General features: G+C 45.2%; 3 protein-coding genes and 2 long non-coding RNA genes across 13 annotated transcripts; 4 read left to right on the top strand and 1 right to left on the bottom strand.

Annotated features, from left to right (window-relative positions):
• The first annotated feature begins 23,824 nt into the window (after positions 1–23,824).
• Positions 23,825–44,437, top strand: LOC112547372 (uncharacterized). Its single transcript, XR_003091112.2, has 3 exons — positions 23,825–24,012; positions 25,850–26,013; positions 43,851–44,437. It is a non-coding gene; the product is annotated as an uncharacterized LOC112547372 (long non-coding RNA).
• Positions 44,438–53,073: 8,636 nt separating this feature from the next.
• On the top strand, positions 53,074–146,944 carry CEP170B (centrosomal protein 170B). Of its 6 annotated transcripts, XM_075926449.1 has the most exons (19): positions 53,074–53,582; positions 57,109–57,244; positions 78,444–78,533; positions 82,475–82,553; positions 85,715–85,773; positions 88,462–88,591; positions 98,138–98,248; positions 99,950–100,426; positions 103,494–104,257; positions 108,649–108,837; positions 114,823–114,946; positions 116,522–118,318; positions 122,858–123,104; positions 128,806–128,965; positions 137,878–138,021; positions 139,807–139,895; positions 140,623–140,716; positions 141,739–141,790; positions 142,688–146,944. In XM_075926449.1, the coding sequence occupies exons 2-19, from the start codon at positions 57,140–57,142 to the stop codon at positions 142,918–142,920; spliced, it is 4,944 nt and encodes a 1,647-aa protein (XP_075782564.1). In that variant the 5' UTR covers positions 53,074–53,582; positions 57,109–57,139; the 3' UTR covers positions 142,921–146,944. The 6 variants fall into 6 exon arrangements, with proteins under 6 accessions (XP_075782564.1, XP_075782560.1, XP_075782562.1 ...); XM_075926445.1 differs by lacking the exons at positions 53,074–53,582; positions 57,109–57,244; positions 78,444–78,533; positions 82,475–82,553 and adding an exon at positions 137,209–137,247 and having other exon boundaries at positions 85,709–85,773; XM_075926447.1 differs by lacking the exons at positions 53,074–53,582; positions 57,109–57,244; positions 78,444–78,533; positions 82,475–82,553 and adding an exon at positions 137,209–137,247 and having other exon boundaries at positions 85,709–85,773; positions 98,117–98,248; positions 122,963–123,104.
• A 5,967-nt stretch (positions 146,945–152,911) lies between these two features.
• On the top strand, positions 152,912–182,884 carry PLD4 (phospholipase D family member 4). Of its 4 annotated transcripts, XM_025189335.2 has the most exons (12): positions 152,930–153,058; positions 157,716–158,045; positions 161,813–161,902; positions 164,286–164,494; positions 164,779–164,962; positions 170,436–170,556; positions 170,954–171,081; positions 171,324–171,524; positions 172,868–173,007; positions 176,903–177,068; positions 178,404–178,500; positions 182,435–182,884. In XM_025189335.2, exons 2-12 carry the CDS (start codon positions 157,971–157,973, stop codon positions 182,650–182,652), a joined length of 1,629 nt encoding a protein of 542 aa, XP_025045120.2. In that variant the 5' UTR covers positions 152,930–153,058; positions 157,716–157,970; the 3' UTR covers positions 182,653–182,884. The 4 variants fall into 4 exon arrangements, with proteins under 4 accessions (XP_006132489.2, XP_025045120.2, XP_075782556.1 ...); XM_006132427.4 differs by lacking the exon at positions 157,716–158,045 and having other exon boundaries at positions 152,912–153,058; XM_075926442.1 differs by lacking the exon at positions 157,716–158,045 and having other exon boundaries at positions 153,007–153,058; positions 164,356–164,494.
• A 6,452-nt stretch (positions 182,885–189,336) lies between these two features.
• On the top strand, positions 189,337–265,695 carry LOC142829068 (uncharacterized). Its single transcript, XR_012903280.1, has 3 exons — positions 189,337–189,457; positions 251,708–251,802; positions 265,557–265,695. It is a non-coding gene; the product is annotated as an uncharacterized LOC142829068 (long non-coding RNA).
• AHNAK2 (AHNAK nucleoprotein 2) lies at positions 194,778–277,961 on the bottom strand. Its single transcript, XM_006112752.4, has 7 exons — positions 277,723–277,961; positions 239,430–239,494; positions 237,254–237,349; positions 231,947–232,003; positions 228,891–229,032; positions 225,627–225,808; positions 194,778–223,360 (listed from the first exon to the last, which is right to left on the bottom strand). Exons 4-7 carry the CDS (start codon positions 231,959–231,961, stop codon positions 195,773–195,775), a joined length of 27,927 nt encoding a protein of 9,308 aa, XP_006112814.2. The 5' UTR covers positions 231,962–232,003; positions 237,254–237,349; positions 239,430–239,494; positions 277,723–277,961; the 3' UTR covers positions 194,778–195,772.
• Between the last annotated feature and the right edge of the window lie 10,397 nt (positions 277,962–288,358).

Raw genomic sequence — 288,358 nt, 5'->3', positions numbered from 1 at the left:
ACTGCATCCCTCTGTCGAGGGATGAGGTTTACAGATCCGCATCTAGACTGCCATTTTTTTCGAAAAAACGCCATTTCGAAAAAAGTGGCGGCCATGTTTATGCTAATGAGGCCTGGGATATTTAAATCACAGATTCATTAGCAATTTAGAGAGGTGCAGTCTAGACATACCCACACATCTTTATTGCATCTGGCATGTAAATATTTTGCAATGCTGGCTACAACGATGCCATACAAATACCTACTTTCACTTTCAGGTGACACTGTAAACAAGAGATTGGCAGCATTATTTCCTGGAAACGTAAACAAACTTTTTTGTCTGAGTAGAGAAGAAGTAGGACTGAGTGGATTTGTAGGCTATAAGTTTTACGTTGTTTTATTTTTGAATGCAGGTTTTTTCAACATAAAAGTGGACGTTTTAAATTGAACTTTCATGATAGAGATTGTACTTCAGTATTTTTCATGGGGTAATTGAAAAATGTTATTTCTTTTGTTTCTTACAGTGCAAATATTTGTAATAAAAATTAAGTGAGCACTGTACACTTCATATTCTGTGTTCTAACTGAAATAAAAGATAGAAAACTTTCAAAATACATTTAAATGTTGTTCTATTTTGTTTAACAAAGGAATTAATGGTGATTAATTTTGTAATTACTTGACAGCCCTACAAATTTCTCTCTTCTTTGCTCTGTCCCTTACAGTTGGCTCTTACATCACAGGATGATACTGGCATTAAATTAAGAGGGTGTGTTCTAGACTGTAAAATGATGCTAAAACAATACTACACCTGTCCTGGCTCTCTGTCATGTTCGTACTGCCCTCTGGCAGAGCAGGTGTGACATCTTACTGTTTGTTTCCGTAACATACAAATAAAACCACTCCCTTCCTTTTCTATTGCATTCCCACTGAGTTAAAAACTTTTTTCTCTGTGTGTGTGTGCATGCTCTCTCTCTCAGGCCAGGATGACAGTATTTAGGCCACTTCCTGTTAAGGGTTGGTCTTCAGTAGAAACATCAGGCTGTGGCAGAACATGTCCTTGGTTCATATTAACAAGCCCTACATTGAATTCAAATAGGCCCTGACTATGCTGCTAAAACACATCTTTGTTTAATCTCCTGTGTCCTCTAAAGCATGTTCTAATCTGACTTTATTTTTCTAGTGAAGACCAACCCTGAGGTGGATGGCCTGGGGAGTCGAGGTCAGGCCTACAGTCGCTAATGGTTGTGTCTTGAAGGATGGGAGAGGGGGCATTCTTCCGCCAGTGATGTTAACACCAACTTCACTGCACCTGAGGGGCCCAGTTTCTAGCGGGAGAAAGGTGCCATGTACCATTGAGCTCTTGTTTTAGACCAGTCATTCTCACACTTCCTCACAGAAACTGCTGAATACTATTACCTCCCTCCCCTATACATTAAAACCACATTTTTTACCAAATTCTTGGTTCAATTTGGTCAATTTTACAGTCACAAGATTAAAAAACTCACAAACTTTATTATTTCAGCTGTTTATAATTGTACTGGTGGGGGTGTGAATACGCATTGTGGGGGTGTGAAAACGCAAGAATGGGATGGGACATTGGAGAAAGAGGTGGAGTGGGGGCAGGGCCTAGGCAGAGTTGGAGGAGAGCACTCCTTCCCCCCCCTCCCCCCAGCGGATTAGAAACACAGGCTGATTTGTCCTAGACCGTGCATCCCCTCCCACCCCTCACGGACAGCCCTGACTGGCAAGACACTGCCTTCAGCTCTGGGCACCCAGTCAGCAGCCACCCAGTTCTAACGGCAACGAAGGAGTAAGGGTAGCAATACTGCAACCTGCCCCTAAAATAATCTTCCAACCTTCTTGCAACTCTTTTTGGGGTTAGGGGACCCCCCAATTTGAGAAACAGCGGTCTCCTCCCTGAAATCTGTAAAGTATATGGTAAAAGTTCAGAAAACACCAGATTTCAGTCTTAAATTTCAAATGACTTTTGGTAGGGCCCTAATTACAAAAGCTGGAGTGGAAGCAGGGTTTGGGGGTGGAGGCTGACAGCTCATGACCCCCACATAATGACCTCATGACCCCATGAGAGGTCATGACCCCCAGTTTGGGAACCCCTGCTTTAGAGCTTAGCGTTAGTGCTGTTTGACTGAAGAGAGAGACCAGCTGGGTCCCTCTAACTGGAAGAGAAAAGGTTGGGAAGTCAAGCTGGGCAAACCTACAACTTTCCCTCTCAACAGCTGCTGGAACATTGCTGCCCTAGCAGTTTCTTTGTAGTGTGTCCTCCAGAGCTGAATTCCACCCAGCCATTCCTAACAAACGAGACCACGTTGTCACTCAAGTATTCCCTCCGCGGTGTCTGCTTTCCCAACCAGCCAGAAAGTTACAATATGAAGAGATTGGTATTAAATATTCATCAGAGAACGTAACAGAGCACTGGATCGGCCTTACATCAGTTTAACAGAGAAACGTACATTATGCTTCTAACCAAATCTCCCAGAAGCAATTTGAAATACCTTGTTCCAAAGCATCCTGTTTTGAACAACACTTTCTATGTTGAGCATGTGCTTCCTTTCTCCATTGTTTGTAATGACTCGCTTCAAGAACTCTGTGGGTTGGAAGGAAGGAGCACACTGTGAACAATCTCGTATTCTGCCAATCCAAGCAGCAGTCAGCATTACCAACCTTATCTTTTTGTCACTTCTCTGTTGTAAAACCAAATACAAGTTGTGCCCAAGGCGCAGAAGTTAGCCATTTATTCAGATTCTCTGTCAAATATTACACGGGGATCACTTTCTCCTCCCTCCCCATGTCAGATGCTGCCTTTATTCTAAATGACATAAGAAAAGAATGAAGATTTAAACTCATTTAACCTTGAATGTAGTCATTAGTTAAGCAATTAAAATTAAAGGTTGAGTTAATGGGCAGTGTCAAACATTCAGAGAAACATCTGGTGTCATAAAAGTGTTCATTTTAACTTATGAATAATTGAGCTACCTTTTTGAAAAGCTTGGTTTTCTAACAAGTGGAGACTAGCTGGGTAATGCTGCAATCTCTGGTGTGTATGCGTCCCCTGCGAACACCCCACCAGCTGGCATTCACCCCACAACACGTTGCTAACACCAGGATAGTTTAAGTGTTGCGTGTCAGAACAAAGGTCCATTTCCAGAATGGCTTATGTATTGCCTGCACCATTGTTACCAGCTCTTGGCTTTAATGGCATCCGATTTATATGATTTTAAATCAAAAGGAATTGCTGACTTCAAAAAAAAAATCTGTATTAGCTCCTGAGTGTATTTGATGTTGGACATTAATGCCAAGGATTTTGATGACTCACAGTGCTTGAATTCTATCACCAAGCATAATTAACTCAGACATTTTGGCAGGCAATTGATGTGAATGAACAACATCACTAATGCATTGAAGGTAATACTGTAAATATTGAGTGGAGTTGAAAGAGGGATAATAGAAAGTATTTGTCTAACTACTGTAGAAGCAGCAACGGTGTCCTGCCGCTTCTCCCCCATACCTATCCAAATGTACAAACTTGTACCCAGACCCACCTGCTACCCCAGGAGGGAAAAGAGCAGAAGGCACCTGGGGTGAATTCATGGCCCCAGTTAAGTCAGTGGGGCTGTGTCTACACTGGCATGAATTTCCAGAAATGCTTAAAACAGAATAGATTTCATTATAAGTATTTCCGGAAAAAGAGCGTCTACATTGGCAGGCTGCTTTTCCGGAAAAGCCCTTTTTCCGGAAAAGCATCTGTGGCTAATGTAGACGCGCTTTTCCGGAAAAGAGCCCCGATCATCATTTTCGCGATCGGGGCTTTTTTCCGGAAAAGACTACTGGGCTGTCTACACTGGCCCTTTTTCGGAACAGTGTTCCGGAATAAGGACTTATGCCCGAGCGGGAGCAGAATAGTTTTTCCGGAATAGCGGCTGATTTTGTACAGTAGAGCATCGTTGCTTTTCTGGAAATTCAAGGGCCAGTGTAGACAGCTCGCAGCTTATTCCGGAAAAGCGGCTGATTTTCCGGAATAAGTGGCCCAGTGTAGACACAGCCTGGGAGATTTGCTATTGACTTAGTAAACAATGCACTGTAAAGCATCGCATTCTTGCCTGGGAAATGTGTAGGTTCTATGGTGATGTGGAAAACTCACACCTAGTTTGTTCCCATATTCTTAGCATAAATCTAGCGTATGCAATATGGCCCTGGTCCTTCAAGGATCTCCATGTGTTCAGACTCCTGTGCCCATGTAGATCCACAGAAGTCACTGTGGTTCCATGTTGGTACAGGAAATCCACCTACACCTTGTTGGAAAAGGGCCTTGTTATGAAGTTGTTAGTCAACAGAATTTCCGGCATGGGTTCCAAAGCCAGAAGGGACCATGGTGATCATTTAGTGGTCTGGCCTCCTGTATCTCTCAGACCACAGATTTCCCCCCAAATACTTTGTAGAGTAGATCTTTTAGAAAAAAAATCCAGTAGTCAGCAATGGAGAATCCATGACCCTTGGTAAATTGTTCCAATGGTTAATTACTCACTGTTTATGCATTTTTTCAAGTTTGATTTTGTCTAGCTTCAGCATCCAGCCACTGGTAAGGGACTGGGAGAAGTAGAACACAATCCATTTTGAATAATGATTTAAAAAGAGGTGGGAAGCTGATAGGGTGACTTGGAAATGTTTAGAGCTGGTTAAACTGAATAATCTTGGCTAGAGTTTTATGTCAAAGCAATTCAGCCCCAAAAATCCTTCTGTCAAGCAGATTTCAGGCTTCTTAGGCTTTGTCTACACTGCAGGGTTTTTGTGCAAGAAGCTTTTTGTGGAAGAGATCTTCCGCAAAAACTTCTTGCGCAAAAGCACGTCCACAGCTCAAAAGCGCATTGCAAAAGCGATGTGCTTTTGCGCAAGAGAGTGTCTACACTGCATGGATGCTCTTGCGCAAGAAAGCTCTGATTGCCATTAACAGAATGGCCATCAAAGCATCTGTGCTTTTTCTGATAGGCTCTTTTTGCGCAAGAAACCCCTGTAGAGTGTCCACAAATGCCTTTTTGCGCAAGAGCTGTAGCGCAAAAAGGAGTTATTTCTCATGTGGAGAGGAATAACTACCAGCGAATACCAGCCCCCCCCCCCCGTCCTGTCGATTTACTGTATTTTTTTTTTTTTTGCATAAAATCTCACTTGAGGTGTGGACGCTTCACCGGTTTTTGCGTAAAAACAGTTGTTTTTGCGCAAAAACTTTGTAGTGTTGACATAGCCTAAAAGGTTTTTTCCCTCTTAAAAACATATTGGGACTCTAATGCTCCTAGGATTTTTTTCTTTCATATGTGGAACTGTGTTTTGGGTGGAACTATGTCTGTCATAAACTGTGCTAGACAAAACCAAATCTTTCATCAAGTTTAAAAATACAATAGTATCATACTAATAGTATGGTCACTGAAATAATCAAAGTCTCTTAACACCCAAGCCGCCTAAAAAAAGGAAACTGATTCTAGCCAAGATTTTGACAACTGTAATATTAGACTGCAAAACAATTATAGCTATTCAAGAATTAGTAATAGATGAAAGTACCATTAACCCCCGAAGCAAGCCAAGTATATACAAACTTAATATTTGTTTGCTGTTTTTTTCATAGTATCTACAGGACATAGGTAGGTCCATAACATATTATACAAACACTATTATCACCATTAGCTTAGGGAAGGGGAAATACTCCATTAACTAAAAGGGTAAAGGCAAACTATGAACCAATTTATAGTTCAGTGTCCCAGTTCTTTGTGCTCCGGGATTGCCTCTGCCATTCTGCTAGATTTTTTGCTAGCACTTTCAGCTGCCTGACTGCCCCTTTTAAACTAAATCACTACTCTCATTGCTTTGAGCCCTGTATGATATAAAATTGACTCTTTAATATTTTCAGATGTTAGATGCAAAAGATTAACACTAATATAAAAGAAAAGTTGTGAAACAGAGTACATAGGAACCAGGAAATGAAAAGTTAAGTCTGAAAACTCAACATTTTCTTTGCCTTGTGCATTTGCAGCTCATAAATTTGTCAAAATTGCATTTGGTGTAATACAAATACAAAAATAATTTCTTATACAGTGTTACATATAGTACAATCTTCAGACTTGGCTTGTTTTGTTGCTCTCATTGAGATTTCAATCAAGTCAGGTGGGAACAAAATTTTAGCTGCTGAGCTGTGAATGTATAAAATTGCCTGTCTGAACACAGAAGGCAAGTGTATTTTTTGTACATATAGAATTCAAGAACAGCGGAAGAGAATTTTCTCAAACAAACATCAGCTCTGAGCAGAGACCAAATGTGGAACTTTTCTCAAACAAATTATTTTGAGGTGAAAATTATGAGCAAATGGAAAAAAGAGATTATACTCAAAACCACATTTTAGCCTTAAGCATAACTAAAAAATTCTTTTAAATCTTTATAGCAAAAAAGAGCATCTGGCAACTGCTATTGCTTATAAAATGCTTTAATTTGCATGTTCAGTTATATTTTAAAAGGTCATACAAATGTCTTTTTTCCTTTACCACCTCTCCCCCACAAAACTCCTTTGCATTAGAAGTGCTATCTCAACTGCAACTTGAGTATTGTTACTACAATGTTATAACAGAGCCACAAGTGACCGTTTCCACTGTAACCTATTTGATTTTACTTTTGCCTTAATCTTAAAAATATTGGACATTATTCTTTCAGACAAAGTGTTTAAATAATGGATTAGTGAAAAAAATTACTGTGATATAATTTAGCTGACGATATTTACTGATTTCATTGGTAGCAGATTTTTCTTACATATAGCACTCCTTTAGAAAAATCCCCAAATAAATGTGGACTAGCAATTAATCTATCATAAGAACATACTGCACCTTGTTCGGTATGTCTCTTAATTTTTCAATTATATTTTTATTAGGCTTATCAAATATTCCTTTCCTACTTCTCAGTAACAGTTCTCAAAGATGGAAGTAGAGTGGTGCAATTTTGTGTGTGTAAATGGCATCCACTATGAATTTTCTAAAGCAGAAATTATGGTTTTATTCTCTCTGCAATGCACCATGGACACCTATGGTGCTAATTATAAACATTAATATCATTGTTGACAATTTCTTGTAGCATTTTGATGATAACTCTTCTTTCTCCATCATTTATGCAGTCACACACTATAAAATGCTTCCAATGTATCCATTTCACTATAGGTTTTTAAATTTTAAAACATTGTTTGCTAATTAGTTGTATTATTTTCATACATCATGTGTCCTTTTTATGAATAGTTCTCTGCAACTCAAGAGTTCTGTTTGTGCATGACTTTTGACTGCTACAATACAAGAAACCTGGAAGGGAACTGGTTAGTTTGGGTACTCAGGTATGAAATGCAAAAGCTCTTGCTTTAAGGATGCTAGTTCATATATAGTCCCAGGTGGTGTAAGCCAAACCATTGTGTGAGAGAAGGGAAAAATAAGACAATGTATTTGTGCTTACCAGAAATTTTCCTTTCTTTGAGCAATAAGGTCACAGATCCATTATAATGGATACGTCGACCTGCTTGCAGCTTGGAGGCAGCATCAGACCAGTAAGTTTCCAGCAGCAGCAGAATGCTCTACCTGCAGCGTTCTGTCCAATCAAGAGAACTTCCAGAGCCAGGACACCTCAGTTTACTTCCCTAAATGAAATCCCTGCTGGAGGAATTCAGAGCTCTTTGCCTTGTTTAACATGGATGTTGAACTTTGTACCACCAAGCAGAATAGTTCTATTTATTGACTTTGGTTCTGTGATCAAAATTGTATCTAAGTATCCATTTTGAATTTGGTTGGTCCTAGCCAGAGGGAATGCTTTGGCAACAGCAGACCTCTGCTGTAAGATAGACATCAGAAGGTCCAAAGCTAGATGAATCAGGCCCCACAGTCATAGCTGCCTCCACAAGAAAGGCATAAACCGTATCACTGACACCTGCTCTTTCCTATGTTTGCATCGTACTGGGGAGAAGTAGAAGAGATGGGAAAACGTAGCAGTCACCTGGCCCAGCTTTGGGAGGAGTCATTCAGTACCTCACAAGAGGCGTATTACAATGAGGCCACAAGACTTTTTATTTGCTCTTCCTGAATGTGACGAGGTCGAGCACCAGACCATCAAACTGATTTACACTCTGTAAGTGTAAGCGGGGGAATGATCCCGCTATTGTGGGGAACTTTCCTGGCTTCTATACACCCCGGTGAAATGAACCAGTGAAAGGCTCTGAGTCCCCACTCCCACTTCCTTTACCCCACGGCTCCCTGATCCTGAGGGCTCCCCCTCCACTCTCCTGAGTAGCAGAGCCCTCGAAACCCCAACAAGGCTGGGCCCAGGTTTCCTGGGGCTTAATCCCTGACCTTGTAGTCACTAGGGGCAGGAGTTAGGGTGTCCCCACTCCGAGGTGCTCTTTTTACACTGCAGGCCTTCTTGGCCCAGTGATCACTTCATAAGGTTTAAAGCAAATACAATTTATTAAACAACAACTGATTAAAGAGAAAAGAATAAGAAATAAATGAGAATGGTTAAATGAGAAGACACAGCCCTGCTCTGTAGCACAGGGACATCAAAACAGCAGCCTGCAGAGTGTAAGGACAGTCCACAGTCTCTTCCTTAGAGGCCCCTTAGAGGCCTTGGATGTGCTGCAGGGGGGGCTGCAGGCTGGACACGCTTGCTCTGGCAGTGCCCACACAGCCTCAAGCTCTAAGTGGCCAGACCCCTCTCCCAGTCCAGAGCCTCTCCCCACACTTTGCAGTTCCCAGCTGCTCACCACATCCAGCTGCAGGCTGTGCTGTGTGGCCAGTCTCTAGCCTCTTGCGTTGCTTCTCTGTTCCTTTTGGCTCTCTTAGCACTGCCAGTCTGCTGCTCAACACAGGGTCTGCGCTCTTGAGCTGTGTGTGTCTGGCTCAGCTACTGCAAAAACTGCCCCTCAGCATACAGCTTGCTTTGCTTGGGCTGTCTCTCAGCTCCCTGTTTTTGCAGGACTTCTTCACACAGCTTGTACTCCTATTTCAGCTCTCTGTCTTTGCAGGACCTCTTCTGCACACAGCTCGCTCTGCTCTCCCAGCTCTCTCCTTGCTCAGAGAGACCCAGAACAATCCCTGCTCACAGGGAGGACGGGGCCTGGCCTCTCACTGTCCTCACTGGCCTGTCCAACCTGTCAATCAGGCTGAGCTGGAGTGTTGGCTGCTTTCCATTGTCTCTGGGGTCAGTCAGTCTCATGAACTCTTCCCCTTCAGATACTGCGAGCTGGCAAACCAAAAACTCCCACAGAGTTTTAGTAAGGGGTAACAGTCCCCTTACATAAGGATACATCTGGATGCAGATTCTAGTTGGGTAATTCAATGTCTGCAATGTAAATCTTGGCATTCATCTTCCCTAGCTTGGCAGTGCACAGAGGTAGGGAGCTTTGCTCCACCAAGGCCAAGAAAATTTATCTTTGCAGTAGGGTTGATCATATACTTCCTAGTTTATTTTTGAACCCCCCCTCAGACATGTTGACCAACTTGACCAGAACAAGTCTGTTTCTTAGGGAAGAAAGAGTGCTCCAACACCTCAATGAAACCAACTAAAGATATTCCAGCTGACTGATATTAGACACTCTCTCTTCTGGTATCCACTCCTTGAACTGAATTGGGGTGATTCTTAAAAAACAAAGAAAAACAAACTAATTCCCATTAATGAGCAAAGACTATACAATTGGAGCTAGAGCTCTGCCAATGGTGAAACAGGGTGAAGCGTGGAGGAAATAACACAAATTATTAAATGGGTCGCTGGTGAACTCTGAAGCACGCATTTCTGAGACCAGAATTCCCAAGAGGTTCCAGTAAGAACTGGATTTTTGTTTCTTTGACACCACTTGTTTTCCATTTGGACCATCTTCACCCTGTTAATGTTCTCAGAGGAGACCTTCTACCTAACCATACTCATACTCCACTCACAATGATGATGGGTCATTTGGTGCCAAGAGTGCAAAGTACTCTAGGAACGGTATTACCTGTGGGTGAGTTTCAGCTTTCTCTTAGTACAGAGCTCTGATCAATTAGTTAATATTTATTTTGTTTCAGTGGGATCTAATAATGTTCATGCCTAAAGAGACGGGCAGAAACAACACTTGTCTGGACACAGAAGAGTCTGCGTCATGAAGAGGCTGCTTGTTCATGTAAAGATCTCCCCCACTTAAAACTGGGGTGCCTCGACCATCAGGTGAAATACACACACACACACACACACACACACACACAGAGTGATACCAGGTTACATTTCAACTAGCGCATGCTAGGGAATCTGTTCGCTTTATAAAATGGAGGTCTGGAGGGGAATAGAGGGTGAGCCAAACAGTCCCTTACACTCTGCTATTGTTCCTGCTCTCACCACTCCAAGCCTAGCTGCTGGGGGCAGAGGTGGGGGTGGTGGAGAGGCACAGAAACCTGCAGCAGAAGCTGGGAACAATAATGCTAGAGTATGATGACCCTTAGAAATGACTGGGAATCATAGCCCAAGGTGAGCCACAGAGGCTGCTGGAGACTTCTAGTAGTGACAGGAAATCCCCATCTCTCTATTACTGTGGTGTCCAACATGCTAGCCACGAGCCACAATTGGCTATTTGGCCAGTTGAGTGTGGCTAGTTCACTATAGTAGTAGCCACTATAGTGGCTACTGCTTCAGAACTGGTTAGACATCAAGTGTATGTCTAGACTACATGCCTCTGGACAGAGGCATGTAAATTAGACTACCTGACATAGTCAATGAAGCGGGGATTTAACTATCCCCCACTTCATTAAAATAAAAATGGCTGCTGCATTGTGCCAGCTCAGCTGATCGTCGGCACAGCACAGCAGTCAAGACGCGGAACAGTCGACCATCCCTTATGCCTTTGTCGACCATCCCTTATGCCTCATGAAATGAGGTTTACAGGAGCGGTCAACAAAGGCTTCCCTTGCCGACCGAGCCGTGTCTTGACTGCCGCGTTGTGCCAATGATCAGCTGAGTTGGCACAACGCGGCTGCCATTTTTATTCTAATGAAGTGGGGGATATTTAAATCCCCGCTTCATTGACTATGTCGGGTAGTCTAATTTACATGCCTCTGTCGGCAGAGGCATGTAGCCTAGAGATACCCCAAGGGTCAGGGATTTATGGCTCTCAGGTTGGCTAGGGTAGCTGCAGATTTCTGAAATGTAGTGTCACAATATTCCTCCCTGCCTGAAAGAGTTTGTACTTTGGGTTGGTTGATTTCTGTGTTTTACTGTTTGACTCTCTGCCTCTCGTTCAGATTGCAGACCTTCCACCCTCCCGAAGAGGACGTTCTTGTGTGAGGAATCAGCATGTGTCTGAGGCCCAGTCTTCTTCTGCACTGATTTGCTCGGGTGCACTCTGTCAGGGTCCCCCAGAGAACCAGGTGTTGAGTTTTATCACAAACAGTTATTCCAGGAAGGTGAACAGTGGAAATGACACTGGTTTTATGTCTTCATTTGTTTCTCCTTTGGGAGTGTGTCCTTATTTATCCCTGCTACCAAGGGGGGAACAAAACTGTGCTTGGAGATAGCTGCAAAAACATTTCAAGGGGCTAATGAATTCCCTAGCCACAAAACAACTGGGCTTTTATGTGAGTCTTCCCTCACATCATCCCATTCAGGGTGTTGTAAGGGCAGGAGTACATCAGGGGCTCAAGGATGGGCTCCAAGAAGCTCTACCTCTCTCCACTCCAGGGGATACAAATTGGCCAGGTGGATCTGTTTCTTCTAGAGGTCTCAGCCTAAAGGGATCTACTTAGGGGCCTGTTATAGAGATGGTAGCAATGGAAAGGAGCTGGTCCTGATGGCAACTTATCTTGTTACCTTGTTCTTTGGCACTTGCAGTATCCATAGTGTGCCCACTGCCCTCCATCCATGATCTGTGGGGAAGGAGCTAGCCCAGTTCTGCAGGCATGGCTGCTGGTGTCAGCTCTAGGGAACTCAGGTATCATCGTCCATTCGTCTGCCTTCACTGCCTCATTGAGTGGGCAGGGGGCTATGCATCCCTGGGACTAATTCTTAATGATTCCTGTCAGGCCACCTTGCCTGGGCTGAGGGAGGGAAACTTCACCCTGCCCACAGAACTGGGTTCCCCAATGAGACACGCATGAGAAGGTGAAACAGAAGAGACGTACTTTTTCTTTTGCCTCCGGCTTCTTTTGGCTCACCATGTTTGCTGAAATCTGCCTGGTCACCATCAGCTACAAATTCCTGGTGCTGAAGGGACAATCTTCCCCGAAAGGTAAAGGCTGCCTTGAGAAAGCTGCTGGGAATCAGACTGATATACTGAGCCACGCTGTCAGAGAATTTGACATCAGGTTTGGAATTTCCCTCCGAAAAGCTATGCAGCTGAGAGGGCAAGCCGAGCTGTCTCACCAGGAGACAAAAAGACTGGATGTAACTTCAGGAAGCTGGGCTTCCCCTAAAGCCGGTGCCTGCCAGGTGTTGTTCTGTCCCCGAGCTACATGCAGGCTGACGCACCCATCTTGTGGATTTCAGGACTCTCACACAAATAACGTATCTTCTCAAGTGTTTCCCTGGACTGCTGCTGTTCTCCACTGCGCAGCTTCACAGTGAATACTTTTCGTGTGTGTGATAGGTGGTGGTGAGCAACAATCGTTATAACCTGTCAGCAGATCAGTGGGCTCTATGCAATGAATTGTTGGGTTTGGGTCAATTCCAGCTCCCTGCCTTAAAGATTATAATCATGTGCTGCAAGAAGGGGACATAATGGTATTAAAAGGCAGAAAAATTAAAATGGATGAAAGGAAAGACTTTTTTTACCCAATAACTTCATGGGACTTCATTGCCACATGGTATCCCTGAGGCCAGCAGAACAAGGACATGCAGAGTTACAAGAGGAAAATATATATGGTTTTGTAACAGCTATAAATTCACATGATTCAAACCAAATGCTATTTTAAGGCTTCTCGCACTTTATTCTGAAATACTGGTACTGGCTGCTGTTGGAGCCAAAATAATGGACGATACGGACCAGTGGTCCAATCTGTTATGAAGACTCCACTGTACTATCTCTTGGACCCTTGCTTTTGTCCGCATAACATTGCAACATGCAGATAACACCTCCCTTCAAAGTATTTTAAATAATTTAACTCCTGAGTGCACAATCTATGCTTCAGAACTAAATCACAAACTCCGTAGACAGATCATATTTACCTTTGACAGATATCTGAGGACTCTGCTTTTCTTTTCTCTCCCACCCCCACATTTTGGCTCCATCTGCAATGTGCCTGACCAAAACTAATTTATATTGGATTGTTCATTGATGCCACTGAAGTGATACTGGTTTGCTGCCTGTGTGAGAGAAGTTTTAGTAATATCTTAATTAACTGCTGCAAAACTGGATACCTTTCTTCATCCTGAATGCAGCAAAGCTCAAATTGCCTTGTTTTTATCCTCAGTAGCCTCACAGTCAGGCTGAAGAGAAAAGGTAACAGAGTGGAACCCAGGCCAAATATTTAGTTGCTCCATTTTAAATGATCAAGTATATTTATTCCTGCATGATGCTTTGGGTGTGTCTCAAAACCTACCTTTACTTTTAGATGGGTTTATAGGTACAGACAGAGAGCTATTAAAAGAAAGCCTCATGTATGGAACAAGATGTATTGTATAGGGATTTGCCAAAGTCAAAAATCGTACCGTCAGGAACATGTTCATGTGACTAGACCCATTAAAGATGACGTGTATGAGCAGGAGCTGTAGCATAGGGGCCAAGGGCCACAGTAATTACTCCTGGCACAAATTAAGTTCACCTGATTGAGTTTGGGGGGGGGGTCTCCCCAATACTGGATACTTTGGCTGTATTTTTAAATAGTTCCTTAGCAAGGCCATGTATAAATATTTAGTTGGAAGGATTTTGAATATATTCAACCTCCCCCTCCCCCAGGTTATAGCAAATTTATTTTTTGATCTTCTGATGTTTCCTGACTCTTACGATTCACTGAAATTCATTTTACTAGCTTGGTTACAATGTACTATAACAGCTTTCATAGAGCTATGAAACAGTGGCTTGCCGAAGAATGCATTTTCATTGAATGCACCTTTCAAACCAACCTCCAGAAATAATTCATATGGAAAGTGCTATATTAGTGCTAAGTATTATGGCTATTATGTATGTACAAATGTAGAGCTAAGAAACCACTTTATCTACCCAGAGATTCAGGTCAGATGTCTGCAAATTTAGGGAATCTGTACACTGCAACTGGAGACATATTTGCAGACACGCTCAAGCTGGCTTTGATATAGCTAGTACAAGTACCAATAGCAGTGAAGCCATGGCAGCACGGATAAATCTCCTGAATAGGTTCCCAGGTTCTCAGACAGGCTTGTACAGCCCACACTGTTATTGGTACCTGCACTATCAGTCTGGGTATGTCTATCCCTGCAGCCACAAGACCCCTGATTGCAGTGTAGACTGACATCTCCTCCCCAAAGGCATCAGTCCTGCAACACATATACTTAACTTTATGCACACGACATTTAATCAATGTGATTACTTGTATATTTAAAGTCCAACAAAGCACTTAAGGACATGCTTGACAGAGCCCCAGGTCCCCGATCCTGCAGCTATTTTATATGGGCACCGTGTGGAATCCCAGTGATTTCAACAAGTGGGTCCTTCCACGCAGAGCAAGTTGCAGGCTGAGACTTGGAAATTCCCACTGAATGAAATGTGGGTCTGTCGAAGAAACCTGAGAAGTAGGCACTTCACTCCCTTACATTGTGGTGAAACCCCAGGTGAAACACACTCAATTCACTGGGAATTTGGGGCATAAAAGGAATGCTGAAATGTGCCCCAAATCTCATTTCTGCAAGAGATGATGTGTTCTTGTAGTTGATTTAAACATTCATCAATATGTACCTCACGCTGGGCCCTGGGAATGTCCCTTACAAGCCTATACCAAACCTTTTCACCAAATGTATTTATCAGCATTGTGATTGTATTGAAATCTCTCTCTTTTTCCCTATTATGAATATTTTTTTAATGAAATTCTGGGAATTACCTAAGTCCTGAATCTTTATAAATAATCAACATATGTAATAGTATTACAGCTACAATACGAAAAAATGTGACTTATCAGTATCCTTCACTATTCTCATATATTTGTCCATTAAAAAGCTTATTCTACTCTCTCTTCTGTAAATCTCTGGCTTCCTGTTAAATAGCAGAAGTTTCAGAGTGGGTAGCTGTGTTAGTTTGTAACTGGAAAAACATAAAAAAACAACAAATAAGTCTTGCAGCACCTTAGAGACTAGCAAAGCATGTAGATGGTATCATGAGCTTTTGTGGGCACAACCCACTTCTTCAGATGAACGGAGTTTAAAGGATCAAGTTTTCAAATCAATAGCATAGAGAGGGGATGGGAGAGGGTAAGAGGAGGAAGAAGGGGGAAAAAAGGGAATGAAGTTGTCAATTAGCATGCCTATGCTAAATGAAGCTGAAAACCACTTATTTAAGAAGCAAGAGGAGGTAGTTTCTTTCTTCATGCTGACTCAAGAGCACCCCCTGGTGTGCATTTATGGAAACACGACAGTATTGTGCAAGTATTCATTGTGCAAGGATAACATTTCTAAAGTAAAGAACAAAAACCCATTCATGAAAATCAGCTCACTGGTAAGAAAACCTGAATTTAACAGGCGTGGCTGACACTGAACACCTTACAAAGCCAAGCCCTTAAGTGCTACATTTATGGATTGCTGAACTGGAATTCCCCAGGTTTAGTTGAAATCTAACACTTTTATAATTGAAACAATGGAGGGTTTTCAAACATAATTAAGTAGATATTTTAAATAGAAGATTAACCATACAGGAAACATAGAATTACAAGTTACAGGGCAATAACATACATAACATTAATGTTTAAAGAGCCTTTGTTTGGACTATTTATATATTCTAAATAGACTAATGATTCCATTTTACCTTCTCCAAATTTGCGGGAAAGTGTATTTTTTCTCTTGCAAAATTTCCTGTAGTTAATACTTTGTTTTGTTGTGGCATCTTGAGTTTCTTGTGAGTGCATATATCAGCTGAAGACATTATGGCTACGTCTACACTGTATCGCTATTTTGGGATACCGAAGGTATCCCAAAATAGCAGTTCTGCATCTTTTGAGCGTGCCCATTATTTCAAAATATTTTGCTGGCTATTCCAACGTCCATGTAAACCTCATTCCACCAGGAGTAAGGGATGCTTCAGAATCGCAATTTATTTCAAAATAAGTGCTGTGTAGACAATGCCAATTTTCAAAATAAGCTATTTCAAAATAAGATATGCAATTTGAGCTACGTAAATTGCATATCTTATTTCTACCTACGATGCAGTGTAGACGCACCCTATAACTGCCATGCCATGCCACCATATAATAGTTGAAATGGTCAATTCTTTTTATTTTATTTTTGCAATCAGTAAGAGCAGCTATTATTCGGTACTGATTAAAACTTTCTTTCTTGTAGACATACACACGCATACACACACACATACACACGCATACACACACACACACGGAGTTTTAACAAAACTGAATGATAAACAGTGTGGTAGAATTATCAATAATAGTGCAGAAAAGGCAGAAATGTTCAATAAATATTTCTGTGCTGTATTGGGAAGTGTCAGATGACATACAGGCAGTCCCCGGGTTACGTACAAGATAGGGACTGTAGGTTTGTTCTTAAGTTGAATCTGTATGTAAGTCGGAACTGGCGTCCAGATTCAGCCGCTGCTGAAACTGACCGCCAGTTCTGACTTACATACAGAATCAACTTAAGAACCCCAGGCGTCCCCAAGTCAGCCGCTGCTGAAACTGATCAGCAGCTGATTCCAGGAAGCCCGGGGCAGAGCAACTCTGCCTCGGGCTTCCTGTAGTCAGCGCTGGTCAGTTTCAGCAGCGGCTAAATCAGGACGCCTGAGGTAGAGCAGCTGGGGTGCTGCTGGGTTGCTCCAGTAGCGCCTGTGCTGCCCCGCTGCCCGAGCCCCTCCGCGGCTTTGCTCCGCGTCTTCCTGGTCTGCAGACCAGGGAGACGCGGAGAAAGCCCCAGAGTACACGGGTGGCAGGACCGCGAGGTCCCGCAGTCCGTGTACTCCGGGGCAGCCCCGTTCGTAACTGCGGATCCGACATAAGTCGGATCCGTGTAAGTCGGGGACTGCCTGTACTGAGTTCCTACTAATTTTGAATAATTATTCAAATCCTGTAGAGAGGCTTTGGATGACTCCCTCCCAATCCTACCCAAACAAATGCATTTCTAATTAAGAATATAAGAACAAGCCATACTGGGTCACACCAAAGGTCTATCTAACCCAGTGTCCTGTCTTCTGACAGTGGCCAATGCCAGGTGCCGTGCCCCAGAGGGAATGAACAGAACAGGTAACCCTGAGGTAGTCCTTCCTTGTCACCCATTCCCAGCCTCTGACAGAGTTAGGGACACCATTCCTACCCACCCTTCCTTAAACCTGTTTTGAGAGGAACTGAGGAAAAGGCAGCGGTAAGTGCTAGGTAATTACTACCTAGCAAGCAAACATCTGCACACATACAACTATTAAGGAAGCGTAGGGGCTCACGGTCAAACTTGCTCTCAATTGCGAGGATTCGTATCCAGGCACTGCTGCAGGACCAAGGACCTCTGCTCCTGGCATTATGCACAGGGGCAGGGAAATTCCCCAGTCAATGGTGCCGTGAGGAGAATGGACAGGGGCAAGGCAGACCTGTGCTGAAGGGTGGAGGGGGAGCGGGCAGACTCAGATGCAGTAAGCGCCGGCGAGAGCTGGAGACGCGGGCAGGGCGGAGAGACAGAGCTGGTGTCCCTGTGCTCAAAGCGCGGGGGAGGAAGCGGGGGGGGGGGTGTTAAAAACGCTTCTTCGCCAGCAGCAGCAGCTGGTCCCAGCAACCCGGCTCGCGGGGCAGGGGGCTGCTGCCCTTGTCCAGGCTGCCTCGCGCTCTCGGGGCGCTGGTCCCCGGGCCTTACACGTGGCAGACGCGCCCCTCGCTCCGGGCGGGACTCTGCGGGGAGCCGGCCGTGCTGTTGCTCCTGGCGCGCCTCGCACGAGAGGGAGCAGGCGGGCAACTGCTGCCGGCCGGTGGGCTGCCCGCGGCGCGGACCCAGGAGCGGAGGCGGCCGCGGCGGCTCCGCTTGTTGCAGTGCTCTGGGCAGGGCTGCCCCCGGGAAAAGGGCTGGAAGCCCGGCTCTGAGGTCGCTGCTTCAGCTCCCCCCCCACCCCCCCCCGGCAGAGGCGCCCCCACCTGGCGGAGCTGGGAGGAGCCCAGAGCCGGGCTGCTGGGTCCTGGTGACAGCCCCGCTGCTGCAGCTTTTTTTGTCGGGGAGTACACGGGCGGCGGGACCGCGTGGTCCCGCAGTCCGTGTTCGTAACTGCGGATCCGACATAAGTCGGATCCGCGTAAGTCGGGGACTGCCTGTATTTAGATAACATGATGATTAAATACTTTCCATTCCAAGAGTAACTAAGAAAGATGTTAAACAGCATCTACTCAAGACAGGCATTTTAAAATCACCAGGTTCAAATAACTTGTACCCAAAAGATGTAAAAGATCTAACCAAGGAACTCTCTTGACTAATATTGTTTTTCAGTGAGTCTTGGAACATTTCCAGTGGAGTGGAAGAAAGCTAATATTGTGGCAGTATTTAAAAAGTGTAAACAGAATGACCCAGTTAATTATAGGCTTATTGGCCTGACATAAATCCTGGGCAAAATATATCTAGGAATACAGGCATGGCTGTCCTTAGGCATTGTGGAGCCCTATCCAGCACTATTATACTGGTGTCCCTATGCCCAATGGCAGCTGTGTATGTGTGATTTTTTTGAGATGTGATTTTATAATCTTCAGCATAGGGATGTAAATGAGTAGTCGCGTATATGATTAACTGATAAGCCTGGGCTTTACAGTTAATCTTCTCGACTACTTGCATCCTCCCGCCCCCACCTTGCTGACTCTATATCAGTTGCAGCAAAGGTGGGGAATGCAGGAGCCGGTGCTAGGGGGAGCCGGCTTAAAAGCCAGTTCCCCCCAGCACCAGTTCTGTGGTGCTGTCTGCCCGCCCCTGCGTGGCGGATGGGGAGAGGAGGCTGCCACAAAGTAGCTTCTGCCCTCAGTGGGCCCAGAGAAGATTACTGGAGACCAGAGCACAGTTTTTGAGTACTGGATATACAGAACAGAAACTTGACAGTAGAAGGCTTTACAATCTGGCTGAGAAAGATATACCAAGAGCCAGCGGCTGGAAGTTGAAGCTAGACACAGTCAGATTAGAAATTAAATAATTTTTAGCCTTGAGGGCAAATAACCATTGGAACCACTTAGCAATGCTTGTGGTGGATTCTCCATCACTGGAAATTTTTAAATCAAGATTGGATTTTAAAAAAATGCTCTAGTTCAAAAAGAACTAACCCTCAGGGGAAGTCCTATGGCCTGCATTGTACAGGAGGCCAGACTAAGATGATTATAGTGGTCTGAGCCAGCTTTATAATCTATTAATTGTTTGTGAGGTGCTTAGTTACTGTGGCAATGAGGGCACTATAGGAAGCCAACAGTCAGGAGTGCCTTGGATTTTGAGCCAGTGAAGCTGCATGGGGTACCTGCTTGTGGGTCAAATCATTGCTCCTCTCTGAGTCTTCACTCTCCTGTGCAGAGTCGAAATGGAACTTGGCTCCATGATGCACAGAGGAGTGGGTCAAGACCCCCGGGTTCAGATGGTGTAGGGACAGTTTTGTTGTTGCCCTCAAACAGAACAGTATTTCTGTCCGGACACATCACATAAAATGTGTGGGGACAGCAGGGGGGCAGCAAAATACCCTGTAGGGGAACTCCAGATTCCCTCCCCCACCTTGCTTCCCAGTGAACCAAAGTCCTCTGCACTGGGAGAGGAACATGGACAAAAATGCTGTAGCAGTCACTCGGAGGCATTTTCAAGTGGACTTTTCCATGCCATGGTTAGGCCATAGCTGCTTTTGTTACATAAAAAGTGTTGCTCTATTTCCCAAACAGGGCTCAGCTTTGGACCCTTTCCAGTTCCACAAGGAGGGTTAGTCATCTTTCAGCTGGCAAAGCATGCAGAGAGGGCTGGAGCTTGCTAAGCTGAACACATGGCTCCTTGCGCCTTCCTCAAAGAAATGAGTGGGATTTTGAAAGACAGCCATTCATGTTAAAACTATCAAGACTTGGCTGTGAAACGCACCTGCTCCTATGGAGAAAATGGCAGAAAATCTTGTTTCTTCACAACACTCCATAATTCCTTTGGGATGTATGCAGTGGCCAAATATGAGCCTAATAGTGCACACGGCCCCATAACGTGTAGCACTTATATAGCATATCCCGTGTACAATCACTATCTAATGTATGTTCATAATACCTCTGTGAGGCAGATCAGTAGTGCTCTCCCCATTTCACATACAGCCAGGAAACTGGCAGGTAGAGAGAAAGCCAGTTCTCATGGCCAAGACTACACAGTGACTCTGGCTTGCCAAGAGAACAGGATTGGGAAGCATAGTTCCAGACTTCCACCTCCGGATCACACCGTCTCCCAGCAAGGGACGGGCAAACTGATTCAGATATAAAAGAACATTCACTTGACATGCAAATCAAACCTTAGGTTGTATAATGGAGAGAGCTTGTGTGGGCCTGGGGTAGGGGATGGTTCAGGGAGTCGAGACTGAAGCAGGAGTCAGGCAAGATGGGTTTCTTTCCTGGTTCTACCAGTGACCTGCCATGTGAGTTTACGTAAGTCATTTCAGCCCCTTGGGGTATGTCTACACTACCCTCCTAGTTCGAACTAGGAGGGTAATGTATGCATACCGCACTTGCTAATGAAGCCCGGGATTTGAATTTCCCGGGCTTCATTAGCATAAGCGGGGAGCCGCCATTTTTAAATCCCCGCTGCTTCGAACCCCGTGTAGCGCGGCTACACGGGGCTCGAACTAGGTAGTTCGGACTAGGGTGCCTATTCCGAACTACCGGTACACCTCGTTTCACGAGGAGTACCGGTAGTTCGGAATAGGACCCTAGTCCGAACTACCTAGTTCGAGCCCCGTGTAGCCGCGCTACACGGGGTTCGAAGCAGCGGGGATTTAAAAATGGCGGCTCCCCGCTTATGCTAATGAACCCCGGGAAATTCAAATCCCGGGCTTCATTAGCAAGTGCGGTATGCATACATTACCCCGCTAGTTCGAACTAGCGGGGTAGTGTAGACATACCCATGGTCTTCAACCTTTTTAAGCACAGTCCAGGATCTACCTTAAACCCAAATACTCCTGCTCTGCCCCTTTTCCAAGGCCCTGCCCCTACCCTACCCCTTTGCCGAGGCCCAGCCCTCCTTACTCTGTGAAGATGGAGTACAGGAGAGCGGGACAGATGTGACATCAGTGCCCCTGCCTCTGTCTCCCCGACCCTGCACAACAAGCAGGAGCTGCTCTGAGGCTCTGGGTAAGAGCAGCAGGGCAGTGTGGTGAGGGGCAGCTGAAGTGCAGACACTTGATAGCCTCCCTGCCAAACCAGTCAGGATCACCTGTCAGAGGCTCCAGGATCTGCTGGTAGATCCTGTTCTACTGGTTGGTGACCACTGTTTCAGCCTTCTGTGGTTGTGTATCCCCTCCTGCCCTGGTCTGTTTAGATTGAAGACACTAACTCTTGCACATGGGCATAAATATCTACTTTTTTGATAATCTGACCCTTATTATATATTACAGGTTGAACCTCCCTAGTCCAGCAGCCTTGGGACCTGACTGGTGCTGAACCAGAGAATTTGCCAAACCTCGGGAGGTCAATATTGTCCAGCACTATTACCAACACTTCCATTGTTCACTGGACTATTTGAAGACATTTAAGGGTAAATTAGAGCTAAATAACAGCATAAAACACTGAGGCTGCGTCTACACTGGCAAGTTTTTCCGCAAAAGCAGCTGCTTTTGTGGAAAAACTTGCCAGCTGTCTACACTGGCCGCTTGAATTTCCGCAAGAACACAGATGATCTCATGTAAGATTGTCAGTGTTCTTGCGGAAATACTATGCTGCTCCCATTCGGGCAAAAGCCCTCTTGCGCAAATGCTTTTGCGCATGAGGGCCAGTGAAGACAACGCGGTATTGTTTAGCGCAAAAAAGCCCCGATCGCGAAAATGACAATCGGGGCTTTCTTGCGCAAAACCGCATCTAGATTGGCACGGACGCTTTTCCGCAAAAAGTGCTTTTTTCCGTTAAAAGCATTTGCGAAAAATCATGCCAGTCTAGATGTAGCCTGAGAGTCAGGACTGGCAGCTGTAAACAAAGTTTATAGGATCATGGGAAACTTGGCCACATCCATTATAAGTGGACATCTGGCTCACTAAAATCATGCTGGATGTTGCTGGACCAGAGAGTACCAGGTTAAAGAGGTACAAATCTTATCAGTTAAGCCTAGTTTTCACTGATAAAACTAATTTTCACTAAAAATTCATATGTTTGATATGACTATCCATCATGATCCCATAGCTGAAGGGAAAATAGATGGTTTGGACCATATTGGGGTTCTCTGGAAGCTCAGTAAGATGTTGTAGAAAATGTTATCACAGGCTTGTCTTAAAGGCTGCCTTTTGGCGATCAACCGACATATATTATATTTACCTTGTATAAATACATTGGGATTTATCAGCATCAGGTTAGAATGGAAAGCAGTCATTATATAATGATGATGGAGGGAGGTGGCTATGGATGGATATACTAACTCACCACCTATAGGTAAGAACTGATCAGGACGTACAGAGGCCTGGACCAGGGTAGAATCACAGGCTGGTAAATATGACAAAATCTTATTAAATAAGATTTCCATGTGTTCTTGCCAGTCTGAAACTGTAGTTACAGTCTGGCCATCCCCCACTTCTCAGCAGCAGCGTCTGTGTGAAGCATTGCTGGGTGCTTCTTCCCCGCATGTACTCAGCTTAGATCCGTTTGCCCCCAAGCATGCAGCTCTTTGATGCAGCTCCACAGTTAGGAAAAGGGCAAAGTGAGCACCGACCCTCACCAAGTCAAAAGAAAAAGTACTGAGCCAAAGGGCAGCTGCCTTGTGCTGTCAGAATTTGTTCTGCACCACTTAAGTCAATGTGGCATGGGGGGAGGGGTCGTCACAGATGTTGGTGACAGTTGGGTCCGACCATTAATGAACTGTTGTATGATCTGATCAGGCTGCAGCCCGCCTGCTTAAGGCTACTGATCAAATACCATCCACCACATTGATTTCCCATTTAGTGTTTACAGTAGGCTTCCCAGAGGTCTTCGCCCCTTGAATTAGCTCATCCCCACACGGTTAATTCTCTCTGATGTGCTCTCTAGCTGATCTTCCCCTGTCTACTCCCATTGTTTTCTCTTATTTCTGTCTTCTCTAACCTGGTGCTTCTGACCCTAATCATGTTGTGCCTGATCCTGCCAGGTGCTGAGGCCCAGCTCCACAAAGGTGTTTAGGCCCTGACTCCCATTGATTTCATGGGGAGCCAGGCACCTTCCCGCCTCAGCTCTCACTGAGATCTCTGGGAGTTGAGGGCATTCAGCACCTTGCAGTGGTGACCTGAACCTTGCAGGATTGGACCCTTTTGTGGCAATCTCTGGAGGTTCTGCTTCCTTCCCTGAGCAGCCTCCTCTGTTTCCATCTGCTCTCAGCAACTGCATCCCAGGTTTCTGGCTGGGGCATTCGTCTGTCGGGCCTGAAGCTGCTCTGCCCCTGCCATTATGCAGGGCTCACGCTAAAGTCCGCAGACATGGCTGCTAAGCCTCTCCTCTTCCTGGGTAGGTTTAGCATTTACAGGTTCCTTTGTCTCTGTCTCCCAAGTGCAGCAATACTGAGGGGAAGCTTTCCAGGGCTACGTCACCACCTGGATGACACCTAACCCAGGTGAGTCACCAGCACCCCTGAATGCCAAGAAATCAAAGTAACCAACCAAAAGCTGTGAAGAAAGACAGCCAGGAACAAGTCGACCTGCATCGGGATCTTTTAACCAAGCAGGAAACTATAGGTAAATATTGCCCTCACTAATACCCAGGAAACACCAGGGAGTGCAGAGATTGCACATGGCTAACTGAAGGCACTTGTATGGCTTACTGGGATATTAGAAGACATTTAGGGGTAAATGAGTGCTGACCTCCTGCTGTCCAAGCGGAGAGCTGGAATGTGGAGGATCCCATACACAAAAGTACCAGCCTTCCACAACATAACTGCACTGGTGCATTTCCTGGTGAATAAAAGCACGCTGCTTTACCTGCTTCCCTGCTGTCATGAGGTATTCAGGAGTCTCTCTACCTGGCGCAGGAGAATCACAGTGAGAGCCATAAGCCTGAACACCAAACCACAGCTGGTAGATGTAATTGTAAGTCCCTCTGACCTATGTTTCCCTCTAAATCAGGGATGGGGAACCTTGTGTGGGTCAGAGGCCACTGACCCACAGAAAAATCAGGCAGAAAGGCACTCCCCACATTCCCCTTGCACCCCAGAGCCTAGGTGGGCCCAGGCTAGTAGATTTTGTGTGCTCCAGCCCTGCTGAGGGAGAGGGGGCTGGAGTGCCACCGTGGGCTTCCCAATGCTGGGGGGAGAGGGAGCCCTGAGCTTCAGAGGCCGGATGCAGGCATCTGGCCCCTGGGCTTTGGGTTACCTACCTAAGGTAGGTTCCCTACCCCTGCTCTAAATAGCTAAGGCTCTAGATAAAACCTCACTTAGGGTTGCCAGATGGTTTCAACAAAAATACTGGACACACTTGACATTACATCACAATCTACATTACATCTTATTTAGAAAATACTGGACATTTATATTTTCTCCTTTATATTTTCCCAATTTTTTTCCCAAACAAAAAGTTCAAATACTGGACTGTCCGGTTCAAAACCGGACACCTGGCAACCCTAACCCCACTTCAAACACAGTAGAGTATGTGTATTAACCAAGGACACTGATGGTAAAAACTTGGCCCAATTGAAGTGAATGGAAGTTTAGCTATTGACTTCAATGGAGGCAGGATTTCACTTCCCCACATTCATTCCTATTCTATTCCAAATAATAGAGAGAGAAAGTTTCTGTATTACAATCATAAACGTCAGTGGCTTCCTCAATTTAAAGCCCATAGAGGCTATATCTAAACTACATTCCTCTTTCAAAAGACGGATGTAAATTAGGCAGATCAAAAGTGCAAATTAAGCAGGGATTTAAATATCCTGTGATTCATTTGCATAATTGCCTCATAATGTTCTTTCGAAAAAGAGTATTTTGAAAGTGAAATCGCCATCTAGACGCGGTTCTTTAAAAAAAAAACCCTTTTTTGAAAGATCCGGTACTACTCATTTTTTGAGCAATACAGGATCTTTCAAAAAAGGAGGGTTTTTTTAATCGAAAGAACCATGTCTAGATGACGGTTTCACTTTCAAACTACTCTTTTTCGAAAGAACGCTGTGATGCAATTATGCAAATGAAGTGTGGGATATTTAAATCTCTACTTCATTTGCACTTTTGATCTGCCTAATTTACATCCCTCTTTCGAAAGAGGGATGTAGTTTAGACATGCCCAGAGATTTATAAACTTTTGACCAAATCCATTATTAGTAAAGAGATTGTATTTAGATCTGCATTCTTTTTACTACAGTAAAATATGAACATAGAAAGTATTTTAGTTTTTAATTTTGTGAATGAATTTGGTTTTCTTCATGTGACTTTGCTGTTCCTGTCCTCTCCTTCTCTTGTTCCTGGTTTAATTATTTCATGGCTTATTGGCCCCTAATAGTCTGTAGATCTTTCACAGATTGTAAAAGAACAATTACCAGACACTAGTGGTAACTGTATTGTAATTTGTTTTCTTCTTTTTGTAGGGAAATATATATTCAAATGGTCAACGCCTTTGCTGATGTAAATAACTTACATGGAATTACACCTATTGATGCCAGTATACAATTTGGCCCGAATGTACCAAAAAAGAAAAAAAAAAGAGAGAGCGAGAAAGGAGGGAAAACAAATCCTCTGAGAAATTCTGAGGGTGAGGTCTCAGGGTTGAGAATTCTCCTGTTTTGTGTGTGTGTGTCTGTTAATTTAACTCATAGAGAGAGTCAGTCTATATTAGTCTGTCCATTCCCAGTTTTGCTGGTTTTGATAGTCTAAAACCCCCAATCTTTTTTTTTTTTTTTTTTTGCATTCTGATGAGTGTTGATGGGAGATTTCAGATTGGAATGGCTTGATCCAAACCTTCCCAATGATTCTAGTTTGGATTGGAACCAAAAGTAGATGGGGTATATTTTCAGGTTTAGGTACCACCCTCTAAATGATACAGCAAAAGCCATTTTCACAACTTTTTGGGCTAGGATTGCTAAAATAGTACAATAACAGATGCTGTTGGGTGACTGCTTTCATTTTTTGGATTAAAATCTCACATAAACTGCTTTCCACAGAGTCCCCAGAAGGGATCCTTGCAACATCTAATCCAGGGGTGGGGAACCTCATGTGGCCCCTGGCTTGCCTGGATCCAGCCCTGAGGGCCCAGGGCCCACCCCAGCATTGGGGAGCCCGCACTGGCACTCTAGCCCTCCCTCCTCCCGCACACAAAATCTACCAGGCTGCCCCCTGCCCCCGAGGTTCCAGCGTGTGAGGGAATGTGAGGAGTGTCTTTTTCATTCTCAGTCGGGGGCCACATCAGCGGCCCTCGACCTAAAAAAGGTTCCCCTCCTCCCCCAATCTAATCCAACCTCCTGTCTCTGACAGGGCTTAGCACAAGGCCTGCAGGCTAGACACGGTTCACCAGGGTTAGCTGCATCATGCCTAAGGGCTGTTTCTTGCCTATCCTGCCTTAGCATCTCACCCCGTGATTCCCACACTGAGCCCAATAATTTGCGTTTGACTAAAGCATTTCATCCAGAAAGGCAGCCTGCCTTGACTGAGATTTCACAAGACGGAGACTCCACTACTGCCTTTGGTAACTTGTTCCAGTGATTAGTCACCCTCACTGTTAAAAATCAGTGTCTAATTTGAATTTGAATTTATCTGGTTTCCACTTCCAGCCATTGGTTCTTGTTCTTCCTTTCTCCTATAGACTGAAGAGCTCTTTGTATCCAGTATTTTCTCCCTGTGAGAAATTATAACTAAGTCACCTCTTCACTCTTTTTTTTTATGAATAGATTGAACTCTTTACTGTTCCACAATAAGGGACTTTCTCCACCCCAGGAATCATTTTTGCATTCTCTCCAATTTTAACATCCTTTTAAAAAATGTGACCACTCAAATTCCATGCAGTATTCTAGAATGGGTCCCATCAATGCCACGTAGAGAGGATACATTCACTTCCTTATTCCTCCAGCTATACATTCAACGATTCTGTTTGCCCTTTTGGTCACAGAATCACACTGGGTGCTCAAGTCCAATTGCTTATTCACTATCACCACAGAAGTGTCTGTTTCCACGATACATGCCTCTGTTCAGTTGATATGTGTTATCCTCACAAAATTCTCTGTTAACTCCCACACTCTAGGAGCACACGCCTTTACCCAGTTTCTAGGGCTCAAGGTGTAACCTGTTAATTTAAATCCCCACCCTTCCCCAATTTCTAGAGCTCAGGGCGTAACTTCCTGTAGGTTTGTAGGACTTTTTACCAGTGAAAGAGCCTTCCACAGTAATGTCCTTACACTCTATTTATTAACAATTACCAAGCAAGCAGAATATACATGCTCAGCCTACAATGCCATGTACACCATTCCTAATCAAGTAGATGAACTTCCCTTGTTGGACAGGCAAGGTCAGTCTCAACTGGATTCTGGTTGCTGCACATCATGGTCATGCAGAGGATTCTTAGCAGCTCTGATCTTAGGCTGTGTCATGGAGGTGAGTTCTTCTTCCAGGTCTTTCCTTCTTATTCCTCCGTTCCTTCCTTTCATCTCCCACTGGTCTCCTTCTTGGACCCCAGTGTATATAGAGAAACCTGAGTCCTGCTTAGCTATACCATAACCAATCATTTTACTAAAACGTTACTAACCAGTCCTAATATACTATAACAAAATTCCCTAATCAGTTATATTCCACCATCTTAACTCATTTACACCTAGCAAAATTAATTATAAAGCAGACAGAAACAATTAAAATCAGACTGAGATCATACAGACAGCAACAGGGAAGTGGGGACCAAAATTGGTCATCTGAAGAAATGGGCTGTGCCCACGAAAGCTCATGTTACCTGTTTTGTTAGTCTAGAAAGTGCTACCCAGAATATTTGTTGGTTTTTAAGTTTTTCCTATTAAGAAGTAGTGTCTTGCCGGACAAAATGCTATCAAACTAACTTTTCTTTAACCATCCTGAGATCGGTTTCTTTAGCTAGTGATAGTGGGTGCCATTAGGACAGGGTCTCCTTTTTAACAGCCTGATGTTACACTATTTTAATGTGATTTAGATGTAGGGTTGCTAGGTGTCCAGTATTGACCCAGATAGTCCGGTATTTTCGCCTCCTGTCCAGTAAAAAAAATCAGAAAATACCGGACACCTGAAATGTCCGGTATTTTCTGATTTTTTCCTTGCCAGGAGGTGAAAATACTGGACACCTGGCAACCCTACACACATTCAACAACTGAGCCCAGCCCCTGGGCCCCCCGGATCTCCCACCGGGCCCCCTCACCCCCCACTTACCTGGTTCCACAGGGGAGCAATCTTGTGACTGGAGCAGAAAAACAAGATGGCTGCCGGCAAAAACCTCTTCTTAAAGGGGCCATGCTGGGGTTTTTTATTTTTATTTTGCTTAATAACTGCTGTCAGCTAATGGCTGCTGCTCTTTCAGTCTGGCTGCAGATAAAGGCCTTAGGCTGTAGGCCTTTCAGTATGGCTATAGGCCTTCCAATATGGCTACAGAAAAAGGCATTACCCTTACATATGGTCATCAGTCTTTGTTCTTAGATGCCTTGCATTTGGGTGTATTCAAATGCATTTGGTTAGAACAGGCCCATTTTAACCAAACTCTGTCCTCAATATTACCTACCATTCTGTCATTTTTTGTATCATCTTCAAATTTTATCAGCAGGGATTTTATATTTACTTTCTGATCATTGAAAAAAGTAAATAGCATCAAGTCTGGAATGGATCCTTGTAGTACTCTACTAGCAACATCCCCCTTTGATGATGGTTCCCATTGACAACTACTTTTTGAAGTCTGTCAGTTAGCCAACTCCTTAATCCATTGAATGTGTGCTATATGTTGTATGATGCTAATTTTCATGAGAATGTCACATAGTAATAAGTCAAATGCCCACATCTACAAAGTTACATTTATAACCTCATAACAATTAAATCAGATTTGTTTGACAGTATCTACATTTTAATAAAACCATGTTCAATGGCATGAATTATAGTCCCATCCTTTTATATTTTATTAATGGAATCCTGTATCAACTTTACCATCGTTTTGCCTGCTATTGGTGTCAGACTAAGTGGCCAATAACTATCTATGTCAACGCACCAACTCTTTCTGAATATTGGCACAATACTTTTCCAGTCCTCTGGAATTTTTCTGGTATTCCTAGGTTTATTAAACATTAACATCTGTGAGCTACAGATCTCCTTAGCCAACTCTTTAAGGACTATTGGGCATAAATTATCCAGGCCCATGATTTAAATGTGCATTCCTAGTAGATGCTGTTTAACAGACTTCTTAGTTACTAATGGATTGGAAAGTACTTCCATCATTTGATACAAGTACAAATCTGCTTGTATCTTAGTCTGCTTCTTCCCTAACACAGAACAAAGACATTTATTGCATACTTTTATATTTTGTCCATCATTCACATTTTTACCATCTCCATCTAGTAATGCTTCTGTGATGCTAGTGTTCTTGAAACAAATCCCAGCTCAAGTGTAATCTTGTTCCCAATGCCAGCTTATTTTCCTCTCTCTGCATAAAATACTTGAGACCTAATTAGGGCCTGATCTTCCAAGACAGCAGCAATGTGAAATTCCCAGTGAAATCACAAAGGACATGCAGTATTGGACTCTGCTCCTAATGAGATTTTTGGCATCTTTGTTATTCAACATAAAAAATGACTTACATAATGAACTGGGCAAGTGGTTACTACCTCACATGATCCTCCTGAAATTGTTAAAAAGTAGCTTACAGAGGATGCATACCCTTTTTTTTTCTTAGAAAAAAAAAACAGCACTGAAAACTCCCAAAGGTTTTTATAAGGGAATGTCTTTATTTATATCTGTATAAATCCATGCATTCCAAGCACCCATGACATTAGACAGAAATTCAACCAAATTAATGCCTGATTGAATGCCTAAACTATGTGACTCCAAAGGGCACCATAATTTTAATGGAAAACTTTTATGGACATGATACAAGACCATAAAAGTGCACAAGTAGGTAATGGCTTGATAAACTTAAATCAGAGATAATCTAATCTAATGAGCAAATCACACAGCCCTGATGTTGCAAATGGACCCCTGAGGGTGCAAATTTCTACACCCAAGGATTGGACTGTTGTATCTGGACCTTCTTAAGCTCTTTTTTTTTTATCACTGTAAGCTCTCTGACTATCATTTAAGTGTATATTTGTTTACATCTATGGCAGATATTGCTGCTTGGTTATTGATAATGTCTCTTGAAAGTGAGAACAGGCGTTTGCCTGGCACTTTTGTTACTGGCATTGCAAGGTAACAGCCCTGATATGTTTGACCACCATTCCAGAGGACATGTTTCCAGGATGATGATGTTCATTAAAAATAATGTGTTAATTCAATTTGTGATCAGACTCCTTAGGGGAGAACTGTAGAGGGTTGCAACCCACAGAAATTTCATTTATGGACAAAATGGGAAAAATTTACGGACAGACAAATTTTTTTACGGACATAATTTTTATACTATATTAAGATGACATAAATGGCCAAAAGTGAAAACTAATCATTGGCATTCATACATCCCAAGAACAATCTGCTATTTAAATCACTTTCATTTAGTTAGTCATGGTCCTGGAAGTTTTCCATTGATCTAAATAAACAACTGAAATGTCAAATTTTCGCTGCTCCACAGTAAAATGGCTGAAGCAGCACAGAAGAAATTTAATTGCTATAGAATAATTGCTGTTTTTTGAAATTATATTGCACTTTTACGAAATTTACGGACACCTAAATTTTTTTACAGACTTTAGACATGTCCAATTTCGGCTAACTTTTTACGCGCTGTCCGTAAATTTACTGATGGTTGACAACCCTGGAACTGTATGTCTTTGGGGAGCAACATGATGTTTGATCTACTGTAAGAAGGAAATAGTGACTAGAATAGTAAAAGCAAGAGCGAGTTTGAAGGAAATGGATAAAATCTGGAAAAGTAAAGCAATTAGCTTAGGAATGAAGCTGAGTGTCTTGAAAACATGTGTATTTAGCAGCATGTTGTACTGATGTGAGACATGAGTGATAATGAAAGATTCGAAGAGAAGGATATTGGCGTTCGAGAGGAGTTGTTATAGAAAGATCCTGAGAATAGGAAGGATGCATAAGGTCACCGATGAGGAATTCTATAAGAAGATACAGCCAAAAAAAAACCTACTGCAGAAGGTAATACAACGGAAGTTACAGCTATTTGGGCATATCTGCAGAATGAACGACGAGCGAAAAGTTAAGACCTTGGTATTCGGCATAATGGATGGTCCGAATAGGAGAGGCAAACCCCACAGAGAATGGGTAGATGACATAGTAGATTGGTGGGGAGCTAGTCTACAGAAACTAAGCCACTCCGCACTGGACAGGGAAAGATGGAAGGAAATAGTGAGAGAGGCATCGAACACCAACAGGCATTGAGCCCATGGTTGTTGTTGATGATGATATGTCTTTGCTCTGTTTTACCTGCACTCTGCCGTATATTTCATGTTATAGCAGTGTTGGGTGATTATCCTGCTAGCACATAGTTTGTTTTAAGAACACTTTCACTGCAGCGCTGACAAAATGCAAAGTACCCATGTGAGATTTCTAAAGATAGCTATAGCACATGCCGCGAAGTTTAAGAATCTGAAGTGCCTTCCAAAATGTGAAGGACAAGACACGGGGCATGCTTTCAGAAGCCTTAAAAAAGCAACACTGATGCAGAAACTACAGAACCTGAACAACAAAAAAGGAAAATCAACCTGCTGACTCAGATGATGAAAATGAAAATGCATCAGTCCATGCTGCTTTGGACCATTATTGAGCAGAACCCATCATTAGCATCGATGCATAATGCCAAGAGGACTCAACTGAGATTGGAGCTAGAGCACCGTACACACACAGCCATAGGCACGAACACACTTCTAGCTAGGGGTTACTTGACCCCCCTTCTCCTGCTCCACCTCTGCCCACCCCTGCTCCACACCTGCCCTGCTGTCATTCTACCCTTTCTTCCAAGTCCCCTTCCCCACCTCCTCACCTGAGCATGCCTCATCCCTGCTCCTCTTCTTCCCTCCTGGGTCTTCCTGAATGTTCTGAATCAGCTGTTTGTGGCACTCCAGAAGATCTAGGAGGACAAGGGAGGAGTTGGCCAGAGAGGCCACCAGTGGATAGGAGGAGCTAGGGGAAAGGAAGACAAATGGGGGAGCTTGGTGTTGGGTGGGTGCTCAGCACGCACTAATTTTTCTCTATGGATGCTCCAGCCCAAGAGCACCCACAAAGTAGGCACCTATGCACAGAGCATGAGACAGTCCCTGCCTCCAAGCGCTTACTACCTAAACACCCAAAACAGACAAAGGATGGGGGAGGAAACAGAGATGAAGTGACATGCTCTGTCAGAGATAATAAATGCTTTCTCTTCTGAGTCCTAATCTAGTGACCTAACCACTAGACAATGTTGCTTCTCAGTCTTATGTGGTTATGTCTGTAGCGTTACAGTGAAAGGGATCTCTTCTTTCATTCTGCATTTTCTTTCATACTTATTTTCTCATCATTCCAGTTATTGAAATAACACCATTTTACAGAACTGTATTATATCAATGTCATGCTGTAAAGTACTTTCCTTTGGACTTCGTAATCATCTTCTACTGATAGTTTGTAAGCGCGGCTCCTGAGACTTTAATAACAGGAAAAAAGGGGGAAATGTAGATTACTGGGAACATGCCCTGAATGAGGAGACACTGAAAGGCAGAGACGAAAAGGCAGAATGCAATATGATTGAACACATCCGTACCTGCTGTTACCCCAAAAATATTCTCACTGGAGACCACCTAGGGTTACACTAGTATAGGCTTATTTCTACTAGATAAAACTACAGAGGAGAAAGCAGCCACCAAAGGTTTAAGCTAAAGAAGATAGAACTTTCTCTCTCTCTCTCTCTCTCTCTCACACACACAGACAATCAAGCAAGCACACACCCCTCCATTCATTCACTCATTCACACTCATTCATTCCTGCCCTCAGGCAAATCACACACTTACACAGACATGGGTTGCAGAAGGAACCAAGGCATGTGGATCCTGGAGGGTCTGTCTGCTCATCATGGCTGGGGAAGCTGGTCAGGAGGAAAGACATTGGAGAAGAGCTTCTCAGGATCAGTGGAAGGAAAAAAGAGAGAGTCTCACATGTGCTCCTTCTCTTTATAGGCTACGTCTAGACTGGCATGAATTTCCGAAAATGCTTTTAACGGAAAAGTTTTTCGTTAAAAGCATTTTCGGAAAAGCACGTCTAGATTGGCAGGATGCTTTTCCGCAAAAGCACTTTTTGCGGAAAAGCGTCTGTGGCCAATCTAGACGCGGTTTTCCGCAAAAAAGCCCCGATCGCCATTTTCGCGATCGGGACTTTTTTGTGGAAAACACTACTGTTCTGTTTACACTGGCCCTTTTGGGCAAAAGTCTTTCGGAAAAAGACTTTTGCCCAAACGGGAGCAGCATAGTATTTCTGGAAAAGCACTGGTGATCTTATATGAGATCTTCAGTGCTTTTCCGGAAATTCAAGCGGCCAGTGTAGACAGCTGGCAAGTTTTTCCGCAAAATCAGAAGATTTTGCGGGAAAACTTGCCAGTCTAGACACAGCCATATAGTGTCTGAATAGCCCCTGTGACTCATTCACCTCATCATCAGGGAGCATGCCCAGACTTCCCTTTATCCAGCAAGGAGCATGCCCAGACTGTGACGACTCATTGAAATGTGCTCCATTGTTCCAAGTCTTCTTCAAACACACTCACATTCTCTCTCCATTCACTCAGGGGAGAATGCAGCTTAGAGAAAGTTACAAGCAAGGTGGCTTCATGTTACAAAGATTACAAAGTTGCAGTTTACAGTAAGTTTGAGAGTTACACAGATTGCAAAGATTGACAAGGATCACAATAAGTTGCAGTTTAAAACCTTAGACCTTACAATTTGGTGTAGCTTTAGAAAATCCCTGTATATATATCTAGTGAGCTCAGGCGGAGGCTTTTTTTATGCAAAACCTGCCAGCTCATAGTGTCTGGGCCAAAAGAACTAAGGAAATCTCTGGACTGCCTGTATGAAAGGCAGGATCTAAAACAGCTAGAGCCCAATAAGCTTAATGGAACAGATAATGGGATGGCTCAAGTCACTGCATCCACATTTAGCCCATTCTCTGTCTCAGCATTTGCTCACTGGGTAGACACGCCCATCTCTAATCTGTTTAAGGGAAGCTCCTTTTCTTCCCTGCATACATTACTACTTTTCTCCCCTACTCCTACGTCTTCGAACACCTCGTCCGCCAGGGGTATTATCTGCCAGGGAATGTACATTAACAGGTATGTCAGTGAAACTCAAAGACTGTGGACACTGCTGGGAAATAAGAAGTTGTGATTAAAACCATCCAGCACTCCTCTGCCTATGGGTGAACAGGGATGGTTTCAAGCTGCCAGAGCAGACAGTGAAACCCCTGTGACTGGCTGGCTAATGCATTATGCCCTTTGGCAACTGTTAGATTCTCCAGGAGCCGAGCCAGACAGTGAACTTCTCACACACCCTCTGGCTAGTGGGATGTACCAGAGCGCTCCCTGCTAGAAGGCAGTTCAGATTTACATGGAGCCTGACATTAACCGCCACATCCTCCACCTTTCCTTCCACTCCCAATCAGCCACAGTGGAGTCTGAAAGAAGCCACAGTTTTATTTAGGGGGAAAAAACATTCAAAACGTAATGCATCTTAATGGAGCTTATCAAAGAGCTGAGAAACATCTTAGATTTTACTTGCTACACCCGATTCAATGAGGGATGTCTTTCTCTCATTTACTGCACCCTCTGCAAATCACATCCCAGCTACATGGAGTCACTTTGCCTCGTACAGTGAGGCTAGGAAAGATGCTAATGCAAGTGTCATCTTGATCTGCTGAGGGCTGAGCTAGGATGCCACTGAGATAAAAACCGCTACAGCTGCTCTACTCTAAGATTCTCACCCTTGGGACTCTTTCATTGACTTTGAAGGGAGTTGGATCAGGGAAATGTGCAGTGAAGTCTACAGCCTATGAGTATGCTATTCAGAGTGGTATTTTTACGGGTGCACATGATGAGGTGCACAAGGGCTCTGTGATGAGGCTGTGACAAGATGATCTAATGTAGCATGTAGGAACTCAACCACTGCTCATGAAACAAGATTAACTCAAACTATCCTGAGGCTTTCAAAATAATGCATGTAAACGAAATGCAGCTCCCGCACGCACTGTGCTCAGATCACTCTTCTATCAAACTCCTCCTGATGGCTGTCCTTTCCCTTTGATGCTTCTAACCCCTCCCGTCGCCCTCAAGGAACACAAACATTTCTCTAAGGGCTGGTTTTAAAATGTACGGCGAGTGCAATTATCCAGTATTCTCTTCACCCCGTATACGCTGGCTGGCTTGTCCTGACAATAATGACCTTTTCATGTATATTTATAGCTATCTTCCTTCCCTCTGGGTAATTATAACAGGACACCATCAAATCATTGTACAACAGAGGAAGAGCAGTACTAAAGGATGATGTAGTTCAGGGGTTCTCAAGCTTCATTGCACCGTGACCCCCTCTTCTGAGAACAAAGATTACTACAAGACCAAAACCAAAGTCTGACACCACCGTCCTCGGTGGGGAGCTCAAAGCTGAAGCTGCAGGCAGGGAGCCTGTAACCTTAGCCCCACCAGCCAGAGCTGAAGGAGCTTGGGCTTTGACCTCAGATCCCAGCAAATCTAAGCCAGCCCTGGAGAGCCCATTAAAATAGGCTCATAACCAATGTGTCCTCTAATCTTTTTCCATCCATGTGTGGAATAAATGTTATGTGCACCGAGGCATGTGCAAATGTGCATCATCAGTAAAAACAAAACCGATCTGTGGGCACTCTGCTAATCAGCTGGGAGGCATTTCAATCTCTCCTGAGTGGCTGCACAAGGGCCCAGCTTGCTGGGAACACTAGTTGCAACCCACTTCGGAGTCCTGACCCAAAGTTTGAAAACCACTAATGGAACTGATTTTAACTTCCACAGTGCAGAAAATGGGTGTCAGTGAACCTGAAAACTCAAATCACTCCCTGTAAACTGCCAAACAATATCTTAATCTTGCTGCCAGGTCTTAATTTCTATGGATACCATTGACAGATCCTTACATTTATATATGAACTATGATTCCTTTTATATAGATATTAAATATTTCATGGAAGTTTTTCCGTTTACAGGCATCATGATAGTGTAACAGGATGCAATAAACAAAAAAATCAAATACACAGTTCCAAGCAAGAGTGCTTAGACATGGAGATTTCCATTAATAGAAATATTACCATCTGGACCCAGTCAGACTGGCAACTTGTGACTACTGAGATCAGAGTTATGTAGCATTTATGGAAATACCTGTCTCTACTATAAACTTAACCCCACTTCACCTCCCCATCTGCCTGTTTATTGACAGGAACTGGACAGAAACATTCACAATTTCAACAAAACTTTTGAATTTGGATTAAAAAACCAAAATGAAATGTTGGTGAATGTTTTCATAAATATTACAGTCTTTCCCCCTTTTTTAACCCACTGTATTATTCACTTATCAGACATTGTCTAATTCTTGGGGTATCAGCTCTTAAAGGACAGGGACTCTTTGCATTAATAACAAGAGTAACGTGAATTTACCCTCATCTTAAACTGAGATTTATAACGGAATCATACTCTTTAGAAATTTTAGATAAGTTGATCTAATTTTTCCATCCATGTGTGGGATAAATTTTGTTATGTGCACTGAGGCATGTATGCATGTGCACCACCAATAGAAATGCATTCTGCTAGCTGTGGGCACTCTACTAATCAGCTGGGTGATATTGAATCTCTCCTGCATGGCCACCTAAACACTCAGGTTACAGAGGGCTTTTTATCGCAAAAACCTCTTCCACAAAAAGGATCGGAAGAGGATATGCAAATGAGAGTGTGAGATATGCAAATGCATGCTCCATTTGCATATCTTCTGCCAAAAAAAACCATGCAGTATAAATCTAGCCAAAGAAAGCTCATAAAGATGTTCACCTTCTTTATCAATGAAAAAGGGATGTGCACACTGTGGGTATGTCTACACTACATGGCTCCATCGACAGAGCCATGTAGATTTGTTTACTGGGCATAGGAAAATGAAGCGGTGATTTAAATAATTGCCGCTTCATTTAAATTTAAATGGCTACTGCACTGAGCTGAGCAGCTGTTTGTCAGCTCAGCGCGCTAATCTGGATGCTCCGTGGTTGACATCAAAGGCATTTGTCGACCTTCCCGGTAAACCTCATCCCACAAGGCATACCGTGAGTCATCCTGTGAGTGCATCTACACTGCAGCGTAGCTTGAAACAAGAATATGCAAATTGAGGTATGCAAATTGCATATTTTATTTTGATCTTATTTCGAAATAACTCGCTATTCCGAAATGTCCCTTATGTCTCATGGAATGAAGTTTACAGGGATGTCGGAATAGTGAGCCTGAAATAATGGGCTTGCTTTTAAGACACAGGATAGCTATTTTGGGATACTTGGTATCCCAAAATAGCGTTGCAGTGTAGACGTAGCCTGATTGTTCTCCCCCCGATAACAATTATTTACACTGGGGTTGATAGTAAACAAAAGTGTTTTTATTAAGCACAAACAGTAGAATTTGAAGCAAAATGCAGGACAATGTAGCACTTTAAAGACTAACAAGATGGTTTATTAGATGATGAGCTTTCGTGGGCCAGACCCACTTCCTCAGATCAAAAAGTGGGTCTGGCCCACGAAAGCTCATCATCTAATAAACCATCTTGTTAGTCTTTAAAGTGCTACATTGTCCTGCATTTTGCTTCAGCTACCCCAGACTAACACGGCTACATTTCTATCAGTAGAATTTGAGTGGTTGCAAATGAAAACCAATAGATCAAAGTTACTAAAAATGAAAAGAAAATGCATAGCTAGTTCTAATACACTAAAAAGCTTATTGCAAATGTACCGTAAAACCTGTTCTTATTTCAGGCAGGCCTTCAAATAAAAAATTATCTTTTTCTCTGACTTGTACCCCAGCTCTCTTCTTGGGTGTATCATGCCAGCCAAAGACAAAAGGACAGATAGCTTCCCATTGCTTAAATAGACTTTTTCCCCTAGGCGGGAATCTTTTGTTCTGCATCCTTCCTTTTTCCCCTCTCACTCCTTCCATGGAAAATTACCTGTTCAAACAGGTATCCCACAGGATAGCTATTTTGGGATACTTGGTATCCCAAAATAGCGTTGCAGTGTAGACGTAGCCTGATTGTTCTCCCCCAATAACAATTATTTACACTGGGGTTGATAGTAAACAAAAGTGTTTTTATTAAGCACAAACAGTAGAATTTTAGTGGTTGCAAATGAAAACCAATAGATCAAAGTTACTAAAAATGAAAAGAAAATGCATAGCTGGCATGGTCACATGTCTTCCCAGAACTAACCACTGCTTGGACTTCAAGGACAAACAAAGAAGTTCTCAAGTGGTTAAGTTGACTGCCCAATTGTTAAAGCTTCATAGCACCATTGATGGCTCTCATTTGCACTTTTAAAACCATAAACAGTCTCATACTTCATATTTCTAACTTTACATACAAGAATGACACATGCACCAAAACACAATATACGGAAGTAGCAGATTGTAACATTAACATTGATAGGTTACATGAGATATTTTGTCCAAAGCATCTTTGAGTTATGCATATTTATATTCATAAGCCAACTCCATAAACTTTAAAGAGTGGAGGAGGGGGGCACTTGGCAAGCACCAAGCATGAGAAACCTACAAACAAAACAGGGAACTCATCAGAAGAAAAAACAATAATTCAGGCTGCTGACTGCCTGTCTTTTCCATCATCCCATGCAGGAAACTGCAAAATCCTGCTGCTTGCCTTATGAAACCAATCAACTCTCCATGAAGAATTATTTCTTTAAACATAAAAATGAAATCAATCCGGGTTACAATAAATGGCTGCTATTTAAGAAACCACATAATATAACCAAATATCCTTGACCTAATCTCACCAGGCAGCATGGTATCTTCATTGCTGCACTTACTAATTACAGCTGCCCAACACCAATAATGAAAACACACCTTTCAAATTCTTTTCCGGCAAAGATTTATACTGCACAAACCCTGGGTGAAACAGGACCACCCCCACTCTCACATTGATATTTGTTGTTTTAATGAGGTTATAAATGGCTTAAATTAAAAACAGCCTTATGATTTAGACTACATCATAGAAAGAAAATGACTATGCTTACTCTTTCATGGCATATCTGGAAGAATGAATTCAGCAAAGAATGGCATGTGCTTCCTTACAAAACCTGCAAATGCAAATTAGATATTTTAGGGAATTTCATAGTACTGCCATTAAGTGCCAGGCTGGTATAATAGGAATATAAAGTCACTATAAAAATACACTATATTGTAAAGTAAAAAGAGATAGGTCCAGATCCTCAGGAGCTATACAATGATGCAGCTCCATAGGCCAATACAGACCTGCTGAAGATCTGCTCCTATCATGGAGTTTTAAAATGTTAACATTGCGGAAATCATCCATTAACTCCTCTCCCCCTCAAAGGGTGCGTCTACACAGTGCCCTTAACTTGAAATAAGCTATGTAATTTGAGCTATGCAAATTGTGAGGCTTATTTCAAGTTAATTTCGAAATAGCTTATTTTGAAATTTGGCGCTCTCTACACAGCACCAAATTTCTAAATAGAGAGCTATTCTGAAACATCCCTTAATCCTAGTGGAAGGGGTTTTACAGGGACATTGGAATAGCGTGTCTGTTCTTTCAAAAGCTATTTTGAAATAACGGGCGCACTGCCAAAACGCTATTTTGGGAGACTGCAAGTATCCCGAAATAGCACCGCTGTCTAGATGCACCCCCAAAAAATTATAGTCTGATAGACAGGATGGTATTCAATAGGGATTTAGGGGTTGCGATGCTAACATCACAACACCTATTTTTTATGTGCCGAGAAAAATCTCAGGAACAACAATGCAATCAACAAGGCTAAGGTAGGTGTTGCACAGGGTAGCTTGCCCCATGGATGGGAGAACACAGGATCAACCCTGATTACTGGATGATCCCCAACTAAGAATCAGGGGATTCTTGTACATAAGGAGCTAGGTTTGATGCTGGGGAGAGCTTTCCCACTGGGAAAGAGCTGGAAGAGAGAGAAAGAGCAAACATGTGCACGAGCTAGCTCACTCGCTCTTGCAGCAGTACAGAAAAGGTCAGAGCACTAAAAAAAAACAGCTTAGAAGAAAAAAGTAAGTAAGTACATTTCTTCAAGCAGGGAGGCCTGAGAGAGGCCCCAACAGGCATAGAGGCTGGAATTGGGGGTGTTTGCTGTATCCCAAGGCTTGAAGTGGTTTCCATCACATTCAGGGTTTACAGTTTGGCTCACTGGCTCTCAGTACTTCTCCCCTCTCCCCACCCCCCACACAAATTGTTCCATAACCCCTGGCTATGGGTTAAAAGAGCTGTCCTAGCTGGGCAATACAGGGTGCTGGGTCAGAACTCTGAGTAGAGGGTGGGACTTGGGTTCCCTTATCGACCACAAGGAGGCGATGCACACATCCTCTACAACAGTGTTGAGTCCCCCAAGGGGCAGCCGGCCGAACTGAGGAAAAGCCCCAGAAAGGGTGGAAGGACTTTTGTTTCCATTTAAAGGCAAGTTTTGACTCCTAGATTAGATGGAGAAGGTGGACTAAAAACCATGGCTCCAGTGGAAGGCTGAGTTATCAGGGAGAGAAACCACCAAAGCAATGGAGGGACTGTCAATGGGGGGCACTAGCTAGGTGCTGCTAGGCCACAAACACCCACAGCAGCTGCCTAGCTGTGTACCCATTCACAAGCACCCTTAGGTGAATAGGGAGCGAGAGGAGGTCCACACAAGCCAGCATGCTAGGTGGCTCCCTGCCTAAACTAGCTAATGGGAGATGCTGACTGTAGGAGCGTGAATGCCTCACTCTACATAGCCCAGGAGTAGGCCCATTGTCAGAGTGCCACCACCCACCTTAACTCTTAGCTCAGTGATTAGAGCAGTCAGGCTCCCTGAATCTCTCCTGTTGTCCTCTTGATACATGAGGGGTTGGAGCAGGTAAAACTGGAGCCACGGTCTCCCCCTCCCTGGTAGGTGATCCTAACTACTGGGCTACAGAGCCATTCCTCTTCCTTCCCTTGCCCACATTCACAGAACAGTCATTGAGCAGAGAGAAAGAGGGTGACCCACACCAGAATCTCCCACTGCTCTGGCAGAGTGGGGGAGGGGGGACGACTGACTCAAAGTCTCCTCCTCCCAGCTCTGGGCCAAATGCTGTAAGGTGGGCTCCTGTTCTGGAGGCTGGGCTCTGGGCATGCCTACCAGCTCAGGCAGTTGAATGTGTCTTCCCTCACGCTGTGGATTGCTCTGGGGCGTAGGCAGGAGACAGACCTCCAGAAACTTAGAGGGAGACAGCAATGGGGGTGGCCAGAGACAGAAATGCAAGTGCTCAGGGTGGTTTTACCCTGACAAGCTTAGGTGCTGAATGGGTTTAGGCACCTAGGGTATGTCTACACTAGCCCCCTAGCTCGAACTAGGGAGGCTAATGAGGGCGACTGAAATTGCAAATGCAGTGCGGGATTTAAATATCCTGCACTTCATTAGCATGTTCCCAGCTGGTCGCCATTTTGGAAATTGACTAGCCCAGAATAACTGCCCAAGTCTACACGCGGCAGTGAAACGGGAGTTTGAAGTAAAGCCCTGACTTGAATTAGCTGTTATTCCTCTTGGAATGAGGTTTACCAGCTAATTCGAATTAAGGGCTTTACTTCAAACTCCCATTTCACTGCCGCGTGTAGACGCGGGCAGTTATTCCGGGCTAGTCAATTTCCAAAATGGCGACTGCCCGGGAACATGCTAATGAAGCACGGGATATTTAAATCCCGTGCTTCATTTGCAATTTCAATCACCCTCATTAGCCTCCCTAGTTTGAACTAGGGGGATAGTGTAGATGTACCCCTACTGAGCTCAGTGGGGACCAAAACTGCGACTTAGGTGCCTAAATACCTTTGTGGATCCCACCTTTAGGTCTCAATGATGCAAATGCTTGTGCTAGTGAGTAACTCTATGGCCCTGAGTAGTCCTTTTTTTGTTCAATTGAATGACTAATGTGCTGTAAGTGTGTGCAGGACTGGAGCCTCTTGCTAGCTGTTAAACAGGCTGGGATATAACGTTGGCACACAACACAGTTGGAATATACTCTGGGGCTGGAAAGAATATTTAGAGTGAAGGGAGGACCTAATTCTCCCTGCCACTGCTGTAAATCAGGAGCCAGCAATGCCTTCACACCCCTGTAAAGCTGGAGTAAGTGAAAGAACCAGGCCCATAAACTGTAATTCAAATGCAAGCCAACTACCAATAAGCTGTATTAACCATTCAAAGGGGCAGAGGTCAGACTTTCAAAAGTGGCTAGTGCTTGGGGAGGGGAGAGAGAAACTGAGACTCCTCTAAAGGGCTCTGTTTTGCAGATGGCAGATGCTTGGCATTTTTTGAACTCCAGGTCCTTCTAAGGCATCTGAACTTGGACACCTCAAAAAACAAGCAACATCCCCAATTCTGTTTGGCAAAGCCGTTGATAGAAAATAACCCCCACGAAAAGAGGGGAGGGGGACATGGACAAAGAAATCAATCTAGAGGAAAGAGGACAGACATCTTCAATTTGAAGCTCACAAAGAAAGTTATAAAATACTGTGTTGATGGCATTTGATTCCAGTTAAGACATCAAGTTTTTGCTACTAGAGAGGCACTCTATTGATGGAGTTGTGGGGAACAAGTTGGATGTGGTGGTTGTGGCTGGGAATTAGACAATTTGGAGAGGAAATTAAATAGATTAATCTTATAACAAAATGCCTAGCTTCCCAGAGATTCCCTGTCCGGCTTACTTAATGCTCCAGTAAAGGGTCTAATTGTTAAACAGAACAAATTCACTTACTGTTAACAGTAAGACTTTATATTGCTTATTATTTGAAAAATGTAACTTCTGTCAAAATGGGGTATAGTATAATATGGACTGTTCGTATTATAATAGAAAAGCTTTACACCGCATACAGACACAAGAGAAGTGCCCCAAAGAGATAATTTGGTCATTCTTTTTACTGTACCCAGAGGAGGAGAGCTCTTCAACCAGCAAGCCAAAATCTTTAGCCAGGATCTTTGAGTATTAACTTGGTCCTAAATAAGTAAGGTGTGATGTGAGATTGTTAATGTTTTATTGTAACCTTGCCTTACTAAAAAGTTTAAAAAGCAATTGAGCTGTAATTTTGGCAGCGGCCTTATGAAAACCACGGTGTAGGGCTCAACTGTGCATTCCCTGCTAGAAGATAATGAGTGTTCTGAATATATGAAGAATGCCAGATCAGACTTCTTCTAATGTCATCTTCTAAATGTCCACAGATTCTTTCTTCTGCCTCTGGCAGGAAGTCTGGGAATCCTGGCCTGAAAAGTGAGAGAGCTCCCAGCAACACGTGATTCAGGACACTATGCAGAAGCAGCCAGTACCAGGACTCTGAAGAAGTGGCCCTCCTACAATTAAGAAAGCCTTGTTTTCTGAGATGGAATTGTCTGTGTCCACTGGGTAGCAGAATGCAATGGTGTGGAAATTCACTTTAGAACACTTGACCTGTTGGGAGCCTTTACTAATGCTTCTGAAAGTAAGTTACTTAAAAGTGAATGAAAGAATCTGGGGGATTGGTGAATGGCAAATATTTATATAGCACCTCTCTTGTAAAGGTCTCAGAGTGCTCAGCAAATTTACAAACTTCCTGGCTGTGTCTAGACTGGCAAGTTTTTCCACAAAATCACCTGATTTTGCGGAAAAACTTGCCAGCTGTCTACACTGGCCACTTGAATTTTCGGAAAAGCACTGACGAGCTCCTGTAAAATCATCAGTGCTTTTCCGGAAATACTATGCTGCTCCCGTTCGGGCAAAAGTCTTTTTCCGAAAGACTTTTGCGCAAAAGGGCCAGTGTAGACAGCATAGTACTGTTTTCCGCAAAAAAGCCCTGATCACGAAAATGGCGATCGGGGCTTTTTTGCGGAAAACCGCGTCTAGATTGGCCACAGACGCTTTTCCGCAAAAAGTGCTTTTGCAGAAAAGCATCCTGCCAATCTAGACGCGCTTTTCCGAAAATGCTTTTAACGGAAAACTTTTCCGTTAAAAACATTTTCGGAAAATCATGCCAGTGTAGACATAGCCCCTCTGTACACAAAGCTTGCTTCAGCCATCCTGTTATGGAGTAGATATGGCAGCCTTGAAACAGCGCACTGTAACATCTTTTACTTGTAACAACATGAAGAGTTTGTGGCTCCTTAAAGACTAAGGGTATGTCTACACTACAAAGTTAGTTCGAACTAACGGACGTTAGTTCGAACTAACTTTCATAGGCGCTACACTAGCGCTCCGTTAGTTCAAATTTAATTCGAACTAACGGAGCGCTTAGTTCAAACTAGGTAATCCTCATTCCACGAGGATTAAGCCTAGTTCGAACTTACTAGTTCGAATTAAGGGCTGTGTCGCCACTTAATTTGAACTAGCGGGAGGCTAGCCCGCCCCAGCTTTCCCTGGTGGCCACTCTGGCCAACACCAGGGAAACTCTACTGCCCCCCTCCCGGCCCCGGACCCCTTTAAGGGGCACGGGCTGGCTATGGTGCCCGTGCCAGGTGCAAGCCTGCCAGCACCCAGCCAGCAGACCCTGCACCTGGCACGGATTGAGCCAGCCACCCGATGCCCCCCAGCCCTCCCCCTCTTCCCAGGACCAGGCTGGCGGCTCCTGGGAGCTTGCCCGAGACAGCAAGAGGCGGGCACCTGCCTGGCCTAGTGCAGACATCGTGGACCTCGTCCACGACCTCCGCACTAGGCACAGGAAAGTGGCCGTCTAGGGCAGGAGAGCTGCTAGCCTGGCCACCCAGGAGCAGGTGTGCAAGAAAATCAAGGTGGTCCACTGAGACCCCCGACCCTGAGCCCTGAGCTTACAATGGCCGTACTGGGTCAGACCAAAGGTCCATCTAGCCCAGTAGCCTGTCTGCCGACAGCGGCCAACCCTAGGGACCCTGGAGGGGATGGACCGAAGACAGTGACCAAGCCATTTGTCTCGTGCTATCCCTCTCCAGCCTTCCACAAACCTTGGGCAGGGACACCACTCCTACCCCCTGGCTAATAGCACTCCATGGACCCAACCTCCATGACTAGATCTCACATCCCTTTAAACTCTGTTCTAGTTCTAGCCTTCACAGCCTCCTGCAGCAAGGAGTTCCACAGGTTGACTCTTTGCTTTGTGAAGAACAACTTTCTGTTACTAGTTTGAAGCCTGCTACCCATTCCTTTCCTTTGGTGTCCTCTAGTCCTTCTTTATGGGAACTAATGAAGAACTTTTCTGTATGCACCCTCTCCACCCAACTCCTGCTTTTAGAGACCTCTATCCTGTCCCCCCTCCATCTCCTCTTTTCTAAGCTGAAAAGTCCCAGTCTCTTTAGCCTCTCTTCATATGGGACCTGTTCCCAACCCCTCATGATTGTGGTTGCCCTCCCCTCTCCCAGCCTCTCTCTTCCCCTCTCCCACCTCCTTTTCCTAGTCTCCCCCAGTTTTGTTCAATAAAGACAGATTCCATTTTTTAACACAATTGTCCTTTATTTTGTACATCAAGAAGAGGGGCTAGGGAAGGGTAAGTGGAAGGAGGTGAGGGAGGAATGGGGTACGAGCCCCCGATGGGGAGGACTGGGCTGGCTCTGCGGTCTTCTGGGGGTGGAAGCTCTCCTGCAGCCCTCCAATTGCTCCCTCTCCCCAGATGGCAGCCTGCGGCAAGTGCAGCCGGTCTGATGGCCGAGTGCTGTGATGTGCCCAGTGTGGGTAGTCCGGGCAATGCAAGCGGGGCACCCCTGAGAACTGTCTGTCCGGGGTGGGGGTCGGGACCCTTTAAGCACAGCCCTCGGCTAGCCTGAGACAGCATCTCCACGCTCTAAGTCCTCCTCTGATGCCCTGCCGGCACTGCTTCCGGCCATCCTTAAGCCTGGTTCAGGGTCCACTTAATGTGGACATGCTAGTTCGAATTAGCAAAACGCTAATTCGAACTAGTTTTTTAGTCTGGATCCGTTAGTTTGAATTAGCTTAGTTCGAATTAACTAATTCGAACTAAGTTAGTTCGAATTAACGTTGTAGTGTAGACGTACCCTAACAGATTTATTTGGCCATACACTTTTGTGGGTAAAACCCACTTCATAAGATGCATTAATCAGAAGGGGGTTTTACTCATGAAAACTTATGCCCAAATAAATGTTAGGCTATGTCTAGACTGCAGGCTTCTTTAGAAAGAAGCTTTTCTGGAAGATCTTCCAAAAAAAACTTCTTCCGAAAGAGAGCATCCACACTGCCAAAGCACATCGAAAAAGCGGTTTGCTTTTTCGAAAGATAGCATCCATTCAGTGTGGACGCTATCTCACATTTCTGCTGTGAATACTATGGATGGATTGGCCACCAGGGCACCTGTGTTCTTTCCTCTTCTTTTGAAAGAACTCCTTCTTCCCTATCCACACACGCCTTTTTCCGAAAGAGCTCTTTCAGAAAAAGGTTTCTTCCTCACAGAAGGAGGTTTACCAAAATCAGAAAAACCTCTCTGTTCTTTCCATTTTTTTCGAAATAACACGATTACAGTGTGGATGAAAGTAACTTTTTTGGGAAAAACTCTGTAGTGTAGACATAGCCTTAGTCTTTAAGGTGCCACAGGACTCTGCGTTGTTTTTGCAGATACAGACTAACACAGCTACCCCTCTGAGATTTATTTGCTATCTACTTTATTGATGAGTTACCTAACAGATTGCCAACCCGGGGTTGCTGTGGCCTTATCATTGTCTCAGAGAACAATTTTTTGAAAGAGGGATCTGAGATAGCTATACTCAAACCCATTATGACGTTCTACATTGTATGCAGGACTTCAGCTAGATCAGTGTAAATTAGAGCAGCCTTTGGGAGATCTAACTTAAATGTGCCTGCCAGCAATAACACTGAGGAGCTGTTTGGTAGCCAAAAACAGCAGGACTACAGCAGTGCCAGAACTTTCAAACCAATATAAACATTTGCTAGAAGTATTCCTCAGGGGCTGTATCCACTAACATTTTGCTCCCACTCTATCACTGGAGCAGCATAAAGGGGCTATAATGCAATGTATAATTAGGCCCTGTATGTCTGTCTGAACTTTATTAAGATAGAAGCAAGGATCCAAGGAATAAGGACTTGGGTAACTTCTATATTTTGTACAATATTGACCACACTGATGGTACTCACTGGTGGATTGGTGTGCTCACACTCAAAATAATAACATCAATATAAAGGCACTAACCCTATAGAACAGTGGTGGGCAATCTGCAGCCCACATGCTGTATGCAGCCCTTCTGGGCTTTATGTATGGCCTGTGGGAGATTTTGTCGACTGTTGCCCATGTGCAGGGTTGCCAGATTCTGCTGGTATCCATCCACATAATTTTACTCCTACTGGTATTACTAAAATGACATGCACATAAAGCAAGGGCATGGGAAGTGAGGTACATGCTGATTCACACATTGATTGTGAGAGCTGTGTGTTCCCTCAGCACCGAATTAAAGTGCTGCTATATTTTAATTGGCACACCCTACACATTCTAGGAATGCTAGTACAGTTACTACACTACATTTTCTTGGTTACTACAATCTTGCAGCCCACTGAGATGAAGGAGACTAGCCCACTCACTAGCCTAGGTTGTCCATTGCTGCTATAGAGTGACAAAAACCTTTTTATAGATATAAACTAACAAAGATTTGCCTAGATGGCAGGTTCGTGTAGCTAAATAAATTGTACCACTGTGGTCCTATAGGGTGATTAGGCTAATACAGAAACTTTTCAAGTGTCATTCAACAAAAAGTGATAACACTTAAGAGTTAAACTCTGCAATACTGAAATCAACCATAATGCACAACAACCAAAGAGTAAACTAAATAATGTAGTAAAGTCTATTTTCATTTATAATGGCCTTGTAATAAATTATACCAACACTCCAAAAATGCATAAGCAGATATAAAGGGCCAAAGAAAATAGCCCTAAAAGTAGAGAGTTCTCTACCCTGTCCACCTACAAAGAATCTACTGCCAGCTAACCTGCTAGACTACATAGATGTATTTTGCACGAGGCCTGAAAGGTCACAAAAGGCAAGGGTTTGCCATTGAGAATTAGGGATGTGGCAGTGTAAACGGTACAAGCGGTTAACTGATGAGCCTGAGTAAACACTTTTAAACATCCCTGATGAGATGAGAATGTCCTGCTGCTTTTTTAAAAATGTACTTTGATCCCCATTAGCCACACACTGACCCCTGTTAACCACACCCCTGACTCCCATTGGCCACACCCCCTGACTCCCATTGGCCACATCTCTGGAGGTAACACTCTGGGGGCAAGATGAGCACATAACCAGAAGTAAAAGGTGTCATGTGACCCCCTTCTAAGGACTTTTCCCACCACCCTCCTATCAACAGGGATTAATTTGGCCCTCACCAAACCCCTCTCATGCAACTATCCTGCAGTTGCATTAACCCAATGTGTGTGACATTAACTTGGGGGCGGAGAGGCTGGGGGAAGTGTTCCCTCAGAGTTCCCTCCCATGAGCAGAATGAATTTTTTGTTGTACACCAGTACTGAGTTCATATGGCTTGTTTGGATGTGCCACTGTGGCACCCAAGTTATTCATAAATATCTCATCAACCTCTACCTTTTCCCTCTGCTGCCATGTCTCCTCCCCTTGCTCCATTAGCTCCCCTGGTGCCTGCTGCCCCCAACACCTCACCTGCCTCTGCTGTCCTGACTCCTGCCCTTCTCACTGCCCTCAGCCCTCCTGAAACCTGCCCCCCCTCCATCAGCCCTTCTCTGCCCCCTGTGCCAACTCTTCCAGTAGCCCCACTCTGATCATGTGAGATACCCCTCCTCATCCCCTCTCCTAACACCTCCCTCTACACACCTGCCCTGCCTCTCTCCTCTGGTGCTGGTCCCTCCCCTGCAGGTGTCTGCCCTTCTGCTTCATCCCCAGAATCCCCTGGCACCTGCACCTTCCCTTAGCCCTGCACCCTCCTGGTGCCTCCCCCTTCCCTCACTGCCCCTGCCCCCTTTTTCCCTGGTGCCCACCCCCTCACCACCCTCTGCTCTCATTTCCCTCATGCCCGTGCCCTCACACATGCCTTGCTCAATCCCTGCCTTCCTCATGCCTACCCCTTCTTTCAAGCCTTCTCCCAGAACCTCTCCCTTTGCTCCCTAGCCCCCGGTGCCCTTACCCTCTCCTCTCCCAGCATCACTCTGTCCCCACTCCCACTTACACCTCCCCTCCTGCCCTTTTCCTCATTGTCTCCACTTAGCCCCCTGGCATTTGTCTCTCCTCTTCTCTGTCCCTTGGTGCTTTCCCCTTTCTTCTCCTGACCTGCCCCCTCCCCTCAGCACAAACCCCTTCCTCTTATTTTTCGCCCTTCCCATCCCATCCCCTCTGTTACCTTACCTTCGGCTTCTGCTTTCCCATTTGCGGGGCTGGAGTCAGAGCCGGCCCAAGCTACAGGCCGGCCAGGCCTTAGCCCAGGATGCCTCAGGGGCACCGCACTGTGCAGCTGGGCTGGGTGGATGTGCCCCTGGGCGTCTCAGGGGCACCACACCGTGCTGCCGTGCTGGGCAGGGGTGCTCCCGGGCACCTCAGGGGTGCCGCACTGTGCTGCTGTGCTGGGTGGGGGTGTTCCCGGGTGCCTCAAGGGTGCTGCGCCATACTGCCGGGGGGTGCTCCCTGGCGCCTCAGGAGTGCCGTGAGGTGCTGCCATACTGGGCACTCCCAGGCGCCTCAAGGCCACCGTGCCGTGCTGCCATGCTGGGCAGGGGCGTTCCCGGGCACCGCGTCGTGCTGCTGGGCTGCGTGGTGCTGTCGGGCCGGGTGGGGCCCAGGGTGCAAAAATGGCTTGGGCTAGCCAGCCCAAGACATTAGAGTGTGCCTGGGCACACCCGGCACACCTTGTGCTCAGGCCTATGATTCTAACCAAGCATTGTTGCTGCAGGAGAGAAAGTCTCAGGTACAGCTGGATTTTAGATCGTGTAGGTTGTGGGCTATATCTACACTGCTGGGTTTTTTCCTGCAGAAGATATGCAAATTGCGCTCTCATTTGCATATCTTCTGCCGATCCTTGTTGCGGAAGAGGTTTTGCCACTAAAAAGCCCCGTGTAGACGGGGCCATTTGTCAGAAAAAAACCCTTTTTCACAAGATCCTGTAAACCTCATTTTTTGAGGAATAAGGGATCTTGCGAAAAAGGGTTTTTTTTTCCTGACAAATGGCCCCATGTACATGGGGCTTTTTAGCAGCAAAACCTCTTCCGCAAAAAGGATCAGCAGAAGATATGCAAATTAGAGCGTGATTTGCATATCTTCTGCCGGAAAAAAACAGCAGAGTAGACATAGCCTTGGAAGAGAATCAATACATTGAATTACAGTTAGTCACAAGGCATTTCCCAGAGAAGAACTCAAACATTGATTAAAAAGTGGGCAATCTTACTACAACTTATGAATAACTAAGTTCTATTACTCCTTTTAGAGTAGGGGAGGAAGAGGAGAAATGCAGTCTCCTCTCTCACTTGTGCTATAGCTTATTTCTTCCTCCTTAACTCTTGCAACTTACAAGGCCCTTGGGATTTACAATCAATGGCTTTTCCTGCTGGTAAGCATGATTATTTACTAATATTCACTGAGTGCTAATCACTGTATTAGCTAGACACGAGAAAGGATGCCAGGATTCAGTTGTGACCAGTGTAAATTGGGGTAGCTCCACTGAAGTCAATGAAGTTATTTATATTGGCTTTGGTAGAAGTCATATGTTATATGTAACACCAGTAACAGTTAATCTGGCTCATGGTGTCCTCGGTGGCCAGTCACTGCCATCCTGTGCCTAGGTGTCCGGTTTTGAACTGGACAGTCCAATATTTGAGCTTCTGTTTGGGAAACAAATTGAGAAAATATAAATGTCTGGTATTTTCTAAAGAATGTAATGTAGATTGCAATTTAATGTCAAGTGTGTCCAGTATTTTTGTTGAAACCATCTGGCAACCCTACCTGTGCCACCATTTGCTGCTATAAGTAGTTGGTTATGTCCCTAACATAACAGAGATGCTTATGTAGGCGCCTGGAAACTACATGGGGCCTGATTTTCTATGGTAGGTACTAAGCATCCACAGCTCTCATTGACTTCCTCTGGAGTTGTAGGCACCCAGCACGTCTAAAAATCTGGTCCTTCCTTCTACCAGCATCAGCACAGAGCTGGCCTTAATTGGTGCCAGGACTGAGCTGTGGCACCTCTACACTTAGCAGTTCAAGCCCTGGCACTTCTGGGCTTGCTATGTCAGTTACCGAAAAACAAAAAAACAAAAACCAACCCACAAAAAATTACTTGAGCCCCACCACATCTTTCATTGCAAATTAAGCACTGGCTGTATTATAATAATGGGTGGCTCCAGTTTTCCTTCAGTAAGAAATAGCTGGCTGATTGCTTTCCATAGTAGTGAGCATCAGTGATTTTCTAGTTACCTTCATAAATCACTACCAACAACATATGTTTTCCTGAACTTTTTCTTTAACAGCCTCTTATTCCATTCACAAACTCTCCAGATTACTCCAATCCCTTGTCGATCACGCTTGGATATGTTCCTTCCAAAAGTGCAGCTAAGTAGGATAAGCATGATTTTAAAATGTATGTTGAGAGGAATTTCAGCCTACTCCACTAAGCCAAAGGGAGGAAATTTATGCAGAACAACTAACCCCTTGCACCCACACACCAATTGTGTTAACATAGAGCTTGGAGCTATGGTCCCAGAACCCTGCAGGACTGAAGGTCTAAGAACCTGTTAAGTCTGAGCTCTATTGCTTTCCCATCTCCATGTGGCCCAGTTTGATTTGGGTTTCCAGAAGTTTTCTTGATGTATCCCAGAGCTCTTTGGGGGCAACCTGGAGGATCAGGAGCTGCTGTCTGTTGGTTTCTAGTAGGCCAGGAGGCATCATAACTCTATTCTTAATTCTGACACTGAATTTGCTCCATTTATTTTATAGCCTTGCAAACTGGTGATAATAGAGTCTACAATACAGAAGTGTTGCAAAGCTTAATTAATGTTTACAAAGCCCACTGGGAACCTTGAATAAAAGACACTATAAAAGAGAAGTACGTTACTATTATTAATATTCATTACGAATGTAAAAATCAAGTACCCAGCAACCAGATTAAGATCTGCCTACTGTGGCATTACATCTGGTGTGGAGATACCAGGGTAGAGGCGCCTTTGAAATACCAGTGAGAGCTAGACAGCTTTCTTCTGCCACATCAGCTAAATTTGGCACAGCAACCAGCTACTAGCCTGCCAACTGTTCAGGGCAAGGTCTTCTGCTGCCGACGTTTTCATTAGCAAATGGGTGAAAGTAGATGCGCACCCTTGCGTGCCCTGACTTGTGCATGTGCAAGGAATGGGTGTGCTCAAAGCAGCGGGGGTTGCACGCAGGAGCATGTGGCCAACTTCTTATGCACATTGGGCAATGTGCCTGCGAGCAAAACCGTCCACCCCTGGGTGCGCCCACGCTGTGGACAATGCAGGCAGATTGCAGTCCCAGGGAAGCCTCACGCACAACTCGCTGCATCAGGGTAGTTCCGAACTCCTAGGGAGGTGGGAGGGAAAAGCCCTGCCCCTCATCACGTCCTAACTCCGGGCTGCGCTTGGAACATGCCTGCTCCCTGCGCGCGGCTGCACCCAGCTCCGCCGCGCCAGGGGTCACCGCAGAGGGGAGGCGGCTGCGGGCACCTTTAATGTGTAAACCAGCTTGTCAGCTGACCTAACCTGGCTCCGCGCTCCGGAGCGGGCGGCGGCGGGCGAGCCGGGCTGGGGGGGGTGGCGGCCGGGGTAGGAGCCGCCTACTGACGTCTAGAACCTGCTGTGCAAGTGCAGGCGGCGCTGCCTTCCCTGGCAGGAGAGGGACGGAGCCCGGCGGCCGCTGACAATGTGCAACGCCGGAGGAGCGGCCCGGCGGGCAGGCGGCCGGGCTAGAGGCAGGCGCTGAGCCGGCACCTGGCGGAGGGGCTGGCAGGGGGAGCAGCCGGCCGGAGCAGGTACCGGGAGGCCGGGCCGGGGAGAGCCTGCGGGGATGGGAGGAGGCTGGCTCGGCCGCCGACAGGAAACAGCTGATCCTCAGTGGCTCTGGCCTGCGGCCTCCGCAGCACCTGGCTGGGTTGCAGCGCCCCAGCCGGGCAGGCCTGCGTGCGGGGAGCGCGGGGCAGTGAAATGCGGGGCAGCAGGCAGGGCAGGTCGAGGCGCTTGGGCAGAGCGATCCGCCCGGCGGGGAGCCCCGGGGGACGGCGGCGCCAGCCCCTTTCCACGTCCCGGTGGCGGCGATTGATCGCTGCGGGGGGAGCTGTCTGCCCGAGCTCCAGGGGAGGCGGAGAATCCGCGCCCCTTCCCCGGCTCGGCTCTGTTCCATTCCGCGCCCGCATCATGATTTGGGGCAGGGGGTAGTCGCTGTAGCCCCTTCCCCAGCGCGGCCCTCTCCAGACAAAGAGCCCCCGTCTCCCCTCCAGCCCCCCCGCCTCCCCATGACTAATGGGGGGGGGGCGTCCCTCCCCCGCTCCGCGAGCCCGCAGACTGGAGGGATTGTTGTCGCACCTTCTTTGGGTGGTGTTTTCCCTGGGTGTGGGTGGGTGGGTGGCTGGCAGCAGCTTTCTAATGGTGGCGGATGATGGAGGGAAATGCGAGCCAGCCCTTTTATTGGCATCCGTGGCCACCACACATGCAGTCACCTCCCCGAGCCGGTTGTGTTCTCAATCTCTGCCCCTCCATTGTGTGATGGATTTGATCACGTTAGCAGCCAGTGTGCGGCTTGTATCCCCCCACCTCGCTCCCTTGAAAAACACTTGCATGTTTCAGCAGGGTTAGGTGGCTTTGTGCTTTTTTTTTCTCTTCTTGTCTAAATAACCCTCCTCTCCCCCTAGAAATGTCCTTAACATAATAAGCATCAGTTTCACCAGTCTCTGCTGGTAGGGATGAGAGCTGATTAAAGATACAGCTTCTCTCCACTGAATCTAGCTAAGGGGAGGGGGCAACTTCAATTACTCCTCTGACTTTCTGCATTGTGGGCCAATCGCAGCTTGCATAGAGTGTTTGTGTCCATCCTCCTAGCAACATAGGCTCATTGCATGGCAATAGATGCAAAATCTAGTGTGGAGAGGTGGGCTGTGTTTCTTTATCCCTTAGCTTTCCTGCAGAAGAGCAGTGTAACAGCACAGTCTTTTCTGTCTGGGGTCCCTGGATATCCTGTTTGGTGTGAATGCAAGGCCTCCTGGCGTCTTGCACGTTCCGTGTGCATCTGTGTTTGAATGGCATTGTGCTTGCTCAGGTCACCGAGGCTATTTTGTCTAGGCTACAGGTGACAGGGAGTGGATTTTTAAGTGACATGCTTTCTGCAGGAAAAGTCCTTCCCGTAGGTCTGCTCTGCAGTGCTTGCAGGTGGCTTTCTCTGATCTTTCACACCTTGATGTTTTTATGTTGCCAACAAGGGATGGAAGGACCTAGTGTAACTCAAGGGCTCTCACAGGTGCTAAAAAAGGCAGTGAAAGAAGACACAGTAGTATATGCTGGGGGGAGGAGGGACATGTGTTGGTAGAGCTTTAAGCACCTACTGTGCTGTGAGGGATGCAGATGAAATCAGGATCCATGTCTCAAGGAGTTCATAATCCAAGACTGATCACAATCAGAGCCACTCTCTGAGCCTCTCAAGGCAAGCCCTAACCCTATCTTGGAACGCATTTTAATGTGCTGTGGGTGGATGATGGCATTTTTACTGATGCAGGGTAGTGTTTATAGTCTTATCACAACTATGGGTTCATGTTGCTCATGCTAGTAATTCCATATCAATCTCAAAGCCAAGTTAGGCAAAGAGGATGTGCAGCCCAAAGTGCATAGCCTAAATTGCTCAATAACAAGTTGTATCTTTTCATGCAAATTTAGTATCAGGTGACTTTGTTTACATACAGAAAAAAGGGAATAGTAATATTTGCCTCAGGGCTCATGAAGTAGTCTTTGAGATGCTCAGAAGGAAGATTCTGTAATGCAGAGATCATGGGGCATGTGTTATGTTAAATGGTCTCTTCCCTTTCTTGCCATTAGTGTTGTTGATACATCCTGCTTTGTTAGATGGACCTCACACAGGCTACCTTCCAACCCTGATTACATACAGGATTGTAGAACTGCAGCAGACAGTGGCATAACTGGCAGGAATATAAGGATTTAATACTCACCTGCAGCTAAAAAGAAAACAAAACTTTGAGAAGAGGAAGATGGGGAGAAATCATATGGGGAGGAAAAGGGAGTCTAATTAGTGATACATCCTTTTTCTTGAGGGAGGAAGAGAGAACAAGAAACCCTTCCCCTCCCTCTCCCTCCCAATGCCTTTCTTCCCTATCTACTCTTGTCCAGGGACATAAGGAATCTAGTGGGAGAGCCCAAGCAGCAGACGGGTTTGCTGGCACAGTTGCTTGTTAGAAGTCACGCTCCAAGCTCCTCTATGCGCCAGTGTTGCTGATGGCTGAGCATTCATACTTTAGAGCTAGACTGGGATCTAAGAGTGTGTTGGGGGTAATGGGAAGTATGTAGCTGCACCGTCCTGGAGGAGAGTGGAGAGCAAACTGTGAAAGTTACACACTGTTCGCTGGTTCCTCCCACTTGCTGCAGGGGTGGGGCAGGGATGCAGTGGGCTACTGATAGCTTACCAGTAGGTTGCATTCTCCATCATGTACCAGTGGAGCTCCTCTGGCTGCTTCACTGAAGTGGGGAATCCAAGATTCTGCCCATTCTCTGTTCGTATGTGGCCATTTCCCACCCACCTGCCGTTCTCCTCCCCAGCCTTGTGCTGTGCCTGTGATGCAGGTACCCCACAAAGCAGGGTAAGAGGGCACGCTATGTCTCCTTACTCCCTGAGTCGGTATGGCTGGTTGTTACGGACCAGCTCAGATGTTTGATTAGGGAGGTGGAAGAAGTATGCTCTGTGCTCCTTGTCAGTCTAGAGGATGCAGTGAGTTGCCAGTGCCCAGAGAATATTTGGGCCAGAGAGCCTTCCTCCTTAAGAATATAAGGACATAAAAATGGCCATACTGTAACAAACCAAAGGTCTGTCTAGCCCAGTATCCTGTCTGCTGTCCATGGCCAATGCCAGGTGCCTGAAGGAATAAATAGAACAGGCATCCATCAAGTGATCCATCCCCTGTCACCCATTCCCAGTTTCTGGCAAGCAGAGGCTTGGGACACTATTCTTGCCCATCATGGCTATAGCCATTGATGGACTCATCCTCCATTGAGGAACCTATCCTTTATCTAGTTCTTTTTTTAACCCTATTATAGTGTTGGCCTTCACAACATCCTCTGGCAAGGAGTTCCGCAGGTGGACTGTACATTGTGTGAAGAAATACATCTGCTACTGTACCACCTGTGAACTTTGTATCCCTTGAGTTCTGGTAGCCATATATTATTATTTGTTTATAACCCTCCACAAAACTTCCTTAATGCAGTCAGATTAATTTCAAGGCTGCTAATTAACTTGCTTCTGTTATTGTCCAATAACTTAACAACTGTGTTGTTTTATTTCAGGATGTTTAAAGGTTAAGTGCCAAACACCAAAATGAGTGTGACTTCGTGGTTCCTGGTGAGCAGCACTGGCATTCGCCACCGGCTCCCTCGGGAGATGATATTTGTTGGCAGAGATGAATGTGAACTAATGCTCCAGGTAAATATATTTTAATTCAGTTTCTTCTGATCTGGTAAATGTCTCCTGAAGATGCAGTAGATGCCTTGAATGTAAAATCAGGGCTCTAGAAGCTATTCCAAACCCAACAGTTACTTTTAAATAAATTCTCTATTTCATAAGAACTCGATATAAGCTAAATTTATGATACCCACCGAGGTTTGATGTACTTGTGAAAGCGCCAGTGAGCTTTTCTCCAAGGGCCCAGTGATTAGTCTGGGAGTCGGAGCTTTGTAGGCTGTAAGCTAAGTGACAGGAACAGATTAATAGTACGGCTCCCAAGGCAACGCGTCACCACAAAATTAAAAATTCTGTGCAAGGTATTTTAAAATGCGGCATATTTTATTTCTCAAAATAGCACAATTATTTTGATAATTTATTTTAAAATACCTGTCAGCAAGTATGTCTGGAACAACACAGCAAAAAGGGGTCAGGGAAGGTTTTTTGACCAGTAAGATTCCTTACTTGGCATATTGGCACATATTAATGGCTCCTCAGAGCATATGACAACACTGATGCTTCCATACATGCCAAACACAGACAGCTTTAAGGCTGTGTCCACACAGCCAAGAAAAACCCGTGGCTGGCCTGTGCCAGCTGACATGGGCTCGTAGGGCTCAGGCCATGGGGCCATTTCGCTGCTGTGCAGAATGATGGGCTCCGTCTAGAGCCAGAGCTCCAGGATCCTCCCATCTGCTGTGTCCTAGAGCCGAGGCTGTGCAGCAAGGAAGAGCCCTGCAGCCTGAGCCCTGTGATCCTGAGTGGCTTGGCACAGGCTAGCCAGAGGTTCTTCTTTGCTGCGTAGACATATCCCAAAGAACAGGATGTCCTTAGGAGTAAAGTTAGGCCGTGAACTGGCATAGCACTGAAACAGCTGCATGTAGTTCAGCACCGGATTAGGAATCAGGAGCCTGGCACATGGTAGGAGCTGTCTGCTGGGGCCTCTCCAGCCCTGTTCCTCTCCTGCTACACTGCAATAGCAAGAGAGAGGGACAGAGTCTTGCAAGCTTGCGCAGCCCTGCCACCCCAAGGCGGGGACTTAAGTCACTCCTGGCTGGTCTGAATCAGACATACTCACTTGAGAGCGCTGCCCAGGAGGGACATGTAAATCAGTTATCCTGTGGGGAGGGAGTAAAATCTGTACGGGCCATTAACTCTGGGCTTATGTAAAGATCCACAGTTTCCCCAGGAGTTAATACTGATGCTCATACTGGGATGTGAATGGTTAACCGGTAAGCCTCGCCCTTAACGTGTGAGGCTCACCGGTTCCGATTATCAGGTAGGGCTGGAACAGCTCCCTGCCCGCTGCCAACAGGGAGCTGCTCCAGTCCCGGCGGCGCCACCACAGCAGGGGCTGCTCTGACCATGCAGCCGGAGCAGTGCCTGTCTGTGTCATGCCCGGTGAAGTCCCCTCCTTTAATTGGTTAGCCAGTTAAACAGGATTTTACCTCCTAGCTCATACAGACACTATGCAAAAGAAACACAATTCCTTCCCTTGCTTCTGAATCTATTTTTTCTATAAATTTTACTGTATATACCATCTATGGATGCTTGTGATTTTTTTGTTTCTGTTCACATTTCATTAGTGCTTTTAGAGTAAAGATCCAAGACAGAGACTTAAAACAGACAATAATGTTGTTTCCTAAGTACAGAAACTTTAGATGATGTGGTGGCTAGGGATGTAAGCGGGTAGTCGACTACCTGGTAAGCCTAAGCTTATTGGGTAGTTGAGTCGACTACTTCCTCCACCTCCCCCCAGCTGCCTCTATATCAGAGGCAGCGAGGCAGGGAAAACCAGAACTGGTGCTTGGAGGGGCATTTTAAAGGGGGATGTTGCGCAGTTGGAAATTAGCAGAACCAAGTCAAGGATGCTTATTCCCCGGGTTCAGGCAGCGCGGCTGGGGTTGGGGGGAGGGAGTGGCAGTGAAATAAGCATACACTCAATATAAATCACACAGCGAGGGGACTTACAGGCCCTGTGCTACCCGCATGTGGCCACACATGAAGGGAGCCATGCAAGGCAGGTGTTGACCCTGCGCCCTAGCTAGGCGCTCTGGAGCACTCCACTCCAGGCATTCGCTTGCTTGTCATCTCCCCCTCTGCTTCCTTCCTTCCTTCCCCTTCTCTAGCGCCCAGGGAAGGGCTTTACAGTGACTCCTCAGTCTTTCCCTCACCTGAGCTCGCTTTCACCTTTGGGCTGGGAAGTCTTGGTCCTTATTTTGTGGCTCAGGCTGGAAATGCTGTTTAGCTCCTGACTGGAGCAGGGGAAAAGGTCCCTGGCTGCTCTTGGAGGACACTTTCCTCCTGCATCCACTGCCCCCATGCACCCGATGCGGATTTATTAATGGCTGCATTGAACAGGAGCAGTGATTGGCATTTCCTAATGGAAATGGTGTCCGAGTTTTCCGCCGGCCGCAACACTCCCGGCTCACCCTTGCCCCATCAGGGCCTGGAGGGGAGAGGCAGATTTTCCTCTGAAGTGGCCCCGACTTCAGTTTCCCAGACTCAATACATTTTAAACATGGGCACACCAACACAGGCTACAAATTAGAGCAAACTGAATTAGAAACCAGGCCTGGGAGTATCTCTGTATCCCCCATACCTCCAGTCTGAATGCCCCCATCTTGCCCCTTAGCCTGGCAAACAAAGAGTTTCCTTTGATTTCTCAGACTTGCTATCATTTTTAAATTAATGACTCCGCCCCTGGCTAATCAAATCCACAAGGGTTGGATGGTTTGCCTGCACTGGGGCATCGGGAATAAGCCCAACCCCCTGTTTGCTTCCTTCCTTTCTTCCCTCCCCGGCTGGGGCTTGCTCACAACAAAGTTTGCAACCAAAGTAGGTTGCGATTTGGAACTTACAGGAAGCGAGCCAGCTGGGAGTGGCAGATTTGCTTGTCCGGCAGGTCAGGATCACACCCCTCCCACACCTCACACCCTGATCGATTGGTGATGCTGGGCTTGCAACCGCAGGGAGGGGTGAAGGAAGGGGTGGGCGTGGGTGGCAAAGGAGGCGAAGAGAGGCAGGCGAGGGGCGCAAACCTTGCCCTAGCCCTGGGGAGCTTGAACCTTTCTACCTTACCCTAGTTCTCTTGACATTGATTTTTCCCAGTGTCTGTCTAGTTCCGCGGAGGTTGCAAATCAAAGGGGACATGGAAAAGGCTGGCAATTGAGGTCTGGGGAGCCAAGTCTGCACCATGCCCTCCCTGCTTTATCCAGCCACTCCTTTATTGTTTAGTCTCGTTTCTTTTTTCTTGGTTCCGCGGTCTGGGATCAAATGTAGCACGATTTAAAATGCAGAGCCGCAGCAGTTGCGGCTCTGTCCTGGCCCATGCCGGTCAGGAACCTACCTCTGCTGAGGCTCTGCAGCTTAAATGTAGTAGGAGGTCAGCTGTGGCTACTACTGCATTTAAACTGCGGAGCTGCAACAGGGGTAGCTCCTGGACTGGTGTGAGCTGTGACCGAGCACTTTCCCCTATTGACTAATCGTATCATCGATACAAATTGTATTTATACCACGATTCATCAGTTATCCGCCTCTTAACACCCTTAGTGGTGGCGTGAACTAGAAGGCATCCTTCTGCCCTAAAAAGCTATTGTGTTACTTGCACAGAAACATGATTTCCCTCCCATCCCCCGCAGTGGGATAATCCCGTTTGTTTGCAGTCTTGGCCTTGATGGTCAGATGTTTCAGCTTAAGAATGCTACATAGTGTTGAACACGCATATGTACAAACTGGAGAAAAATGTTAACCAGGAATCCTTCATCTGAGGACTTTGTGGAAATTCAGAACCTAAATTATTGGGCTTTGACCTGGTTGAAACATTAATATTTAGATGCAGAAAACTCTTTGTTGTGTTCTGTTGTTGTTGTAGTTGTGAATGAACTGGGCTACAAAGAAGGGAAGGAGGTTTGTCTTGGGCTGTTTCAATAGAGGTTCCTGGACGCTGGTCCCCAGAGCATGGGTCATAGCAGCCTACAGTGGGGATTGGCAGTAAGCTAACTGTTGCACATTGGAGCTGTCGTTCTGTTTCCACCAGCTAAATAGTGTGAAGAAATGTCCTAAATGCTTTTCTAATATTTTCCTGGGCAAACATTTTTTGTAGCGGGTTCAAGGAGTTTGTGTGTTTGGGGATGAAAAGAGAGCTAATGGGTTCGGTTTCCAATCAGAGGAGAGGTGTCTACAGGCAGTCTATTAAGATGTGGTCTGTCTTTAACAGTGTTTCTCAATCAGTGGTACAAGTACCCTTAGGGGTACTTGAGAAAAGTCTGGGAGGTACATCAACACAACTGAAATGTGGAGAAAACTGAATTTTTGTTTTAAGTTTTACAGCGCTTTATTATTTTTGTACTTTTTACACCCCAACATTTCATTGCCTGCCCAGCTACAATTAAGTTGTTTAAACAAATGTGTTGCAATGGTAGAAAAAAAAATGTGTGTGTCTGAAAACTAGGTACTGCGGGAACTTTTTTTTTTTTTTTTTTTGAAAAAGGGAAACTTTATAAAAAAAGGTTGAGAAACATTGGTCTGTAACAACACTGGAGAAACCTCCATTCAAACGGAAAACTAGCTGATGTGGGGACATTGATTTGCAGTTTATGAAATGGCTAGACTGGGTTTTCTAGAGTTTGGCACTCTGACATTTTTTTGTTTCATGGTGGGTCATTTGTGGGGGTTTCCCCATGACCATGCTTTTTTGTTTTTGTCTTATATTTCTGCATTTGAGAGCGGAAGGTGAAATCTACAGAGGTTAAAAAGGTCCTAATGTTTTCTGTAGAGCTGTTTTGGACAGTTCAAAAAACCTGATTGTTCAAAAGGGCTTGAGTTTTTAAGTGATTAACTTAAGACCCTTTAAAGGCACCTGATTTTCATGGGCTGGGTGCTATGCACTTTCTGAAAATCACGTGTCTCTAGTTGGGCGCTCAGAAATGGACACCCCAGATCAGTAGTTGCTCTTAAAAATCTTGGTCACTGTTTCTTCCAGTGTTAGCCTATGGCAGAACTGGCAGACTGAATGGTAACCTGTGCAGTATTTCATGCTGAGGTGCTGTTCTGTGAGACTCCGAGCTGATTCAGCACCCCGTGCTGCCCTTTCCTCTCCCCCACTAACAGACTTTTGCTATCAGCAGCAAAACCTAGTAGAGGGGCCCTTTTAACTTAAAATCTGGTTCTTTTCCGTGGGCCTTCACAGGTAGGGGGGAATGAAGTAAGTGCCAAAGGATGTTGTGAGGAGGATGTAATTGTGACTGGGAATCTGGCAGAGTGCGAAGAGAGGAAGGTTTAAGGCCCATTGGTCAATGTTCATGTGACACATCATGCATGATCCTGCCTGAGTGCATTTTTTCACTGTCCTCTATAGTAAAAACAAAAGACAGAACTATGTAGCACTTTAAAGACTAATAAGATGGTTTATTAGGTGATGAGCTTTCATGGGCCAGACCCACTTCCTCAAATCAATTTGTGGAAGAAAATTGACATGACCGTATATACCAAAATGATACAATCAAAAAAAGTGAACACATATAAAACTGACAAATCAAATTTTAGAACAGAGTGGGGCTGAGGGGGAAGTTTAGTGTCTGTGAGGTAATGACATTAGGGGTGATAACTGGGGAAGCTATTGTTGTAATGAAGACTTTGTAGTAAGTCTTTCTGTAGATCAGGTTACCCAATGAAACCCAATGCGGACTATACATGGCCCACCAGAGGATTTCATAGTGGTGGGCAATGTTCTCTGTAATCTTTTCCATCCATGTGCAGAATAATTTTTATGTACACTGAGGCATGTTCATGTGCACCACCATAAGGAACAAAAACCTGTCTGTGGGCACTCCACTAATCAGCTAGGTGGCCTTTGAATTTCTCCTGAGCATCCACACAAAAGCCCAGCTTACAGGGAACGCTGGTGGTGGGACTTGGGCTATCGGCCCCTGGTGGGTTGTTACCCTCCTGCATAATAAGGTTGGACACCACTGCTCTAGATAATATTTTCTCATTTTGGGCCGCACATAGTGGATTATTTTACTGGCTATTCACTTCTAGAGATATTCTTCGGAGCTGTTTTAGGTTCCAGACGAAAGGAGTTTACAGCACTCCTTGGCAGGTTAGAGAATTTTTGCGTTTCGCATGTGTGTTTGCAACGTTTCATGTGAACAAATGGAGGCTGGTGTTTAGACCTCTTGCTACAATGACTGTATCACAAAACCACTGTGTAGACTAGCACCAGTTTGTCTTAGGGGGGGGCATAAGAAATGGGGGCATTGCACAGTTGCATTAAGTTTTATTAAGCTCCTCTGTTGGGACTATCCTATTAGTTTACTGGAACTATTTGTTTTATAACTTCTGGGTCAGTGCTCTTACTGTAGAGTTATTTTATTTGTGTGTATTCTAGGCTTGCAGGGTGTCCGGTATTGGCCCGGACAATCAGGTATTTGTGACCTCTTTCTAGTTTAAAAAACAAACAAACAGAAAATACCAGACATGTAAAATGTGGGACATTCTTCCCCAGCCTTGTCTGACGGGGGGAGTGGGGAGCTTGGGGATTTAAAAGTGCAGTGACTCTTTTTTTTCCCCCCCAACAATGTTGGTCCTCCCTTTTTTTTGGTTGGTTTTTTTTTTTTTGCCCAACTAGTTTGGTCCCCCTTCTCCTCCCTCCCCCCCCCCGTCAACCAATTTTTCTCCCGCCATGTTCAGTAATTTTTGTGAAAGTATCTGGCAACCCTAGTGTTTTCACGGATGGAATTATTAGCGATAATTTTTTTCTAGCCCACATACAACAGACTACTATTGTCAGGGGAATTTAATATATTACCTAACAGGTCTCTTCTATCTGTAACATTATGATTATTTAGTAGTTGCATTGTGGTAATGATTAAAGGCCAGATCAGGTCCTCATGTGATGCAAAAGACAGTCACTGGCCCAAAAAGTGCACAATTTATCATCCATTATTCTACTGCTTTAGGAATTATTTTGTGAGGAGGGAAAGAGAGAGATTTTTTATTTTAAACTTTCCTTAGTTGAGTTGCCTCCAGGTAATAATAGATTCCTAAACAATTAAAATGCTTTATTATTTTGTTTAAGGATGTAAAATCTGGGGTAATCAGTTAACCAGTTAAATGTTAGGTTAACCTAGCATTTTACTGGTTAACCAACTAAATGGGATCTGGGCTGGCTTTGACAGGCTCCCAACCCCTATGTGGGGATTGGGGCTTTCACCATCTCTCAGCTCCTATCCCATTTAGGGTGATGCTTACTGGTTAACTAGTTAGCCTTTCACATCCCTAGTTTTGTTACAGAATTAAAAAGGGATGCTCTGTGCTTTATTTTGATCTGTGTTTGCTTGTTTCATGTACTGGACTGGATCCACTGTTAGCAGTCAACTGGTTGAAGATTATAGCTTTAAAGCTTGAAACTAAATTGGTTTGCTCGGTGGGAACTTAATCTTTCTAGAAATCTTCTACACCTACTTAAAGGATTAGAAATATTTAAAATACTTCTGCAGTGTTGTAAGATTTTTAGTGAAAATATCTGTCAGGCATATTTTGGTTCTGTGTATAAGTAAAAGGGAAAAACTGGGTTTAACTTGTATTTTAATTTCCAGCCTTGATTTTTATAAACAAGCAGAGGCCCAATTCTGCCATTCTCACATTGAGCTGTACAGGCAGTCCCCGAGTTACGCGGATCCGACTTACGTCAGATCCGCAGTTACGAACGGGGTTCCTCTCCCTGGTCTCCAGCAGACCAGGGAGAGGAAGCAAAGCGGCGGAACACGTGGGCAGTGGACAGGGCTGTCCGCTGCCCACACGCTCCGAGGCTTGGCTCTGCTTTGCCCCCCCCTCCTCCTGGTCTGCAGACCAGGGGGAAGGGGGGGGGGGGGGCAAAGCTGAGCCAAGCCGCGGAGCGCCCGGCCAGCTGACAGCCCAGAGCGTCTGGGCTGTCAGCTGATCGCGCGCTCCGCGGCTTGGCTCTGCTTGGCTCTGCTTTGCCCCCCCCCGTCCCCCTGGTCTGCAGACCAGGGGGACGGGGGGGGCAAAGCAGAGCCAAGCCGCGGAGCGCACGATCAGCTGACAGCCCAGACGCGTCTGGGCTGTCAGCTGGCCGGGCGCTCCGCGGCTTGGCTCTGCTTTGCCCCCGTCCCCCCGTCCCCCTGGTCTGCAGACCAGGAGGAGGGGGGGGCAAAGCCGCGGAGCACGCGGGCAGCGGACAGCCACGGCGCGTCTGGGCTGTCCCGCTGCCCCCGTGCTCCGTGGCTTTGCTCCAGACACCTGTGGTACAGCAGCTGGGGCGCTGCCAGTTGGTCCCGTAGCGCCGCTCTGGGCGCTACTGGACCAACCGGGCAGCACCCCAGCTGTTCTGCCCCAGGCGTCCTGATTCAGCCACTGCTGGTCAGATTCAGCAGCAGCTGAATCTGGACGCCTGGGGCAGAGCAGCTTGGGTGCTGCTGGGTTGGTCCAGTAGCGCCGAGGAGCGGCGGCGCTACTGGACCAACCCAGCAGCACCCCAGCTGCTCTGCCCCAGGCGTCCCCAAGTCAGCCGCTGCTGAAACTGACCAGTGGCTGACTACAGGAAGCCCCTGCCCCGGGCTTCCTGGAATCAGCCGCTGATCAGTTTCAGCAGCAGCTGACTTGGGGATGCCTGGGGTTCTTAAGTTGAATCTGTATGTAAGTCAGAACTGGCGTCCAGATTCAGCCGCTGTTGAAACTGATCAGTTTCAGCAGCGGCTGAATCTGGACGCCAGTTCCAACTTACATACAGATTCAACTTAAGAACAAACCTACAGTCCCTATCTTGTACGTAACCCAGGGACTGCCTGTATTTTGTTCTTCAAGTGGTCTTCTTGATTCCAATGAGATAGTTTATTCCTTGGGCAATTATTCAACATGAGTAAGAGTTTCAAGATCCACCTCTTAATAACATAATAAAAACGGAAATGCTACATGAAAAATCAATGTAAGCTAGCAATTGCAGTAAGAAGAGATTCTATAAATACATAAGGAGCAAGATAAAGGAAAGTTTAGGTTGTTTACTTAATGGAGAAGGACAGCTAATAACAGAAGACATCAAGAAGGCTGAAGTGTTTAATGCTGGGTTTGCTTCAGCCTTCCTTAACAAAAATTTTGATCAGAGGCTTACCACAATTAAATTAACAAGAGGGAAAGAACACAAGCCAGAATAGGGAAAAATGGGTTAAAGACAATTTAGATACGTTCAAAGTATTCAAGTTGGCAGGGCCTGATGAAAAGTATCCTAGAGCACTTAAGGATGGAGCCCTGCAAATCCATGGATATCAGCAAACAGTTTTTGTGTGCTGTGGATCAGGGATGTTTAAAATGGGAACTAGTTAGCTATATGTTTAGTTAACCAGCCCATCGCATGGCAGACAAGGGGGCGTGCAGAGCAGCCCACTGCACAGCTCACAGCCAGCTGGTTTTTAATCTCATGCAGTAGAGGCTCATGGTTTTAGCCCCTAGGTTTGCAGGTTCAATCCTATCTGCCGGTGACCCAGGTCTGTTGGCGTTCCAAGTGGATGTTCATCTGGGATTGCAGCTGGGAGGTTTTTGAAGCTTGGGAGATGCTTCTTCTACTGGGATAAGTGTTTGACCCAGAGGCACCAAGAGCACTGAGAGGAAGAGTGAAGTCTGCCCCACTGCTTAGCTAATAGCCAGCTGGCTTTTAGTTCATGCAGTAGAGCAGTGGTCTCTTAACCTTTAAATTTAAGGGTGACCCAGGATCTACCCTCCCCCTTCCATGATTCCCCTGCCCCTTCCACAAGCTCCATTCCCCCTCTCTCCATCACTTGCTCTCTCTCACCTTCACACAATGTCACTGGGCTCAGGGATGGGGCAGAGGGGGTTCAGGTGTAGGGGGGAGGAGTGTTGGGGTGCAGAAGGGGATGCTGGCTCTGGGAGGGGGGCAGGGCTGGGGTAGGGGATCAGGGTGTTGGATGCAGAAGGGGAAATAGGGTGCTGGCTCTGTGAGGGGAAATGGGGTGCTGGCTTGGGGGGGCTTAAGGCTGGAGCAGAGTGTTGGGGTGCAGGAGGGAGTTGTGGGGTGCTGGCTCTGGGAGCGGGGGCAGGGCTGGGACAGCGGAGCAGGAAGGTATGAGGTTCAGGCTGCAGCTAGGAGGTGCTTACCGCAGGCGGCTCCCAAGTGGCAGCACAGGAGGGCTCAGATAGCTGCCTGCATAGCATGGCCCCATGCCACTCCTAGAAGCAGCTGACTGCAGGCATGTCTCTGTGGCCCCTGACTGGAGGGGAAGGCAGCTGCATGATTCCATCCCTAGTACTGTCCTCCCAGCTGTGGGGTGGTGCTGCCTGGTGCGGGCAGCTTGTGGAGACACTGTCCACCTCCCCCAAGGGATGCACAGAAACGTGCTGCTGTGCTGCTGGACTTGTAGTGGCCCGGGGCAGCTCACAAGCAACTGGCTGAGGCTCCGTTATCAACCATTCGATTGCAGTCATTGGGTTGGTGACAGCTGCCGTAGTAGAAGCTCAGAGCTTTAGCCTCACAGGTCCCAGGTTCAATCCTGCCTGCTGACAAACTGGGTCCATCAGCACTGACCTTGTACGAACAACGAATGAACAGATTTCAGAGCATGAGGTTTTTAAATCAGTCCGGTGGCCCCTTTAAAAGGCTGGCAGCAGGAGGTTAAATTTCCTACTGGGACAGTCTCTGCTTTGCACTGTGGCTAGCTCTGAGCATTACCCAGAGCGCTAGGGATAACTGAGACTGACAGAGGTGTGACCTGCTCAGCATGGAAAGTATGCGACTTAGAGTGAATGCTCACTGCAGGTTGCCGCCAGAGCGCTGCAGTTATCTGAGTGCCAGTGACACACATCAGACTGTCACGAACAGGCCGGACGCAGCCACTGCCAGCCTGTATTTATTTTCTCTCTCAGACTGTTAGGAAGTTGCAGATCGCAATTTCGTTGTGGAAGCTGCAACTTTATGCATTCACAGCAGCTTTTTCACAATGCGCTCACAAATTTGGCCTGGCTGCTCTGAGTTGTGAGGGAGGGGCAGCTGGGCTGCATGCCAGTGGGTAACACAGGGGTATCATTTAGGTAGGGTGGGGCAAGGAACCAACCCTCCTGGGTTTAACCATCATACAACTCAAGCTAGGCCGTTCTCTTTGTCAGGGGGAGGCCGTTCATGGTCCCATCCTGAGGCAGGGCACTGAGGTGCATGGATCCAGGTGGAGTCTGGTCCCGCTGCTGGCAGCAGCGTCCAAGGGCTGGTGGGAGCCAGGCCTGGCAGGGATCTGCTACATGGAGGAAGGGATATGGGGAGGGGGAGCCTATGCTGCCACTGAGATTGAGCGGGGGGAGTCTGGTCCCTGCATTCCTGAGCACTCTGGGCAATGATGGCAGCTCACTTCTAGGAAGCTGAGGGCATAGGGGTGGGGGGACAAGGAGGGAAGACCCTAAATTCCTTTCCAGCAACACAAGGTGCCCACACTGGGGGGAGGTTCAGTCTCTGCAGTGGGCCTAAGTGGCTCCTGGACCGCCCCTTTCCCCAGTGAAACGCTTGAAATTTGAAACAGTGCTCCCGTCTCGGTACCACTTACATTTGGCCTTCCTGTGACAAAACCGTAGGTTTAATGCACGGAGGCTGCAGCTTTTGAGCCTAACAATCACGGCTTTCTTCCGGTCTTATCTCCGGGCCCATGATCCCTCCCAGCATTGGCAAGTTTGGATTCCAAATCTTGATCCTGTGCGTAATGAGCAGAAGGGTTTTGACAGTGGGTCCTGTGCTGAGCCTGGGGAGAAACGGAGTCAATATGGATCTGTACTTAGGGTACGTCTAGACTGTGGCACCATTTCAGGATACCGCAAGTATCCTGAAATAGCAATGCTGCATCTTTAAATGTTCTCGCTATTTCCCAAAATAGCAGGTGCGCTATTCTGGCATCCCAAGGGTTAAGGGATTTGTCGGAATAGTGCCTTATTTTGAAATTTGGCGCTGTCTACACAGCGCCAAATTTCAAAATAAGCTCTTTCGGTTTAGACTCGGAATAAGCTACGCAATTTGTGTAGCTTATTCCAACAGAAGGGTGCTACCTAGATGCATCCTTACAGAGCTGGGCTATGACTGTGACTAAAGCACATGGGGAAATGTAAGAGACAGCTTAATTTTCCCCTCTTGCCCTCCCTCCCCCCGGCCTGTGGATCTCACTTTGAATCTGTCCGCAGCCCACAGTTTTCTTTCCTCTTTGTTTCCTGCGTCATTCCTGAGGCACATGCAACCCTCTGAGCTGGTCCCCTGTCTCTATCCATAGAGCTATGGAAACCTGCCACACAGTAGCTGTTCTCTGCGGTCCCTGCATGGGGATGCTGCTGGTTTGGATTCTTGTACTACCGAACCATATTTTTAAGCTTCTTACGTTCTAACCCAGCATGCTCAGGATTTGAAGCTACGTGGCGAGAGAATTTCAAGGACCACCAACGTGCCGCTTGGCTGCATGAATAGTCGCAGTGAATGAAAGGGTTGGCGCAGGATGCTGGGTTAGGTTTTCAGACTGATATACAAGGATTTATGTGTGTAAGTCTGGAAATATGCCTCTGTCGATTAGGCCATGGGTGGGGAACGTAAGGCCCAGGGGCTGGATGCAGCGCTTGGCTTGCCTGGATGTGGCCCCTGAGATTTAGGGTTCCTCCCACCCAACATTGGGGAGCCCATGCTGATGATCCAGCCCCCCGCTGCTGCACCACAGGGATGGAGCGCACAAAATCTACTAGCCTGGACCCTTCTAGGTTCTGGTGTGCAAGGAGAATGTGGGGAGTGTCTTTCTCCTCCTCAGCCAGGGACCATGTCAGTGAGGTTTGTTTTTTGCTTCTCACTTGTGTGCAGCCCCTGACTGATTTTTCTGTGGGTCAGCAGTCCCCCACCCAGAAAAGGTCCCCCCCCAAGTATTAGGACTGGGGCCAGGGGGATTATCAAAGTGTACAGTACTTCTCCTTTTGGATAATTTTGTTTATTTGGGGCAAATGGTAAATTGTAGATATTTAAAACATGGTGGCTGTGTCTACATTGGCACCCCTTTCTGGAAAAGGGATGTTAATGTAGACTTTGGAATTGCAAATTCCGCGGGGGATTTAAATATCCCCCACGGCATTTGCATTTACATGGCTGCCGCTTTTTTCCGGCTTGGGGATAAGCTGGAGAAAAGCGCCAGTCTAGATGTGATTCCTACTTATTCCTTATTTCTTATTCCTGGTACGGACTTGAAAGTAGGAATAAGAAATCCTCCGGAAAAGGGCTTATTTTCCGGAGAATCACGTCTAGACTGGCGCTTTTCCGAAATCTACATTAACATCCCTTTTCTAGACTGTAATGGAGAAACAAAGCAATATAACATCAAGAAATGATTATATTTCCAGAAAAGAAATACTCTGTAAGTTAATATTATATTGATCCACGTTCCATATTACCTGTCAGAAAATCTGCTAAATACTGTTACCGAGTGTTTTTGAAAAGTGTGTTTTTTGTCTACAAGGTAAGTTATTTGAACTGATTGTAGGCTCTGTACTCAGGCCCGTACACAGGAATTTCTGTGTGGGGGGTGCTTTTTTCTGTAAATGTGAACAGCCAGGGTGTGAATGCACCCCCCTATCGTTCCCCAAGTAAGCAGGGAAATCAGCCCTAGCCTTCCCCTAGTTGGCCAGATGATGGGGGAGGGAGGCTTGGGCAGCGCACTGCTCCTGCTTTCCCCTGGCCGGCTGGAACATGCTTACTTAGGGGTCCATGGGGGAGGGCTTTCACACTCTTTGCACACTCCCGTGTACAGACCTGGTACTACAACTGCAGAAATTTAGAATTTTTCCTTCTGCTCCCACTTCCCTAGGGTCTCGCCTTCTGTTTGGCTCTTTCTAGCTGTAGGCTTCCAAATAAACAGTTGTTCTGTTTATGGTGTTTTTGGTGGTGTTTCTCAGCATAATAGAGGTGATACTTGTACTGGTATTGGAATGCTTAGCGCCCATCTCTGACTTTGCTCCTTCTAAGGAAATACATTAGCTTCTCTTGCTTGGTTTTTTTGCTTTATAATTCTTGTTTTAAACATCCTCTTGCAGATTTTTGTTTTTTAAAAACATCTTATTGTGGGAAATTTGGATAGCAGCTTTTTTTGTTTTAACCATGTCCAGCCACATTACATGGTGGTCTCCAGAAGCTGCTCTAACTTGCTATAAAAATTCCTTGGCTCGCCTGTGCCACAATTATTTTCCTGCAGATCCAGTAGCTTAAAAGCCAGGCCTGGCATTAGGGACTAGCAATCAGTGCAATTGCCCAGAGCCCCTCAAAGCTTTCTTGCTCAGGCTGTAGCTTTGGCCCCTCACGGCAGGGCTTGGGCTTTGGCCTTCTGCCCTGGTCCCCAGCAAGTCCAACACTGGTCCTGCACTCTAGTTTTTGGTGGACTCCTTACCCCGGATCCCTGGTTGAGAAGTACTGACCTAGAGTCCTTATATATTTTTGGGATGGAAGATGCAATTAAACACGTTTCCTCACTCTATCACCTTCATCCACCTCATTGGGGCAAAATGCTGAATAAACCGATGGTTCCTAAAATGCTGGTGTAAATGAGGCTGTTCCTACTTTGTGGGGCTCTATCCACTGGAGTTAGATCAGGCGGTAGACTAACCCCTGGAAGCTAATCAGTACCTCTTGTTCATGAGTGGGATATGAAGCATTCTGCTCAAAACCGGAAGAACAAAGGGTTGATCAGCCTCCAGCCCTCGAGGTTGCTGGTATACCGAAAGTAAGAGTTATTTCCGTTAATCGCAAGGGATGCCATAACTGGCTACTTCTGCTCTCAAACAGATATGGGCCTACCGACAGAACAGACCTGTAAGACTTAATGTAGGCAAACGCGATGGGTAGTGAGCACTCCGCTTCTGAAAGGGTAGGTTCCTTGCTTGCCTTCCATTACAATACAGACATATTCTGCAATCGCAGTTGGGTTGTCTTTTGGCGTTGTGAAATTACATCTGAGACTCGATTGTCCTGGAGGCAGAGTGACAGCCTGTAGAGGGAGATGTCTGTACCAAAGGCACCCATGGTCCTGAGACACATGCAACCCTCTCAGAGGGTCCCTTGTGTTAGGCCCAAAGTTGCCCACATTCCATACACATTTAGCATCCACTTTCTTCTTCTTTATTTACCTCAGAGGCAAAGAGTCATAACACCGAGGTTACAGAAAGAATTGCTTATGATAAGAGAAGGGAACCTGCAATTTCTTTGTGATAGGGACCTTTTTTTGTTCTGTTTGTGCAGCATCCAGCAAGATATAGTCCTGGTCCATGACTGGGGTGCCAAGGTGCTACTGCAATACAAATAAAACATAAAACTGAACTTATTTTACTTCCTGTGTAAGTAGGCCCCATGTATGTATCCTTCCATCCATCTCTTGTCCTGAGTTTCTATCATGCACTATGGGATCCAATGGCTAGGGCAAAAGCCTAGGACTTGAGAGTGAGGTTCAGTTTTCTTCCTTGCCACAGACTTGTATGACCCTGGCCAAGTCACTTAGCCTCTCTGCTCTTCATCTGTAGAATGGGAATAATAGCACTTCCCTCCCTCAGAGGATTAATACATTAATGACTGGGAAGTGCTCTGTGATGTAGTGATAGAATAGGCATTATATAAGAGCTAGAAGGTGTTGTTGTTATGTATTATTTGTTTGGGACTTGGTATAAATGTATTGGAGCTTGGGGGATGCTCTTTAATGTTACTTTTCTGTGTGCAATGTTAGTTGTCCAGAAGACATTTTCATGTACAGGCAGTGTCGCCCCCCCCCCCCCCCACCAGCAGACCAGGCTTTTCTCGCGGACGCCTGTGGTAGAGCAGCTTGGGCGCTGCCGGTTGGTCCCGCAGCGCACCGCTCCTCGGCGCTACTGGACCAACCTGGTAGCACCCCAGCTGCTCTGCCCCAGATGTCCTGATTCAGCTGCTGCTGGTCAGTTTCAACAGCAGCTGAATCTGGACGCCTGGGGCAGAGCAGCTGGGGTGCTGCTGGGTTGGTCCAGTAGCGCCTAGGAGCAGCGCTACTGGACCAACCCAGCAGCACCCCAGCTGCTCTGCCCCAGGCGTCCCCAAGTCAGCCGCTGCTGAAACTGACCAGCGGCTGACTTCAGGAAGCCCGAGGCAGAGTTGCTCTGCCCCGGGCTTCCTGGAATCAGCCGCTGATCAGTTTCAGCAGCAGCTGACTTGGGGACACCTGGGGTAGAGCAGCTGGGGTGATGCCGGGTTGGTCCAGTAGCGCCGAGGAGCGGCGCGCTGCGGGACCAACCGGCAGCGCCCCAGCTGCTCTGTCCCAGGCGTCCAGATTCAGCTGCTGTTGAAACTGATCAGCGGCTGATTCCAGGAAGCCCGGGGCAGAGAAACTCTGCCTCGGGCTTCCTGTAGTCAGCCGCTGGTCAGTTTCAGCAGCGGCTGAATCTGGACGCCAGTTCCGACTTAAGTACAAATTCAACTTAAGTACAAACCTACAGTCCCTATCTTGTACGTAACCCGGGGACTGCCTGTAATGGAAACTGTTGCACAGCTTTAACTACAGTAGTTAGTGATAACTTCCTGTCTCAACTACTAGAGTAATAACACCTATTGGATGGCATGGCAGTTTGAATTGCATGAGCAGTAAGGATCGTTTTTCATTTGGAACTGACTATATTTACATACACTGGTGACCCCTTTTACTTACAAATTGGGTTTTACTGAGATATCACAGTATTAGAAATGCAGCCCGAGACAAAGCTGTTTTAAAAACTATCTAAGCAATAACTTCTGCTGTCTGCAGCAGGTTGTAAATGATGCAGGATATCACGTGATATATAAACATATCCCCCAACTGGAATATATGTTTGTTTCCAGTCAACTCATTGGGGTCATTTGGGAGCCCACATTTCCTTAGTCTGGAAAAAGAAGAAAAAGCTGAGGATTTATCTGCTGCTAGGAACATTAGTGGCATGTTTGACATCAGCAAGGGAGAAAAATTCTGGCAAAGTATTACAATATTTGTCACCAAAAAAAGCCATCCTTTTGTTTTAATACTGGAATTCTCATGAAATAGTGCAGGCCTCTGTTTGCTTAAAAGCAACTTGGCAGAGCCATTTTGAGAATAGCATTATGGAAGCCAGTGTGTATGTACCTGGAGAAGAGGAGCAGCCCCTCTCTTCCAACAGTTTGTTCATTTTGTGGATACCAAGAGATACCACAGAGGTTTATATTGATGGGCTTTTCATTGACTGGTCTAGTTTTTCCATTTAGAATTCAGGTCATATTGGGAAATGGAAAATAATCCTAAATATAGAGCAGACAGTGTCAGTAACCTCATTAATTTTTTCAAAACTTTAAAGAAACAGTTTATTTTACCTGCAGCTAATTTGTGCATTTTGAAGATTAAATTTACTGAGTGCAGTTAACAACATAAAAAATCACTGGGGCTAAATATTTGAATAAAGTTATCTGTGTGTAGGTACAGGAAAAACTCTGTTATATGGCATGTTGGGGGAATGGAGGGAGGGGTACTAGTTAATTGAGTATTCTGGTTAACTGAGAGTTATACTTCACCAGTGGAATACACATTTTCAAAGAATTAGAATACAATAAAACAAATAGGGTGTAAAATAGTCCATCGGTACTCACCAATATAGTAGCAGTTCTGCACCACAGAGGAGTTGGTTTCTCAAAGCCCTTAGGTATATATAGGTAATGTTTTCTGTACAGTAGGTTATCTTTTGACACCACATATCACTATGGGCAGCTCATGGCGTACACCCAGATCACTAAAAATGCACTTAACGCTAAACTATACTGAACATAATTGAATCTTTCTGTGATGATTCAGAAGGCACGTCAGGGTCTTGCAGTGCCTCAGAGTCGTCATGATCAACATCAATTATCACTGTAGATGTGGAAGGTGAAGGAGATTGGGCTGAGTCTGTAATGACCCTACGACACATCCTGGAAGCTGCTTTTTTGACTAAATCCCTGATTTCAGCTTGCTTACTTGTCTTCTGCCTCTCTTGCATGAAAGTAGAGTGCAGAATATGCAATCGCATGGCATGCTGGGCAGTATACTGTCCCTGTTACTAGATGGAAGATTTGTATTGGGAGACAGGGAGGTTGACAGAATTGCTGGCCCCTGGGCAAGGTGGCGGAAGGGCCAGTCTCCATTTTCCTGGAAGAGGCAGGGCCTTGGACAGAAGGGGTGGGGCTGGAAGCTAGGCTTCCTCCACCAGCATTTCAGTGCCACCCAACACTCCAGTGGAGATTTAAAGGGCTCGGGCTCTGGCTGCTGCTGCAGTAACCCATCCCTGGGGACCACAAGGTGCTAGGTTCGAATCCCCCACCACACCCACCCTGGGAGCAGCTGTTCAGCCAACACAAGCTACCCCAGAGCAGGAGCTGGCTCTAGCACTTGGAAGGAAGCATAAGGGATGCCTGGAAGGTACAGAGGGCCTAGAAAATAGGGCATTCACTTGGGGAGGGCAATGTTGGGGGTTACAGCTCCCTGAAACTCCCCACATAGGGAGGTGGGCTGTGCTCTGGAGTGGCCCAGGGGATAGGGCACTTGCTTGGGGAGGGCAGAGCTGGGGGCCCAAGCTCCACTCCCCCCTCCACCCTGGGAGCAGCCAAAGAGCTAACACAGGCTGCCCCAGGGCTGGAGCTGGCAACTGCACTAGGAAGCAGGGTTCCTGCAACTTCCGCCTGCTGTCAACATGCCTGTTGGGAGATACCAGAAGTGCTGGTTAATTGATCTTTCTGGTTAATTGAGAGCCGGATAACAGAGTTTTTACTGTATTCCCAGAACAGAGATTTTAGACTATTAAGTTCCTTTTATTATTAAAAAGGAAGTGAACATCTTTCTCCTAATAAAGAAGAAACTTAGATGGAAATGTGTTACATGTCTTGAGTGAAAAATGTAAATATCCGCCACAAAAGCTGGTATCGTCTTTGCTGTGTTTGAACAAAACACAAGGAAGTAATGTGTGCAATCACCCATTATATTGAACATAACGACAATTTGTTTTAAAATTGGATTTTGCTTAGTGATATTTTAAAAAACTTATTTTTAAAAACCCAAACCCGAACATTCTCGCATTTAATTATGCAACTAATCTGCGAGATTGAACTTGTACACATGCACAAAGGAAAGCGATGCAAAGCCAAAGTATGGGGGGAAAATCATTTAAAGAAAATCTAGCTGCATTTGCATCTTGGAGAGTAACTAAATAAAATGAGATTAGAAATACAAAGACATGACTAAAAATAGGAAAGTTCCAAAAGATAAGGCAGCAGATTCTTGGCTGGTGTAAATATGGAGCAATGAGAATTGACAGAAGCTGGGAATCTGCCCCAGTTTTTAAGTGTGGTTAGTTTGGTTTGAGTGTGTGCTGCTGTCACACTTTTAAATCCTGCCTTAAAAACGGTGGCTTTAAATGAATTTTTCCTTTTAAAAATAATTTGGTAATAAATGTTAAAAAAAATTGCTAAGTAGGTTTGTCTGTTATCTGAGATGGACTGGTAGGCACCAGTCTTGCAAACTCTTATCCTTGTGCTAAACTTTCAGCACACGACTAATCATAATATAGTGCTCCTCTATAAAAAGGGAAATAAGAACAACCCAGGAAACTACAGACCTGTGAGCTTAACTTCTGTGCCAGGAAAGATAATGGAGCAAGTAATTAAGGAAATAATCTGCAAACACTTGGAAGATAATAAGGTGATAGGGAACAGCTAGCATGGACCTGTAAAGAACAAATCGTGTCAAACCAATCTGATAGCTGTCTTTGATAGGGTAACGAGACTTATGGATAGGGGAGAGGCGGTGGACGTGGTATACCTAGACTTTAGTAAGGCATTTGATACGGTCTCACATGATATTCTTATCAATAAACTAGGCAAATACAACTTAGATGGGGCTACTATAAGGTGGGTACATAACTGGTTGGATAACCATTTTCAGAGAGTAGTTATTAACGGTTCACAATCCTGCTGGAAAGGTAAAACAAGTGGGGTTCCACAGGGATCTGTTTTGGGACCGGTTCTGTTCAATATCTTCATCAACAATTTAGATGTCAGCATAGAGAGTATGCTTATTAAGTTTGCAGGTATACCAAGCTGGGAGGGGTTGCAACTGCTTTGGAGGACAGAGTTATAATTCAAAATGATCTGTACAAATTGGAAAAATGGTCTGAGGTAAACAGGATGAAGTTTAATAAGGACAAATGCAGGGTGCTCCATTTAGGAAGGAACAATCCGTTTCACACATACAGAATGGGAAGTGACTGTCTAGGAAGGAGTATGGCAGAAAGGGATCTAGGGGTTATAGTGGACTTCAGGCTAAATATGAGTCAACAGTGTGATGCTGTTGCAAAAAAAGCAAACATGATTCTAGGATGCATTAGCAGGTGTGTTGTGAGCAAGACATGAGAAGTCATTCTTCCGCTCTACTTTGCACTGATTAGGCCTCAGTTCGAGTATTGTGTCCAGTTCTGGGCACCACATTTCAAGAAAGATGTGGAGAAATTGGAGAAGATCCAGAGAAGAGCAACAAGAATGAGTAAAGATCTAGAGAACATGACCTATGAAAGAAGACTGAAAGAATTGGGCTTGTTTAGCTCGGAAAAGAGAAGATTGAGAGGGAACATGAGAGCAGTTTTCAGATATCTAAAAGGGTATCACAAGGAGGAGGGAGAAAACTTGTTCTTCCTGGCCTCTGAGGATAGAACAAGAAGCAATGGGCTTAAATTGCAGCAAGGGAGGTTTAGGTTGGACATTAGGAAAAAGTTCCTAACTGTCAGGGTGGTTAAACACTGGAATAAATTGCCCAGGGAGGTTGTGGAATCTCCACCTGTGGAGATATTTAAGAGTAGGTTAGATAAATGTCTAGCAGGGATGGTCTAGACAGCAGTGGGTCCTGCCATGAGGACAGGGGACTAGATGCGACCTCTAGAGGTCCCTTCCAGTCCTAGTATTCTAATATTCTATGATAATGAGTTCAATGGAATATTTAGAACAGTCATGTCAGCTTTTCCTGTTTATCCTCTGACTATTTATAGAATTAATAATGTGTAATCTTCCACCTATCCCCATACCAGGTAAGGGGAATATCTCCACTTTGTTTTGATTACCATAACCTCTGGTGTCTGGCCAGTCTCAAGTTCATTATGCTTTTGTTTCCAGTCCCGCAGTGTGGATAAGCAGCATGCTGTAATCAACTATGACAAGGACAAAGATGAGCACAGGGTGAAGGATCTGGGGAGCTTAAATGGGGTAAGTTGTAAACTCATCCGCTGGCTAAAACATATGCACTGTGCATGTCTAAATCCTAATCATACATTTATGAGCATGCTTAACTTTAACTTACAAAAGTAGATGCATTTTGAGTCTGTGGGATTCAGGTGAATGAAGCTGAAGACCTGCCTAAGTGTGTGCATGGCTGGTTTGGTTAATGACTTTGTTTAACTAGAAGATAAACACACATCCACTGAAGTGATTTTCCATTATTTTGGTGCTCCCTCTTTCTCTGCCCCACCTCCAGCCTTGCTGAACTCTCCAGTTACTAATTCAGTCATAGAGCCAATTAGAAAAGAGAGAATACAGTTCCTCTTCTTCCCTCCACACCTGGGCCAAAATGGGTTCTGCATTGACACTTTCTGACTGGCAGTATAAAACTGTAAAACTAGTAAAGCCTCTTCTGTCAGCTGTTCATGTGAAGCAGGGTGACCTTGGACAAGTCAACTGTCTTCCTAATTAACAATGTGGAATTCCTAATTAACGGTGTGGAATGCCATTTAATTTCTCTGTTGAGATAAAGCATTTAAAAATTACTTTTTAAATCATTGGAATAGATCCCCACCATTCCTCCCTCCCTGCCTACTTCTGTTGTGAAAACTGAGGGGCCTCTTGGCCTGATGAATTCAGCACAGAGCTGGGAGACAGGTACTCTTGAGTATCCTTTTCTGGCATCCACGCAGCATATGGTTTCAGGCAAGTCACTTAGGGAATGTCTACACAGCAGGGCTAAAGTTGAATTAATCTACGCAAGCCTTCAACTACATCAATTGTGTAGCTGAAGTCAAAATAGTTTAGTATGGCTTTTGGCGCTGTCTACACAGCAGGATTTGGAAGGAAGAGCAGTCTTCCTTTGACTTCCCTTACTCCTCATGAAATGAGGGTTATGATGAGTCAGAGTAAGAAGTCTTCCAGCTCGAAATTATTTCGAAATAAAAGGCTTTCTGTGTAGATGTGCGTGGTGTTATTTCGGAATAACGTCAGCTATTCTTAAATAACGCTGCTGTGTAAATGTACCCTTAGGGCTTGTTTACACACCCAAGTTGTACTGCGTTAGCTAAAGTGGTGGAATTAAGGCTGTTTGGCCCCCTACTGCTGATGCAGTTATATTGCTCTATTGACACTTGATACTGATACAGCCATTTCTGGTGGGAAAGAAGAGTGCATTGTATCTGCATAAGGCACCTTTGTACTGGTATAACTGTGTCCACCGTAGGGCTACATCCACACTGTTTGTTTTTTGCGGAAGAGAAAATGCAAATGAAGCGCTCATTTGCAAATCTCACACTCTCATTTGCATATTCTCTTCCGATCCTTTTTGCGAAAGAGGTTTTTGCGAAAAACCCCGCAGTGTAGACGGGGCCATTTTTGGAACGAAACCCTTTTGCTCAAGATCCCTTATTCCTTAAAAAATGAGGTTTACAGGATCTTGCGCAAAAGGGTTTTTTTCTGAAAAATGGCCTAGTCTACGCTGTGGGTTTTTTTTTTCTTCGCAAAAACCTCTTCCGCAAAAAGAATCAGAAGAGAATATGCAAATTTAAGCATGAGATTTGTAAATGAGCGCTTCATTTGCATGTCCTCTTCTGCTAAAAACCAACAGTGTGGACATAGCCTAGGGGATGTACTACTATAACTATCTTGGTTTAAAAAAAAATCACCTCCCCTTAATAGTACAGTGGTACAAAAACTGTATGTAGACCAGGCTTGGGACTCTCCATTATCCTCTATGCAATGTGCATTGTGTGTCTCTCTGATGCATTGTGTATAGGGAAGCTAAGAGTTAGTAAAGGGATTTGGAAATGGAAAGCTCTGCGGGAGTGCTCCGTGTTTGTTATTTTGTTTCATAAATACTGTCGCTGGCGCACGAGATAAGAACTTGTGAGGCAGGTAAGTCACCCTGGCAAAGAAGCAGCAGCTGCTGAAGGGGGCTGATAGGTGATGGCCGAGGTGATGCAAGCTGCTGTGCGCTTGCTTTAAATAAACATTAATATTTAGTAGTAAATATAACAAACCATCACTCAGTGGAGGAGGTAAGCTCTGCATAGGGACCTTTGTACTCTCAAAGGTGGGGATGGGCAGTAATTGTCACAGTGGGACACTGCAAGAATTTGTAAGTGGTCATGGGCTGCACTTTTCTGGTATATTAATGGAGAGGTGCAAGTCTGGGATGGAGTTTGGGTGCAGGACCTGGGGCAAAGGGTGGGAGTATAGGGTCAGGGAGGGAACTTGGTTTCAGAAGGGTGTTTCAGTGCAGGAGCGGGTATCAAGTTTAGGCTCTGGCTGGGAGGGTTTTCATAAATGGCTCCTGGCTCATTGACCAGTCAGGTGCTCGGGCAGCCCGGCCGCCTGCTGCAGCCCCACACACTGTTCAAAGCTGCTGGCTTTTGGGGCAAGTGTGTCGCTGCTTGCCCCTTGGAGGGAGGGGGCAATGCCCCTGCAGCTCCCATTGGCTGGAAACTGGCCAGTTGGTGCTGTGAGGAGGATGCTGGGCAAGGTGGCATGTGTCTATCCACTGCCCTTCTCTCCCCTCCTCCTAGAGGCAGGCAGGCACTCAGAGACATGTTTGGCTCAGCAGCTGGCTGCTTTGAATGGAGTGTGGGGAAGCCTGTCTGAGGGCCCTACTGGGCTGCGGGACATTACTAGCCTGGGGGGGGAGGGGTCATTGTGGGTCAGATTCAAATATCTGGTGGATCAGATCCAGCCCACAGGCCATATTTTATCCACTACTGTCCTAATGGGAGTCCACCCTGCCCTCACATCCCGGTACCTCTTTTCGTTCTGATGCTACAGACGAGGTCCTCAGCAGCTGTAAATCACTGCAGCTGTGAAGCACATGGAGTTTTGCTGATTTTGCTCCAGCTGTGGATCTTGCCCTATGTTCTAAACTCTATTTCTCTGGATTTAATTCTTGGGCTTGTCATGCGTGCTTAATCTGGACTATTGTGAGAGGATTAGGAGGGGAAAGTTATGCCCCAGCACGGCAAACATATTTGCTCATTTTCCTTTGTAAGCCCGTTTTTTCAAAGTCCCTTTCGAGAGAGTCAGGTTTTTGTTGTGTTTTGCAAGCAGTGACTCTGCTCTCACCAACCCAAGGAAGGAATTGCGTTGCTGTGCTGAAAACCCTGTATCAGGCAGCTTGATGCACATTTCCCATCTATGTAGAATTCCACCTTGGAGCATGTGATAATTCCCAGTGTTTGCCAGTGCCCGTCTTCTGATCTAAGTGCAGCTGTATGTCTAGCTCCCACCAGCATTTGTTTGCATAAATTTGTGAACTTTTTTTTATTTTCAAACCAGCTATACAAGACGCACTTGCACACAATTGCCTGATTTTCACATGTGGATTAATTTCTTTTCTATTGGGAGGCCGGGCATCAAATTTCCATCTCTGCCACACACTTCTTGTATGGCCTTGGGCAAATCACTTAACCTCTCTGGGCTTCAGTTCCCCATCTGTGAAATGGGAATAATTAGTTGTAAGCTCTTTTGGGTGGGGGTATTTTTTAGTTCCGTATTTTATATAGCACCAAGCATAATGTGGCCTTAGGTACCACTTCAATACAAATGATGAAGAAGCTTCCTTTCATGCATGCCCTGCCTCCACCCATCCCCGGTTTCTACAGTTTATTTAAGTGGTAAGCTTTTTGAGGCAGCGCCCTGCCTCAGAGCAAGTACATGTACAGATCCTAGCATGTTGTAGTACTGATCTCCATGGGGGCATGTGAGTGTTACTGTACTAGCTAAAGAAAATTAAACCCAGTACACAGAATATGAGTAGTTCTAATTGTCAAACTATATTTTGTTTTGAGGGTGAGCTAAGTGTTTCCAGAGCTGTATACATGTGTTCCATTGGGTTGCTTGATTAAATATATAAACATTATGCCTTTCCTCAAAACAAGGCCTGTGCTTCTGTCTTGCAGACTTTTGTGAACGATGTCCGGATTCCTGACCAGAAGTACATCACACTAAAGCTGAACGACGTGATTCGCTTTGGCTATGATATCCTTATTGCCTGAGCACAGCATGACACACTATTTTTGTTTGAAGTGCTCTGTTTGCTATGTTGAGGGTGACATATCCTTAATCACAGCTAATGACTAAGTGTGTGGATAGTGCCTTGTAGAGCCTCTGGATGGCTCATCAGCTTAGAAGTTCTGCACTGTGGGGTTGATCCAATGCATGCAAATGCCAACTCCCTTTGATTTTGTTGGATTTTGGATCACGCCTTCTGTTAGCAGGATCTCCATTCATCATAGGTGCCATGTCTAGCTCTCTCAGCTTTAAGAAAAAGACAAAAAATTATATGGGAAACTACAGGCCTGTAAGTTTGACCTTGATTGTATGCAAATTTTGAAAGAGAAGATAGTTAAGGATGGTAATTGGCATAAAATACAGCGTTGCTTTACAAAAGGTAAATGATGCCAGGACAACTGATCATCTTCTTCGAGAAGATAACTGATTTTTTAGACAAAAGAAATGCAGTAGAGCAAATCTTCCTGGATTTCTGGAAGGCATTTATTACAGTTCCACATGGAAAATTCTTAGTTAAATTGGAGAACATGGGAATTAATATGAGAATTGAAGGGTGGATAAGCAACTGGTAAAAGCGGAGGCTATCCTAGTCATATTTAACATTTTTATTATTGACTTTAGCACAGAAAGTGAGAGTGTGCTAATAACATTTGTAGATGACACAAAGTTGGGAGGTATTGCCAATACAGAGGAAGACCAGAATATACTTGAGGAAGATCTGCGTGAACTTGAAAACTTCAGTAATAGAAATGGGATGAAATTTCATAGTGGAAAGTGAAAGGTCTTGCACTACTTGTGTATTTTAAGTGAGGCACAGGTTCAAGTGCCTTGCTGAATTGTGACCTCCCTGGCTAAAATCTTGCTGTATTGTTGTTAATACTACAGAAGCCTGAAGGAGACTCTTGGAAACTTGAATGCATCCAAGGCATTAGGCCAATGGCTAGAGTGAAGGTAGATTTTAATGACTGTGATACAGATCTAAACTTTTCCATTGCACATCTTAGTCAAAGAGCCTACTGGGCAGCCGTTACTCCTGGATATTCCTGCTGAAATATGGCAAATGATGAGGCAACTTTATGTTGCCCCTCCGGAGAAGACTTACGAGAGTGAGGGCAGCAGGGTCAGTCGTCATCAAGCACAAACTCTACCAAGTCTGATTGCTGCCCATTCTTTGCCATGGCATTTTAGAGAGTGCATTCTGTGATTCTCTTGTTCAGCCCTGTACCGAAGGCTGCATCGTTCATGTGTTGTGAGCAGGGCCAACCAGAGAACTGGGGTCAGGAGGGCCATTTGGCCTGGGCCTCAACCTGAAAGGGGCCTCACATTTAGACACTTGTTGATTTTTTTTGCACAGAGAAAGGCTAGAAAAGCATTTGTTAAAAAATATTCATTCATTTTTTTTTTTTTGGTGGTGCCTTATTTTGTTTTCATGTGTCATCATTTAATTTTATTTGTACTCTGGCTAGGGGCCTCAAAAGCTGGAAGTGGCCCTGCCTCTCTGGGCCTCTGAGAGGGCCTGGCTGTGAGTCAGCTGAGCTCTGTTGCATAAGGGCATGCAGCTCTTTTTTCATTGAGAGAGGCCCTCACACACAAGTGATGTTTCCCTGCTATGCTCCTGTCACTGGTGTCTATTTGTAGTTTAACATTTCCCTCCCTGTCTCCCCCTCGGCTTTGTGTAATCTTTATAGGACTATTTCTGACTAGACTGCTGAATGCTTCCTTCATACATTCTCTGTGGGGAATCCACAGAGGTAATTGCCTGGGCCCAAAGACATGACTATTGTCCTTTTTGGAGAGGTTCTAGTAACTCACTCCGAGTGACTCGCTTAGGGTTGCCAGCTGTCGGTTTTGAACTAGACAGTTTGGTATTTGAGGGTTCTGTTTGGGAAACAAATTGAGAAAATACCGGACATATAAAATGTCCGGTATTTTCTAATTAGGTAAGTGAGTGTGTCTACCAGCCAGGCAGTACGCAACTGTGTGAGCGGGCGGGAGGGAATCGTTCACGCTCCGCCGGGACCGTACATGGGATGGGCAGCGCTCCGGGACTGCGTATGCCCGGGCCAGCCTCACTGTCCCTGACTCCCTCCCAGTAAGCCCTGCTTCCCACCAGCTGGTCCCCCCCCCCCACCTCTCCCGGCCAGCCCCACTGCCCCCAACCCCCTCCCAGCCAGTCCTACTTCCCGCCAGCTGGTCGTCCTCTCCCCCCCGCCGATCTCCCCCTGGCCAGCCCCGCTGCCCCCTCCCCCCCACCAACCCTGCTTCCCACTGGCCGTTCCCCCCCGCCCCTCACCTCCTTCTGGTCAGCCCTGCTCCCCTCCCGGCTGCTCCCCCCTCCATCTGAGATCAAGTGTGTCCAGTATTTTTTTTTTTTTAAGCCACTTGGTAACCCTGGACTTGCTACATAAGAAGCTACATTGCTAGTCTTGAGCAGGATTGTTCCCTGGTCCTATGTGGCTGTGCGAGGCACTAAAGCAGGGATGAGGAACGTTTTTTGGGCCGCTGACCCACAGGAAAATCATTCGGGGGCTGCTTGCAGGTGAGAAGCAAACCCCCCACCCCTCAGTGATGTGGTCCCTGAGATGGAGAAAGACACTCCTCACATTCCCCTGGTACACCAAAGCCTTGGGGGGCCCAGGCTGGTAGATTTTGTATACTCCAGCCCCATAGTGGGCTTGAGGGCTGGATCCAGGCAAGCTGAGGACCACATCTGGCCCCTGGGCCTTAAGTCCCCCACCCCTGAATTAAAGCCGTCCTTCCAGCCACTTTCATAACTACATGGGACTATTCCAGTTATGGCTTGGGTATGGAGGGGGAATGGCAGGAGTTATGGAGCTAACAGCTGGGTGAGAAGGAGCAGGGAGTGGACAGTTGTGTACCGCACCATGCTGTGCCTAAAGGCACAATAGAGCCTGTAGATATTGGTATATATGTTGCAGGGTATGCACAGTGTTGTTTTAAGGGAATAATTATATTGGATAGTTTAGTTCTGGTAGTGACACAACTGCTTTCAGGTTTTTCATTCAGTTTTTCCTTTGAGGCTTGTCCAGTTTTATAATCACATTTGCTTCAGTTATAGTATTACTGTGTATTTGACTCCTCCTTTGCTTCCTTAACGCACACTCTACATTCTAACATGTATGTCTTGGAACAAATTCAACACAAAGTACCAGAGGAAGCATTAAAGGTAAGTTATTTTTGTGTGAAGTCTCAGAAGGGTAGCCATGTTAGTGTGTAACTTTAAAAACAACGAGTAGTCCTGTGGCACCTTAGAGACTAACAAAAATGTATAGAATCATGAGCTTTCATGGGTAAAACCAACTTCATCAGAGTATTTTTGTATGGTACATGTGAAGCACTGACAGCATTAAATAGCAAAACCCTACAGCAGGTTCATAACAACATCCTAAATTTTTCAGCACACCAGTGGCAGGCGTATAGCTTGAAGTTCTTATACCCTTTGATAATGCAGCGTAGAAACAATCACAACTCAAGATTTCCCTTTAATGAGTGCTTCGCAGGACCTCACCTTGAGAATAGTTGCATCTCCCAGCTAGTCCAGATCTTCTCTTTCTATCCCAACAATAGCGTCTATCTGAAATTATTTATGATTTTATGACCGACAGTTAAATAATGGGCACTAAAGCTTTAGGCTACGTCTACACTGGCACGAATTTCCAGAAATGCTTAAAACAGAATAGTTTTCGTTATAAGTATTTCCAGAAAAAGAGTGTCTACATTGGCAGGCTGCTTTTCCGGAAAAGCCCTTTTTCCGGAAAAGCATCTGTGGCCAATGTAGACGTGCTTTTCTGGAAAAGAGCCCCGATCGTCATTTTCGCGATCGGGGCTTTTTTCCGGAAAAGACTACTGGGCTGTCTACACTGGCCCTTTTCCGGAACAGTGTTCCGGAATAAGGACTTATTCCCGAGCGGGAGTAGCGTAGCTTTTCCGGAATAGCGGTTGATTTTGTACAGTAGAGCATCGTTGCTTTTCCGGAAATTCAAGGGCCAGCTCGCAGCTTATTCCGGAAAAGCGGCTGATTTTCCGGAATAAGTGGCCCAGTGTAGACACAGCCTTAGTGTATAAAGATGAACTCTTTGTACTTTAAACTTTGCTTCTGCAGAAAATCAATGGCCTCCGAGAAATTAAGCAACAAAGGGTAAATTCCTTTGTTTGAGTTCTCTGGCTTATGTCAGCTACTTGATGCTTCCTCCAACAGGCCAACATTTGTTCAGTTTAATCTCAGTAACCATCTCCATTTTTCTCTCTAAAGATCCCAGTTGTTCCCTAGGACTTTCCTTACAGAGCAGTTTCTGTGAAATGGCTCCCCCAAGCATGAGCTTCAGGATCAGAGACCAAACAAACTCACCCATGAAAGAAAGGCAGTCCCCACTGGGATTGTCAAGGCTGTTCCCCACTCTGGCATTATGAATGCAGAAGTTGGGGGCCTGCAAGAATGCTCCAAAACCTTGCCTCTACAGGCACTGGTACAAAAACTTTCCCCCAAAATCCTAATACCCAGATTTTGGGGGACTCGCTGCCAGCATTAAGTGGCATCAAGCTTTTGAACCCCAAAATTAAAAAACCACAAACGGGATGGACACGTGAAACCAACCCCAGGGGTACCCCAAGCTTTTTTCCCCAAAAGAGCTTGAAAAAGAAAAGAGAAAAACAAGCTGCAGTGTCTTGTAGCTGACCCCTCAGTCAGAGGCATGCAGATACACACAGACAGACCTTCCAGGACACAAGAATCAGCTACTACCGGTTAATTAGAATAAAAAACACAGTCTTTTATTCTATCAAAACAAAACTGCAGTTGCAAGCATAGTATATTGGCTAGATGGAAAGAGCCACCATTTGATATAGATACTCAGGGAAAGCCCCTGGGCTGTAATCCTTAGTTACAAAAGAGAAAAACAATTAGCCAGCTCAGACATAATTTCCAAACCCCCAAACAGGGAAAACAATAATCCCTAGTAGACTATCTAAACTTTTGCTTACTTACACATTTTAAGAAGTCCGTTCTTGGAGAGAGAAGTGTCTCCCATCTCCCTTGATACCTGGGAGAAACTGCTCTGATCTCAAACAAAAAAGAGAAAGCCCCCTCTTTTCCAGTTTGAAATTCCTACCTGCATTATTATTAGCTGATTGCCCGAACCCCCCCATGCCGATCCTTTTGCTAGGTACCTGAGGTAACCCCTTAGTCACTGGGTGCTGGTCAGCGTTCCTCCTGATCATGACGGATGAAATGCATAGTTGTTTCACAGTTCCCAGCAATGCCAAAGCTGCACAGCATTTAGAACCAGAAATACCAATACCAACCATCAACCTTCAATTGACAGTTGTAGTCTCACATCCCAGGTTTCATAAGTCTACTTGTGTAGGAGGGTAGGACAGAGGTGACTCATTCATTGAACTTACTCAGACCTGATTTTTACGGAAACACCCTTTTCTGCATATTAGATTAGATCATTGAACACTGCCCAGCTTTAAAGGGAACCTGATTTCACGCAAAATACCTTTCTGACCCTTCTGTCCAGATATGAGACAACTAATGATAAAATGTGATGTGCTGGCACTGAAACCTTCAGAGAAGGTAGATAAAAGGATAGTTTGGGAAGAATTCATGATGCTGTTGTGAGAATAAAGAGCAGTGAGGGAATTTGGTACTTGAATCCTTAATGGAAGAGGTGATTGTTCTTAGTATAGTTTTTTTAAAGCTTTTTCAGACATATAGTTTATTCTTGGTCTAGAGCACAATCTCAATACTAGTTCTCACCTGGTCACATGGGGAGAAGATAGTGTGCTCTTTTTATTGCCTGTTGTGCATGTAGTACCCCATAGACTTGTACACATTTTTTGTTTGTATCTGCAGCATGAAAAGTACACTAGCCAACTTCAGATGAGTTTCAAGGGCGCTGTGATGAAAAGGGTGGAGCAGAATATGGAACATGGTGGTTATGCTGAATCCCCGCAAGCAAAACTGGACAGGAAGGCAATCTCAGGTACTTGCTTAGAAACCAGTTAGTCAAGGTTCAGAACAGTCACTTAACAATGCATCTTGATTTCGGTGCTGATTCTCAATAGAACTGCAGGCTGCTTTTTGAAGCAATTACAAATGTCCTCTTTCTGAACTTCTTTGTTAAGTAAACTGGTGTCAGATAATCAGCCTTGCTTTCTCTGATGCAGTCTTCAGAAGAAATGTGCCAGTCTGACATTACAAGAGAGGCGTGCTATTGCAATGGTGTTTTGGACTGGTTCATTTTGCAGTGAGATGTGGGCAGGGCAGGGCTGGTTAACTCTTGGCACCTGTCTGGTTTAATTTTAATTTCATATCTGTAAACCACCACATGAATATTGTCAGTGACGCAGCCCAGAAAAGGCAAAGGCTTCCATGGATGGGCGCCATTATGGAGTGGACGGTGGCAGCATTGAATTCACCACAAAAACCCTTTATGGTCTTAAATAACTGCACTTCCTCATGTGAAGTGTTATATTTCAGGATGGGTGGATTGCTGCATGCAACACAAAGACCATTGTGAACCTCTTCAGTTTGGCTGAGCCCGTCCCGTTACCTTCTCTCCCGCTCCCTTTGTCTGTCATTCCTGCCCACCCCAGCTCTGTGCTCTTCTTCCCCAGGGCTATGTCTAGACTGCAAGCCTCTTTCGAAAGAGGCTTTCGAAAAAGCCTCTTTTGAAAAAGAGCGTCTAGACTGCAAGCAGTACTTTCGAAAAAGCAAGCAGCTTTTTCGAAAGAAAGCACCCAGGCAGTCTGGATGCTCTCTTTCGAAAAAGCCCTGTTTGCATTCAAGAACGCCTTTTTTCGAAAGAGCACTTTCGAAAAAAGGCGTTCTTCCTCGTGAAATGAGGTTTTCCGCCATCGAAAGAAAAGCCGCGTTCTTTCAATTTAATTTCAAAAGAACACACAGCAGGAGTGACAAACAGGAATATAAACAGAAGAGAAATGCTATGCAGCTTTAATACTCGGCCTTTTGGCTAAGATCGTGGGTAAACATGCTCTCGGAGCACGACCTGCGGAAAGGTAGGGGTCGGGTCAGTAGGCTGTATTGGCGTCATAACGGTTCCCAAGTCAGTACCCTGACATACGCGGGGCGTTTCGCCTGACTGCCTAACGCTCGGCCCTTGCCTGGAAGCCTCGCATATGCTCCAGATCAATTAATACCCTCTCAGCTTATTGGGATTTAGACGCAGGTGAAGTTTTTTCGAAAAAAGGCTACTTTTTTCGAAAAAACCCTTGAGTCTGGACATAGCCTAGGTCTCATCCTGACCAAGATGCCTCCTGCTTCTTCCCTCTCCCACACATTAGAAGAACTGTGGAGTTAATTGACTGTTGCTTACCTTTGGGGCTGCAGAGGTTGCCTGCCCTGTGTTTTAGAAGCTCCAAAGTCCCAGGAAAGTTGAAGTAAGTCACTAACCTGGGGCCTAGCAGAGAGGTTGTCAGGCATATGGAATGGAGCCCCCAGACCAGAAAAGGAAGAAGAGGTACATGGCAATAGGGAAGGGTGTGGGGAGCATCACATGGTTAAGGGAGGGATGACAGAGCCTAAGTTGCAGGAAAGAGATGAGAGGGGTGTGTGAATTTGGGTACAGAATCTTTGCAGAAGTGTCTGTTTGTTTAGATACTTAGGTGCATCTGTCAGGTTTTCCCATCACTAGTCCTGGCCAGCTGGAATGTGGTGACCTTAATCTCCCACATTGTGTCTTGCCCTTGTGAAAATCCCAATAAGCTGAGAGGGTATATTAAAGCTGCATAGCATTTCTCTTCTGTTTATATTCCTGTTTGTCACTCCTGCTGTGTGTGAAATCACACATGCCTTCCTGCTCCTCATTCTGCTTCCCTGCCTGGCAGGAACCTTTTCCCTGGTGCTTTCCATGTGTCCCTCTTATTTGTGGTGAATACAGTAGATGTGGCACATTCCGCCTTGCCTCCTTGAGAGTTCGTTCACAAGCGCTTAGAGGGATAGGTTGGGTGGTGATTAGCCGTGACACAGAGGAGGGTGAAAGGAGGTGAACTGTCTCTTGTCCCTGAAGTAAACTGTCTAGCCCGAGTGTAACTTGAGCCGGATGCTTGAAATGAGTTGCAAATATCCAGTTTGTACTCTCCAAAGCTAATTAATTTACCTTTGTCACCTACTGGCTGACATTTTGGCAGCATGCAGAGATTATCTAGGCGCTTTCCTACTTGGTTCTTTTTATCACTTGTCACCTTGCTAAATATGCAGGGCTTTTGTTTGTTGTCAGACTGATTCCCTGTAACTGAGGCAGTTGGTATCTGAAATATCTGCAAACACAACATCTGATGTGATACCTCAAGCATAGTGACCTACTTTCCTGATGTGTAGCTCTTGCTAACCCTTGTTTAATTTTCACTTTGAGGTACAAAAACTAGTTTTGCAGATTGCCTAGGAGGGGTGAATTCTGAGGAGGGTGTTGCTGGCTCCTGCTAATGTAACTGGCTGCTCAGTGTCCGATCTGGAAAGTGATAGAGATGTAGCCGTGTTAGTCTGGGGTAGCTGAAGCAAAATGCAGGACAATGTAGCACTTTAAAGACTAACAAGATGGTTTATTAGATGATGAGCTTTCGTGGGCCAGACCCACTTCCTCAGATCAAAAACCGATCTGGAAAGAGGTTGAGAGTCATCTGCAAAATGCTGAGCTGTTGCTAATCCCATTCAAAGAAGTGGGTGTTGAAGATGCTGAGTATTTAGACGGAGGTACTTAACAGGATGGGACCCAATGAGCCACTCCCAAAGTCCACTGAAGTCAATAGAAAAAGCTGGATGAGTTTTGGAAGATGAGCTAGCAGAAATAGTTATTAGCCTGTAGTGGAGTTTTCACTCACTTGGTCTTCAGTTATACATGCAGCTTCACTCTGTGCGTTTGGAGGACTGGCCGTGGTTTAAAATCATCATGCTCTTCATTCCATTAATGTATTTTCAGCAAAGTGGGTTGACTTTCTGGCAGTGGGAAAGGCTTTGGAGGGAGAACTGTTGTGCTAACCCTGTAAGTATGTAGTAATTTGCTTCTAGCAAATGAAAGCACTTTGTGGTGACAATGGCATTTAAAAATCCACATTACAGTTCCAATGGGAGGAAAGAGAGCAAAGGGCAGGACTTTTTTTAGTAGGGGAGGTTTAAAAATAATACTAGGACTGGTTAGGAATGGGGGGGGGGGTGATATCGAAAACAATGAATCAGAAAGAGGGGTCTCAACTGTGCTTTCTATTAATTTTTTCCTATAATAACCAATTAATCTTTATACCACTAAAAAATTCTTGTAGGTTTTTTAAGTATTGCCTTAAAGTGCAAATATAATCAAACACTGGAGTTTGCTTCTACGGGATGTTACTGAGGCAAGTAGCCGAAACTCATTGAGGAATAGAAATTTTTATCAATAAGAAAAGCATCCGCAGTTTGATTAGCTAGTATTAAAAATTAGCAGTATTAGCTGTCCTGTTTTATGGGATAAGCTGATCCATGAGTGGACTAGGGACACCTCACTCCCCACGCATCGGTTGTTGCACAATTACTTTGTGTTAGGCAGTTTTGAAGACTGTCTCTGGAGCACTTACCATTGCCAATTTCTGGTGTGACATATTGATAGACTGGGGGGTTGGTTTTAATGTGACAGTTCCTGTGGTCTTTGTGCATACTAATAAATTGGTCATAACAGGGGTGGTGTGTGTGTGTGTATATAAGTACCCTGAAACACTTGTGCAGTCTAGAGTGTAGCTATTTGAACATACTGTTGTTGTAGCTTAAAAACAATATGGCACTTTAAAAAAAATCCTTTAATATCTCGAACTTCCCAGAGCTGGCAGATCTAAAGAAACACTAATGGCTTGAATTTCAGAAGGGTAACGTGCCCAGAGCTCCCATTTGAAATCGGCACCTTTGTCAACAACACCAGGATTTTTAATTTCCGTCAAATTCTGAATCTGCATACAAGTGGCCATTGGGTAACTGCTGTGTGCTGGAGAGGACACAGGGTCTTGTGCTTCAGGCACCAAATTGTCACTTCAGCAATGTGGTTTCATGTCTGCTTCTTCCGCAGAGTTCCCTGGAATGGTCATTTAGATTCCCTAGGCCTCCGTTTCTCATCTGTGTCTCTCTTCTCTGTCTAGAATGGAAGCTTTTCTGTGCTGGAGCTGTCTCTTACTCTGTGTTTGAATAGCACCTACAACAATGGGGTGCTGATCTCTACTGGTTCTCTAGGTGCTACCAAAATACAAATAACAATAGAAGGTGAAACCTGCTATCGAGGAAGGCGGAACTATAACATGTGTAACTGATTTGCTAGGGTGTTTGTTTCTTGGGGCCAAATCTGGCAATGGAGCAAGCTGGCGCCGCTTTCATGGACTCAGTGGGAGCCGTTGCTGCTTGTGTAGTGGGATTTAACTCTTGGAGTACTCTCCACCTGAGGTCATGGTAACAGCTGCATTAGAGATTAGGAGAAACAGCCATCTTAGATATGCAGCTATCTGTACCTCATCTGGTCCTGTTTGGAGAAGCCTACAGCACATCAAAGACTTATTGACTGGCTGAATAATTGATAAAAATAAGATCGGCCTGGCCATTCTAATGCAAGAACCTCCAATATTAATGTACATTGATTACAAGAGACCATGGTATAGACTTACCTTACTTTAAAAAAAACCCTTAACTGCCAATGATGTGCTTTAGTTTTCCCCCCTCCCCCGCTAAATTGTAATTTACTATTAGAAAAAAGTGATCGAGGTTGTAGGAATTATCTGACTTACAATGTTAACGCTAGATCATCTTCGGTTTTTTCCCCAAGGCCTGTTCCTTACTAAACCTGGTGCACCACATCTTCTGATGATGGAAGTTGTGCTATTAATAATGAATTTTAAAAAAAGCTTGATTGATGCTGTGTAGATTTCTGATGCTTTTTTTAGGAATAGCAAAAACTGCTAATGTTCTCATCAGCAAAGGAATTTGCCATTATTGTCTCTTTTCCTTTGTAATTTTATACATTATTCGGGCCACAGGGGGTATGTACCGGCCTTTGGCACTAAACCAGGAGGCTGCCAGCAACCCTATCAGTTCTATTATCAAAGAGATGGAACCCCGGCATGATCAAAGCTGCATGCGTGAAGTGAGACGCTGGTAGAGGGGCTGCATTACTGCATCGTTTCCTCTTTTCCTTGTTTAGTGTGACTGTGTTTTGGGTCCTGACCCATGTTGCCTTACTTGAAATCATGTTCTTAAAAAAAGTGAAACTGGACCAGCCCCCTTTTGCAGGCATAATTTGCTCAGTAGAACACAGTCTGTCAGTAGCCATCTCTGTATTACACTGTTCCCAGTAATTCAATAATTAGCTAGCTGAGTGCTCATGCTGACCTCAGTTTTGTCATCTACATGTATGGTTTCCAGGCTGCCTGCCTGAATTGATGAGCCAAAAAGTATATTTGAATGAATTGGCATAATCTGGACCAATTGGCATGATATTGAGAGAGGGGAGCAAGGAGCTGCTATCCAGCAGACTGGCTACAAAACGATTTAAATGACTGTGTCGTTATTTTTCATTTCTGCTCCTCATGGGACCAGTAGTTTGGACAGTTCCCATGTTTCTGTGCATTCCCAAAAGCAAAAGCTATGGATTTAAGGCACTTAGTATCTGAGATGCTTGGTGTATGTAACAGGGCGAGCAAAATCTTACCCATCATTCCTCAAAGAATGTAAGAATTTTTGCTTTTGGGGCCAGATCCTCTGTGGGTGTAAACCAATGTAGCTCTGCTGAAGTCAGTTGAACTTTGCAGATTTATATCAGTTGAGGATCTCGCCCTTTGGGTCATAGCTGAAATTTAGCATGCACCGCTTACTTGATAGAATTGAAACAATTTAATTGGGAAGCTAAAATGTGTATGAAAATTAATGGTTCCCTACAATATTTTAGCCACTTTAAAAGAGAGAAATACCCGACATTCTAGCTGTGCCTTTTGCATTCTTCTGGGATGTTGAGTTGAATGAAGTTGTAATTTATTCCCTTGTCCTGGGATGATCAGGGACAGCAGAATAACCCCAGAACAAACATTTTTCCCCCAAATACTTAATCTAAAAAACCTGGTGCTTTAAAACATCCCAGTTCAGATCCTTGAGGGACACAATTATTTACCGCTCTCCAATCTGAAAAGTGACTATTTGTTTCCTGTATTTTAACCAGTCATTGATTCTTGAGAGGACCTTCCCTCAAATCCCATGACCACTTACTTTGCATAAGAGTCTTTCTTGAGGGACTCTGTCAAAGGCTTTCTGAAACACTAGTTCCACTGGATCCCTCTTGTCCGTATGCTTGTTGATTCCCTCAAATAGATGGATGAAGCACGTTTTCCTTTACAAAAGCTATAGTGACTCTTCCCCAACAAATCATGTTCACATGTGCATCTGATAAGGGTTTGGAACAGCTTCAATATGAGGACAAATTAAAAAGACTTGTAAAAGGGATGGCGGGGGGTGGGGGTATGATAGAGGTCTATAAAATAATGACTGATGGTAAATAAGGAAGTGCTATTTACTCCTTATAACACAAGAATTGGGAGTCACTATGTGAAATAAATAGGCAGCAGGTTTAAAACAAACAAAGGAGAAGTATTTCTTTGCACAATGCATACTCAACCTTTGGAACTCTTTGCCAGAGGATGTTGGGAAGGCCAAGATTATAATAGGGTTCAAAAAAGAACTAGGTAAGTTCATGGAGGATAAATCGATCAATGTCTATCAGCCAGGATTGGCAGGGATTCAAAAGCATTCTCTGAAGTGTCCAGAGGCTGTTTGCAGAGGCTGGGAATGGATGATAGGGAATGGATTACTTGATGATTTCCTGTTCTGTTCATTTCCTCTAGTACATCTGGCACTGACCACTGTCAGACGACAGGATACTGAGCTAGATGGACCCGTGGTCTGACCCAGTGTAGCTTTTCCTGTATTATATTTTTTTGGTCATTTCTTACTCCTTTTTGAAGTGGTTTGTTATAAAAATTATTGCTTATTGTGTATTATTTAGTATTACTAAATAATAAGCAGCAAGCTTATTGCTTAGTATTATAGTTTCTTAATGGTGAGAAATCTTCCTCCTCTGAATTTTAAAAGGCTGCAGGAAGAGTGTGAATGTAGTTTTCTTTTTAATGCTGAAAGAGTACAGAAAATAGATCTTCAACCTCATTTGACCTGTAGTCCTATGAGAGACTATGTTTTTATAATTTCCAATTATGTAGACAAGTCCTTGGGAGGGCCTGTAGTCAGTAAATGCTGTATTTTTAGAACAAAATGACTGTATTTGGAGACTCTGAAAGCCAGTGTTCCGGATTTAAAAGTTTCTCACTCTGATTTCTTCTGAAATATTCCAAGTGATGGTTATTAGGTTTGTGGGTGGGAAAGGATTAACTCTTTCTTCAGATATACTTTTGAACTGCATATCCAATAGCCATCATAGCAATAAGAACTACTGTCCCTCCCCCCCATACACTACACTGGCAATGCAGTGGCAATCCGATGCAGAGGCAATCCGATGATTCCTTTGAAGCAGCTCAGTATGTGAGTTTAAAGCATGTCAGGTAGCTGCTGTCTAGGCAGCTGTAGCTTGAATATGGTGTCATAGAAGAAGGTGGCAAAATAGGTGCTCAGCCTGTGAGTCTGAGCTACTTTTGGCATGCAACGTGACGTTCTGTGGCTTGTCGGCTTAAATTAAGATAGTGTGGTGATTGTACAGAGGATCCACTGCCCCTCTCTAGTCTTGGGGAAGTAATGGAGGGAAAGGATTTCTCCCCACCCCTGCACTCTATGGGTACGTCTAGACTACAGGCTTTTGTCGACAGATACTGTCGACAAAGCTTCTGTTGACAAAGAGCGTCTAGACTACAACCAGTTCTGTCGACAAAGCACGCCGCTTTGTCGACATGACAGTATAGATGCAAAAGACAGTGTAGATGCAATAATGCCTTCTGTCGACAGAACTCTGTTGACAAAAGGAGATATTCCTTGTAGAATGAGGTTTACAGCCATCGACAAAACTGCTGAGTTCTGTCGACTTTATGCCAACAGAACTCAACAGCACTGTAGATGCAGGTATAGTTTTATTGACAAAAGTCCACTTTTGTCGACAAAACTCTGTAGTCTAGACACACCCTATCAGTCCTCGTTTTCCAATATGAAAGTTGTGTGGTTCGTATCAGTGTCAATATCTGGCAGAGATCCTTGCTCAGGATCTAGGCTTGCTTGGGGATTGGAATGAAGGACGACAACAGAAATCTGGAGCATGCCCAGGGGAAACTGGTTTAATATAAAGAGCTACAGAGCTAACACTATTTCCACCCATGTGCCTAGTGAGGAGTGGTCTCCCACTGAACACTGTAATGAGGCTCAGCTTATCTTACCACCAAGAACATGAGATGTGCCCTGGCAGCACCAGGGTAAATGCAGGATATACAATTAAAAATGCAGCAGCTTGAGTGTAATTTTACGGGGTGTGTCTACGCTGCACCCGCAGCTCTAAATAAGCTACGCAATTTGAGCTACACACATTGCATAGCTCATTTCGAGAGTATTTCAAAATTTGGCGCTGTCTACACAGTGTTAAATTTTGAAATGCACCGCTGTTGCGACAAGTCCCTTAGTCCTCATGGAATGAGGTTTCCTGGGACGTTGGAATAGCAAGCCCGTTATTTCGATTGCATTTTGAAATAACGGGCGAGCTGTTAAGATGCAGAAAACACTATTTTGGGATACCAGAGGTGTCTAGATGTATCCGCAGTGGGGCTGCTCTCATTCCTGCTGGGCTAATGCAAAAGAAGTAACTTGAAGGCAGCTCACTTAACTCTGCAGTGAAGAGCTGACCTAAGTGATTGCCACCCCAATCCTGTTATTCAGCATTGGGGCTGTGGGCAGGACTTGGTCTTTCCTGGAGACCTCCTCTTATGTATACCTACACCTTTGCTACTTTATATTTCCACATTGAACGCAGTACTGAATCTGTCAAAGACAAAGCTCCTGTGATTTCCACCTGGAGTTTTGCTTCCTTTTTAGACCTGCAGGATCTGTAAGTTTAAATGGAGGGTTTAGCAGTATCTGCTTTTAAAACACGGAATAATTTAAATTTCATCTTTCTCATTTGTAATTTGTTTTGCTTTTTTTTTCCCCTGCTTTTTTCTCAGCCGGGCCAGAGAATTGTGGTAGGTCACTCTTTGATTTTTAGGCAATAGTATAATGCTACCATTTGGGTTTGCAGCACAGCAGGGAATACTTAAGATACAAAAGAAAACAGCATTCATTACAGTTTCTCTCTTTTCCTCTCCCACCTGCCCTTTCTTTCTCCCTGCTTCCCCCAGCTTTGGAATTTGGGCTTGAACTAAAGTAGGCGGAGACACTGGCAGTTTTAGCACCAAAATATTTTGTAGTTACTAGAAAATTTCTTGAATATATGAAAGTCCATTGAGACTCCATCATTCTATTTTCACCTTCCTTTTAGCAGACTGTATATTTACTGTCATTGTAGCTTCTTGCTTTCCCTTCCCAGAGACAACTACTTATCGCACTCCTCTTTATGGTCAGCCTTCATGGTGGGGAGAAGATGATGCAAATAACAAACTAGAAAGGCAGGAGGACAGAAGGCAAGAAGATTATTCAGGTAATGGAGATGGTCTTTGAGAGAAAACTGAGGCATTTTTATTTCCCACCACACACAACATCCTTCTTCAGAATTCTAGTGACTAAAACTTCTTGTACTCTGTAAATTTTGCAATTTGAAGTCCTAATATTTTGTTTTTTAAAAAAAGAGGAATAAGGGGAAATTAAAAAAAAAATGAGTATTTCCTTGATTGGGTGTGAAATAAGTCATGACAATTGCCGTTGTATAGGAGTTTAATTCCAAATAAACAAATACCAAGAGCACCACCCTAAGGGTATGTCTACACTGCCACCCAAGTTCGAACTAGGGTGGCTAATGTAGGCATTCGAAGTTGCAAATGAAGCCCGGGATTTAAATATCCTGGGCTTCATTTGCATCTTGCTGGGCGCCGCCATTTTTAAATCCCTGTTAGTGCGGACTCGTGGAACGAGGTGTACCGGTAGTTCGAATTAGCCTAATTCGAACTACCTACTCCGTGCCGCGTGTAGCCACGGGCACGGAGTCCGCACTAACGGGGATTTTAAAATGGCGGCGCCTGGCAAGATGCAAATGAAGCCCGGGATATTTAAATCCCGGGCTTCATTTGCAACTTCGAATGCCTACATTAGCCACCCTCGTTCGAACTAGGGTGGCAGTGTAGACATACCCTAGCAGTGGTATTTGATTTCTGTTAACAGCAGGGAGGACACTAATATATTAGGAAATCAAGCTCCCATCTGAACTTCATATCCACTGTAGTCCTATGGAAATCACTCTTGTATATAAATTTAAGTAAAGGCTAAAGTGTTCATGCTGGACCAGGCCTAAGAAATCACATTGAAGGATAAACTTGGCTGTAGTTATTAACTCTGGGATGAAGTCCCACAGGAATCTCAGGACCATTCCAAACCTCATCACCTTCAGCTCCATGTTTAGGGTGTCCTCCTCTAACATAAAAACACAGGCATCTACAAATTCTGCAGCACACACAATTCTTCATCTGGGGGAGAGAGAACAAACCATACATAACAGTAGTTAGTCACATTGCTTAATGAGGTTCTCAGTGAGGCAGTTAGTATTAGGGATGTTAAATATTGGTTAATTGAATAGTCGATTAACCTCGTGAATTCTTATTGGTTACTCAACTATTCTATAGTCCCCAGAGGTGAGGCCAGCAGCCTCTCTGGCCCCACTTCCGAGGAGCCCTCTGCTCAGGGTGCCAGATGGGAGCTGGTCCGCAAGGGGAGCCAGTATAAAAACCAGCTTCCCTCACAGACTGGATGCCTGTCATCCTACGCTGCTGCCTCTGATACAGAGGCAGCAGCACAGGGTGGCAGTAACTCCTATCTGGGAGGGTGGGTCTGAGCTCCTGGACCGGGCATGACCTGGAACTGAGGTGGGCTGCTTGCCCACCTGGCTCCTAACACACTTTAAATGCAGAGCTGCAGTGGGAATAGGTCCTGGTTCTGGTGCGAGCCGGGACTGAGCCGGGCTGCTGGCCAGCCTGCTAAAAAAATTACTGGGCAGAGGGGTGGGAATGCATGTAGCCTATGGCATTAACCTATACGCTCTTGCTTATTGGTTAATCAACTACACTATTACATCCCTAGTTGGTATGTGAACAATAGAACTATATTATTACCAAGTATGGTCATATAGGCTTTTTAATCTAATATTGAGATGGTGCCTTTAAGGTGTTTGCTTCCATATGTTTGTCTGTAGAAAGAACGAAGGAGATATCACAGCATGAAGGAGAGATCAATGGCAACCTTCCTGCTTATAGAGATTCCCAGGAACAATCAGTGTATGCATTCAGAAGAGAACCCAGTTATTTTGAAATCCCAACTAAAGAATTCCAACAGCTAGCAAAATCACCTGAAACGCAGGTCCATGAAATCCCAACGAAGGACGTTGATGCGGTGGTACCCCCCGTTGTGCAAAGCCATGCCTCTTTTACCATTGAATTTGATGACTGTACCCCTGGTAAAATAAAGATAAAAGATCATGTAACTAAGTTCTCATTGAGACAGAGAAGACCCTTCGGTAAGGACGTGGGTCACACAGAGATGATGTCAGCAGAGAGCAAGGTGGCTGATTGGCTGGTTCAGAACGATCCAAGTTTGATGAGAAGGCAGTCTCCGGTAGACGATGTGTATAGTACAAAGAGCGATCTGCCAGTTCATGTGAGGACGCTGAAAGGTAAGCTGCTCTTTTTCATGCTGGCTAGTCCATGGGTTTGACTTCCAAATACAGCATAAGTAGGGGGAAAATGGCCTTTCAAAGGAAAAATGAACCCATTTTTCTTAGCTCAGAGTTTTCAGGGTGTAAGAACCACATCTCTGTGACAGGTATTTCTATAATCACTCTTGACGCTTCTAAGCCTTGTGTAGCAGGTGACAACGCACCTGCTGGGCATGGATGCCACTTGTCACCGGGCAGTGGAATGCTCTAATCCAGTTCCCACTCTGCTTTATTACTGCACGTTGTCAGAAATGCTCATCTCAAATAGAGAGCTTCAGTGTCAGAGACTCGAGTTTTTCTCTTCATGTGGTTAAGGCAGGTTGGAAGCACATTTAATTGTGAGCTAATCCCTTGGTCTCCTGTGCTGGGAGGAATGACACGTGCTTTTCTGGCGGTAGGCTCACAATGGCCAAATATAGCTAATTGCCCGGGGCCGTGGTATACCATGGTTAGTCACTGTTCCATGACAGTTGACGTGCATGGGATGGAGGCTAGCTCTGGGGCAGAGTCTGATAGGTTGGGTCAAAGGTTGGGTGGCATAGCTGTGAGAGAGGTTTCTCTTCCTTCACCAAAATGTATCAGAAACACCCTTCAGTGTTCAACTGTTCCAGACATGGGGCCCCACAAAACTGCCAAGCCCCTAGGCAAGGTGGGAGGAGGGTGGCGATGCCATGCTCCCAGAAGAGGTAGGCCTCGGGCAGAAGGGGTGGACATGGGGGCTAGCCCCGTCTGCCCCTCCCCTACTAACCCTTCAGTGTTGCTGGGGCTCCGGTGGCAATTCAAAAGGGCCTGGGGCGCCAGCCACTGCTATAGTGGTGGTGGCAGCCTGGAGTCCTGGGCCCTTTTGAATCACCCTGGACCCCAGGGCAGTTGCCCCTTTTGCCCCACCCTGCTGACAGGCCTGGTTCCAGATGAATCTAAATTGCTGGCCTTAGGAAGAGTCTGTCATCATGAGGTGTTTCCTGTTATCTCTTGCAGATAAGGAGGGGGAGATGTCAAAGCCCATAATAATTCAGTGTCCCACTGCTAATGGCAGCGTCTGGCAGATGAGCGTCTAGCGTTCATCAGTGCCTTTGAAAATTCTCCCCAGGATCTGTTTGACCGGAGCTAGTTTGGCTGCCTCTGTCAGGCCAGCTCTCTGTCAAATGGGGGAAAGGTAACATCTTATGCATTTCCACCGGTCGGCTCAGAGAGGTTGTGCAGGTGCTGCAGCAGCTGCAGTTTGTAATCCTCCTACCTGCTAAAATTGAGGAGGAGGGCTGCCAGGCCCACCAGTGGCTGAGGTTAATGGCCCTTTACCAGAGGGCAAGACACCAGCTTCCTCAAAGGAGAAGTTGTTAGGCCCTTGTCCAAGAAACTCTCTCCTGATGCAGACAGTCTTGCCTTACCTTAGACATAATCCGACATGTCGTGCAGTGTTTGAGAAGCTTGTGTAGGAAGGAGCTCGTTTCAAGATGTGGATGATGCATGTATTTGTCTCCTTTTCATCAAATACCTTGTGAATATCTTTGTCCATCTGTGTGTAGGCAGAGATGAGAACTTTGCAACATTTATCGGTGCCTTTTTGACCTCTAGATTGGTTTATTGTGTGACATGTTCCTATGTGGGGCATTCTTCGAAGAACACTTGGAAGCTATTGTTGGCCTCCTCCTTAATTAGCATGTTTGGCCCCAAGGAATATTTTGCACCAGTTTTCTGAAGACTTCACTGCCTGCTTCTTTGCTTTTGAGAAGAATTCAGGTGACTTGACAACCAGATTTAAATACTCTGTGATTTGGGTCCAGAGGAGAGATGTAGTCTCTTATTGTTCTGTCATAACATCTGAAATCAGCCAGAGAGCTTTTTCCCTCAGCCCCAAGATTTTAACATGTAGAGCAAGGTTTGCAGCCCTTAGATTGAGCACAATAGCAAGTTCTCAATTTAACAGAGTCCAAGTTTGCTCACCTTCAGGGCACAATACCATTTACTTGCTGAGCCTTTTTCTTGAAAAAGGAGCTGGTGAGATCTTTGAAGGGCTTCAACAGAGACTGAGGATTAAATTGTGATGCTCCATACTTGTGTGCTTGGGCCATTTGTATTTGCAAAACAAGTGCAGTTTTCCTGTCAGCTGCATGATGTTAAACCTCTATCACTCCTTGCCACACATGTTTAAGGTCTAGAGCATAGAGGTCTTTTCTCAGTTCTCCTGATGACTTGTAAGTCCTAGGGCAAATCACCCATAGCCCGGATGCCTCTGATTCCTTGTTGGTAAAATGGGGTGGGGAATATTAAACATTACAGAGATCCTGTACTAAAAATATTACTACTGTTGATGCAAAACAGAGCTTAATAAGCAAGAACCTTCCATAAAATAACCTTTGCCAGGAGGGTGAAAAAATGATGTGGAAGCCATATATATAACTTAAAGGAATTTTATTGCCTCAGTCATTCAAATAAAACTGAAAGTCCCACAAGTCCAGTTTGCTGTTAACTGTCAGTTTACTTGCCCTTCTAAGGGGGAGAGAAAATAGAAGTTCAGTTCCATTCTATCAGCTTGCTACTCTTTGATCATCTTGATTTGAGTCCATGGAATGCAATCTAGAGGGTTTTCTTGTTTTGTTTTGTCTTGGTTTGTTTCTCTTGCTCTGCAGGGTAACAACAAATGATGCATAACAAGATAATCTTTGAGACAGTGAAATTGCATAGAATAGTAAAATAATTACATGTATTTATTTTGATTTAGGAAAAAAAAAGACGCACATGAAAAGCTTTAGATGGCCTGACATAATTAATTTTACAACAACAAAAAAACCAAAACCCCAGCTCCCTTCAGTCTCTCCCCCTCCTTCCCGCCCTTTCATCATGCTGGGATGCAAACCCTCAGCTCTCTCTAATCACCATCTCAAACAGGTGTCTTTTGCAGTGTGCCCAGTATGAACTATTCCTTTACAGAGAGAAAAATCCAGGATTGATCATGCTGGGAAGGGGTGACGAGGGTTACAACGGAATGGTAGTGGAGGAATCACTTACATGTGGTCGTTTTCAGGTCACAGACATGAAGATGGGACGCAGAGCGACTCTGAAGACCCTGTTGCACCCAAAGCAGAAAAGGAGACCCCTGCCAGCGACCATGCCTCTGAGCAAGCCAAGCTTCAGCGCCAGATCAGGAGGGACCCTCATGAAATGCTGCATAACCAGCAGGCCTTTGTCATTGAGTTCTTTGACGATGACACGCCTCGTAAAAAGCGGTCGCAGTCTTTCACACACAGCGCGCACTCCTCCCAGAGCGACACAGATCCCGTCCCAAAAGCCAAGGTGGAAAAGCGCAAAGCCACCATGCCCGCTGAGAAGCTCGGTAGCCCAGTGCCACCTGCTCATCCACCTGCCCCGGCTGGCAAGTCAGCCAGCTCCTCATCAGGGACACAGAGAGCTGGATCCTTTAAGAGAGAGAAGACAGAGGATCGGATCAACGCTTCATCCTCCTCTGCTTCTAGGGCCTCTGCGAAGAACTACGGCAGCGTGGGGAGGAAATCTAAAATTGCTCAGGATTTTGCTGCTGAGTATCTAAGGGAAACCTCTCCAGCAGGCAAGCCAAGCACTGAGAAGCCAGCACCTATGCAGATGCCAGTGGCTCCCCGGGTAGTCATATCGTCTGCCCCAGACTCTGCTGCCACCCCACCTACCAACCCAAAATTGGCCAAAGCTCGGAAGCACGACGAGGAGGACAGCTTAAGTGAAACGGGAACTTACACCATTGAGACCGAGTCACAAGATAAAGAAGTAGAAGAAGCTCGGAAAATGATAGATCAGGTAAAATCACCCTAGAAAAAGTCTCTTATAAATGTGATCACTGTCGGCCAACGAACCGGGAATTGACTCGAGGCTACGTCTACACTGCAAAGTGGAAGCCAGTCTGAGAGCTTGTATCTACAGACACTGGCTCGTGGGGCTTGTGCTAGAACACTAAAACTGCCTAAACCCCATCCTTAGGCTTCAGTCTCCGAGCCTGAATGCCCATTTTAGTGCGGCACGAAAACCCTTTCCTGGAGACCCGGGCTCTGACACTCTCCACTGCTTGCAGTGTAGACATAGCCTTGAGCCAGAAATATGAGCTGCAATGGCTTCCATGGAAGGGCATGAGCTGTGGGGGAACTTCAAGGGATTCCTTTCCTCTGGATCTGGCTCAGAAGGGACACTATCACATACTCTCCAGTGTGTTACACAGGCACCATCAGTGGGGGGTAAATATCAGTTAAAAAACCCATCTGGAAAGAGGCAGGGGGACCTGATAGCAGCTCATTTCTTTGTGTCCAAATAGGATTTACATGCAAAAATTCAAGAGTGTAGATGTAAATGTACCAATAAAGAGCAACATGATGCTCAAAGCAATGAAGGGGTTGACTCTGCAAAGATTAGTGCGCGTGGGTTACGTTATGCAGTGGGACTGCTCGAATGCACAAGTAGGGTTGCCAGATGGTTTAACCAAAAATACCGAACTATCCCCCCACCCACCGCCAAAGAAAAAAAAAACCAACCCACCGGGGAAAAAATTCTGTTGAGGGAAAAAGAAGGAGACCAAAGTTGTTGAGCAAAAAAAAAAAAAGGACCCCGAGAGTTGTTAAAAAAAAAAAATTAAAAAACAAACAGCATGTCTCCTTTAAGAAATGCTTTTGAGGCTTTTTGGTCCTAACTGGCTGTCTGCCATCTTGTCTCCCTGCTCTGGGCCGGACAGCTCCCCTGTGGAACCTGGTAAGCCCCTGGAATTTTCGCCTCCTGGAAAAAAATCAGAAAATACCAGACATTTTAGGTGTCTGGTATTTTCTGAATTTTTTTACCAGACGGGAGGCGAAAATACCTGGTAGTCCGGGTCAATACCAGATAGGGTTGCTAGGTATCTGGTATTCAACCGGACAGTCCATTTTTTGGGCCCTCTGGTAAAAAAATTCAGAAAATACTGGACATGTGCAATGTCCGGTATTTTCTGGTTTTCCGGCTGGGTGCCCAACGGAATCCTCGTGGAGGCAGGAGGAATGGCTGGGAAGTGGGGCGTGATCGGCGCTGGGAGCCTCTGGTTGCATCTGACGTAGGGGTGACACCTTGGGGAGGAGGAGAAGCCCTGTCCGTGCACCCGAGCGCTGTTCAAGTGCATGGTGGAGCCGTAGCCGGACTCACTCATTCTTTGCCGGAACCGTGTGTGGGACAGGCAGCGACTTGGGATCTGCATGTGCCTGGGTCAGTCCGCTCCCTGTTGGCCAATTCTCTCCCCCCCCAGCCAGCCCCGCTCCCCCCTCCCGACCAGCCCCACTCCCCCTGACACCCTCCTGGCAAGCCCTGCTTCCTGCCGGCTGGTTCTCCTCCTCCCGATCTCCCCCAGCCAGCCCTGCTCCTCCCAACCCCCCTGAACTCCCCCGGCCAGCCCCACTGCCCCTGTCCCCCCCCTCCCAGTCCTGCTTCCCACCCACTCCCCTCCTCCCGGCCAGTCCCTTCCCCACTCCCTCCCCTCATCAAGTGTGTCTGGTATTTTTTCTGCAGCTACCTGATAACCCTAATACCGGACACCTGGCAACTCTATGCACAAGTCTTTACAAGCTTAGGATCTAACTATGCATTGTGCTCTTTACAGCCCCATCTCCAGCCCTGCTGTTACTAGTGCATGGGACACGTATATCCTCCCTGGCAGGCCAGTGGAAGCTGAAACGGAGGACTGATTTTCTGTGTGTTAGGAGTTGAGGATGTCAGTGGGGCTCCCAGCCGAGGGTAGTTTTATTTTGTTAAAGGGGACTTGTCCAGGCAGACAACTAATTGCTGTAGGCAAGGAAGTGTCTGGGTTGGGTTGGTCGTGGAAATGGATGTATCTGTTTTAATTTAAAAAAAATGTAAAATGAATGATAACTTAAAACAACCCAGCCACCAAAAATGCAAACAATTATTTTGTAAAGGTTGGCCTTTTTCCAGGTTTAGCGACAGAGAAAGCAGGCAGAGGTACAAGTAAAACAGACAAGTGAAAAATAGCAGAAATGTAGGCGAAGGGTAAATAACTAGTTATTTCAAAGAGTAATTGAATCAGGCTGCGAATCTCTGCACTAATTGGCCTATGTACCCATATGATCTTATCCTTGCTACATTCCCCCTCTCTGCATCTCCTTCTGATAGTTTGGTACACCCACTCCTGACAAGTAGTTTTAGGGCTTGTCTACATGGGGAAGTTGGTGTGAAATAAATTAGGATGTGCATACAAAGCCCAACTATACGTACAAAATAATGGGGACTAATTAAGCTATAATCACTCAAGAGAGAGATCTTGGAGTCGTGGATAATTTTCTGAAAACATCCAATCAGTGTGCAGTGGCAGTCAAAAAAGCAAACAGAATGTTAGGAATCATTAAAAAAGGGATAGAGAATAAGACAGAGAATATCTTATTGCCTCTATATAAATCCATGTTACATCCACATCTTGAATACTGTGTACAGATGTGGTCGCCTCATTTCAAAAAAGATATCTTGGCATTGGAAAATGTTCAGAAAAGGGCAACAAAAACGATTAGGGGTTTGGAACGGATCCAATATGAAGAGAAATTAAAAAGACTGGGATATTTTGTCTTAGAAAAGAGAAGATCAAGGGGGGATATGATAGAGGTCTCTAAATCATGACAGGTATGGCGAAAGTGAATAAGGAAATTTTATGTACTTGTTCCCATAATATAAGAACTAGCAGGGCACCAAACGAAATTAATAGATAGCAGGTTTAAAGCAAACAAAAGGAAGTTTTTTTTCATGCAGGGTACAGTCAACCTGTGGAACTCCTTGCCAGAGGATGTTGTGAAAACCAGGACTTTAATAGGGTTCAAAAAAGAACTAGATAAATTCATGGAGATTAGGACCATCAATAGCCAGAATGGGTAGGAATGGTGTCCCTCGCCTCTGTTTGGCCCCTGTTGGAAGACAGGATACTAGGCTAGATGGACCTTTGGTCTTGACCCAGTATGGCCATTCTTATGTTTTACATTCACAATAGCTATTCTGCTCTAGCACCCCACATATGCTTTTACTCCGCACCGAGTGCCTTTTTGGGGGTTAGCTTAATCTGTTTCCAAAGAGTAAAGTGTGTCCACATGAAATGCTAGTACTTCTGGGCTATTTCTCTGAATAAACATGCCCTTAAACTAGATTGCAGGCTCTAAGGGGAAAGGACTCGGTCAATGTTTCAACAGCATGCACAGCAGCAAGGTCTTGACCCTGATATGTAAACAATCATAATGCAAAAGTATAAAAGATATGCAAATTAATGTATCCTTGCACGAAGGAGAAGGATGCTCTCATGGTTACTGCACTGGAGTTTGGAAGTCAGGTGACTTGATTCCTATCCTGACTCTGCCACAGACTTCCAAAGACCTTGGTCACATCACTAAACTGCTCTATGCTGCAGGTTTCCCCCTTTGTAAAACAGAGAAAATGATAATTTCATCCTCATGGAGGTGTTCTATGGCTTAAGTATAAAGTATTTTGAGATAAATTATGGCAGTGAGTGACGGAGAAGGCTTGTTGGGTCATTGGGTCCATCTCCCTGGTGATGCAGGGCTGGGCTCACCAGTGTATCATCTAGTGTTCTGTCCAGTCTGTCTTTAACAGTCCCCAGGGCAGGATCTTCTATGGCTTCCCTTGAGAGACTCTTCCACAGTTTAATGCACCATATCATCCCAATTTTTCCTGATAGTCTTACTAAATTTCATGTGGATGAAAGAGGATTTATCCGTGCAAATTATTAACTTTATATGGAATGTACCAGAGCGGTGTACAGATCTGGAAATGTAAATGTATAAAGTGTGTTAGGCTATGTCTACAGTAGGGACCTCACAGTGGCGTAATAAACGGCTCCCAATGAGTTTGTCAGTGAGAGTGTCTCCTGCCGATGTAGCACTATCCATGCTGGCACATTGGTTTGTGAAACTTTTGTCAGTCGGGAGGGGTTTTTTTCCCCACCTCTGACTAATAAAAGTTTTACTGGCAAAAAGGTACAGGTGTGGTCGTAGCCTTAGAAAAAGTTTCTGAAGAGTTGTGAGTTGAATCTCTTACATGGTCTATCAGGATTGGTTTGTATCTGATCATCTTGGACCCTGGTTTCAGTGTGATTATAAGCCTTTGGATTTGATTTTCATGGTTACATTGTTTTAATCTCTCCCCCCGCCCCCATATGTTTTTAGGTTTTCGGAGTTTTTGAATCTCCAGAGTTTTCCAGAATATCTTCTGCCTTCAGGCCTATTATAAAAGGAGAAAAAGAAGAATCAAGCTCTCCCCAGCATCTAATCAGTGAAAATGGCACCAGTCAGAAGACACTTCTGCTCCAGGCATTCCCTTCCAAACCCACTGGTGGGAGCCAGGCAGAGATGCAGGTACAGGGGATGCAAGTACAGGAAAGGGAAGGGGAGGAGTAGGTAAGTTCAGGGCACCTAGTGTACAAGAGAAACCATCCCTATTCCCTATTAAGGGGACAGATGGTCTGTGTGTGTGCTTTTCCCTCTAGATGGGAATGAAGTGATTTGATTTCACCTCTGAGAGACCAGTCTGTGTGTGCAGCAGGCTCTCAAGAGCATGTGGCATTCCTCAAGGTGCAATCTGAAGTGCTGCATCCCCTAAGCTCAGTAGTAGGCAGCTTGTGACCCATGTGTAGCCCATTGGGGTTCCATGTGCGGCCCATACACCCTGTCTCTGCCCCCTTCTCCCACGTCTCTTGTGCACTGAGTGCCCCGAACTTACCTACTTCTCCCTCTCCCTCCCAGCACTTCTGGAGCATCACAAATCAGCTGATTTGCAGCATTCAGGCTCTGAGACGGGGAGGAGTGGGGACTGGGCGTGATTCAGCCAATTCATGGTGCTTCGGAAGTGCTGGGAAGTAAGGGGAGAAGCAGGAAGGGGACGGGCTTGGGTGTGGAGGCAGGGAAGAGGCTGGGCAGGGATTTGATGTTGTAAAGTAAGTGTAAATGTTTCTTTTTTATTATTTGAAGTTCTGTGACTATATGAATGATTGAAGCATTTCTATCTGTTTTGAAATATTCAGCATGCTGTGTATTAATGTATTTAATCTTTTTCTTGGGGCCCTGGTTAGTGCACATGTCTGATTTCAATCTTTTAACCCACTGAGATGGAGGAGGGCCGCTCACTAACCTGGGTTGCCCATCACTGCCTTAGCTCTTTGGCCTGCTTTTAACACTGCTTTGCTGGTGAATAGCAAGCCTCTTTGGGCTCTGCTTGCACCCAGCCCCTAGCAAGTAAAGTCACTCCCTGCTAAGTACATCAGTGCTATGCCCAGACATCCAGGAATTACAAACAGGACGACACACGCATGTTTGTGAATCCCAGCCTTATCTCTTAGAAATATGTGTCTTGTATTGCTCACTGGACTACATGCTCCTAAATAATCCATCATTCCAACAATGGGGATTGAATATGTACCAGCCTTTTAGACTCAGTAGAGATTTCTCAAATACTTCAACCAAACACACTGGTTTACATAAAACAAGTATATTAACTAAGGCAGAACAGTCAGCATTGGTTACCAAAGAAATAAAAGGTTAAACTAACTTTATCAGACTAACAGGCTTAAATACAAAAGGTTTGTCTCATCATGCCCTGCCATAACTTTCATAGGCTGCATCCCTTTCTAGCCTGGGATTAGTCCCTTCCTTGTAAAGTCCTTTGAGAGTTGTTGCTGCCATAAGCAGAGAAGTAAAAGGGGAGAGGTGTTCTGTGGAGGTCACTGTCCTTTGTTATTGTACCCTCCTCCTCTCTTTGGATATGTCTACACTGCATTCCTCTTTCAGGAGAGGAATGCAAATGCAGCCGAGTGAAATTGCAAATGAAGCGCGGATTTGAATTTCCTGTGCTTCATTTCATAGAATCATGGAATAATAGGACTGGAAGCGACCTCAAGAGGTCATCGAGTCCAGCCCCCCGCCCTCAAGGCAGGACCAAGCTCCATCTACACCAGGGGTGTCCAAACTTTTTTCAAAGAGGGCCAGATTTGATGAAGTAAACATGCGTGAGGGCCGACCATTTTGCCTGACATTCTTTGAACCATTAAAATTAAATGCAAATTAACTATTTTATGCAAAGTTTATTGCAAACGGCAAACGACATAACACCAACTATACATGTTGTGTCCAAATATATTTATAACTGATTTAGACCAACTGACATTAACTGAGATTTTACAATGTATTCATCTCAATTGAAAAAAAAACTTGCCTACACTAATGTGAAGGGTGAAACTGAGATCTGGACTGCAGTACATAGGCTAGGTCTGGTTCAAAGGCAGTGGTTTTGATGCGCAAAATGTCACGCAGGTGAGAGTCACTTAGTCTTGTCCTCACGCGGTTCTTGTTACAGTTCATAGCAGAGAATGTCTTCTCACACATATATGTTGAGCCAAACAAGCTCAGCATTTTCTTAGCCAATGTTCGAATCTCTTGAAACCGGCTCTTATCCAGTTGGCGGTAAAAGTTCACAAGAGAGAGCTGTTGGTGACGACTGCGTAACTCGCTGTCACAATGCAGCTCAATGAGCTCGAGCTGCAGCTGATCTGGAGCATCATCGGGGTCAACAGAGAACGGAGAGGAGAAAAGGCTGATCTCCTTTTCAATAGCTGCAAAGTCCTGAAAGCGCCGTTTAAACTCCCCAGCCAGAGATGCAATGTCTGCTGCATACCTGCTCGTTTGCGCACTGATATTGTCCTGTGGAAAACTGTTCATTATTTCCTGCAACGCTGAAAAATGTATGGTATTGGGCTGTGTTTGTGACAACTGCCTTATGAAAAGTTGCAGCTTTGTCCCAAAGGCTTTGAGGTGTGAATAAAGCTGGTTCACCGCTGCATCTTTCCCCTGAAGACTCGTGTTCAGTACATTCAGATGCTTTGTTATGTCAACTAGAAACCCCAAATCAGCCAGCCAAATAGGATCAGATAGTTCTCGCATTGGTTGTCCCTTTGTTTCCAAGAATTCTCCGATTTCCTTTCTGAGAGAGTAGAAACGCTGCAGTGCAGACCCCCGACTGAGCCATCTTACATCGTTGTGATATAAAACATCTTCGTATTCAGCCTGGATGTCCAGTAGAAACTGTTTAAACTGGCGGTGGCACAGGGCTTTAGAGCGAATAAAATTAATAGTCTTTAGCACCGGTTTCATAACATGATCATATTTGAGATGTTTAGCACAGAGAACTTGCTGATGAATGATACAATGGAGTTTAATAGCTTTGCCTCCTTCTTCGATCACCTTGTTACAGATTAGGGTTGATAATCCACTTCGTTCACCAACCATGGCAGGTGCCCCATCAGTAATAATCCCAGTAACTTTGTTCCAAGGCAGTTTCATGTCATCTATGGCGGAACTAACAGAAACAAATAAATCTTTTCCTCTTGTTTGGTCCGTAAGGCTCTGGAGGTCAAGTAGCTCTTCAGTCACATTCATTTCATCGTCCACCCCTCTCATAAAAATCAGCAACTGAGCTGTGTCAGATAGGTCCGTGCTTTCATCACAGGCTATTGAAAAGAAGTCAAAATCCACTCCTTTGGATGTCAACTGTCTCTTAATATCTGATGAAATCTCCTGAATTCTCCGTGCTACAGTGTTACGAGCCAGGCAAATGTTGGCAAACTCTTGCTTCTTCTCGGGACAGATATTCTCAACCATTTTCATAACGCATTCTTTGATAAAGTCACCCTCAGCAAAAGATTTGCAATTTTTAGCAATTAACGTTGCCACCTCATAGCTCGCCCTTGTGGCATTTTCATTTGACTCACGGGCTCTTATGAAAAATTTCTGTTGTGACATTAAAACAGCTTCAAGTTGCTTCAACTTTTCACTGCGGTCGTGCCCTGTAAGCTTATCGTATGTGCTATGTCTCGACTGGTAGTGTCTCTTGACATTAAATTCCTTATAAACAGCCACAGTCTCTTGGCATATCAGACAAACACAGTGATTCTCTATTTCAGTGAAGAAATATTCCACTTTCCACCTGTCCTGGAAGCGGCGGCCCTCACTGTCAACTTTCCTTCTCTTATTTACAGTCGCCATTTTTTAAAATTGACCAGAAGGGGAAGGGATCATGTGAGCGCAGTGCCAGAGGTTTAATACACTGCCCAAGTAATACACTGCACTAATACACTGCCCAACAAGAATTCTCTTGCCTTTGTGGCTGTTTGTGGCGAAGTCTCTAATGATGAGCTCCACGTGCCTGAGCCCGCCAGGAAGCTGACAGTGCGCAGGGCCAATCGCAGATACTGAGCTTGAGCAGCTGCGGAGTCCGTCCCTGATCTCAGCAGCTGCGGAGTCCGTCCCTGCACTCTCAGCCCCAAGGTAGAGGGCTTGCAGGGTCAGAGGCGGGTGGAGAGCGCAGGGCACGCTGGCCTCACGGCGGCCCGGGGGCAGGGCGAACCCGTAGCCAAGCGGGGGAGCAGGGCTGTGGACGTGCCCTACATGGTGGACTTTAGGACCGCAGCGGCCGCCATGGACGGCGGCAGAGCGGCCGGAAGCGGCGTCAGTCAGAGGAGTGCCGGGGAGCCAGGAGAGGGGGAGGAAGCGGGGGCTGTCCCTGCACTCTCAGCCCCAAAGCGGAGTGCAGGGGCAGGGTTTGGGACCGTGGCAGCGGCGGCGGGGGCGGCGGCCCGAAGCGGCGCGCTGAGCGCGCCAGTTAAAAAAAGCACCGGGGAGCCGGGAGAAGCGGGGGGCCGTATTAAATCCGACCGCGGGCCGCATTTGGCCCGCGGGCCGGACTTTGGACATGCCTGATCTACACCATCCCTGACAGATGTCTATCTAACCTGTTCTTAAATATCTCCAGAGAGGGAGATTCCACCACCTCCCTTGGCAATTTATTCCAATATTTGACCACCCTGACAGTTAGGAATTTTTTCCTAATATCCAATCTAAACCTCCCCTGCTACACTTTAAGCCCATTACTCCTTGTCCTGTCCTCAGAAACCAAGAGGAACAAATTTTCTCCTTCCTCCTTGTGACACCCTTTTAGATATTTGAAAACCGCTATCATGTCCCCCCTTAATCTTCTTTTTTCCAAACTAAACAAGCCCAGTTCATGAAGCCTGGCTTCATAGGTCATGTTCTCTAAACCTTTAATCATTCTTGTCGCTCTTCTCTGTACCCTTTCCAATTTCTCCACATCTTTCTTGAAATGTGGTGCCCAGAACTGGACACAGTACTCCAGCTGAGGCCTAACTAGTGCAGAGCAGAGCGGCAGAATGACTTCACGAGTTTTGCTTACAACACACCTGTTGATACAACCTAGAATCATATTTGCTTTTTTTGCAACAGCATCACACTGTTAACTCATATCCAACTTGTGGTCCACTATGACCCCTAGATCCCTTTCCGCCATGGTCCTTCCTAGACAGTCGCTTCCCATCTTGTATGTATGGAACTGATTGTTCCTTCCTAAGTGGAGCACTTTGCATTTCTCTTTATTAAACCTCATCCTGTTTACCTCTGACCATTTCTCTAACTTGCTAAGGTCATTTTGAATTATGTCCCTATCCTCCAAAGAAGTTGCAACCCCACCCAGTTTGGTATATTTGAATAATCGCATCCAGCTGCTATTTCGAAATACCCTATTACGAGATAAAAAACACTGGGTAGACGCGGTTATTTCGAAAGAAACCCCTTCTTTTGAAATAACCCTTACTTAATGGTTTTTTCAAAAGAAGGGGTTTCTTTCACAATAACCATGTCTACACAGCGTTTTTTATCTTGAAATAGGGTACTTCAAAATAGCGGCCGGATGCAATTATGCAAATGAAGCATGGGAAATTCAAATCCACGCTTCATTTGCATTTTCGCTTGGCTGCATTTGCATTCCTCTCTCGAAAGAGGAATGCAGTGTAGACATACCCTTAGAGGATTACCACCCCGCCGGGGATTGACAAATGATCCCCTGTGTATGTGAGATTCAGACTGTAGCTGGGAGGAAATGGTTAATTTCTTGTTTACATATCCCTGTTGCTGAAGAATGGCTGCTTAAGTAAATGATAATTCACTTGACTGTGTTAATACATGTCTGGGGTTGCAAGTGTGTCTTTGCTTCTGAAAAATGGATTTGTTGGTATGAGCCAATACTTCCACATATTTCAGTAACAATCATATAGCAAAATCTCATAACTTTACACACAGTGTTGCTATAAATATTTTAACAGGACAGTGATGTTCAGTGGATTAGGAGTTTTCAAATGATACCTCACAATGCATACTTTGTACAGAATATATCATAACCATGTAAAGGGGTAAATATGGGGTACAGAGTGTGATGTAGGTACATAGTGTCTCAGATGGACTTCGGTTAAAAAAATGATGATATTCCATTTGTCTCTATAGGTACCTCCAGCATCGCAAGGTGGTCAGAAATGGGTCTCTAGGTGGGCAAGTCTTGCTGACAGCTACACAGACTCGGGACTTTGTGATGTTCAGCATCAGGAATTAGTATCTGAGGGCCATACAGGTAAGTCCTGTACTGATGCCATCTTCAGGACGCTGGACAGTTTATTTAAAAGTAACGTGAAAAGTATGTGGGGTGGGGGAAAGAGAGAGAAATGCTTATGCTCTTTTTTGTTGCTTTCTGGTGAATATAAAGAAAGCTTGAAATGCTCTTAAATTTTTGTACGGCTTATTTTCTATTTTAACTGAAGTATTTGGCAGGAAATCTTTATTTGCTTAGGATTAGTTGCCTCATCCCTACAGTTAAGAGCTAGGAAGGCCTCAGTGCACATTTGAGTCAGCCAAGAAATCTTTAAGCAAAAAAAGTAAAGATCATACTTGACATTCCTGATGTTTCTTAAGGGGGCATAGGGAGAAATAAACACGGGGGCAGGATTGGAAAGAACCATCTCTCAGAAATGCTTTATACTTCATTAAGAAGCAAAAAAGGAAAAGCAGTATCCTAATTTTGTCTTTGCAAATCATCCATAAAAGTGGCTACTGACCAGCCCTTTTATAACTGTGTTTCTGTTTCACTTCTCCCTTGCTCTCAAGCTCTGCTAAGCATCTCAGATTATCCTGGGGTTTGGTAGACCTAGGTAGCAGTATTTGAGGTGATTGTAGGAAGCATGATGTATAGAATGAGATGTAAGAGGAGAAGAAAACCTAAGGTAAGTTATAGAGTCACGTCAGAGATTGGAGCCAAGAAACGGAAAAGGCTTAAGGCCTAATGTTGAGAATGAGTTGCAGAGTGTAGGAAATGTTCGTAATCCAGAAGACAGCCAAGCCCCCCTCTCTCTATAAGGAGCCATTTGTACTCACTCCAGTAGCTGCCAGGAAAGGCTGCAGAAAGAAATCATGTTGTTCCAGGGATTATTTCGTAATATGGCACATAGTACTTGAATTCTCCTGGGAAATTGGGTTTTTTATTTTGCACTGCCAAGTTACAAGCCATTTATTATTTAAACTAACAATCCCAGAAGATTTGAAATCCTGAGCTGTGACATGGGGTGAAAAATAACATGGTTCTAGTGAAGTGTGTCCTCAGTAACACACACACTTGGCTGCTAATTCCTAAGCTTGTTTAAACAGTAGGATTTCTATAGGGAGACTTTGATGTGGAATACAATCTGTAAAAGTGGGAAATTGTGTCTCTTCAGTGAAGTCAGCTGCATCATTTTCTAACACATTTCTTAAAATGTTGCATCTCTGGTCCAAACATGTGACTAACAGGGTTAACAGATTTTCCCTATTCTCTTTGGAAGGAAGAAGATATAGTTTCAGGGTCTCTTGTATATTTGTATGGTCTTTTAGATTATATATGTATGCCACCCTCCTGCAACGTTTGAATGCCAAGGTTGTTAAATTTAGGTCTTGATTCTGCAAGGTGATTGAGCACTCTGGCCCTGATCCAGCCTGGGACATAAGCAAATGCTTAGCTTTCAATATGGACCTATTGATGCCTGTGCTTAAAATCAAGCTTGTACTAATTGCCTTTCTGAATCTGCATCTTGCAGACTCAAGGCCGTGGTGAATAAATGCAGCATTCTAGTACAGCCTGGAAGCAGCATTTAAATGAGTGTCTTTTATTCTTTCTTAGAAAGCGGCACAGCTCATAAACCAGCAGAATCAGAGACCATTGTGTCCTCAAGAACAAGAAGGCTTCTTCCCCAGCTCCCGCCAAGTGATAAATCTGACAGTCCAACTCCCACAGTTTTAATTTGTCAAGACTCCTATCCTGAAGTACCCAAGAGAAACATTGCAAAGGAACAGAGGCTAGAAGCCTATGCTGATCCCAGCACCCGACTCTTCATCCAAGAGGACTTGGATCCTGATAGCCTGAGTGATGCCAGCAGGTCCGACGATGGCTTTGGTTTGGAAAAAGGCAAGAAATACAAAGAAAATAGTAGAATGCCTGCACAAGAGTGCAGAAGGGGGGAAGGCTTAAAACCTGAGGGCCGACAGCCAGCAGTTCTCGGGGTTTCAAGTATCCCAGCTGTGAATGAGCCAGCATCTACTGCCTTCTACATTGGAGATGAAAGTAATGAGGTCGGGGTTCCCTCCAAGCTTTCTCTAAGCACGTCTCATTCTCGAGCAGACACAGAATGCAAGGACCAAGAGTTTCCTTTCAAGTCATCCAGTGCAGCTGCTTCTGGAAAGCCAGTGGTGAAAGATGTTAACAGCACTTACAGTAGCCCATCGGGAAAAATGATGATTTCCCTTCATCAGAGGCTTCCTCAAGAGCAAGAAAACATAGCCACGAAAGAGGCATCCTCCTTCATTAGGCAGGAGAGTTTTACCAAAGATAAATCTAGTGGCATTGTTCCTCTGAATAAACTGCCTCATATTTCAAGTCACCCTCTGCTTAAAGATTTAGATGCTGCCCGGTCAAGCCGTATGGACTATAATCAGGACACCCATCTTATCCTGAAAGACACGGAAACTGCTTTGGCAGCGTTGGAAGCCAAAATACTCTGTCAAAACCACCAGGTGGACCCTTCAGAACCTATTCCTGGGCAGCTGGAAGACTCCTTATCTGGGGACTCTGATGTGGACACAGCAAGCACAGTCAGCTTGGTTAGTGGTAAAAATGTCCCGAACAGCACACCGAAAGGCAAAGTAATGAGCAGCTTGCAGAAAGAGAAATCCTCTTCTACTCCTTCTATCCAGGACCAGTGTAGCCAGCCCAGTGCTCGCGAAAGACTGTCAGAAAAACGCAGGATGCTCCCACTCGAGGCTGGAAACAAAGGAGAAACCACCAAACGTTTCCAAATCAAGCGTAGCACTGGGGCTCGTGGGTCGCTGGAATTTATAGATGATGAAAGAGGCTCTAATCTTCCTTACTTCCCGGTAATCGAAACAGCTTCTTCTGATCATGAACATTCTGTATCAAAGCCCGCCCCCAGAAGGAAACCTTTTACTTCAGTTGTGAAAGAGGAGCACAGCAAAGTGACTTCAAATGTGCAAAAGATTCAGCAGGTTCTCACTAGGTCCAACAGTTTATCGACTCCCAGGCCCACTAGGGCCTCAAAACTCCGTCGTGCCCGGTTGGGAGATGCATCGGATAATGAATGTGCCGACACTGAGAAAACAGCCTCCAACCTCGACGCCACGACTTCATCTTCGAAACAATCCACGGAATCTAAAAAACTGTCCAGGCTTGACATCCTTGCCATGCCAAGGAAACGAGCGGGTTCGTTCACAGTGCCAAGCGACTCTGAAACGACACAGTCAAGAACTGTGTTTTCAGGGCGCAGTGTGGAGTCATATTACGCAAACCGGAAGCCACTTGTGTCAGAGGCTAGAACTGCAGCTAGAAAAAGTGCAGCCTCTGCTACTACCAAGCAACCTTTCAGCAGAACGCGTTCTAGCAGTGTCAGGTATTCATCCACTTCCAGTAAGTACTTACGTTTTATGTGTCTCCTTAGTTCAGCTCTTTTATAATATGCAGACTTTATACATGGGTTCCAGGTGTAGTTTTCCTAGGAATAACAACCACTGCAGTGGGTGTGCCATGGAGCGGAAGAGTGGAAAGGAAAGGGAACAAGACAAAAGGAACATGCACAAATAAGCAGATTAGAGCAATTAAAGAACAACACAACTTGACGCAGCAGGATATATAGAAATAGCAAATATCCCCACAGTTTTTTCATACACAGTTGAAATTTAGTTTGATCAACCAGAAGAATTCGGAAGTGAGTAGTGATTTTGGAGTTGCCTCAATTACTGTGTGCCCAACCTAAGATGCTTTAACAGGGGCTGACTTTAAAGTATCCAAAAATCAGAGCCCTTTCTGAAAGCTCTCAAGTTGGGCACCCAGAATCACTGCTTCTGTTAAGATCTTGGCCCTATTTACCACGATAGAACTTCCTGACTTTCCAGTGTCACATGGAAATTGTCTTTGATTTTGAAGAGCCGGAAAATGTGCCCAATGGAGAATTTATAACTGCGTCAATGACGGTATAATGTCAGAGTGGTAAATTTGAAGCCATCAGAGAAGTCAAAGCAAGGAATAAGCAAGTGAGCAAATAATTTGGAAGCAGCTCTGCTCCTTGCCTCAAATTCAAAGCTTTGCATGATTGGACAATTGGCGTTGAACTATGATAGCCTGTAGTGGGATAGTGCCTCTGCTCTCTTTTTATTGTTTGGCACGTAGCCTCCAAAATATGTCATCGTTACAGTAGCTGCATTCGTAAGTCTCTCACTGAGGAATATGGTGCAGATTATTCTGCTGTCTAGCTGCTCGTGTCATGAACAATAATGATCATGTTTAAACTGTTCTTAAATTAATAGATGAGGAAGATGCATATGACAGATACTGCACAGTAATCGGAGATGGCTCTGAACATCATTAGGTCTGAAATCCTGGTTCTTTGGCCTTTGGGGGAAGCAGCAAGTCGTGTCAATTCACTTGGGCTTTTAGGGAGGAATTCGGTGGCTTGCTGAGTTTCACTGGGTCTGTTGGGGGTAGTGGCTAATTTCAGCCCTTGTGTTTTTTTGTGACTTGCATCAAAGGCCCTTAGAGTGCTAGATAAAGGCCTCTTTTCCATGCTTTTATAAATGTGATATTAGTTTCCTATTGCATGCTGGAATTGTTCTTCATGCTGTTGTTTTAATATTGACTTATTAACTTACCTCATCTTTTATTTTACACACCAATATGCAAAGAAATCAGCATTGTGTATGAGCAAACAAAGGCAATATGTGCAGTATTTCCCTTGTGTTTTCTGAGATGATACTCCTATTAACATTCTCTTATATTAGAATATTGACCAATTGTAATGTAGATGACCTCTTGAGGTCTCTTCTGGCCTTACAGTTCAGGGTTTTCCATATAGATGCTTCCTCTTCACTGGACCACAGACTTCAACTGTTAGGACAAATTCATGCCCGATTCTTGTTCTAAATGAATTGGTTTTTTGGCTTCCAGCACTTTGTACCACACACTAACAATATTTCTTGTGTGAAATTAAAGCAGAGAATTCTAATTCTTTCTGTCATATCATGTTCTATTGAAATACTAATCTTCTAATTCCTTGATAGAATTCTGGACCATGCACAAGTTCTACATAGACTGGGGTACCTTAATACACTTTGTCCTACTGTAGATAGCGTTGATACCTGTTTCTGTACTAATCAGCAAACAGCTAGTACACCCTGAGAGCAAAAATTAAACTTGAATAAGCTTAAAAGTTTCACTGTAGTGTCAAGACTTTTTTTTTAATATGATACAGTAACAATTTGAAAGTGAAGTGCTTTGATGCTGGAACCAGAAACTTTCAATGACTTAACAACTGGAAGAGAGCAATGAGGTAGATCTGGCTGCATTATTCAGTGGTTTCTTTAAACAGTTAGCTAACTGCCATCATCTCCCTCCATGCCAGTGGAAAAAGTAATCCTACAAGTAGAGAGACTGTATAAATACGTAGTCATGACAACGAGGAGTCCTGTGGCACTTTAAAGACTAACAGATTGATTTGGGCATAAGTAGAGCCGTGAATGGATACAAAATTTGTATCTGCATCTGTATCTGCAAAAATGAGCCACAGATATCTGCATTGACATCCACAGATGCAAATACCCATGGATATAAAGCAGATGTCTGAAAATTTGCAGGATCCTAGGCACAAAATTTGTATCTGCATTAAAGATATTAAGGATTAGTCGACTATCCGATAAGCAGAAGCTTATTGGATAGTCCAGTCGACTAGTCGATTTCCCCTGCTTGTTGCCTATATCAGATAGAGGCAGCAAAGGCGGGGAGGCAGAAGCACGTACTTCAAAGTGGCAGCGCCTCACAGCTGAGCTCAGGATCAGCTGTGCAGTGCTGCCCCTTTGAAATGCCACGGCACGTGGGCTGATCCCAGGCTCCATTTCCACCCGGGCTCCATGTGGCTTTTCAAAGCAGCAGTACCACATGGAGCCCTGGTCAGCGGGGGACTCTGAGTCCCCCGCTGGCCCCAGGCTTCATGAGGGTGCTTCCGCTTTGAAATGCGTGCAGCCCAGAGTCAATGGGACTTCTAGCTTACCCCGGGCTGCACACAGAGTTCCACATTCCTCCTTTGAAATGTACAAGAGCCCCAGTAGAGGCTCTTGTACAATTGAAAGGAGGAATGCGGAAGTGCCTATCAGCTATTTGAGTAGTCGATGGAAATTCCATCGACTACTTGACAAGTAAATTACTTGCTATTTAACATCCTTAATCTGCATCCATATCCACAAAAATCAGTCACGGATATTGACCTCCATAGATGTGGATATCTGCGGATATAAAGTGGATAGCCACAGATTAGCTGATCTCTACGCATAAGCTTTCATGGGCAAAGACTCATGAAAATGTTAGTCTTTAAGGACTCCTTGTTGCTTTTGCAGATACAGACTGGGGATGTGAATGGTTAACTGGCTAGCATGACTGTTATCGGGTGAAGCTTACTGGTCACGGTTAACTGGCGGGAGCTGGAGAAGCTTGAATAACAGAGAAGCCCCTGCCTACCCCAATTTAAGCAATTAACCGATTAATCATCCTGGTTAACTGATTAAATGAGATTTTTCATCCCCAATACAGACTAACACGGCTACCTCTCTGATACATGGCCATGGGACGTGAGATGCCAGGATGTCATCAGGCTATTTTAAGCAATTGTACTGAGATGTCAAGAGATTATCTATTCTGATAATTACTCAACCAATTATTCCAAAAGCTCAGGGCTAGATTCCTCTCTCTTTTGCTGGATTTATGCACCGTAATGTCACTGACTTCAGCGGACTTATTTCTGATTTATGTGAGTGGAGGTGAATGGTGGAGTTAGCCCTTAATTTTGAAATGTCCACTGAATGCATGTGTATTCTGAAAGCTGGATGGCCTTCCTTCCTTCCTTCCTTCCATCCATCCATCCATCCATCCCTCCCTCCCTCCCTGCCTCTCAGCTGAATTATGAACAAGATCCATTTTTCTGGTAACTCTGTCATAAGCCAGGACTCTTAAAAAGTTGTAACCAGGCAAGAAGTAGATCTAGGACCATTGCTCTCCACTTTTTATATGCCAAATTCAGTATTTTCATTTGTCTGATATTGTGGTAACCTTGATGACACAGTGAAACTTTTAAGTGTTATTCAGGTTGCACTTCAGTTTTAAATAAAGTGGCTAATCCTGTCTTTTATAGATTATCATGGCAAAATGTAAGAGGTGAAACCATTAATTCTTGAATAATACAATGGGAAATTAAACAAACAAATATTGGGAGCCCAAGTTTCAAATGTAGGCATCTGAGTTGTCCGAAGGTTGATACGTGGATGCCTAAAAATAAGCATCTAAGTGCTTAAGAATTGGCTTCAGAGCCAAGGGAAATGAATAAAAAGACTCTCATTGACTTTAGGAGACTTTGGAGCAGGCCATAAGTGCCTATTTGACTCCTTTTCTGAGGTTTGAAATCCTGTGAAAGGGGAACTGCAAGGCAAAAGTAAAAGTCCCTGCAGATTTTCACAAATAAAATGTAGCATGAAAATCTATGCTTCAGTCAACCATTTCTGTAGGGTTTTTTTAACTTCTAGCTCACCTTTAGGCTGCTCAACACACTTGAAAATTGGGCGTTGGGGACTTCTAAGAGTCTAACTTGTATGCTACTTATGGATGAGGCTTCTGTGTATGGAAAATCAAGTCTGACAATAACAATTATGTTTAGTTGATAATACAGTCGGTGCACTTTTCCACTAGAATATATAACTTCAAATTTGTATAGCTTGTGGCAGATCCATTACAACAGTGATCTGCTTGTGAATAAGCTCTATCAAAGTTTCCGTTCACTGAAAAGATGCACAGAAACTCTCCAGGCCTTTCTCTGTGGGCTAGTTTGTATTACTCTTAGTTTTGCCTTCTGTAGTTGGTCTTAAATCTCTCCCTTTCTTCTTCATCTGAAACCAATTCATTTTTTATAAGCTTCAAGGCGGAGACAGCAGGGTTCAGATTACACTTCCACTTCAGAGGAGGAGTATGGCTCAAATCACAGCTCCCCTAAACACAAACGCTCCCATACTTCAACAGCCACCCAGACGCCGAGGGCACACAGTTCTGGGCTGAACCGACAGAAGCACAATGGGAGAGAAACGGATGATGATGAAGACTATGACGAACCTGATCCCTTCAACTTCATCGCACAAACAGCCGAGATAGCCGAGATAGCCAGGTGAGCTGGAATGGCAGTGCCAAGCCATTGTAGGAAAACTGATCTCCCGTGTTACCTCAGATTTCAAACCAAGCTGGAAGGAGGGAGCACAGGGAGAGGGAATTTAGCATTGTAACAAAGGATGAAGTTAGAGAGTAAGTGTGCTCTGCAGGGGATTCCCTATGTGGAGTTCCATAGGACAACCTGTCATGCTGCCAAGTATTGCTTAGATAGTCATTTCCTCCTTGCTTGGAGGATCCTTGTGTTATATAGTGAAATGAGCTTGATGTATGTTTACTACTTTCAGCTGAAATTCTGTGAGCCATTTGGCTTTATCCTTTCATTCTGGTTTTAGGGCCAGATCCAGCTCTCATTTTTTGTTTCCTTCAATGAGGGCCCATTGTGAATAAATTGCTTTTGTTCCTGTTTTAGTAGCAAACCTAAAAAACATGCTTCTCTGTGTGTTTCCTTCAGCAGTGCCAGTAACAGACCTGTAACTCCCTCTTGGCTCAGACGGGTTTATAACTAGCTTATAAAACTTCTCTATCGCCCAGCATGTGTGTGAGTTTATTTTATGCTGCCCTGTTGGTTTAAAGGACTGAGCCATATGGGATTGGGAAGGAGAACGCAGGAGCAGTGGTGACTACAGGACAGCTGTACTGATAGACATGCGGGGATGAAGTATATCCATGCAGAGGCATGCTTGTCTTTAACAAGATGTCATGTATAAAGGGTGATGGGCATTGGAAGGAGTGATTTGAGGAATGATGGAGCAGAACAAAGGCAAGGGTGCCCTTGTAGTTAAGGCATTGAACCTGAGACCCAGGAGATCTGAATTCCGTTCCTGGCTCAGCAACAGAATTATTGTGTGACTTTGACCAAGTCATTTAATCTCACTGGGCCTAAATTCCCCATCTGTAAAATGGGAATAATTTAATCTCATTTCTTTCACATGCTCTCTGATCTATCTGTTTAGATTGTCAGTTCCTCAGGGAAGACTGGGAGCTGGCAGCATGATTCCATTTTATTAAGACAGTTACCTATTGTCATTAGAGAGCAGCAGATCCCAGGAAGCAGTGATATATCCCTCCAGCTCCTAGGCAGAAGTATGGCCAGGAGGATCTGCGCACTGCTTCCACCAGCAGGCACCGCCTTGGCAGTTCCCACTGACTGTGGTTCCCAGCCAGTGGGAGCTGTGGGGCTGGTGATCAGGGCTGAGGCAGCAAATGGCACCCTGTGGTCCCCTCTCCTAGAAGCCAGACATGCCGGTTGCTTCCCGGGATCTGTGCAGAGCTGGGCAGGGAGCCTGCCTGCTCTGCTGCACTACCAGCCAAACTTCTAATGGCCCAATCAACGGTGCTGACCGGAGTCATTCGGGCGCTTTTTCAGGCGGGCGTAGACATTTACAAAGCTTAATGTGTGAAAAAATATATTTTCATGGATGGTTTTCAGATGTTAGTGATTTAAAAAAAACCCACATTTGTCATTTTCCAGTCAGCAGCCAGACACCTGGCAATCCTATCTGTCTCCCTGGCACTTTACCTCCTCTCCTAGTGACCAACCGAACCTGCCTGCTCATCTGATTTTTCTCCCCGTCAAACCTGAACATTAAAAACATTAAAAATCTGGTTTGAAGTGATTGGTGAAGCCTCACAGCACATGCAGGGTTGGCGTTGGGTCGGGGGAGGGTAGGAGTGGGTCCCCTTCCCACGATGGCATGTCTAGGTACAGGGAGGCTGTGATTTGCCCTCCCCCCATTCACACAGCCCATAGCACATGTGGAATAGAATTTAGCAATCCTCTCTCTCACCCCTGTGATCTAAACCCTTGTCCTTTCCCTTCAAAATTTAATTTCAGTACACAGGCTTTGAAGCCACTGATGCGCTCATGTGGAGGAGATTCTCTCGCCAGAGTGTCTGTTATATAATGGGATATTCTGGCTGTTTGGAAAAGCCTGGCAGTCGGCCCTGTGGAAATGCATCCCTTTTTAAAGCAGGGGCATGCTGGATATTGAAGACATGCTAACTTTCTTGAGGAGAGGAATTCTCTCGTGCCTCCCATTCTTCACATGCTTTCCACTGAAGAAGCCAACCATTGGCTATATTCTTTCCACATTGTCAGCACTCACAGAATGGTTTTTCTAAAAGTTATTTTTTCCTTTTGCAAATACTGCTCTTTAAAGGTTAAAGCCTCCAATCAAAGTAGAAACAATTATCGACTTTGCTTCATTGTTGGATTTCCTAAAAGAGAGAGCACTTTAGATTGCAAAAGCTATAAATATATGGGCTGCATCAGATTTGTCTAGCATTGCACACTGAGCACTCAGCAGAACTCGGTCAAGTAGTCTGGTTTATAATTGCTGCTCTGATTTCCGCTTCTGCTCCTGAATTAACTGGGAGTGGTTTAGAATAGTAAGTGAGAGTTAAAGGAGAAAATTCCATTTGTTTGCAATGAGGATAATCACATAATTGGTGCAGGCTGTGACAACTGACAAGAGAAGGTGGTGTGTGAGACATGCAGATCTAAATATTATTTCATTAGTTCAACCATATGTCTTGTTTCTGAGGAAATCACTTCAAAATATTTTGGTGACCTCATGGTTTAATAAATTACTTGATTATGCCAATAAAATAAATACATTAAAGCAACAGTAGCTGGCCAGGAGACTGCTTTAAAGAAATCATATCAGCCTTTTTATAAATCTAGACTAATATTTTTAAAAAGAGACTAGTTTGTTTGGGTATCTGATTTTTTTTAAATGTTAGTTTGATTTTTTTTTAAGAGGCTTAAGTATTAGATATCTTTTAAAGTATTTAAATTTGGGCCCTTTTAGAAACCTTTTCAAACCTTTTCATTTTTGCATCTCACTCAGGCAGGACAGTGAAACTGTGAACTGATCAATTTCACATTTACATTTATCACATGTAAAAACAATGCTGTTTATCTACCTAAGTTCTTTGGACTCTTATAATCATAGTATCCGGGAGAAAGAGTTTTCTATGCAGCAAGAAAATGCCAAATGTGTTTTTTTTAATCACTAACATCTGAAAACCATCAATGAAAATATTTTTTTTCAACATCAGGTTTTGTAAATGTCCGTTTTTCACCTGCTTCAGAGGGGTAGCCGAGTTAGTGTGTAACTGGAAAAACTTTAAAAAAAATCAACAAATAGTCTTGCAGCTCCGCACTCATTAATGGATCTCAAAGTCACTGCATTGTTTCAGACCAATTCCACAAGCCAACTCCAGAGGGAAGCCTTAGAACTTAATTTCATTAACAAATTTGATTCCTATCACAGAGGTATCGTTTTTCTTTGGGGAGGGATAGCTCAGTGGTTTGAGCATTGGCTTGCTAAACCCAGGGTTGTGAGTTCAATCCTTGAGGGGGCCATTTAGGGATCTGGGGCAAATCTGTCAAGGATGGTACTTGGTCCTGCTGTGAAGGCAGGGGATTGGACTTCATGACCTTTCAAGGTTCCTTCCTGCTCTGTGAGATAGGTATATCTCCATATTATTAAGATGTTGGCTGGATGGCCCACCACATTCCACATCCCAATGACATTAAAAAAAAGCCAAACAATGGGTACAATTAGCACCTTCTCATTAAAAATGGGTACCTAATAACATAAAAAACCGAACAATTAGCACCTTCTCTCTCAGCTTCATGTAGCATGGACTTTCTAATTGACTGTTTCCCTCCCCCTTATTTTTTCTTCCATCTCATCTCCAATTTGTTTAGAAACTGTGAACCTTTAATAATTTCATTCATCTGAAGAAGTGGGTTGTGCCCATGAAAGCTCATGTCTTTTGTTAGTCTCTAAGGTGCTGCAATACTATTTGTTGTTTTTAAAGTTTTTTTCCCCCTTTCACATCTGGTTTTCAAGGAAAAGAAATTTTAAATTTTGAGGTTTAAAGAAAGTTTTTGTTTTAAAAACAAACAGTTGTTTTTGGGTTGCTAATATAATATAATGTAACATTTCCTGATGTTATGGTGGAGCCTGTAGACTCAGCCTTTGATTAAAACATCTCTGAACCCCCACTCTAAAGCAAATGGGCCAGATTCAACCCAGGTTTATGTGAGCTTCTGCCAGTGAAAACCATGGCCTTAGGTCCCTGACAGTAGAAAGTGCAGCAGGAGACGTGGTTGTACTGATGCAAAGTGGTTGCAAACTTCTTTTTGTGAGCAGGTAGAGCAGTGGTCACTAACCAGTAGTTTGGGGTCTACCAGTAGATCTTGGAGCTTCTGACAGGTGATCCTGACTGGTTTGGCCAGCGAGCTATCAAGCGCTGTCAGTTGCCCCTCTGCCCACTGTCACGCTGCTTCTGCCCCCTGCCCTGAAACTGCCCCGCTTCTCCTCCAGAGCCTCTTGCTTGTTGCGCAGAGTGTGAGGGAGGAGAGGAGGACGCTGATGTCAGGGAAAGGAGTGGCCCAAGGCCGGCTGTAGCAGCAGGCGCCTTAGGTGGGACGGCGCAATCACCGCCCCTGCCTTCATGGCCGTCAGTGGCCATGACGTCATCATCGGGCGCCCGGGGCAGTGGCGCCCTAGGCAACGGCCTAGCTCACCTAGGCTCACGGGCTGCCCTTGATCAGGGTTTCCCTCCTTCCCCCATGCCTGTACCCCATCTTCACACAGAGAGAAGGGGATGGAGGGTGCTTGGCAATGCCAATCTCTGTCAGTCTCACGCACTGTGTGTGTCTTCGTCATTCTCACACACACACACTGTCCTTCACGCTCATCTCGTGACCCAGCACACCCATCGGGGGTTGTTACCTCTTTCACCGCTTGCAGAGTGTGTTGGTTTTGGTTTTTGACTGGTCTGTGCATTTCATAATTTCCATCTCTCACTCACACTTAAATGTAATTCTTTGAGAAGTGAGTTCTAAAATGTCGAACCTGTGGAGGCTGGAGTCATTATCCCTGTGGTAACTGCGGCTCCTGGAAGTGGCTGGCATGTCCCTGCAGCCCCGGAGGGTGGGTCTAGACTACATCCCTTTTTTCGAAAAAGGGATGTAAATTAGACACTTCGAAATTGCAAATGAAGCTGGGATTTAAATTTCCCGTGCTTCATTTGCATAATGGCAGCCTTGGCTTTTTTTCGACACAGGGCTTTTCGATAGAAAAACGGCAGTTTAGACGGGGATCTTTCGAAAATAAAACCCTTTTTCGAAAGATCCTGTAAACCTCATTTTTGGAGGAGTACATGGGAGGTGCAGGGGAAGGGAGTGAGCAGGATGAGGCCTTGGAGAAGGGGTGGAGCAGGGGCAGGGTCTCAAAGAAGGGGCAGGGAGGAAGTGGGGGCCAGGGTATTTGGGTTGGAGGTAGATGTTACATTGCACTTAAATTGAAAAAGTGATCTTGTGGTTAAAAAGGTTGGAGACCACTGAGTTAGAGGCATCCAGGGTGCGGACGGAGCGTGATCGGCAGGGGTGCTGATGAAAGGGCTTCTCTTAGCAGTCCTTTATGGCAGAGTTCCCTGGGATAGCCAAAGCAGCAATGGCTTTAGTGCAAAATTTAGCACAACTGTCCCAATAAAAACTCCTTTGTGGCCAGGGGACAATGACACCTACCTTTAGAGCCCTGCATACAGGAGTTAAAAATAGGCAGACCTGTACGTGTAGTCATATTCAAGGGACTTTTAACAGCCTCCTTTTTAAGGATCAGTTTAAGGTTGATTGACATGTTCATTGTGGTCTAATGGATCTGCCTTGTGCTGTGCTGTAGGTTAAGCCAAACCTTGGTGAAAGATGTCGCCATCCTTGCTAGAGAGATTCATGATGTCGCAGGTGACGGCGACTCCCAGAGTTCATCAGGAACAGGACCAAGCACCTCCCTCAGCTCCGTACCCAACACCCCTGCTTCTACCATCTCAGCAAGGGAAGAGGTAAGATAGCTGCCACAGGAAAAATCTGGACCACAAAATTGAAGTAAGTGTTCATCTACCCATCTGTGGCAGGGGGAGGGCTGCAGGGCCAGTCTTCATTTACTACAAAGAGGGGCGGAGATGAGGAGTGCAGCCAAAGGAGCGCGGTCTCTTTAGAGCACACAGCTTTTGTCAGGGTGGCCCCTGCTCTGGCCAGCTTACACAGAGGTGGGACCAAGACATTCCTCAGTGTGGTTCAAAGGGAGGAGTCTTCTCTTGTGAGATGGTAGCAGGCCTACTCAGGTGGGCAATGGGAAATTAAGTCATCTCACGGAGTCTTCAGCAAGTAATAGAGCTCTGTGGTGAGAGTATAAGTGTAGTTCCAAAGGACTTGGTGTCTCCTGCATTTAGGGAGCCTCCTGAGGGATAGCTCAGTGGTTTGAGCATTGGCCTGCTTAAACCCAGGGTTGTGAGTTCAATCTTTGAAGGGGCCATTTAGGGATCCAGGGCAAAGGGATTGGGGGAGGCAGGCCCCCAGCTCCACCTACAGCCCCGCCCACTCTGCTCAGGCCCCACCCCCACTGTTGGTAGGGGAGGAGGTGGGGCTGAGTTCACCAGCAGAGGGAGGAGTGTGTGTGCCTCCCTGACCCCACATGGCTCCAACGTGCCTGGCCCCTGGAGCACAGGGAGTGTGGGTGCTGGGGGCAGCAACGTTCTACAGAAGGCGTTCTGAGGGTGGAGTGTGGGCGGCGCCATGCCTGGTGGTTTGGGAAGGAAAAGCCTTCTTCCCACCAAGGCTATTGGACGCCCATGGAAGAAGTGCACGTTTCTCGTTGCCGATGCTGTGTGCAGTCAGCACACACCTCCCGCTTCACATGCCCTGGCTTTACGTGGCAAGCATGTCGCTTTTGTAATACCGGCAGGACAGAAATCAGCCGCATTTGGCTGTCCTGCCCTTAGGCAAAGGCAAACAAAACATTTTGCAGGCCACATGCAGAACTCTGATGGGCCACATGTAGGCTGCAGGTTGCCCACCACTGCTCTGTGACCTGGGTTGGGCCCTGAAGAGGGAAGGAAATCTATGGCCTTCATATTTTTAAATGAGCACATTGGCTGAGGGCACTCTGGCCGTCCGCCACACGCCGTATTTTGCACTTCAATGGCACCCCTCCTCTGAAGCTCTGAAAGGGTTTGCAGAGGTTTGCTATGTTCGCATTGATGAGCCCACATAGGGCTCCTCTCTGCCAGTGGGCTGAGCAGATTCTGTAGGGCAAGCCTGGCCCTCTCTCTTCTGTTCCCTTTGAATGGATTTAATTCCTTCCCTGCCTGGCTGTTGGTGGCACCCATCGCACTGGCTTTAGATGTTCCCCCTTTCAGATTGGCTTCTTCTCTCCTCCCCAGGTGAAGTAACTAACAGGGCCTTTGATACCACCTGCCTGTCAATTTCAACTTGCTGTATGGTGCTGTGATTTTCACGCATGCTATGAAATAGATCCAAAGAGATGGGAAAAGTTAATGATCACTGTGTACTATTTGAGTTAGGTTAGACCCTAAGGGCCCCGATAGGGGGCTCATTGTTTCTATTTCTACAACCTGAGAATGGAGGTTTGGCAGAATTCCTGCAATAATACTGAACACCGTTTGCCCTGGTTTCCACTTGCAGTTAACCAGGACATGGTATTTTCCTACTGCAGACTAGGCTTGTGTCTCTATTGTGCAAAATACAGTTGCTTCACAGCAGCTTCAGGCTCTGAGATGATAAAAGATTCTTTTATTGCTTGACTTGAATCCAAGAACCACACCTGCAAAACTGCCATGTTGAGCAGTTAGATAACCAATTAACTCTTTACTTCTCAGCTTCCAATGAATTTTTGAATGCCTATAAACTGTATCCCCTTTCTCCCCCCCTCCTCCCAAACACAGAGAAACACACTTATTTCTATTTATATAGTGCCATTGGGTGTGTAGCACTTTGCAGAAAGGAAAAACTCCCCACTGTAGAAGAATGCTTCCAGTCTAGGTGAAATACAAGAGACATGGGGACAGCATAAAGTCCAGACGCGATAAAGCCTAGAAGCAAAGTAACTCAGTGACTGTGCTTAGCAGGCGTCTTCTTACATCCCAAGTTTTTATTCATGGTTTTGGAATGGTTCTGTGAGATCAGTGAGGAGCCCAGGAAAGCCATAAGAAGTGATTGGACAAAGAAGGAGTGTCGAACTTATAGAACCTTCACCACACTAAAAATCTTTTCCAGAACATCAAACTATTGCTATTGTTGGCTAATCTGCACCACTATCAGCAACAGTGTGAGCAGAATAGAAATAGAGATGTAGCCGTGTTAGTCTAGTTTAGATGAAACAAAAAACAGGACTATGTATAACTTTAAAGATTAACAAGATGATTTATTAGGTGATGAGCTTTTATGGGCCAGACCCACTTCCTCAAATCAAATTGTGGAAGAAAATAGGCATGACCATATATACCAAAGGGATACAATAAAAAAAAAGTGAACACATATAAAAAGGACAAATCAAATTTCAGAACAGAGGGAGGATGGGGGGGGGGGAAGGTAAATGTCTGTGAGCTAATGATATTAGTGGTGATAATTGGGGAAGCTATCTTTGTAATGGGTAAGATAATTAGTGTCTTTGTTAAGACCCGGGCATAAAGTGTCAAATTTAAGCATGAATGACAGTTCAGAGGTTTCTCTTTCAAGTCTGCTGTTAAAATGTCTTTGAAGTAGTATGCAGATAATCAAGTTGTTGAGACAATGCCCCAATTATCACCTCTAATATCATTAGCTCACAGACATTCCGCCCCCCCCCCATCCCTCCTCTGTTCTGAAATTTGATTTGTCCTTTTTATATGTGTTCACTTTTTTTTTGTATCCCTTTGGTATATATAGTCATGCCTATTTTCTTCCACAATTTGATCTGAGGAAGTGGGTCTGGCCCACGAAAGCTCATTGCCTAATAAACCATCTTGTTAGTCTTTAAAGTGCTATATAGTCCTGTTTTTTGTTTCAGTGTGAGCAGAGTGAGCCGAAAAATTTCCCAAAGGAAAAAGAGGGCAAACGTATTTGCAAAACATAGAATCACAGAGATGTAGGGCCAAACTGGACCTCAAGAGGCCATTTAGTCCGGCCCCCTGCGGTTATGCATGGCTAAGTAAATCTAGACTATCCCTGAAAGGTGTTATTAAAAACCCTAATGATGGGTATTCCACAGCCTCCCTTGAAAGCCTTTTTTAGAGCTTAATTATCTTTATAATTAGAAAGTTTTTCGTAATGTCTAACCTAAATTCCCTGCTGCAGATAAACCTGGTCACCTCTTGTCATATCTTCAAGGGGGCATGGAGAACAATTGATCTCTGTTCTCCTTTTTAACATCCCCTACCCATTTGAAGACTGCTGTCATATTGGGGGCCCCTCAGTCGTCTGAGTCTCAGGATTAAACATGCCCCGTTTTTTTTTTAATCTTTCCTTAGAAAGGTCAGGTTTTTTTTTTTTAAACTCTTATCTTTTTTGTTGCTCTCCTCTGTGTTGCTTGATTGAAGGAGGGTAAATGTTATTAATTTGGATAGTTTGGGTTGCAGGGTCACCAGCTGAACTGATCAGAAGGTAATAAGGCTCTTGTCCCAGAATCAGGCTGTACAGAATACACAGAGGCTCCTCGGGGGTAAGACAAGATGTTCACACTGAGACAAAATAGTATAAAACTTCATTAAAATACTAGAAGATTTATCTGGCGTTCCTCAGGTCCTTCAGGGCGGGGAGTTGGAGGTGTGTAGAGAGGTGCAGGAATCAGGTACGGGCTTAGGATGTGGGAATTCGGGGGTTCAGGAGTCAGGGTTAGGGGTGAGGAGGGAGTCAGGGCAGTGGTGGGGGTGTAGGAGTTGGGGCAGGGGATTGAGAGATGTGGGAAGGCCCAGGGGAAAGGGTGGGGTGTTGGAGTTGGGAGCTCAGAGCACAAATTTGCAGGGTACAGGAGACCAGGCAGTTGGGTGAGGGGGCAGTTCAGGGCAGAGGTAGAGGTCTAAGGATATGGGGTGGGGATGTAGGGATGCAGGAGTCAAGGCAGTGGATTGGGAGATGTGGGGGGTTTAGGGCAGCATGTGGGGGTGCAAGAGTCAGAGCAGGAGGTTCAGTGGGCAGATGGTGGGGGTGCGGTGAGTGTTCGGAGGTCCAGGGAGGGGAAAGGCTGCGCAGCTGAGGGCGGAGGGAGGGGCAGCAGGACGCAGAGTGATGTGTGATGTCACACTGTCATCCCCCAGGAAAAGTTTTTATTTATTTATTTATTTATTTAGAGACAGACAGACTAAATGACACCCGTCTGTCAGCAGAGGGATGTAAATCAGACACACTGGAAGTGCAAATGAAGCGGGGATTTAAATATTCTGTGCTTCATTTGCATAAACACGTTCGGGCGCTGTTTCGAACAAGCGTCATTTCGAAACTGAAACTGGGACTTAGCCGCGGTTCTGCTGATAGTGGGGTGATTTTTCGACAGATCCTGTACTCCTTGTTTTTTGAGGAGTACAGGATCTGTCGAAAAAGCACCCCGCTGTCAGCAGAACCTTGGCTAAGCCGCGGTTTCAGTTTCGAAATGGTGCTTGTTAGAAACACCGCCCGAGCGTGATTATACAAATGAAGCGCAGGATATTTAAATCCCTGCTTCATTTGCACTTCCGATGTGTCTAATTTACATCCCTCTGCCAACAGAGGGGTGTAGTTTAGACACACCCAGAGAGAGAGAGAGAGAGAGAGAGACAACGAGGGATGTGAAAGTGTAACCGTGTACATGGTTAACCACTGAGCCTGGGCTTCATGGTTACATGTAGGCTCCCAGTGTGCATGGGGAGCCGTCTTAAAAGCCCTCTGGCTTCCAGTGCACACTGTCTCCAGAGCCACCTCCCCCTCCCCCCCACTCCTGCGCATGTTGCTGCCTTTGTATTAGAGGCAACTGCATGGGAAGCAAGGAGCAGGTGGGAGCCAGTGCACACAGGGAGCTGGTTTCAAAGCCAGCTCCCCATGCGCTCCAGCTCCTGGGGAGCTCTCTGCCCCTTCCCCCTCCCTCCACATTGCTGCCTGTAGGCTGCATCTGTGCTCGGCTCTGTCCTTATCTGGACTAAAGTGTGGCACCCAGAACTGGACATAGTACCACTGCTGAGACCTCCCCAGTGCTGAGCAGAGTGGAGATTACCTCCTGTGTCTTAGACATGACACTCCTGTTAATCCACCCCAGTTTTCCCTAACTGCATCATATTGTTGCTTTGTATTCCATTTGTGATGTACTCTAGCCCCCAGATTCTTTCTCGCAGTACTACCCCCTTGCCAGCTATTCCCCATTTGATAGCTGTGCATTTCATTTACTTCCTAATTGTAGCCCTTTGTCCTTGTCCTTGATTTCAGACCAGTTCTCCCATTTGTCAGGGTTGCTTGGAATTTTAATCCTGTCCCAGCTCAGTGTCATCCACAGGACCCCACTAGCTATGTCCTCCTCGTTTGACAGTGAACCATTGATAACTCCCCTTTCAGTACGCCTTTCAAACAAACTATGCACTTACCCTACGTTCATTTTATCTAGACCACATTTCTGTGGTTTGCTTATGAGAAAGTCCTGTTGGACTTTGTCAGAAACCCTAAAATCGAGATGTATCATCTTTTACTTCCCTGTATTCAAGACAACAATAGCCCTGTCAAAGAAGGAAATTAAGTTGGTTTGGTGCTAGTTCCTTAAGTGCCCCAGGATGTATTTTGTCAGGCCCTGATGACTACACATTAGGCTACATCCCTTGTGGCAAGGGATAGAATATTATTACATCTGAAGATCTAGAAAAACAAGCTTAGGGCAAGGATGATTGGCACCATTTGACTTCTGCCCTGATGGTGCGGGAAGGCTAACGATGACCATATTAAATTGGTATATGTGAGGGCACAAGATGGGGGAACAGACACTGTCTGACAAGCAAACTACTGTGTGTAATTGAAAGCTGTTTGATAAATTAGTACAGACCTGCCTGGCTTATAGTAAGGGGCTACGTCTACACTGGCATGATTTTCCGGAAATGCTTTTAACGGAAAAGTTTTCCATTAAAAGCATTTTCGGAAAAGCACATCTAGATTGGCAGGATGCTTTTCCGGAAAAGCACTTTTTCTGGGAAAGCGTCTGTGGCCAATCTAGATGCGCTTTTCCGCAAAAAAAGCCCCAATCGTCATTTTCGCGATCGGGGCTTTTTTGCGGAAAACAGTACTGTGCTGTCTACACTGGCCCTTTTCTGGAACAGTTTTCCAGAAAAAGACTTTTGCCCGAACAGGAGAAGCATAGTTTTTCCGGAAAAGCACTGATGATTTTACATTAGATCGTCAGTGCTTTTCCAGAAATTCAAGCGGCCAGTGTAGACAGCTGGCAATTTTTTCCGGAAAAGCGGCTGATTTTCCGGAATAACCTGCCAGTGTAGACTCAGCCAGGGTGTGTATATAGAACATTATATGCCACTAATCTAGTCACCTGGTTTTCCAATGCTGAGTATCCATTCCTTTTCTAAGAAAGGAACAGTTCGGGGTCTCAACTTGTTCTTGATCCCCCATGCAAAGTAGGAAAAGGAGTAGCAACTTCTGTGATGTTTTCTAAGGCTTGGTCAGTGGGTACTAGCCTGGATTTTGGTAGAGGAAATAAATGTTTTAGAATACAAAATTGTATTCCGATGGCCCTAGCTAGAAGTAACTCACTGTAACTCAATGTCAGTGTTTTCAGTCTGTGCTGCTGTTTTCAGGGGTTTATAAAAGTGTCCATAAATATTTGCTCTGCCCTCATACTTGGTACAACAGCTTGGAGCCCTACACATACTGATTTTTTTAATGTTTTTATTTTGCTGCACTTGATTAAAAATTAAAAATTAGCCATGCTCCTTTAAAAGATAAAAATGGGGCCTTAAAAACTGAGCTTTTGTGCTTTACTCCTGATGTTTTGTCCTTACCAGTCCAGGATTGGGTTGGATTTAAACCAGGATGTTTTTCAAGTTTCCAAGTACACATTTAGTGAGGATTTTATTGCCCCTGTGCTATATAGTGTATGGATTATACAGTTCCCTGAAAGACCAACTTAAGCACTACTGAGAGTTTACAGCAAAGAGTACAAAGTACATGGCTTGCATTTTTTGAAAGTGACGTGTGGTTTTGAGCTTCTTAGTTACTAGATGCCAGCTTGAGATGCCCTTTAAAGAGGTCTAATATTTAGAAGTGCTGAATTTTAAGTTTAAGGTTTCTCAAGATGGACATAGCAAATCACTAGTCATTTTGAAAACTTAGGTCTGTGTTTAAAAATAAATTGCTAATGTTGTGTGGAAAACTTTTAAGTCTCCTTCAGTATTGTTATGGTATGTGTAAGGTATCAAGAATGCCTATTAGTGTGACATGGGCCAGTACTTTCAGATATGATAGAACTGTGGATAAGTATAAGCCAGTTTATCATGTGACTGTATTTCATAGGACCCTAATTATTGCATATGCCATATACAATATCGTGGTTTCAAAGCGATTGTTTATTTGATGGAATAACTATTACTTTTGCCCTTTCGTGACTCACTGTGTTAATTATTTGTATAAGATAGAAATGTCTCATTTGTTACCATTGATTTTTAGTGAATCTCATACCACTCACAGCATAGTGTACCAAAAACATTTCCAAAATCCTAAAGAGGACATTTTTAAAAACGAACAATAGAGGGCAGAATTGTGGGTATAATTCACAGTAATTGAACATTGTGTATTTTACCAAGCGTCTTCTGATTTCTGTCTGTTTATAACTCATGCTGTGTTTTGCAGTGCTCAAGAACAGCCAATACCCTGAGAACCCCAATTTCTCTTCACTTTGCTTGTGAGAGTTATGTGATATCATTAACCAACAGCCCATTGTACTGTCTTCATAGTTCCATGATCTGTGTTGCACAATTTCTCCGATTTCATTAAGGATGGCCCATATTACTGCAATTTGCTTCTTTTCAATGTAATCTGGGAATTGCTGCAGATCGTCTCTGGTGAATTGGTGTATGAACAAATTTTCAAAATGTCACAATGCATGTCCATGTTTAGGAACTTTCCATGGAAACATGCTGGTGCTTTTAAAATTTGTTTTCTGGAATGCACTTTTCGGTTTGCTATCTATTATGGTTTATCTTGTCCGTGCGCTTCCTTTGATAACTGCTGTCAGAGTCTTGTGATCAGTAATGATCTCTTTATCCCATTTGTTTCTGTTTTAACACAGATTGCTCGTACATCTTTACAACCGGCATATCCATCTCAGGTGCACTTTCCATCCCATTATTTTGTATCTGTGTCTTTAATGTTGTTTTCCTCACCTCCTCCAATGTTTTGTCTGAGTCCTATCAATTTTAACTTAGCAAATTAGTTGTCTTGCTTATTGTGTTTATCCTTTCTAATACTATTTACATATTTTAATTGCTTCTTTACCTTTTCTGTGTATTAATAGAGGTTGTATTTGCTTAATTTTAATGACACTTTAAGATTAAATTAGTTTTTTAGACTTTGATATATTAAAACATAAAATCCACATGTGTGAGCAGCTCTTTCTGGAAACAATCATTTCTGAATTCATCCCTGAATTCATACTAGGCAGGGATTTCTATAGTAAATGCTTGCTGTAACACGAAGGTTGCAAAGATGCACATGAGTAGTTACACTGAGTTTCATGGGACGGTTCCCATGTATAAATAAATATTTGCAGGATTGGAGTTTAAATCATTTGTTTCAGAACCCATTCCTGCCAGAGTAGGACATGTACTGTGGAGCTCTCTTCTTGGGCTTGCCTCAAAATCTCTAATACCTTTGGAAACGTGCCTGTTTGCTCGCCTTGTATTTTTTTTAATCTACACCATTGATAATTGCAACTGACTCATTGGTTATTATTTTTAAGCTGGTACAGCACATTCCAGAAGCAAGTCTGAACTACCAGAAGGTGCCTCCCGGGTCAGTGGGATTGAAGGATTTTGATCAAAATATGAACGACAATAGGGAAGAAGATCTCTCAAGAAAAACAAGAGCCAGAAACCGAGAGGAGGCAGGTTTTTTCCCCCTTTCCTTTCTAAAATTATAAAGTTGCAACACATATGTCTGTACTTCCTAACTAACCAGCTAGCTGAGGGAATTCAAAGAATTCCGGTGCTTGGGAGCCCTTGACTTTGTAGCTATAGAAACACATGTTTAGAAAAACCCTTGTACTGGATGCTGATAAGAGCTTTCTTTTTGGTGGAAATCACTGATAGAAACCAGCAAGAATTCTACAAGAAGAAACCAGGATGCTATGAACCAAGATTTTCAGAAGTCGCTAGTGAATGTAAGTGCTCCACCTTTTGAGTGCCAAATCTGAAAGCACTTAGGCCCCGTCTTCACTTGCCGCACTAGAGGCCAATCTTCTGGTGTTCAGTTTAGCAGGTCTAGTTAAGACCCGCTACATTGAATGCCGAGGGCGGCTCTGATCAGCACTGATATTCCTCGCAGTTGCAAGTAGTAAGGGAGGCTCACAGGAGTGTTTGCTTCTGTCGGCCTTCCTCTGTGAAGATGGTGCCAAGCTTGGCTTAAGGTAAGCCGACTCCAGCTCCATATTTTACATAGCTGGAGTTGCGTACTTTAACCCAAACTTCCAGGTCTTGACATGTAGACCTGGCCTTAGAGAGGCTTGGTTTCAGAACTATCTGAAAAAGGCCTTTTTTGAAAGGGGCATCACGTTCAGCACCAAGGTTCCCTCTAAACTGTCCTGTAGATGCTTAATGAGCCCTGCCAAGTTCTGCTCACAGAGCTGCCTGCCTGCAGGTGGGTGGGGGGCACTTCTCCCTCACCCACAGCAGCAGCTCCCTGCTGAGGACAGAGTAGCGAGTCTCTCCCAGGCGTTAGCTGAGAGAGAAGTGCTGCGCAGCTTAGAGGGAACCTTGTTCAGCACCCTCAGTCACTAGTCACTTCTGAAAATCTTGTCCCTCCAGTCCATATTTGTGCTTTTGCTTTTGCAGCTGGTACAGTAGTAAGACAGACTATTCCTAGAACAAAATAATATTAAGGGGTGGCAGAACCTAGCTCTTCCTAATGAGCTTCTGTACTGGGGTTGAGTGTCCTGCCATGGCCTACTCATTGTATTCACCCAACTCTCAGTGAAGCATGAGCTTCTGTAGATTCTGTCCCCCACAATACAGGATAGAAGCACAATAAGCCATGATGGCTACCGGGTATTTCAATGGGGGTCTTTGCCAGCTAAACTGGAAAGATGGCCCCCAAAAGCTTGGAAGTCTGTAATATAAAAGATGTGTGCTGTGAGCTATTTGTTAGATGGGTTAAGCTGATTGTCATGAGAATATAAAGCTTCCATTAAAAAGGCCATGGATACCCTATGGTAAAGTGCCTGGGTACATTGTTTTTGTATAGCATACCTTGCTTTTCCAAGGCTAACTCTGTGTGAGTAAACTGGATTTGAACTACAGTAGGGAAACACATTGACCAATTGCAATGGGGGTTTTCTGGTTTTGTCTTTAAAATCATGGTAGGGCTTCAGTGATGAGTTTAAAAAAATGCTCGAACGGTTTTATGACTGAAAATAATTCTCCCAGGCCTCTCCTCTTTTCTGTAATCTTAACAGATCAGTGCTAATCCCCTCAGTGCGGTACTGCAATAAAGCTGCTTTTTTCTCTTCTCTTCTCTGTTGAGTTCTAAACATGAGCCACATTCAGGAAGCCTCAATTGCCATGTTACCATCTCCATCTGAAGAAATGAACTGTTTTGACACCGCCCTTATATTATATAAAAATGGCAACTATGAAGGCACGTTTTCAATATGATCCACTCTGCTACATTTTAGGTAATCTTTGACAACCTGATGTTGAACCCGGTGTCACAATTATCCCACACGATCCGTGAAAATACAGAAAACCTGGCTGAAAAAATGAAGTAAGTTTTTAGCTTTGATCTAGAACTTACTCTTGCTTGTTGAGTTGTTTGTAGAAAGGGTGTGATTAATATATTACTCATGAAAGGAACAGGATTGTTATCCTGGGAGAACAGCGCATACTGCCAAAGCAGAAAGAAGGTTTTAGTTCCTAGTTCAGTTTTCATAAGCTTGTCCTGTAGCATAGTCTGTCCTTAGGTAACTGAAGCTCTGACCCTGCTTCCTAATGCAATGTCAGGTTGTTTGCATAAAAGTGTAAAGTTCATTGTATATGACACAATTAACTTTGTCATGGAAGACAGTGTCCAAATGATGGCTACTCAGAGTATGTGCCTGTTCTGTATTTGTGCATCTTAGCCTGCCCTGGAATAAGTCTCACCTATGAGAAGAAGGGGAGTACATTCTCTATTCTGTGCAATCCATGGACACCTCCCATCCCAACACTATTCCAAAACTCCTGTTGTGTATACATATTTTGATGGTGTTTGTTATGACACGCTCTGGGAGCAAGATGATCAGCTCCTAGGCCTTAGACCAGGCAGCATCTGGGGAATGAATTTCGGGTGCTTGAGGGCGAGATTCAAAGTGCAGAGGAAAGGCCCATGATCTCATCACGAATCTACAGAACCCCTTTGTTGCTATGCTTTGTGCCAATTGTATCCTGTAAACAAATTAGAAAATACATTGTTGGTGGACATTTTGTAAAAGACCCAATCTTGTGTGCTTCAGAATTCTGTTTCAGAACAGCGAAAGAACCTGGGAGGAGATGGAAGCCAAAATTAACTCAGAGAATGAAGTGCCAATTTTAAAGACCTCGAACAAGGTAATGTGCTTGTGTTAACTGATAAAAAAGTGCCAAGAAACTTGCTGAAGACAAGTCTTTGCCTAACAATTTATGGAATTAGGCGGAGGCTGTCAGAGCAGTTAGATGCCCGGCTAGCACTGAATTTTAATAGGATTTGGTTGTTAAGCTTTTTTAGACTCTGCTGAAAGTCCCAGCCTCAGCTTTGCATGTAAACATAACAGTGACACATGGTCACAATAAAATAATTTTCCATTGTAAGAAAAAAATGTAAGAAACCAAAGCAGTGAGCTTCAGAACCAGCCTATTTCCTACATTTTTATTAGTCCAAATGTATATATTGAATTTCCTCCTCCTCCTGTTTTAGGTGTGATTATTCTATATCGTCATACTGTTATTTTAATGTCAACTTCCCCTGTGTCTCCCCTTCATTAGTCTTCAAGGACCCAGGCTGGCTAAAGGAGGCATAAGCACAGCATCTTGTCTGTTTACCACTCTTCTCAGTGTCTCCCACCAGTGCAGCTCCATTGATGATAGCTCGGGCCCTACCACGTTCACAGTTCACTTTGATTAATTTCACAGCCACAGGGTCTTACATTTGATCAGTTTCATGAGGTCAGATGTCCTGAGCATAGGCAAAAGCCATGGGGGCTGTAGCCTCACGCCCGGGGGAAGCCAGGAGCGGGGGTAGAAGCCCTGAGCTTGCGTGGCCCCAGAGCCAAGGCAGGATGTCCAGTTATCATGGGTGTGGCCAAGTTTCCTGCAGTCCCATAAAGTTTGTTTACAGCCAGTAGGCTAGGCTCTGTGTTCTGTGCTGTTATTTAGCTCTAATTTACCCCTAAATGTCTTCTAAGAGTACTGGTCAGGTCCTAAGGGTGCTGGAGTAGAGAGGTTTATCCTGTATTTTGAGAAAATTAAGTAAATTCATATTTAGCTCTGAATCAGTACAAGGTAGAAAAACAAGGAATTCTGTGTAGGTTTGGATCCTAAAGTAGCTGCGTCATTGGTTAGTTAACTGATCTTTTTGGTGTATTTGTTTCTAGGAAATCAGTTCTATCCTAAAAGAGCTAAGAAGAGTTCAGAAACAACTCGAAGGTTGGTCATTTTACAATGTTCTCAGTTTCTCTGCTAAATGTAGATGACTAGAACAAAAAGTAAATATTGTTGTAACTTGTGGTTTGCTTTGTCAATTTAAAGTTTATGAATGTGAGGCACTCATTCATTTTATGCATGCTTGCTCCTCAATACATACACACAGAAGATATATAGGTGATGGCTATCTCTTGTGTTGCAAATGTAAGAAAGTTTCTGAATTCTGAAATGCTGAAGTTATTTCTGTAGAAATAGTTTGTTCACAATAATTAGGACTTCACCACAAGATGGATAAGCCAGCCATATGACTGGCAGCCCTATTCAGCCAATAAGTCATGCCGTATTTTCGTACTGTTTTTAAGCAAGTGTTTGTGTTGATTTAAATCCATTATAGAAGGTGTCATTCAGTAGAGTCGTGGTGTCCAACATGCTAGACACTAGCCACATGTGGCTTTTTGACCAGTGGAGTGTGGCTAGTTCGCTATAGTGGCTACTGCTTCAGAAGTGGTTGGACACCACAGTTATAGAGATAATAATATGCGCTCAATGCCTGACCCTTGTATCATAATAGTTAAGAAAATGCAAAAAATGTCTTATTGGAGAGTGTTTGGAGTCAGATAGGCGTTTCTCTTTTTCCAACTTAAACAGAAAATCTCAAGTCCCAATGGTAAAGGTCAATTTTTGAGGGGTTTTTATTTTTATTTATTTTGCTTATTAAAATTGCTTGGACATGAGGATAATTATAGAGGAGGTGGAGTACAGTCATGGAAAGGAAGAATACATTTTGACTACATTGGGCCCAAGAAGAGTCTAGAATTCTTAAGGTGAGAGACTTTCTGTGTAGAAATGCTGCTGAGTGTAGCTAATGTGCATTTGTCTGTCTCTTTTCTCCTTACCCAGTTATAAATGCTGTCATTGACCCCAGTGGGAACTTGGATGTAGTTGCCATTAACAAAGCATCCTCTGCTGCTACACAGTCTACAACCACTAAAGTCAGGACTGCTAGCCTTTCTGGCTCCACGTTGGAGGCTTTAGCACCAGTACAGATGAGAAATTACATCCAGAAATCAAACTGTGGATCTAGCCTACAAGATGCTAATTTCATTCCAGATGGAGAGAAATACGTGATCTGATACATTATTTTATATTGCTATCATATGTAATTTACTGTGGCGTTAGTTTTGTTGTCCGAGTGGTTGTGGACAATTCGTATGGAGCAGTTGTTTAGATTGCTAACAGACTGCACGCGCACACACACGCACACAATCTACGCTGTGTGAGTGAATGGCAAGTCTATGTATTTCTTTTGAACAAGACTAGCACTGTGGAGCAGCACATATTCAGCATAGAGGCAAACTCTGATTTTTTTAGACTACAACTCACTTAAATTCTTCCAGTGTGCCATAAGAAACAGGTTTTGCATTCCCTCCATTGCTATTGCTGAAGCTCTAAAGTGTTCTTGGATTAGCCTGTGTATTCTCAGTTATTGGTAGTTCAGTGGTAACAAGGTTCTGTTTAAAAAAAGTGTACTTTTTTGATTGTCACTATATTTTTGACTGCTTTTAAAAATAGAGCATTATAATTCTGTTGGAATCAACTTTACTTGCAATGTAATGGTGCATTAGAGTGGGTTTCTACAAGAAACACTATTGTAGTTGTATCAAAATTGGTTTCCGTGTTTGCACAAAAATAACAAACCACTTTGAATCTATGTGCATCATGCTTTCCGTACAAAACCTTTGTTTTTCCATTGGGAAGGTGTAAAATTTCTAATGTAGTTCCAGATTTTGAACATATTTCAGATACAAAGCTTCAAATATACAGGTGTAGATAAGCCTCATAACTGAGGTCAGTTTTTATAGTTGAGCTTGTCAAATTCTCATTATTTCAGTGTAATTGCAGTCTGAACACATTTTTGGAAAATGTAGTAATAATAATAACCAGGGCTCGACAAACTGTGGCGAAATCCACTCACCAGACCCGCACTGAGCATGCGCACACCGCCAGTGAACGGGGCAACTGGCTGAAATCTACTCACCACGGGCGAGTAGATAAACGGATTTGTCAAGCCCTCATAATAACAATAATCTTTCATATTGAGCTGCAAATTCTCCTGAATTGTCTGAAGAGCAAGTTGTCTGTGATCAGCCAATTGCTAAGAAAAGCATCTATTCCATTTGTTCATGTAATAAACTTACACAGTGGCTGGGAACTAGTATTCACTCTACAGCACTCAAAAATAATGGCTTAGATGTGGCTCTACCTTTACGAATAGTGTTGTCATGAGATTTTTCATATCCAAATGTGCTCGTATACACACCATCCTGTTGTATTTGTGAGAACCTACTCAGTAGTGTAAAGCAGCTGGCGTTACAAGGCAGCATTGGTATGACTCTTTTGGGGCTATTAGAATCTTAGGAACACTAAGGATTATTTTGCAGCAGCATTGAGCAATGTATTGTGTACTGTAAAATTAGCTTTTTATGTCCCATATGTCAAGCGAGCTGCCAAAATTCTAAACAATTAAGGCTTTCTAAAAGAGTGTTTGAGGGCCTTTTTGGAGAGTCTATTTGATGTATGGAGTGTGCAAACTGTAAATCTGTCCCTGTTGCATTAATTCCTCTTGACTGAAAAACAGTGAAAATATATCTGCATAGTTTTGGGAAACACTCTTATTGATGGAAGTAAGCAAATTAAATTCTACTCATACAGTGTATAATTTTGCTAATGAAAATAAGTTTCCCAAGCTTGATTGCTCTTTATGTACTGACTTTATATTTGGGGGGCAGAGGAGATCCATAATGAGGACAGTTAATTGACCTTTTCTCCTAGGATTTTGCTAATGTGTCAATTACATAAAGATAATTAAATAACTCTGCTGCTCACACAGTGTTTAGTGTACTAGCAAATGGCAGTATTCTGCTTTAAATGCCACCAGTGGGAGTTTTCCATTGATTTCAATGGGCACAGTCCTAAAGGAAGAGTTTGCTGGTTGGCCGTGCTATTGGGCCTTGTGAACATGGGGGGAAATAGTGTGGTTTTGCTAGCAATATAGCCAACAGAGAATATGGCTCAGTCACTACTGTAAATTGGAGAGATAAACCAAACTTAAAGTGAACACTGTGATGATGGAATTAAAATTTACCTTGTAGAATAGCTAAGAACTTGGCCTTTAAATTTCTCTGGACTGCCTATTCTGTTAATGCTGTCTGATTGCTTGTTCCAGTGTATTCTTTTGAAATACTTGCCTGTGTCCTTAGTTAAGATCATAAATAGTGGTATGGCACCTTACACATGGTAATTAGTTTTCAAAAGTCTCCTTAGTTAGGGTCTGATCTAGCAAGGTGCTGACTCCTATTTATCAGAAGTTGGAAAGTTTCAGCAACATAAGGGATCAGCCCAGTAGTTAGTTTTGCAGTAGACAAGTGTGTATTTGAGTTGCTCCTCAATATCACATCTTTTTATTTGTTTTTACTTTTTACCACATTTTCCCACCCTCGTGGCTATGCTCTTTTATTGGTTTTGTTTCTTGACAACATATCCTTGATGTGATTTCCGCTTACTTTCACCTGGAAACTTACTAGTTTCTCCTTTCATGAAGTGACCCATCAGAAATGAATTTTCTCCCTGTGCTGGTCCTCTGCTCTTGGTACCCAAATAGCTTCATTGTCAGTTGCATAAGCCTAGAAATATGGTACCTTTTAGAAACAATTGGAAATAAAGCCGGAGTCATGAATCTCTAAAAGTTTTAGTCTGGGGGTGAGAAAAAGCATAACCTGACTTTGTTTCACTTGGACTCATTTGTTCAGTGCAAGATAAAATACACCTTTTTCTCAGCATGAATTTCTTATTCTTTCAAGACTATTTTAATTGCAGTTCTATTATGTAATCATTTGGGTGCTGAAATGTAACATGAGTACATATGAGGTATTTAACTAATCTGAAGTATACCTCATTCTGCATTTGTCTGTTAAAATTAAGCCAAAGAGCAAGCCACATGATTATAAACTATCAGCCAAGGTTCAGTCTTATAAGCAGTACTGTATGTGACAAAAAAAAGTGTATGTACAGCTCTGATTTGAATTTCACAACCATTTAGGGTCTGATCCAATGGCTATTAGAACCAATGAAAAGAAACCTATGGACTTCAATGGTCATTGGTTAAATTTCACTGAGCTTAAATGGTACTCCACTGACCCAGTTGTCATCCATACAGCATATTGTTTTTATATTTGTTGTATTTACATTGAACAAAATTAGGCTAGCCTTTTCAAGGAGGCCTAAGGGGGTTCTGCACCCAATTCTTACTGAATGTCCCTGGGAATGTTAACACCCTTAGGCACCTTTGAAAATCTCAGCCCTAGTTCTTTTACTATACTTGAAAACTGTGCTCTCATTTTGATTGTTTTTGAATGTTAAATTCTTCAGACTTCATGATGGAGTGAATGTAAATTCCTAGGAAAATGCATCAGTGCTTTGTGAGCAAGAGCCTAAGCGTGTCTACAGTACTGTCGTGTTGTGGTCATGCTGTGAGTGTGAATAAAGCCTCAGTCATCCTTGAATATTTTAATAAAGAAAAACGTTACAGAATGTTTACATACAGCCTACTGAAAAAAAGTGTTTAAAATATATAAATGCAAGATTCTACTAGTTTTTTCTTCATTTTTGCAGATCACACTAGATATTTTTAAAATTCAGCAAATCTGTGTAATGACTTTGCAAAAAAATAAAAAGTTAACTACCTGTTTACTTTGGATGTACCTTGTGCTGAATTGTGCCTATCTGACTATCTGCTGTTGTTAATGCTGCCGATTCTGCTGTTCTAAACTCTTCACTGGATCATTCCATTTGCATGCAACACAAATGCAAGCTGTCTGAGAAGCTGAAACACACTTGTATGACTTGAATTGAATAATGACTCTCACTTTTTCCCACACCCTCTTCTTGAAATGTTGTGTATAATTTTTATTCATATTTCTCCCACCGAATTTCTTTCTCTTGTTTTTTGAATGGTAATTTATTTTGTTTTGATGATAGACAGTATCTGTACATTTTGTTCCAAGGTGATATTGTGGCTGTCTTTAAAAATAAATTGTTATTTTATATAATTTTATCATAAAATTTCTCTAATAAATCATTCTTTTATCATGTGACAAATACGATTCTGGGGTTTTTTGAGAGTTAATGTTATGATACAGGAAATATTAAGAGAATTAAACTATTGATCTTACACTGCCCTTTATAATGTCATGGAGGATCATATTGTTCCATAGTAGCAAACACGACTAGAGTCTCTTACAACTGCCATATTGTTGCTCACAAAGAGTGCCCATGTAATGCACACAGAATTTCCTGTGTGGATTCTGTTGCAGAATAGGGTCCTGAAAATCACCTTCTGTTCTGAGGCCCTCTTCTTCTGAACATGGGTGGGTTTGTGTTGCATTGCAGTTGATGGGACATGATTCCTTTGCTGCAATTAATGATGGTATTTTTAGGGTTTAAACCAGCTTCATTCTACATGTCTCTTCCTCCGTTTAATCTTTTAGGTTGAGATCTATCCCTGCCCGAATTGTGCATCCTCTCTCAGTGCTGAAAGGGAATAATTTTCTCCTGCTAAGCCTAAGGAGATCTTGCCACTATGTTCATTGCAGAAATGGAACTTCATTTCCACTTCCTCTACCATGTCCCATTTCCTGACCAAAGCGGTATGATGGAACCCGCATGGCAGATGCAATGTTCCAGCAGTGGACCAAAGTATTACAAAAGTCAATCCAATTTTTTCCATCTATGTAGAGCCTGATGAAATGCCCGAATAATATCAACAGGAGTTTGTCCACTCAGCCCAAGAGCCTTTGGACAGGCCATTAAGAACGGGAAGTTTTACTTTGAACAGACTAGATTTGGCTGTTTTTGCCAGCAATGGGGTTTGTCAAATGTCCTGCCTCTTTAAAAATGTGTCCCCTAGCTCTGCTGGTGAAATAAATGCTGAAATTGGGAGTGCTGCTGCCTCTTCCCGCCTCCCGCTTGAAAGAGTAACACCACCACAAATGCATGGTTTCCGTCTTCAAGACCCCGCTATAATAACTGTTCCAATAACACTGGCTAGTGTAATCTTTTACACAGAGAGAGAAAGAGAGAGAAACTCCTTTCATACCCTAAAATATGACACCAATTGTATTTTTGCTGTATACTCTCCACATGCTCTGACTTAGCAACACCAAGAAATATATTTGAAATTGAAGGGGCTGCAATTTCATCCACTTTTAATACGTCCTGTCTGACTAAAAGTAAGATGTGGTGAAACTGCTGCCAAATCTACTTGCTTAGTGATGAAAGTCATTATTATTCATCATTAAATCGTATCAAGTGAAAGGTGGAAGCAGCTATCACGAGAGCTTACTGCTGAGTACAGCAGTTAGTTGAAATCCTGCCTTGTTCTTTCAACCTTTCCTGGTCTGTTTGAAACAAAGCCATGACCTGATTCCCCCACAATCTGACAGGAGTAGCCTAGCGACTCCCATGCACATCTGTAATGGTTTGTGGCATCTGTCCATATTTACAAAGGTAACTCACTAACTTCATCATTGATCTCCAATTCTAAATTATCAGTTTCTTACAGAAATGCAATTGATACATGGTCCTAATTGCTTATCCTGGACCGTGGCAGTAAAGATGGGGAAAGTGTAGGGGAGCCAATGAATAGTTTGGTCTTTTTTGTTTTGTTTGACCAACTTGAGTGAAACATACTTGCGGCTGGATGAAGGCAGGATCTTTGTGACCTCTGTTCCATGGCCAGGTAGAGCTCACCTGGAGCACTGCTGAGTGATAACAGCAGGCGACAGCACTCAGCACAGCCGCCTGCTGGCGGCCAGTTACATGATTTAGGCGGGAGAGGAAGGATTTGGAAATAAAAGGCTGGAGTCTGTCAGAGAGCTCAGATGGGTTCAAGAGACCCAAAAGGTTGGTGTCTCAGCATTGCATTCTCCAGGATGAACGGGGAAATCAAGACCTGATATTTTTAATGTAAAACAAAGAGAGGCTTAGTTTTCTGAAGCGTATAGACAAGGGAAGCCAGAAAAGTGTGCAGCCACCAGTGCTGCCTCACTTTTTACAAGAAATGCTTTTTTTTATTTGTGTCTAAAGGAACTGCCACAAACAACCTTGTTGCCAAAGAAGCAGACAATGCCATAGCGTGCTTGTGTCCTCTCAGCAACAACACTCAGGACGGGAGAAGTTCACACCCCAGGTAAAGTAAAGCCAAGTTCTGGTGTGGACACCAATAGGCCCACAGAAAATTCTTCTGTCAGCCTTTTGCTACTGCCTCCTGAGTGGATTCAATACAGCAACAGCAGACCCCATTCGGTCACTGTAGAACATGTCTATCCTATAGCAGCGTAGTGGTGCCACCATAGCATTTCTAATACAGGCAGTCCCCGGGTTACATGGATCCGACTTACATCGGATCCCTACTTACAAACGGGGTGAGGCAACCCCGCACTAGCTGCTTCCCCCCAGCAGACCAGGGAGACACGAAGCTAGCGCCCCCCCCTCCCCCAGCAGACCAGGGAGACGCGGAGCGGCTTTTCTCAGCAGACACCTCAGCTTGAGAATAAAGGACTGAGGGAAGTGAGGTGTGGGAGAATAAAATTGAGCTCTGGAGAAATGTTTGGCTAGAGTTTCCCCTACAATATGTACCAGTTCCGACTTACATACAAATTCAACTTAAGAACAAACCTACAGTCCCTATCTTGTACGTAACCTGGGGACTGCCTGTATAGGCCTGTCCATATGCGCACACCGAGGGCACGTCTACACAGCAGTGTTATTCCAAAATAACAAACACTACTAGCAGTTATTTCAACATAATGTCAAAATAATGTTGAAGTAGAGGACTTCTCACTCTGACTCCTGTAACCCTCATTTTACGAGGAGTAAGGGAAGTTGGAGGAAGAGTGCTCTTTCTTGAACTTCCTGCTGTGTAGGCAGCACCAAAAGCCAAAATAAGCTATTTTGTCTCAAGCTACACAATTGACACAGCTCAAGTTGTGTAGCTTATTTCAGCTTTAGCCCTGTGTATAGACGTGCCCTTACAGTAGGGAGAAGTATTCACTCTGTGATTTTTCACTGGAGACATACTTCCGCTGAATATGTCCCAATTCTGGCACTTAAGAGGCAGCCCCATGGGTAGTTGTCCCTCTCCAATCCCTGGTTGTCAACAAGTAAAGCTACAGTTTGCAAGGGCAAGGCACACCCTGGTTTCAAGCAGGGGCGAGCTCCACACGCACCGGTCACAGCTGTGCTTAGTTACGCCTGCAGTGGGGCTGCTACACTTCCATAACTGGCCACTGACTGACAGATTTGAGGTACAGTCCCCAGAGAGAACAGGTCTCACACACCCCCTCTCCTAATCTGCTCTGCTGAGCTGTATCATGTCGCTTTGTCGAAATCAAACCTTGAGGCAGCTGGGCGGGGGGGAGGGGTTGTTGTTATTTTTTGAAGGAAGTGACACTTTGTTTTCAGGAGGCTTCCATGAGCAGAAGTCAGGCCTTCCCCCTGTTTCTCTCTGCTGTTAGGTTGTCGGCAACTCCAGGTGGCAGACTGTTGCAGTGCCCCACTTAAAATAGCTACTGTTAAAGTGGGAAGGAACAGACAGGAGGCTTCCCTCCCCCTCTAGTGCGCATCATGTATATCCTGCCCCTGATAAATTGCGGGTCATGGCACGAGAGGGGCCCTGCCTCATCACTGATGGGAGTGGAACTGTAGATGGCTAGAGCCAGGATCCTTTTGTCTTCCCCTTTCTCTCGTGCTCCTCGTGGTGCCATTAGGTACCAGCAACATAATCGAAAATAACTTGCAACATCCGTATCTATTATTAACTCTGGCAGTGAAAGCAGGTGCTAGAGGGAGCCCAAGCTGTGGAGGGAGGAGGGGACAGAGAGAAGAGGATTAGAAACCCAGAGCTGGTGGAGGAAGTGAATGTGAGATCAGACAAGTAGGGAGCAACTAGACCACAGAGGGCTGAAAGCAGGAGGGCATATTTCTGTCAGATTTGCAACTCGACAATGAGGCAGCCACGGGAAGGAGAAATGTCCCCATTTCCTGGATTCTGGAGGTAACTCTCTGGGGGTATGTCTACACTACAGCGCTAATTCGAACTAACTTAGTGGAGCTAAGAAGGTCATTCTGGAGAGGGATTTTCTAACTTTAATTAGTGCTTTTAGAAGCTATGGCTTGAGAATACCTCGCAGGGGCTTGTGAGTATTTAGCACTTTCTGAAAACCAGGCCTCTCATGTGAGGCCCCTGTAAAATATGGGTTGGGGGATTTTTCCAAGTAAGCCCCTTTTCATTGCCAAAAGGAACAATCCAATTACAGAGCAGCGATCTGGATTTGAAAGGAACGTAGGATAATTCCAGTGCTATAGGGGACCAGAATTAAGCCTTGCACACAGCCCAGTAGTGGGTGGTACATGCTACGACCTGGGGAGAAATTCCAGCCCCCTCCTGAAATCAATGGGAGCTTTGTCATAGACTTCAGGGGGGCCAGGATTTCACCTCTGGGATACAGTCAAATCTGCTGCCAGGTGTGGCACTGACTCTATGCCTTCGGTTCAACCTTTTTACATCTGTTGTGCTAGAAACACCTCGTGAGAGGAGAGTTGTCAAGGCCAAATCCCCACTCTGGCACAATAAATGCCGAAGTGGGGGCCCACAAAAGTACTCCAAAATCTTATCTTCCCAGGCTTTGGTATAAAACTTCCCCCCAAAATCTTAAAAACCTAGATTTTGGGGATAAAAATCCACTGCCACCACCCAAGTAATGATAAGGACACCAGGGAAGAGATCACTTGGGAAATCTCACCCCTAAAGTAAAACCAGGACACAAAAAAATTAACCAATATCAGGTTAATAAAAAAAAAACTTTTATTATCACCACAATACTTCTGTTACAAGTATAATGACTAGATGGAAAAGTCACCAATTAATATACTCATGGGGAACCCCCCAATGGGCCAAAAGGTTAGTTACAAAGGAGAGGAAACCCCATTTTTAAATGCACAGACATCAGATTCCCATTCCCAAACCATAAAACAATAAAACCTAATGGATTTATCTAAACTTTACCCTACTTACAGATAATGAAGAGTCTTTTCTTGGGCAGAGACATTTTGTCTGGCCCCCTCAGTAGCTGGAGAGAAACTACTCTGGGACCAAAAAGAGAAAAACCCCAAAATTCCTTTGTCTCAGTTTGAAATCCCTGTATGCATTTTCTATTGGCTAAGCAGATACCTGGCTAAGCACAGTTAACTCCTTAGTCCCCAGGCTGCTGCCCATCTCTCATGGTCATGAGAGGAGTGGTGGTCAAGAGGCAGGGCCCAGGGATGGGGTATGGAAGGCCTGCCTTTGGGGTCAGGATTTTGCCGGAAGTGCATTTTAAAACTTTAATGCACTGAGCCCTCAATCCTGCAAGATGTAAACAATTCTTGGGCATGCTAAGGCCCCTCAGCATCCACTGAAGTCAATGGGAGTTCAGGGTACTCAGCACCAGTGTTCCAAGTAAGCTGAGCACTTGGGTGGCCATCAGGTACTACCCAGCTGATTAGCAGAGCACCCACAGTGCCTACAGCTGGCAGCATGTGTTTTTATTTGTGGTGCACAGCCACACATCCTTTGGTGCACACAACACACTTTATTCCGCACATGGATGAAAAACCATTAGAGGGAACACTGCTCAGCACACCTTGTTACTTGGCGCCTTGAAGGATTGGGCCCTCAGAGCTTGTGCTAAGTGCAATAAGAGTTGACATTATTGAAATAAATCTGCTGAACATTTCACATGGACACTGCCTCAGTACCCCTGACATAGCCTTTCTCGGTGGACTTTCAGTGCTGACCTAGGATTTGATTGTGCACCACTAAAGCCAGTGGAAATGTTGCTATTTAGTGCAAAAACAGCAGGGTTCTATGGGCCATTTGGAAAGCAATTTCAGTGGAAACTATGCTGATTTACGCCAGCTGAGGATTGGGCCCCAAAATCTGAGGTGTCACTCAGATAGGCAAAGCCAGACAGTGACTTGGGATCTCTATCTGTTTATGGGCTTTGTGAAACTCCAGCCCAGAAGAGGAAGTGATCTACAGCAAAAAGCAAATGTGGGAGGGGGAGAGAGGAGGACAACTCTGTTGCAGGAGGTGTTGTCTGCTGACTGCCATAACTGCAGCTGGGTGCCTGATCCACAGAAGGCAGAGCATTTTCACAGCAGTCTCCCAAGATGGTAAGTACTTGGAAATATTATGCCATTACCTTGTACTTTTGTGAAACAGGGTGAACACCTTACTCATGGGACGCACATGCAACAACTTTTGGGGAGGGTGTTTTATTCTACTGACTCCTCTTTGTAAGTGTTTGAAATGCGGAAATTGAAACAGTTCATTTCTCATGGAGGAAAAACATGCATCAGGAGGCTAAACGGAGGCTCTTTTGTTGTTATTCCTACTGAAGAGTCCGTTAATATGACACCACCAAAGGAGATTTTTGAGAGAAAAAACCCAACCTAACACTATAAATGCCCCAATCCTTGTATATCCAGGTAGTTTAGTATTACTCCACCTGTTGAAATCTGATATGGAAAATGTAATAAGTCTTTTATACTTTGAAGTGTATCCGTTTTTTTCAGCGACTAAAGTTCACCAAAGTCAAATGAAGCTGTTAACAAGTTGTGGTTCCTTACTGAGCTATTACTTCTGCTTTTTTTTTAAGAGCTCTGCTTGAGTGCAGAATATTTTCTTTTTTAGAAAATTAAAATTTGGGGCCACATCCTCAGCTCGTGTAAGTTTTATTTGGGGCCCCCAGAAAAATGTCCCCCTCCGCCCTGGGGAGCTTCTCAGTAATACCCTAGAGTAATGCAACCTAGATGGAGATATTATAAGATGGTTGGATAACCATTCCCAAAAACTTCAGAGGGGAAGCCAAGTTAGTCTGTAACAGGAAAAACTTAAAAAACAACGAATAGTCTAGTAGCACCTTAAAGACTAACAAAACATGTGGATGGTATCATGAGCTTTCATGGGCACAGCCCACTTCTTCAGATGACAGAAAGTACTTATCAATGGCTCACGGTCATGCTAAAAGGGCATAACAAGTGAGGTTCTGCAGGGATCAATTTTGGAACCTGTTCTGTTCAATATTCTAATCAGTGATTTAGATAATTGCATAGAGAATACACTTAGCAAATTTGCGGATGATACCAAGCTGGGAGGGGCTGCAAGTGCTTTGGAGGGTAGGATTATAATTCAAAATGATCTTGACAAACTGGAGAAATGGTCTGAGGTATGAAGTTCTGAGGATGAAATTCAAAAAGGACAAATGTAAAGTTCTCCACATAGGAAAGAACATTCAGATGCACACAAATAAAATGGGAAATGACTACCTAGGAAGGAGTACTGGGGAAAGGGATCGAAGGGGTCTAGTGGTATGTCTAATAATAACTCTTGAAATAGCTCTTTCGAAATGGCCCATCCACATTACAAATCCTCATAGAAATAGAACAGCGCTACGTCGAAATAGCACATCCACACTGAGGGTACGTCTACACTGCAACCTATTCCAAAATAACTGTCTGTGTCTACACAGGAAGCAGTTATTTTTAAATACAGCCGGTCCCTGAGTTGCGAACGGTCGAATTACGACCGTTCGCATTTACGACCAAAGCGGTCGTAAATGCGGTACCCGAGTTACGAACGCGATCTGCGCTTACGAGCAGCACGGTCGCCATGTAACTCAATGGGGTCTGAGTTACGAACAGTTTGAGTTACGGCTAAGCGTTTGGTCCGAAACTCGTTCGTAACTCGTGGAGAGGCTGTAGTATCAAAATGCTGTCAAGCTGGAGGTCTTCATATTCCAGCTCCTGTAACCCTCATTGTACAAGGAATGCCTGCCAATAATGGAAGAACTTGATGCAGAGCCAACAGTAGAAGAGCTCAGCAAGGCTGTTGATAAACTGGCCTCAAGAAAAGCCCCCGGCAGCGACGGGATTCCTCCAGACCTGCTTAAACAGTGCAAGTGTTCCCTACTGCACCCTCTTCACAAAGTGCTCTGTCAGTGCTGGAAAGAAGGAGCCGTACCGCAGGATATGCGGGATGCTAAGATCGTCACCCTCTACAAGAATAAGGGCGAGAGAAGTGATTGCAACAACTACAGAGGCATCTCCCTTCTTAGCATCGTAGGCAAAGTATTTGCTAAGGTCATCTTGACCCGACTGCAGAAGCTGGCTGAACGTGTCTACCCGGAGTCACAGTGTGGTTTCCGCGCAGAACGGTCAACCGTAGACATGATTTTCTCCCTACGACAACTCCAGGAGAAGTGTAGAGAACAGCAGATGCCCCTGTACGTCTCCTTCATTGATCTCACCAAAGCCTTTGACCTGGTCAGCAGAGACGGACTCTTCAAAATCCTTCACAAGATCGGCTGCCCACCAAAACTGCAGAGTTTGATTGAATCCTTCCACACAGACATGAAGGGAACAGTGCAGTTTAACGGCAGTTGCTCCGAGCCTTTCAGCATCAGCAGCGGCGTCAAGCAAGGCTGCGTTCTTGCCCCCACATTGTTTGGGATCTTCTTTGCCCTGCTCCTTAAGCATGCCTTCGGCTCAGCAACGGAAGGAATCTACCTCCGCACCAGATCGGACGGCAAGCTATTCAATCTCTCTCGCCTCAAAGCCAAGACGAAGATACGTGAGACGCTGATCAGGGACATGATATTTGCCGACGACGCAGCAGTCGTCACACACACCCAGGAAGAACTACAGTCGCTGATGAGCCGTTTTTCCATGGCCTGCAAAGACTTTGGGCTGACTATCAGTTTGAAAAAAACAAACGTCCTAAGCCAGGACACTGTCACTCCACCAGCCATCACAGTAGACGACTACCAGCTTGACGTCGTCCACCAGTTCACGTACTTGGGCTCCACCATCACCGATAATCTCTCCCTTGACGCTGAGCTCAACAAGAGGATCGGGAAGGCAGCCTCTACTTTAGCCCGCCTGACAACCCGAGTGTGGACCAACCCCAGGCTGACAACCGCAACAAAGATGGCAGTGTACAACGCCTGCGTCATCAGCACCCTGCTGTACGGGAGCGAGACATGGACCACATATGCGAGACAAGAGCGGAGACTGAACGCCTTCCATCTACGAGGTCTGCGCCGCATCCTGGGTATTACCTGGCAAGACAAAGTCTCCAACTTCGAAGTTCTGACTCGAGCCGGCCTCCCCAGCATGTACACCATGCTCCGACAACGTCGCCTGCGTTGGCTTGGCCATGTACGCCGCATGGAGGATGGGAGGATCCCAAAGGACATCCTCTACGGGGAACTGGCATCTGGGAAGAGAACCACAGGGCGCCCGAACCTGCGATTTAAAGATGTCGTGAAGAGGGACATGAAAGCCATCGACATAAACACGCAGTCCTGGGAAGACCTCGCAGCAGACCGCCCAAAGTGGAGGGGCACCCTGACCACACAGCTCAAGTCAGGCGAAACGAACATGATGCGTGCATCAGAAGAAAAGCGAGCCCGCAGGAAGTTACGCAACAACAACAGCCAGGGAACCACCTATAGCTGCGACTTCTGCGGCAAAGAATGCCTGTCCCGGATTGGCCTTTTCAGCCACCAACGACGCTGTCCCCGACGCTGTCCCAGACAATTCGACACGAACCAAGACGAGAACTAGGATACGTCATCCATGGTCAACTGACCGACGGAGGCCAACATCGAACCCTCATTGTACAAGGAATAAGGGAAGTCGGAGGAAGAGTGCTCTGTTTGAAAACATAGATGCTCCCTATTTCAAAATAAGATATGCAATGAACATAGTTCAATTTGCATAGCTTATTTTGAGTTAAGCCCTGCAGTGTAGACCAGTGGTCCCCAACCATTTGAGGCTGCCGGGCGCCAGGAGGCATGGCCGTTTGCCTGCCGGGCGCCAGAGGGCGGGGACACTTGCGCGCCCGGGGGCGGGGACCCCCCCCAAGCGCCATGCGCCTGGAGCTGGCGGTCCCCCCATGCACCGCGCACCCAGAGCGCGGGTGGCCAATTCGTGGCGCTCCCGGGGCCGGCACTCACCGTGTGCCATGCACCCGGCTCCGGCACCATGCACGCGCCACGTGCCCTGGGCCAGGCCAGCCCCGAGCACTTGGCAGGTGCACACAAAGGCACCGTGTTGGGGACCACTGGTGTAGACGCACCCTGATTAGAGCCTGAATTGCATTTAAAGCTCCCGGGAAGCAGTCTGGGCAGGGTATCCGGACAGCAGTTACTTCCTGGAGCTGCTGCCTGAGGCTAGCTGAGGCTTGTGCTTAAAGGGGCTCCCCTCTACAGCTGTGTCTCAGACTCTCCACCTTTGCCTATCTCCTTGAGGGAGGGCAAACTCTTCTCACTGCGGGCTCTGGTTGCCTTTGTGGATGCCACAGCACTTCTGTCATAGAGCCAGACCAGCTGCAAAGCACCCACCAGCTCTTAGACTTCATGTCGTGCCTCCTGGCGCAGTGACTGCAGGCTGCCCACGTGGCAATGCAGGAACAGGACCAGCAGCTCACTCTAGGGCAGTGTTTCTCAACCAGTGGTACGAGTACCCTTAGGGGTACTCGAGAGAAGTCTGGGGGGTACATCAACACAACTGAAATTTGGAGAAAACTGAATGTTTGTGTTAAGTTTTACAGCGCTTTATTATTTTTGTACTTTTTACACCCAAAAATGTCATCACCCACCCGGCTACAATTAAGTTGTTTAAACAAGTGTGTTGTAATGGTAGAAAAAAAATGTGTGTGTCTGAAAACTGTAGGTACTGGGGGTACTTATAATTTTTTTAGAGGGGTACTTTTTAAAAATAAAGGTTGAGAAACTCTGCTCTAGGGCACCTCCTCACTCTACTCCAGGTGCTTCTCATGCAGCACGACCTTTCCCACCCTCCCCTGTTCACCGTGTACCTCTGCGCCTGGTGACTGGACACCAGTTCCAACTTGTGGGACCGGATCTTCACGGAGTGGTGGGACAAGTAGCAGTGGCTCCAGAAGGCCACCTTCCTGGAACTCTGTGAGTGGCTTGCTCCTGCCCTCCAGCAATGGGACACCCATATGTGACCCACCATTCACCTCCAGAAGTGGGTCACCGTCACTATCTGGAAGCTTGCCATGCTGGGCAGCTATCGCTCCATCGGGAACCATTTCAGCATGGGGAGATCGACCATTGGAGCTGTGCTCAAGCAGGTTTGGCTCTCTTACGATTGTCCTAGGAGTGTGGTGAAGCACTGGAATGGGGTTCCCCAGGGAAAGGAGGGTGGACTCTCCCTCCCTGGAGGTTTTGCAGTCCTGCCTTCACAAAGCCTTGCCAGGGATGCGGTTGTTGGGGCTGCTCCCACTGTGGGAAGGTGGTTGGGCTCAGGGACCTTTTGAGGGCTCTGGCAACCTCGTGATTCCACTATTCTATCATTCTGCAGTGGTGAGGGCCATCAATGCCATCCTGCTGAGTAGGGTCGTCATCCTTGGCAACATGGATCCCATCATCACTGGCTTTGCTCTCATGGGCTTCCTCAACTGTCTGTGTTTGGGGGGGGGAAGGGGGCATTGATGGCACCCACATCCTCAACTGGGCTCCCAAACACCACTCTTCCAATTATATCAAGAGGGAGGGGTACTTTTCAGTAGTGCTGCAGTCCCTCATGGACCACCGAGGCTGATTCACAGACATTAAATTTGGGTAGTCAGGGAAGGTGCAGGAAGCCTGCATCTTTAGGAACTCTAGCCTGTTCCAGAGGACTCATGCCAGCACTTTTTTCCCTGACTGCACCATTAGGGTTAGGGGCATCGACATGCCCATGTGCATCATGGGAAATGCAGGCTACCCTTTGCTCCCCTGACTAAAGAAGCCCAACACAGGACACCTGGACCCCACCAGGGTTTGGTTCAATGCCAGGCTGAGCAGATGCTGCATTGTTATGGAGGATGCCTTCGGCTGTTTAAAGGGGAGGTTCCGGTGTCTCCTCGCCCACCTGGACCTTGGCGACCGGAACATCCCCCAGGTGGCAGTGGCTTGCTGTGTCCCCCTCGCTCCCAGCAGGGGCTACAGAGTGCCATTGAAAGTGGGGAGTTACATTGCCCTCCTCCCCACCTGAACCTCTTCTTCTCTATGGACAGTGGTTGAATCTTCCCCTTGGTGAGGTTAGCCTCCTGCCTTGCCTCTTCCAGCCCAGGCCCTGGCCCTGCTCACTGCTCTGAGCTCCTTTGGACTTGGCCAGGGCAGTGGGGAGCTGAGAGTGCTGCCCCAGCTGGGACCATTGCAGAGCTCTTGGCCCAGAGCCTGTTCCACTCCTCTAGTCCCAGGGCTGGGCAGGACGACATTTTTCTGGGGACCTCAAATTGGCCTGGGACCCTGGGCACAGGACTTGTGGGTCTGTGTGATAATCTGCCACTGTCCCCCTATGGCAGCATGAGGTTTGCAGAGGCTTAGTCTCCCTCAGCCTCCATTACGCACTGCCCCTGTTCTTCCCCTCACAAGCACCTCTCCTACTCCAGCAACAGCCGCCCCTCCACTCTTCCCGGGCCAATGAGCTCCTACACCCACCTTCTCCCAGGGGTGTGGTTTCAGCAGCTGGCAGGGAAGAGCCAAGCATGAAGCTCACTGCCCACTGTGTGTAGAGATCAAGGCCTGAGTGTCATCTGCAGCACGTGCCCAGCAGTGACATGCTCAGCCACCCGTTATGAGACCCCTGCACACAGCTACAGGTGCCCAACCCACAGCAGAGTACATCTCCTGACAGGAAACTGGCCTGAGAATAGAAAACCAGCCAGGTGGCAACCTTGTTTTTCATGCGCCTACTGAAAAATGATGAGGCCATAGGCTGGCAGGGTCCCTCCCCCAGTTCTACAGCCTAGGCCTCACAATCTCTTCCCTTCAGCCTCACTCCACACCCTCCTGCTTTCCCTCTTCTCCCTGGTCTGTCCCACACACCTCCCTTCACTTCAATGCCCCCTCCTAACTAAACCCACATCTCAAACAATGGGGTGGAACTAAGATGGCATTTGCCACCATCATATGGGTCACTCTCAACCCCACTCCCGGCCTGGTGTCTGTCTTGTCTATTTGTAAGGGCAGAGAATGTCTCCCCCTCTGTGTTTGCACAGTGCTTAGCACAAAGGGGCCCTGTTCTTGGTTGGCCTTTGGTCACTACCATAATAAACACGATTAAAATAAAAACCAGTCCCGTAGATGCAATCACAGCTTTCCTTCCTGTGGCTGCATGGGCTGTGATTTATCACACATGGTTGTATTCCCTCATTTTTTCCTCCCCTTCTGTGTTTTTTGCTCTCCTGTTTCTACCCTCTCATCCCATTCTCTTCTTTCAGCTGAGCCTCTTCCCTTCCCCAAATCTTCTTTTTAGCTCCATCGCTCCTTGACTGTCCATTGCTTCCAGAAATCTTCTCCTCCTCTTTCCTTCACACCATCCAGCTATTGAAAGTCAGTGCCTACCAGCAATCTGTGTTGTAAATACATGATGGATCAGGGCCAGGGGCTGTAGAAAGCAGATACAAGGCCAGGATAGATGCTCATGCCATCGTGGCCCATCCTGGCTCCTATCATCATTGAATCTGCCATTCCTCGGAATGTGCTCTTTGCTTCTGAAGGCCTACAAATGCCTAGTGCCCCCTGAAGGCCAAATTCACCTCGGTGGTAATTATACTGACATCAGGAGTGAGTTTGAACCTTAGGCATGTGAAGTGAATGGAAAGGCAGGGGTAGATGTGACCTCTCAACTCAACGGGGGCACAATGCTGCATGCGGTTGGGCAGAGAAGGCCCATGCCTGTAGGATTACTGTCTGCCTCATGGGGATGGGGAGCTGGGAATGCGATGGCAGCTCACAGAGGGCCCAGGCCTCTGGGGTCACTGCTGTCCTGCAGGGAGGGGGGTGATGCTGCCCTTTATGTAGCCGTAGCACACTGATGCCAATTGCTGCAACAACGTGTGTGTGTGTGTGTATGTTGGGGGGAGGGAAGGAGAGAGTCACTCCACACTACTGATTGTGGGTAAAAAAACCTGAGTGAATGTTCACCGGGTGCAGCTGTGAAACAGCTGATTGCAGTGGGAGGGAGGTGTGGAGAGTGAGTGAGGGGGAGGTGCTGACCATTGGGTCTGCCGGCAGGTGGGAGGTGCTGGGGCTGCAAGCTGATGAGGGCTGCTGACATATTACTATGGCTCTTTGGCAATGTACATTGTTAGGTAAGTTCTGGCTGCTTCTCAGACTCAGGTTGGCCACCCCTTGTCTAGGGGATATGGCACTGTTACAAAAGCCTCATGGGGCCACCCCGTTACCACTCCTTTCTGCAACTCCTGAGGGTTGCCTCTGCTAGGCTGGGAACAGCACTACAGCAGGGCTACTGTGCAGTTGGAGACCAGGAGGACACTTGCATCTGGGGACAGTGTAGCCTGAGCACTGAGGATAGCTAGTTGCCTGGAACACGGCTGCAGTGGAGAGAAGAAACTTGCAGATTTCCCCAGACTTACTTCATCGGTTCATGTCCCATTAGCACAGAGGAGTTTATAGTCTAAGAAGACAAACCCTGTGCACAGGGTAGGGAAGGACAAAATATACAGGCAAAATGTTGGATAATTTAGATGTGAAAAAGATCCACTATCCTCTCTAGCTTCTGTGGGTTGGCATTAATTAGTTGGCTAATTTATTTGTAGGCCCCATAGTAGAAGTAGGTCTGAGGAGAGATTGGAAGAACGAGGGGGTCATTTCCTTACAAATTAATGACAGAGAATGCACTCTGCAGACAAAACCATGCTGTGTCATTTTGGACTCTATTAGTGTCACCAAAGTTCCATAATACAACGATTGTTCTGTACATTTGTCATTTTCACAACTCCATAAAGTACAACTGCAGCAATCTGATTTTCTCTGTGTAACAGGCTTTCTACCAATGTTGCTATAGTGTCTTATTTTCCACCTGTACATATGTTTATGTTTTTTTCAGACTGGCAAAAATGCTTCAAAAGAATCCTTGCTGTTAAATGAATATTCCTATGTGAGATTAAACTCAAATGATCAAAAAGGCTTCAAAGTGGTAAGTATTCTGATACACTGCATTGTAGTGAATGAGAAGTTGGAATGCATAGCGTTGTATCAAGAGCCTGGAAAAAAATTAAGGAATTTAATAATATTATTTTTATTATCTCTCTCTATATATACAAAGGTTTTTCCTGCTGGGTCACAAAATGATGTAATCAGCTTCTCTAGCTTCTTCCCCTTTCACAGCCAGAGAGAGGGGGGTTGGCAAGCCCCCTAGTATAGTTTAGAATTACAAGTTGGCTTTCAGCCTGCTTGCAGCAAAGACAGTGGCCATAATCCTCACTGACGTGACCAGGGCCCTAATCAGCTCCTTGGTGTGTGACAATATAGAGACCAGTCCTGCAGCCTTTGCTCGAGAGAGTGACCCTCATTTGTGCTTACAGTCCTATGTACTTCATTGGTGCTCAGTTCTGACTGTGATAGGCAAATAGGTAAAGAAACAAAGTTAGTGGACCAGATGTCCAGCTAGTGAACATCAGCATGGGTAACTGAAGTCAATGGAGACCTGCCAATTTACCCACCACCAATGTTCCTTCTAACTTTTTCCACCCATGTGCGGAATACATTTTTATGTACACCAACGTATGTGTAGATGTGCACCACCCATAGAAACATATACTGATGGCTGTGGGTGGCTATGAGCGCTCTGCTAATCAGCTGGGCAGCATTTGAATCTCTTGTGGGTGGCTGCCCAAGAACTCAGCTTATAAGGGAAACTGCCCACCAGCTGAGAATCTGGGCTACTGATTTCAATGATCTTACTGTGAATTTACTCTTTACAATGCCCCATGTAATATAGCAGATGAAATTCATCTGCAATGCCAATGTACCACTTGTCCTGTATTTAAAGAGATAAAGTAATTCATAGGGCCTTACCTTGTGTGTGCATGTTTCTTCTACAGGGATAATTGGTCCCCATGATTTAATCATCAATTAACAATCCATTAGATTTATTTTGTCCATCCAACCTTGCTGCCAGCACTCTGGCATATTGCTACTAGGCAGAATCACTGACATGGCTGTCTTCAATATAGATTTCTTCTTTTGTAAACCTAATATAAACCATGCCATTCACATTTATCGGGTGAAATCCTCACCTTGTTGAGATCAATGGGAATTTTGCAATTGACTTCTGTGAGAATGGAAATGCAGTGCTAGTCACGCCATTCCTTATTAGATGCTCCATCTGTAATCAGTTAGCTTTATTACAGGCCAAAATACTCGTCTTACATGGGTTTGTTTTATACAAGGCTTCACCCTTCACCTGAGAAGCATTGGAAACATTCGCAAATTTACACAAAAATTAAACAAATTAAAACTAAGCAGACATTTATACAAATGGTATTTTAGCTGTATTCTTAGAATGATTAAAATCTAAGATGCCAGATGAATAATTGTACTTCTTTCTATTACTTACACTTATGTTAGTTTGTTCACGTTTATGCTCAGGGCTTATCAAGCATTTGCAAAGAAGCGAGAAAGGAAGGTGCACATTCTGGAGGTTCTAGAGCCCAGAGTCTGTGAGGAGTTGAGTGCCTTCCGCAAGGGGCCAAACTCTCTCAGCTCCTCAGAGTTTCAAGAGCTACTCTATGGAGTTGAAATCAATGGGAGTTAGATGCCTAAAAACCTTTGAGGGTCTGGGCATAATTAGGTAAAAATGATTCTAACATTTACAATTATTGCTGCCTTGCTCAATACCTTTAATCCAGAACAGTCATATAGAGGTCAGCATTGTGTTGTAAGTTTCACAATGCATGCATGGACTGTGCCTGTATATATAATCACGTTCCCCATACATTCTAGTTATGAAAAGACATAGAAACACCAAGCTGTTAAACCAAAATGAAAGCATAAAGAGGAACAGTATCAACCTCAAGGGCTAATGGTTTGCTAAGTTCCACTTTCCAAAGTGGCATTTGAGTTATAGCAGTCTAAAAACAAGCTATGGCCTGAAACCACAAAATGGCTTTCGGTTTCTGACTTGTATTTATAGAATTACAAAACTGCTTGTTGTTTTTTCTTCTGGGTTTGTACATATACCTATTATGCTTATGACTCCATATTTCAAGCTGCATTACAGAAGAATGTCTACTGCTTTTGTGTTAAAGACAAAACATGTTCAAATAAATCTTGGGTAAGCAAAGGATTCTTAGTGTATTGACATATAATAACATTTAAAAAGTAAAATCAGCCCCAAGTTCAGGGTTCTTGGTTTGAATGATGTACGTGGTGCAAATGACCTGATTTGATAATAGATGAAAGCAGAATTAACATTCAGATACATATTTGTAAAGTGGTAGATAGCCATTACACTATTACTGGCTCTTGGAAGGCTTTTCAGCTATGATAAACCATATCTAACATGAATGCTATTCTAGTTCCAGTTCATATCAGTGATTTCAATAGTTGGGTTTGTTGTCCTGATGGCCATTTACATGATAAAACCAGTCACCATAGATTTTCCAGAAGACCAAGAAACCATTATCAGCATTGACCAGCAGATGGAGGAGCAACGAGTCTTTGGAGATACCTTGGAAGACAAGATGACTAACGAGGACAATGTCAATACATGTAATGATTCATGCAAGTAAGCCAGATCTGATTGTTTGTAGAGAGAGTTAATTAACTGATGGAGAAATAGTCATAATGTTAACAAAAGGTGGAAGATAGCAAAGCAGCATACTGCAATGGTTTATAAAGCACCACTAACTTGGGAAGATAATTTATCCTTCTGATAGCACATTTCATGGGATTACAGAAACTAGAGAAAGCAAACAGTCTGTGGCACATAGAGAGGAATATTCTTCCGTGTCCTGCATTAACAACTCAGTGCACGAATGTTTGTCTCATGATATGCAATTGCCATTGCAGTTTTGAACTCGTGGAAAGTATTCCATGTGACATGGCTTATGAGACAAATAGCACCACTATGAAACCCTTGTACCAAGCCTGGATGGGTCTCCTCAACATGACACAGGAAAGAATTCATGTGGCTTCTTACTACTGGTCTCTGAAAGGAGAAGATATAAATGTAAATGATTCCTCTTCTGAACAGGTATGAGCAAACCAAGAAAATAAACTCACATATGATCCTTGGAGCAGTGCACCTACCCAGTCTGGTTCCAGTGCACCTACCCAGACCTCTCCATTGCCTCAGCTGACTGCCATCTCATGTCATTCTCTTGACCTTCAGAACCTAACACGACAGAGGTGATGTAGACCTCCATACGAATAACGAGAAGGCCACCTCTTCCAGAGTACCAAAGTCCAAGCAAACACAAAAGCAATAGTCTCCCACCCTGACCCGAAGCTGGGCACAGCCCTTCCTTTCCCAAGAGTCTCTTCTCTTCCAAACCTGCCCTTCCCTTGCGCTCAGCTCTGCCCCCTCCTGGGCTCTATTCAGTCTTTGTGTGGCTGCCACTTGTTTGCAAAGATCACTGCCTCACCTTAGTAGGTGGCAGTCTAGGAGGTATCCATGCTCACCCTCTTCTGTGGATTTCCAGCCTTGAGAATTCCCCTGCTGTTCCTTCTGATATTGTCTACCCTCCCAGTACTTCTCTTTCTCTCCCCTGACCCATAGGCTGCTCTTATCCCTCCCTCCTAGGACTTGCCCGTCACATGACTTCTCTCATTTACTCCACCCAGGAAAAGAGAGACATGTAGCACAGGAGCTAATGAGACCCCTACCTTCGTAAAGGGCCAACTCATCCTGTTATAAACCCTTCTACTTTCATCCTCAGAGACAAATAATTCAGAACATCAATTCAGTGTATCAGCAGCCAGTAGAATAGTGATAGAGATGCAGCTGTGTTAGTCTGGTGTAGCTGAAACAAAAGACAGAATTATGTAGCACTTTAAAGACTAACAAGATGGTTTATTAGGTGATGAGCTTTCGTAGGCCAGACCCACTTCCTCAGATCAATATGTGGAAGAAAATCGGCACAACCATATATACCAAAGTGATACAATCAAAAAAAATGAATGCATGTGAAATTGACAAATTAAATTTTAGAACGGAGTGGAGGTGAGGGGGGAAGGTTAGTTTCTGTGAGGTAATGACATAGGGGTGATAATAAGGGAAGTTTCTGTGAGGTAATGACATTGGGGTGATAATTGGGGAAGCTATCTTTGTAATGGGTGAGATAATTAGAGTCTTTGTTTAAACTTATACATAAAGTGTCAAATTTAAGCATGAATGACAATTCTGAAGCTTCTTGTTGAAGTCTGGAGTTAAAGTCTCTTTGAAGCAATATGCATGTTTTAAGGTAATTGAGGGATTGAGCAGTCTGGCTGAAATGGCAAGCAACAGCTTTCTCTCTGTGAGAGAGTCTATGTCTGTTTTGTGTCCATTGATTCTTTGGCGAAGTGTCTGAGACGTTTGTCCAATGTACACAGCAGATGGACACTTTAGGCACATGATGGCATAAATTATATTTCTGGATGAACAGGAATATGTGTTCTTGATCTTGTAACTGGCATGGTTAAGTCCAATAATGGTATCAGCAGAGTAAATATGTGGACAAAGCTGACACTGGGGTTTGTTGCAAGGGAAAGTTCCAGGGTTGGTATGAGTGTGATATGTCCTGTGGTTGTTGGTAAGAATCATCCTGAGGTTAAGTCATGGAAGGGATCCTAAAGGAATCCATTTTGAGACACTTGGATGAGAGGAAAGTGATCAGGAATAGTCAGCATGGATTCACAAAGGGCAAGTCGTGCCTGACCAATCTGATTAGCTTCTATGATGAGGTAACTGGCTCGGTGGACATGGGAAAGTCAGTGGATGTTATATACCTTGACTTTAGCAAGGCTTTTGATACGGTCTCCCACAATATTCTTGCCAGCAAGTTAAGGGAATGTGGATTGGATAAATGGACGGTAAGATGGATAGAAAGATGGGAAGAAGGCCGGGCCCAGCGGGTAGTGATCAACGGTTCGATGTCAGGATGGTGGTTGGTTTCTAGTGGAGTGCCCCAAGGTTCGGTTCTAGGACCGGTTTTGTTCAATATCTTTATTAATGACCTGGATGAGGGGATAGATTGCACCCTCAGCAAGTTTGCAGATGACACTAAGCTGGGGGGAGAGGTAGATACGCTTAAGGGCAGAGATAGGATCCAGAGTGACTTAGACAAATTGGAGGATTGGGCCATTAGAAATCTCATGAGATTCAACAAAGACAAGAGTAGAGTCCTGCACTTGGGACGGAAGAATCCCAAGCATAGTTACAGGCTGGGGACCAACCAGTTAAGTAGTAGTTCTGCAGAAAAGGACCTGGGGGTTACAGTGGATGAGAAGCTAGATATGAGTCAACAGTGTGCCCTTGTAGCCAAGAAGGCTAATGGCATATTAGGATGCATTAAGAGGAGCATTGCCAGCAGATCCAGAGATGTCATTATTCCCCTTTATTCGGCTTTGGTGAGGCCACATCTGGAGTATTGTGTCCAGTTCTGGGCCCCCCACTACAAAAAGGATGCGGAAGCATTGGAGAGGGTCCAGCGGAGGGCAATCAAAATGATTAGGGGGCTGGAGCATATGACCTACGAGGAGAGGCTGAGGGACTTGGGTCTGTTTAGTCTGCAGAAGCGAAGAGTGAGGGGGGATTTGATAGCAGCCTTCAACTTCCTGAAGGGAGGTTCCAAAGAGGATGGAGAGAGGCTGTTCTCAGTAGTGACAGATGGCAGAACAAGGAGCAATGGTCTCAAGTTGTGGTGGGAGAGGTCCAGATTGGATATTAGGAAAAACTATTTTACTAGAAGGGTAGTGAAGCATTGGAATGGGTTACCTAGGTAAGTAGTGGAGTCTCCATCCCTAGAGGTATTTAAGTCTCGGCTTGACAAAGCCCTGGCCGGGTTGATTTAGATGGGATTGGTCCTGCCTAGAGCGGGGGGCTGGACTTGACGACCTTCTGGGGTCTCTTCCAGTTCTATGATTCTATGATAAGGGGATGGTTGGATGAAATAACATGATCTTGGTAACTAATTGACCATTCATTATCAGTTGGAAATAGGTCAATGGAGGGATGATAGGAGTTGCTATAGGGAACTTTCTGGCTGTCTGGCTGGTGAGTCTTGCCCACATGCTCAGGGTTTAGCTGATCGCCATATTTGGGGTCGGGAAGGAATTTTCCTCCAGGGTAGATTGGCAGAGGCCCTGGAGGTTTTTCGCCTTCCTCTGTAGCATTGGGCACAGATCACAGCTGAAGGACTCTCTGCATGTTGGGTCCTTCAAAGTATTTGAATGCTTCAATATCTTTGATATAGGTGAGAGGATTATTCTAAGAGGGGTGGTTGAGATTCTGTGGCCTGCACTGTGCAGGGGGTCAGACTAGATGATCATAATGGTCCCTTCTGACCTTAAAGTCTATGAATCTATGAATAAGTGGTTGTCTATAGGAGACGATGGGTCTGTCTCCCAGAGCTTCTTGGAGTGTAGTATCCTGTTCCAGTATAGGTTGTAGTTTATTGTTAATGCGTTGGACGGGTTTAAGTTGGGGGCTATAGGTGATGACAAGTGGTGTTCTATTGTTGGTTTTCCTGGGTCTGTCTTGAAGTAGATGGTTTCTGGGTATTTGTCTGGCTCTTTCAATTTGTTTTTTTTATTTCTCTGGGTGGGTAATTGAGGTTTAAAAATGCTTGGTAGGGATCCTGAAGTTTCTGGTCTCTGTCAGTGGGATTAGAGCAGATGCGATTGTATCTAAGGGCTTGGCTATAGACGATGGATTGTATGGTGTGTCCTGGATAGGAGCTGGAGGCATGTAGGTAACTGTAGGAGTCAGTGGGTTTTCTGTAGAGAGTGGTGTCTAATTTACCATTGGTGATTTGTACTGTGGTGTTCAGGAAATGGATCTCTCGTGTAGAATGGTCCAGGCTGAGATTGATGGTGGGGTGTAGGTTGTTAAAGTCTCTGTGGAATGTCTCCAGTGTTTCTTGGACATGGGTCCAGATCATAAAGATGTCATCAATGTAGCGTAAGTAGAGAAGGGGTAAAAGGGGATGGGATCTGAGGAAACATTGTTCTAAGTCAGTCATAAAGATGTTAGCATATTGTGGGGCCATGCGGGTACCCATGGCTGTACCGCTGATCTGGAGGTATAAGTTGTCACCAAATTGGAAATAATTGTGGGTGAGAACAAAGTTACATAGGTCTGCTACCAGAGTGGCAGTGGTATCCTCTGGGATAGTGTTTCTAATTGCTTGTAATCCGTCTTCATGTGGAATATTGGTGTAGAGAGCTTCTACATCCATGGTAGCAAGGATGGCATTATCAGGGAGGTTATCAATGTTTTGTAGTTTTCTCAGGAAGTCAGTAGTATCTCAGAGATAGCTGGGAGTGTTGGTTGCGTAGGGTTTGAGAAGAGAGTCTACATAACTGGATAATCCAGTAGTGAGAGTGCTGATATCTGAGATGATGGGGTGTCCGTGGTGTCCAGGTTTATGGATTTTGGGAAGCAGATAGAACAATCCTGGTCGGGGTTCAGAAGGTGTGTCTGTGTGGATTTGGTCCTGAGTAGAGGTGGGGAGTTTTTTAAGGAGACAGCAAAGAGACTTTAACTCCAGACTTCAATGAGAAGCTTCAGAATTGTCATTCATGCTTAAATTTGACACTTTATGTATAGGTTTAAACAAAAACTCTAATTATCTCACCCATTACATAGCTTCCCCAATTATCACCCCTATGTCATTACCTCACAGAAACTAACCTTCCCCCCTCACCTCCACTCTGTTCAAAAATTTGATTTGTCAATTTCACATGCGTTCATTTTTTTGATTGTATCACTTTGGTATATATGGTTGTGCCAATTTTCTTCCACATATTGATCTGAGGAAGTGGGTCTGGCCAACAAAAGCTCATCACCTAATAAACCATCTTGTTAGTCTTTAAAGTGCTACATAGCAGCCAGTAGTTTTTGTTGCTGTTTGCATTTTGTCTTGGAACTCAAGACATATTTCAGTTCTAATGTTTTCTCTTTGGCTGTAATGACCTTCCTGCTAATGATATTAACCAGTAGGAAATAAATTGTATTAATCAATTGCAGGTATGGGGAACCTCAGGCTTGCTCCTCCCCGCCCCTGGCTTACCTATATGTGGCTCAGGGCTCTCCTTCTGCCCTCACATTGTGGAGCCTATGCCTACTACAGGACTGGAGCGCACAAAATCTACCAGCCTGGGTCCCCCTACCTAGGCTCTGGTGTGCAAGGGAAAAGTGGGGAGTGTCTTTCTCCTACTCAGTCAGGGGCCACGTCAGTGAGAGTCTGACATTTTTATTTGGCTTTTCACTTGTATGTGGCCCACAACTGACTTTTCTGTGGGTCAGCGCCCCCCCCCCCCACCAACCCAAAAAAGGTTCCCTATCCAGATCAATTGACTCTTTTGTTTGTGTCTTTAGTCCGTCTCTAGCTGAAATGCACTGAAAGATTAAACAATCCCACCCTTGAATTGTCTGTGTCTCCTTCAAAAGAAGCACCTAATTTTAGAAGGTCCTTGCTGTTTCTTATTGTCGTGCAGGATAATGAGTGGTGCATTATATGCAGGGTGAAGATATTCTGAAGAAGTTTGAAAGTTTACTTATGGAGAATGTCTCGGTGTATATTGCAACAAGCTTGCCAACTTTAGCTGTAAATTCAACTGACCTTAAAGTGTTGAAGGAAAAAGGTAACTATGTAATTCACATTGCCTCTTCAGGTCAGCAATAAGGTAAGCAAGGACCAATGTGAAACTGAACTCTTAAAACCTAATTCAGGTCATGCTTAATCTGTAAACAACAAGACTACTTAAAATTAAGATTGTGCTTAAGAGTTGTGCTAGGTTGGGTCCTTTGTATATATTGATACATTTAAGTTACTTTTCTGAAAGTTAAGCTTTAGTAAATATACATATATTATACAAATGCTCAACATTTATATTATAAAAACAAGCACTAGAAATCCATATACATTCTGGTCACCACAAGAATAATATAGACTATATTCTTTATGTTAAAATTAAAAATAATGTTGGGAATTACTTTAGCTAATGTACTTTTTCCCATTTATCCAATATTTTTCCTTAGGGGCTCATGTAAGAAGGATAAATTTTGGACATTTGACCAAAGGTGTGCTGCATTCTAAATTCTGGATTGTAGACATGAAACACATGTATATTGGCAGTGCAAATATGGACTGGAGGTCATTTTCTCAGGTCAGATGTACTTTAGATTGCTAAACATAAATTTAACCTCGATACACATGGTGGAAATGATATCCATGGGATAAATTTCAGAGCCATGTATTTATCATGCACATATTTTACCAATCATAGTTCTCCATGCTAACATCTGATAATAATATATAATATGGGCACACCAAGAAAACAGGGTGGGGTCAAGAAATCCTTTGAGGTGTAAGGGAATGGTTTTTGATATATGTTTACTCTCTCTGCAGGTAAAAGAAGTTGGTGCTGTGATATACAACTGCAGCTGCTTAGCCAAAGATCTATGGAAAACATTTAGAACATATTGGGATCTTGGACACGCAAATGCCACCGTTCCCTCCTCATGGCCAAGCAATTATTCCACCAAAATTAACAAGTATAGGCCTCTGGAAGTGCAGTTTAATGGTACCTTGACAACAGCCTATTTTTCTGTAAGCAGATTTTAAATTAAAATCTTTTTTGTAAACTGTTCCAAACTATTTCCCCAGAAATGTCATTTTCTGTATCTCTCTCTTCACGCAGGCTTAGTTACACTTTACTCAGCCCAGGTTAATTACGTAGCTGGTGATACTGTACCCTAATTCAAGTTTTCCCACCGTCCCCACAGCAATAGGTTGATGGGAGCAATTACTCCCATTGGCTTCCCTTACTCCTAGCAGGAGCAGGAGTACTGGTGCTGATGGGGGCAACCTCTCAGTTCGATTTAGCAGGTCTTTACTAGACCTTCTAAATCAAACTCTGGAAGATCAACTATGGCAGCGTCGATCTCCTGCATAGTGAAGACAAGCTCGCAGGTTGAGTAGCACCTTATTCCAAAGGTTCAGTGGGACTACGCATGGAATAAGGCCCTATGCACATAGGCATCCACTAGCCTCAGTGGGCTTTGCCTTCCCAAACCACTAGGCATGGCCCAGCCCACACTTCGCTCCCAGAACACCTGCTGTCGGTATTCTGGGGGTGGAGTGTTACTATCCCCAGCGCTTGCCTTCCCTGCCCTCCTTCCTCCCCCGTGCTCTGGGGCTGAGGAGGTTTGGATCACACGGCCTCCTCCCTCCCCAGTGCTCCAGACTGGGGATGCTGGGGCACATGCCTGCGTGTGCTCACCCACTTCCTTCCCCGTGGTGGAGGGGGGGAGGTATGCGCACTTAGCACACTGCCTCCCCTTTCCTCTTCTCTGTGATGGGGGTGGGGCCTGGCAGGGGGCAGGTCTATAAGTGGGGCTAGGGGCCTGCCTCCCCCAGCCCTAGCTGCACCGACAGCCCATGCCTATGCAACACAAGTAAGGGATATAGAACCAGGCACTCTATCCTGCCCTGGGTTACTCATATTATGTGGTAATTTACAGTTCAGAATGGGACTACTTCAGGATTAATCCATTACTCAGCGTAAGAATGGCAAAATCTGGCCTGTAGTAAATAGTTTATTGCAGGTCTAGGCCATGATGGTTTTATATCTTTTTTTATTACCTTGTAATGGCTAGTAGATTTGAAATACAGAATTACTGTCATATTTCATATGGTTTCTTCCTTAGGGTAGTAACTATTTGCAGGACACGTTGATTATATTCTGTGATTTTGGGTCCAGTTTTAGAACCTACAAATTGTTTTAACAATTCATGATCCTGTAAATGAATACAAGTCAGGAAGTTCTGTATATGTAATCAAAACCGAGTAGAGGTTAATATAAATCAAAGTTTGTTGAAAGAAAATGTAAGTTGTGGAACAGGACAGAGAAAGGTATGAGAATCATCAGACTTTGTTTCCCTCCTTTACAGGCCTCTCCTCCGGCATTTTGCCCAAAGGGCCGCACTCCAGATCTTATTTCTATTATAGATGTTATAAATGATGCAGAAGAATATGTGTATGTCTCAGTCATGGAGTATTTTCCTACAACGCGCTTCAGTCACCCAGCAAAGTAGGTTAAACTTCGATAACTCACTCAGCTATATGTCCTTTGCTTTTGCAGAAATTTGTTCTTAGCAAAAATGCAGCATTTTCTCCCTTTCAGAAATATTAATGTTATTTTTTCACCAATGGAGAGAACTGAGACTTTTGGACATTCTGCTGTTGTTATGCCATTGCAAAGTGCATGTAAAACAGTAACCTTCTGTTTCAGTCACACTTCACACTGATTTTGCTCTTACTTCATAGCTTCATAGAAATGTAAGTAGGGCTAAAAGGGAGCTCAGTAAGTCATCAAGTTCAGACCCTTGTCATCAGACAGGACCAACTAAACATAGACTCTCCCTGTCAGGCATTTATTCAACTTATTCTTAAAAATATTCAGTAATGGGGATTCCACAGTCTTCCGTGGAAGCTTATTTGTTCTTAACTACACGTACAATTAAAAAGTTTACTGGAGTAAATATCTACACAGGCTGCTGGGCAATGAAGAATCAGGCCCATTTCCTCCTAACCTTACTCAAGGCAAAAGCATAGCCGTTACAGAATAGATTAGCAGAAACACTAAGATCTGGGGTAAATTTTTCAAAAGAAAATGCAGCTTCCTCTGCATCTCCTCCGCTTCTTCTCATTATGGTTGCAGTGTCCCTTTGAAGTTTCTTTGCTTTTTCCATCCTACTTAACAAATACTTCTATGGACACCCAGACTCTTCAATGCCTCCATAAAAAGAGATGAAGTAGCCAGCACTATATGATCAGCTAGTGCTCCATGGGCTGCTGGCAAATTCTCTCTGGCTTTGGCATTATACAGTCTCTGGTCCTAAGCTTAGCCGCAAGTAATACAGAAATCTGCCAAGTCATTTGGTGTTTTTAAAAAAGCCCCAAAACCTCTCAGCTGCACTTGAATTAGGAACATTATATGAAGCCAACTTGCCTGGGTAATTTAAAATATATTGGCATCTGGCATTGCTGGTTTATCTGACAGCTAAAAAAAGTCTAATCAAGATGATGAGCAATTATATTTGAGTGTGTTGCTTAAAGTGTCCTGGGAGGAACAGATTATGTGTCTATCCACAGTCACATCATGCTATATATGCTCAGGAATTATAGTTGTTCCCTAATGAACATGTGACAGTGTGTATTACCTGCAGTCCTAGGCATCTAGAATTTATAGAGGTAGGTGGGTTATAGAATCACAGAAATGGAAGGATGAAAGGTATCTTGAGAGGTCATCTATCCAGCCCCCTGCACTGAGGCAGTGGCCAGTTAGATCGATCACAAAGGGAGAGCAGGGCCTTTGTCGGTCGATCGATCCAATGCTCCTCTGGAGTTGGTGGCAAGACAAACCCGAAGTTCCACAGCAAAGCACCCTGCTTTTATAATCCTTTTCTCTGTTGAAGTCTATGGATTCTGCTGTGTCAGCCTGTGCCTGGAGTGTTATCTTTTTGATATCAGTGTTCCCAAAACATTTCCAAAGCTCATCGTGTAATCAATCATCTTTCAGGGGTACTAGCTCCACTTTAATCTGCCACTAATCCAATCATCCTGTGAGTAGGGGTATGCATCGATGGTTATATATGGTGGTTCTTTGATGCCGGATAGTCTAGTTTTCACCCACGCTCACCCCTCCTTCTTTGGCCATATGGTTCTGAGCAATAACTTTTGCACCTTTATCTCGACACGTACATACCACTTTCACACAAACAATCTTTTACTCTCGAGGAAAAGCATAACTTCAGTATCTGCACTGGGCAAAGCAAAAAGGCATTGTAAATCAAACAATTAAGGCCTTAGCCTTCAACATTCCTCTAGTCTCATTAACACAGACACAATACCAAAACTCGATGGGTGCATCTAGACTGGCAAGCTTTTGCACAAAAGCTTGCTAGGTGTCTACACTGGCCGCTTGAATTTGCACAAGAGCACTGACTTTGTAATGTACAAATTCAGTGCTTCTTGCGCAAATACTTTCACGCTCCCGCTTGGGAAAAAGCCCTCTTGCGCAAGAATACAGGGAAGAACTGTTTTGCGCAAAAAAGCCCCGATGGCTAAAATGGTGATCGGGGCTTTCTTGCGCAAAATCGTGTCTAGACTGGCCACGGATGCTTTTGCGCAAAAGCATCCATGCCAATCTAGATGCGTTTTTGCGGAAATACTTTTAATGGAAAAACTTTTCCGTTAAAAGTATTTCCACAAAATCATGCCAGTCTAGACACAGCCTCTCTCTTTACTCACTACACTTAAGTATATATCTCTTATATTTCCTTGTTCTAAACTAAAGGATTTGACTTACTACAAAATTAAATAATAAGAATATAATATTATTATATTTAAATATAATATTTAAATAATAATATAATTAAATATGATTATATTACCTTACATTACTAAACCTAAAATACAAATATAAAAAAAAGAATAAAACTTTCAATCCCAACAAGGAGAGGGGGCATGATTCTTCTTAGCTGCCTGTTATTCTAACAAGCAGCTCCCGTTGGCGGTTTCTTCCAGAAACAGGTCAATGGGAATGTGCTGGGGGTGGAGCGGCTCCTAAAGCTTCTCCCCTCCCCTCCAGTTTTAAAACAGAAATGGAGCCCTGCAGCCGCGTTTCTGCATGGTGCGCGGGGCAAGTAGGGGAACCTACCTGTGGCTTCCTGCTGCCTCTGAGAGCTGGACCTGGTGGCTTGGTGGGCCGGATCTGGCCCGTGGGCCGTATTTTGCCCAGACCTGCACTTCCGCCTGATGGATAGTTTTGCAATTCTGATGGGGGAAAATTCTGTTTGTGTCATATATTTGATTTTTTGTATGTCTTTTCTCTTTTTGCCTGGAATATTTGCCTGGAAATAGGCTCCACTCTGCCCAACCCCTGCCATTTCTTAACATTACACATTCTCTACTTGAAGCCTTAATCTCCCATTTGTGTTCTCTGGGGGCCTGATCTGATGCAAATAGATGTCTGAGGTCTGGGGAATGCAGGATTGAGCCCCTGGAAATCTCCCCAGTATCCAGATGTCATGTTACAAAGAGCGGTAAGGCTGATTAGTTCAGATTAGGCAGAAAGAAGCAGCTGAGGCAGCTGAACTCGGAAGGAACCAAGCTTCTGTTTTCATACCCAAGGGTTCATTAATTATAAATTAGGCTAGTGAGTGAGCTGCATGAGTATCCCTCCATCTCAGTGGGGTCACAAGATAGTTGTAACTAAGGCAGTCTCCCCCGATATAATTGCGCTTGTGTACCTAGCATTTGTGGGGTGTGTCGATTGAACCGTAGCAGCACTTAGATTGGAGGCAGAGGGAGCGTACACAACTCTCATAGGCTACATCTAGACTGCATCCCTCTGTTGACAGAGATGTAGATTAGGCACATCGAAATTGCTAATGAGGTTACAGGATCTGTCGAAAAAGGGTTTATTTTCAACAGATCTGTGTCTAGACTGCCGTTTTTTTCCAAAAAACTCCATTTTGAAAAAGCGGTGGCCATGTTTATGCTAATGAAGCAGGGGATATTTAAATCCCTGCTTCATTAGCAATGTCAATGTGCCTGATCTACATCTCTGTCACTTTAGTAATACTGGTAAGGGGGAAAAAAATGACATGGACAGAAAGCAGTGGACTCTAGCAACTCTGCATGTGGGCAACAGGGAATGACATGTCTGGCAGGCCACTCATTGAATCCCGATGAGCCACATACAGACTATGGGTTGCAGGTTGCCCACCACTGTTTGGCAGAATGACTCCTGGTTTTCCCCCCAGAGGTCCCCATTGCCTTTGACAGGGTAGTAACTTCAAAGGTTTGATCCAAACTTACATTATTATTACTGTAGTTACTTTCTTATCAATGTGGTATTAGATGTTTGTCTCAATTTTCTCTGAAGGTATTCTTCTGTTCATTTACTTGCATTCCTACAGATACTGGCCCGACATTGACAATGCTCTGAGACGTGTGGCATTCAACCACAATGTGCAAATCAGGCTTTTGATCAGCTGCTGGCTCCACACTGACCCATCTATGTTCCATTACTTGCAGTCACTTCGTGCACTCAGTGATCCACATACCAACATCACCATAGATGTGGTAAGATAAGAACAATCTTTTGGCATAACATCATAATGGCCATCCTTTTAAAAAGATATTTTTCAAGCAGGCACTGCAACATGTGTATAAATGTAAAACACTGTCTATAAATACATGTGCATACACATTTGATTACAGACCTTGCAGCAATAGACCTTTGAAATTTGGGTTTACGTGATGTTATTCTTCAACCCAGCAACCACTTTCATCAGCACTAGTTTGATTTCAGTAGCATTCTTAATATGGACCTATTAGGATGGAAGACCAGAGAATTATGAAGCATATTTACCTAGGAATGCCAGTATATGGCTGGTGATTATGTAGTTGCCAAAAACTTTAGAGGTACAATCTGATTGCCAGTGATAGATGTAAAGTTAATATACAACCAGACCATGTTAAGGACTTAAACTGAGCTAGGTGGCACTTGATTTGCAAGGAATCTACATCTCTGTATGATTTGTCATGATGACGACATTCTTCTAGGAAACAATGGCTGTAACTATTTCAGTTTGCAATATTAATGCACATGCAAAAATATCTACAAAGAACAGATGACTCATTACAATTGTTGTGATAGGCTAAGTAACAAGCTCTACTTCTCACCCTCTGCCAACTTTCACTGCATTATCCTTCTGTGGTGGCATGGTTAGGAAATTACACTTTATCTAATCAGTCTCACCACTCCCACTTTTATGAATGGGATTTCTCGCTGGTTACCTCTCTGCAAATGACACTAAATAATTCCTAGAGATGGATATAGAAACTAAGGTGAAATCCCTGGCCATGGGAAGCTCCAAGCTTGGTGCAGGTAGATGCATAGAGGTGAATAAGAATCAAAATGGTTGGACTTTTAGCAGGGAAGATAACAAACAAGGACTTGAAATGTAATTTTTAATTAAAGTAAAAAAATTGTAAGGCACTCTTGCTCTTTTCAATTCCACTCTGTCTGAGATCAGCTGATTCCATTGTACAGTAATGCTGCAACAATCAATGATAAATGCAGAATAATAACACTATTAAACAGCTGTCTAAACTGTATTAATTTTTTTTACTGTAATGTGATAGCTCTTTTACAGATGGAATGTTGTGAAGTACATATTATCCTTATCTGATCACACTGTCTCAAACAGTTTTACTCAGAGTGGAATCATTAGTTTGTCCAAGTTAACTTTCTGGGATAATAGCAAAATATCAAAACGATCTAAAGCCATAGTTTTGAATATTCTATTCTATGTTGACTTATTTGAAAACCAGGAAAGTTTGCAGCATCCAATAATATAATTTATGCTTCACTCCAGTAATTCTTTGTATGATTCGTAATTATTTTCCTTGCAGAAAATCTTTATTGTTCCAGTCCTGAATCACACAAACATCCCTTTTGGGAGAGTGAATCACAACAAATATATGGTCACTGATAAAGTAGCATATGTTGGTAAGTGTCCTGTTTTAAGACATGATCAGGACTACAGGATTGGGACGGAGTAGAAATTCGATTGAGTGTCATGTCAAATGTTAGCTAAATTCACCATGAAGAGGTCAGAAACGTATAGCAGATACCTTGAGCAAAATATCTGCACTGGATAAAAGACTAAAGACATGATGGAGGGAAAAGAATATAGGGTAAATTCAGCAAGAGATTATTTTATTGGCTTGTGAATCATTAAAAATGAAGTAGAGGAGATCATGACCCTGAAAGAGCAGAGATTCATGTTATTGTCAAGTACTCTCAGTAATCTCATAAATTGTGTACTTAGATATTTGCAATGACACTTAGTATTCCAGGAAAGAAAACATTATTTGGCTTTAACAAAAAGCTTAATATGTGGAATCCATTGCCCAGTTGTTTAAGCAGTATTCCAGGACTGGAGTAGAGGATACAGGGGCCTTAGAGACCCTAAATTATCAACCACCACATTGGTGATGTTGAGATCTCATTCCTATATTAGAATCCTACATAAGAGTAAGAGATGGAAGAGGTCACAAAGTTCACCACCCTATCAGTATTGATTGTCCTATTGAGTATTCTTCAAAAGAGAGGTGTATTTACAAAGAGAATTTATTTTCTGCCCAAAGCACCTCTTGGAATGATTGGGAGATTTGTCTGAGTGAGACCACCAGTCACAAAACCCTACGTGCTGAAAATTTGATATATTCACAGTGCTCAGTGCTTTGTGTTGACTGAGCCTCAAAAAAAAACCAAACAAACAAACCACCACGTTCAGATGGATCCCTGCCTTGATCAGAGACATCTAGTGAATAGCATCGACACATGTGTAGCACGCAGTGGCTGTGGATGTTGTATTCACCTAGACCAGGAGGTGGGCTATAAGTGGCCTGGGAGCTGGATGCAATATGCAAGGGTTAGGGTTAGTGCTGGCGAGCTGCTAGGTACTTTTTTTTACATGAGCTTCCACAAGAATGGCTACTTGCAGCTCCCTTTGGCCATGGTTCACCATTCCTGGCCAATGGAAGCTGCAGGAAGCAGTGTTGATTGGGCCATCAATTACTGCAGCTCCCATTGGCTGGGAATGGCGAACTGAGGCTAACAGGAGAGACAAATGGCTGTACCTGCAAAAGCTCAGATAAAGCATCTGTCAGCCAGCAAACTGTAGCCAACTCACGGGCCACTTATTGCCCATCCTTGGGCTAGACCCCGTTTATTTGTAATAAGTAAAGTTCAGCTGCAAGGCATATTTTTTTAGTCTTTTTCTTCTGATGGTTTAAAAGCATGGCAGAGATTGCATTGTCACTGGATAGCTAAGGCACTGCCCATAGAAAAGTGTGTGTGTGTGTGTGTGTGTGTGTGTGTGTGTACACACTTGCAGCCTATTTCGGAATAGGGCTGCAAGTGTAGGCATTCAAAATTGCAAATCAAGCCCAGGATTTAAATATCCCGCGCTTGATTTGCATTTTCCTGGCCGGGCGCCATTTTTTAAATTTACAAGCCCGTGTCTACATGTGGCATAACTACCTGTTATTCTTCCTGCAATGAGGTTTAACAGGTAGTTTGAAATAGGGCTTTATTTCGAACGCCCATTTCACTGCCGCGTGTGGATGCAGGCAGTTATTCCGGGCTTGTAAATTTCAAAAAATGGCGCCCAGCCAGGAAGATGCAAATCAAGCGCGGGATATTTAAATCCTGGGCTCGATTTGCAATTCTGAATGCCTACATTTGCAGCCCTATTCCGAAATAGGCTGCAAGTGTAGCCATACCATGAGTATGAGAGAGAACACAAGCAAAGTGAAATACATGTATGAGATATGGGCCTGAACCAAAATATCAGACCTGAACACTCCCCACATTCAAACTTTGTGAGACTTGCTCCTATTTCTAAAATGGGTCCATTCAGTTCATCTCTGCTACAACCTCCATCATGTAGGATATGTCGAGACTGCAGGCTTCTTTCAGAAGAAGCTTCTCTGGAAGAGATCTTCCTAAAAAACTTCTTCCAAAAGAGCATCTACACAACAAAAGCGCATTGAAAAAAAAATCGATCTGCTTTTTTGAAAGATAGTGTCCATTCAGCGTGGATGCTATCTCGCATTTAAGCTGTGATTACTATGGATGGAGTGCCCACCAAGGCACCTGTGCTTTTTCCTCTTTCCCCTTCTTTTGAAAGAACTCCCTCTTCCCCATCCACAGATGCCTTTTTCCAAAAGAGCTCTTTCGGAAAAAGGCTTCTTCCTCGTAGAAAGATGTTTATCAATGTCAGAAAAACCCCTCCGTTCTTAAGATTTTTTTTTTTCAAAAGAACGTGATTGCAGTGTGGACGTAAGTGAAGTTTGTTCAGAAAAATGTCCATTTTTCCAGAAAAACCTCTGCAGTGTAGACATACCCCAATAGGGACTCCTAAAGAGCCTCCAGGTGACTTAAAGTTGCTTGTCTGTAATGGAACCCTCAAATGAGAAAAAGCTGGCCTGATTTTCAAAGAGCTGGTGACTTGCAGCTCCCATTGACTTTAGTGGCATTTGTGGTTGTAGCACAGGCCTGCACAACTTGGAAAGAGGCAAGGGCCATATTATTCCAAAGAAAACAGCTGCGGGCCGCAAGTAGGGTTGCCAGCTGCTCTCCCAAAAAATACCGAACACACGGTCTAAAAATGTGTGTCAGGCATAAAAAAAACCTGCACCACCTGGCTTCAACATGCAACCACAGGAGGTGCCACCAGGCATCCGTCCAGTGCCCAGTTGGAAATTCAGAAAATACCGGACATTGCACATATCTGATTTTTTCTGAATTTTTTTACTGGGCAGAGCATGCAAATACTGGACTGTACAGTAGAAAACTGGACACCTGGCAACCCTAGCCGCAAGGGTAGGTTTGGGGGAGGGGGGGTGTTGATACTTAAGAATTTTTCAATTAAATCAAACAAATACTTTTTTTTAATGATTTTAATTTTTATGTATTTTAATTATTTAAATTTGTATTTATGAATACAGAGTGTCCATTCCCTCCCCTTGCCTGCAGCCTCTACACTGCGGGAAGCGTGAGAGGATCAAGAGGAAGCATTGGGAAAAGGGGGCACTCCCTCCCCACACCCTCCACCTCAGCTCCAGGCAGCGGGGAGCGGCCAGCCCGCCCCCCTCTCCCCACCCCGGGCCCCCCTTTGCACTGAGGAGCAGAGGTGGGGAGGGGGGGTGCTGCTTCTGCTCCCTCCCTCCCACCATCCCCCACGGGAGCATTTTTTTTTTTTTAACTGGTCCGGCCTTCAACCCTCCTCCCACTTTCACGGAGCGCGGCGGGCTCCTCCCCCCGCCTGGCCTCACCTGCCAGTGCCAGGATCTCTCTTGCAGCAGGCGCCTGGAAGCAGCGCCTCCGCGCTTGACTGAGCGCAGGGTCTGGGCAGACCGGAGCACTCAAACGCCGAGCAGAGGCAAATCTGGCTGGGCAGGCACGTGGCGCAGTGGGAGTCCGGCCCCAGTACACTCCCAGCCTCTCTGCCCTCCGCGGCAGGCAGAGGAGACCGGGGTCGGGGAGTCCTATCCACGTGGCAGTGCAGCAGGCATGCACCGCGTGGCGGAGTGACTCTGGGTGTTGGGGTGTTGTAGTGCCCCCCATAGGTTGGCACCCTGGGCACCTGTCTTGCTAGCCTGCCCCTTAATCCGGCGCTGGTCACAGGCCACACAGTGAGCCCCTGCGGGCCGCATGTGGCCTGCGGGCCATATGTTGTGCAGGCCTGTTGTAGCACATTTCTAAAGATCAGTCCACTTTTATAGAGGTGCATTAAATATGTTTTGAAGAGTCTAACATTAGGCTCCAGTCTTGAAATTTTATTCAATGTCCCGTCTCCCATTTCTGCCTCTGGCCAACAAAATACTTGAAATAAAATTTTTTCTTGTTAACCATCAATATTTCTATCCTGTAGGGACTTCCAATTGGTCTAAAGATTACTTTAGTACTACTGCTGGAGTTGGGCTGATTATCAACCAGATGTCAACAGATCCTCAAAGAAAGAAGCCAGTTATACAGGAACAATTAAAAAATCTTTTTGAACGAGACTGGAATTCCAAATATTCAGTAAATATGGAAGATCTGCATGGGCAGAAAGACTGTGTTTGGGAAGAGGAATTAAGTTACTTATAAAGTTCAATAGTTTTTTCTGTTTGAAATGTAATAGACATGAAATATATAGTTTATTCTTGATTCTGTGTCAAAGAAATCATTTCCTACTGGTATGCCCCACTACTGAATGTTCTGAGAGCAGGATAGTTCAATGTACCTGTATAATCAAATAATTCTTGGTAGTTAATATGTGAAATGTGTATGTTGCACATGGTTAATCCATATTTGTCAAATAAATAAAACATGGTAAATATGTCAGACTGCCCAGTATTGTGAGTGATATCAAAGGAATAAGCTGATTTTAATAGCAGAGATGCAAAGGGAGTCAGTTACATTTCCCTGGCATCTTTAATTCTGAGTTGCCTGACTGCTGGAGGTTTAACATGGGACCATTAATGTTACAATCAAACAATATCTCAGTGGATGTGCTTAAATATTTGATTACAGTCTGGGACAGCATTAGGCATGGACCATATAAGCAGCAACTCAGGGCACACTAAGGACCATATGGTATTTAATCACCCGAAGATGCAGATTCATAGATTTCAAGGCTAGAAGAAACCATTGTGATCTAGTCTGACTGTGTCCACCGGCTATAGAGCTTCCCGAGAATAATTCTTAGAGTGGATGTTTCAGAAAAATACATAATCTTTGATTTTAAAATGCTCAGTGATGAAGAATCTACCACCACACTTCATGAACAATGTTTAATTATTCTTACCATTACAAATTTACATTGTATTTCCAGTCTGAATTTGCCTAGCTTGAACTTTGAGCCACTGGATCCTGTTATCTTTCCTCTGCTAGTTTGAAGAGCCTTTTATATTTGTTCCCCACATAAGTACTTACAGAATGTAATCAAGTAGTCTTTCATTATAGGGCATGTGTTCTTATTCTTTAATCATTCTCCTGGTTCTTTTGTGAATCTTTATCAATTCATCTTCAGTTGTGGGCACCAGAACTGAACACAGTATTCCAGCAGAGGTCACACTGGTGCCAAACATATCTAAAATTACCTCTCTACTCTTACTTTAGATTTTCTTGTTCATGCATCCCAGGCTTGCATTAGCACTTTAGCTTCGTTGTCACACTGGGGCTATGTGTAGACTGGCATGATTTTCCGCAAATGCTTTTAACGGAAAAGTTTTCCGTTAAAAGCATTTGCAGAAAAGAGCGTCTAGATTGGCATGGACGCTTTTCCATAAAAGCACTTTTTGCGGAAAAGCGTCTGTGCCAATCTAGATGCGCTTTTGCGCAAAAAAGCCCCAATCGCCATTTTCACGATCGGGGCTTTTTTGCACAAAACAAATCTGAGCTGTCTAAACTGGCCCTTTTGCACAAAAGCTTTGTGCAAAAGGACTTTTGCCTGAATGGGAGCAGCATAGTATTTCTGCAAGAAGCACTGATTTCTTACATGAGGTCGTCAGTGTTCTTGCAGAAATTCAAGCGGCCAGTGTAGACAGCTGGCAAGTTTTTCCGCAAAAGCAGCTGCTTTTGCGGAAAAACTTGCCAGTCTAGACACTGCCTGGGAATGCCTATTCAACTGACTGTCCACCATGAACCCCAAATCCTTTTCACAGTTGTTGCTTCCCAGGACAGAGTGCCCTACTGTGTAAGTACAGCCTTCATTCTTACATGTATACATTGACATTTAGCCATATTAAAAGGCATACTGTTTGCTTACCCTCAGTTTACTAAGAGATCCAGATCATTCAGGATTTGTGACATGTCTTAATTATTTATCACTCCCCTATTTGTGTCATCTGCAAATGTTGTTAGTTTTTCTTCCAGGTTATTGATAAAGATGTTAAATAGCGTAGGGCCAATAACAGATCTCTGGAGGACCTTAGTAAAACACACACATATTCAATGTTGACTACCCATTTTTTATTACATTTTGAGATGTATCAGTTAGCCAGTTTTTAACCTGGTTAATGTCTGTGTACCAGTCTGAATCACTATGGCAGCCACCCCTAGAGTCTGGGACAGTTTGGGGTGGCCACAGCCCACGGTCAGGGTGGGCTGCAAATCTACACAAAGTCTAGAGCAGTGTAACGCCCACAGCCCTGGGTCAGGGTGGGCTGTGAGTCTCCACAAAGGCTATAGTAGTCTGATCGGCCATGGCCCTAGGTCAGGGCGGGGCAGCACATTTACACAAAGTTTATAGTAGTCCGATCGCTCAGGCCTGGTTGCAGGCTGAGTTGAGGGTCAGCTCTCCTAGCTCAGCAGAGAACCAACAAGCACAGGGGAGAGGGGGTTCCCCTACAGGGGGAACCTGCCACCCCAGGTGATGAGGTGGCGGGGGAGGAGAGAGGAGATGTGGGCCCTATCTACTCCACCGTGTCCCGGCCCGGGGCCCTAGCAGTGGCAGTGCAGGTGGCCACTCAGTCAGCAGGGATCCAAGCTGCAATCCAGTGACAGGGTTGGTGGGTCAGCCAGAGTCCCAGCCACAATGCGCTGCCCACCCAACCTCCATCTCATCAGCTGATGGGATGTCGGCTTTCCCTGGGCTGCTTCCTAATACCCCCTAGGGTCCTACCCGGCCAGCCAGCATCTCAGGCCCTCCGGTGTTGTCAGGGCATGCATGGGCTCGGGGCCTAGGTCCTGATGGGGTCCTGGCAATGCAGTCGTGGTCCTCAAGCCGGATGCTCACTCCAGTCCACTCAGCGATGCCTCAGTGCTGGGGAGAATTCGGCAAGGCCTTGGTTCATCCCTAGGGTTAGGCAGCAGTCCCAGGGGTCTTATCCAGTTATCCCTGGGGGAGGCTGGCTGTCAGCCCTTCCTTCTAGGGAGCCCAGTGAGAGCATCTGGCCTGCCTGTCCACTGAGCTCCAACTGAACTCTCCAGCTCTGTTTTTATAGTCCCAGCTCCACCCTTCCACTTCCTGGGGGAGGGGTTGGGTGTGTCAGGCACTGCCCACCAAGGATTCTTATGGAGGACTTCACCTTCTGGGTCAGTGGGTGACTATGCTGACTCACTACAGTCTGCCATGTTAATTTTATATAGTTTTAGGGTTTTAATCAAAATATTCCTCGCAGTTGAATACAGATGAGGATAGGCAGGCTGTGACCACCGGATAGAAGTTTTCAGTCTATACCAGATAGGTACCAAAAGGCTTTTGAAAATCACGCTAGATGCCTATATGCATCTTTGGGCATCTAAATACCTTTAAAAATCTGACCCTACATTTGTAGATCTGGCCTCTCATAGCCCAGCTACTCCTTGTCCCTCGGTAGTTGGAACAGCTTACAGGGTTCTGTACTTTTCAGGGCACCCCTCATACTGTATGAGAGCAGCTCAGACAAGGGGTTGATGCAGGTGTGACACAGCAAGCTGCCCCACTACCAGCACTGAACACAGCTGTGGGACATGGAGAAGTGAATCCCTGTTTAAAAATTTCTCGTCTACTATATTGCCAGGCAGCAGAGACCTACACAGGAAATATTTGTAGCACTGCTGGCTCAGATTTAAGTCAACCCACATTTACAATGACACCGAGGGATTAATCTGTTTACTATAGCTGCTTGTGTCAAAGAGCTATCTCTTGCCTTGAATTAGTGATGGGAACTGATACATTACAAACGTGAGCAATAAGGTTTCAGCGAAGCAGATTCAGATCTTAGTAAAACTAGTGGAAAAATTAGTGCCTCCGCTGAAATGCGGAGTTACTCCAGCCTTGTCTCAGTGTAATAAGATCTGGGTCTGGCCACACAACTAATTTCAGGGCAAAATCCTGTGAGGTTCTGGGTACTCTAAGTTCCCATTAACATCAAGTGAAGTCAATCCCTGCACCTTTCTAATCTGAAGCCTTGAAAAGGAATATCTATTTGCTGTGTGTTTGACTCACAGCTGTTAACATATAACACAGACAAAACAATCAGGGAGCACATCAGTACATTTTTGGAAAGCAGATAGTTCCAGCTATGGGATGTAAAAATCTTGAGACTGCCACAAGTAATATAAAAATCAGCTGCCGGGTGGTTACTTTGATATAAAAGAGATTTAAACACGGGGAAGATGCTGTTGTTTGTTTAGATTCTGGTCGTTTGAAACCTTAATCATTAGCTGGAATTTAATAACTGCATCACTGAGAATCTGCCAATCAAATTGTTACTCACCACGCAGTAGGGTGGCCAAATGTCATCCTAACATGTGCTCGCCTGTGTCCAAGCTGCCGATTCCAGATGAATTGTAGGGAAGCAACTGCCATTGCTCCCTCAGGACACTGGGGGGAGCTGTGTTGCCTGGCTCAAGAAAGCCAGGCCAGAGGTGAGCCTGTGGAGGGGTTAGTGGGTAGGAGGGGAAAGGATCAATGGGAACTGGGGGGGGGGGGGGGGGACACAAGGGAGCAGGTGTGATGGTGCAACACCATAGTGCCAGACATTAGTGCCATAGGGCCAGGCCCACACTCACAAGGAGCCCCAGCCCTGACTAAATCTACTTGTTCTGTGCCTCTGGCTCCTTGCCACCTCCTGGCCATTCCCCACTCCCACTGCTCATCTTGGCCTGTGGTCGGCTGGCTGGGGGCAGAGAAGGGCCCTCAGACACTGTGCCAGGCTCTCTTGATCAACCTCTCTCTGCCAAAGCAGCCGGCTGAGGAAGTCAGCATCTGCCCCCCACCCCCAGGTCCCTGTAAGAAAACGGCTCCTCCGCCCCAGGCACCACCAGCATCAGGCAGGCAGGGTGGAGTGGAGACCTCGGAGATGGGACTGTTCTGTGCTCCCAAGCATCATTTGCCCTGCTCCCTAACACCCGACCTGGCAGGGAGGAGGAGTGAGTCTCTGTGTACTCCCTAGGGAGTGCTGGACTGTGAGGGGGTGGAGGGAACTGAGCCCTGGTGGAGGTTTGTGTGTTTTGTGGTGCTAAGCAGTGGGAGGGTCTGTTGGGGGGAGCTGGGAGGTATTGGAGGTTTGTGTGCATTAGGGTGCTTGGCAGTGGCAGAGTCCAGATAGGGTGCTGTGTAGTTGTGGTGGTGGGTCTGTGGGAAAGGATGCTGGGCAATGAGGGTAGGGGAGACCTTCATGGGGGGTACTAGGGAGTGCGGGTTCTGTGTGACATGCTGGGCAGTTGTGATATGATGCTGGGTGGTGGTGGTGGTGGTATGCAGGGCTCTGTACAATTATGGAGGACTATGAGGGGACACAAGGTATAGGGAGTAGGGGACTGTTGGGTGGGGGAAGAGGGCTGTGTGGCGCCTCCAAGGGAAAGAGGCATACTGGCAGCACAGGGCTGGGTGGGCCAATGTGTGTCTGGCAACTGTCAGTTTGCAAACAATGTCCTTGCACTGTGTGTTTATGCCATGGTGCCCCATTTTCTCTGGCCAGCCCCTTGTTCCAGGGACCAATCTCCTTGCATCATACTCCATTGTCCACATCGGGCCCACACATATGTTTGGAGCCATAAAAAGTTAATTTGTCTGTTTTCAGGGAACAGGGCTCTGCCTTTCCATTCTGACTGATGTACTTTTGGGGACCCTGAAGCGGTCCCTAATCCCCTCTGGCTTTTCCCCACCATTTGGTAATGCCACACATGATACAGCACAAAACTTGGCAGCTCTGTGACTTGAACAACCCATGTCACGTGAATAATGGCTCCTTTAGGGCCAAATTGATTTAATCCCAGAACATTTTGTTTAACCTTGGTTTATGCAAGGTGAATGATATATAGCATAAATTCTCTGGCATATCTTATATACAGTTATGGTACATCATTTAACAAGGGAATTAACTCCATATGGTATTCCATTTTTTCAGTGGCGTCTGTCAGCCAAGTTCTACCTTTATTGCATGTCATAGATGTTGCATAAGTGTACATGGCTGTAGAATTTTGCCCTGTATAGCTGGCTCTAGATCCCAATGCTAATTCTGCAGCTGTACTAAAAGATTTGGTTGTAGCTCCAACGTGCCACAAGGTGACAGTGCTTGAGAACAATACTTCTGCTCTCAGAAAGTTACATGTTTATGTCGATGCTGTCACAGTAGTGTACATTAGGGAGTATGGTGAGTTTAATGGTGATACACTAGTTAGTTCATATACGTGTGTTAAATCAAGAATTTAACTTGTCTATAGCTTTTGGGATTGTTCTGAGCCTAGGAAGGCACCTGTCAGAACATAAGAAGGCTCCAATTTCATTTAGCTTCACCTCCCAACATGAAAATTCCTTAAAGTTGGCAAAATTCCAGCATTGGCTACCCCTCACTATTTAGCAAATGCATATAAGCCTATAGGTAACTGTACTGAGTCCATACACATTTATTTTCTTTGCTAAATGGCAGTCAACCTTTTCTGATTGTGAAATTAGGCAGGATGCTGCTCTGCTAGATGACAGAGCTGTGTCACATGTGCATCTAACAATGAAAAAGGCTTATGTGTTTAAAAATAGTATTTTAGTATTTGTGCTGATTGACAGCCTAGGAAAAGGAAGTCCTCTGTCCACAGACAAGGTACTTCTGGACATAGAATATGAAAGCCCTGGAACGAGGTAGCTCATTTTTCATTCCTATTTTATCCTTGTCTTCCACTGAGAATGCCAACAATGGGACCCATTATGATGTAATGTGGTTCCATTCGCACAAGAATAAGACCCCTAACTCATTTCAGGTAAGCACAGTGCATTTTTCAGTCACTTCCAACCAGCTGCTTAAGGTCCACTAGGTGGCACCCAAAGCTATATTTTCATTCCTCTAAATATATTATTTGTATTGGATTAGCTGAAAGAAGAACAAGAAAATTGTCTCCTTTACTTGTGAAGATGCCCCTATTGGGAGCTGATTTGATTGTTCCAATTGAATAGGGCTGTTGAAGGAAGTCATGGTCACAGACATAGGTGAGATCTCTTGGGCTAATCTATGGATGTTTTGAAATATCAGAGAGGAAACCAGAATGATGTATTGCTAAGCTGGAAATTTTTTGTGCTTTGTATCAGATCTTTTTAAGGGTGTTGTTTCCTTCCAAGACAGAAATAGTTGTACTACTCAAGTTTGAAGTTCCTGAATGCATATCTCATTCTTGCCAGGACTGCGTGTGGCTGGTAGGATGGGACACAACCATTCAGTAATTCACAGAGAGAAGTGAGAGTTTTGTTCCAACAAAATTATTTAGTAGTAAGGTGTCTAAGAGGACACTGAGTCTGAAGATTGATTTAATGATGAAAGTCACTTATAAAGGACAGTGTTATAGGGGAGGCAAGTTCTTGGAAGCACTATCCTTTTCTCTATCAGCATTACCAGTATCTTACCAGGATTTAGCTTGTGTGCACTGCTTTTTAGCCAAGAAGAAAAATGCCTTTGTGATTTAAGGCAGGAGCTTTGGTATCAGTCTATCTGGGTTTGGTTTTCAGCTCTGCCATATGCTACCTATGTGACCTCTGACAAATCACATCAGGCCTGGTTCTCATTTACATTAATGCTCCTTTGCAATGCCAGAGCAGAGTTGTGGGACCTTGGTGGAAAAGAAAACCAGGCCCTTAATCGCTGCTTGAGTCTTCAGTAGCCCATTTGTGAGATGAAGATGAAGATAATAATTCTTTTTTCCCACCCTTTGTCTGCCTTCTCCATTGAGACTGTGATCTCCTCAGGGTAGAACATGTCACTCACTTAGGGTGTGTCTAGTCTACACTTCTCTGCTGACAGAGAGATGTAGATTAGGCACATTGAAATTGCATAAAAATGGCTGTTGCTTTTTTTTGGTACGAGGCTTTGTCGGAGAAAAGCGGCAATCTAGAGGCTGATCTTTCGAAAAATAAAGCCTTTTTCGAAAGATCCTATAAACCTCATTTCACAAGGGATAAGGGATCTTTCGAAAAAGGCTTTATTTTTCGAAAGATCAGCCTCTAGATTGCTGCTTTTCTCCGACAAAGCTCTGTGCTGAAAAAAAGAGGCTGCCATTTTTATGCTAATGAAGCGTGGGATATTTAAATCCCCACTTCATTTGCAATTTCAATGTGCCTAATCTACATCGCCCTGTCGGCAGAGAAGTGTAGTCTAGACACACCCGAGGGCTGTGTCTACACTGGGCCACTTATTCCAGAAAAGCAGCCGCTTTTCTGGAATAAGCTGCTAGCTGTCTACACTGGCCACTTGCTTTTCCGGAAAAGCAATGACAATCTACTGTAAAATTGTCAGTGTTTTTCCGGAAAAACTATGCTGCTCCCATTCGGGCAAAAGTCCTTTTCCGGAAAAACTGTTCCGGAAAAGGGCCAGTGTAGACAGCACAGTAGTCTTTTCCGCAAAAAAAACCCGATCGCGAAAATGACGACGCTTTTCCGGGAAAAGTGCTTTTCTGGAAAAGCATCCTGCCAATGTAGACGCACTTTTTCCGGAAATACTTATAACGGAAAACTGTTCCGTTTTAACCATTTCCGGAAAAGGGTGCCAGTGTAGACATGGCCTAAGTGAAAAGCTAGACATACACAAATCCTTGAGTCTGGATTTCATACATCCGAGGGTACTGAGGGAGCTGGCAAATGTCATTGCAGAACCTTTGGCCATTATCTTTGAAAACTTGTGGAGATCGGAAGAGGTCCTGGATGATTGGAAAAAGGCAAATGTAGTGCCCATCTTTAAAAAAGAGAAGAAGGACATCCAGGGAAGTATAGACCAGTCAGCCTTACCTCAGTCTCTGGAAAAATCATGGAGGGGATTCATAAGGAATCCATTCTGAAGCACTTGGAAGAGAGGAAAGTGATCAGGAATAGACAACATGGATTCACCAAGGGCAAGTCATGCCTGACCAATCTGATTAGCTTCTATGATGAGGTAACCGGTTCTATGGACATGGGGAAGTCAGTGGATGTAATATACCTTGGCTTTAGCAAAGCTTTTGATACGGTCTCGCAGAATATTCTTGCCAGCAAGTTAAAGAAGTATGGATTGGATAAATGGACTGTAAGGTGGCTAGAAAGCTGTTCTAAGCTGTACTCATCTGCTTATGAAACAATGAATAGTCTAGCAGCACCTTAGAGACTAACAAAACATGTAGATGGTATTATGAGCTTCTTAAAGATAAAGAAGTGGGTTGTGCCCACAAAAGCTCATGATACCATGTACTGTACATGTTTTGTTAGTCTCTGAGGGTATGTCTACACTACAACGTTAATTCGAACTAACTTAGTTCGAATTAGTTACTTCGAACTAAGCTAATTCAAACTAACGGATCCAGACTAAAAAACTAGTTCGAATTAGCGTTTTGCTAATTCAAACTAGCATGTCCACATTAAGTGGATCCTGAACCGGGCTTAAGGATGGCCGGAAGCAGTGCCGGCAGGGCATCAGAGGAGGACTTAGAGCGTGGAGATGCTGTCTCAGGCTAGCTGAAGGCTGTGCTTAAAGGGTCCCGACCCCCACCCCGGACAGACAGTTCTCACGAGTGCCCCGCTTGCAAAGCAGTCCTGGCTTGGATTGCCCAGAGTACCCACACTGGGCACATCAGACCTCTCGGCCATCAGCCCGGCTGCACTTGCCGCAGGCTGCCATCTGGGGAGAGAGGGTAATTGGGGGGCTGCAGGAGAGCTTCCACCCCCAGAATCCCGCAGAGCCAGCCCAGTCCTCCCCATCGGGGGCTCGTGCCCCATTCCTCCCTCACCTCCTTCCACTTACCCTTCCCTAACCCCTCTTCTTGATGTACAAAATAAAGATAACATGTCTTCCAAAATGGAATCTGTCTTTATTGAACAAAACTGGGGGAGACTGGGAAAAGGAGGTGGGAGAGGGGAAGAGAGAGACTGGGAGAGGGGAGGGCAACTAAAATGATCAGGGGTTGGGAACAGGTCCCATATGAAGAGAGGCTAAAGAGACTGGGACTTTTCAGCTTAGAAAAGAGGAGACGGAGGGAGGACAGGATAGAGGTCTCTAAAAGCATGAGTGGGGTGGAGAGGGTGCATACAGAAAAGTTCTTTATTAGTTCCCATAAAGAAGGACTAGAGGACACCAAAGGAAAGGAATGGGTAGCAGGCTTCAAACTAGTAACAGAAAGTTGTTCTTCACAAAGCAAAGAGTCAACCTGTGGAACTCCTTGCTGCAGGAGGCTGTGAAGGCTACAACTAGAACAGAGTTTAAAGGGAAGTGAGATCAAGTCATGGAGGTTGGGTCCATGGAGTGGTATTAGCCAGGGGGTAGGAGTGGTGTCCCTGCCCAAAGTTTGTGGAAGGCTGGAGAGGGATGGCACGAGACAAATGGCTTGGTCACTGTCTTTGGTCCATCCCCTCCAGGGTCCCTAGGGTTGGCCGCTGTCGGCAGACAGGCTACTGGGCTAGATGGACATTTGGTCTGACTCAGTATGGCCATTGTAAGCTCAGGGCTCAGGGTCGGGGGTCTCAGTGGACCCCCTTGATTCTCTTGCACACCTGCTCCTGGGTGGCCAGGTTGGCAGCTCTCCTGCCCTAGCCGGCCACTTTCCTGTGCCTAGTGCGGAGATCGTGGACGAGGTCCACGATGTCTGCACTAGCCCAGGCAGGTGCCCGCCTCTTGCTGTCTTGGGCAAGCTCCCGGGAGCCGCCAGCCTGGTCCCGGGAAGAGGGGGAGGGCTGGGGGGCATTGGGTGGGTGGCTCGATCGGTGCCAGGTGCAGGGTCTGCTGGCTGGGTGCTGGCAGGCTTGTTCGAACTAGCTAGTTCGAACTAGGCTTAATCCTCGTAAAATGAGGTTTTCCTAGTTCGAACTAAGCGCTCCGCTAGTTCGAATTAAGTTCGAACTAGCGGAGCGCTAGTGTAGCGCCTATGAAAGTTAATTCGAACTAACGTCCGTTAGTTCGAATTAACTTTGTAGTGTAGACATACCCTAAGGGTATGTCTACACTACCACCCTAGTTCGAACTAGTTCGTGAAATGAGGAGTAACGGTAGTTCGGACTAGGAAGCCTAGTCCGAACTACCTAGTCCGTGCCGCGTGTAGCCGCGTGGCATGGAGTCCGCACTAGCGGACATTTAAAAATGGTGGCTCCCGGCTTTATGCAAATGAAGCCCGGGAAATTCAAATCCCGGGCTTCATTTGCAACTCCGGTTGCCTACATTACCACCCTAGTTCGAACTAGGGTGGTAGTGTAGACATACCCTAACGTACTGGTAGACTATTAGCTGTTTTTTAAGGTTTTTTCTGGTTACAGACTAACACCGCTACTCCTCTGAAGCTTTTCATCTGCTTACAGTCATTCTAGCAGCCAGGGATCTCTGGGGAAAACAGTTTGAATGGCCACTGTTGAAAAATAAGAGAGAGAGAGAGAGAGAGAGAGAGTGTGAGTGTGTGTGTGTGTGTGTGTGTGTGTGTGTGTGTGGAGAAGGTAGGGAATGAAGAATATGTTAAGTTAGCAAAATATGACATTGGGGCTCACCAAATATACTCTAGTACAGTGGTCCCCAACCATTTGAGATTGCCGAGCGCCAGGGGGCATGGCCGTTCGCCCGCCAGGCGCCAAAGGGCGGGGAGACTTGCACGCCCGGGGGCGGGGCTTCCCCCCATGGCTGCGTGCCCGGGGGCGGGGCCCCCGCATAGCCGTTTGCCCGGGGCCAGCGCCTCCACCCCCAAGCGCTGCGCGCCCGGGGCCGGCGCTCCCCCACAAGCGCCACGCGCCTGGGGCTGGCGCCCCCTCCAAGCGCTGCGCGCCCGGGGCCGGCGCTCCCCCCCACAAGCACCACGCGCCCAGAGCGCTGGCAGCCAATCCGCGGCGCTCCCGGGGCCGGCGCTCACCATGCGCCATGCGCCCGGGACCGGCTCCAGCACCATGCATGCGCCATGTGCCCGGGGCCAGGCCAGCCCTGAGCACTTGGCGGGCACACACAAATGCCCCCACGGGCGCCATGGCGCCCGCGGGCACTGTGTTGGGGACCACTGCTCTAGTACATTCCAGCTTTTTCTTCTGCTGAATTTCTTTAGTCCCTACTAAATTGAATCGGTGAGGGGAAAAAAAGGTAAAGAAATGGAATAATGAGTGGGAGCCAATATGTGAAAATACAATATGGAGAATGACAATGGTGAATAGTCATTAGCCAATACCAAGGACTCTTTTTAAAAAATAAGTTCTCCCATCTAACTGAAGCTACAGCTATACCACCTTCATCAGCGAGTTAGGCTTACCCCGTGTTTCCTGAGCATTTTAAGAAATGTTCATGCTACTTTGGTTTGTAGTTTTCATGACTGCAAAATAATCACAATACTAACGTTAATGCATTTATTATTGATACAGTGGCTGTACTGTAAATTGAGAATACATTTAACATTCTAATAATACATGTTCAGTGAAAGCTAACATATATGGTACTACTTTTTTGGTTGTGTACTGAAAAGAAGCACTGATATAAACAAAAGGCATTAACTATTTACATCTTATTTCTCTGGAAAACCTTTCCAGTGATTCAACTCACATATGCCCTATTTTGATAAATATATACAGAAAGAACTTTCTACCCAATTTTTTTATTCTTCTTCTCAGTTGCCTTATTTTACTTTGGTATTTTGAAAAACTGAATCAGCAATATAGATATTTTCAGGAATCTTGAACATTTCCTGAAGATTTTATTTTTTTAAGGCTAAATATTACCCGCCCTACTTACTGGGACGGAAAAAAACCACTGACATATCTACAGTATTATTTCAGTTTGTTCTATATTTTAAAGATAAAGAAAATATATTTTTCATAAGAAAGCAACATCAATGCAGAAATATATTTAATAAAATAAAAACTAAATAGTTATGTGTTTCTAGTACTCATAGCACTAGCTTCATTGTCCTTTCTGTAAATAATCTATAATCTTAACATAATTGGCATGTTTTAGAGAATTCTATTTATAAAAATCTTTTCACTATCTTTGCTCCATTCAACACTTTATTTTGCATGGTTAGGAAAAATTTTATCAGGCTTTGTTAAAAGCATGAAAACCTTCTTTTCCTCAGTAGTTGTTTCTTCTTAGGTACATCTCATAAAACAAATGTTTCATTAGGAGCTACAGTATGTATATGTGCTTGAAAATGCCAGTCTAGTAAAGAATGATCATGGACTGTTTTCATAAATATCAGTTCTGTTCATAAATTTAAGTTCTGTTCCATTTTCAGTTCTTGGAAAGCTCTTTGGGAAGATAGCTTTTTCTGCATGTATTTTTCTTTTAGTTTGTCCTATTTTTATATTTTCCATATATCTAGATCAGAAAAATACTCATTTGGTGGACTTTTCAGAAGTACTTTGCTGACTACTTCTTTCTCTCTCCAACAAGATTAATTCAGTTCTTGCTGAAGATGTAACGATAGCACCAGAAACTTGGACATTAGATGTGGTCCCTGTCATTTCATTTTCTTCACCTTTCTTTGTTTCTTCTTTAGGTGATAAGCTTTCTTCTGCATCAAAAAATGTTTCAGGTTTTTCTGATGGACTTTCCTCATCTGACGTTCTTGTTTCTTTTAGAGTTGTCTCTTCTTCTTCTGTGTCAACATTCTTAGCCTTTTTTGATGGGGATGAGAAGCCTAATTTGGGAAATCTAAACCAACCAGTTTTTTCAGTTTGTTTAGAAGAGTCGGTATATGACACATAAGAGTCAGGCGGTTGGGTTTCTTCTGGAACTGATTTTTGGACATCTGGTTTGGAATCTGAACCTGTGTCATCAACAGAGGAAGAAAACCCAATACTTGGAAGCCAAAATTTGAATCTGCTAGAAGATCTTTTACTGTCAGATTTTTCATTTTGATCCTTCATGTATTTTTCTTCATCTTCTGGTATTTTAACTATTTCATCTTCTTGATAGACAGGAGATACAGCTATTTCCTCCAGTTGCTTAGCAGACTGAGTGTCCCCAAGTTTACTGGAAGGCTGCATTTCAACTGTAAATGTTTTCAATTTTGGCAAACTAACACTGGAAGAAGATACTACATCATTAGATTCATCAGTTTCACTTTGTGATTTGCCTGATAATTTAAATGCGGTGGTGTCAGTATTTTGTATTGCTACCCCTAAATTTCCATCAGAAACCTTAAGTGGATGAACTTCATTCTCAGACATCTCCTGTTTATATTCTGTATAAGATTGCAATTTGACTGGCATGTCTAGTTTCATATGAGACTCAGGTACCTTCGCTTTTAAAAGTGAAAATCCCAAAGCAGCTGTTTTAATTTCTGATGAAGGAATCTCAGATTCTTTTACTATCAGGGAAGAATAAGTCTCATGCCTTTCAATATCAATACATCCAGCCTCTACTTCACCTTCTGTCTTTATTTCTTTATCCTCTACAAGTGGTCCCTGAATCTGTAGTACTGCTTTTGAAACTGAAGAGTCTGTGGATGGGAGCTTAACATGTACCTCTTGTGTTTTAAAGTCACATTGAGCCATTGTTGCACCTTTGACTGATGGCATTTGAATATTACTACCCACAGACTCTGTCCTTTCTTTAGGGATTCTAGTGCTTACTTCCAGTTTTGGTGCTTCTATGTCAGTGCCAGCACCTTTCAAGTCTTTTGCTATTTTTGATGTTGAAACATCAGTTTCAGTTCTAGGTGTATCATAAGTGAATGCTGGTACTTTTAACTTGGGAATTCTAATATTTATTTCTAGACTTTCACTTTGTTTCTCTGGCTTTGAAATTCTGGTTGATGGTTCCATAAGGTCTGAATGAGGCCTTTTCAGATTTAGAACATTCAGCTCTACTTTTGGGATTTCAACAGATGGTGTTTTGTCTCTTCTTTCTGGACTCTTCACCTCAATAGAACATTCTGCTGTTGGGACCTCTGCATACTCTGACTTGGTTTTTTGTTCTTGAAGGGTCAGATCACATTCTGGGAGTGTAATATCAGCTTTTGGCAAGCTGATGTCCACCCCAGTTTTTGAAGCACTGATTTCAGATGCAGAGAGCTCTACTTTAGGTATTGTGACTTTTGAAGTATGTGTTTTCAATTTTTGTCCTTCGGCACCACGTTTAACTACATCAGCATATGTTTCCGTTTCAGGAATGTTCACTTTAAGGACTGCTTTTTCTGGGGGTAGTGAAACTTTTGCTTCAAACTTTGACAAGGTAACATCAGCACTTTCCCCTTTGTGGAGAGAAACTCCAACTTTTGGAATGTTTGCTTTATCAGATTTGATTTTACCTTTGAAAACATCCTTCCCAGCAGCAGGGTCAGTGTCTACATGTGTCAATGATGTTGCATATTCAGGAACTTCTATTTCAGTTTGTATTTCAGCAGAAGGTGCACTTACATGAGGCTTTTCTAGGGTTCCTTCACTGTCAATGTCACCTCTTTTTTCCTTTGAAGATGACCGACCAAAAGTTGGCATTCTGAATTTTGGCATTTTAAACCAGCCCTGATATTCTTCAGTCTGAATTTCCCCAGACTTCATTTCATGTTCTCCTTGCACTTTCATATCCTCCATCTCAGGACTTTGAATGGCCATACCTGTGACGGAACCAGAAACCGATGGGACATTAACATCCATCTCAGGAGTTTTAATATCAGTGATAGGAACTTGAGGTATTTTCATTTTCCCATCTGAAATCTCTATTCCTGCATCAGAGACATCAGATTTAACTTCTAGTACTGGAGCTTCCACAGCAATGTCAGCAATATCGGTTGTCATTGTTAGTTGGGGAACTCCAGCTTCCATTTTGGGTAAGCTGATCTCACTTTCTGGTCTTTTCCCTTTCGGAAGTGAAATTCCAAACTTTGACTTTTGGAATTTAGGCATTTTAATCTTCTCTTCAGGACCATCAGTTTTCACTTCTGCTCCATCCATTGCCAGTGGTCCTTCTATTCCTGTTTCTGGACTTGTCAGCTCAGTGGAAGCTTCTGCTGTGGGAAATTTAATACCTGAGGACAAGCTGACGTCAACACCAGCAGACCCTGATTTCAAGTCAGCTTGTTGAAGACTCGCACCATATATAGGAAAGATGTCATCAGTCTTAGGTAGGCTAATGCCCACTTCTGCTTTGGGAACTTTGATTTCTGGTTTGGAATATTCCAAAGTAGGAATCTTAACTTTTGGCATTTTTATGCTTATTTGTGCTCCTTCATCTATGCTTTCGGTATGACTGCTTTCTATATCAGGTATCTGCACTAGATCTTGTGCATCTCCTTCTGTTTTAGGAACAGAAACGTCAGCTCCCACTTTTGGCAGTTTCACCTGAGATTTAGGAGCCTTAGTTTTGGTGAATGAAATTTTAGGCATGATAAATTGGGGCTTTTTAATTTGTCCTTTTTGTTCTTCTTTTTCTGTAGAAATTTCGGTATCAAAATCCATACTGGGATCCTGACCCTCAGTTACAGTCTCTGCTAGTTTCGTGTCTATTTTGCTTGATGATACAGTAATTTTAGGTTCTTCCAGAGGTACTTCAAAATCAGTTTTAATGCTAGCTTCTTTTTTTGGTGACCAGCTAAATGATGGCAATTTGAATTTTGGCAACTTAAAATGCCCTTCTTTCCCTTCTGCGTCTGTATCTCCAGATTTTATTTCTCCCTTGACCTTTCCTGCTTTAGATGCCATATTTGAATCTTGAATGCCAGTCTCTGCCATTGGAACAGAATCACAGGATTTCAGATTAATGTCAATGTTTGGTGCCTTAATATCCATTTCAGGTATTTGGGGCACTTTCATTTTCAAGCCTGAAAATTCGGTTTCTTTATTAGCGATGGCAGATTCAACTTCCATGGTTGGTGCTTCCACAGCAATGATATCCGTCATTATTTTTACCTGTGGAAAATCAGCTTCCATTTTGGGTATGTTGATCTCACTCTCAGGGACTTTCCCTTTAGGAAATGAAACTCCAAACTTTGGCTTTTGGAATTTCGGCATTGTAATCTTCCCTTCAAGACCTTCAACATTTTTCACTGCTCCATCCACAGCAATTCCTTCTGATGATCCTTCAACTCCTATTTCTGGACTTTTCAACTCTATGGACCCTGCCGATGTTGCAGGAAAGCTAATGTCCACATCTATCCTAGGAGCTTTGGTTTCTCGTTGTGACAATTCCAAAGAAGAGAGCTTAACTTTTGGCATTTTTGTGACCATTCCTTCTCCATCTCCACTGCTTCCTTTCTCTGATATCTTCACTCTGATATCACTTTCATTTTCTGGTTTCGAACCACTAACATCACTTTCCAGTTTTGGTAGAGAATACTGGGCTTTGTGACTCTTCATTTTAGGAAGAGAAAACTTAGGCATAATAAACTGAGGCTTTTTAATTTTGCCCTTCTCTCCATCTTTTTCTACAGGTACATCACTATCAGCTTCCACACTTGGGCACTGAATGTCACTTACAGTTAAGATTAATTCCGATTCGGTTGCTCCTAATGAAGAGGTTAATGTAGGTTCCTCGAGGACGGCTTCAGTGTCATATTTAACAAGTGCTTCTTTCTGCGGTGACCAACTAAATGATGGCAGCTTGAATTTTGGCATTTTGAACTTACTCTCTTTCCCTTCAATGTCTTTTTCTCCAGACCTTATTCCGCTCTCTGTCTTTGCACCTTTACTTTCTAAATTCCAGCTTTCAATGTCTACTTTTTTTGTTGACATAGCAATATCAAATGATGGGAGGCTGACATCCTCCTTTGCGATTTTCTCAGTTTCAGTTAAGTGAGGAATTTTGAGAGATGGCATTTGCATTTTCCAGCCGGATGCTTCGGTCTCTGCGTCGGGAACGTCAGCTTCCGCTGCCAGAGTGGGGGCTTCCACGCCGATTGCAGCCACTTGGCCTTTGACGTTCGGTTTGGAAATGTCCACTTCCACTTTGGGTAAGCTGATCTCGCCTTCTGGCACTTTGCCTTTCGGGAGTGAAACTCCAAACTTGGGCTTTTCAAATTTCGGAATGTGAATTTTCCCTTCTAAACCGGCAGCTTTCCCCTCTGGTCCCTCCACCGCAATTGCAGCTGATGGCGCGGTAGCTTGTATCCCTGGACCCTTCAGCTGAAGGGAACCTTCTACTGTGGGAATCTTGACTCCAGGGCCTGAGATTTTGACATCTCCAGGAACGGAGGCCGCTTTCAGGTCAGCTTCCGGGAGACTGACGTCACAGGTGGGAAGCGTGACATCGACTTTGGGTAAGCTGACATCCACGTCTACTTTGGGAGCTTTAATTTCTGGTTTGGAAAAGCCCATAGAAGGCATCTTGACTTTTGGCATGTGTATTTTCATCCCTGTGGCCTCTGCTTTCCCCGTCTCCACTTCAATACTGCTTTCCATCTCGGGAACTTTCACTTCAAATCCCGCCTCTTTTGTTCCGGCTTGTGATTTGGGAAGGGAGACGTCTGCCTCCACCTTTGGCAGACTGACCTGCACGTGAGGAGTCTTGACTTTGGGAAGCTTGACACTCGGCAGCTTAACGCCAGGCATTTTAATTGTCCCCTTCTCCACCTCGTGTCCTGCCGAAGTCCCGATTTCAAGTTCCAGACTGGGAGCCTGGATTTCGGGTCCTGACACGGTGACCTCCCCTTCTGCCCTAGCTGACGGCATTGCCAGCTGGGGCTCTTTGAGGCTTGCGTCGACATCTGCTGCTGCGCCACTGGTCTCCTTTGGGCTGGACCAGCCAAACGAGGGCATTCCAAACTTTGGCATTTTGAACTTACTTTCTTTCCCTTTAGCATCTTTCTCTGTGGCTTTAATTTCACCTTCTATCTTTACGGCTTTGGCTGTTGCTTCGGGGCCCTGAACCTCCAGCTCGGCCCTTGGCAGAGAAACGTCTACCGATGGGAGGGTGATGTCCACCTTTGGTGCATGAATGTCAGCCTTAGGCATTTTGGGCATTTTGAGGGACGGCATTTGCATTTTCCAGCCGGAAGCTTCGATCTCTGCGTCGGGAACGTCAGCTTCCGCTGCCAGAGTGGGGGCTTCCACGCCGATTGCAGCCACTTGGCCTTTGACTTTCGGTTTGGAAATGTCCACTTCCACTTTGGGTAAGCTGATCTCGCCTTCTGGCACTTTGCCTTTCGGGAGTGAAACTCCAAACTTGGGCTTTTCAAATTTCGGAATGTGAATTTTCCCTTCTAAACCGGCAGCTTTCCCCTCTGGTCCCTCCACCGCAATTGCAGCTGATGGCGCGGTAGCTTGTATCCCTGGACCCTTCAGCTGAAGGGAACCTTCTACTGTGGGAATCTTGACTCCAGGGCCTGAGATTTTGACATCTCCAGGAACGGAGGCCGCTTTCAGGTCAGCTTCCGGGAGACTGACGTCACAGGTGGGAAGCGTGACATCGACTTTGGGTAAGCTGACATCCACGTCTACTTTGGGAGCTTTAATTTCTGGTTTGGAAAAGCCCATAGAAGGCATCTTGACTTTTGGCATGTGTATTTTCATCCCTGTGGCCTCTGCTTTCCCCGTCTCCACTTCAATACTGCTTTCCATCTCGGGAACTTTCACTTCAAATCCCGCCTCTTTTGTTCCGGCTTGTGATTTGGGAAGGGAGACGTCTGCCTCCACCTTTGGCAGACTGACCTGCACGTGAGGAGTCTTGACTTTGGGAAGCTTGACACTCGGCAGCTTAACGCCAGGCATTTTAATTGTCCCCTTCTCCGCCTCGTGTCCTGCCGAAGTCCCGATTTCAAGTTCCAGACTGGGAGCCTGGATTTCGGGTCCTGACACGGTGACCTCCCCTTCTGCCCTAGCTGACGGCATTGCCAGCTGGGGCTCTTTGAGGCTTGCGTCGACATCTGCTGCTGCGCCACTGGTCTCCTTTGGGCTGGACCAGCCAAACGAGGGCATTCCAAACTTTGGCATTTTGAACTTACTTTCTTTCCCTTTAGCATCTTTCTCTGTGGCTTTAATTTCACCTTCTATCTTTACGGCTTTGGCTGTTGCTTCGGGGCCCTGAACCTCCAGCTCGGCCCTTGGCAGAGAAACGTCTACCGATGGGAGGGTGATGTCCACCTTTGGTGCATGAATGTCAGCCTTAGGCATTTTGGGCATTTTGAGGGACGGCATTTGCATTTTCCAGCCGGAAGCTTCGATCTCTGCGTCGGGAACGTCAGCTTCCGCTGCCAGAGTGGGGGCTTCCACGCCGATTGCAGCCACTTGGCCTTTGACTTTCGGTTTGGAAATGTCCACTTCCACTTTGGGTAAGCTGATCTCGCCTTCTGGCACTTTGCCTTTCGGGAGTGAAACTCCAAACTTGGGCTTTTCAAATTTCGGAATGTGAATTTTCCCTTCTAAACCGGCAGCTTTCCCCTCTGGTCCCTCCACCGCAATTGCAGCTGATGGCGCGGTAGCTTGTATCCCTGGACCCTTCAGCTGAAGGGAACCTTCTACTGTGGGAATCTTGACTCCAGGGCCTGAGATTTTGACATCTCCAGGAACGGAGGCCGCTTTCAGGTCAGCTTCCGGGAGACTGACGTCACAGGTGGGAAGCGTGACATCGACTTTGGGTAAGCTGACATCCACGTCTACTTTGGGAGCTTTAATTTCTGGTTTGGAAAAGCCCATAGAAGGCATCTTGACTTTTGGCATGTGTATTTTCATCCCTGTGGCCTCTGCTTTCCCCGTCTCCACTTCAATACTGCTTTCCATCTCGGGAACTTTCACTTCAAATCCCGCCTCTTTTGTTCCGGCTTGTGATTTGGGAAGGGAGACGTCTGCCTCCACCTTTGGCAGACTGACCTGCACGTGAGGAGTCTTGACTTTGGGAAGCTTGACACTCGGCAGCTTAACGCCAGGCATTTTAATTGTCCCCTTCTCCACCTCGTGTCCTGCCGAAGTCCCGATTTCAAGTTCCAGACTGGGAGCCTGGATTTCGGGTCCTGACACGGTGACCTCCCCTTCTGCCCTAGCTGACGGCATTGCCAGCTGGGGCTCTTTGAGGCTTGCGTCGACATCTGCTGCTGCGCCACTGGTCTCCTTTGGGCTGGACCAGCCAAACGAGGGCATTCCAAACTTTGGCATTTTGAACTTACTTTCTTTCCCTTTAGCATCTTTCTCTGTGGCTTTAATTTCACCTTCTATCTTTACGGCTTTGGCTGTTGCTTCGGGGCCCTGAACCTCCAGCTCGGCCCTTGGCAGAGAAACGTCTACCGATGGGAGGGTGATGTCCACCTTTGGTGCATGAATGTCAGCCTTAGGCATTTTGGGCATTTTGAGGGACGGCATTTGCATTTTCCAGCCGGAAGCTTCGATCTCTGCGTCGGGAACGTCAGCTTCCGCTGCCAGAGTGGGGGCTTCCACGCCGATTGCAGCCACTTGGCCTTTGACTTTCGGTTTGGAAATGTCCACTTCCACTTTGGGTAAGCTGATCTCGCCTTCTGGCACTTTGCCTTTCGGGAGTGAAACTCCAAACTTGGGCTTTTCAAATTTCGGAATGTGAATTTTCCCTTCTAAACCGGCAGCTTTCCCCTCTGGTCCCTCCACCGCAATTGCAGCTGATGGCGCGGTAGCTTGTATCCCTGGACCCTTCAGCTGAAGGGAACCTTCTACTGTGGGAATCTTGACTCCAGGGCCTGAGATTTTGACATCTCCAGGAACGGAGGCCGCTTTCAGGTCAGCTTCCGGGAGACTGACGTCACAGGTGGGAAGCGTGACATCGACTTTGGGTAAGCTGACATCCACGTCTACTTTGGGAGCTTTAATTTCTGGTTTGGAAAAGCCCATAGAAGGCATCTTGACTTTTGGCATGTGTATTTTCATCCCTGTGGCCTCTGCTTTCCCCGTCTCCACTTCAATACTGCTTTCCATCTCGGGAACTTTCACTTCAAATCCCGCCTCTTTTGTTCCGGCTTGTGATTTGGGAAGGGAGACGTCTGCCTCCACCTTTGGCAGACTGACCTGCACGTGAGGAGTCTTGACTTTGGGAAGCTTGACACTCGGCAGCTTAACGCCAGGCATTTTAATTGTCCCCTTCTCCACCTCGTGTCCTGCCGAAGTCCCGATTTCAAGTTCCAGACTGGGAGCCTGGATTTCGGGTCCTGACACGGTGACCTCCCCTTCTGCCCTAGCTGACGGCATTGCCAGCTGGGGCTCTTTGAGGCTTGCGTCGACATCTGCTGCTGCGCCACTGGTCTCCTTTGGGCTGGACCAGCCAAACGAGGGCATTCCAAACTTTGGCATTTTGAACTTACTTTCTTTCCCTTTAGCATCTTTCTCTGTGGCTTTAATTTCACCTTCTATCTTTACGGCTTTGGCTGTTGCTTCGGGGCCCTGAACCTCCAGCTCGGCCCTTGGCAGAGAAACGTCTACCGATGGGAGGGTGATGTCCACCTTTGGTGCATGAATGTCAGCCTTAGGCATTTTGGGCATTTTGAGGGACGGCATTTGCATTTTCCAGCCGGAAGCTTCGATCTCTGCGTCGGGAACGTCAGCTTCCGCTGCCAGAGTGGGGGCTTCCACGCCGATTGCAGCCACTTGGCCTTTGACTTTCGGTTTGGAAATGTCCACTTCCACTTTGGGTAAGCTGATCTCGCCTTCTGGCACTTTGCCTTTCGGGAGTGAAACTCCAAACTTGGGCTTTTCAAATTTCGGAATGTGAATTTTCCCTTCTAAACCGGCAGCTTTCCCCTCTGGTCCCTCCACCGCAATTGCAGCTGATGGCGCGGTAGCTTGTATCCCTGGACCCTTCAGCTGAAGGGAACCTTCTACTGTGGGAATCTTGACTCCAGGGCCTGAGATTTTGACATCTCCAGGAACGGAGGCCGCTTTCAGGTCAGCTTCCGGGAGACTGACGTCACAGGTGGGAAGCGTGACATCGACTTTGGGTAAGCTGACATCCACGTCTACTTTGGGAGCTTTAATTTCTGGTTTGGAAAAGCCCATAGAAGGCATCTTGACTTTTGGCATGTGTATTTTCATCCCTGTGGCCTCTGCTTTCCCCGTCTCCACTTCAATACTGCTTTCCATCTCGGGAACTTTCACTTCAAATCCCGCCTCTTTTGTTCCGGCTTGTGATTTGGGAAGGGAGACGTCTGCCTCCACCTTTGGCAGACTGACCTGCACGTGAGGAGTCTTGACTTTGGGAAGCTTGACACTCGGCAGCTTAACGCCAGGCATTTTAATTGTCCCCTTCTCCACCTCGTGTCCTGCCGAAGTCCCGATTTCAAGTTCCAGACTGGGAGCCTGGATTTCGGGTCCTGACACGGTGACCTCCCCTTCTGCCCTAGCTGACGGCATTGCCAGCTGGGGCTCTTTGAGGCTTGCGTCGACATCTGCTGCTGCGCCACTGGTCTCCTTTGGGCTGGACCAGCCAAACGAGGGCATTCCAAACTTTGGCATTTTGAACTTACTTTCTTTCCCTTTAGCATCTTTCTCTGTGGCTTTAATTTCACCTTCTATCTTTACGGCTTTGGCTGTTGCTTCGGGGCCCTGAACCTCCAGCTCGGCCCTTGGCAGAGAAACGTCTACCGATGGGAGGGTGATGTCCACCTTTGGTGCATGAATGTCAGCCTTAGGCATTTTGGGCATTTTGAGGGACGGCATTTGCATTTTCCAGCCGGAAGCTTCGATCTCTGCGTCGGGAACGTCAGCTTCCGCTGCCAGAGTGGGGGCTTCCACGCCGATTGCAGCCACTTGGCCTTTGACTTTCGGTTTGGAAATGTCCACTTCCACTTTGGGTAAGCTGATCTCGCCTTCTGGCACTTTGCCTTTCGGGAGTGAAACTCCAAACTTGGGCTTTTCAAATTTCGGAATGTGAATTTTCCCTTCTAAACCGGCAGCTTTCCCCTCTGGTCCCTCCACCGCAATTGCAGCTGATGGCGCGGTAGCTTGTATCCCTGGACCCTTCAGCTGAAGGGAACCTTCTACTGTGGGAATCTTGACTCCAGGGCCTGAGATTTTGACATCTCCAGGAACGGAGGCCGCTTTCAGGTCAGCTTCCGGGAGACTGACGTCACAGGTGGGAAGCGTGACATCGACTTTGGGTAAGCTGACATCCACGTCTACTTTGGGAGCTTTAATTTCTGGTTTGGAAAAGCCCATAGAAGGCATCTTGACTTTTGGCATGTGTATTTTCATCCCTGTGGCCTCTGCTTTCCCCGTCTCCACTTCAATACTGCTTTCCATCTCGGGAACTTTCACTTCAAATCCCGCCTCTTTTGTTCCGGCTTGTGATTTGGGAAGGGAGACGTCTGCCTCCACCTTTGGCAGACTGACCTGCACGTGAGGAGTCTTGACTTTGGGAAGCTTGACACTCGGCAGCTTAATGCCAGGCATTTTAATTGTCCCCTTCTCCACCTCGTGTCCTGCCGAAGTCCCGATTTCAAGTTCCAGACTGGGAGCCTGGATTTCGGGTCCTGACACGGTGACCTCCCGTTCTGCCCTAGCTGACGGCATTGCCAGCTGGGGCTCTTTGAGGCTTGCGTCGACATCTGCTGCTGCGCCACTGGTCTCCTTTGGGCTGGACCAGCCAAACGAGGGCATTCCAAACTTTGGCATTTTGAACTTACTTTCTTTCCCTTTAGCATCTTTCTCTGTGGCTTTAATTTCACCTTCTATCTTTACGGCTTTGGCTGTTGCTTCGGGGCCCTGAACCTCCAGCTCGGCCCTTGGCAGAGAAACGTCTACCGATGGGAGGGTGATGTCCACCTTTGGTGCATGAATGTCAGCCTTAGGCATTTTGGGCATTTTGAGGGACGGCATTTGCATTTTCCAGCCGGAAGCTTCGATCTCTGCGTCGGGAACGTCAGCTTCCGCTGCCAGAGTGGGGGCTTCCACGCCGATTGCAGCCACTTGGCCTTTGACTTTCGGTTTGGAAATGTCCACTTCCACTTTGGGTAAGCTGATCTCGCCTTCTGGCACTTTGCCTTTCGGGAGTGAAACTCCAAACTTGGGCTTTTCAAATTTCGGAATGTGAATTTTCCCTTCTAAACCGGCAGCTTTCCCCTCTGGTCCCTCCACCGCAATTGCAGCTGATGGCGCGGTAGCTTGTATCCCTGGACCCTTCAGCTGAAGGGAACCTTCTACTGTGGGAATCTTGACTCCAGGGCCTGAGATTTTGACATCTCCAGGAACGGAGGCCGCTTTCAGGTCAGCTTCCGGGAGACTGACGTCACAGGTGGGAAGCGTGACATCGACTTTGGGTAAGCTGACATCCACGTCTACTTTGGGAGCTTTAATTTCTGGTTTGGAAAAGCCCATAGAAGGCATCTTGACTTTTGGCATGTGTATTTTCATCCCTGTGGCCTCTGCTTTCCCCGTCTCCACTTCAATACTGCTTTCCATCTCGGGAACTTTCACTTCAAATCCCGCCTCTTTTGTTCCGGCTTGTGATTTGGGAAGGGAGACGTCTGCCTCCACCTTTGGCAGACTGACCTGCACGTGAGGAGTCTTGACTTTGGGAAGCTTGACACTCGGCAGCTTAACGCCAGGCATTTTAATTGTCCCCTTCTCCACCTCGTGTCCTGCCGAAGTCCCGATTTCAAGTTCCAGACTGGGAGCCTGGATTTCGGGTCCTGACACGGTGACCTCCCCTTCTGCCCTAGCTGACGGCATTGCCAGCTGGGGCTCTTTGAGGCTTGCGTCGACATCTGCTGCTGCGCCACTGGTCTCCTTTGGGCTGGACCAGCCAAACGAGGGCATTCCAAACTTTGGCATTTTGAACTTACTTTCTTTCCCTTTAGCATCTTTCTCTGTGGCTTTAATTTCACCTTCTATCTTTACGGCTTTGGCTGTTGCTTCGGGGCCCTGAACCTCCAGCTCGGCCCTTGGCAGAGAAACGTCTACCGATGGGAGGGTGATGTCCACCTTTGGTGCATGAATGTCAGCCTTAGGCATTTTGGGCATTTTGAGGGACGGCATTTGCATTTTCCAGCCGGAAGCTTCGATCTCTGCGTCGGGAACGTCAGCTTCCGCTGCCAGAGTGGGGGCTTCCACGCCGATTGCAGCCACTTGGCCTTTGACTTTCGGTTTGGAAATGTCCACTTCCACTTTGGGTAAGCTGATCTCGCCTTCTGGCACTTTGCCTTTCGGGAGTGAAACTCCAAACTTGGGCTTTTCAAATTTCGGAATGTGAATTTTCCCTTCTAAACCGGCAGCTTTCCCCTCTGGTCCCTCCACCGCAATTGCAGCTGATGGCGCGGTAGCTTGTATCCCTGGACCCTTCAGCTGAAGGGAACCTTCTACTGTGGGAATCTTGACTCCAGGGCCTGAGATTTTGACATCTCCAGGAACGGAGGCCGCTTTCAGGTCAGCTTCCGGGAGACTGACGTCACAGGTGGGAAGCGTGACATCGACTTTGGGTAAGCTGACATCCACGTCTACTTTGGGAGCTTTAATTTCTGGTTTGGAAAAGCCCATAGAAGGCATCTTGACTTTTGGCATGTGTATTTTCATCCCTGTGGCCTCTGCTTTCCCCGTCTCCACTTCAATACTGCTTTCCATCTCGGGAACTTTCACTTCAAATCCCGCCTCTTTTGTTCCGGCTTGTGATTTGGGAAGGGAGACGTCTGCCTCCACCTTTGGCAGACTGACCTGCACGTGAGGAGTCTTGACTTTGGGAAGCTTGACACTCGGCAGCTTAACGCCAGGCATTTTAATTGTCCCCTTCTCCACCTCGTGTCCTGCCGAAGTCCCGATTTCAAGTTCCAGACTGGGAGCCTGGATTTCGGGTCCTGACACGGTGACCTCCCCTTCTGCCCTAGCTGACGGCATTGCCAGCTGGGGCTCTTTGAGGCTTGCGTCGACATCTGCTGCTGCGCCACTGGTCTCCTTTGGGCTGGACCAGCCAAACGAGGGCATTCCAAACTTTGGCATTTTGAACTTACTTTCTTTCCCTTTAGCATCTTTCTCTGTGGCTTTAATTTCACCTTCTATCTTTACGGCTTTGGCTGTTGCTTCGGGGCCCTGAACCTCCAGCTCGGCCCTTGGCAGAGAAACGTCTACCGATGGGAGGGTGATGTCCACCTTTGGTGCATGAATGTCAGCCTTAGGCATTTTGGGCATTTTGAGGGACGGCATTTGCATTTTCCAGCCGGAAGCTTCGATCTCTGCGTCGGGAACGTCAGCTTCCGCTGCCAGAGTGGGGGCTTCCACGCCGATTGCAGCCACTTGGCCTTTGACTTTCGGTTTGGAAATGTCCACTTCCACTTTGGGTAAGCTGATCTCGCCTTCTGGCACTTTGCCTTTCGGGAGTGAAACTCCAAACTTGGGCTTTTCAAATTTCGGAATGTGAATTTTCCCTTCTAAACCGGCAGCTTTCCCCTCTGGTCCCTCCACCGCAATTGCAGCTGATGGCGCGGTAGCTTGTATCCCTGGACCCTTCAGCTGAAGGGAACCTTCTACTGTGGGAATCTTGACTCCAGGGCCTGAGATTTTGACATCTCCAGGAACGGAGGCCGCTTTCAGGTCAGCTTCCGGGAGACTGACGTCACAGGTGGGAAGCGTGACATCGACTTTGGGTAAGCTGACATCCACGTCTACTTTGGGAGCTTTAATTTCTGGTTTGGAAAAGCCCATAGAAGGCATCTTGACTTTTGGCATGTGTATTTTCATCCCTGTGGCCTCTGCTTTCCCCGTCTCCACTTCAATACTGCTTTCCATCTCGGGAACTTTCACTTCAAATCCCGCCTCTTTTGTTCCGGCTTGTGATTTGGGAAGGGAGACGTCTGCCTCCACCTTTGGCAGACTGACCTGCACGTGAGGAGTCTTGACTTTGGGAAGCTTGACACTCGGCAGCTTAACGCCAGGCATTTTAATTGTCCCCTTCTCCACCTCGTGTCCTGCCGAAGTCCCGATTTCAAGTTCCAGACTGGGAGCCTGGATTTCGGGTCCTGACACGGTGACCTCCCCTTCTGCCCTAGCTGACAGCATTGCCAGCTGGGGCTCTTTGAGGCTTGCGTCGACATCTGCTGCTGCGCCACTGGTCTCCTTTGGGCTGGACCAGCCAAACGAGGGCATTCCAAACTTTGGCATTTTGAACTTACTTTCTTTCCCTTTAGCATCTTTCTCTGTGGCTTTAATTTCACCTTCTATCTTTACGGCTTTGGCTGTTGCTTCGGGGCCCTGAACCTCCAGCTCGGCCCTTGGCAGAGAAACGTCTACCGATGGGAGGGTGATGTCCACCTTTGGTGCATGAATGTCAGCCTTAGGCATTTTGGGCATTTTGAGGGACGGCATTTGCATTTTCCAGCCGGAAGCTTCGATCTCTGCGTCGGGAACGTCAGCTTCCGCTGCCAGAGTGGGGGCTTCCACGCCGATTGCAGCCACTTGGCCTTTGACTTTCGGTTTGGAAATGTCCACTTCCACTTTGGGTAAGCTGATCTCGCCTTCTGGCACTTTGCCTTTCGGGAGTGAAACTCCAAACTTGGGCTTTTCAAATTTCGGAATGTGAATTTTCCCTTCTAAACCGGCAGCTTTCCCCTCTGGTCCCTCCACCGCAATTGCAGCTGATGGCGCGGTAGCTTGTATCCCTGGACCCTTCAGCTGAAGGGAACCTTCTACTGTGGGAATCTTGACTCCAGGGCCTGAGATTTTGACATCTCCAGGAACGGAGGCCGCTTTCAGGTCAGCTTCCGGGAGACTGACGTCACAGGTGGGAAGCGTGACATCGACTTTGGGTAAGCTGACATCCACGTCTACTTTGGGAGCTTTAATTTCTGGTTTGGAAAAGCCCATAGAAGGCATCTTGACTTTTGGCATGTGTATTTTCATCCCTGTGGCCTCTGCTTTCCCCGTCTCCACTTCAATACTGCTTTCCATCTCGGGAACTTTCACTTCAAATCCCGCCTGTTTTGTTCCGGCTTGTGATTTGGGAAGGGAGACGTCTGCCTCCACCTTTGGCAGACTGACCTGCACGTGAGGAGTCTTGACTTTGGGAAGCTTGACACTCGGCAGCTTAACGCCAGGCATTTTAATTGTCCCCTTCTCCACCTCGTGTCCTGCCGAAGTCCCGATTTCAAGTTCCAGACTGGGAGCCTGGATTTCGGGTCCTGACACGGTGACCTCCCCTTCTGCCCTAGCTGACGGCATTGCCAGCTGGGGCTCTTTGAGGCTTGCGTCGACATCTGCTGCTGCGCCACTGGTCTCCTTTGGGCTGGACCAGCCAAACGAGGGCATTCCAAACTTTGGCATTTTGAACTTACTTTCTTTCCCTTTAGCATCTTTCTCTGTGGCTTTAATTTCACCTTCTATCTTTACGGCTTTGGCTGTTGCTTCGGGGCCCTGAACCTCCAGCTCGGCCCTTGGCAGAGAAACGTCTACCGATGGGAGGGTGATGTCCACCTTTGGTGCATGAATGTCAGCCTTAGGCATTTTGGGCATTTTGAGGGACGGCATTTGCATTTTCCAGCCGGAAGCTTCGATCTCTGCGTCGGGAACGTCAGCTTCCGCTGCCAGAGTGGGGGCTTCCACGCCGATTGCAGCCACTTGGCCTTTGACTTTCGGTTTGGAAATGTCCACTTCCACTTTGGGTAAGCTGATCTCGCCTTCTGGCACTTTGCCTTTCGGGAGTGAAACTCCAAACTTGGGCTTTTCAAATTTCGGAATGTGAATTTTCCCTTCTAAACCGGCAGCTTTCCCCTCTGGTCCCTCCACCGCAATTGCAGCTGATGGCGCGGTAGCTTGTATCCCTGGACCCTTCAGCTGAAGGGAACCTTCTACTGTGGGAATCTTGACTCCAGGGCCTGAGATTTTGACATCTCCAGGAACGGAGGCCGCTTTCAGGTCAGCTTCCGGGAGACTGACGTCACAGGTGGGAAGCGTGACATCGACTTTGGGTAAGCTGACATCCACGTCTACTTTGGGAGCTTTAATTTCTGGTTTGGAAAAGCCCATAGAAGGCATCTTGACTTTTGGCATGTGTATTTTCATCCCTGTGGCCTCTGCTTTCCCCGTCTCCACTTCAATACTGCTTTCCATCTCGGGAACTTTCACTTCAAATCCCGCCTCTTTTGTTCCGGCTTGTGATTTGGGAAGGGAGACGTCTGCCTCCACCTTTGGCAGACTGACCTGCACGTGAGGAGTCTTGACTTTGGGAAGCTTGACACTCGGCAGCTTAACGCCAGGCATTTTAATTGTCCCCTTCTCCACCTCGTGTCCTGCCGAAGTCCCGATTTCAAGTTCCAGACTGGGAGCCTGGATTTCGGGTCCTGACACGGTGACCTCCCCTTCTGCCCTAGCTGACGGCATTGCCAGCTGGGGCTCTTTGAGGCTTGCGTCGACATCTGCTGCTGCGCCACTGGTCTCCTTTGGGCTGGACCAGCCAAACGAGGGCATTCCAAACTTTGGCATTTTGAACTTACTTTCTTTCCCTTTAGCATCTTTCTCTGTGGCTTTAATTTCACCTTCTATCTTTACGGCTTTGGCTGTTGCTTCGGGGCCCTGAACCTCCAGCTCGGCCCTTGGCAGAGAAACGTCTACCGATGGGAGGGTGATGTCCACCTTTGGTGCATGAATGTCAGCCTTAGGCATTTTGGGCATTTTGAGGGACGGCATTTGCATTTTCCAGCCGGAAGCTTCGATCTCTGCGTCGGGAACGTCAGCTTCCGCTGCCAGAGTGGGGGCTTCCACGCCGATTGCAGCCACTTGGCCTTTGACGTTCGGTTTGGAAATGTCCACTTCCACTTTGGGTAAGCTGATCTCGCCTTCTGGCACTTTGCCTTTCGGGAGTGAAACTCCAAACTTGGGCTTTTCAAATTTCGGAATGTGAATTTTCCCTTCTAAACCGGCAGCTTTCCCCTCTGGTCCCTCCACTGCAATTGCAGCTGATGGCGCGGTAGCTTGTATCCCTGGACCCTTCAGCTGAAGGGAACCTTCTACTGTGGGAATCTTGACTCCAGGGCCTGAGATTTTGACATCTCCAGGAACGGAGGCCGCTTTCAGGTCAGCTTCCGGGAGACTGACGTCACAGGTGGGAAGCGTGACATCGACTTTGGGTAAGCTGACATCCACGTCTACTTTGGGAGCTTTAATTTCTGGTTTGGAAAAGCCCATAGAAGGCATCTTGACTTTTGGCATGTGTATTTTCATCCCTGTGGCCTCTGCTTTCCCCGTCTCCACTTCAATACTGCTTTCCATCTCGGGAACTTTCACTTCAAATCCCGCCTCTTTTGTTCCGGCTTGTGATTTGGGAAGGGAGACGTCTGCCTCCACCTTTGGCAGACTGACCTGCACGTGAGGAGTCTTGACTTTGGGAAGCTTGACACTCGGCAGCTTAACGCCAGGCATTTTAATTGTCCCCTTCTCCACCTCGTGTCCTGCCGAAGTCCCGATTTCAAGTTCCAGACTGGGAGCCTGGATTTCGGGTCCTGACACGGTGACCTCCCCTTCTGCCCTAGCTGACGGCATTGCCAGCTGGGGCTCTTTGAGGCTTGCGTCGACATCTGCTGCTGCGCCACTGGTCTCCTTTGGGCTGGACCAGCCAAACGAGGGCATTCCAAACTTTGGCATTTTGAACTTACTTTCTTTCCCTTTAGCATCTTTCTCTGTGGCTTTAATTTCACCTTCTATCTTTACGGCTTTGGCTGTTGCTTCGGGGCCCTGAACCTCCAGCTCGGCCCTTGGCAGAGAAACGTCTACCGATGGGAGGGTGATGTCCACCTTTGGTGCATGAATGTCAGCCTTAGGCATTTTGGGCATTTTGAGGGACGGCATTTGCATTTTCCAGCCGGAAGCTTCGATCTCTGCGTCGGGAACGTCAGCTTCCGCTGCCAGAGTGGGGGCTTCCACGCCGATTGCAGCCACTTGGCCTTTGACTTTCGGTTTGGAAATGTCCACTTCCACTTTGGGTAAGCTGATCTCGCCTTCTGGCACTTTGCCTTTCGGGAGTGAAACTCCAAACTTGGGCTTTTCAAATTTCGGAATGTGAATTTTCCCTTCTAAACCGGCAGCTTTCCCCTCTGGTCCCTCCACCGCAATTGCAGCTGATGGCGCGGTAGCTTGTATCCCTGGACCCTTCAGCTGAAGGGAACCTTCTACTGTGGGAATCTTGACTCCAGGGCCTGAGATTTTGACATCTCCAGGAACGGAGGCCGCTTTCAGGTCAGCTTCCGGGAGACTGACGTCACAGGTGGGAAGCGTGACATCGACTTTGGGTAAGCTGACATCCACGTCTACTTTGGGAGCTTTAATTTCTGGTTTGGAAAAGCCCATAGAAGGCATCTTGACTTTTGGCATGTGTATTTTCATCCCTGTGGCCTCTGCTTTCCCCGTCTCCACTTCAATACTGCTTTCCATCTCGGGAACTTTCACTTCAAATCCCGCCTCTTTTGTTCCGGCTTGTGATTTGGGAAGGGAGACGTCTGCCTCCACCTTTGGCAGACTGACCTGCACGTGAGGAGTCTTGACTTTGGGAAGCTTGACACTCGGCAGCTTAACGCCAGGCATTTTAATTGTCCCCTTCTCCACCTCGTGTCCTGCCGAAGTCCCGATTTCAAGTTCCAGACTGGGAGCCTGGATTTCGGGTCCTGACACGGTGACCTCCCCTTCTGCCCTAGCTGACGGCATTGCCAGCTGGGGCTCTTTGAGGCTTGCGTCGACATCTGCTGCTGCGCCACTGGTCTCCTTTGGGCTGGACCAGCCAAACGAGGGCATTCCAAACTTTGGCATTTTGAACTTACTTTCTTTCCCTTTAGCATCTTTCTCTGTGGCTTTAATTTCACCTTCTATCTTTACGGCTTTGGCTGTTGCTTCGGGGCCCTGAACCTCCAGCTCGGCCCTTGGCAGAGAAACGTCTACCGATGGGAGGGTGATGTCCACCTTTGGTGCATGAATGTCAGCCTTAGGCATTTTGGGCATTTTGAGGGACGGCATTTGCATTTTCCAGCCGGAAGCTTCGATCTCTGCGTCGGGAACGTCAGCTTCCGCTGCCAGAGTGGGGGCTTCCACGCCGATTGCAGCCACTTGGCCTTTGACTTTCGGTTTGGAAATGTCCACTTCCACTTTGGGTAAGCTGATCTCGCCTTCTGGCACTTTGCCTTTCGGGAGTGAAACTCCAAACTTGGGCTTTTCAAATTTCGGAATGTGAATTTTCCCTTCTAAACCGGCAGCTTTCCCCTCTGGTCCCTCCACCGCAATTGCAGCTGATGGCGCGGTAGCTTGTATCCCTGGACCCTTCAGCTGAAGGGAACCTTCTACTGTGGGAATCTTGACTCCAGGGCCTGAGATTTTGACATCTCCAGGAACGGAGGCCGCTTTCAGGTCAGCTTCCGGGAGACTGACGTCACAGGTGGGAAGCGTGACATCGACTTTGGGTAAGCTGACATCCACGTCTACTTTGGGAGCTTTAATTTCTGGTTTGGAAAAGCCCATAGAAGGCATCTTGACTTTTGGCATGTGTATTTTCATCCCTGTGGCCTCTGCTTTCCCCGTCTCCACTTCAATACTGCTTTCCATCTCGGGAACTTTCACTTCAAATCCCGCCTCTTTTGTTCCGGCTTGTGATTTGGGAAGGGAGACGTCTGCCTCCACCTTTGGCAGACTGACCTGCACGTGAGGAGTCTTGACTTTGGGAAGCTTGACACTCGGCAGCTTAACGCCAGGCATTTTAATTGTCCCCTTCTCCGCCTCGTGTCCTGCCGAAGTCCCGATTTCAAGTTCCAGACTGGGAGCCTGGATTTCGGGTCCTGACACGGTGACCTCCCCTTCTGCCCTAGCTGACGGCATTGCCAGCTGGGGCTCTTTGAGGCTTGCGTCGACATCTGCTGCTGCGCCACTGGTCTCCTTTGGGCTGGACCAGCCAAACGAGGGCATTCCAAACTTTGGCATTTTGAACTTACTTTCTTTCCCTTTAGCATCTTTCTCTGTGGCTTTAATTTCACCTTCTATCTTTACGGCTTTGGCTGTTGCTTCGGGGCCCTGAACCTCCAGCTCGGCCCTTGGCAGAGAAACGTCTACCGATGGGAGGGTGATGTCCACCTTTGGTGCATGAATGTCAGCCTTAGGCATTTTGGGCATTTTGAGGGACGGCATTTGCATTTTCCAGCCGGAAGCTTCGATCTCTGCGTCGGGAACGTCAGCTTCCGCTGCCAGAGTGGGGGCTTCCACGCCGATTGCAGCCACTTGGCCTTTGACGTTCGGTTTGGAAATGTCCACTTCCACTTTGGGTAAGCTGATCTCGCCTTCTGGCACTTTGCCTTTCGGGAGTGAAACTCCAAACTTGGGCTTTTCAAATTTCGGAATGTGAATTTTCCCTTCTAAACCGGCAGCTTTCCCCTCTGGTCCCTCCACCGCAATTGCAGCTGATGGCGCGGTAGCTTGTATCCCTGGACCCTTCAGCTGAAGGGAACCTTCTACTGTGGGAATCTTGACTCCAGGGCCTGAGATTTTGACATCTCCAGGAACGGAGGCCGCTTTCAGGTCAGCTTCCGGGAGACTGACGTCACAGGTGGGAAGCGTGACATCGACTTTGGGTAAGCTGACATCCACGTCTACTTTGGGAGCTTTAATTTCTGGTTTGGAAAAGCCCATAGAAGGCATCTTGACTTTTGGCATGTGTATTTTCATCCCTGTGGCCTCTGCTTTCCCCGTCTCCACTTCAATACTGCTTTCCATCTCGGGAACTTTCACTTCAAATCCCGCCTCTTTTGTTCCGGCTTGTGATTTGGGAAGGGAGACGTCTGCCTCCACCTTTGGCAGACTGACCTGCACGTGAGGAGTCTTGACTTTGGGAAGCTTGACACTCGGCAGCTTAACGCCAGGCATTTTAATTGTCCCCTTCTCCGCCTCGTGTCCTGCCGAAGTCCCGATTTCAAGTTCCAGACTGGGAGCCTGGATTTCGGGTCCTGACACGGTGACCTCCCCTTCTGCCCTAGCTGACGGCATTGCCAGCTGGGGCTCTTTGAGGCTTGCGTCGACATCTGCTGCTGCGCCACTGGTCTCCTTTGGGCTGGACCAGCCAAACGAGGGCATTCCAAACTTTGGCATTTTGAACTTACTTTCTTTCCCTTTAGCATCTTTCTCTGTGGCTTTAATTTCACCTTCTATCTTTACGGCTTTGGCTGTTGCTTCGGGGCCCTGAACCTCCAGCTCGGCCCTTGGCAGAGAAACGTCTACCGATGGGAGGGTGATGTCCACCTTTGGTGCATGAATGTCAGCCTTAGGCATTTTGGGCATTTTGAGGGACGGCATTTGCATTTTCCAGCCGGAAGCTTCGATCTCTGCGTCGGGAACGTCAGCTTCCGCTGCCAGAGTGGGGGCTTCCACGCCGATTGCAGCCACTTGGCCTTTGACTTTCGGTTTGGAAATGTCCACTTCCACTTTGGGTAAGCTGATCTCGCCTTCTGGCACTTTGCCTTTCGGGAGTGAAACTCCAAACTTGGGCTTTTCAAATTTCGGAATGTGAATTTTCCCTTCTAAACCGGCAGCTTTCCCCTCTGGTCCCTCCACCGCAATTGCAGCTGATGGCGCGGTAGCTTGTATCCCTGGACCCTTCAGCTGAAGGGAACCTTCTACTGTGGGAATCTTGACTCCAGGGCCTGAGATTTTGACATCTCCAGGAACGGAGGCCGCTTTCAGGTCAGCTTCCGGGAGACTGACGTCACAGGTGGGAAGCGTGACATCGACTTTGGGTAAGCTGACATCCACGTCTACTTTGGGAGCTTTAATTTCTGGTTTGGAAAAGCCCATAGAAGGCATCTTGACTTTTGGCATGTGTATTTTCATCCCTGTGGCCTCTGCTTTCCCCGTCTCCACTTCAATACTGCTTTCCATCTCGGGAACTTTCACTTCAAATCCCGCCTCTTTTGTTCCGGCTTGTGATTTGGGAAGGGAGACGTCTGCCTCCACCTTTGGCAGACTGACCTGCACGTGAGGAGTCTTGACTTTGGGAAGCTTGACACTCGGCAGCTTAACGCCAGGCATTTTAATTGTCCCCTTCTCCACCTCGTGTCCTGCCGAAGTCCCGATTTCAAGTTCCAGACTGGGAGCCTGGATTTCGGGTCCTGACACGGTGACCTCCCCTTCTGCCCTAGCTGACGGCATTGCCAGCTGGGGCTCTTTGAGGCTTGCGTCGACATCTGCTGCTGCGCCACTGGTCTCCTTTGGGCTGGACCAGCCAAACGAGGGCATTCCAAACTTTGGCATTTTGAACTTACTTTCTTTCCCTTTAGCATCTTTCTCTGTGGCTTTAATTTCACCTTCTATCTTTACGGCTTTGGCTGTTGCTTCGGGGCCCTGAACCTCCAGCTCGGCCCTTGGCAGAGAAACGTCTACCGATGGGAGGGTGATGTCCACCTTTGGTGCATGAATGTCAGCCTTAGGCATTTTGGGCATTTTGAGGGACGGCATTTGCATTTTCCAGCCGGAAGCTTCGATCTCTGCGTCGGGAACGTCAGCTTCCGCTGCCAGAGTGGGGGCTTCCACGCCGATTGCAGCCACTTGGCCTTTGACTTTCGGTTTGGAAATGTCCACTTCCACTTTGGGTAAGCTGATCTCGCCTTCTGGCACTTTGCCTTTCGGGAGTGAAACTCCAAACTTGGGCTTTTCAAATTTCGGAATGTGAATTTTCCCTTCTAAACCGGCAGCTTTCCCCTCTGGTCCCTCCACCGCAATTGCAGCTGATGGCGCGGTAGCTTGTATCCCTGGACCCTTCAGCTGAAGGGAACCTTCTACTGTGGGAATCTTGACTCCAGGGCCTGAGATTTTGACATCTCCAGGAACGGAGGCCGCTTTCAGGTCAGCTTCCGGGAGACTGACGTCACAGGTGGGAAGCGTGACATCGACTTTGGGTAAGCTGACATCCACGTCTACTTTGGGAGCTTTAATTTCTGGTTTGGAAAAGCCCATAGAAGGCATCTTGACTTTTGGCATGTGTATTTTCATCCCTGTGGCCTCTGCTTTCCCCGTCTCCACTTCAATACTGCTTTCCATCTCGGGAACTTTCACTTCAAATCCCGCCTCTTTTGTTCCGGCTTGTGATTTGGGAAGGGAGACGTCTGCCTCCACCTTTGGCAGACTGACCTGCACGTGAGGAGTCTTGACTTTGGGAAGCTTGACACTCGGCAGCTTAACGCCAGGCATTTTAATTGTCCCCTTCTCCGCCTCGTGTCCTGCCGAAGTCCCGATTTCAAGTTCCAGACTGGGAGCCTGGATTTCGGGTCCTGACACGGTGACCTCCCCTTCTGCCCTAGCTGACGGCATTGCCAGCTGGGGCTCTTTGAGGCTTGCGTCGACATCTGCTGCTGCGCCACTGGTCTCCTTTGGGCTGGACCAGCCAAACGAGGGCATTCCAAACTTTGGCATTTTGAACTTACTTTCTTTCCCTTTAGCATCTTTCTCTGTGGCTTTAATTTCACCTTCTATCTTTACGGCTTTGGCTGTTGCTTCGGGGCCCTGAACCTCCAGCTCGGCCCTTGGCAGAGAAACGTCTACCGATGGGAGGGTGATGTCCACCTTTGGTGCATGAATGTCAGCCTTAGGCATTTTGGGCATTTTGAGGGACGGCATTTGCATTTTCCAGCCGGAAGCTTCGATCTCTGCGTCGGGAACGTCAGCTTCCGCTGCCAGAGTGGGGGCTTCCACGCCGATTGCAGCCACTTGGCCTTTGACTTTCGGTTTGGAAATGTCCACTTCCACTTTGGGTAAGCTGATCTCGCCTTCTGGCACTTTGCCTTTCGGGAGTGAAACTCCAAACTTGGGCTTTTCAAATTTCGGAATGTGAATTTTCCCTTCTAAACCGGCAGCTTTCCCCTCTGGTCCCTCCACCGCAATTGCAGCTGATGGCGCGGTAGCTTGTATCCCTGGACCCTTCAGCTGAAGGGAACCTTCTACTGTGGGAATCTTGACTCCAGGGCCTGAGATTTTGACATCTCCAGGAACGGAGGCCGCTTTCAGGTCAGCTTCCGGGAGACTGACGTCACAGGTGGGAAGCGTGACATCGACTTTGGGTAAGCTGACATCCACGTCTACTTTGGGAGCTTTAATTTCTGGTTTGGAAAAGCCCATAGAAGGCATCTTGACTTTTGGCATGTGTATTTTCATCCCTGTGGCCTCTGCTTTCCCCGTCTCCACTTCAATACTGCTTTCCATCTCGGGAACTTTCACTTCAAATCCCGCCTCTTTTGTTCCGGCTTGTGATTTGGGAAGGGAGACGTCTGCCTCCACCTTTGGCAGACTGACCTGCACGTGAGGAGTCTTGACTTTGGGAAGCTTGACACTCGGCAGCTTAACGCCAGGCATTTTAATTGTCCCCTTCTCCACCTCGTGTCCTGCCGAAGTCCCGATTTCAAGTTCCAGACTGGGAGCCTGGATTTCGGGTCCTGACACGGTGACCTCCCCTTCTGCCCTAGCTGACGGCATTGCCAGCTGGGGCTCTTTGAGGCTTGCGTCGACATCTGCTGCTGCGCCACTGGTCTCCTTTGGGCTGGACCAGCCAAACGAGGGCATTCCAAACTTTGGCATTTTGAACTTACTTTCTTTCCCTTTAGCATCTTTCTCTGTGGCTTTAATTTCACCTTCTATCTTTACGGCTTTGGCTGTTGCTTCGGGGCCCTGAACCTCCAGCTCGGCCCTTGGCAGAGAAACGTCTACCGATGGGAGGGTGATGTCCACCTTTGGTGCATGAATGTCAGCCTTAGGCATTTTGGGCATTTTGAGGGACGGCATTTGCATTTTCCAGCCGGAAGCTTCGATCTCTGCGTCGGGAACGTCAGCTTCCGCTGCCAGAGTGGGGGCTTCCACGCCGATTGCAGCCACTTGGCCTTTGACTTTCGGTTTGGAAATGTCCACTTCCACTTTGGGTAAGCTGATCTCGCCTTCTGGCACTTTGCCTTTCGGGAGTGAAACTCCAAACTTGGGCTTTTCAAATTTCGGAATGTGAATTTTCCCTTCTAAACCGGCAGCTTTCCCCTCTGGTCCCTCCACCGCAATTGCAGCTGATGGCGCGGTAGCTTGTATCCCTGGACCCTTCAGCTGAAGGGAACCTTCTACTGTGGGAATCTTGACTCCAGGGCCTGAGATTTTGACATCTCCAGGAACGGAGGCCGCTTTCAGGTCAGCTTCCGGGAGACTGACGTCACAGGTGGGAAGCGTGACATCGACTTTGGGTAAGCTGACATCCACGTCTACTTTGGGAGCTTTAATTTCTGGTTTGGAAAAGCCCATAGAAGGCATCTTGACTTTTGGCATGTGTATTTTCATCCCTGTGGCCTCTGCTTTCCCCGTCTCCACTTCAATACTGCTTTCCATCTCGGGAACTTTCACTTCAAATCCCGCCTCTTTTGTTCCGGCTTGTGATTTGGGAAGGGAGACGTCTGCCTCCACCTTTGGCAGACTGACCTGCACGTGAGGAGTCTTGACTTTGGGAAGCTTGACACTCGGCAGCTTAACGCCAGGCATTTTAATTGTCCCCTTCTCCACCTCGTGTCCTGCCGAAGTCCCGATTTCAAGTTCCAGACTGGGAGCCTGGATTTCGGGTCCTGACACGGTGACCTCCCCTTCTGCCCTAGCTGACGGCATTGCCAGCTGGGGCTCTTTGAGGCTTGCGTCGACATCTGCTGCTGCGCCACTGGTCTCCTTTGGGCTGGACCAGCCAAACGAGGGCATTCCAAACTTTGGCATTTTGAACTTACTTTCTTTCCCTTTAGCATCTTTCTCTGTGGCTTTAATTTCACCTTCTATCTTTACGGCTTTGGCTGTTGCTTCGGGGCCCTGAACCTCCAGCTCGGCCCTTGGCAGAGAAACGTCTACCGATGGGAGGGTGATGTCCACCTTTGGTGCATGAATGTCAGCCTTAGGCATTTTGGGCATTTTGAGGGATGGCATTTGCATTTTCCAGCTTGAGACTTCTCTTTCTTCATTTGGAATAGTTTCCACTGGTACTTTTGGGACCTCTACATTAACTTCTGGTTTTTCTGTTTCTAGTGGTTTCTTGTTTATGTTATTTTCGAATTTGTTTAATGTGCTTTCACTCTTTGCCTCCGTTCCTTTAGTGATGGAAATTCCAAATTTAGTTTTTTTTATATCTGATTTTTTTGTGAGTTTTTTCTCAGATTCATCTTTATTCTCTTTTTCTTGTTTTGGTTTTGCGGATACTTGTGCTGTTGTTTTTATTTCTAGACCCTTTATGTGAACAAATGTTTGTTCTTCATGAGTCTTCTCTTCTTTATCAGTTATTTCTTCTCTAGCTTGTTGCAGTTGAGTTTTGTTCGATTTTTGTTTCTTTTTTTTGGTTCTTGGCAAAGCTTCTGGTAATTGTTCGCTTTGTGTGTCTTTTAGAACTGATGTGTGTAGTTCTGTTGTTGGTTTTGATATTTGTGTCATTATAAGAGGTACTTTTGATGTTGTAGTAATAGGTGTAGATGTTGGTATCTGGTCTTTCTGTTTTTTAATGCTAATTTCAACTTCAGGGCATTTTTTTGTGTTTATTGGGAGACCATTTGTTATGTCGTTTAAATCTTTTTTGACATTGAAGTTTATTTCACCTCCTTTCATTTCATGTTCACTGGATGTGGTATATTCCACAGTCAATATTTCTGGAGTTTCCATGCTGATATCTTCTTTTGGTATTTTATCTTTTTTTGTTGATATTGTGGTTTTTAGGTCCAATCTTTGCTTCTCTTCTGGTTCTGGTTTCGTTCTATGCATTTTGAAACCAATATTAGGGAACTTTAATTTCTTTTGGCTTCCTTTTTTCTCTTTAGCACAGAATTCTTCTTGTTGTAATTGTGACTCAGTGTCAGTACTTGTTGGGGAAATATCTCGTATAGCATGCTCATGTGCATCTGATGTGCTATGAGATCTTCTGGGCCCCAAAATCTTTTTAGTTTTTATTGACTGAAATTTTGGCCATGACAGTCTCTCTTTTTTGGATCGTTTTGTTCTTCCTACCCTTTGTTTTACAATTTCTTTCCCAATGTTTTCTTCTGAAATACTTTTTTCTGATATATCCAGTGTTGTTCCAGGAATTATATCATAAAGCTCTTTTTCCTGAAGAAGAAGTTTTTTTTAAAATATTAATATAAAACATGTATAATATTCATCTTATTTTGTTTAATATCAGTTACCATTAGGCATATAAATACAATCAAAATTGAAGGTGCAATACAATTAAAAGTTGCATGAAATTATTAATCTTATTTAATAGGTGTATCTCCAGGGCTTGACAGTTAAGGTAATCTTCTCGCCCTAGGCGAATAGATTATAGCCCAGCACGGCGCCTCAGCATGATCAGCGCATGCGCATCGTTGTCTTTGCATGCGCAGCGTGCTGAACTGCGCGGCTGGTGAGCAGGGCTCGCAGCGGCTTGGCGAGCCCTGTATATCTCTATCAACGCACCCTGTCTCTCTCTCTCTCTCTCTCTATCTCCCTCTCTCTCTCTCAATCTCCCTCTCTCTCTCTATATATATATATATGTGATTAAAATGTATTTTATGTCTCACATTTCAAACTGAATAATCTCTGATGTATATTATATATCTCTGAAATATATATATATATTTCAGAGATTATTCAATTTGAAATGGGAGAAAATAAGATACATGTTAATCAGATGGAGACCCAGGATTAGATTCTGTTGCTATGAACCAAGCCATCCCATCTATAGTACTTTTCGGGGTGGCTGTCCTGGGCCCTGAATTTTGAAGGGCCACGCAAGGGCTGTCCTATCTGTCCTATGGATGGAATGGGCCCGCATGCTGAGTTTAGCCCATGGGATTCCAGGGTGGCTTGGGGGATTACCCGGGAGGGGGGCTGTTGCATGGTGGCAGAACTGCGGGAAGCAGAACAATGCAGCAGACTCCTCAGGTGCTGTCTCTCAGCCAGGTTGCTGTGGAAAGCGGAGTGATTCAGCTGGGAGATGGTGGCAAACCTGAGCAGGCTGCTTGGTCGCTCCGCTTCTTGCAGTTCCTACTCATGCGGTGAATGCAAGGAAGCCAACCCCTGGTGCCCTACCGTAGCAGACCCCCTGATAATCCGCCGTGTCACTTATCTTGTGGGGAGAGCTTTGGGTAAGGGGTGCAATAGTGGGTGAAGAGGGCAGGAAGAAGCAGATTAGAAGTGAAACAGGACGGGGGCTTAAGGGAAGAAGTGGAATGGGAGAAGGGCTAGAAGAGCCATAGCTCAAATTGTGTGGCTTATTTCAATGACAAGCTAGTGTCATTGTGTAGGTACACACTAAGGGCATGTCTACACTAGGGAATTATTTCAAAATAACTCCTCCTATTTTGAAATAACAAGGTGAGTGTCCACACTACGAAGCCCGTTATTTTGAAATAATGGGCTCGTTATTTCAAAATAATGATGCCTGCTTGTGAAGAGGAATTTTGGAATAGTTAGTTATTATTTTGAAATAATTTATTTCCGAAAAATTTCCCAGTGTAGACATGCTCTAAGGACCTACAGGACTACTCGTTTTTTCCAAAACATTCTGACTAAATATGTTCTTTAACTTTATCTTTACCATTGGATGTTTTTATATTTTTTCTCAATAGTTTATAGTCAGACAACCTAATCTTTTCTCTCTCTTCCTCCTCCCCCCCGTCCCCCCCCCCCCCCCCCGGACCTGTTTCTGTTCCCATTCAATATAATGGAAGCTGGATCCAATTTTGAGTTCTCTCTTCAAAAAAACTGACCTGCTATCATATTCATTGCAAGCTTAGCTTGATTAAGGACTTAAGTGAACTACTCCCTTGTACAGAAGGCTTGATTTGGCTGAAGAGGTGCATAAGTTTTATGCGAGCTTTCTGAAGAGGAGTTGATTTCACCCTGAGGCTATGTCTAGACTGCAGAGTTTTTACGGGAGGCATCCCATAAAAACTCTGCCGCATCCAGGAAACGCGTCTGCTTTTTTGGAACAGTTTCTGAAAAAGCGTGCGCATTCTTTCAGCATCCCCTGTATTCCTCATTTTATGAGGAATAAGGGATGTTCTGAAAGAGAAGGTTTTTCTGACATTTGGCCCCGTGTTGGTGAGCCAAATGTCGAAAAGCCTCTTCTGAAAAAACAAGTGGAAAATGGTACACAAATTGAGGTTTGCAATTTGCATATCTTTTTCCAATGCCCTCCCTACCCTCTGCAGCGTAGACATAGCGTGAGAGAGAACTTCAGGTTTTGTCCAACAGTATTATAAAGGCGGTAAAGTAAAGCATGTGTATGTTTTCAGGACAAGGGTCTATATTTTTCCATCTCCAATATTAACATATAATATGTCTGTAGTATTTTCCTATTCTTTCTAACATAATACAGAAATAATTTTACCTGACTTATTTTTTCCTTCTTGTATTGCGTTGTCGAATGTAGTTTTTCTAGCTCTTCTTTCCCAGAGAGTTTTCTTTTGAGACTGAATTGTACCTTGTATGGCTCAGAATATTGTAGAATCTTGAGTGCATCTTCATATTTGATATTCTCAAAAAATATTGTGGCACTCAATAGCTGATCACCTGCAAATGATACCATATATTTATCAGTTTGCTATAGGATATGGCTTTTCAAATCACAGTTTTCTCGATGATCATATACACATAAAGGGTCATTAACATATGATGATTATATGAAGCATATCACGATTTTTAATATGTATGCTTTGGAGTTTTAGTTGTTGAAACAGTATTATTTATTGAATTATTGTGTGTTCATGCACATAATAGTTCGTAAAAGACTTATTGCATATTGGGCTACATTCTTCATAGATGTAAGTTATTTCTACCTTTGAAATGTAATGAGTTAATTATATTATTTTTTAAAAAACACTGGCTGGGTCTAGTGAAGAGTAGTGTATTTCATGATTTATAAGAAATCCATATTTTTTAAGTATCAGAGAGGTAGCTGTGTTAGGAGCGAGGAGTCCTGTGGCACCTTATAGACTAACTGAAGTGTAGGAGCATAAGCTTTCATGGGCAAAGACCCACTTCATCAGATGCATGTAGTGGAAATTTCCAGAGGCAGGTATAAATATGCAGGCCAGGATCAGGCTGGAGATGACGAGGTGGATCCAATCAAGGAGGATGAGGCCCACTTCTAGCAGCTGATCTGGAGGTGTGAATTCCAAGAGAACAGAAGCTGCTTTTGTAGTTAGCGAGCCATTCATAGTCTTTGTTTAATCCAGAGTTGATTGTGTCAAACTTGAAGATGAACTGTAGCTCAGCAGTTTCTCTTTGAAGTCTGGTCCTGAAGTTTTTTTGCTGCAGGATGGCTACCTTTAGATCTGCAATTGTGTGTCCAGGAAGATTGAAGTGTTCCCCTACAGGTTTTTGTATGTTGCCATTCCTAATATCAGATTTGTGTCCATTGATTCTTTTACGTAGGGACTCTCCAGTTTGGCCGATGTATATAGCAGTGGGGCATTGTTGGCACATGATGGCATATATTACATTGGTAGATGTGCAGGTGAATGAACCAGCAATGGTGTGGCTGATCTGGTTAGGTCCTGTGATGGTGTTGCTGGTGTATATATGTGGGCAGAGTTGGCACCAAGGTTTGTTGCAAGGATTGGTTCCTGAGTTTGTGTTATTATGGTGCGGTGTGTAGTTGCTGGTGAGAATATGCTTCAGGTTGGCGGGTTGTCTGTGGGCAAGGACTGGCCTACCTCCCAAGGCCTGTGAAAGCGAGGGATCATTGTCCAGGATGGGTTGTAGATCACTAATGATGCACTGGAGAGGTTTTAACTGGGGACTGTAGGTGATGGCCAGTGGTGTTCTGTTGGTTTCTTTCTTGGGCTTGTCCCGTAGCAGGAGGCTTCTGGGTACATGTCTGGCTCTGTCAATCTTTCTCCTCACTTCCTCGTGTGGGTATCGCAGTTTACAGAATGCTTGTTGAAGATCTTGTAGGTGTAGGTCTCTGTCTGAGGGTTTGGAGCATATGCGGTTGTACCTCAGTGCTTGGCTGTAAACAATGGATCGTGTGGTTTGTCCAGGATGGAAGCTGGAGGCATGCAGGTAAGTGTAGCGGTCGGTAGGTTTTCGGTATAGGGTGGTATTGATGTGACCGTCACTTATTTGTACCGTGGTGTCCAGGAAATGGACCTCCCGTGTAGATTGATCCATGCTGAGGTTGATGGTGGGGTGGAAGCTGTTGAAATCATGGTGAAATTCTTCCAATCTCTCCTTCCCATGGGTCCAGATGATGAAGATGTCATTGATGTAGCGTAGGTAGAGAAGGGGTGTAAGTGGATGGGAGCTGAGGAAGCGTTGTTCCAGGTCAGCCATAAAAATGTTGGCGTATTGTGGGGCCATGCAGGTGCCCATAGCAGTGCCACTGGTCTGAAGTGGTTGTCACCAAATCTGGTTGTCACCAAATCTGAAATAGTTGTGTGTGAGGATAAATTCACAGAGTTCAGCCACCAGTTGTGCTGTGGCATCATCAGGGATACTGTTCCTGACAGCTTGTACTCCATCTGCATGTGGGATGTTTGTGTGGAGAGCTTCTACATCCATGGTAGCTAGGATGGTTTTTTCTGGAAGATCACCTATGCATTGTAGTTTTCTCAGGAAATCCGTAGTGTCACGGAGGTAACTGGGAGTGCTGTTGGCGTAGGGTCTGAGCAGAGAGTCCACATAGCCAGACAGTCCTTCAGTGAGAGTGCCAATGCCCGAGATGATGGGGCGTCCGGGATTTCCAGGTTTGTGGATCTTGGGTAATAGATAGAACAACCCTGGTCGGGGCTCTAAGGGTGTGTCGATTTGTTCCTGTGCTTGTGTAGGGAGTGTCCTGAGCAGATGGTGCAGTTTCTTAGTGTATTCCTTAGTGGGATCTGAGGAAAGAGGCCTGTAGAATTTGGTATTGGAGAGTTGTCTGGCAGCCTCCTTTAGGTAGTCAGGCCTGTTCATGATGACAACAGCACCTCCTTTGTCAGCCTCTTTGATTATAATGTCAGAGTTGTTCCGGAGGCTGTGGATGGCATTGCGTTCTGCACGACTGAGGTTACCAGGCAAGCGATGCTGTTTTTCCACAATTTCTGCCTGTGCACTGATCCTGCAGATTGCTCATAAGAGCAGAGTTGTCCCTTGGGTAGGGTGAATCAGGGTAATTGCTCCAGCCCCTCTCCTCCCCCCCCCCTCTTTGAGGGACCCTGTGGGCTGGTGGGATTGACTGATGTGGTCGGTCCCAGAAGATGAATCCACCACTTCCACAGGGCTTGCCATCTTGAAGGCAGTTAGCAGAGACAGTGACCAGCTTGGCCACCAGATTTCAGAGCAGCAAGTCCTCTCCTCTTTCTGGAGATCTGAGCCTCTGTGGCTATAGCCAACAATAGCCCCACAGTAGGCCGCAGGCTGGATCCATACTGCTGGCCCAGCTGCCGATGTAGGGAAGAGTCCTCAAGCCAGCAGGGGCTGTTTTGCCTCAGACCCTGCAACCCCCTGCGTGACAGTAAAGGTAAACATATGCATTGGTGTTTGCAGGACTGGGACCTATTTTTGCTAGTATCTGAACATATGATGGTGTGTGTGTGTGTGTAGTTACATACAAACTTTGGGATTTTCTAGATAATTGTGTTTTTAAAAAATCCAGAATATCAGAGTGTACCTTCTCTCAAATTGAATATTTTCGAAGCAGGAGATCCCTTGAGCACTTGTTTGACAAATATTCCTTCATTTCCTCCACCAGTCACGCTAAAACCACTAGCACCAGATTCCACGTCGGTTTTCAAAGTCACCTCCATAGACTCCTAGATGCCCAGAAAAATGTCATGTTAAAATTCATTGTTAATTCAACACCAGTCTTTGGCTGCTCTCCCCAGAGAACCCACAAAGGCTACCTACCCTGAGCACCCACAGTGCCCCCTGGTCTGCCCTCTAGGTGCCCATGGCACCCCGAGGCTGTGCCCTCCCCCAAGTTTTAGTCAGGGCTATAGTACAAATCATGTATGGGTCTCACAGGCCATGAATTTTGTTTTGTTTGTTTACTGTCTGTGACCAGTCCATGACTTACTAAAAATACCCACAACTAAAATGTAGCTGTAATTATCTGGCACCATGTGCTCCTGCTTCATGCCTTGGGATCCCAGGTACTATTATAATACACAAAGTAACAATGCACTTTCAGGAATGTATAGACATCAGATTATGTTGGCACTTCAGTATATTTGGTTAGAAGTAAGCAACAGATAAAAATTATATTAATTCATAAACAAATCTACAGTCAGATCTTCCATTGTCAGGTTTTGGCCCTGTAGCCCATTTAAATGGGCTAGATCCTTGACTGGGGTAAGTAAGCATAGCTCCATTTATATCAGCTGATGATTGCCCCGGTGTGAGTTTTAAGTGTATAAAAATGTAGATTCTTACCTTAAGAAAGTTGTATATCAACCTCCCCCCAATGGACAAAATAATGGTAAGGTCTGACAACAAGTCTACCATAAAAATTGGCCTTTATGTGTCTATGTATGGCAGCAACTGATACTCAATTTGCTGGTCAGGATTGTCCTGATAAAATGTGTGGCAACATTATGTGACATTTATAAGATTTCCCTTTATGTTCCAAACTCTACAGCCCTGCCCACACAGACGTTGGCAAACAGTTATGTCCTAAATAAAGGAATGTGTGCTCTGCTTAATTTACATGTAAGTAGTAAACAGAGTAATCAAACCAGAAGGGAAGACTAAGGAAGTTCAAACAGTTAAAAAACAACAACAGGAGGAAACAGCCTTCCACATAGCTGGAAATATTTTTCAGATAGGGACTGAAACTACAAAGTGGAGAGACAAACACCCCAGTACATCCTTCTCTATTCCTGTCCCTCACATTCACTTCACCTAAAAGGAGAAGGCAGCATCTGTTGGACTTGGGAAGATGGGGTCCTGACCTTCAGGTATTGGTCAGTAAGGGTATGTCTAGACTACATGGTTCCGTTGACGGAGCCATGTAGTCTAGATATACCCTAAGGCTGTGTCTAGACTGGCAAGTTTTTCCGCAAAATCATCTGCTTTTGCGGAAAAACTTGCTAGCTGTCTACACTGGCCGCTTGAATTTCCGCAAAAGCACTGATGATCTCATGTAAGATTGTCAGTGCTTTTGCGGAAATACTATGCTGCTCCCGTTTGGGCAAAAGTCTTTTTCCGAAAAACTTTTGCGCAAAAGGGCCAGTGTAGACAGCAGAGATTTGTTTTCTGCAAAAAAGCCCCAATTGCGAAAATGGCGATCGGGGCTGTTTTGCGGAAAAGCGCGTCTAGATTGGCCACGGACGCTTTTCCACAAAAAGTGCTTTTGCGGAAAAGCGTCCTGCCAATCTAGACGTGCTTTTCCGAAAATGCTTTTAACTGAAAACTTTTCCGTTAAAAGAATTTCCGGAAAATCATGTCAGTGTAGAAGTAGCCTAAGACTGCTGAAAGCATGTGGTGAGAAACATTGCTTGACTTAGGCCATGTCTCTGCTTACTAGAGGATCCATGCTCTGGTGATAGATCTTCTGGAGATTGATTTAGTGGGTCTAGGAAAGACCCCTTAAATTGAATGCTTAGGGGATCCCTCCCTCGTCAGCACTAGTACTCCTTGCTATCGTGAGGAGTAAGGGAAGTGGACAGGAACATTTTTCCCATCAACCTACCGCTGAGGAGTCGGTGTCAAGCTCGGCTTAAGGCACATCAACTCCAGCTACATTATTCACGTAGCTGGAGTTGCGTATCTTAAGCCAACCTTCCCACTGCAGTGTAGACCTGGCCATCGATATAATTTATAAATACCATATCTTTATTTTTCTTGTCACCATTTCTGACTTATATGCTTCATTAGATGTATGTGCTTTAAATCTATCCCTTTGTAGTGAATAACCTTGTTTTGCTGTTTTATCTAATTCAGTGTGTTTATATTGAAATGTCCAGGTAACTCCATTTGGAGTAACAAGTTGTGTGCATATTAGCCTCAAAAAAATAATGGACTTAATATAACTTGTATTGTCCAGGAGAGTGCTGGACAGTATGGGCATACAATTCATGGGGGGCAGGGCATGTTGGGTTTACCCTGAAGTATTGTGAAAGCTAGTGAGAACCAGAATGTAACCCACATGTGGCTGGCATACTACAGTTTTTTACACACACACACACACACACACACACACGCACACGCACACGCACTCGCACACGCACACACACAGACTAGCATGCTGGAAGACTTCGAGCAGCCAGGTGGGTGCTACTTTAGCAAGCCATTGTAAGGTACCCAAGATTGCAGGTCAGGAATGACATAGCTGCTCATTAGTCTGGATTGTACCTGGTTTGTCACATGCACCTGTGAAACTTTTCTATTGTAGAAAACAATGAGCCTAATCGTAAAAAATGCTCACCTTTCACAGAGGTGTGGCATGCAAGATCCTGTTCTCGCTCTACCCCACCCCATTAAGGCAGAAGCTTTACATTACAATGTAGTTCTTTCCAGTGGAATGGGCAAAGTATCAGTGGTACATACATTCCCACGATGCAATAATTTCTTGGCACTTACACAGTATAGTATACCATATACTGGGATCTTATTTATAAAGTAAGTTGCCAAAACTCATCTGAATCCCTTGTTTTTTCTCCTTTATTCATGCCTGCCATATTTGCATTTCTAATAAAATGCGCTTTCTGTGCAATCTTTTAAACTCACCTGTGAATGACTCATTTTTTGTTTGTCTGTAGAATATTTTTCGTTCTCTGTATCTTCCTATAGTTGGAGAGGCAATTGTAAGTATTTAGTGTTTGATTAAGACAATATTGTAAAGTTCACACAAAGATTATATGGACTCAGATTATATGGACTTGCTCTTATCGTGCGTTTTGATGAGAGCTAAAATTCACAATTCACACTGAAGTCTGTTAGGGTATGTCTACACTACAGAGTTAGTTCGAACTAACTTAGTTCGAATTAGTTAATTCGAACTAAGCTAATTCGAACTAACGCGTCTAAAACTAAAAACTAGTTCGAATTAGCGTTTTGCTAATTCGAACTAGCATGTCCACATTGAGTGGACCCTGAACAGGGCTTAAGGATGGCCGGAAGCAGTGCCGGCAGGGCATCAGAGAAGGACTTAGAGCGTGGAGATGCTGTCTCAGGCTAGCCGAGGGCTGCGTTTAAAGGGACCCGACCCCCACCCCAGACAGACAGTTCTCAGGGGTGCCCCGCTTGAAAACCAGTCCTGGCTTGGATTGCCCGGAGTGCCACACTGGGCACATCACAGCACTCGGCCATCAGCCCGGCTGCACTTGCCGCAGGCTGCCATCTGGGGAGAGGAGGCAATTGGGGGGATGCAGGAGAGCTTCCACCCCCAGAAGCCCGCAGAGCCAGCCCAGGCCTCCCCATCGGGGGCTCGTACCCCATTCCTCCCTCACCTCCTTCCACTTACCCTTCCCTAGCCCCCCTTCTTATTGATGTACAAAATAAAGATAACGTTTCTTCCAACATTGACTCTGTCTCTATTGAACAAAACTGAGGGAGACTGGGAAAAGGAGGTGGGAGAGGGGAAGAGAAAGGCTGGGAGAGGGGAGGGCAACTAACATGATCAGGGGTTGGGAACAGGTCCCAGTTGAAGAGAGGCTACAGAGACTGGGACTGTTCAGCTTAGAAAAGAGGAGATGGAGCGGGGACAGGCTAGAGGTCTCTAAAAGCAGGGGTTGGGTGGAGAGGGTGCATTCAGAAAAGTTCTTCATGAGTTCCCATAAAGAAGGACTAGAGGACACCAAAGGAAAGGAATGGGTAGCAGGCTTCAAACTAGTAAGAGAAAGTTGTTGTTCTTCCCAAAGCAAATAGTTAACCTGTGGAACTCCTTGCTGCAGGAGGCTATGAAGGCTACAACTAGAACAGAGTTGAAAGGGAAGTGAGATCAAGTCATGGAGGTTGGGTCCATGGAGTAGTCTTAGCCAGGGGGTAGGAGTGGTGTCCCTGCCCAAAGTTTGTGGAAGGCTGGAGAGGGATGGCACGAGACAAATGGCTTGGTCACTGTCTTCGGTCCATCCCCTCCAGGGTCCCTAGGGTTGGCCGCTGTTGGCAGACAGGCTACTGGGCTAGATGGACCTTTGGTCTGACCCAGGACGGCCATTGTAAGCTCAGGGCTCAGGGTCGGGGGTCTCAGTGGACCCCCTTGATTTTCATGCACACCTGCTCCTGGGTGGCCAGGCTGGCAGCTCTCCTGCCCTAGACGGCCACTTTCCTGTGCCTAGTGCGGAGATCGTGGACGAGGTCCACGATGTCTGCACTAGCCCAGGAAGGTGCCCGCCTCTTGCGGTCCCGGGCAAGCTCCCGGGAGCCGCCAGCCTGGTCCCCGGAAGACGGGGTGGGCTGGGGGACATCAGGTGGGTGGCTCTGTGCCGTGCCAGGTGCAGGGTCTGCTGGCTGGGTGCTGGCAGGCTTGCACCTGGCACGGGCACCGTAGCCAGCCCATGCCCCTTTAAGGGTCCGGCGCCGGGAGGGGGGCAATAGAGTTTCCCTGGTGTTGGCCAGAGTGGCCACCAGGGAAACCTGGGGAGGGCTAGCCTGCCACTAGTTCGAATTAAGGGGCTACACACCCCTTAATTCGAACTAGTAAGTTCGAACTAGGCTTAATCCTCGTAAAATGAGGTTTTCCTAGTTCGAACTAAGCGCTCCACTAGTTCGATTTAAATTCGAACTAGCGGAGCGCTAGTGTAGCACCTATGAATGTTAGTTCGAACTAACGTCCGTTAGTTCGAACTAACATTGTAGTGTAGACATACCCTTACTGTTTTAAAAACCAGTGGGGGATTTCTTCTTTAGAATCCGTAATATTAATTTTCAGATCAGTGTAGATTTAGTCATGTGAGAAGAGCTGTGCACATTGGTAACTGGAAAGTAGTTTGAGTTCAAACTGAAAACAATTATTTTTAAATTTTTGATTACTCAAAAAGTGAAAATAAATAATTTCAGCACAGTCAAAATGTTTTATGTGACACATGCTGCTTCATTTTTCTCAGCATTTTAAAGATTTTTAAATATTGTAAATAAGACGGAAAAGCGTTTCAAAATAAACAAACTGTTTTACAGAATTTTTCTTCCAAACAAAACATTAAGGTGAAATTGACAAGAGTTCCCAAGTATTTTGAGTTCACATTTTTTGCCCAAATAAACAGTATGTCGGTTGTACTGTGCATTGATCATGTTTATCTAGACATGCATGTCCGAGGTACAAAAAACTGGGATCACTTAACCTTTTCATCTGGAGCAGCTACCTCAAAAAAAGGACAATCCTGGGAAACCCTGAACAGAGCACAACCCTACTGATTGTGCCACATGCCATATAGTGGGGATGGAGGTGGGAGGGCTGGAGTACCAGCGTGAACTCCCCAGTGCTGGGGTTAGGAGCCCTGAGACTTGGGGGACCGGATGTCCCGGGCCTTAGGTTCCCCATCCCTGAGATAAAAGCTCAGCAGGGTACTTGATGAGGAAGGAGAGCAGATCTCTGGCTCTGAGTCAGGGAAAGAAGACTGGCTGCATCTAAGTGTGCCATTTCGGGTGCGTAGGGGGGCAGCAGCCGTGCGCTCGGAGATGCGGCTAGCTTTTCATCCCATTCCCCAGTTGCTAAGGGAGTGAATAGAAAGTGCTTGCATTCCTCTCCCACCTGGCTGGTGAGTTCCTTTCACCAGCCAGGTGTGAGAGGCATGCACAGAATCCAAGTACTTTCCTCTCACTCCCTTAGCATCCCGAAATGGCACACTTGGCTGCATCCAGGTAACTGTTGGCCTTCTGGCAGGGAGAGAATCCCTGCAGGAAATCAGGTCAATCTGCAGCTGGGAGCCGGAGGCAGTTGTGAAGGCAAGCTAGAGGAAATGAGTTTCCCAGGATCATGTGCTGGTTGAGGGACAGGAAAACTCCCACAGGGTCAGAGACTGCCCTGCCAGCAGTATAAAGAAACTCTCCTGCAGCAGAGATACATCAGTGCTAGAAAATGTGTAGAAGGGGTCTAGAGCAGTGGTTCTTAATGTGTGGTCCATGACCATCTTGCAGATGGGCCATGGGCTTGCTGCAGTGGGGAGCCTGTGTTGGTGCTCCAGCCCTGCTCTCCCACCACCATGAGGTTGGAGCACCAGCGCTGGCTTCCCGCTGTGAGGGAGAAAGGAGGCTTATGGGCCAGATCCCCAGCTCATGGGAGGAGGAAGTGGCTCTGTGAATGGCCACTCCCCATTCTCCTGCCTGGGGAAAAGGCAGTGCAGGAAACTGGAGTCTTTCCCAGATGCTAACAATGGCCAGAATAATGGCCAATTGGAGCAGTGTGGTGGGGGAGGGAACGGGGGGACAGTGCCTGGGAGTGGCAGGAGGAACAGAACCAGGTAAGTGCCCGCATCTCCCTCATGCCCAGATCTACACCCTCATTCCCCTCACACTACAGATGTGAAGGTCTAGTCAACTAGTCGCTTTTCCCCTCCCCCACTTTCTGCCTCTCTCAGATAGAGGCAGCAAGGCGGGGGGAGGGTAAGGGGAGTACTTCAAAGCGGTAGCTCCTCTTGAAGCCTGAGGCCAGACCTCAGGCTCCAAGCAGCGCTGCCACTTTGTAAAGCCGCATGCATCCTGGGGCCAGCTGGGGTGTCCCCAGGCTGCATGTGGCATTTCAAAGTGGCTGAGCTACGTGGAGCCTGGGATCAGCTGGGGACTCCTCAGTTGACCCTAAGCTCAGTGCAGCGTTGCTGCTTTGAAATGCCGTGGGGAGCCCAGTGTCAGGCGCCTCACAGCATTTCAAAGCAGCAGACTCCCCAGCTGACCCTGGGCTCAATGCCGCCGCTTTGAAAAGCCCTAGGGCTGTTGCTACACTTCAGAGGCAGAGGTGTCCTATCGACTAATCGAACAGTTGATGCAAAATGCATCGACTGTTCGATTAGTCAATTACCCGATACTTGACATCCTTACCTCACACATATCCCTCCCGCCAAGATGCTACATCTCCACCCTGCTTGTGCACTCTCCCTTCCAGGCTCCTCCTACATTCATTTTGTCACCATAGGTGGTTGGTAGTATGGAAAGGTCTGCATTGAGCAGGGTCAATGGGCCAAAACGTTTGAGAACCACTGGTCTAGAGAGAGAGAGGCTAATAGACAATAAGCGTTGGGCAAGGCTTTAGGAATGGCTCAAGACAGGTTGAGAAAGAAAGTGGTTCAAGGAGGCAGCAGGGAGTCTGTGTAGACACATCTTGGCTACTTATTAAAGGTCCCTGAACTGGAACCCAGAGGTGAGAGAGGTTCAAAAAAGGTATGTGGAAATCCCTCTGCTGCAAGGGTTAAGGGATAGTGAGTCTGGAGATGGGCTGAAAACCCAATGCGACTTTCATGAACTGTTGTTTGCTAGACTCTTGGGTTATGCCAAAGAGCATGGGTCTGTGTATGCTTCAGCAAGAGGGCTGAGTCACAAGAAGAGGCGGAGCATGTAAAAAGGCCATCTGTCAAGAGGCAAGAGAGGGAAAATCCTGCAACGTCCTATCTGGCCACAAAGGTTGCTTTAGTGGTGAGTCACACTCTTAACAGCAAGAAATACAGATCACGTAAACTTCAACTTTCTGAGACTTTTTTATAGAGTATATCTTCCAGAAAGTTGTTTCCTGATACTGTCTATCCCACCTCCAATCAGGAAAGAATTAGGAAAAAATCCTTTAATACTTTACATTTTCATATAGAAACCCAAATATTTTAAAATTAATGCATATAGAACTGGTCATGCTTTTTGTTCACTGTGAAATGTCAGCTGAATCCTGAAACTCTGCTGTCCATAAATACAAGTAATATCAACTATCTGGTAAACTAAAAGGGCCATGAAAGGACTGACATTGTGAGGGTGTGGATTTCAAAGAACTTTTCCATATATGGCCAAATTCTAGTCCTCCTGAAGTCAATGGGATTTGTGCTAATAAGCCCCAAAAGATGACAATTTGGCTAAAAATGAATTGAATGTAACTTGAAAGCCTTATGTATGTCTTGCCTTTTTGTTAAAATATTCTTCTTCTATGGAATATTCATAGACTGGAGAGGATCCTTGTGGCCTTGGTCGTATGTTTTCTATTGTCACTTCATTTGCCTGCAGGAAAGAAATGAAAAATAATGGTCATTATTAAACAACAGTAATCCGTATAGTTTGGGAGAACTTTTCTATTTAAGCCACAAATATAATGTAAAAACCCTCTCTTTGTGCCTGTAACGGTGACTGCAAAATGGCCATTTATCATTTCCTTTTGGAGCAAATGTAATTTCCATTTAAGAATGTGATGTGAACAAGAGAGGACATAATTCTTGAAAACAAATGATGCTTTCACAATGTCTTTCTTAACTACGAACGCATTTAAAATCCAGGTAGATTAATCCAGCAATGGGCAACCTAGGTTAGTGAGAGGGCCACACTAGTGTCCCACCTTCATCTAGGTGGGCAGCAAGATTGTCGTAACCAAGACGGTCTCCCAGGATAGGGTAGTTTTGCTAACTGTGCTTGCGTACCTAGAATTTGCGGTGTGGGCCAATTGAAGTGTATCAGTGCTTTGATTGGATGCAGAGGGAGCATCCAGCTCTCACTGTCAAGGTTGAATGCAAATGGCACACACCTCACATTACATGTCCTTGCTTTATGTGCATGTCACTTTAGTCACACCAGTAGAAAAAACCTACGTGGACGGAAACCAGCTGAATCTGGTAACTCTGCATGTGGGCAACAGTAAACAAAATGTCTTGTGGGCCACACATAGAATACTAATGGGCCACAAGTGGCCTGTAGGCCACAAAATGCCCACCACTGAATTAGATAGAAATAGTGGTCACCAGAGATTGTGATGACCGTGCTCTCTTGATTTAGGACTAAATTATGTCCCCAATAACCTCAGATGTACAGTGGAGCCACATGGCATTTAGAGTTCCTAGGAGGAATTCTGGCTGACCCGGGAATTCTGGGTCTTTTAGAGTGCATCTACACTGCACCTTTAGCTCAAAATAAGCTACGCAATTTGATCTATGCAAAATGTGTAGCTTATTTTGAGTGTATTTTGAAATAAACCACTATTCTGAAACATCCCTTAATCCTTGTGGAATAAGGTTTACAGGGACACCAGAATAGCGTGCCCGTTATTTAGAAACATATTTCAAAATAACGGGTGCACTGTCAAGGCGTGGAATAGCTATAATAGTGCCACAATGTAGATGTACCGTCAGGGCATGTCTACATATTATTCCTCTTCACAAGTTGGAGTTATTTTGAAATAACAGGTTTGGAAGTGTGGATGCTCACCTTGTTATTTCGAAATAAAGGGAGTTATTTAGAAAGTTATTTCTACTGGTGTAATTCCCTTTATTTCAAAATAACAAGGTGAGCATCCACACTTCCAAACCTGTTATTTCGAAATAACTCCTGCTTGTGAAGAGGAATAATCTTATTTCAAAATAGTTATTTCAGGAGCTATTATTTCAAAATAACTTATTTTGAAATAATCTTGTAGTGTAGACATAGTCTTAGACAGCTCATGCCAGTGGACACATTAAGCCATCCTTGAAATACAAATTAAATCACTGAGAAAATAAGAATTTGCTATACCTTGGAATATAACTTTTACTGGCATGGTTCAATTATCTGAGGGCATGTCTACACAGCAGTGTTATTTCGAAATAACAGATTGCGCATCTACACAGCAAACCCGTTATTTCAAAATAATTTTGAAATAATGGGCTTCTTACTCCAACTTCTGTAACCCTCATTTCATGGGGAGTAAGGGAAGTCAAAGGAAGAGTGTTCTTCCTTTAAGAGTGTTCTTCCTTTGACTTCCTCCTGTGTAGACAGCACCTAAAGCCAAGTTAAGCTACTTCGACTTCAACTGCTCAATTAACTTAGCTGAAACTGCGTATCTTAACTCGACTTTGTCCTGTAGTGTAGACATACCCCGAGAGGGAAAAGCCCTTCCTTAAATGCATAGAGCTACGCTCCAATGCATGTTACATTGCATCATATCATGTTCTGTCCTTCAAATTCTGTATATCTGAAGATCAGGCTATCAATAGGCCAACCCAACTCTCAGGATGTCTCCTTCGCAGTAGTAATACTAGATACATCCTTGTGGAAAAAACTGTAAATAAAAATATTAATGATCAAACTTTCAGAAGTAAATGGCAACATTACTCACAGAATCATCTTCTTCTGCATCAGCTTCAGCTTCTTGCTCCTCTGGTCTCAGCTGTGTGCCAGAACCTGCAAACAACATACAAGCCATCACTCTAGATGCTGCTCTGTCAGCTCAGTTAACAGAGCAGTGAATTTTACAAATATAAAGTTTACAGAGCGGCAGGGTTATGGAAAGTCACCGAATGGCCTCCTATCCTTCAAAGCAAATCTTTATGTCAGGGTTTCTCAAATTTCATCCTGCTAGTCTGCCCAAAGGTACAAAGAATAGTCACACGCCACGGATACCTAAGTTGTAAAGAAGAAAGAAATCCCAAACTTGGAAAAAATATATTACAAGCTCACAGGAATCTTTTGTATTAATGGAAGCGGTTGTGGCCTAATGGCTAGCAAGAGGCTCTCAGGATCTCTGAGTTCTATTCCACTCTTCAATTGACTTGCAGACTCCAAGAGACAGGAAAGCATACAGCAGTCAGGTAGTCTGAAATAATAGTTCCTGAAATGTGGGAATTGACTCTTGTCACAAGTGTTAATCCTGAAGCATAATGATGGCTTTAACTATTTGACACCAATCATTTTTATCTGAAGCATCTAGCTATGTTCTTAACCATAACTGATAGGAATATTGGGGATGGGGGTAAGGGTAGGTTGCTGTGGTAGGAAACTCGGAGCTCCACTTTCCAAGGTGTTCAAGTCAACGCTGCCCTTGTCCTCTCAGGGTGAGTGAAAGAGGAAGTGCAGATCTTCCTTACCACCTACAAATTCAACAGCCTCTTGTATATGAAATCTGAAACTGCTGCCCACTACAGCTGCTCAGAGGTTAAAACTCTCTTCCCACCAAAGCCACTCCCAGTCCAATATAGCAATGCACTGGAAATACAAAAATCTGCAGTGCAGGGAAAATGGAGGGTCAGTATAAAATCAGGTGACTGTAGTACCAAAATAATTAGTATGTGGAATATTACATGGCTTGCAAGATTTATTTTTCATATTTTATTCAATGGAAACATCAGAGTGAATGTACTTGAAGCTGCCAGAGAATGTCCCAAGGGCTGCAAACTCAGCACGGGGATATATCAGAACTAGGGGCCTTGCTGTGGAATGTGGTTGCAGTGTGCTCAGGTTCGTTGCTTGCAGTATGCTTGCTGTGTGCAGCTTGGTTGCAGTGTGCTCAGGGCCATGATAACCAAAAAGATTCGGCTGTTACTAGACGGTGTAAGGTAGCAATGGCAGGGACAGCTGAACTTATTTAGACAAAATAAAAAGCAAATTAAACCTTTGTTTGGTGCAACAAACTTTCCAAAAGTTTGAAGGCCTTCCATCACTTCTCTAAGGACACTGGATGTTCAGAAGGGACCAGGGATTTTTGAATCCCTGTTTTGGGAGGCCACATTGAAATGTCTCTATAAAGCTTGATTTCCAGAGACAGGGTTGTCACTTTCTGAAGATCAGACTCCTTTAAGGTGTCTTGAGTGATACACTCAAAAATCCAGGCAAAATCACTAGTCACTTTTGAAAATGTAAGCCTAATCAATGACAGTGTGATGGAAACGCGCGTTCTTTGATGTGCACATTGTTCCACTAATACTCCCCTATGGGCAAATATTCCTTTTCTTCTTGCCCTTTCTAGCCATTCTTCTTACCCCAGCCTCAAACCCAATATTTTATTTTATTTTTACACAGTGTTTTATGGATTATTTAGTACCCATTGTGCAATTGTCATTCATATGAATTGTTCTCACTCTCACAGATGATCCTATTACTGTCAAAGAAATGTATGAGCAGTTCAGACAAGGGCAAAGAGACCCACATGCAGATTGGTTCAATTTACTGACCACTTTGAGTGATGAATCTCCAGTTAAGATCTCCCATGTATGGGCTGATGAATGCTAACGGGATGTGCAGACTAACCAGCCCTACCTGTATATGTTTAACCATCTAAATTGCTAATTCTCTAAGGTGACTTTTTCATTGTTGTTTTTAGTTCATCTTCATAGGGCTCTGTATTCTTTTACAGTATTTAGTTTTGCCTAATCTGATTTTTCTTTGCTTGTATAATTATTTAGATAATATTATTAGTATTAAATAATAACTATTGAACCTCTCTAGTCCAGCACTCCTTGGTCCTGCAACATCCAGGGTCCTGCATGATTTTAGTTAGCTGGATGTCCACTTAGCATGGACGTGGCCAACTTCCCTGTAGTCCCATAAAGCATAAAGTTTGTTTACAGCCACCAGCCCTGGCTCTCAGTGCTCTGTGCTATTATTTAGCTCTAATTTACCCCTTAATGTCTTCTAAAAGCCAAGTAAGCAGTGGAAGTGTTGGTAATGTTGCTATAGACAATATTGACCTGCAGTGATTTGGCAGATTCTATGGTTCAGCATCCCTAGCATGCCTGGTCAGGTTCTTAGGATGCCAGACCAGAGATATTCAATCTGTAATGTTGAGAAACAGTTACACAATCTGATCAAGGATTAACATCTTCACTTAAACGAAGAGAACAGAGTTATTCAAATGTGAATGTCCAAAATAATTTTGTACCCAAGTTTTCAAAGAATTGGGCTTCAGCTCCTAAGAGCCAACATCATTATAGTAGCCTTATTTTCACACGTGCTGAACCATTATAAATCTCACTCAAAGTAATGAGCATTGCAAAGGCTTGGTGTATTCGAAAATAAATACAGTACTATTTAGAAGCTTAAATGTGTGTTTAGGAGCCTAAATCTGAGCAGTGACATTTCAGTGACAGTTTTGTGTGTACTATGGCTACAGGCCTGTGCCCAGAGAGTGTAGTTTGTTTAGTTTTTCTAAAAATGCCTAGCTTTATGCTGTTACCATGAGCCCATGACGTTACTATTTTCTTGGATATTTTGTATTATTGTGTTTTCATTGGAAAACCAAGAACAAAAATGCACCTCTAAGCAGAGCTGGCCAGCAGAGTGACTTAAAAGAACATCATTGCAGTGGGTTAGCTCGCTTGCTCCTCAGACATGTGAAATGTAGCACTTGAAGTCCTGCCATTGCTAGGTTAATTATGGTGTTGAGTCTGGGTAGCTGGCAATAATGTTGGCATTTGCTACTGGAAGACAGAAAGGAAAAAATTCCCAGGCCATTTGTAAGCCTGATTTACCCTGCTGTTTTTATGGGTGCGTTTACACTGCGATGCTAGCTCAAAATTGCGTAGCTTATTTTAAGCTTATTTTGGGGTAGTCTATTTTGAAATTTGGCACTATGTAGTGCCAAATTTCAAAACAGGCTGCTATTCCAACAAGTCCCTTAACTCTTGTGGAATGAGGTCTGCTGGGATGTCGGAAGAGCATGCCTGTTATTTCGACTGCATTTTGAAATAATGGGCATGCTGTAAAGACGCAGAAGACGCTATTTCGGGATACCAAATGTATCCTGAAATAACACCGCAGTCTGGATGTACCCTATGTTTTATACTGGTGTAGAACACATGATTTCCGTGAAATTATAACGTGAAACTCATCCTACAGGAGCAATGCAGTAGGGAATCAAGCTGTCCATTTTCAATACCAGAATGGTCTTATAAGCTATACCTGACCAGCTTGTTTAGCTGGGTGGTAGACCATGCCCTTTTGTTTGTCCTGTGAGGTGATGGCATGCACTTACACTAGAAGTTCTGTCTAAGGTACAGTGATGCCACACAAAATATGTTAAACTGAATGCTTTAAACCAGGTCCACTGACCCACAGCAAAATCAGTCGGGGGCCATACACAAGAAGCAGAGTGAGAAGCCCCTGACTGAGAAGGAGAAAGTTGCTCCCCACATTCCCCTTGCACACCAGAACCTGGGGGGCCCGAGCTAGTAGATTTTCTGTGCTTCCGTCCCACAGGCATGTGGTAGGGGGGCTTGAGCGCCAGTACAAGCTCCTCAATACTGAGGCTTGGGGGCTGGATCCAGCAAGCTGGAGGCCACATCCAGCCCCTGGGCCTGAGGTTCCCCACCCCTGCTTTGAACAAAGTACACTTCTAACTACTATCTGTCTCTATAACCTGCAGTTCTAGCCTAATTCCTCTAATGACTAGACACTGAGGGTACGTCTACACTAGCCCTCTAGTTCGAACTAGGGACGCTAATGAGGGTGACCGAAATTGCAAATGAAGTGCAGGATATTTAAATCCCGTGCTTCATTAGCATGATCCCGGGCGGTCGCCATATTGGAAACTAACTAGCCCGGAATAACGGCCCGCGTCTACATGCAGAAGTGAAACGGGAGTTCGAAGTAAACCCCTTAACTCGAATTAGCTGTTAAACCTCATTCCACGAGGAATCACAGCCAATTCGAGTTAGGGGTTTACTTCAAACTCCCGTTTCACTTCCGCGTGTAGACGCGGGCAGTTATTCCGGGCTAGTCAGTTTCCAAAATGGCAACTGCCCGGGAACATGCTAATGAAGCGCGGGATATTTAAATCTCGTGCTTCACTTGCAATTTTGGTCACCCTCATTAGCCTCCCTAGTTTGAACTAGGGGACTAGTGTAGACGTACCCTGAGATTGGGATTTCCAAATGGCCTAAGGAAATAAGGCACCTCACTCCTACTGAGTTTCAGTGAGAGTTAGGAACTTGTCTTGCAATGTTGCCTGCTATTTTTAGTTCTGCTTTTAACTGCCTGTGACTGAATTTTCAGTTGATCGCTTCTCCTGAGCAAGCACAAGCAGGTAGGTCTGTTTTGAGTGAAATGTCAGGTGGATTATCACAGTGATGGAACAAAGGGAGGTTCCTGCATTTTGCCAGGGATGAGTCAAGCAGACTGGAGGAACCTGATAGGGTTGAGTCAGAATGGGGTATTGTACATCAGACAAGCAAAAACCTCACATAGAGTTGTTCAGAGGTTCACTAAAATGCAGTCAAGTATTTTGAGCAAATCCATCCCTGAGCATAAAGGACCTCTTACTTCAGCTTCTGTTAGGGAGGGACATACCCCATGCAGCTCTTCCTGAAGTACTGTTAAACTTAATTACTCTCACTTCATGAACAATTAGGAAAGTCAGCCCGCATCTCACCCACATAGAAATGACTGGGATGATAGAGAGAGAAGGTTTCTTGCACAGATTTTCTATCCCTCAAGAAACTTTGCATAATCATGCCACAGACTGAATGTAAATCTGTCCTTGCTCCTCTCTGCTTACTCATAGGCCATTTGCCCTCCAGATCAGGTATTCAGCCTGTGACGGTGTGTCGGGGAGCCCCCTGACCTCGCACCCCCATCCGCAGCCAGATGTGACTCTCCGCCAGCCAGGAGAGTAAAAATGGGTTTATTGCTTCTCCGAGATACAGCACAGCATAAGCTCGATGTAGGCATAAGAGGATAGGCTGACAGCCCCAGTTCCCTGGGGGGGAGGGGTTCACAGGCCCCTGAACCTCCTATACTGGTTTTAGTCTGCTTCCTTCATGCTTCCCCACCCTCTGACGACCCCTTCTCCAAACCACAGAACCCCCCAGGTAGCCACACCCCTTCCTTTGTTCAAACTCCTTCCCCTGGCCAGGTGAGAAGTTGCTAGCCATGGGACCACTCCCCGCTGCGCATTGCTTAAAGACACAGGCCAGTAGGGGTCATCCACAGCACAACACAGCAACAGTGAATGCCAAACCAGACAGGATCCAGGGCCACAAGAGTGGACAGCCTCCCACTACGTCACACAGCCTTTTTATGCAACCATCTGGGCTAATACACTCCTGTCCACCATTATAAAACTATCCCCAAGATTTGGCCTACATTTTCTCATTTCACAAGACACTAAAAACAAACTTACAAACATGAAAACTACACTGATTAATTCTGTCTCAAGCAAAGCTTCTCCTTCCCCCCCCACCACTCCGTGTATAAGTGACTGTGCCAAGGAACTGTGATTCATGTGTGTGTCGTTTTCATGCTCCAAATAGCTGTTATGCCAACATTTCATAGGTTTTAATTCTTTTCAGAAATCCTGGACAATCAATGCTTTGTCCAAAATGTTTTCATAAACAAAATGGAATTCACGTCGGTAACCCCTTCCAATAGCCGCTGGACTGATTTCAGAACAGAGGAATTTTTTGGAAAGTAGGGAGTAGGAGTTATAAAGACCAGAACAATGCCATATCATATGACTCAAAATCACGTTCACTTTTTAAAATAATTTTTTCTGATCTTTTCTCTCCCATGTGGCCAACTCAATTTGCTTGTTTTAGAAAAAGAAATGCAAAAGTTTAAGCCCAAGTAATTATTTCAATGTTCAGATTTACTAGTATAATAATTTAACTAAAAAGCAACATTTATGTGTCAAATTAAAGTGTGACAGTTTGTCATTTAATCTAACAGATCAGTCATGTTTGAATTGGTCATTTACATTTAATTAAAATCTAGATTTAATTTGGAGATGGGGAAATTGATTAATTTTTATAAAGAAAAACAGGAAAAAACATATAAAATACCATTACAAGTATATTTTAAAAACTGGAATGAACTGGCAACAGAAAGTAGCTGCAGGGAAAGAAAGCTTCTATAGTCTTTCCCTGGGAGAAAGGAGTGTGTCTGGGGTTAGAGGAAGTAGCCTACTTTACTCCCTGGAAGGGGAGAGTTTGGACAAGCAAACCAGGAAACGGGGAAAACCCGAGACCTAGGTTAGGGGCTATGGGGAAAGAGCAGCAAGATGTGAGGTAGGTTAAACCTTGTTTGCTGAGAGCCTTGGGCCAGGCCCCAGAGCAGAGGGTCCCCTTACCAGTAGCTGATGAAGGGTCACTGGCAGGACAGTGAGCAGAAAGCCTGCCTAAGCCTGTTTGCCAAAAAAGACACTCGATGCCAAGGAAGAGGGAACACATATGGTGACCTGGCCTGACAGTCAAATCATGAAGAGGAAGCTGTTATTCCTGAAGTGAGAGGGATCTACAGGGTGAAAGGACGGCAGGAGTCTGGGGGAAGACACCACCAAGGCGCCATGACTGACTGGAGCTAATCCCCCACCTAATTAGCATCTGGGAAAATTTTTAAAAAACCCTTATATCAATAAGCCATTCCAAGATGGACATTAGAAGTACACTGGTGTAAATACCTGATGTACGTTTAGCTCTCTGCCATTAGCCGCCCGTACCTGAGTGGCTGATTGCTGTCAGTGAACAACTCTGTAATTCTGCATGTTTTTATTTGAAAACTCTTTTTCAACATACAATATTGTGGCAATCAGGGCAAGATATTCCTCCATTATGGGGAACAGTGTTATGAACAGGACAAGCTAGACAATTAACAAATATTTCTAACACTTTTTCTCTGTTATTAATAGATGAGTTATTTGATTTTTTTTCCTAGCCAATTTTCTCTTTCTTTAAGGTGTCCTTCCTATGCAAACTCTTCCTTTTTCCTTCTAGCCTTCAGCAATCCAGTGGCGCTTGCAGCTGCAGTTTGTGGCCAACAGCCACTTTCAGTTCACTTTCTCTCACAAAAGAACCAATGCCTAGGTTAGCTCCTGATTCAGGAAAACTCTTGAGACCAGGCTGAACTTTAAGCATGTGCTTTCAATATTATCAGTGGGATTTAAACATATCTATGTCTAGACTGCACCCCTCTGCCGACAGAGGGATGCAGTCTAGGCATACCCCATGGGTTAGAGATCTTCTTGAATAGGCAAGTTGTCCTGAATCAGGGCTTTTTGTTAGCACAGTAGCAAGCAGCAGTAGCTGAAAGGGTCACACTTGGCTGCATTGCACTCCGTGGTGGTGGGGATGATAGGGGTAGTTCAAACTTGCTACGTTTTCTCTTCCAGCCCTTCACCCACTCCTTAATGGCATCTTTCCCCCTATTCCTCCAGCATTCCCATTGGCTGCCATTATTACCTTTGTTCCCCATTCACCTTCCCCACTAACTTAATGGGATTAGGGATTATTTGTGTTTCAGTGGGGAGGTCCTTTCAGAATGCATTTTGGGGAGCTGCTGAATAATTGAGACATCCTCCAGAAGGTTCATGGCCAATCACAACGTGACTATTAGTTTTGGTCAGTCAACCGCCACCCTCTACTACACTACTGTACTCTTGGGCTTGCTCTCCTTAAAGTTCCCATAATTGGAAGTTTCCTAACTTGGAACTTTTAATTACATTAAAAAGCATCACAAACAAACCATACAATGTTTAAACAACAGTGAAAGAGATCAACCCCATCCTCTGTCCTGCTTACCCTTTTCTGAGCAAATCCATGAATCTGGAGGGTTTAAATGACTCTCTGCTGTTTGGCTTACTTTCCTGCATGTTTCAAAATCTACTGTGATGACAATTCATGAATCGATAAGTAGAAACGCTTTCTTTTCCTAAGTGCATAATGTGGCTTGACTTGTCAGCAATTGCCAGTCCATCTGCTAAATGTGCTTTGCAAATGGTATGTATACCATAAAAATAGCTATTGTTCTCATTGTAATCAGCTGTCTAAAATATTCCAATATTCCTCCTGATTTCCCCCAAAACACTCTCTCTGTTGCTCTTTTTTTTTCTCATAATGGAAATGATGACCCATTGCTATCTTAAAGAGTAAAAAGGCCAAGTTTTCCATAAGCTTCTCCATCTATTTTTATAAAAGAGAACCCCTGTAGATTCACTTAATGAAACTACAGTCTTGAAGGGCCATGCCAGTACTGGTTAGTGCATCTGATTCAACTGATGCTAAAACATGTTAGCTATGATTTAGCTGAGAGGGGTTTTTTTATTTAAAGGACAATGTTTGAATATAGTAACACAAACAATAAAATCTATAATCACAAGAGGAAAATAGGGTGACTCAGTGCCTGCCTGTTAGTTTTTCCTCTTCCCAGCGGGATATTTTGCTTGAAAGAGAAATTTGAAAAACTTGCTGCTTACTTTGGGGGGTCATTCCCATTTTCCTTAGCTGTGTTAGTGGCTCTGCACTGGCATGAGCCCATGAAGTTCCAGTACGAACTTCCTCAAAGTTCTAGGCTGTTTGGATACAAGTTTGGGTTGGGAGGGGCTTGGGTGGTTAATTCCCCTTCCTGAGGCAGTCAGCAATCAGTCAGCTGCTAGAGAAATATCTTTGTAGATTCACTTGCAGTAAGTAAAATGTGTTTGTGATAACAAACAACAAGTGGGTTTTCCTAATAAAATTACAATGAGCCATAAATCACGTATGCTTGCCTGGCTTTCATGGGGAACATGTATGCCAGAAACTGAATGCTCACAGACTAATCAAATGTTGTAATACTCATTTCTAGGACGGCTCTGGAAATGTCTGCCAAGAACTGTGAGGCTCATTTTCAGTAGAATCATAAAATCATAGAATACTAGGACTGGAAGGGACCTCGAGAGATCATCGAGTCCAGTCCCCTGACCTCATGGCAGGACCCAGTACTGTCTAGACCAGTGGTTCTAAACTCGTTTCAGTCCATGGACCACCAGGCCAATCAAAAAATGTTTGTGGACCACCTCCAGCACATGTAGCACAGGACGAATGACACAGCAACCACTCAGTATGATGGCGGCAGCTACACTGACGCTCAGAGCCTCAGATGGAAGTTACTGGCAACACAACGCGGTTGCATCCTAGGTGACGCTATGGATGACGCGCCGTGTGCTTGTGAACACGGTGTAAAACAGCCTAACGGCTGTGCCTGCTCATGCTGTGTGACTTTTTCGGTGGTCCACAGGAACATTGTCCAAAGTCACCATGGACCACCAGTTGAGAACCACAGGTCTAAACCATCCCTGACAGACATTTATCTAACCTGCTCTTAAATATCTCCAGAGATGGAGATTCCACAACCACCCTAGGCAATTTATTCCAGTGTTTAACCACCCTGACAATTAGGAACTTTTTCCTAATGTCCAACCTAAACCTCCCTTGCTGCAATTTAAGCCCATTGCTTCTTGTTCTATCCTCAGAGGCCAGGAAGAACAAGTTTTCTCCCTCCTCCTTGTGATACCCTTTTAGATACCTGAAAACAACTATCATGTCCCCCTCTCAATCTTCTCTTTTGCAAACTAAAAAAGCCCAATTCTTTCAGCCTTCCTTCATAGGTCATGTTCTCTAGACCTTTCATCAATCTTGTTGCTCTTCTCTGAACCTTCTCCAATTTCTCCACATCTTTCTTGAAATGTGGTGCCCAGAACTGGACACAAGACTCCAACTGAGAGTTCCTAGAACATCCTACCTACTCTGGAGAATTGCTGAGTTAATCTCCTTTTTTAGGAAAGGAGGGGAAACGTGATTATGAATGATCTTGAGACAAAAAGTAGAAATGTTGGGACTGGGAGTGGGAGTAAGGGGCCATGACCAGGACAGGGCTGGGGCAGAGCTGGACTACCTTGTGCTCCCTTCCCACTCTCTGTGGAGGTTGGTCCAGGCCCTGCCATGCCCCCTGGACATTCCTCCATGCCCCACTTGTAGGACCAATACATTGGACTGCCCTATTGAGGGTCTTTTAATATTTATTTATTTATTTATTACTGATTCACCTATCACACCCAGCCAGGTCATCTTTGTGCTAGGGGCTCTTAACAGGACAAAATGACAGTTTCTGTCACAAAGAACCTAAGGCTTTTAAAGCATTTTATTTGGGCTTAACCAACTACCAGTGAAAAGTAAGGGACAGAAATATGAAAGTCAAAGTAGGATGGATAGTCAGACTATTCTAAGCACAGGATCTAATGAACCACAAATGGAAAGGGGGGTAGGTAATTTTACTTATGATCACATTTTATTTGATATGCCCTGTTTGGCTTTGTCTTCACTGCCAGTTTTTTCAGCAGGAAATATGCTAATGAGGGACTCATTGGCATAAATCGTGATCTCATTTGCATATTTTCTGCTGTTTCTTTTTGTGTGAGGGTTTTTGCACAAAAACAAGCAGTGTGGACGTTTTCTTCTTGCACAAAGATCCCTTTTTCTGCAAGATTGGTATACCTCTTTTTTGGGGAATAAGAATCTTGCGGGAAAAGGGGTTTTGCACAAAAAGAAAACATCCACACTGCTTGTTTTTGTGCAAAAACTGATCGGCAAAAATATGCAAATGAGATAGTGACTCATGCAAATGAGTCCCATATTAGCATATTTTTGCCCAAAAAAATCGTAGTGTAGATGTAGCCTTTGTGTTTATTAAAAGATCCCATCTACAGATAAAATACCTAGAGAAGGCATATTGCTCACAAAAGGAGCCATAATTTGCAATGAGAACTAGGACTTTCACAAGCTTACTCAAGAATGAGTTGTTTCCTGGCACAGTGACACATCTATATTGTACAGTACTTTTAAAGATAAACTTAACAGACTTGGAGGACAGTTTGGAGCACAAGAATTAATGTTCTCGGGCAGGGCTATACACGGGCTTTGTCAGCATGAGTCATATTTTAAACAAGGATAGTCTGCAAGTGGGTTTTTTCCAACCCCTTTTTTCTTCATTGTCAAAATGAAGCTTCCCAGGTCCTGGGTTAATGTGTTTCGTCAAACTATCTCTAGACTGTACATTCCTCATTACTTGGCTGAGGTATACTGCAGCATAATTACACTTCCTCTCCTGATCTCTCCAGGAAATGCAGTTTTGTGGGGCCCACAAAACACTTGTGTTTGATAGGATGAAATCCTTGTTACTAATAAAATATTTTCAGGCTGGCCATGTAGACTATGGCAACAAGTTCTTCAGCAAGGCTACGCCTAGACTGGCATGATTTTCTGCAAATGCTTTTACCGGAAAAGTTTTTCCGTAAAAAACATTTGTGGAAAAGAGCGTCTAGATTGGCACGGATGCTTTTGCGCAAAAGCACTTTTTGCGGAAAAGCGTCCATGCCAATCTAGATGCGGTTTTGCGCAAGAAAGCCCTGATCGCCATTTTTACCATCAGGGCTTTTTTGCGCAAAACAGTCCTGAGCTGTCTACACTGACCCTCTTGCACAAATACATTTGCACAAGAGGGCTTTTTCCTGAACGGGAGTATCATAGTATTTGCGGAAGAACACTGACAATCTTACATCAGATCATCGGCGTTCTTGCGAAAATTCAAGTGGCCAGTGTAGACAGCTGGCAAGTTTTTCCGCAAAAGCAGCTGCTTTTGTGGAAAAACTTGCCAGTCTAGACGCAGCCCATAAGTTTATCTCCACATTGGGAGGACTGTCAGGGGGATATAACCAAGGAGTGTTGAGTGACAGCTCAAGCAATGTATAGAGCACTTAGGGCTTGTTTTCACAGCATGGTGGATTGACGCTGCAATGATCGATCCACCGGCAGTCAATTTATCATGTCTGCTTAGATGCGATAAATTGACCTCCAAGTTTTCTCCTGTTGACAACAGTACTTCTGAGAAGAATAGCCAGAATCAACAGGAAGAGGAGCCGGAATCAACTGGAGAGTAGCCGCCAATGACTTTACCACATGGAAGACACCGTGGTAAGTATGTCAACTTCAGGTATGCTCTCAAGAAGGAGTGAAGGATTTTACTTCAGTAATCGGCACTGGTGTAAGAGGATCCAGTGGCTAAATGCTGAAGCTAGACAAATTCAGATCAGAAATAAGCATACATTTTAATGGTGCAATTAATTAATCATTGGAACAATTTACCAAGGGTTGTGGTGGAGTCTCCATCACTGACAATCCTTAAATCCAGATTGGATGCTTTTCTAAAAGGTCTGCTCCAGGAATTATGTTGGGGAAGTTCCGTGGCCTGTGTTCTACAGGAGGTCAGATTAGATGATCACAGTGGTCCCTTCTGGCCTTGGAACCTATGCCTGTCACAGAGTGTGCACCCCACACAAGGAAGAGCATGTTAAGTGAGGTTATTTAACCTGATTGGATACAACTGAGGGAAAGCCCAGGATTGAAAGGCTGATGGAAGATGAACCTCTGCTGAGCTGACATAAAGCCAGAAGTTTGCAGCAGAAAGGGGTGATAGAGAAGTAATCTGCAGCAGTGTTCCCTGTAAGCTGTGTGCTTTTGCATCTGCTCAGCAGAGAGTCAAATGCTTCTCAGCTAATTAGTAGAGGACTCACGGCTAGTTTTTGTTTCTACTGGTGGTGCACATTCACACATGCCTCAGTGCACATAGAAACATTATTCCTCACACGGATTAAAAAGTTGAGAGGGGACATTGGTCTGCAGTCACCCTCTGGAAGAAAGAAGATGCGTTCAGGGTTATGTTGTTAGGTAGTCTGCAGTTATTCTCTGGGAGGAGGGAGTCTGAGTTAACAAAAATGAGGAGTAACATTAGTTCGGACTAAGGGCTTTAGTCCGAACTAACGCGTCCCGGCGCGCACTTCCTGGTTTGAATCAGCTGTGATTCGAACTAGCGCGCCGGCGAGATCATGTTAATGGAGCGCAGGATATTTAAATCCCCGCTTCATTAACTACTTCGATTGTCTCCATTTGCATCCCTAGTTCGAACTAGGGATGCAGTGTAGACGTACCCATATGCAGGGGGGAGGGAAGACCAGAAGATAAGAGCAGAGAAGGAGGAAAGAGTCCAGAGACACAGCAACAGAGTCTGGGCCCAAGCAACCTGCAGTTGCTGGATAAAGGACTGGAACCCAGAGGACAAGCCTGGGATCCCCTACCAGCTCTTGGAGGAGGCTCAGATTAGGCAGTCAGACAGCCTGAGACGATTGTCCAATGGGATTTCAGTACCTTGGAAGGGAGGACTGTAGTGATCTGGCCGGAGGGCTGAGTCACGAAGAAGGAGTACACCAAGTCCTAGAGCAGAGGTGAGCAATAAGCAGCCTGTGGGCTGAATGTGGTTCTTCATAGCTAGCCCCTGGCGGGCTGCCAGATGCTTTCGTTACCTGCACCTCCACAGGTACAGCTGCTTGCAGCTCCTGTTGGTGCCAGTTTGCTGTTCCCAGCCAATGGCAGCTGCGGGAAGCAGTGCAGGCCAGGATACCACTTCCCGCAGCTCCCATTGACCGGCAACGGTGAACCGCGGCCAATGGGAGCTGTGAGTGGCCGTAGCGGTGGATTAGCAGATAAATAAAGTGTCTGGCAGCCTGCCAGAGACTAACCTTGTTGAACTGCACTCAGTTCATGGGCTGCTTATTGCCCACCCCTCCCCAAGGGTACATCTACACTGCGAGCTCAAGTCAAGTTAAGATATGCAACTTCAGCTACGTTAATTGCATAGCTGAAGTCAAAGTACTTTAACTTGGCTTTTGGCGCTGTCTGCACTGCAGCAAGTCGAAGGAAGAACACTCGTCTTTCAACGTCCCTTACTCCTCATGAAATGTGGGTTACCGAAGTCGGAGGAAGAAGCCTGTTATTTTGAAATTATTTCCAAATAATGGGCTTGCTGTGTTGACATTCACTTTGTTATTTCAAAATAAATGTGCGGTGTAGACATAGCCCTAGAGCAGGGGTGGGCAAAAGAGCCTCCGCGGGCCAGATCTGGCCCTCCAAGTGGGTTGATCTGGACCACGGAGGCCCTGCTGCTCCCCTGCCCCCCAGCCAGGCAGGGCAGGAGGAGGCTTCGCGTGCTCCCCCGCCCCCAGGCTCTGATTGACCTGGGGATGGAGGAGCACTGGAAGTCTCTTCCCACCAACCAGGGGCATGGGTGCTTAGTGGGAAGAGGGGGCAAAGGGACTCCCCCACCCCTAGACCAAACATGGTCTGTGGATGGGGAAGCCTGAAGCATCCTGGCTCTGCCCCTTCCTTTTGAGGCCCCGGTGCAGCCAGGGGCCACTTCAAAAATGTTATAGTGTCTCGCCAGGCTTGGGAATTTTGGAATTACAAGGGAGTTACAACTTGTCACAAGTACTGACTGTCGAGTTGTTTCGGTTAATTAAGTTGCAGCCTTTTTCCATAATAAACTGATCCTCATTAAATTAATCCTTGATCTATCTCACAAATCCGTCTATTCATATAGAACTGAATCTCAAATTTTGAAGTGGCCCCCGGCAAAAAAATGATTGCCCACCCCTGCTGTAGAGAGAGAGAGAGAGACCCTGGGGTGAGGAAAGGGATATGGGACTTGAGAGGAGCTAATCACCAGACATGGCTAGAAGAAGGTGCCCCAGCAGTGAGTGATAACCTGTGGCAACGCCCTATTGAGTTTTTTATATTTTAAGCAAGCCCTTGGGGCCATGTACTCGGTGTGTTATCTTATAGTGTCTCGCCAGGCTTGGGATTTTTGGAATTACAAGGGAGTTACAACTTGTCACAAATACTGACTGTCGAGTTGTTTCGGTTAATTAAGTTGCAGCCTTTTTTCCATAGTAAACTGATCCTCATTAAATTAATCCTTGATCTATCTCACAAATCCGTCTATTCATATAGAACTGAATCTCCGCCTTTCCTTCACAAAGTAGTGGGGATAAATCCCTAATAAACTCCCTTCGCAATAATGGTGAACTCAGCAACTTCTAGAAAGGCAGGCAAGTGAGCGTCTAATGTGAAATACGATCCCCCAAGCTTAAGCATGTTACCTACGCTGTGCTCTTTTGCATCTCCACCCCCCGGAGGCAAAGAACCAAACTTTTTCTATATTAGATTTCCTATTTCTCTGTCAAAACAGCCCCAGTTCCTACTGAAATATTGATCAAATAAAAAATGAATGTCCTGCTTGAGGCATACTACATTGGTTAGACAGAGAACTGCAGCCTCTGTAGCTGTCAACAACAGGTACAGCATGGGAACCACCACAGAGCTGTCCTTACCCATATGAGGATTCATAGTTGGGTAGGGCACCCAAAAATTTGGGGCACCACGGGGTCTTAATGTTCATCCACCTGCCTCTTCCTGTCCCTCTTCTGTGAGAATTTCGGGAGGGTGTGTGTGTCGGGGGGCGGGGGGAGCAGCCGTGTGGCTTGCTTTTCATCCCATTCCCCAGACTATCAGGGAGTGAGGGAAAAACGTTGAATTGCGTGCTTGCCTCTCGCACCTGGCTGGTGAAAGGAGCTCTCCCCCCACCCTCCCAAAATTCTGCCCTTGTCTGCTTCCTCCCGAGAGGATCTAGTTAACTTTAAAGTGAAGAAGCCTGCCAGAGCTATTAGCAGAACATCAAACCCATTCAAGTGGTAATGAAGCCATTTAACAGGCATTTGCCAACCCAGGTATATACTGTCAGTTTCTGAATTTACTGTGTTACAGGACCTTAGTTTGAAAATTGACTAAAATTTGATTTAAAAACATTTCATTGGTGTGTTGCTGAATATTATAAAATTACATCTCTAAAAATCATCTCCCTCCCCTCCCCCCCCCGGCTGCCATTGGTCATAGAGGCACTAGATAAATAGTACTGCATAGGGCCCCATAAATCCTAAGGATGGCCCTGCTTATTCACTGAGGCTGTGTCCAGACTCCATGCCTCCTTCGACGGAGGCATGTAGATTAGCCACATCGGAAGAGGGAAATGAAGCCGCGATTAAAATAATCGCGGCTTCATTTAAATTTAAATGGCTGCCCCGATCTGCCGATCAGCTGTTTGTCGGCAGATCGGGGGAGTCTGGACGCGATGCCCCGACAAAGAAGCCTTTCTTCATCGACACAGGTAAGCCTCGTGAAACCAGGTTTACCTGTGTCGATGAAAAAAGGCTTCTTTGTCGGGGCATCGCGTCCAGACTCCCCCGATCTGCCGACAAACAGCTGATCGGCAGATCGGGGCAGCCATTTAAATTTAAATGAAGCCGCGATTATTTTAATCGCGGCTTCATTTCCCTCTTCCGATGTGGCTAATCTACATGCCTCCGTCGACGGAGGCATGGAGTCTGGACACAGCCTGAGAGTATGTCTATACTAGCCCCCTAGTTCGAACTAGGGAGGCTAATGCAGTTGCCATTTTAAAATGCCACTAGTTCGGACTAACTGCCCACGGCTACATGCGGCAGTTAAACGGTAATTTGAACTAAGTCCTTAGTTCGAATTACCTGTTACACCTCATTCCAGGAGCAGTAACAGGTAATTCAAACTAAGGACTTAGTTTGAATTACCGTTTAACTACCGCGTGTAGCCGCAGGCAGTTAGTCCGGACTAGTGGCATTTAAAAATGGCGACCGGACAGGAACATGCAAATAAAGCCCAGGATATTTAAATCCCGGGCTTCATTTGCAAGTTCGAATGCCTACATTAGCCTCCCTAGTTCAAACTAGGGGGCTAGTGTAGACGTACCCTGTCTTCCTAATGTGAATCAGCACTGAGCTGCAGAGATGACATGGTAATTCAATTCATTCTGGTCCTCTTCATGGAAAAAACAAAAACAAAAAGTCCCAAACCCTGCCATTTAATACCAGTTCTGATGGTGTTTGTTGTGGTTTAGGCATTTGTGTAGTAGGAATAATATCAACAGCATCAAATCATATTGCATATAAAACCAAATGCAGCACATACGGACTTTACATCTCTGCCACCCATTGCTCGTGATCTGAACATATTCGTTGGGTGATGTCACTTTGCACATCACTGTGGTATCCAATGAACATTCTTTTTCAAAACAGGAATGAAACCAAAACATTGCAGCTTTTATACAACCATTTATAGACTCATAAATATCTGTCCTTGAAAACTACTTTGCTACTGGAGGGAAAGCAACATGTTTTGATGTTAAATGTTACAAAAGAAGAGACTTGTTACTTAAGTTCCTCAATTTAAGAGAAATAAAGAGAAAGTTGGGGGGCTGCAACAGAAATTTTCTATGGGTAAATGTTTTATATCACAGACAAAGTTTTTAGTTTCCTAAATGAAGTTAGATAAAAATATTTTTTGCCAAGAGATTGTGGCAGTAGCAACATAATATTTGGCACAGCAAACCTTACTTTATTTGTATGCACTTTAATGGGGAGGAAACCCTTTTAAATTCAGAAAATGTTTCCGGAAATTGTAAACTCTGGGAAGCCAGATCTACAGATAAATGTTGATGGAGCCAGATTCATCCCTGGTGAAATTCTGTTGCCCTCAACATAACTGAAGTTTAGTTGGATTAACTTGAAGGATTTGCAAGTACTCAGAACTTCCAGCTGACACCATCTCTTCAAAAAACCTCTACTTATATTTAGGCACCTGAATAAAGAATCAGATTGTCAAAAAAAGCAGAGCACTCAAAACACTGAGCTCTTCTGAAAAATCTAGACCATATATTTTGATTCCTAAATAGGAGCTGATCTCTTGAAAATCTGGCCTAATAGAGTTACACTGGGGATAAATTTGTCCCAGTATGTTCTAACCCTGTGAGGATGTAGTTTGAAAAACTACTCTTATTTGTTAAATAATCATCATCTGTTTTCTTAACTTAAGAGTTACATTGTTGGAAATTGGATAATTATCCTCAAGTGATTAGAAAGTACATTTAGGATCACAAGATCATAGCTGTGACAGCGACAGAGTGCTAGAGCTCAAAGTTCACAAATTTAATTTGTCAGTGTATTATAGGTTTGGCAAAGTCAATGTGAACCATAGTGTGGGTATTGTAAAGGCCTTAATGTTCTCCACTCCCTTCCTAGAAGCAACATCAGCACCCTCAACCCAACAGTGCTGGGGCACCCAAAAATAACAAACCAATGTTCACACACAATGGAGAACAATATGGTTTAGTTGAGAAATCAGATTTCAGTTGTATGTTTCATAAGGATTATCATATACCAGGGCTACTCAACTTTGGAAGCCCAGGGGACACACTGATACTCACACAGCACATGCCAAGGGTCACAATTTAAGTGTGGTTGCATATGCATGCACATGTATATGCAAATATATGCAAATAGCTTCTTTCACACAATGCCCTGGAGCTCCCGGCACCTCCTCTCTGGGGGCTAGAAATGCCGACACCCTGTACCCATCTGTTCCAGCCAGCCCATCCACTTGTGTCTTTCAATGCTCACCCAGCCTGGGAGACACCTCGCTGTTGTGGAGGGTGTTCCCAGTGGAGGCTGTGTTAAAAGGATCCCACCCACAGGCTGCATTTTGAGTAGCCTTGTTGTATACAGTAGTGAGAATTATTTTCAAAATTATAAAAAATATCTCGATAGTGCCTTTGGTTTCCTTCTAAGTCTCAGATAATAGAGAAAACAATTGCACTGTAATTTCTAGATTGAGTAGGCGGTGAATGAACTGAGAGGGGTAGAAGTGTTTCAAAAATCTAAAAACCTTCATTTCTTGCCTTGCATTACTAATCCTATCACTGAGGCCCAATAGTTCCAGATGTACAAAGCAGTTCTATGAAGTAGAAAATAATAGCATTTTTATCTAAATGCATAATTTGTCTTCTTTTAATCATGGAGCTTGGCATGGAGGACTAGCCACATTTAAAGGTTAAACACATTATGTGAATTAAAATAAATTCTTCCTGGAGCTACGCAGTCAACGTTTTGTTCACAAAGAACAGTAGTGCTGTTTTGAGAAGTGATGTATGCAGGTGCAATGATGATTTGGAGGATTCATATACAATTTATGAATTCTGTTTTCTTTTATTAAATTACTGCATTACTGAATGACATCATCCACTATCAGGGCTATAGCATGTCTCACCCTGACCAAGGACAATGAAGAGTTGAGAACCTGAATGTTCCTATTCAGATGGAAGCATCTTAGAATAACAGGGTGACTGAAGTAGAAGAACCAGTTTTTTTCTAACTTCTCTGAAGGAGGTTGAAGTTGGGAGCAGAGAAGGGGAAACAAAGAAACCAAGGCTAGCGGTAGAAGGACACAGAGACTCTGACAGTCAGAGAAAGGAAGATTGGGGCAAGAGGGAGGAACAAAGGGGTATGTATTTTTGTAGCAGAGGGATTAAGGGATCGATTTAACCCAGGGCAAGAGCAAAGGAAGCTGAACTAGAAAAGAGAAAAAAAGAAGCCTCTGTGACTCAGAGAAGCCATAAGCTGCCGGAGTGGGATTTTAGAGAACTCTTGCCATAAGCCTAACCAACTCACAAAGTGGTAGGGAAACTGAGGCAGGGAAATGTGTGTGGGCATTTGTCAGTTTGCATGTGTGCTTGTGAATTTGCATTTGTTATACTTTCTAATGTAAAAAGCATTTTGTAAATTTCCTTTTTGCAAGTCCTTAGGGTTATGTGCTTCAATTATTGCATGTCCCTGACAAGTGAAGCGGTTAGAGTATCCACAAGACTGGTGACTTGGGAGAGGATGTGTGTGAGCTACCATGGTGTCTTATGGGGCTCAGCACTCATCCTGGGAGCCTAGTGCAGTTGGATTGTGAGGTCCTATTTCCTTGAAGGAGTAACAGACATAGACGGCACCCAGGGACTGTGACAGAAAGGCCAAAGAAAGAGCCAGTGCTGGAGCCTACCCAGCCTCAGGCCTGGTCTACACCAAAAAGTTAGGGCAACTTGGCTCCATCATTCAAGGGTGTGAAAAATCCACATCCCTGAGCAGCGTAGTTAAGCCGACCTAACCCACAGTATAGACAGGAAGAATTTTTCCATAAATTTGGCTATCGCCTTAATGGGTGTGTCTATAAAGCACCCTAAACTCGAAATAAGATACACAATTTGCACTATGCAAATTTTGTCTTATTTTGATTGAATTTTGAAGTAAACTATTTCAAAATTTGGCACGTCTACACAGTGCCAATTTTTTTAAATAATGCGCCATTTCGAGACATCCCTTAACCCTCTTGGAACAAGGGTTACTGGGATAGCACGCCTGTTATTTCAAAAAATATTTCAAAATAACGGGTGGCTGGATAAGAGGCAGGGTACCCTTTGGTATCCCGAAATAGCTATGCAGTGTAGACGCACCCTCAGTGAAGTAAGTTACCTACCTCAACAGCAGAACCCCTCCCCTTGGCATAGGCAGCATGTGCACTGAAGCACTATAGCAGTGCAACTGTGCCACTGCAGTGTTTCAAGTCTAGATAATAGGGATGTTGATATGTAGACAACTACACGACTAATCAATAAACCTGGGCTTATCAGTTAATCTTGTTGACTACACGCACTCCTTCCCCCACCGCTGCCTCTGGATCAGAGGCAGTAAGTGGGGAAAGGGGGAGTGGGAGCCATTGCCTGTGAGGAGCTGGCTTAAAAGCTGGCTCCCCGTGAGCACAGGATCCACCTGCTCCACCCCCATGCTGCTGCTTCTGATAGGGAGGCAGCAGCGCAGGGTGGCAGGAGGCTCCCCGGGGGAGAGGCCGGAAGTACACAGGCTGCAAGCCCTACCTGTGGGGACTATCAAATAGTCATGTTACTGCTAAAATTTCATGTGGTTACATGACTATTCAATTACATGCTATCTTAACATCCCTACTAGACAAGGCCTCCTGCGGCTAGCCAGGTGGCTGGTGTATTGCGACACAAACACAATCTCCAAGTGAGCGGGAGGAGCTCAACCAGGAGAAAAAATTAGACATCTTGTCCTGACTCTGATCTCATTGTAAATCAGGAGTGACTCCACTGAAAGTCAATGGACTCACACCAATGCGAGCGCAATGTAAATAAAGGGGGAATCTGACCCGCTTTGACACAGACTCCCTGGGTACGTCTAGACTACAGGCTTTTGTCGACAGAAGCTTTGTCGACAGATACTGTTGACAAAGCTTCTATTGACAAAGAGCGTCTAGACTACATCCAGTTCTGTCGACAAAGCAAGCCGCTTTGTCGACATGAGAGTGTAGACGCAAAGGACAGTGTAGATGCAATAACGCCTTCTGTCAACAGAACTCTGTCGACAAAAGGCGTTATTCCTCGTAGAATGAGGTTTACAGTCGTCGACAAAACTGCTGAGTTCTGTAGACGTTATGTCAACAGAACTCGGCGGTAGTGTAGACGCAGGTATAGTTTTGTTGACAAAAGTCCACTTTTGTCGACAAAACCCTGTAGTCTAGACACACACCCTGAGACCTATTTAACAGTACAAGGGTGGCAGTCCCCACCACCTTGCACTTTATATACTGACATACACCTATTCAAATCAGATTTACACCCAGCTTTCACAGTCGGAATGACTGTACTTCACTGCTAGGCAGTGGAAAATCAGGTCCATTGAGTGTAAAGAGTGGGTAATACATACATCCCTAGGGACTGTACAGTGTAAGTTATAGGAGACGGTGGATACTTTACCTGTGGCTTCTTACACTCTGTCTTACTCCATAGTTTCAAGGAGGCATGATCAGCAAGCATGTGAGCAGTAGGGCTGACAGCTACGCTGGGCCCCTGGCCAAGGTGGGGGATGAGAGGCTGCTCCTTGTCCCTCTTCTGGGGGCAGGGCCTTGGTCATAAGGGGAGAGGCTGGGGCTAAGCAGCCCTCAGAGCTGCTCAGAGAGTGCCGTGCCCCAACCCCCAGCCCTCAGTGCTGCACAAAACGCACAATGTGGCACTTCTGCAGCAATTTAAAGGGCCCAGGGTTCCAGCCACTGCCGCTGACACAGTAGCAGCAGTGGCAGCTGGGAGCCCCAAGCCCTTTTGTATCACCAGGCTGGAGGATAGTTGCCTGCCTCCCCTCCCCACCACCGCTGCATGTGAGCATTGTCATGACCTTAGCTTCTTGTTCATTAATTGCAGTGAACCGTTTGTTTCTAGAGCAGGAGTCTCGAAGTCACGACCCACGGGCTATCTACAGCCTAAGCATTTCTGCAATCCGGCCCAGGAGTCCCTGCAGCCAGGGAGCAATCTCAAAGCAGAGATGAGAAAGAGAATGACAGTGAGAATTTCCAGTGGAGATAGGGAAGTGCCAGAGCCAGATTAAGGCATGGGCTAGCCGGTCACGTGCCCAGGATGCCAACCTATGGGGGGGCGCCTGATGGCAGCTGTAAGGGGCGCATAGAACCCCTTACAGCTGCCATCAGGCGCCGCGCACCCGGCTCCTGGATCACAGGCTGCAGCAGCTCCTAGCAGCCACTCTGCAGCGGCCACCCGGGGCGGGGCCTGCGTTAACCCCAGCAGCGCCGGCCAGCAGCGCTCTTCCCCCTGAGGCCATGGGGCCCTGCACGGCCAGGCTCAGCCCGCCCCAGGGCACCAGTGGCGGTAGCCGGGCTGGGCTAGGCCAGGCCGGGCATGTTCATCCTGCCGTTGCCAGTGCTGGACGGGGGCGGGGCCGCGCATGCGCCCTCTCCCAACCCGGGGTGCAATTGAACTGTCTGCCCGGGGTGCCGGAATGACTCAGTCTGGCCCTGGAAAGTGCTAATGGCGTTTTACAAGGCACAAGTAAAACCTCAGCTCGAATGCTGGGTGTGAGTTCTGGTCACCCATGTTCTAGCAAGATGAAATTGAACAGGAATAATTTCAAAGTCCTGCTACTAGGAGCAGGGCATGGAGAGCCTACCTCCTGAGTGGGGATGAAGCATCTGTCTTGTTCAGCCCTGCAAACAATGGCTGTGAGGGATTTTATTGTGCTCGATAAATGTTGTAACACCTACAGGCAGAATCAAAAGTGTGTGGGTTACAACCAGTGTTCCCTGTAAGCTGAGCACTTGGGCTGCCATCCAGGAAAGATTCAAATAATGCTCAACTGATTAGCAGAGCACCCACAGCCAGCAACATGTGTTTCTACTGGTGGTGCACATAACACAATTTATTCCGCACATGGATGGAAAATGTAGAGGGATCATTGCATCAAGGTGAAACACCAGGAAGGTAGAAGTGCTGGTTAAATGAACTTACCATGGTGGCATAAGAACAAATGGGTATAAACCAGCCATGAGTAAATTTAAACTGGAAATTAGGTTTCTCATCATCAGAGGACCATGATTCAGGAACAGCCTCCATATAGGAGCAGCAGGGGCAAGAAACCTAACTGGATTTAGTATGGACCCTAAGCAGTTTGTGAAAGGTGTGACATGAAAGGCTTGCATGTGACTAAGCAGAGGACTGGTCTTAGTCAACAGGGCCGGTCCTAACCAAAAGGAAAGTCCTGTGTTTATATTTTCTTGTCTTCTTAACTCTGCACATAACACTAAAGAAACGGCTATCCTACCTTTAGGGTGGCACAACTACAGTGAGCTACATGTCCAAGGTTTCCTGCCTTCAGTCAGCAGATAAGAATCAATGCATCTCTTCTCGGTTCCATTTTTTTAAAAATAGGCAATAGATTTTGTGGAACTAACACAATCAAGCAAAGAAGCAGGTTAAAAATGCTTGGTGAAAGGAGGACCTGACTGCACAACAGCAGGGCATAATGCTCTTTATGGTGAAAAGCCCCATTGATTTCAATGGGACTATGGCCACTATTAAGTACTAGGTCCAGTAGCAAGTATTGGCAAGACAGGGCTCCAGGTCAATAAAACAACAACCAAACCCAGCCAAGTATGACTGCACCACTTGGCTTGACATTGTCCAATCTGCTTTCATGAGGGGGGAAAAAAGTGTCAACAAAAGATAATTACTGAAATTTGACCCGGGCTCTTTAAATCACTGTTGGAACCTCACGCCACATGAGGGCTGGAGGTGGCTCAGAACTGCCCCTTCTAGGGCTTGGAGCTGGGCCCCCCACATGTACCTTGAGTGGGTGCCTGAGGAAGCAGTCGCTCCGCTCCTCCCAATCATTACCTATGTTATATGCCCATTTTACTTACGGGAAAACTGAGATTGAGATGTTAGTGGCCTGATATTCAGAGAAGCTGAATGCCCACTGCATCAGTGAAAGTGAGAACTGCTCAATAACTCCAAATATCAAATGAAGCCAGGCAGGTTTTGAAAAGGGCACAGGGACAGTTTTTCAAGTGTTCTAGACACACAATAAATGGCTTATCAATGTGAAGACTGGGGCTTTAACAGGATTTTAAAAAGAACTAGATAAATTCATGGAGGTTAGGTCCATCAATGGCTGTTAGCTAAGATGGTGTCCCTAGCCCCTGTGAGAGTCTGGGAATGGATGACAGGAGAGGGGTTATTTGATGATTCCCTGTTCTGTTTACTCCTTCTGGGGCATCTGACATGGGCCACTGTTGGAAGTCAGGACCCCGGGGTTGATGGACGTTTGGTCTGACCCAGTATGTTCTTACGTTCTTACGCTTCAGCAAAGGATGGGGAACAGTGCTGTGACTAGCATCCAGGTATTCCTAACTCTCTTTCCTGAGCTCAGACCATACTCATCGAGTAGCACCGACTTGTGAAGTATTTTAATGGATTTGGTTTGAGAAAAGAGTTAATTAGTTTTGGGGCATGGTTACTTGGTAGATTGTCTATGCTGCCTGGCTGAACTCTTAGAATTAACCTTCCAATGGGCCTCCCTACAGCCTTCATGTGTGTGTGAGTGTGTGTGAGTGTGTGTGTGTGTATGCGCAATGCATGTTATATGTATACATGCGCTTATTACTGTGCAAATGGAAAGTCCTTTGCACACACTTGAAAAACACTGCCACGTGGGCACATATTGAATAGTCTACAGGTAGCAAAACAAGACCCAATGAGCTTTATAAATGTAAATTTAGCACAAGGGAGCTCATAGATGTTAAGCTATTGAAAACCCATGCAGTGATGTTTTCCCCATGTAGAGGCATGCACGCTTTTTCAACCCTGTGTAAGACAGGAGTGGTCTAAACATGTACCATCCATCTTCTAGTTAACATGAAAATCCCCACTGCTGAACTGTTCCAGCCCAAAGACGCTGCATGTGTTTCTTATTAAATTTAGTTGTCAGAAAAATGGAAAGGTTTAGATTTCAGAAGTGGTGGAGCTAAAGAGAAGACAAATGGTTGGGCTGCGGCATTCCCAAAGAGACATTCTCTAGCTAAGTCATGCTGGCCCTGCAGTGTTATTCTTCACTTCTCACTGAAAGGCTGCAGATATTCTTTTTCAAGCATATCTGCAATGAGATTAAAACCCAGATTGCAAACCACTTCCTTTTCTACCTAATCCCTGTGCTGCGGTCAAATTAGGGAGAAGAATACAGCAAAGAAGCAGGATTAATTTCACTCTGTAAACCTTGCTTGTTGTGTAATGCATATAGGACCATATTCTGCTCCAATGGTGTAAATTCAAAACAGCTCCACTGACATTTCATTGTAGCAAGGTTGAATTTACACTGGTATAACAGCAGAATTTGGTCTGTGATCTTTAAATTACAGCATCAATTTAACCCTCCTTAATTTCACTATAGTATGCCTTTGCAAATTTTCTTTCAGGCTTTTACTCAAAAAGCATAAACAGCCCCTTAGAGGTGTTGTTGTGTGGCAACAGAGTGCCACATAAAGTAAAAAAACTCTGGGTAATATCTCTAAAAATATGTGTTTATAGCTCCCTGCCAGTTTCTGACTAATGCTTTTGTTTGTTGCTATAGTGAACCACACACGAGTCTGATAGCCAAAAGTGCTCTTATGACTAACCTTCGCTCTCTGGGGGCTGAAAAATGGAATTACAAAACAATCCGAGCAGACTGTGGGAGGAAACACCTTTTTTGGCACAGGATCTACCAGCACTAAAAGAAGAATACGGAGAGTGGAAAACATTAGGAAATTGGAACTGTGTGGCTTGGCTTTAAATCGACAGTGATCCAAATAGAGCCTCCGTCTAAAATGAAACCTAGAATGTTGTCTTATTTGTGCAGGGTGCAGTCTTGGGAACTCTGACTAGGCATTAAGGTTGGATCCAAAGACTGGAAGACAAAGTCCTCTTGGGATCAGACCCCAAGGTGTTCACAGTTTGCTCACTCAAAACTCGTTTATCTGAATCAATGACACGTAAACCAATCAGTTTCTATTAGTATTATTTATATTTTGGTAGGACTGAGAAACCTCTACCAAGATCAGAGTCCCTTTGTGCTAGGCACTGAACTAACACAAAGTGAAAAACAAGCTCTGCCCCAACATGCTTACAGTCTAAATGGGCAAGGCACAGGGTGGGAGAGGTAATACAGCTGATGTGACTTACGTGACACAACAGATCATCAGCAGAGTCAGGAACAAAGCCCCGGTGCCCTGTATCACAGTTCAGTGCCCAGGTCACTGGCCCAGGCTACCTAACTTTGAGTTTGAAGAAAGAATTTCCTACCTACAGGAAGTTCTCTATCTAAAGTAAAGTTCAAGCCACTTCTAAGACAGAATAACTTACTACTTAATCCATATTCTGCCAGACAAGATTTATATTATTGTTGCTTTGTTATTTATTTTAAATAACCTTTTTCTTCCAGGCTATTCAAATATCAGGGTGAGGTATGATTGCCTACAGGAAAAAACAACATTTTCTATTGACATTAGATATCTGACCCCAGCCTGCAAGCTGCCTTTTTGTCCAGAATTTTTCCATTATCAAAGCTATTTGCATAGGGCTTCATCACTTGGTGGTGCCCTCAGTGGAAAATTATCTGAACTCCGTGTATAGACTTGTTGAGAGAGATTCCAACAGATCCTGATCCCAAACAGCCATTGAGTTCCCTGGAGATATTTGGAAGTGCTTGTTTTTTTTTAAATTAGCGAACACAAGATAAATGACTCGGACACAGGGTAGTGCTACAGCTTGAAATGCACACAACCATGGGATTGAGTTGGTAGCTGCTGGCCATTTAATTACATGGGCCCAAATCCTCAACTACCCAGTGTTCATTCTGCCAAGCAACACTTCTCTGGACTTCTGTGAAACTGATACAGGTTCAACCTCCTTGGTCTGGCACCCTCAGTCCCAAACAAGGGAATTTACCGGGCCATGGGAGGTCAGGCATCTGGACTTTCCCAGGGCTCCCCTCCTGGCTGCTGCCCCAAGAGAACCCAGAGGCCTGATCTCCTCTGGCTCACCTGCCTGGCTTCCTGTGCACACAGCAGCAGCTGCTCCTGGGGTTCCCCATTCCTGCACATGCAATGGCAGATACTCCCAGGGTTCCCCAGCCTCACACGCAGCAGCTGCTCCTGAGATTCCCTGTCCCCACCTTCTGTGCGGTTACAGCTGCTCCCGGGATTCCCCGGCCCAGGCTCTGCATGCCCGGCAGCAGCTGCTCGTGGGGTTGCCTGTTCCTGCACACACAGCGGCAGCTCCTCCCAGGGTCCCCTGCCCCTGTCCCCGCATGGTGGCAACTGCTCCCAGAGCTATCTGCACCTGGGTCACTGACCCCGCAGGCTGCGGCTGACCAAACCGGCTCCACTCCTAGCCAGTCTCAACCTCTGGGGCCAGGGCTTTCTGGTCTAGCAACATCTGTGGTCCTGCCAGACTAGGGAGGTTGCTGGACCAGAGAGTCCTGGACAAGAGAGGTTCAACTTGTATTATGATATGTTAAATACTAAGGAGAAGCAACATGATCATTACCTCCCTGAACTCAGTGATAACTATTCAATTTGTTTAAGGCTAGCTTTTGAATCTGTTTAACTTTAAATATTTTCACAAAAATTCAAGTATTTTGTCACTTTACTCATAAATGTATTGATAAGTAAGGCTCAAATTCATGATCCATTTTGGTAAATGTCACAGTCACATTTTAAAAAACATTGAATTTCATGGTGTCCGATATTTAAATCTTAAATGTCCCATTGTTGAAACTGTGAGGGTCGCAGCCCAAAAGGCTAGGGCATTGCAAGGCTACTCGTGGGCAGTGTAGGGGGGTCATGGCATTACTTCAGCACTGCCTTGAGTCCTGAGCAGCCAGAGTGTTGCAGCTACTGGCCAGGAACCCAGCCCTAAAGGCAGTGCAAACAGCAGCAGCACAGAAGTAAAAGTAGCAATATCATATTTCTCCGCTACAGCTGGAGGTGGCACTGCCTTCTGGTCTGGGTACCTGGTCAGGAGCCGCCCCTCTCCAACCGCCCAGCTCTGAATGCTATGCAGAAGGCTGGTAATACCCCAGTCATCCTACAATAGTTTCAGAGGGGAGGCCAGATTTCACAGAGGAGACTCAATTTCACTCTCTGTGACACATTTTTCACAGCTGAGAATTTGGTAGGGCCCTATTCCTAGGACAATTAACATGAGACAGCTGAGCTAGGTACAAAATAAAGGCCAAACGCAAATAGCTATAAGGCACTGGTTTATTGAATTGTGGAATGTCATTCATTATGGGACTATGGAGCACTTACTGGTGGTCTGTAGAGAGCTGATACGTCATAGGATGTTGCCTCCCTCCTCTCTGTTTTCTACATATGCCCAGGGTTTTTATCAAATGTCTGAAAAAATGTCAGCCTAGCTGGCTCCAGCCTGTGAACAAGAATCTGAAACCACTTCAGGAACTGAAGCCATTAGCATAAAATGAAAAATACTCTAATGTTATTTATTTATCCTCATCAGTAACTGCAATAGTTGACACGGGGATGCCATGTAATTAGGGCTAAAAAAGGAGACATGGTCCACTTTGAATGACAGGTAGTTTGCAAAGCAAACTTTTGTTCCCGCCTGTAAAGAAAAGAGCAAGCAGCTAGACTAATATCATTATTACTGTTCCATAGAGTGTATATGGCACTTCTCACCCATAATGCTGCAAGGGCTTTACAGAGGAAGACAAGAATTGCTATGTCTGTTTTGTAGTGAGGGAAACTGAGGCAGCACAGTGACGGGACTAGCACAAGGTTTCAGTGGCAGAGCTAAGATGAGAACCTAGCTGTCTTGGATCCCAGGGCCAGAACCACAGGACTACACTACCTCTCTCAGCTAATTGGTAAAAGGAAAGACTTCACATTTACTCTTCCACGGCTTCCCTGCTTTCCCTTTGTCAATAGAACCGAACCAACCAAGCCTTAAAAATACAATTGTTTCCAGCACTGGCAAAGAAGTCAGCCAGCATTTTTTTTATTGAATCCAGTCCTAATAGAGAGCTAGGAAATTATTTCTTTGCCAGCTATCTTTTCAATGCCAGGGTCCTTTAATTTTTGCTCAGGCCCTTAACTTAAATACATTTTGTTTTTCTTCACTTAAATCTTTGTTCTGGGGTAGGGCTGGGCATAAGATGTATAGTATGCAGGTGGCTACAGGGAGAGAGGACAACCCCAGCAGCTTGGGACCAGGTAAGACACACCTGTCTGTGGCTGCTGCAGCACCTGTGGGCACAGCTGGGAGAGGTGTGCATGTCTCATGGCTGGGGAACAGACAGACACACAGATACGCAAACAGACAAACTCTCTGAAACACGTAGTACTGTAGATAGCTTCCTGCTCCTATCTATCCTATCTCATAGAACTAGTAGGGACCTTGAGAGGTCATCAAGTCCAGTCCCCTGCCCAAATAGCAGGACCAAGTACCATCCCTGACAGAATTACCCCAAATCCTTAAGTGGCCCCCTCAAGAATTGAACTCCCAACCCTGGGTTTCGCTGTTCCCATCTCTGGCCCCTGTGGTCATTCTGCAGCATTACTCCCTCCTGCCAGACTCCCCCCTTTCCATTTTATGAGAAACAATTGAATTCCATGCATATCCCATTGTCCTGGCACAACCAAACCCTGACCTTGCTTTAAGTTATGCTAAGAGAAAGCGACATGCCAAATGTGGTGGTCCTAGCTCTTACTGTGTAGAAGGAGTTCTTGAACAAATGGACCCACAGACAGATGGATGGACAGACAGAAAGATGCACATTTCTAAAATATATAGTAAGTTATATCGAAGATTTTTTTTTAACCTGGCGTTGCTCAGGTCCTTAACTCAAATAATTTTGTTCTTCATTTAAATCATTGCTCTGTGGTGGGGCTGGGGATGAGGGTTCAGAATGCAGTCTGCGCCAGCCCTCTCTCACTGCAGGAAAAGTGCTATATAATAGTTAAATATTATTACTTGAGTAAATACATTGTTTTCAATATATATCTACTATATATTTGAGAGGTTTGTCTGTGCATCTGTCTGTGTGCCTCTCTGTCTGTTTGTTCAAGAAGTCCCAAACAGTAAAGGTTAGGACCACCAAATTTAAGATACAGCTTCCTCTTATCATATTTTAAAGCAAGGCAAAGGTTTGGTTGTGGCAGGAAAATGGGATGTGCCTGGAATGGGATTGCTTCTCAGAAAAGAGACAGAATCACTAGGCAGGTGAAAGGGGCTGGCAGGGAGCACATCACCCCACCCCATCCGGGATGGCTCTAGCCCTGAGCCATGAACCTTCCCAGACACCCTTTACAAAGGGTGAGGAGACCTGAAGCTCCTCCCTCCCAATTCACACGAGAACATTGCTGGCTGTTCCCCTTCGTCAGGGGAATGTGCACAATTTGCTGCATTCCTTACTCTGGCTGGGGAGTGCAGGGGGCAGATGAACCTGGACCTGCCCTAGCTGGGGGACATGCACCCCTCTCCCAGCTGTGCTGTTGGAGCTGTAGCAGCCCTGGAGAGATGTTTCTCACCTGGCCCAAAGCTGATTTCACTCCATGCATCTGACAAAGTGGAGGTTTTTTTACCCATGAAAGCTTATGCCCAAATAAATCTGTTAGTCTTTAAGATGCCCAGGATTCTTTTTTGTGATATGTTGTATCTACTGCTTCTTCAGCTCTAGAAAAGATCCCGCCTATATTCCAGCCTGGGTGAGGTAGTTTTCTGGGGGTATGTCTACACTACAGATTTTCTTTTAGAAAACTCAGCCGTTTTTCTGAAAAAACTTCAAGTACGTCCACACTGCAATCGCGTTCTTCCGAAAGAAAATCGAAAGAACAGAGGGGTTTTTCTGACATTGGTAATTCTCATTCTACGAGAAAGAAGCCTTTTTCTGAAATAACTCTTTCTCAAAAAGGCATGTGTGGATGGGGAAGAGGGAATTCTTTCGAAAGAAGAGGAAAGAGGAAAAAGCACAGGTGCCCTGGCAGCCACTCCGTCTATAGTAATCACAGCTGAAATGCAATGTGTGGATGCTATCTTTCGAAAAAGCAGATCGCTTTTTCAATGCACTTTTGCAGTGTGGACGCTCTCTTTCAGAAGAAGTTTTTCTGGAAGAACTCTTCCGGAAAAGCTTCTTCCAAAAGAAGCCTGCAGTCTAGACATAGTCTGGGTGATCATCAGCTAGCGTATTTGATTATTTGCCTCCCCTTTTTCCCTCTCTGGGCAAACACGACCCTGTTTTTACTGTCTGTCCCTGTGAGAATCGAGAAATGCTGGACGATCAGGTTTTGTGGTGCTGCTGCTGTAATTTCATTGCCTTTTGTTCTGCAAAAGGATATTTCAGAGGAGCGGGTTGGCAGTTAAAAGGGCAGATGTAGGTAAGAGGCATTTTATTAACCCCACTTACGTGCTGGTATAAACAAAAATACTTGCCACTGAAAGCTACAGATTACCTAAAATGCCACCTTTACAAAAAGCCTGAATGGGTGACATCTCTTGCACAGAGAATTCAGTGGTGCAAAGGAAGCCCTCTGGTCAGACATTCTGCTCTGTTGTACAGCTACAGAACAAATGAGGAGTAACATTAGTTCGGACTAAGGGCTTTAGTCCGAACTAACGCGTCCCGGCGCGCACTTCCTGGTTCGAATCAGCTGTGATTCGAACTAGCGCGCCGGCGAGATCATGTTAATGGAGCGCGGGATATTTAAATCCCCGCTTCATTAACTAGTTCGATTGTCTCCATTTGCATCCCTAGTTCGAACTAGGGATGCAGTGTAGACATACCCTGGGATATCTGCTGGTAAAAAATACTAAGACAGAGGCAGCAGTATGAAAGCCAGGCACCTAGGCAGGCTCACCTTGTACCAATGCAGGGTACCCAAGTCCCCTTCTTTGTGAGCATGGTGTGCTTGATACTGACCAAACTCATGCATGTCTCCAAGCAACCCCATGCATCTCATGACTGTCAGGCCCCTGCTTCCTCATGAGAACATGGCAGCCAGCTGAGGTGCCGGGTAGTTAAGGCCATTTGTAGCCAAGTTTTAGAAGAAATGGTGTTTTTCCACTATTATACATTTTTAAAGGTGAAAAATGGGAGGGGGGGTCAAATATAAATTGATTTGGTGGCACTTGGCACTTGTTTTGCACTCACTTTGCAGTGGGTAAATTACACTGCATGGTGCAGAGCAGTGGAGAATCAGACCCATAGTGCATATCTCTGGGAGTACTCCCTGGGGCTTTGCAGTCCTGTCTCCACCCTACTTCCAAACTGTGCGTTAAAGCATCAATCCAACTGTTTTATCCAGCCCCTCAATTTACCTGCACTTCCCTACCCACAGGAGTCCTGGTAAGAGACTGATCTTTGTTTCCTTGTCAAGTCGTATGACTCAGGCAGCGTTACAGAAGGATCATGCACAAAGGGGTCAAGAAGATTGCCAGGTCCCTGGGCAATGTGCGGGTGGGGCCCAGCTCCAAGCTCCCAGAAGGGGAGGGGCCTCAGGTAGAAGGGGTGGGGCTGGGTTCAGACAGCCCTCAGGGCCACCTGTACTGCACTGTGTCCCCACCCTGCCATCTCACAGAACCACCCAGAGCACTCCGCCCAGTGCTCCCGGAATGATTTAAAGGTCCTGGCTGGGGTACCAGCAGTGGCAGCCAGGAGACCCATCCTCTTTTGAATTGCCAGGCCCTGGGCAACTGCTTCCTTTCCCCCCTCCTTCGACAGGCCTGACCACGCACCCATCACGTGACAGGGGTCAGTATCCGCAGGCTGCCATTTAAAAAAAATTAAGTTCTAAACCAAGGGTGGCTGACCCGTGGCTCTTGAGCCACATGCGGCTCCTTGCTCACAGAAATGTGGCTCTCAGGGTTACGGCTCGTTCGGAGCCGCATGCCCGTTTTGTGCACGTGCCCCAGTTCCTGGAGGGAGAAGTGCGTGGCTGTGGCGGTGGCAGCTCTGGTGAGACCCAGGCATTGGGTTAGAATGGGAGGGGCCTAAGGGTGCCTGGCTCTGGGGGAGGGCATTGGGTTAGAGTGGGAGAGGAGAGCTGGGGGTGCCTGGCTCTGGGAGAGGGATGTGTGGCTCTTTGCACCACTATCCACAGCTCTTTTGGCTCTTGGTGTCTAACTGGTTGGCCACCCTTATTCTAAACCAACCAAAAAGTCTGTGCACAGCCAAGTAGCCAGTTAATCAAACACACAAATAAATCAAACACAAAGGCCAGAGCAAATGACTTGAACCTCCTGACTGAAGAGAGATTTATGTTGCTTCTTATTGGTCACGTGTCAGTTCACATGGTCTATGAACCTCAAAGGCTTTCTGATCACATGGCCTCCCCTCAAACAGTTCCTGCTGCAATGGCTTGTCGGTGGGTGGACCAAGTGCACGTGGGCAGTTGCTTGCAGGCTTTTCCAGGGATGTGTTCTCCCGTCTGATTTCTCAACGTTCTCAAGGGAGACCAGAGTTATCTTTGGCTGAGTTGAGATATTTTCTGTTCTTGTAGGAGTGCTCCTCAGAAGTAGTTATGACATGTGACCTTGGTATGGATGAGATAGCTGCTACCTTGGCAGGATGCCAGATGCCTCTCTGCTTGCCAGTTTTTAGTGGGTGTAGCCATTTGGTATTCTGACTGCGCTGCTTCTCTCCGAGTTTCCTAGCACATTCTTTTGTATCCAAGGTTAGTTGTCTTTGACTCAAGAGTTCTATGTGCAGAACTGTCTCCATCAAGCCCACAATGATTTTTTAAAATGTTTGGGGTGTTTCATGAGGTTGAAATTTCCTTCAAGAGCATTTTATGAACTGAAAATAATAACTTCTCCCCCAAAATACCTTGCCTCAGGTCTCCCTTATCATCTAGCTAATTTAATCTATTTCAGAGGCATCTTATTGTATAACCTAAACTTGCTATCTATGATATTTCTGCATCACACATTTGGAGACATGGTGAGTTCCTCTTGATGGTAACGCAGCTGAAAATAAATCTGCCAGCCAGGGTCTTCACAGCTGTGGCTTGATACTTTGCTGTGAATTATTTCCTGTGTTGCTGTGGTCAACCCTTTAGGAGGCAGGTTTTGGTTTCTAATCAGTATGTGTGCATCTAGGCAGCACCCTTATCTTGGAATAAGCTACGCAAATTGCACAGCTTATTTCGACTGTATTTCGAAATAATGTGCTATTATGAGACATCCCTTAACCCTTGTGGAATGAGGGTTATGGGGATGCCAGAATAGCGTGCCTGATATTTTGAAATCTATTTCAAAATAACGTGTGTGTGTAAAAGATGTGGAATAGATATTTCGGGATACCTCCAGTATCCCGAAATAGCTCCGCTGTCTGAACATATCCCAGATGTGCACATTGCTGCATTCACATTTAAATCACTGCATTGCCCAGAAGCTTTGAGACACTTCCTACCTACAGTAAATGGCAGTCCCTGCTCGCTAGTGCATCTCTCATCGGCCACACTTGGTAGCAGCTGCTATGATAACTGTCAGTTTTAAAGCCAGCTGGCTCTCAGCTGAGGCTACAGAGCAGACTCATTCTTCTCTCTGTAAGAGGTCTACAGCCAGATGTACACTGGTGGAGAAAATTGATGCAAAATATGCAACTCCAGCTACGTGAATTGTGTAACTGGAGTCATTGTAACTTACACTGATTTTCTGGGGTGGCCCCACAATGAGAGATCAATGGGAGAAATGCTCCCGTTGACTTCCCTTACTCCTACTAACAGGGACACTCTCAACATTCAATTTAGTGGGTCTTTACTAGACACTCTAAATCAAACCCTGGATGTTTGATCTCCAGAGCATCAATCCTCTAGCAAGTGGAGATGTGGCTTCAGTATCAGTAAGTGGGACAGAACACTACACCCAGTTTGGGTTACATTCACAAAACTGGTAAGTCGACATCACAGTCCCCACAACAGTTCAGTTTTTGCACATGTACTTTGAGTATTTGCTTTAGCCTAAAACTCAAATTCTTTGCCACAGCCCCCCAAATAATTTTGCTGGGATTGAATGGCTGGAGCAACATGAGGTCCAAACATGACAGGGACAAAAAGAGCCTGTGCATCTGGGCACTGGTGGAATGGTAAAGAACTTTATAGGTTTAGGAGCAGGGGACAATTGGAAAGACAGCAGGTGAGGGGCCCAGAGGGATTCTTAAGGAGAGCTGAGTGAGGCGACCTTTCTAGGGCTATGGCAGAACCACAGGGGTGGGGACTTTTCCAAAGCACGTTTTGTTGACTATAGATTCTGGATTGATTATGGATACCAATATATTATAACATTGTAGGTTACTTTCCCATTTTTAAAAATGCCCCCATTTATTCCCTCATTATAATTTCAACACCTTAGACTTTTTCTGGTTCTACAGTACAACAGAGACCCTTTTTTCCAAAGTCAATACAATCACAAATAAGAACTTTGGTGATTCTTTAAAGACTCAAACCCAGGAGCATAAATTCTTTCTGCTTTGTGACCAGCAGAATACTCTTTGAAATAAATCACTGAAGGCCAGGTTCTGCCCTTATTTACATTGAGTAATAACTTCTCACTCGTGCCTTTATAAACAATGGCACCTCTTCCAGAATGAGGCGTTGTGTATTACAGTCAGACGGCTGGATTTCGTTGCAGTGATAAGTTATGTCCAACCAAAAATGAAGAAAGGCATGTTGACCTCATTTGGGGGAATTCAAATTGATCTCCCAAAATGATTAATAGCCTAACATATTCATGGTCTCCAAACTCCTGGCGAATTAACACTAACAAACCTCACTGACACCCCCTTCTGAGCAAAAGACCGTGCCATCTTTCATACTAAAAACAGCTGTACGGTAGATTGGAGTTTAGCCATCTTCAGTGAATTACTTTTAAGTTCAGAGCATACAGTCAAACTGACTTTACTTTAAGAAGATTTACATAAACCATGTATCCTAATAGTCGAGTTTACTTTATGAGAGTGCCACACCAAAAATAGTAAAATTATGAGATCAAAGAAAGCGTGTGTATGCTATTTCAGCTAAAAATCTACATTATCCAACAGAGAAGCTAAAACCAGCAAAGAATCTGTGAACACTGTAGATGGACCAATGCTGTTTTATATTTTAACTTTTAATCCCACTTATCAGTTTAAAAATGGGTGCGGGGGGGAATCAGCAGCCCAATAAAAAGTCTTCAGGCATGATGCTGATTAAACTCCTAAAGCACTGTATATATAACAAGTGTGCTAGTATAAAGTTTTGGGAGGAAACTCTCTTTGGGGCTGTGAATAATTGATATATTAATATAGTAATATAAGGTTATTCCTTAATATAACAACCTGTATAAGAAAAGCAATAATTACAGTTATCATGAAGCAATAGTTTATACACAGAGGGTAGTAATTATCGGATAATTGTATGGAGTAGAATTAAATGTTCAGAGTTTCTTGTTTTACAGATTCTAAAGATTTTAATTCTGTGGTACAGTCCCATCTATGTGGTGTTTTCCCGTTTGAGTTTTCTTTTCTTTTCTATGAAAGACTTAAAAACGGCTAGCTCTTTCTACAGGTAGCTACAAATGCAGCCCTGCACCACTTCATATCACCTGGCATGGAATTTACATTATGTTCATCTGATCAAAGATCTTTAAGGTGTACAATAATCGTGCTGATGGGGCTATGTGAGAACCTAGGTAGGGAGACAGACAGATCTTAGTTTGAGTTTTATTAGCATGTTTTGCTGGAGCAATCTCCCATAGAAAAGTTATGTGAAATCCCATATGCACCAGCAAGCTTGTGCTTCTCTGCCTTTAAAAGATTTGAGATTGATTCTAGCCTCACATACTTGGTGCTTAGTGCCATGCATATATATTACAATTCTATATATATTATATAGAGTATTTACTGATATATAGGACACATACAGTATTCCCCATGTGGGAACATGTTATCTACTGTAAAACATACCTGCATGCATGCAGTGTTTTGCATCTGACAAAGGGAGCTCCAGCCAACAAAAGCTTATGCCCAAATAAATTTGTTATCTTTAAGATACCACAGGATTCCTCATTGTATATGCATACAGTGGAAACCGCATATAGGAGAATCATCTTCATCATAAATAAGACAATTTCACTTGCAAACAAATTGCAGTCTGCACACTGTGGTGCATTGAAAGTACTTGTGACCAGGATTTTAATTTAGTATACACAGTTCCATGGTGTCCTAGTTCACAATAAGGAGTTTCACAGCAAAATATACAGAATGGGAAGGAGGGAAATAAATCTGACTGAAACAGACAAGTTGTTGATTCTTAAGATGAGTACAGGATTCTAAGCTGATCATGCATTGAAAGCTTTTGATGCATGAGTGTGGAGTCCCCTGTATCAAGAAACAAGATCAGAACATTCTCAATTGTGCTGTGAATTCGCCTGCTAATTTGTAACCCAGCTTCTCCAATTGCAAGAATTTAGATAAAGGAGATGTGGAAGCATTTAGCTCTGCCTGCAGCCTCATGGGTTATATGTGGGTCCACCTTATTTTAAGTCTCAGCATCATCTGTTTTCTGATGGTGTCTATATGTACGTATTCTGTGTCTGTTTCACTGATCAAGTGTGCAACTGGTAGCATGGCACTTTTATAATCTCACAGCCACTAGATTAAAGCACACACACAGCTACAATTCTAATTGAAGATTTCCTTCATGTATTGCCAACTTGAGCAAACTGCAGCATAGAAAGAGAGAGGGATGTTTAAACAAACTTACCAAAAATAACTGAAGTTCTCAAAAGTTGCCCTGAAGTTGAAATAGCCGAGAACACCAATCCAAAGCCTGTCCCCAAGTTCTTGCTCTTTCTCCCCCTCTCTCTCTCTATTGCACTTGGGAAAAGGGCAGTGCAGAAATTCAGCAAAACAATTTTCCTTCTATGTAGATTTGGGCGTTTCTTTAGAGTCAGAAAGGGAGTGGCCGAGCCCCGGTGAGGCTTGTTGCCATACCCCACGCCAAAGAGTGCAGTTGCAGATTACACAGCCTGTGAAATTCAATACCTGCTGTACTGTAGCAACAGCTGTAATACTTCATTTAGGGCAGGACTGACAGACTCTGAGCTTGTTCCTGGCTAGGAACTCACACTGGGATGTAGGAGAGCGGTGTGTGGGTTTCAATACATACTCTGTACCACGGAGAGCCTACAGCTATTTGTATGTCTCCAGGCTGGAGAGACAGCACAACTTCCTTAGGACTGAAAATACATTGGGGGTGAGAGAGAAAGCAAACCAAACATCTCTTTTCCTGAGGTTTATTCCCAGGCATAACTGTGTAATTAACAATATAAATGTACTGGATGTAGCTTCTCTCACCAGCTCACTTCAAATGCACAATGCTTTTGATCTTTTCTGGTCTACAACTTACTGCTGTAAAAAAAAACCTTGGACACTGAAACTAACAGCTCTGGCTACACCGTTTGCTTACCCCACTTACGTGGTATTGTGACTTAAAGCTAGGGAGTGCCACTGTGCTCTTACAGCTGCCTTGGCAATGTGTCCTGATACTAATACATGAGGAGAGCTGTTCAGCACTGGCAAAAACTGGTTTGCTGAGGTTGGGATTCCTCCCCTCTCCTCCCATTTTCTAATCTCCTCCCCCTCGCTCCCAAAAGAAGCCTTTGATAACATGACGGCAACTATTACACTTCCAGAACTCAGGGAAAGGCAATGGAAATGCAATGCATCATTGTTTCCGCCATAGGGCTGTACTAATTACTGTGTTCTCGAAAGCATGTACGGGCCCAGGGGAGCCTGCAAACTGGAAACAAAGAAGTTGGGAGTGTCCCACAATGTAGCCAGCTACTTTGCCAATGCACCAGAGAAGAACAGGAATAAGTGAAAAATATGCTAGTCAGGGAGAAATGACTATATATGCAAGGTTGATTCATTTCATGTCAGGGCCAGTGTTGTATAGCTGGGCATTTTTAGAGTGTTAAAGATGTTAAAACATTTAATTCTATGCACTGCATATTCTTTGGACCTGTGTTGATAAAAATGGGGCACATAGGCGTGTCTAATTTGCATACACAATTACTGTATCTCCCTGTGGGAAACAGGTATTTGCTCATGGAAATCAGAAGTCTGTGCTTTATTTTGTGCCTGCAGCTATGCATGCTATGAAAATCAGGTGCTAAATACTGAAATGTGTAGAGGGTAAAATCAATTACATTGTATATATAAAACCACAAATGTTAGTGGCACTTTAAAAATCTCATCCAGGCAGAGGGCCAACTTGTGAAATCAATACTAAGACAAAACCAGAAGGTTTTGATAGCAAATACAGGAAAAGTTTAAGGGAGGGGAGGACAAGAGTAAAGTTATGTGGATGCTTGGACAAGCAGTGTACTTATCAGCTACACCTATCTATAACATATGGTATATGACTATGGTTCATATGTGTCCCTAAAGTAATGTGATTTTATGTGAGGCTTAGGGTACAGTGGCAGCATGAAGATAGCCTCAGGCATCTGGAAAAAAAACTTGGGCCCAAATCCTAAAGGTATTCATAGAATTTAGGGCTAGAAGGGACCGTTGTAATCAGCTAGTCTGAACTCCTTTATAGCACGGGCCACACATCTAATGTGTAGCCCCCACAATGTGTAACAATGTGTAATAGACACCACATAATTCTTAGAGTAGATATTTTAGAAAAATATCCATTCCCAATTTAAACATTGTCAGTGATGGAGAATCTCCCACGACACTTTGCAAATTGTTTCAATGATTAATTTTCGCCATTAAAAAGGTACACCTCATTTCCAGTCTTAACTTGTCTAGCTTCCAATTCCAGGTACTGGATCCTATTGGACCGTTCTCTGTTAGACTGAAGAGGCCATTATTAAACATTTGGTCCCCCCATAGGGACTTATAGACTAATCAAGTCACCCTGACTTTCCTCTTTTTGAAATTAAATAGCTTGAACTTTTTGAGCCTGTCACAATAGGGAAGGTTTTCTAACCTTTAAAGCATTCTCATGGCTCTTCTCTGAACCCTTTGCAATATATCAACCTCCTTTTTGAATGGTGGGCACAGTATTCCAGCAGCAGAGCCAAATACAGCAAAGCCAAATACAGAGGCAACATAACCTCTTTACTCTTCCACTTGAGATTCCCCAGTTGATGCAGATAGCTCTTTTGGCACAGTTTCACGCTGTGATTATAGTATGTACGACCCCCCACAAAATCTTTTCCAGAGTCGCTGCTTCTCAGGATAGAGTCTCCCATCCTGTAGATGTGGCCTGCATTCTTTATTCCCTGGTCTACAAATTTCCATTTAGGTGTATTAAAAGCCTATTGTTTCTTTGCACCTTGTTTGCAAAGAGATCCAGATTTGAATCAGTATGTAAGTTAGGTACCCAATACCTTTGAGGACCTGGGCAACATAGGTTTGGAGAGGTGCAGTCCACACAAATAACAGGAGCAAAACTCCTGTATATGAGAAGTGGAACATGGGCTGGTTAATAGCTAGCACATTTCTTTCCCTTGCATGCCAAACCCTGAGGAGGAACATTTGTATAGTGTTATGGGCCCAGCCCAATTCCCACTGAAATATCCCTTTGTCTAGGTATTATGCACCCAGCCTTATTTTACTGGTGGGTGAGTCAGACTACATGGTTACTTGTTGGTGTCACAGGCTGAATTTGGGCATTTCAATTTTTGGCACTCGCTATTTGAAATATGAAAATGTGATATCTGGTGCAGCCTTTCTGAGTAGTCAGTCAGGAGAGTATTAGCGAGTGACAGAGATTCACACCAGATATGCAAAACTAAGACCTACAAGCTGACAGCAATCAAAGGTGGCTCAGGTGGAGTCAGATATTTGACTCTTTGGAGCCATCATACACGGACTCTTTTTTAGCTTAGTGGCTAGTCAAATTTCAAGACTGTGGCTGAGCTAGATGGGAGTGAAAACCGATGGAGACCAATATGTTCTTTGATGCTGCCTTGTTTATTTACAAGGAATGTACAAGGTCCTGTTTCTCTAAGTGCAGGAGGAAACAAGAGCAAAAGAACCTATTTCTTAGTTTACAGCCCCAAGCCTCTTTGGCCAATGCCAAACTCAAAACCTCTTTATCTAGCTTTTTCCAAGCTCATAAGGTGTTTATAGGCTGTTACTTCTTTCTTTCTTGCATACACACACAAACACACTGCCTCTCTCTCTCGCTCTCTCTCTGACACACACACTTGAATCCTCTGCCACATGGTTTTGGTTTCTAGGGACTCTATTGAATCTTGTTTTAGGAGAGGCCCCTTAACTGTCTCTTACAACTACATTAAATGAAGAGTGTGTTCACCTGACATCAGTTTCAATATGGTTTTAATTCAATCCATAACAAGGATTTACCCAGCTCATTACACACACATACATTCAGTGTTGGAGCAACCCTTGACAGTGTTGAAAAAGCAGCAGCGTGCTTGTTTTCTCATTTAACAGTCTATTCTAGCAGTGGGCAATCTGAGGCCATCAGATTAATCCAGGGGTCAGCAATGTCCGGCACGTGTGCCATAAGTGGCACACAAGATGATTTTCAGTGGCACGTGCAATGAACGGGCTCTTCCTCGCTCCTCCTCACCTGCAGCAGGGAGCCTGTGCTGGCAATCCAGCATCATGCCTCCCCCATCCCACAAGATTGGAGCCAGAGCCAGAGCCAGCTTCCTGCAGGGGAGTGGCGGGGGGGGGGGGGGGGAGAGGGGATCCTGTTCATTGCACAAACCTCACAGATGTAAAAGCTCGGGGAGAGTAGAAAAGAGTCTAGGCACATTTGCAAATCACCATTGCTGCTGCTGCAAGTTGCATAACGCGGTGTTACGTGCGTGTCGTCTCCACATACGTCAGCTGAGCCACCTTTCACGGCAGTTTGGCCCTGTCCCTTTCTCTACCTGGGCATGTTCCTATCTCTGTCATAGCCTCCAGGACGGGAGCCAGTCGCAGCCAGCGGGAGGGAGGAGAAGAAGGTGTGCGTATGCACTGAAGGCCAAAGTCTGACAGTGAACTTGGAGGGAATGAGTATGTTCTGTATTCAGGATATTTGGGAATGTATGCTCATCAGTTAGTGTCTTGTTTCTAACTTGATTTCAGAGTTGAACAGATGGCCATCTATGCTATACTGATTCCCCTGCTACTTCAGCTAGGCTACGTCTAGACTGCCATGATTTTCCGCAAATGCTTTTAACGGAAAAGTTTTCCATTAAAAGCATTTGCAGAAAACAGTGTCTAGATTGACATGGATGCTTTTCCACAAAAGCACTTTTTGCAGAAAAGCGTCCATGCCACTCTAGACGCGCTTTTCCGCAAAAAAGCCCCGATCGCCATTTTTGTGATCGGGGCTTTTTTGCGCAAAACAAATCTGAGCTGTCTACACTGGCCCTTTTGCGCAAAAGCTTTGTGTAAAAGGACTTTTGCCCGAACGGGAGCAGCATAGTATTTCCGCAAGAAGCACTGATTTCAGACAGTAGGAAGTCAGTGTTCTTGCGGAAATTCAAGAGGCCAGTGTAGGCAGCTGGCAAGTTTTTCCGCAAAAGCATCTGCTTTTGCGGAAAACTTGCCAGTCTAGACACAGCCCTAGTGTATTGCAGAGTTTCACTGGTGTAATAGAAATAGTACATAGAGCCCTTTGTGGATATAAAATTGGTATCCACATCCACATCTGCAACTGCAAAAGTGAACTGTGGATAGTTGCAGATGCAGATAACTACAAGTATAAAGCGGATGTTTGCAAATTTGCAGGGTTCTAGAAACAAAATTTGTATTCGCATCCACATCCGTATTTGCAAAAATGAGCCACAGATATCTGCATCCATATCCATAGATGCGGATACCCATGTATATAAAGCAACTCTTTGTAGATTTGGATCACTCTAACAGTAGAGTTCTGACATTCAGAGTTGTGAACTGACCAGTCAATAATGCACCTCATATGGGACTGGAAGTAGGCAATCAGGCAGCAACAGTACAAAACCAAAAAGCAAATACAGCACTGTACTATGTTAAATGTAAACTACTAAAAAATAAAGTTAAAAAAGAAACAACAAGGTAAGGAAACTGTTTCCCTGCTTGTTTCCTTTATATTAAGATGGTTAAAAAGCAGCATTTTTCTTCTGCATAGTGAAGTTACAAAGTTGCATTAAGTCAATGTTCAGCTCTAAACTTTTGAAAGAACAATATGTTTTGTTCAGTTACAAACTTTTCAGAGTTACAAACAACCTCTATTCCCAAGGTGTTCATAGCTCCAAGGGTCTACTGTAGCAGAATCCTGCCTGTAGCCAATCTATCTTGCATTGTTCTATTGGCACAAAATCATTTTTATTGTCTCAAATATAAAGCATGAACATTAAAAAAAGAAAACATTAAGTGATAGAGCAGCACAAGTTTATGTAAACAGTAACTTCCCCATTGAGTCATGATTATTACAAGTTGGTCACAACTAATGCTTTTAATGATTCTGGTTCTATAGACGTGGCCTATCCTTTATGGTTTACTTGTCCAGGTACTCTAATGTAGGGTTGGATTCAAGAAAAAGCTTTACAAATGTCTCTTTAATTTTGAGATATCAAAAAAATTGAAAGAAAACCTCTTTGCTGCATGCTGAGGCAACGATGAAAGTTCCTGGCTTTTGCATTTACATGATTGGTGAGATTTATTACATGGTCTGCTCTTACCTCTTCCTTTCTCCACCTAACCTCCAACAGCACTTTCAGGGTTCAGTCTTATGGATTTGTTGTCTTCACTCAGGCAAGACTATAGTGTGCACGAGAATGATAGGAACATTCTGTATGTAACTTTCATTGTAATGCCAAATTCCTAATGGGCTGATTGGGTGTCAGTGCAACCTCACTGATACCCATGGATTTACTCTAGATCCAATGGGAAGATTCTCCAATTGTCTATTTCAGTAGCTAGCTAGATAGGTAGATAGAGTAATAAAATAACCTTGTAGATATTTGCAACAAATGGAAAAAAGTGTTCACAGAAATAGCAACACACACCACAGCCACAATATTAGAGCAGTTTCATCTGAACTATTATACATTCTCTTTGGAATTATGGACATTTTGAGGGAAAAGATGTACTTCTTATTTGGGTGCATGTATTATTCTTGTATGAAAAGTTAGAAATATGAGGTATGGTTTTAAATGTGCAAATGTGAGCCCTCTATGATGCTCCAGGAAGCTTTAAGGACTGGGTGTTGACTGAGTGATCAGTTTAATTACTTGAGAACAGCCTTGTTTGTCCTTGAAGTCTAAGCAGTGGTTGGTCTTAGGAGGACATGTGACCATGCCACCGTGTAGTGGGGTATCAGTTTGACCAGGTAATTTTCCATGGAAGGTGGGAGTAGAGCAGTGATTCTCAAACTTTTTGCCCATAGCCCATCCCCCTCAATTCAAATCTTTTTGTGGACCAACCACTCAAGATGACAAAATGCCTCTGCTTATCTCTAAATACCTTACTTAATAAATTAGGCTTATTAGACTACTGGAGTATAAAAATGTAAATACACAGGTATAACATAAGGTGTGTGTGTATAACCAGTAAGAAAGGAAATATTATTAATCAAAATCATTAAACAGATTTTAGGTCCTGATGAAATGCATCCCAGGATACTCAAGGAGCTGATAGAGGAGGTATCTGAGCCTTTAGCTATGATTTTTGAAAAATCATGGCAGACGGGAGATTCCAGAAGACTGGAAAAGGGCAAATATTGTGCCCATCTATAAAAAGGGGAATAAGAACAACCCAGGAAACTACAGACCAGTCAGTTTAACGTCTGTCCCAGGGAAGATAATGGAGCATGTAATAAAGGAAATCATATGCAAACACTTGGAAGGTAATAAAGTGATAGGGAATAGCCAGCATGGGTTTGTGAAGAACAAGTCATGCCAAACTAATCTGATAGCTTTCTTTGATAGGATAACGAGCCTTGTGGATAAGGGAGAAGCGGTGGATGTCATATACCTAGACTTTAGTAAGGCATTTGATATGGTCTCGCATGATATTCTTATTGATAAACTAGGCAAATATAACTTAGCTAGGGCCACGATAAGGTGGGTGCATAATTGGCTGGATAACCGTAGTCAGAGAGTTGTTGTTAACGGTTCTAAATCCTGCTGGAAAGGGATAACAAGTGGAGTTCCTCAAGGGTCTGTTTTGGGACCCGTACTGTTCAATATCTTCATCAATGACTTAGATATTGGGATAGAGAGTACGCTTATTAAGTTTGCAGATGATACCAAACTGGGAGGGGTTGCAACTTCTTTGGAGGATAGGAACATAATTCAAAATGACCTTAGCAAGTTAGAGAAATGGTCAGAGATAAACAGGATGAAGTTTAATAAAGAGAAATGCAAAGTGCTCCACTTAGGAAGGAACAATCAGTTCCATACATACAAGATGGGAAGCGACTGTCTAGGAAGGAGCATGGCAGAAAGGGATCTAGGGGTCATTGTGGACCACAAGTTGAATATGAGTCAACAGTGTGATGCTGTTGCAAAAAAAGCAAATATGATTCTAGGTTGTATCAACAGGTCTGTTGTAAGCAAAACTCGTGAAGTCATTCTGCCGCTCTACTCTGCACTAGTTAGGCCTCAGCTGGAGTACTGTGTCCAATTCTGGGCGCCACATTTCAAGAAAGATGTGGAGAAATTGGAAAGGGTACAGAGAAGAGCGACAAGAATGATTAAAGGTCTAGAGAACATGACCTATGAAGCCAGGCTTCATGAACTGGGCTTGTTTAGTTTGGAAAAAAGAAGATTAAGGGGGGACATGATAGCGGTTTTCAAATATCTAAGGGTGTGTCTAGACTACCTAGTTTTGTCGACAAAAGTGGACTTTTGTCGACAAAACTATACCAGCGTCTACACTACCGCTGAGTTCTGTCGACATAACGTCGACAGAACTCAGCAGTTTTGTCGACGCTGGTATACCTCATTTTACGAGGCATAACACCTTCTGTCGACAGAACTCTGTCAACAGAAGGTGTTATTGCCTGTAACATTGCGTCCAGACTATGGAGTTCTGTCGACAAAGCAGCTTGCTTTGTCGACAGAACTCAATGTGTCTGGACGCTCTTTGTCGACGGACGTTTTGTCGACAGTATCTGTCGACAAAACTTCCGTCGACAAAACGCGGTAGTCTAGACGTACCCAAGAGGGTGTCACAAGGAGGAAGGAGAAAATTTGTTTCTCTTGGTTTCTGAGGACAGGACAAGGAGTAATGGGCTTAAAGTGCAGCAAGGGAGGTTTAGATTGGACATTAGGAAAAAATTCCTAACTGTCAGGGTGGTCAAATATTGGAATAAATTGCCAAGGGAGGTGGTGGAATCTCCCTCTCTGGAGATATTTAAGAACAGGTTAGATTGACATTTGTCAGGGATGGTGTAGACGGAGCTTGGTCCTGCCTTGAGGGCGGGGGGCTGGACTCGATGACCTCTTGAGGTCCCTTCCAGTCCTATGATTCTATGATTCTATGATTAAGAGCTTTAACTTTATGATGTTAGTTTTCCAAACTTCATTTTAAATAAAGTAGAATATTAATATATGACCAAAACAAAAGATTTCAACATTACCTTTATTTATGTCAGGGGTGGTGAACCCTTTTGGGGCTGAGGGCCACTGATCCACAAAAAGTCAGTCGGGGGGCCACACAAAATTTAGAAACAACAAAATAACCCAACGAAAAAAACCCAACTTCACTGATGTGCACCCCCACCCCCAACCGAGACACCTCAATCCCCTTTCTGGGTTGGGGCCAAAAATGAGGGGTTCAAGGAACAGGATATGGATAGGGGTGCAGGGTCTGGGTGGGAGGTAGTGTGCAGGAGTGGGCTGGGGGTGGGGAGGTTGGGCTGGAGGTATTGTGCAGGCTGAGGATGGGGGAGTCTGGATGGGGAAGCTGGGTGCAGGAGCAGGCTGTAGTTGGCTAGGTGGTTGGGTGCAGGAGGGGGCTGAGGATGTGGGTACAGGTGGGCAAGAGGAGGATGTGGGGGCACTTATCTGTCTCCTCACACCCTGCCACTCCCAGGAACCACGCCCTGTTGCTCCCATTGGCCAAGTTTCTGGCCACTGGGATTAGCGGGAAGAACCTCCAGGCAAGTCATTGCCATTACCGCAGCTGGTGGGAGGGGGAGCAGCAGTGCACAGAGCCACTTCCTCTCCCTGAGATTTGGGACTCCCCCCCACCACCACCACAATGGGAAGCTGGTGCTGGCACTCCAACCACATTGGGTGGAAGTCACGGGGTTGAAGCGCCTGCACGGGCTTCCCACTGCAGGGGGGGGCAAGCGCTGAGCCTGTTGCCCACCTACAAGATGGTCATGGACCACTCATGGTCCACAGACCACACTTTGAGAACCATTGGGGTAGAGAACAAAACATTTCTATAATCTATATAAACAATGGGACACTCTCTGTCCTTTTGTCTTCGGCTGACCTAGAGAAGGGCCTGGCACACTAAGGCTATGTCTACACTGCAGAGAAAAGTTGGAAAAAATATGCAAATTGCAAACCACAGTTTGTGTATCTTTTTCCGTATTTTTCCCTAAATTTGGCCTGTCTACATGGGGCCAAATTTTAGAAAAAACTCCTCTTTCAGAACATCCTTTATTCCTCTCACTGAGAGGAATGTAGGAATGCTGAAAGAACACATCTGCTTTTTTGGAAACTGTTCGGAAAAAGCAGATTCGTTCCTTGGAGCTCTGGTATCCTGGAAAAGCTCTGCAGTCTATACATAGCCTACGATACAAAGGAAACAAAGGGAACCACCAGAGACCCAAGTCAATGTAAATGATCATTTTTTGACTTGAAGACTGGCCTGAAATAAGAACAAGCTCTTTAGGGTAAGGGCCTGCTTGTACAGACTGAACCTCCCTGATCAGGCACCCTCAAAAATTGAGGTTTACAGGATCTGTCAAAAAAGGGTTTATTTTTGACAGATCCACATCTAGACTGCTGGGTTTTTTTTGAAAAAGCTCCATTTTGAAAAAAAGTGGTGGCCATATTTATGCTAATGAGGCACAGGATATTTAAATCCCTGCTTCATTAGCAATTTCAATGTGCTTGATTTGCATCCCTCTGCCAACAGAGGGATGCAGTCTAGACGTAGCCCCTCCCTCCCCCCCGATCTGAAAGTCAAATAAGCCCCACAGAGTCAGATACCTGGGAAAGATTAACAACCAGGTAATTCACAGTATATAACTGTGTAGCATTAAAAGCTTAAATCAATCAATAAGAAACAGACACCTGAATTATAAAGAGACATGGTGAGGTAATATCTTCTATTGGGAAACATCTGTTGGTGAGAGAGACAAGCTTTCAAACCACACAGAAGTTGGTCCAACCAAAGATATTCCCTCACCTACCATG

This window comes from Pelodiscus sinensis, chromosome 4, assembly GCF_049634645.1.
Source record: "Pelodiscus sinensis isolate JC-2024 chromosome 4, ASM4963464v1, whole genome shotgun sequence".
In the NCBI taxonomy this organism is placed as follows: Eukaryota; Metazoa; Chordata; order Testudines; family Trionychidae; genus Pelodiscus; species Pelodiscus sinensis.
The sequence above is the reverse complement of the archived record's forward strand: the minus strand, read 5'-3'. Positions and strand labels throughout refer to the sequence as shown.

Bases quoted from the DNA above. Each gene is read 5' to 3' on its own strand.
- PLD4 (XM_025189335.2), top strand. From the start codon at position 157,971: ATGCTGGGCAGCTATCGCTCCATCGGGAACCATTTCAGCATGGGGAGA. The intron at 161,903-164,285 runs GTAAGTATTCTG...ATGCTATTCTAG, and splicing joins ATCAAAAAGGCTTCAAAGTG to TTCCAGTTCATATCAGTGAT. The intron at 173,008-176,902 runs GTAGGTTAAACT...GCATTCCTACAG, and splicing joins CGCTTCAGTCACCCAGCAAA to ATACTGGCCCGACATTGACA.
- AHNAK2 (XM_006112752.4), bottom strand. The intron at 225,809-228,890 runs GTACACTCTGAT...TATCATTTGCAG, and splicing joins AATATTCAATTTGAGAGAAG to GTGATCAGCTATTGAGTGCC. The intron at 223,361-225,626 runs GTAAAATTATTT...CTTCTTCTTCAG, and splicing joins AGAAGGAAAAAATAAGTCAG to GAAAAAGAGCTTTATGATAT.
- CEP170B (XM_075926449.1), top strand. From the start codon at position 57,140: ATGAGTGTGACTTCGTGGTTCCTGGTGAGCAGCACTGGCATTCGCCAC. The intron at 78,534-82,474 runs GTAAGTTGTAAA...TCTGTCTTGCAG, and splicing joins ATCTGGGGAGCTTAAATGGG to ACTTTTGTGAACGATGTCCG. The intron at 88,592-98,137 runs GTACTTGCTTAG...TTCCCTTCCCAG, and splicing joins GGACAGGAAGGCAATCTCAG to AGACAACTACTTATCGCACT.